The 242,518-nt window shown below is 36.3% G+C and overlaps 1 protein-coding gene across 1 annotated transcript; it reads left to right on the forward strand.

Annotated features, from left to right (window-relative positions):
- Window positions 1–76,291: 76,291 nt before the first annotated feature.
- On the forward strand, window positions 76,292–206,984 carry rorb.L (RAR related orphan receptor B L homeolog). The gene is made up of 10 exons (XM_018258813.2): window positions 76,292–76,704; window positions 175,477–175,562; window positions 184,123–184,264; window positions 185,992–186,390; window positions 194,504–194,625; window positions 196,158–196,290; window positions 197,934–198,041; window positions 200,677–200,787; window positions 203,184–203,296; window positions 204,367–206,984. The coding sequence occupies exons 1-10, from the start codon at window positions 76,698–76,700 to the stop codon at window positions 204,520–204,522; spliced, it is 1,377 nt and encodes a 458-aa protein (XP_018114302.1). The 5' UTR covers window positions 76,292–76,697; the 3' UTR covers window positions 204,523–206,984.
- Window positions 206,985–242,518: the final 35,534 nt, after the last annotated feature.

Genomic DNA, 242,518 nt, shown 5'->3' on the forward strand with positions numbered 1-242,518 from the left:
TTGCAAATTGTCTCATAATATCACTCACGGCATCATACTAAAAGTTAATTTAAAGTTGAACAACCTCTTACTGGCATACTCCAGAAACAAAAGTATTTAATGGGCCAACTTATTTCTTATAAATGTGAGCTTGGCTGAGTTCTAGCATGTTGTATAGTTCAGACAGAAAACATGCCAGGAGTATTGTCTTAACCTTTTGTAGGTCTCACATAGACATTACCCTGCTGTGTAACTGTGTCTCATTCTATGACACAGCATTGGCAAGCTCAACTCAGAGCTCTTTAAGAATGAACAGAGCCTCATGAATAATGGTTGAATCGGAAAAGTGATAATTAAATAAGACAACTGAATGCCAGCAGTCTTCCCAGTAGAAAATATATTTTGCCAGAGAACATTTTCATCTTTCATTTCTTAATCATTAGCACAGATTTGCAGTTCATTACTAAAGATATCTTTTAAGGAAGCAATCTTCACAGAAACACTGTGAGCTGCAAACACTCTCAATAGTATTTTAAAGGAATACAGTTTAGAGTTTTTAGAGTTATCCTAAGTGAAAGATAATAGGCATTATTTACTAATGTACTGGTTTCTGCACACAAAGCAGATTTTTTTCTTAGAATTTCAGCATAATTACGGTTGCCAAGTGTAAATGTTTTTTCAGATAGTGTGGGCATAACATTTTCTGGTGGTTTGTGAATGACAACATAAGAAATGGCCTTTGGCTTGGATATGTACATAGGCTGGTATGACCTTGAGTTGCAGATAATATTTTGCTCATATTAAGCATTTATGATAAATATGCAATAAGAGCCCTGTAACTATTGTTTGTCAATGGTAGGTGGGAGGTACTAAGCCCATAAATACTAAACAAGGCCTACCATTTTTAATTTTCACTTGGACATTGCTGAACAACAATAAATAGTTAATATATATATATATATATATATATATATATATATATATATATATATATATATATATATATATATATATATATACACCTTAGGCTATTAATGTAGCATTTACATGGACCTATAAGATAGATGCTACTTCTATGCATGAGAAGCAAGGATGCCACTCAGTTCTCCCCAGATTTGAACATAAGCCTTGCATGGGAGGATAGCCTTATAGTTAGCAATAAAACTTGTATAACACATACTATAGTTTCCTTAACTTAGTTAAGATAACTATAGTATGTACAGTATATGGGCATATTAAAACTCACAAAAAAAGTCCACCAGAGGCATATTTCACAGCTCTCCATTCACTATTAAAGGATTTTTAGATTATATAATTATGAAAAGGTGCATATCTATTGATAAATATAGCCCTTAAATCATATACAAGTGAACAGAGAGCTGGGGAGTCCCCATCTTTGATAAATATGTTCACATTTGTCTTAAAGTTATGTATGTTCTTCCATGATTTTCCTTTAGATCCTTATGGATGTTTTAATTTGGAAGGAAAGGGGGTATATGTTCTTTGGAAGATTCTTGGTTTTAGTTGTCTTTTTGCTGTAGGTAAATAAATCAGGAATTGTTACCCCTATGCAATTGTTGCGTTTTGGTGAAATCTTCCATTTTTGTAAAATAAAAACGTATAATCATTATAATATTCATACTAAAATGTATAATCCACGGTTGGGGCATCCCAGACATATATGGCCCACCAGTCTTATTGTCAGTAAAAAAAACAGCTTGAGACATTTTTGGTTGTATATGTTGTTCAACAATTTAGTGTTCAAAATTAAATCTGTGGGATGTACATCATAATGCTAACTGACTTCAACGTTCCCTCCAAGTTTAATAACTCAGATGGCAATTTCAAATCAGGCAATTATGTCTATTAAATAATTAAATACATTTGTAATTGCAAGTGATTTTGTTTGAAATTAAATGTTTTTCAAAGAATATGTAAGTTTTTCTATCTTTTTCCCTTTTCAGTGAGTTTCCAGAAAAAGGCATTGGGATAGTAGGAAATCAGACAAACATTAAACCTTAGCTGACATTAATCAGCGTTCCTCTGGGTCTACCATGGAAATGATGTGCAAGTTGCTTGTTAGAGCCTGAGGGAGTCTCCATCTCATTCTACTTCCCTTCAGGCTTTCCTCTTTTCGTATTGCATAAAACAATCTACTGTTGTCACTCAAGACTAGAGACAGAGTTGACAGGCAGAAATGGTGGTCTTGTAGTAACAGTCCATAGTATATAATATAAATTCCAAGTTTGAAAAGCTCCCTAACCTTATTGAGTAAATATATGTTTTATTTGAATAGAAATAGAGTGATATAAAATATAAATGTATCATCACTAAATATAAATAAATACAGGTATATCCAATCAATTATGCATTATAAACCATTTTGATACTCAACATTTTGTAGCAAAATATTTTCAACCCAAGTTATAGGCAAGGGTATCTGTTTGGCACAAATGCATTGACCATAATGTCATACCAGTTAGGGTGAAATGATGGTCTTTATAGTCTACGGTTGCTTAGTGAGTGTGATATTCTTTCACCTAACATTAGGTTATGTAATCACTCCAATTTTCTTTCTAATAAGTAAATTGCTAACACAGGAAAAGAGACACATTTGGAGGCCTCTTTATTGAAGTTTGAATTTTAGGGGTATTAGAGCTCTATGAAACCATGACTAAACTCACTTTCAGCTCCCAACTTTTACCTGGTGTAGTTTTGTAGTAGAGGTTTTTTGCGGTTTTTACACTTAGCAAATCTCAAATTTTTAGATGTTTTTTAAAAAAAAAAAAATGAGAAAACCGCAAATTTTTTGAAATTCATGGAAAAATATTTGATTGTTAGTAAATCAACCCTAAGGGTTAGAGGCCTATATATCAAAGATCAAAATTTAAGTAGTTTCAGAGGTTTTTGAAACCAACTATACTTCCTTTCTCTAAAACCATGAATGTCAGGACATTTATCAAAAGATCCAAATATAGTATGAAAGAAAATAACGCTGGGGCGTGGCCTAAGAGCGCATGTGAGCGCACGTACATCTCCCTGGCTCCTGACCCGGTGCCGATATTGTGCAGATTCTAGCAGTCCCAGGGTTCTAAATTAAGCGGAGAAAGGGAGCGGAAGCCTCTGCCGACATGCCTAAGAAAAAAGACAAGCAGCAGCCACTGCGACTCACCGCATTCTATGGTTCTCAGCCGAAGACGCCAAACCAAGACGACTCCCAAGATGGCGCCCAGCCCTCCTCCTGCAGATCCTCTCCACAACGCGACGCTGAACTGGAGCGGCAGACAGCTAAGTACAGAGATAGTACACAGCATATTACTGAGTCGCATTTGAAGGCGCTACTAGCGCAATTGAGAGAGGACATATGCTCAGATACAAAACAGGCAGTGCAGGACATAAAGTCTGAGCTACATGAGATTGCTGCTCGCACTGACCACATTGAAGCTAAAATGGAGGAGTTAGTGGAGGCACATAATACCATGGCTGATACAGTGGAAGCGCAAGAGTCAATGATCTCTATGCTTCAAAATAAATTGGCTGATGTAGAGGACCGTTCCAGAAGGAACAATATTAGGTTGCGGGGAATTTCTGAGGATATTACGCAACAGCAGCTCTGTCAATATGCACAGGATTTAATACTTGCTTTGCTCCCAGAAACACCTGCTGACCATCTCCTCATTGATAGGATCCACAGGATCCCCAAGCCTAGAAATGCGCCAAGTGAGGCCCCCAGAGATACCATACTACGGATTCACTTCTTCCATATAAAGGAAAACTTGCTGCGCTATTCCAGGCAACACAAATCGTTCCCAGAGCCCTATGGGAAAGTACAAGCTTTTGCTGATTTCTCTGCGGCTAGCATGGCTAAAAGGCGTGAATTAGCTGGCATAACGCAAATTCTTCGCCAACACGATATACCGTATAAATGGGGTTTCCCTACAAAGCTATTGGTTCATTGGCAGAATTCCACAAAAACAATTTTAACTGTGGAAGAAGGGAAGCAGGCACTAGCGAAGTGGAACGTGCCACTTACAGCGCCACTCAAGTCGAGTCAACAACTTGGGAAGATGCATGTTGGTACTGATAAAGAAAAGGGAGACGGCCATGCAAACACTTGATTACCCATGCTTCATGGAACCACAACCCCAACCCTGGGTCGACCACTTTAGTATATGTTCCAGGCACCGGAACGGGAACAGTTGAGTTTTTACACCCTCGTTACTACCCCCCTACCACTTTCTCTCCCATTGCAGGACTGTCTGCCCGCTTCTGGGCATGTATGCAACAAGAGACCAGCCGCATGCGCTGGATGGACTGTACATAAGTTCTAAATTGTATGTTTTCTTTTTTTGGTTTTCCTTTCTTCTTCTTTCTTTCTATCCTTTTCTACCTCTTCCTGGGAGACTGGCAATTATGTTGTTAAGGCATGTTGATATACTGCTAAGGGGTCAGCTAGAATGGACACAGAATAGCAATTCTATTAGTCAATATGGTACTTAAATGTATATCTCTTAATGCTAGGGGCCTGAACACCCCTCGCAAACGTCTGTTGGCCCTTGCAGACTGCAAGAAGCATCAGGCGGATATTGTTTGGATTCAGGAAACGCATTTCTGTTTGAAAGATCAAATGTCTATTGGCAATAAATATTACAAAATGATAGCAGCGGCACCTTCGCAAACTAAAAAACGGGGTGTAGCTATTTTAGCTAGGACGACCCTTAATATTGCAAGTGTGAAACATTTAGCTGACCCCAATGGCAGGTGTTTAATTGTTGTGTGCACGGTGAACCAACAGCAGTACACGCTAATGAATCTTTACTCCCCCAACACAAACCAAAATTTGTTCCTGAAACAAGCTCTTGAGCAACTTCAGAATTATAAGCAGGGTACTGTTATCATTGGCGGAGACTTTAATAATGTTCTAGACCCCAACATGGATAGATCACCACCGGCAACTGCATTACCTCCACATTACTGTACAGAGGTGACCAAAAAATCCCTGACATTTACGAAATTGCTAGCTCAATATAACCTGTATGATGTCTGGAGAGTGCAAAATCCAACTTTGAAGGATTTTTCGTATTATTCGCCCCACCATAAGTCCTACACTAGAATAGACCTATTTTTGACCCAGCCTCAAACTTTAAATGTAATCTCCCAATGTACAATTCGAAATACGACATGGACTGATCATTCCATGGTCGCATTCACACTGCAGGAAAAATATCGGTTTACTACGCGACCCCCGTGGAGACTTAATAACGCTCTGTTAATGGATAAAGCTGTCAGTAACCAACTAACAAATAATCTAACTGAATTTTTCCTTCACAATGATAGCAAAGACATAGCTGACTTAACGCTTTGGTGTACACATAAGGCGGTGCTTAGAGGACAACTAATCAGTATAGCCTCCCATAAAGCAAAAGTAGCGAAAGCTCACCAGGAACAGTTACTTAAAAGTATACAGGATCTAGAGCAGAAAAAAAGGACTTCCCCCACGCCTGACATTGTAACCCTCCTAAATAGACTTAAAGAAGAGGTTAACCTACTTATTCTCAGCAAGTGTCATAACCAACTTATCAAACTTAAAAGCATGCAATACGCCATGGGAAATAGAGCGACTGCCATTCTTAAAAGGCAACTTATAAAACAGCGAATGTATCATCGCATTGACAAGATTCAGACACCTGCCCAAGAGACTAAAATAAACCCCACAGACATAGCGGATGTGTTTGCCCAATTTTATAGCGACTTATACAATTTAAAAGATAGTTCCTCCACGGCGCAACCTTTAGCGGTTGATATTAAATTATTCTTACAACAACTAAATTTGCCACTCCTGCCCTCTTCTATGATCCCAGCTTTAATAGCCCCTCTCAGCAGGGAGGAGGTCCTACAGGAAATAAAAAATCTGCCACAAAACAAAGCCCCGGGCCCAGATGGCTTTACAAATAGATACTACAAGGCTTTCGCCAATGTCCTTGCCCCCTACCTGACTAGAGCTTTGAATGCTGCAGCGACTACTGGGCAGTTCCCCCAAGAAATGTTGCAGTCATATATATCAACTATATTGAAACCGGGGAAAGACAGTACCAGGTGTGCTAACTATCGTCCTATATCGTTGTTAAATAGTGACCTTAAAATCTACGCATCCATATTAGCGAAACGCCTGCAGTGCGCCTTGCCACACATGATCAACACTGATCAGACGGGCTTTGTTAAGGGTCGCCAGTTGCATGATAATACGAGGAGGCTCATTACCATGATCCATCAAGTACATAAACACAGAATCCCCTCAATCCTGTTAGCTTTAGACGCTGAGAAAGCGTTCGACCGAGTGAACTGGACTTATTTAAAATTAGTTTTAGAGGAGTTTGGCATCCCTAATTCCATTATCACGGCTATTTTAGCCCTTTATTCTACTCCAACGGCCCAGGTCAATATTCATGGATTCTTATCTAGAGCCTTCCCCCTGTCGAACGGTACTAGACAAGGATGCCCGCTGTCGCCTCTTATTTACATTTTAAGTATAGAGCCACTAGCCCAAGCCATTAGGAACTCCCAGAGAATTCAAGGTGTGACAATAGGACCTCTGAACCATAAAGTCCTACTATTTGCAGATGATATTGCGATATTGCTCACTAACCCTGACATTGCCTTACAGGAACTGTTTGATTTGATTGGACACTTTGGCAGGTTGACATATTATAAACTTAATATCACTAAGACCCAAGCACTACCCATTTCTTTGCCTGAGCCGGCTACAATTGATTTTAAGCTTAAATATGAGATGGACTGGCAGACTACAGCAATCCATTATCTTGGTGTGGAAATTACAGCAGACCCGACACAACTTTACAAATATAATTTTGCATCCATGCTAAGGGACACGCAGACGACCTTGAATATGTGGCAGACGACATACATCTCTTGGTTGGGGCGGATAAACGCAATCAAAATGCTGATAATCCCCAAAATCTTATACAAATTTAGAGCGTTGCCCATCCCACTGTATAACTCCTTTTTCCAACAAATCCAGAGACTGCTTCTCTCTTTTATATGGAACTATCGGAAACCAAGGATCTCTCGAGCAGTGCTGTACGCACAAAAAAGAAAAGCAGGGCTGGCCTGTCCAAACTTACAGTCCTATTACAAGGCCACAATTTTGGAGCAAATGGCTGATTGGCATTTACCCCACGGGAGTAAGAAGTGGGTGGACATGGAGAATTGGCTCCACAAATCCCTTTCTGGCCACACCAGCCTCTCACATGTCTGGTCTCTGGGAAAGCATTCTCACACATATTTGGGACAGTTGTCTCCGCCGATTGCTGCTACATTGACAACTTGGTATACAGTAAACGCTAATAGACAGCTCAGCAACCCATTATCGGTGTTGGCACCCATCTCTATTCTTGGAGACGTCATTCCGGACCTGAACCTAAAAACCTGGCAACAACAAGATATAACAAAAATTGGAGATCTTTATGATCAGAATGGGATGAAACTCTTTTCCAGCTTACAATCAGCGTATGGCCTGCCTGACACCCAACTCTATTCCTATCTCCGAATTCAACACTACTTCCAGGCAAATAGCTGGCAGAGTGCAAACCCACCGACTAGATATGAAATGAAATGTTGGCATACCCAAAGATCCAAGAAAGGAATCACTCTAGTCTATAATACTCTTATGCAAAACACATCCAGTCAATTGCTGTCGGCAAAGGCAGCGTGGGAAAACGACTTGCACCTGTCGATAGATCTAGAGACGTGGGAGTATCTCTTTGGCCAAACGTCCAAATTCTCTAGGGCTCTTAACCATCATGAGCTAACGGCAAAAATAATGTACCGATGGTATATGACTCCGGAGAAACTACATAAAGCCTTCCCTGAGGTACCAAATGTTTGCTGGAGGTGCCAGCTGGATGTTGGGACTCTGCTGCATATCTGGTGGGTATGTCCCATTGCACAAAGATACTGGTCTATGGTCAACCGAATGATAACGGACTCCACAGGAATATCCCATACACTGTCCCCAGGAATGGCCCTACTTGGTCTGTTTGAAATACAAATGGATAAACCAACCAAAAGACAGACTATTCAAATATTGTTAGCCAGTAGAAGCCTGTTGGCTCGGAACTGGAAAAGTCCCTCGCTACCATCTGCTGCGGAAGTCCAGTCGGAAGTGGACCGCATACAACTATATGAGAGAACAGCCCAATGGACTATTTAATCCTTACCAGAATTCGTTTTTTATCTTTGGTCTCTCTATCTTTTTCTTTATTATTTATCTGCAATGTTCGCATATGCCAGTGACCAACCCCAGGTTGTTCTCTTCTCCCTCTCCTCTTCTTCCCGCTCTTCTTTCTCTTCTTGACTCAATCCTTTCTCCTGTAAAAGGAATATTGTTAAAACTTTTGACAAATTGTTAATAAAAAAAAAAAAAAAAAAAAAAGAAAATAACGCTGAATATCCGAAAAATTACAAATACCTGAGAAAAAACATGCATGAGAATATTTTGTTGCTTTGTTCTAAAAGTAGAAATAAACCCTAACTACCTCAACCCCCTCCACTGCTGGTCCATTGCCCCCTCGCTCTAGCATCTATTCCTTTTAAAAGTCTCCCTGTATTTTAACCTGCTTTAAATCTGCAGAGTTGTGCATCTTCTGTTTGTCTTCTGATCCTGTTCTGTCAGTTGCCAATATGGATCTTGTGGGAGCATGTGCAGTACACGTGTATTCAGGACATAGATTGAACTGCGCATGCTGCTCCAAGATCTGTTTTGCTGCTCTAACAGAAGAGAGACAGACAGAAGTTGGCTCCTTTCAACTCCACTGTGCAACTCCGCAGATCTATAACAGGTCAGGAGACAGGCAGACTTTTAAAAGGCATAGACGCTGCGGGCAAGGAGCTCCTTTAAATAAGCTAGCATTCAAGAAACAACTTTGAGTTTTGTCAGGTTTTTTTCAGCTCTGGTGTTTTCTATTTTCTTGAACTCGAAAATTAGTAAATAGGACTCTAAATCCCAAAGAAAATGTGCAAAGGTGCTATATTGGAAAGATTTGCCATTATAACAGATCATGCTTTGGTACAGTGGGTGAGCACAAAAGAAGGATGATGCTAAATTTACCATGTCATTTTCATAATGTGTGCAGATATCTTTAATAGAAATGTGGATATTCTACTGGAACAAGCAGTCCGCTATCATGATATGCCCATGATATGACTGTATCATTTTTTATGCAAGTTCTGTCTTGCATAAAAAAGGGCATTAACTCAAGGGATGAAAACATAATTATGCCTCTTTATAGGTCCTTGGTGAGGCCTCATCTGGAGTATGCAGTTCAGTTTTGGACTCCAGTCCTTAAGAGGGATATAAATGAGCTGGAGAGAGTGCAGAGACGTGCAACTAAATTGGTTAGAGGGACGGAAGACTTAAATTATGAGGGTAGACTGTCAAGGTTGGGGTTGTTTTCTCTGGAAAAAAAGGCGCTTGCGAGGGGACATGATTACACTTTACAAGTACATTAGAGGACATTATAGACAAATGGCAGGGGACCTTTTTACCCATAAAGTGGATCACCGTACCAGAGGCCACCCCTTTAGACTAGAAGAAAAGAACTTTCATTTGAAGCAACGTAGAGGGTTCTTCACAGTCAGGACAGTGAGGTTGTGGAATGCACTGCCGGGTGATGTTGTGATGGCTGATTCAGTTAATGCCTTTAAGAATGGCTTGGATGATTTTTTGGACAGACATAATATCCAAGGCTATTGTGATACTAAACTCTATAGTTAGTATAGGTATGGGTATATAGAATTTTAATTAAAAGTAGGGAGGGGTGTGTGTATGGATGATGGGTTTTCATTTGGAGGGGTTGAACCTGATGGACTTTGTCTTTTTTCAACCCAATTTAACTATGTAACTATGTAACTATGTTGGGATCACACTGTATTAGATATAGGCACAATTATGCACCAGATATTTACTTTAACTGGATATGTCATATATTAGTTGTGACACATCATAATCACAAATAAAGGTGTGTGGGTGCAATTGAATGGCAGAAATCAAATGGCTTGAGCATCTCATCAAACATGCAAAAGTTGTGGGACAACACCAAGTATAATATAAGTATAATTGAAGTGCGCCTGATGGGAAAATAAATACTACAGTAAAAAGGCATAATCAAAAGTGTGAACAGTATTGATGGGCGAATTTATTCGGTAGGCGCGAATTCGCGGCGAATTTGCGCGTTTCGCGCCAGCGAATAAATTCGCAAAACGCCCGCAAAAATTCGCGGCAAAAATTCCAAAAAAATGGGCGCCAGCGTCAAAAACGGGCGCCGGCGGCGAAAAAACGGGCGCCGGCGTCAAAAACGAGACGCCGGCGCCGTTTCGCGAATTTTTCGCCGTTTCGCGAATTTCGCGCGAAATTTGTTAATTTTTCGGCGAAGCGAAACAGCGCAAATTCGCCCATCACTAGTGAACAGTTGACATTTTTGTGAGAAATGGGGTTTAGTCAAAAAATGTATCATCCTGTCATAAAATTGCCAACCTACCCACATGAAAGAAACACCATATGTTGCTATTACTTTTTACCTTGTCATCGCTACAGTACATGGGCTAACACCTTAATGCCTTGTCGCACCATTTTATGTAAAATGTCTCCTGCCCTATTCATTGATCCTACAGGTTAATGCTTTTCTACATTTACTTTTTATAGTGCGTAACCTCCAAGACCAAAGTATATTTTAAAGTCATGAGCATACCATTAAAGAGATACATTTTGTGGTGCTAAAGCTATTGAAGCTTAGATTACCATCTAGCAAAAATTCTGCTAAAACAATGGGATTGTGCGAAAACAACAGATCCACTTAATGCATCAGCGAAGCATAATTGAAGTGCTACAGATCTGATCATAGCAATTAATTATTACATATTCACTGCCCCATGTTGTGTTCAAACATATGCAAGCAAATACCTAGAGTAGATTTTCAAAAACAGGGATATTTAGTTGCGTAAATGGGCATGTACAGGTATGAGATCTCTACAGAAAACCAGTTATGCAGAAGAAGTTCCAAATTATAGGAAAACCAGTTCTCATTTTAAGCAAATAATTGCATTTTTTCCCCTTCTTCTCTGTAATAATAAAAAAGCTCATTGTACTTGAAAATAACTCTTCCACAATCCTATTGGGTTTAGTTATTGCATGTTTGATGAAAAAAATTTGTAATGTATTCAGTTGGTTATTCAAACAAAGATAGTAGGTAGGAACAAACCAACACATATGATCTGCTAAAACCTGCCCCATAAAAGTTTCCAGAAATCTATACCTGTTTATCACTTAAAGCTATTAAATATGTTATTTTTTTAATAGACTCACATTTTATATTTATTAGAGGCCCATTTATTTATTTAAAGGTAGAATTTTAGTGGTATTAGAGCATTTTGAAACCAAGATTAAAAACTATTTCTCTAAATCCACAAACACCATTAAAGTTATTAAAAGATCTCAATATAAAGAGTGCGAATGGAAAATTGTGCTGAACGATCCAATAAAAAAATACCAGTATTTCTAAAACCTCAAAGTATTCCAGTTTTTTTGGACAATTACTAGTGGAACCAAATCGAAAAGCTTTCAATAACTCTGAATGGCTAAAAAAAAAAGGTCCAATAGGATCAGTGCAGTTTCCATTGACTTGTATAGGACCTCGCTAACAGAAGTTTTGTATAAGAGTTTTTTGTAGATTTTACTTTTTTAAAATGAGTTTTAAAGAATTTAAAAAAACCACACATTTTTAGAGAAAAATGATAGGTAAAAAAAATAGAAATCTGAATTTTTGTAAATTGGCCCCTTAGTGAATGAAATGCATGAATGTTCACGAACAATGCTTGTGATGTTTTTGACTATTTAGCAATATAATTTGTGTGCTGCTTAAATGCTACTCTTTTATAAAGATTCTTATGAGGATAGAACCAATACACACATACCCTGTTAAATATACAGTATACATAATACCTTGTTTGGGATACTAAGCCCACCAGACCTTTTAGGGATTGGCAGGGTGGGGGGTTGTTGTTATGGGGGTTTGGTTTTAAGTTATGTTTTGTGCTGTTTCTTTCCCTCTTCCTTCCTTTCTATTTCTCTCTGGCTGGAGAAGTTGGCTCAATCGTCTCACCTCAAGGAACCACAGTGTGTCTGGGCACCCGGGAATCTCACCTAAGAAAGTGAGTATGCATACCTTATTCCCATCATATTATGTCTACAGTAAATTTAGTGTCCTGGAATATGAGGGTCCTGAATGGCAAAGTTAAATCGGCATTGATTTTGAACTACCTTAAGTCGTACAGCCCCCACATCCTGCTACTTCAGGAAACACATCTGACAGGTAAAAGGGTCCAGGTCCGGACTGAGAATTAAAAAAGGTCCTGGCATTTCAGGTACACAGAGGCCCACTCAGCCCACACAGAGGCCCAAACAGCCCCTACCAGCCTACTAAATACTGACTTTCTATGGCACCTTATAGCAGCCCCTCTGGCATTTGCCAGAACCACAGATTGCCAGTCCGGGCCTGAAAGGGTCCTTGCATTTTGAAGATCATGGGTCACTCACATGTATCATTCAATGTACTCTTCCTATGCCAGGGGCACACCACTTCTAATTAGGAAAAGCCGGGCCGCTACCAAATAGTTGAGTGTGCCATAGCTGGTCATTCCCTCCTACTAATAAACATTTACATACCTCCCCCCTTCACTGACACCGTACTGCAAGAAATCTATCATGGCATTATACAAATGCCCCCTGCTCCAATATGCATCATGGGAGACTTTAACACCTGCTTCAACCCCTCCCTAGATTGACCGCCAAGTACAGGTTCTTCATCAAAACTTGCTGAATGGGCTGCAGCATACAACCCAATAGATGTATGGCACTGGAAATTTCCCAGTAGACAAGAATTCTCCTGCTATTCGGCAACACACCACTCCCTATCAAAAATATACCTAGCACTACTCTCCCTGGACCTTCTACCGAAAGTACAGAAGATTACGTTTCTATCCTAAGCAATATCGGATCATGCAACTGTCGGGACCCATAGGGTTAATGTGCCCCTATGGCTTTATTTCCCTATACCTTCCCTAGTTACTGGGCAATAGTTCATGTATCTAGTTGCATATCCAAGTTACTGGCCAGGAGGCACTGTGGCCACATCCTGTCACACTCTGGTATACTGAGAGAGAAGTTGTGGATCTTTCTCTTTGGCAGCTGGTGTCCTTATCGACTGGTTGTTCCCATTGAGCCTGGGTACAACAAGGCCCAGTAAAGTGTTAGCCCTAGAGGGACCTGGTCCTCTAGTGTCTGAGTCAGGGAGCAGGGAACCCCGTGAATTAGGTTAGCTAAACAGGGTTAGTTCTGTCATAGACTCTCTAGGAGAGTAAGATAGAGAGGACAGATAGTAAGAGCAGCTGGAGCTCCATCGAGGATTGTAGTAGGTAGTAGCTACCCAAGGCTGTTGAATTGCCTAGAGTGAAGGGGCCACAGTGGATAGGATGTCAGGCTTAGAATGTGTTCTCCCTGACCACTCCACTTTGTGGGAGCCGGACTACTTTGAGGTATACTGCTGAAGGAATGGATGTACTACTTGGCTACCTTGCCTGATGGGACTCACTTTTCTCTGCTGTGTCATGTAACCTTTTTCAGCCTGCTGTGTGGCATTGTGTATGCCTTGACCTCTGTAACTAAACCAGGGCTCATTTGTCTACAAATAACCTGTTATTCTTTTGGTTCATCACAAGAATCTCCTGGCGCCCATTATTTCTATTTGGTGTAGCATAGTAGCGTGAGAGTTGTAGTTATACTACTCCACCTGTGAAACTTCCATGTAGCGAACGCCCTAGCCTGAAGTGTTTTGAGTCGCATGTAAGATAACCAGCACTCAACCCCCCCCCCCCGATAGTATGGGATGCCTTCAAGGCTGTGATGAGAGGCATGTCATTCAGCTGCGCTAAGACGCCTCACTCTTTACAGAATAGAACTAACCAAAAACCGATGCTTCATGCAACAAGCACTGTTTGCCTTTCGAGACAAAAATTGGAAACCACTGGCCTTCCTTGCCAAGTCTCCTGTGAGCACCACAGCAATCCCAAAAATTACATCTTCCACTGGGGAGATATTAACCTCCCCCAAATTTATATCTTTGGAGTTTAACAAATTCTACTTTACACATCCACAGCCCATTATACAATGCAGAGCTACAAACATACCTAAATGCAATACCCGTGCCAAAACTTTGAAACCACCAAGCCAAATATATGGACTAACCCTTTATCCAACTTGAACTTGCAGAAACTATTCTGTCCTTTCCTTCAGTTAAATACCCAAGACCAGATAGCGTTGCCATAGAATGATACCGGATCCACATCAAGGAATCAAGTTGCATGAAACACTCTTGCATGCTTTTGAGGACTTTTCCCTACCTAAATCTTTTGCAGAGGCAACAATAGTACTCATTCCTTACCCATGGAAAGACACAACCCTGTGCTTCTCATATGGAGCAATTTCTTTAATTAACATGGAAATAAAAATCCTAGCCAAAGTCCTGGCAAAGTGATTAGCCATGGTGGCCTCTATGTTAGTTAAACCAGACCAATCTGGATTCATGCCAGCCAAATCAACAAGCTTTAACCTCAACCTATAACTATTACATGAGAATACAGGATCCAGATTGGTGGTATCACTCGATACGGCCAAAGCTTTTGACTCTATTGAATGGCCCTACCTATGGGAGGTCATAATTAGATTGGGCTTCCTCCCCTATTTTGTTGAATGGATCAAACTAATGTACAGAGAACCTAAGGCCACATTAATGTCAATGGAATTATGTCTTCCTCACTCTACCTAATGCGTGGCACCCGGCAAGGATGCCCCCTTTCCCCACTACTATTCGCCCTGGCAGTTGAGCCCATGGCAATAAAGATAAGACATTCCCGACAGGTCCGTGGCCTCATTTATAAGACAGTTGAAGAAAAAAATTTAATGTTCACAGATGATATGCTACTCTTCTCCTTGAATCTTGCAGATCACCATACCTCATTTCAGATGGTCCTAGATATAATCAGGCCATTTGGGGTGTTCTCAGGCCTCCAAATCAACTGGGATAAATCCATTGTTTTTCCCTTGGGTGGTAAGACCCCAGAGATGATGGACCCTGAGCGCACACTCAAAGTAGCCAACATCTTTAAATACCTGGGCATAAACATTCACAAAGACCCAGCGAGTTTCTCCAACATAGCCTTCATCCACTCCAAACCAAATTCAAGGACCCCCTGGGGCATTGGACAAAAATTCCCCTTACACTCATAGGCAGAAGAAATATATGCAAAATGATTTTTCTACCTAAATTCCTATTATATATCAAGAAATACACCATGCCACATCCCCAAGAAAACCCTACAAGAAATAGATTGCACCCAGTCCACATTCATTTGTGAAATAAGATCCCTGCACTCTCCAGACCCTAGATCCAGAGCATCTAGGGTTAGCTTCACCTAACTACGAACTGTATAATCTGGAGTATGCACATAGCCAACTGGAAAACATTTGATACCGGAAATCCAGTGTCAACCCTAGAAGCTCTTTACTTTAGCTCAATAGGAAGTCTAAACAGCGCTCTGTACAAAGTAGGAAAGAGATAAGCCCACTACCACCCGTGCTAGATGCCACTAAGAGGGCCTGGGATACCATGATGCAGCAAATCAACAAGGCAGGGGCTTTGTCCCCTGACACTCCATTGCGGGGAAATAGCAACCTCTGGCACTTCACAGCCTTCGCAGAGGCAGGAACATGGGCTAAATTGGGAGTGAAATGCATTAATCATTTATCTACAAATGACAAACTACACACATGTTCGCTCAACAGCAAGCAATTTCTCGACCTGTCCTGTCAGAATTCAGATATATGCAGATAACAGATAATAATTTCTGCTTAGCACAATTTTCACCTACACCAACACAAATACAACACCCAGACTTGAAATGTCTTATAGCCCAACCAGATAAAACAAAGCTTCTTTCAAATACCTACAAACTACTAATCTCTAGGAGGTATGACCCACAGCCTAGGGTGAAGTACAAAGGGGAAACAAATGGGATCCAACTGGATCATGAGGACTGGGAAGAAATTACAGACACTCCATATCTACCCACTCTATATGTACCCCTAGTTAGTACTAGAGACAAGCTCATACAATTTAAAATCATTAGTGATGGGTGAATTTATTTGGCAGGCTCGAATTTGCGGCAAATTTCTGGGTGAATGAATTTGAGCAAAAATTTGCCGGCGTCAAAATTTTTTTTATGCCGGCGTCTGACAATAAACGGACAACTATTGACTTTAATTGGTCATCAACTTCGACTCCAGTGCCCATTTTGACACCGGCAAATTGCCGCCGGCGTCAAAATCAGCATTTCACAAATTTTTCACCTGTTTCACGAATTTTGCATGGAATTCGCAAAACTTGTGGCAAAACTCGACAAATTCGCCCATCACTAAAAATCATTCATCAGACCTACCTCACACCACAAAAACTACATGTCATGGGTAAACTTGACTCCCCAAGTTGCCCGAGATGCAAGACACATGCAGATAACTTCATGCACTTAACGTGGGATTGCCTCGAGGTGCAGAGGTTTTGGCAACAGGTCACACACTGTATGTGTACAGAACTGACCCTACGGCAAGAACTTAACCTGCCCACATGTTTACTAAGCCTGCTTTATTCCATGGTGCCCAGAACAAACACCAGACACTTAATGAGACTGCTCCTGTTCTATACAAAACAACTATTGTATCACACTGTATGATCCCATCGCTACTAACACTACATAAATGGGTTATACTTCTCAGCTAGAACTATATAAGCTCAAATACTTGGCAAGAGGATGCCTGAAGAAGTTTGAAGGCATTTGATCTCCTTGGTTGGAATCACCTGCAACATCAATGTTAACAATCTAATTTCTTATTTTTAAAATTCAATAAAAAGCAATCTTTAAAAAAAAATATACAGTATACATAATTCTGTAAGCCTCCTAAAAAGTGTAGCCTATGATTTTGACAACAGCACTAGTGATGGGCGAATTTGCGCCGTTTTGCTTCGCCGAAAAATTTGCAAATTTCGCGCGAAATTTTCGAAACGGCGAAACATTCACGAAATGGCGCCGTCTTTGGCGCCGGCGTCCGTTTTTTCGTAAAAAAAAAAATTTTGCCGCGAATTTTCGCAGGCGTTTCGCGAATTTGTTCGCTGGCGGCGAAACGCGCAAATTCGCCGCGAATTCGCGCCTGCCGAATAAATTCGCCCATCACTAAACAGCACATATAAAATACTATACATGGAATTATACTTTATGTACACAGGACTAAGGGGCCCATTTACTAACAATTGAATTTCAATTGTTTTCCACAAATATCTAAAAAAAAATCCCATTTTTTTTAAAAAAGCTCTAACATTTTTGGATTTATAAAAAAAAACACGAAAACCACTAATACAAAACTTTCCAAGTAAAAGTTGTTGAGGTGCTATAGAAGTGAATGGGAGCTGCGCTGATCCTTTTGCACCATTTGAAATCAATTCAGGCTTTTTAGAATTTTTTTTCACTAGGAATTGCCTGAAAAACTAAAAATGTTACAGGCTTTAAAGGTATTAGTATGTTTAGCACATTTTTTCCATTCATACTTTTTTATTCAAATCTTTTATAAAGTCCAAGATATTCAAGCCCCTAGAACCGCTAAAATCTGACCTCTGATAAATAGGCCTCTTGTTACATACTGCATATGCAGCAGATCAAAAGGGAATACAACATTTATAATACCTATTTAGATATGCTTAGTTTTTCAAAGATTCCGGCTCAAATGCCTGTTGACATTGCAAAAATAAAGAGCATAAAAAAGAAATTGGACTTATTGTTTTGCCTTCTATAGTTGGACACAAGAGCTGTTGAGAGTTTGGGGTTCTTTTGTAACTGAATAATTCACCATGCCTGCAGTTTCTGTGGTAACAACCTCAAAGCAACCTCAACTTTTTTATATTTCTATTTTTTATCTGTTATGAACACATACAAGAAATATATTGCAGAATAATGTTGTGACTACGTCTTCATTTTGCATGTATGGAGTAGCAAACAAATAAAAGAAAATTCCTGTTATTTCAGTATTCAATACCAGAACCTCCACCAAATCTCTGCAGACAGAAAACCATAACACATGCATTTTTATAAAATCTGAATAACCAGCATTTAATCTCATAAATTAGTGCCCTGGAGTGCATTGCTGCAAATAAGGGTGCCCTATCCATATGTGAGCACCAATCTGTATGGCTGCAGGGATTACTTTCTGAATCTGACAGCAGTTGTTTGGTATGGAACATGCATATGTTCTCCATGCTAAAACATTGCTACAAAAGTAACCAAAGGAGCAATTTAGCAAAAAGAAATAACTTTAGCATTTATTGTAATGTTTAAAAAACTTTGAAATATTATAGTTTGATAGATGATAGATAGATAGATAGACAGACAGACAGATAGTAGATAGATAGATAGATAGATAGATAGATAGATAGATAGATGATAGATAGATAGATAGATAGATAGATAGATAGATAGATAGATAGATGACATAAAAATTGAACTCAAGACACAGTAGATTTTATCTGTTGTGTGTGCAAAACTTTAAACTCGTACAACAAGGTACAAACCTTATGTCTGCTATTTTTCAACTAATATTTTACCAATATTTTAGATGGTTAATGAGGGGATTGATTAAAAATGCAATTAAGTCTTCTGTTTATTATCACTGTACAAGAAAGATCAAAACATATTTTTACCAAAGAGCTATGCCAGCAGGATGTATGTTCATACTGAATTCAGTTTATTAATATGGGAAACATCACATATAAATATCCCAAACGGCATGCACTCTGATTGAACAAGTCTTGTGGAAGGACAGTGTTAAATATGAATGGATATTTTAATTGGTTCTTGCCATTACTAACAGCAGGACATTAGTTCATTAGCTGCCTCTAATACATAATACTACACTTTTAATAACATTTGTTGTTATCCAAACTCAATCTGCAATCTCTAAATTACTACAACTTTATAGTTTCCTTTAACTGATAATTCAGTTGCATCTATTGCAGCACATGTGCTATATAGCATTACATGTAGTGTCCAAGGCATCCTTTAACATAGAATTACTATCTTGTTTGCTACTGATCATTCCAGTAATATATATTAAGCATAATCAAGCACAAAACTGACTGCTCATACATAAGTGCGTGCTTGCAGGTGTCCAGAGCGCTTGCATTCACAAAAACAGCTTTCAACAACAGTGAATAATTGCAAAGTAACTTACACACTTACACAACATTACAGCAACTTTTGGGCAAGTGCTTACTCTTTTGCAAACATTAAATTCTCAGTGTGATTTTTCAAGACAAGACTGGGTGTGAGTATTCAGTGAACTCTCGAGCACTTACCTTTTATTTAAATATAAAAAGCTGGATTGACTGCTATCACATATGTAAGGAATTAGTTGTATCAGTTCACTGTATTGGCGGGTGTCAAATGAGACAATGTCAAGTCGTGTTATGGAAGGACCATATCAAACAAGTCTATGTATGAAACACAATTCTTTTTATTTTTTTGATGGTGTGGAATGATAAATACTTGCAGATTACAATTTCTTGTCCCAGTGGAATCCATACTACACTTGCCGAATATAGTCCTAGATTTGGAGGTTACTTTTTGCCGTAGAAAACGAAAGACCTCATTTCAACTGATAGTTTCACCTTGAAACAGTCCAGGTTGTGTTTCTGTGCCAAGAATATGTCAATAAGGAACGGCTGGTCGTGGACTTTTTTGATCAAAATTTAATTGCCTTCAAACATCCAACAGACAAGTTAGAATAGGATATCATGCTACTACCCATCTGCCATTCCAAAAATATACCCTTAGGCTTGAAAAACATGGCATGCAAAATAAATTCTATTAAAGGAAAATGCATTGGAAGCTTATACAAAAAAGTTCTAACCAGCCAGAATTGTGTTTTATACAGGGTTTACAACAATAGTATGTTTCAGGCACTCAGAACAATGTTCTAGCTTTTATAGCATATGATCTCTATCTGCAAATAAGGTATAAGTTACACCACTAGCAAGATGGCATTGATTACTGATACTATTACTGATACTATCTGCCTCTGTAACAATAAGGTTAAATTGTTTACAGTCTCAAATAGCCTGTATATGCAGCACTGTAGACACATAGGTACTGATTTCCAGTTGCTTACTATGGTGAAGCACTAGAACAAGCAACTCATCTCAGCTGGGCCCTCACAGATAAATGAGGAGGAAGATATCTCTTAGCTTAACTATAAATCTGGAACACAAATTGTCATAAAGAATCTTGAACTCTAGTTGTTCTTAAACAAAAGATTTATTGAAGAACACAATAACTGAAAGAGGGGTATTACACCACAGATGTCACTCCCCAGCATATAAGGATGTCACATGGCTCGTAGGAATTTTACTCACTGTTTTTGTTTTTTCCCTGACTTGCTTGCATATGCATATTTACCTACTTGCATTGTCACATTCTAATGGTATGATCTTGTTACTATTAGTCGTGGCTTTAGATCTGAGTAACGGAACTTTCAGTTGAAGCAGCATTGGTGGTTCTTCACAGTGAGAGCAGTGAGGTTGTGGAATGCACTGCCGGATGATGATGTTAAGACTGATCATCCGATACTGATACTTTGCCTTTAAGAGGGGCTTGGATGATGTTTTGGACAAGAATAATATCCAAGGCTATTGTGATATTAAAATCTACACTTATTTTATATATGTGAGTGTTTAGCTAGGTCAGTATAAGTATGTGTGTATATATACTGTTGAACTGCCCGGGTGCCCACAATAATAATAGATACTTGTGCAAGAAATAGGGACTTTGTATAGTGCAAAATAGTGAAATCCTTTATTTGAACAACGTTTCGATCCAATACTTGGATCTTCGTCAGGAGATCCTGTCCTGTATTCTCCTGACGAAGATCCAAGTTTTGGATCGAAACGATCAAATAAAGGATTTTTAACAAATTTGCACTTTACAAAGTCCTGTGAGTGTCGCTATTCCTTGCAAAGGTATATATATATATATATATATATATATATATATATATATATATATATATATATATATATATATATATATATATATATATATATATATATATATATATATATATATAGTTGAAGTTGATGGACTTTGAGCTTTTGTCTACCCACATTAACAATGTAACTATGGTAATTTTGGTAACAGTATTTCTTTAAGCAACTTTGCAACTGGTATCCACCTCACTGTTTTTTGCTTTTAGGATTTAGTTGCCTATTTAAAGTCTCCCCCTCTATATAACCTTGAGGTTAGTCAAAATTTTATACAGGTATGGGACCTGTTTTCCTGAATACTTACGACTTGGGGTTTTCTAGATAAGGGGACTTTCCGTACATTTGGTTCTCCCTATCTGGTGTCTACTAAAAAATAATTTAAACATTACAGAAACTAAATAGGATCATTTGCCTCCAATAAGAATTAATTATATCTTACGTAGTTTTGATCAAGTACAAGGTACTGTTTTATGTTTGCAAAGAAAAAGAAAATGTTTAATTTTGAATTTGAATTAATATTTGATTAAAATGGAGTCTATGGTAGATGACCTTTCTGTAATTTGGATCTTACTGGATAACAGATTTCCAGATATCAGATTCCATACCTGTACTTCATTTTTCCATTTAGCCCCTGCCACAATGATTCTTCATTAAGATAATCAATCAAATGTCTAATGACTAGGCTCATTGACAATAGCAACAAGGTAAGGGGTTAAATTATATAAATTGTGTTAGAAAATGTGTCTATTTCATAAAAAATCACTTGTTAGGTAAGCTACCCATTTAAATACTTTCCTTCCAGCTATAAACTTATAGATACAGTAAATATGTATTTATGTGTGTCTATAACTGTATTAACAGTGCAATTAAAGGGAAAACACAGCCCACTTCTTAACAAGAGCTTTATATAGCTGGGTTAATGTTAAAAAAAAGTATATCGAGACTTAAGGGTAGATTTATCATAGTGTGAAATTCGAGCTTATTGTAAAAAATTTCAATCACTATTTATTCCTATGCAATTTTTATTTTATCAATGGGTGAAAGATATGGTTCACCATGTGATAAATATACTTCTTAAAATCCCATAGGAATCAAAAGAGATTGGGTTCATTTTAATGTTGTTAGCTCTAATTTCACACTTTGATAATTATTTTTTATTTTTTATTTACCAATAAGTAAAGGGAACACAGCAGTAATATTCTATTTTAAATTTTTTTCTTTATTTAGAAAGCTTTGGTTAGTACTTTTGTGTCCCCAAATGCAAGCTTTCAGTAGTTTTACTGAGCAGTGAGGGTTACCAAATGGAATATGACATAATAATGGTGAGCTGCATTTTTTTTCTACTTGAGTCACTCGTTTGTTAGATGTTTAAATAACCATCTCTTTCTCTGCTTTCTCTTGGACATCTGAAATGTACCAAACAAAATAAAATGTTTGATGTAGGAACTGAAGAGCTGGTTATTTAATAATTGATAAGGCTACATTGTTTGATATTTCTTTGGGCTATGAATCAAGCTGTTTTGCTTGTTGCTGTGTCAAATGCAAAAAAGGAATGTAAATTGAGCTTCTTACATTTCACAGCAATTGTTGCCACCTTTGACTCAAGAGATTTTGACACTGTGAAAAGAAAATATCAAGGTTCCACGCAAATCATTTAAAAAAAAATCATGTTAAAATACATGGTGTTTCTCCTCCCCCAAAAAAATGTTCCATAGAGATTTAACTTATTGCTCACTGACATGAACAACATGGTTTGATTGGTTAATAATAAAAAGATGGCATGGTGAAGTGCTGATTAATGTCAATCTAATCATGAAATTATGTTTTTACCCTTTGATACTCAACCCTGGCACAGCTCAATTAAGGCTTTAAATCAAGGATAATAATCCAGAAATTAAATATACTATATCAAATGGATCTGCAGTGGGGGGAAATTTTAGTCTGGAACATACAGAAATCTTGACTTTAGCTCTCAGAAGAAGGACATTATAACAACCCATAACTGGTTCTAATACTCCAAAGATTTGAACAGCTCTGACATTTTATCTGCTCCAGGCAGATGAGATTAAAAAATGATACAGACACAATTTCTTTCTTGACTATTTTATATTCAGTCATTTTTAATGAAGCAACTACATTAAGCATAACATAGTTCAGCTTTAATGTAGTTATGATGAATACATATTACTTGATTAAAAATGATAAAGCAATGCAGTTTCAAAATAATTGCCTTGCAAGATTAAATGCCGTAAATGACGTGGCTGGGAGAAACTTGGCCTTATGACCTCTGGTTCCTTTAGACAATGTATTCCAAATGTAGAAATAATTAGAATATACAGATTGGCTAAGATAATAAAATGTGGGGTTTTGCTGTATTATAGTTTTGGTAAGCAAGGCTTGTGAAGGAGGACAACCTCGTTTAGATACTTATATTTAGTTGATAGCAGAACACTCTTTAATGATGTTGTCTGCTGCCACTGAAGAGAGAGAAGTAATTATGCACAAATGCATTTGTCTATAAAAAATATATTTGAGTATTTGTTCCATAGCCTGAAAAAGCTATCATGTGTGAATGGATTAGTTTATTTCTACAGTGCCAAAGGGTAAAGAGTGTTATACATGGTTTACAAGAATAAAACTGCTGGGAAAGATAAATAATCAAAGCTCTTGAAGAATAAATACAATGCATTGGCAAGATTGAGGATGAGATCCCTGTTCTAAAAATGTTACATTTTCACCAAAGCATTGGAAAAACAGAAACAGTAGGGAAGTAATTCCCAAAACGGTGATAGTTTAGAATAGTAGCCTAAAGCAATCAATTAGAATCTATATTTTTTATGGGAAGACAAGGTTTTTAATCAAGTATCCCTTTCCCAGTCACTTTCATGTACAATGTATACTCCTCCTTATCTGTAAGCCTGAGGCACAGGCAGTAAGTAAGGGAAAGGCAAGGGCTCATTTATACAGAGTTTTTATTTTTCCAGGATGATGTGGTAAGGGTTTACACTTACATATAATTAATTTAGAAGGAAAAACATAAAGCAAATATGAATGGTTTCAATTAAGAGACTAGACAGAACAATAAGTGGCAATGAAAGTTACATAGTTACATAGTTAAATTGAGTTGAAAAAAGACAAAAAGTCCATCAAGTTCAACCCCTCCAAATGAAAACCCAGCATCCATACACACCCCCTCCCTACTTTTAATTACATTTTATATACCCATATCTATACTAACTATAGAGTTTAGTATCACAATAGCCTTTGATATTATGTCTGTCCAAAAAATCATCCAAGCCACTCTTAAAGGCATTAACTGAATCAGCCATCACAACATCACCCAGCAGTGCATTCCTCAACCTCACTGTCCTGACTGTAAAGAACCCCCTACGTTGCTTCAAATGAAAGTTCTCTTCTTCTAGTCTAAAGGGGTGGCCTCTGGTACGGTGATCCACTTTATGGGTAAAAAGGTCCCCTGCTATTTGTCTATAATGTCCTCTAATGTACTTGTAAAGTGTAATCATGTCCCCTCGCAAGCGCCTTTTTTCCAGAGAAAACAACCCCAACCTTGACAGTCTACCCTCATAATTTAAGTCTTCCGTCCCTCTAACCAGTTTAGTTGCACGTCTCTGCACTCTCTCCAGCTCATTTATATCCCTCTTAAGGACTGGAGTCCAAAACTCCTGGGTATACAACCACTACTCACCACTATATGATATGCTTTACAAACTAAATTGTATGCCTCTATAGAGATAGGGATCGACCATGCAATGCAATTCAGCCTCCCCACCTTTTTCAACAACCTTTATTAGAAATAGGGAAACATTTTTAGGATCTGAAAACATAGTTTAGTCTAGGACCCATCCATGAAGTATTTGTTGCCTGTTCTTTGCATCTTGCAGTAAATATGACTCAGGGTTCAGAAAGCATCACTGTGAGTGCAAAGCAGAACTGGACACTATGCGTTTCATAGGCAGGTCTCAAATACAGCACTGTCCTGTGTCCAATTCTAATTGGAAGAAAAAACAGCCAATTGGGTTTAATTAACGTTTAAATGATTTTGTACTAGACTTATGAAGGTATGAAGATCTAAATTACGGAAATATCTGTTATCCTGAAAAAACAGGTCCCGAGTATTCTGGATAAAAGGTCCCATACCTGTACACCGAGCTGCATAAGAAGAGGTTCTTATTTTGCATGATTATATTCTTATACAGGGGGGAGAAAATAGTGTATGTAGCAGTGTTATGGTGGATTAAGTGGGAGGCTGTGGTCTGTATCAGTCATATTATACACAGTGCAAGTGCAGTGCAATCATCCTCCACAGTACATATCTTAGTTTAAAGTGGGTGCAGATAGTAGGTTCCCTCTTGCATGGGTTTTAATACATTATGTAATTCTCCACAAATTGTACAGCACACCAAATTTAAAACATGTATATATTTATCTGCTTACGCCGTATACATAGATGGCAATAGAGCCTAAATATGAATATAAACACCCACAGTTGGTGAGTCACTTAAACATAATAACTTGTATACCAAAGCCTCAATAATGAATTATGACTGTGATCTTTATTGTCTGGATGAAAATAAGGAAAACATTAATCGATGACATTAAAACAAAGGACATAGGGTAAAAAAGGTGGATTGTGTTGTTACTGCCAATAAAAGTGAAATGTTTTATTAGAGAGGATTGGAGTATGAATATTAATGGTAAATTATTATGGTGAGCTCTTCCCTCTTTTAACCTCTCTCAACTATGTGGTGTTGTAGCAATGCATGTTGCTTAGCAATTCATATGTCCCTATATTTCAATACATAGAATCTGGAATAGTTATATGTACATGCTGGCAATTATTTTAAGCCTGAAGATTCACCTAAAATGGTTCATACTGACTTATTATCTAGTGACCTGTAGCAACCAATGACCTGTTAATTTTGCCCATTCCATTAGCATTATTATGGATGGCATCATGGTTACTATAGTGGGCCAAATTGTGTCCATATTACTACATAAACCACTATACCAGAATGCTGGCTAGTCTCAATTCAATATGAGAACTTGTCATGCAGTAGAGAGACAGACAGACAGATAGGACATTTGTTGTCAAGAAATAATGTATTTGTGGGTGATGGATAAACATATGCAAACTTTCTTTTCTAATATTTTCTCATTTTGACATTACTGGTCCTTTAACATGTTGTTATTAGACTTAACATTTATCCTATTGCATGTTTTATCTCTTTTACTATTATATGCCTCAGTGTTAATTCAGACTTGACTATTTAATTTCAATAGCCACTTTGTAACATCCCAACACTGTAAATAAATACAAAATCCCAAGAGCTGAAAACATAATGTAAATATGTGGAGTAGGATTTGGGGCAACAATATATATAACCTCATCCCTATGTGTGATTGGGTGCAAGGACCGTTTCTGACGTCTGCAAATCAGTTTAAATCATACACTCCACTCCACATTGGTATATAGTGTATATAGCTCTTTAGAATCCCATACTGTATTTCAGAAATTAAACGTTTTGAGAAAACCAATAATTCTTCTGAATCAGAGAGCTGCTTTTCCATTTACATATGATTGATAAGTGTATAAACACATTTGAAAAACACACTGCTTCTTGATGGCACAGTTTCTGTTTCACTGTTGCTCAGTTAGCCACTCCGATCGAAAGCTGTTAGGGATGCACCAAATTCACTATTTTTGATTCGGCCGAACCCGTTCTCGAAAGATCCTGGCCGAATATCGAACCGAATCTGAATCCTAATTTGCATATGTAAATTAGGGGTGGGAAAGGGAAAACATTTTTTACTTCCTTGTTTTGTGACAAAAAGTGACTCAATTTCCCTCCCCGTCCCTAATTTGCATATGCAAATTAGGATTCGGTTCGGCCGGGCAGAAGGATTTGGCTGAATTTGAATCCTGCTGAAAAAGCCCGAATCCTGGCCGAATCCCGAACCGAATCCTGGATTCGGTGCATCCCTAAAAGCTGTCCTTACAAAGACCCCCTTACTTAAGATGCAGAACTTGAGTGATAATGGGTGATAAATTATACTACATTTAAAAGTTATAAATTGAAAGTATATGAGTATATGCTGTTCTGGAAACCAAACCATTTTTCAGTTTCTTATCAATGAGCTTTAATCTTTAGAGACTGTGATAATAAACTACTATGATAATGTAAGTATGTATAACTTTATTTATAAAGTGTTACAGAATATGAGGTACTGTACAATCTTACAATGTAGAAAAGAACACAAAGGGAAGACAAACATTATAATACATAAAATAGAAACATTAAATATAAAATATATTTATATAACAAGCAAATGCTTGGAACACACTTGCAAAGATAAGAAGGAAGGTGGTCCCTCTCCTGTAGAGATTACAATCTATGTGAGTGGATAACATACAGGCACAGATTGAAGGGCAAAAGTGTATAAAGGTTTTGGCATTAGTCAGGTGTCAGGACTGAACTAGACTAGATAATGTTCTAGTGCTGAAAAAGGTAGAATCCAAGGTTATTTTTGGAGTTTGAGAGAATGCTCCTTAAGGAGCAATTCAGGGATGGAATTCAAGAGGAGTAGCAAAATATTTTTAGATAAGAGGTGGCAATGGATGTGGATGGTGTAAAAAGATGGTGAGGAGAGGAGAAGATGACCAAGAGCACACAGGAAGACAAGTGAAGAGAAAAGGGCTTTCAATTTTAGCAGAAGGGCTTTGTATGCTTGGGATTTTACCAGGCTGCCTCTTAGGGAGCAGGTGAAATCTAGCAGTAGAGTTTAAGATTGGATTGGAGGTGAAAGAGTTGGAAGTTTGGGAGCCCAGTTTGGAGAAGCTTGCAATAAGGATAAGGGAATGGATTCGGGCATAGGAAAAAATGGTCTTGCCATGAATAGTAATGGTAAAAGGAGGAGAAGGAATAGAGGAACTATGAGCTCTGTTTTATCTAGGTTTTATCTAGGAGTTTGAAGTGACGTTTGTTCATCCAGGATGAGATCGTTAGGATAGGAAGTGGTTAAAAATGTGGGTCTGAATGTCATTGGTAAGAGATGGGGTGTATAATAGGTATGGGATGTCATCTGCAAATAAGTGATATTTAAGACTAAATGAAGAGATATGGGGGGAGATTTACTAAAAAATAGGGATCAACACAGGTAAACTCCTGAACTTCTCACATTACCCATTAGATCACTATTTGAAAAACACACCTCTAAAAATTCCATATAAGTGAAAAGAGAGTGGATGAGTTTTTCTGTGGTGAACACTAATTTCACACTTTGATGAACGTGCCTTAAAGTATCTTAAAGAGAATGTGCAGGGAGAACAGCAGAGAGCTGAGTACAGAACCCTGAGCTACTTCTACACTAAATTGAACCAGGGATTTGTTAGCAGAAGCAACAGAGAAGGAATAGTTAGAAAGTATCATGCTTTCCATGTACTGTTAGTAAACTTCTATGGGGATCCCGTAAGTGCCTTTCAAGGATAGGGTGGGGAAATGCACACCACTCAGGTGTGCTTGAAGTTCTGCCTCTGAGTATGTCACCTAAGATGCATATACATTGGTGAAATACCTTTGGAATGTGTCGTTAATCTCTTGCATATTTGATACCATGGGGCAGATTTACTTTACGAAGTGACTAATGCTGGTCACGATTTGCCAACATTACAGTTTTTAGGCACTACGGTGATTTACTAATGGGCACAAGCTTAACTTCGCTAGCAAAAGAGACAGATGCTAGAACTAATTTGCACTCTATCGCCAGGCGAATTTTCGTTCTGGCGAATGGACGTTACTCTGCAAATTCACTTAGATGTGTATTTTACTGAACATTACCTCTTTCGCCAGACTTGCCTTCGCTCAGACCAGGCAAAGTGCATTGGAGTGCATAGATCTTCCTCAATCGTCTGTTACTTACATCATATTTTTAGTGGAAAAAGTTTCTAAGTCCCAAAAAACACTGGTTTCTTTTCCTTTTTTCAGAGTGATAGCCTGCACACATCTGTAGGGGACATGAGGAATCCTTCCCCTGTTTGTCTGCCTGTGACATCATCCAGCCCAGTTGCATGTTGGATAGCGATCCGATTGACTGGGAACCCCAGTGCATCCTTGGGAGAAAGGGTGTGCCTGACTATGGAGCCAAATGCCAGAGAGCTAAAAGAGCCAGCGTGAGTAGCTGTAAAACTGTAAGGTACAGAGAAGCTGTTGAATCTGGGGAGATTGAGCCCAGCCTGTCCCCTGCCAAGCTGCTAGAAACTCAGAAGGAGAAAGGTGCCACTAGCGAGATTGATTCTGCTGCAGAGCTGTGTGTGATCTCCAGTGTGAATTTCTCTGAGAGCACCCGGTGAGTGAGCCACCCAAGGGAGGATCTTGGCATGGATACAAGTGTGGGGCCCCACAGTAAATACTGGTCTTAAATATTTACCTGCTATGAGGGAGCTGCTGCCAACTTCAAAAGGGAGAGGTACTTTTGGGGAATAAGGTAGCGCTACCTGGGGAATAAGAGCTCTGGGGAAGGGACGATCATTTGAACTGTATGGTTATTAATCCCTTCTAGGGGATTGGGACTGTGATATTGACCAAGGACTGTGTAAAAGCAACAGTTAAGCACCTAATAGTGGTTTAGGTAGTGTCCCACGTGTCCCCAGTGTAGGAGTGAAGTGTGTATTAGTTGCCCAAGTGTTAAACTGTTTATATAAAGTTTATATTTGTTCAATTGCAAACTGTGTGTTTTATTATTCCTAGTGGAACCCCACTGAGGTGTGTTCCTCAGTGTTCACTAGGTGGAGGCACTACCCAGTACTTTTCATATGCAAAAGGGACTCAGGGCCAAAAAGTGAACAGTTTAGGTAAATAAAAGGAAAGTCAAATGCACTTGGTACCTTAAAACATACCGCTCCCTAGTATAAGTGCCCTGACTTATACCCAAAGTTAGTATAACATACCACTCCCTAGTATAAGTCCCCTAACTTATACCCAAAGTTACAGCACTTTGGGTATAAGGATAAAACATTTTAACTGGAAGTTTCAGCGCCGTGTTCAATGGAGGCATGTAAGTGATTGTATCTTGATGATCCGGGCAGCATTCTGAGCGATTTCTAGCCATTTGGTACGGCTATAGCGCCAATTTGTCTGTATTGGTTAGGCATTGAATCCAGCCATTCCGCTACTTGTTGTGGAGACACAAAGAAGTGTTGTTCCCTATGCACTATACACAGCTTGGCTAAAAAATCGTTGCATACTTGAGATTTATTTCTTGTAACCTTTTTCACATCCATAAACTTTGATCTTTGCTTTCTCACATCCATGGAGAAATCCGGGTACAGTGAGAGAGTAGTGTTCTGAAAGTGCAGCTCCTTAACTCGTTTCTCCCTCAGAGCAGTATCCCCGTAGTTCAGGAGAAGTGCTATCAGAGGTCTTTGCCCAGCCCCTGGTAGTAATGGTTTAGCTGGGACCCTATGAGCCCACTCCACCAAAAAACACAGAAAAGACTTTGTCGCCAAATTGTGAACATAAAAACTGTTCAACAAATGCCTCCGGTTTGTTACCCTTTGCGCCCTCCAGTACACCCACCAGTCATATATTGTTGCGTCTCAGGCGGTTTTCAAAATTGTCTGTCTTGGCCTCTAGCAGGTGTATTCGTTTTGTTGCATCCATTATGTTTGTTTGCAGCGGGAACAGGCATCCTCCAGCTCCCCAATCCTGCGTTCCACTTCACTTGTGCGGTCTAGCAGCTTGGAAAGATCTTGCTTCACAATGGCAAAGTCTGTTTTTAACTTGTCCATTTTATCGAAAAGGGCCTTATGATTCTGTTTCATAATGTGTGCAATCTCCAGTAGTGATGGCTCTGCATCTGGGCCTGTGTCAGAAACTTGTGACAAGGCCGAAAAAGAGTGAGGGTGCTCCATATTGGTGCCAGCGCCATCTTGGAGTCAAATTGCCTCTCTGTGTTCTGGTCGTTTGGAGGTGCTTGCTGGGGTTTTAGCCACCGTATGTTTCCTCATGGCTTTCGGAGTGGTATCGCCAGGGTTTGGCACAGCTGATTGGCTCAATTAGTCCAAAAAGGCACTTTAACACAGGAAATTTACCGGATAACAGAAGGAGCAGTGAAAGGCACATCTTATCACTAATGCATGTTGGCTGTGCCCCCCAATTTCTAGGATGTTTAAGTACATGTTTAATATTTGGCTTTTATATTGCAAGTTCAAGTCGTGGCATACCTCCCAACTGTCCCTTTTTCGGAGGGACAGTCCCTCATTTGTACTGGAAAGTCCCTATTTTCTCTGCACTGAACAGCCAGAAAAAGAAACAAAGTTTCTAACTTAATTGGCGTTAAGCAGAGAGCACAGAACAGCTAACAGGTGCAAATAAGATACTTTGTAACAATTTTGAGACACAAAAAAAACAGATTAGATAAGGAGAAATATATTCACATTTCATAACCTGCCAAATTTTGTAAAATGAACATGGTAATTAGGGGGTGTGGCCACAGAAAGGGGCTTGGTCAAAAAATGTAGCTGCGCTACGTGCGAAAAAAATTTTGCCCCTCTTTTTACTTCCAAAATGTTGGACGGTATGACATGTTGTTAAGCATTTCAGCACAATGCGACCCTGCTTAAACTTTTTATCAACAGTATGCTTTTTTGTACTGATATTTGCACTTTTTGCACTGTGGCTTCTACTGCACAACTGCTCTCTGAAGTTGCTGGTTGTCCTGTAGATTTGCCTTAGAGCTTGGCACTCTAAGCTTCAGTCTTGATTCATCAAATATGTTCAGATTTTTCTTTCTCATTTCCAGGTTTGACTGTCTCTGCAAACTATCAATAATTCATAGTACTCCAGTAATTTTTAGCCAAGGTATATGTCTGTTCCTGAATACTGCATTTCGCAGCCTGAAAACGCAGTATTTCTTCTCTCACATATTGCTTTAATTATAAAATTCCTTGAAAGCTACTGCTTTTGGATCCTAGTAACATTAGCTACAAAAGAGATATTTTTCAAACTACTTTTCTTCTAAAGTTTGATTGCATGGTATGGTTTCTGACTTGTGCTTTCAAAGTTGTGTAACTGTCATTGAAAATCTTACAGTTCTAATTGCCTGCTTAAGGCTCAAATACCAACATAAGCACAAATGCAAAGCTCTGAAATAGATGCAAAATTAAGAGTTGAACAAGTTGCACCTGCCCAGCTCTGATTAAATGGCTGCAGGGGAATCCTGTAATTACCCTGGACCTGGAAAGAATTCCAGGGATCCCTTATCAGCATCAATAGCCACAACTGAATGGCAAATAAATCAGAATCTGATGCTATTATTGATGCCTCATAGTGCCATTCACACACACATGTAGTGATTAACTTTTGCATTATTTGCCACAATGAATACTAAAATAGTTCTTTATTGGTATAGTGCAAAAAATGTTGCACCATTGCACTGGAATTCACAGTTAAAATACTGTATTGTGGGTAAACATCAAGGAATTGGCGCCTGCATTTTGCACATTGCACATTGCACTTTGTATGTATGTGTCCTTAAGTGTTTAGGGCCCCTCCACTTCCCTCTCCCCTGAACTCTTGGCAATGAGATTAACCTCAATTAGAAAGGGTTTTTAGCTTTTAAATAAAAAACTCTGAATTGCAAATAAGGTGATTGCATTATATACCATGTTTTTACATTAAATGCAGTTTTGGTGGAGGAGAATGTTTTATGCACCTTTGCTTTAACCTTAATGAGAAACTGTTCTGTTGTTTCAAATTCAGTTGACAAATGTACTTACTGTAACTGTGTATCACTCAACTCTCTGTACCTCCCAAAATACTGTACAAAGCTCCTTAACTGTGACAAACTCATGGTAGAACCCAGTTTGGCAGAATCAAGTCAGGCAACTCATACAGTGAAGTGTGTTGTTTGACATTCATTCATCTATGCTTCCCCTAGACCAGAGTTTACATCTCTAAATGACTAATGTAGGGATGCTAGGAAATTATTATTAAGGTTCTCTTGAGCCTTACTGAGCAACACACATCAGTTACTTCTATAGTTTTCCAGACCCTGTGGGATTTCCTATGCCATTTCTCCAACCTGTCTGTTCTGACTTTGTATGGTCTGACATTGACTGCTAACCACAGGCCAAGTTACCAGTTTAATAGATTAATCACCTACAGTATGTAGGGGACACAAATGACCACTGTCTTTTTCTAATGCCTAGAAACCCATTATGTGAAATAAAACTTGGCATTTAATATAGGTGCATTAACCAACTTAAACATTTACTGTAACATGCAAGCTGTAGACTTTTATTCAAGTGAGGGTAGTCAGACTTGTTAGTCTAGTACAACATTTTAAAGAGCCAAGGGAATTTGATCTGGCAAAAATGAATGCTTTTGTAAAATATATTAAGACTGAGGCTATTCTATATATTCATTTGTTAATGCTGGAATGTCATATACAATCTTTTATGATTCTTAAATTAGCATATTTTCCATGTATGACTTGATTTCATAATTATTTTTGGGGTTAGTAGTGGTACATTTTACAATATAAAACACAGTATATTGTTAATGGTTGTACTGCAATAAACAATATACTGTGTTTTATATTGTAAAATGTACCACTACTAACCCAAAAATTATTATGAAATGAAGTCATACTTAGAAAATATGCTAATTTAAGAACCATAAAAGGTTGTAAATGACATTCCAGCATTAACAAATAAATATATAAAATAGCCTCAGTCTTAAATTAATTTTACAAAAGCATTCATTTTTGCCAGATCAGATTCCCTAGGCTCTATTAAAATGTTGTACTAGACCAACAAGTCTACCCTCGCTTGAAAGAAAGTCTACAGCTTGCATGTTACATTTTCTTATTGCAGATCATAATTCATAGCAAAGATCCCTTTCTGTCTAATCTTTAACCTCTGTTCAAGAGGAAGACATTGAACGACCTGAAAGTAGAGGAGTGGATATCTTAAAACCATCATCTCCTTTTGCTCAGCTAAAACGGCAGGATGCAGAACAAAGAGCTGCCACTTGACTTCTTTGATTGAACTGTTTAAAGAAACTATGATTTAATCTTAAATGGGAATACATGTTAAAGACCACTGTATGAATTAAACATTCCATGTTTATTTTTAAAGTCAATCTAGGCCTGGCCTCCCTGACATCCAGGGCCCACCCTTACAACAATTAGATGTTCATAATGCTTACTGTTAAATAGATTTTAAATAGATGCTAATAGGTCAATTATGGAAATAAGAAACAGAAAGGTGTTGTCCATGGCTAGAATGCATTATGACCTGGACCTTTCAGGAGGTCCATTAATACTGTAACAGTTCCTTGCATACCATTTCTCATTGGAATATCTTGCACTTTATTGAATACTGAGCACAATCTACAGAACTAGATGAGTCAAGTCCAGACAAAAAATGCTTTCAACTGCCTGCTGAAAACATAACATGTTATTTGGCCCTGTGGGCATGATTACATTTACCAGCATTTTACATTTGAGAGAAAATGAGTCAAGCTGAAAGGGAAAGCAAATGTGAAGTAGAGAGAAAGATGGAGAGTAGGAGAGAAAGAATGGGATGGAAAAGAAAGGTTTGAGATAGAACAGAACAGCAGGTGAGAAATGAATGGAAGAGCGGAGAAGAGCAAAGGGAAGACGATAGAAAGGGGAGTGCTTTAAACATGGAATTGGGTTCAATAAAAATGGAAAAAGGAGTTTTAGTAATTTGTACACTATATAGATGCTCTTGTTAATATTTATTTTTGTAGCCCATATATGTTTTTCATCATGAATAGAGATGTCGCGAACTGTTCGCCGGCGAACTTGTTCGCGCGAACATCGGGTGTTCGCGCTCGCCGGAAGTTCGCGAACGTCGCGCGACGTTCGCCATTTTGGGTTCGCCATTGTTGGCGCTTTTTTTTGCCCTCTCACCCCAGACCAGCAGGTACATGGCAGCCAATCAGGAAGCTCTCCCCTGGACCACTCCCCTTCCCTATAAAAACCGAAGCCCTGCAGCGTTTTTTCACTCTGCCTGTGTGTGCTGAAGAGATAGTGTAGGGAGAGAGCTGCTGCCTGTTAGTGATTTCAGGGACAGTTGAAAGTTTGCTGGCTAGTAATCGTTTTGATACTGCTCTGTTATTGGAGGGACAGAAGTCTGCAGGGGTTTGAGGGACATTTTAGCTTAGGTAGCTTTGCTGGCTAGTAATCTACCTTCTACTGCAGTGCTCTGTATGTAGCTGCAGTGGGCAGCTGTCCTGCTTCTGATCTCATCTGCTGACTGCTGCAATAACAGTAGTCCTTGTAAGGACTGCTTTTATTTATTTTTTTGTTGTTTTACTACTACTACTACTACTACTACTATAAGAGCCCAGTGCTATTAGTCTAGCAGTGTTGGGGAGTGGGACTGGTGTGCTAATCTGCTGCTCCTAGTAGTTCAGCAGCACCAACTTTAATTTTTTTTTTTTAATATTCATTTTTTTTTTATTTTACTTTTTTTATTTTACTACCGCTGTAGTAGTGTATAAGTTGACCTTTTAGGCATTATTTGCCCTGTAGGCATTATTTGCACACTGTTTTCTTCAACCCGCCATCGAGCTGTGTGACCTTGTTCCCATTCTGTCTAAATATCCATAATATTACCGTCTCCAGAAAAAACACCGGAGTCACTTTTTTCAAGCAGCCATAATATATTTTACGTAATCCGTATCCACCGCTGTAGTAGTGTATACGTTGGCCTTGTAGGCATTATTTGCACACTGTTTTCTTCAACCCGCCATCGAGCTGTGTGACCTTGTTCCCATTCTGTCTAAATATCCATAATATTACCGTCTCCAGAAAAAACACCGGAGTCACTTTTTTCAAGCAGCCATAATATATTTTACGTAATCCGTATCCACCGCTGTAGTAGTGTATACGTTGGCCTTGTAGGCATTATTTGCACACTGTTTTCTTCAACCCGCCATCGAGCTGTGTGACCTTGTTCCCATTCTGTCTAAATATCCATAATATTACCGTCTCCAGAAAAAACACCGGAGTCACTTTTTTCAAGCAGCCATAATATATTTTACGTAATCCGTATCCACCGCTGTAGTAGTGTATACGTTGGCCTTGTAGGCATTATTTGCACACTGTTTTCTTCAACCCGCCATCGAGCTGTGTGACCTTGTTCACATTTTGTCTAAATATTGATAATATTATCGTCTCTAGAAAAACCACTTGAGTTACTTTTTTTCAAGCAGCATTCATATATTTTACGTAATCCGTATCCACCGCTGTAGTAGTGTATACGTTGACCTTGTAGGCATTATTTGCACACAGTTTTCTTCAACCCGCCATCGAGCTGTGTGAGCTTGTTCACATTTTGTCTAAATATTGATAATATTATCGTCTCTAGAAAAACCACTTGAGTTACTTTTTTTCAAGCAGCATTCATATATTTTACGTAATCCGTATCCACCGCTGTAGTAGTGTATACGTTGACCTTGTAGGCATTATTTGCACACTGTTTTCTTCAACCCGCCATCGAGCTGTGTGACCTTGTTCACATTTTGTCTAAATATTGATAATATTATCGTCTCTAGAAAAACCACTTGAGTTACTTTTTTTCAAGCAGCATTCATATATTTTACGTAATCCGTATCCACCGCTGTAGTAGTGTATACGTTGACCTTGTAGGCATTATTTGCACAGTGTTTTCTTCAACCCGCCATCGAGCTGTGTGACCTTGTTCACATTTTGTCTAAATATTGATAATATTATCGTCTCTAGAAAAACCACTTGAGTTACTTTTTTTCAAGCAGCATTCATATATTTTACGTAATCCGTATCCACCGCTGTAGTAGTGTATACGTTGACTTTGTAGGCATTATTTGCACAGTGTTTTCTTCAACCCGCCATCTAGCTGTGTGTATTATCGTTTCCAGAAAAACCAACTGAGTTTTTGTTGTTGTTGTTGTTTTTTTAAAAATAATGCCAGGCAAAGGCAGGCCGCCACGCAGAGGCCGTGCTAGGGGCCGTGCTGCTATGCAATCCTGTGGCCCTAGCAAATTGCCCAGTTTTAAAAAGCCAATGACCCTGAACTCCCAAAATGCTGAAGAGGTAGTTGACTGGCTTACACAGCACACCCCATCCTCTACCGTTTCTAACTTTACCACAACATCCTCCTCATCCTCCACTGCTATGGCCACCCCACGTAACACTTCCTCCACCACCGGTGCCCCTTCTTCACTGGGGTCAGAGGAGTTATTTTCCAATGAGTTTCTTGAACTGAGTAATGCGCAACCATTATTGCCAGAAGAAGATGAAGGAGATGAGGACCTTACACCAGATTTAATTCTGGCAGAGAACACGATAGAGATGGACATAATGAGTGATGAGGAGGAGGTCCCCGCTGCTGCTTCCTTCTGTGATGTGTCAGAAGAAATTGATGCATCTGAGGAGAATGATGATGAGGAGATTGATGTTTTGTGGGTGCCTAGTAGAAGAGAGCAAGAGGAGGGTAGTTCAGATGGAGAGACGGAGAGTCAGAGAGGCAGTAGGAGAATAAGACTTAGAAGAAGCAGGGAGGACAGCCCGCAGGGATCAGTAGGGCAACAACATGTATCGGCACCTGTGTTCAGCCGGCCAACGCACCCGCCATTGCCGCCAATACCGCAAACTCCGCCAACTTCTACTGTTACCGCCAGATCGCACACTTCCAAAAAGTCAGCAGTGTGGGATTTTTTTAATGTGTGTGCCTCTGACAAAAGCATTGTAATTTGCAATGAGTGCAGTCAGAAACTGAGCCTTGGTAAGCCCAACAGCCACATAGGTACAACTTCTATGCGAAGGCACATTAGCGGCAAGCACAAAGCACTTTGGGAGCAACACCTCAAAGGCAACAGGCAAACTAAAAGCCACACTCCTTCTGGTCCAGCATCTTACTGCTCTACCTCTGCTCTCCTTGACCCGTCTGAACCACCCTCCACTCCGCCTTCCACCTTGACCACCTGTTCCCATTCCCAGTCATCTGCCACCAGCCAAGTTTCTGTGAAGGCCATGTTTGAGCGTAAGAAGCCAATGTCTGACTGTCACCCCCTTGCCCGGCGTCTGACAGCTGGCTTGTCTGCACTCTTAGCCCGCCAGCTTTTACCATACCAGCTGGTGGACTCTGAGGCCTTCCGCAAATTTGTAGCAATTGGGACACCGCAGTGGAAGGTACCCAGCCGCAATTTTTTTGCTAAAAAGGGAATACCACACCTGTACCAACATGTGCAGAGCCAAGTTACCGCATCTCTGTCACTTAGTGTTGGGCCAAAGGTCCATATGACTACTGACGCATGGTCCTCCAAGCATGGTCAGGGCAGGTATGTCACCTACACTGCCCACTGGGTGAACTTGGTAATGGCTGGGAAGCAGGGAATGGGTAGCTCAACAACAACAGTGGAGTTGGTGTCACCGCCACGGATTGCACGCGGTTCTGCCACCACCTCTACTCCTCCATCGCTCTCTACCTCGTCTTCTTCTTCTTCTTACTCTGCTGCTGGGTCCTCCTTCTCCTCCTCCACACCTGTGCACCCCCAGCTCCCCCTAGGCTATTCGACGTGCCAGGTACGCCGTTGTCACGCTGTCTTGGGGATGACGTGCCTGGAAAGCAAAAACCATACCGGATCTGTACTCCTATCATCTCTGCAGTCACAGGCCGATCGGTGGCTGACCCCACACCAACTGCAGATCGGAAAAGTGGTGTGTGACAATGGAAGCAATCTGTTGGCAGCGTTGAGACTAGGCAATTTAACACATGTGCCCTGCATGGCACATGTGTTAAATTTAATAGTCCAACGTTTTGTCTCCAAGTACCCAGGATTCCAGGACGTTCTCACCCAGTCCAGAAAGGTGTCGGCCCATTTCAGACGTTCCTACACAGCCATGGCACGCCTTGCTGACATTCAGCAGCGCTACAACATGCCAGTCAGGCGTTTGATTTCTGACAGCCAGACTCGCTGGAATTCAACGCTCCTTATGTTGGAACGTCTGCTGCAACAACAAAGGGCCGTCAACGAGTACCTTTTTGAACTGGGTGGTAGGACTGGATCTGCACAGCTGGGGATTTTTTTCCCCCGTTACTGGGTGCTTATGCGCGATGCCTGCAGGCTCATGCGACCTTTTGAAGAGGTGACAAATATGGTCAGTCGCACCGAAGGCACCATCAGCGACCTAATACCCTTCGCTTTCTTCCTGGAGCGTGCCGTGCGACGAGTGACAGATGAGGCTGTAGACCAGCGTGACGAGGAGCTGGAAGCGCGCGATTTCTGGTCGGAATCACCAGAACGAACCCAGGCACCTGCTGCAACGCAGGGAGAGGTGCCAGAAGTGGAGTCAGAGGAGGAAGGTGGCTTTGTGGAGGAGGAGGAGGAGGACCAACAGGAGCAGGCTTCCCAGGGGGCTAGTGGTGACCTTTTGGGGACCCCTGGTCTTGTACGTGGCTGGGGGGAGGAGACCGTGGATGATGCAGTCCTTGATAATGAGGAAGCGGAGATGGATAGCTCTGCATCCAACCTTGTGAGAATGGGGTCTTTCATGCTGTCATGCCTGTTGAAGGACCCCCGTATCAAGAGGCTTAAGGAGAAGGACCTGTACTGGGTCGCAACGCTACTAGACCCTCGGTACAAGCATAAAGTGTCAGAAATGTTACCAACATACCACAAGTCCGAAAAGATGCGGCATTTACAAACCAGCCTGCAAAACATGTTGTACAATGCTTTTAAGGGTGATGTCACTTCAGGAACTCATCAACATTCCAGGGGCAGAGGTGCCAGTAATCCTGCCACGAGCACACCTGCAAGGACAAAGCCCTTTGGCCAGTCTGTAACGTCAGACATGCAAATGTTTTTCTGTCCAAGGCAGCGCCACAACCCTTCTGGATCCACCCTCAAAGAACGCCTCGACCGGCAGGTAGCGGACTACCTGGCATTAACTGCAGATATCGACACTCTGAGGAGCGATGAACCCCTGGACTACTGGGTGCGCAGGCTTGATCTGTGGCCAGAGCTGTCACAATTTGCCATGAACCTCTTGTCTTGCCCAGCCTCAAGTGTGCTCTCAGAAAGGACCTTCAGTGCAGCAGGAGGGATTGTAACTGAGAAGAGAACTCGCCTAGGTCACAAAAGTGTCGATTACCTGACCTTTATTAAAATGAATGAGGGGTGGATCTCGGAGGGTTACTGCACGCCGGAAGACTTGTTCTGACTTCTATGCAGCTGTCCTTCTCTTCAAGCCTCATGACTCCACACACAGCTGTCCTTTAGCGTCCTCCTCCTCCCTCCGCCACCGTTACAAACTAGGGTGCAAACCCTACTGGTTTAATTTTTTCTGGCCTCTGTGCTTCAGTGGCTGCGACCAAAAAAATGCCTATTTTCTGCATTTATATGACATAATTTTTCTGGCCTCTGTGCTTCAGTGGCTGCAACCAAAAAAATTTATATTTTCAGCATTTATATGGCATAATTTTTCTGTCAACTGTGCTTCAGTGGCTGCGACCAAACAAATGCATATTTTCTGCATTTATATGGCATAATTTTTCTGGCCTCTGTGCTTCAGTGGCTGCAACCAAAAAAATTACTATTTTCAGCATTTATATGGCATATTTTTTCTGGCAACTGTGCTTCAGTGGCTGCGACCAAAAAAATGCATATTTTCTGCATTTATATGGCATAATTTTTCTGGCCTCTGTGCTTCAGTGGCTGCAACCAAAAAAATTTATATTTTCAGCATTTATATGGCATAATTTTTCTGTCAACTGTGCTTCAGTGGCTGCGACCAAAAAAATGCATATTTTCTGCATTTATATGGCATAATTTTTCTGGCCTCTGTGCTTCAGTGGCTGCAACCAAAAAATTTATATTTTCAGCATTTATATGGCATAATTTTTCTGGCAACTGTGCTTCAGTGGCTGCGACCAAAAAAATGACTATTTTCAGCATTTATATGGCATATTTTTTCTGGCCTCTGTGCTTCAGTGGCTGTGGCCAAAAAAACTGGGCAAACAATGCCTACAAGGTCAACGACGTTGACCTTGTAGGCATTGTTTGCCCAGTTTTTTTGGCCACAGCCACTGAAGCACAGAGGCCAGAAAAAATATGCCATATAAATGCTGAAAATAGTCATTTTTTGCCATACGTTGACTCAACGTATATGGCAAAAAATCACTATTTTCAGCATTTATGTGGCATATTTTTTCTGGCAACTGTGCTTCAGTGGCTGCAACCAAAAAAACTGGGCAAACAATGTCTACAAGGTCAACGTATGGCGAAAAATTACTATTTTCAGCATTTATATGGCATATTTTTTCTGGCAACTGTGCTTCAGTGGCTGCGTCCAAAAAAACTGGGCAAACAATGTCTACAAGGTCAACGTATGGCGAAAAATGACTATTTTCAGCATTTATATGGCATATTTTTTCTGGCAACTGTGCTTCAGTGGCTGCGTCCAAAAAAACTGGGCAAACAATGCCTACAAGGTCAACGTATGGCAGTTGTTTAAAGAGAACAGTAGATTACTAGCCAGCAAAGCTACCTAAGCTAAAATGTCCCTCAAATCCCTGCAGACTTCTGTCCCTCCAATACAGAGCAGTATCAAGCAGATTACTAGCCAGCAAACTTACTATCATCTGTCCCTGAAATCACTAACAGCTCTCCCCCTACACTATCTCTTCCAAGCACACACAGGCAGATTTTTCAGATACATTTTTGCCCTTGATCCCCCTCTGGCATGCCACTGTCCAGGTCGTTGCACCCTTTAAACAACTTTAAAATCATTTTTCTGGCCAGAAATGTCTTTTCTAGATGTTAAAGTTCGCCTTCCCATTGAAGTCTATGGGGTTCGCGAACCGCTCGCATTTTTGTGCAAGTTCGCGAATATGTTCGCGAACTTTTTTTCCGACGTTCGCTACATCCCTAATCATGAACCAAGAAATGTGTTTCATTAATGCAATCAGAAATTTTGCTAGAAGTTATTATTTATGTGAATCATTTTAAAATTTCCAGATTATTTCATCCATTGGATAAAATAAATGTAAATTATGTATGTACTATTATTTATAATATTGACTTGTGTACATGAAACAATACAAATATAGAACAGTGATCAATAAAATAATAATAATAATACATACAAAGATACATTTACATTCAAGATTAAGTGCTGAGTATTTAGAGACAAGAGAAAGGAGGTCCATGGACTGTAGAGCTTATAGTTAAAAGCATACTAAGTGTTGTAAATAAGGTTAGCAGAGCTAATCATACACAGTTTTTGCATTGTGTGTTTTTGTTCCCAGAACCTTACCATATTCTACTTTAAAGTGTACCTGTCACCCAGACATAAAAAGCTGTATAATAAAAGTCCTTTTCAAATTAAACATGAAATCCAAATTCTTTTTTTTATTAAAGCATTCATAGCTGTTGTATGCCTTAGGCATAGAGGCGGGGCAAGCAATTACTTTCACTTTCCATTCAGCACTTTCTAGATGCCACTGCTCTCCCCTCATTCCCCCAGTTCTCTTAAACATATAATTCTGTAACCAGTGCATGGGGATGGACATCAGGTCCCCCATTGTGGTACACAAACAAGATTCTGAAATGATACAAGGCTTGCCTTAATAACAGTGTCCACAAAATGGCTCCTGCCTGCTTGTTATAATTATGAATTTCCAGACTGAAGGAAACAAGATTCAAATAATTTATACCGTGTAATTAAAGTTAAATTTGTTTGACTTACATAATAAAATAGGATTTGGAATAATTTTTTGGGTGATGGGTCTCCTTTAAATACATACTCATATGAAAAAAATAAAAGGGTATGCTTTAATAACTGAACACTTCTACATGGAGAAAAATGGATTATATTACACTCAACATTGAACTATATAAGCTATGAAAACAGGTATATAGTACATTATAGTTCTAGCATACCCATAGAAAGATGCACACATTTATGGAATTTCATACTATCCAGAGTTTCTTATACATTTACAGCATGAAAGGTAACAAAGGATAGTCCAATGGCTTTATTAGTTAGAAATAAGCCACATAATACCATCACAAACTGTCCTTCAACCATTTATATCCATTGTGATATAGATGGGGAATGTGGCCATATAGTCATAAAGGTTCTGGTTTCTTGCATAGAAGTGTTCAAAACCTGAACCTAGCAACAAATTACCCTACTGTAAAATTATTAAAAGAATTCAATTAAATTCAATTGTTAGTGTCAAGGGCAAAAATGAGTAGTCAGAAAAAAATGTGAGTGTTCCTCACGCATCATTCACTTTCCAAAGCTATCTACTTGTAGACAAATCACTAACAATACATTAATAAATCTTCTGGATATTTCATTGCTGTACCTAGATATGAAGTGATGTAATCATTTTATCACACCTTTTCTGAAACATCATTTGGAGCAAGTGAGCAAATGTTATGACGCCAAATTATCATGAAAACTGACATTAGATTATTAACAGCTTTTTGATGAACTTGAAAAAATAGCTAAAATAGGAAAACTTCAGCATTATACCTCTAATGTGTCAGTATCCATTTGATTTCCATGATACCCAACATCTCATATATATTTCTCTGCAAATTAAAGTAAAGGTCCTTAGCATATAATGAAAAACAAAAATAATTCTCCCAGAAATGTCCTTTAAGAGACTACAAAGGAGACAATCAAGACTAAACATTGTATTATATTTTCTAGTATTGTGAAAATATTTAAGACTTCATACTTATTTTTATATTTGTATTTGGGTGCTACAATATACCTGTACAATTCACAAAATATGTGCCCACAATGCACTTTGCCTGAATTGTTTGTGCCTTTGCATCTATGACATGGGATGCCAATGTTTGTGTCTGAATGGTTTGCTCAAAATTTCAACTAGCTCCTACAATCACAGATGTTTCACATGGGTAAAATGTGGGCAACCCTTTAGATGCCACTTAGTTGTATATCATTCAAGAGGCTCTGGTGCAATCAATAAAAATTAATAAAACTAATGCCATACAATGGGATCAAATGCCTGCTTTTTTCAGTTGCTGGTAAATAAGAAAGAATCATAGGCACTACTATCTCCCAAATGGACAGTGGCAATTTAATTTCTTGCAGGAATAAACTAGCATCAATAACTGACCAAATAAAATGTGACTAGCTGACAAAACACTATTAACTGGCTGGAAGGTCAGATAGGGCACCCACCTTTTTTCCCTTTTTCTTTTTAATCCTCACCCCTTGTAACCATTCATCCTCTTTCCTCTTAATTCCTCAACAAATGGACCACACCAAATTCTGTTGGATAAAACTGACCACAGCAGATTTTATTAACCAATAATGCACTCAAAACATTAAACCAACATTTTGTTTCAATATCAACATTTTGTAATTAATACAACATTTTAACCAGTATGCTACTTGTTATTAACATTATCTTAATGCCCCTGGGAAAGTGGTCCTGGGATTACCATCCTTTTCACTGGCCCACATCTTAGATTAACTATCATTAAATATCCTGAGCTGGCTCACTACATTCCATCCAACAAACTATCCAGAGCCCATAATACTTACATTCTACATTACACAGCCTCCCATATGCTGCAACAAAGTTAACAGCATTGAGAAATCACAGATAATCTACGGTAATACTCAAAAAAAAATCTCCCTTCTTAACCACAGTACCCTCTCTGCTGCACACTGCAACCCCACTATGTACCCATCAGAGTAGGGAGGAAGGGTGGGTGAGAAAAACTTTTACTTGCCACTTCTTGATGGTGAAGAAAGAGGATGTGGTGCCCGCACTGTAACTCCTTATACTACCCCTCCCATCTTGTAACGTCACTTCACTCACTCCTGCTGTGTGCCAGGTGCACTGACTTCCCTGACCAGATGCTGCCCTCCTGGACCTCCCCAGTGATGCCCCCCTTCCGCCCGGGTAGACTCCTGGGTTTTACTTTACCTTTAGTAGAGGAAAATTGTAAATGCAATAGATGCAGAGTATATCTGAATGTTTCGGATGCTTTTATTCCTTCTGAAGCACTCCTGCAATTCTTCCTAGATGCAGATTGGTATGATATGATTTTGTTCTTAGAGTAGTTAAAGATTAAACAGAATAGAAATTGTAGAGATTGTAAAGAGATCAAAACTCTTACTAGAACGTAAGTAAGAGACACATGACTCGTGATAAACATAGAACTGTATTAAGCAAACATGACCTTCCAAATGACACATAAGATGCTGTTTCTGGATTTAATGTCTGTGTTGTAATTGTTTGCAATTTAATGCTGAAACAATTAGCTGTTTCAATGTTTGTAGATTGATTTTGTTACTTGCCCTGTTTGAACCTGTACATGTGAATCCATGCCCTAATCTAGATAAGTATACCTTAATTGCAAGAACATTTTATTAGCACCATCATTACACAGTAAATCAACTAAACATGTCTTAAATTAATATTTAGAGACCAGTTTATGAATGCTTGCCACAAACTCACCTTTACATCTACACATTGTTACATTAGACCCAAGATATTAGATATGTCTCTGAAAGCAGGATAGTTCTTTTAAAAAAGGCCAGCTGAAGCCCACTATAAAAACCCTAAATCTATCTATACATATAGATATATACATATTTATCTATCCATATTAGACATGTGAGGTGGTCAGTCATAACCTTTAATATATAAAACCAATGCAATAGTTTCCATTATGCTCCAGCGCGGTGACTTTTTTGGCCACACCCCTTAATTACCATGTCCATTTTACAACATTTTGCAGATTATGAAAGTTTGAACACATTTTTGGGAGTTTTAGTGCAATGTTTTATGTGTTATAACAGTTTTGCTAATGAAAGTAAATTGCCTTTTAAGATGCTAGTCTCAGTTCTTCCAAGAGACCTGCTTATTTTAAATTGTTATGCCCAACTGGCCAATGAAGCATCCCATTGGTCAGCAGTCTTATGCTTTTGTGTCATTTAGTATAATTAATCCTTCATGTATATAGTAAGTTGCACCTTTGTATAGATTTTTGATCTGCACTGGAGGTTTGCTCACACTGCTCATGCAATCTGAGACAAGTTAGGTGGGATAAGGTATGTCTAATTAGCACAGCATTTACACACACATATTATGCTACTTCCTGGTCATAGTTGATGCATGAGAACAATCCTACAACCATTTTAAGATCATCTTATTTGAAATCTGGCTAGTAGAGCTTCTATGCCCAGCAGTATATTTCTGCCATTGACATGCACTATTGGCGAGAGGATACTAAATCTATGAATCAGGTAAGGAGTGACGATTCCTTTATTTCAGAGCTCAATGCAACCATCTCTCTGGAGTTACACTTACGTGCTTTTCTACATTGTTCAAAAGCATGTAAGGTGCTTTCAAGAATTTGCTCCCCACAAAAGCACACTTTCAATACTGTTCTAATTATCTCATCCAAGAGAATCAGGAATGTTTGATGAACACAGCCTATTTTGTCCTGAAGTGCCTTGAGCCATGAAAGGGTACAGAGAGATATGTATGTACTGAAGCAGCAAATCTGTGACAGCAGCAAACAAGTTTTCATTATCTAGCAGATTTTACAAATCTGTTTTGTCACTACTGCAAAATAACCAGGAAATTCCCCATCTTAATTCTATAGTTCAAAGTTGAATGACAAGCAAGGTGTTTATCCAATAACAATTCTCATATAGTACACACTGTCTCTTGTGTCCCTGACACACTATACCCCCATATCAACCCCCCATTAACGTGTATTTTAACCCAATACATGGAACTCATATGCTACTCTGCCTCCAATACTGTACTCAGAAGCTCACAATACTGGTGATAGAGACTTTAAGTGGAGAAGAGAAGCAAGTAGATGGTGAAGGTACAATTGCCACAGTGTGATATCACCAATCTTTCTAGCTCCTCTGTTGAACAGTCAGGCATGCTAAACTGTGGTTATTCTCTCTCTATGATGCAGCTGCTTACATTAAGCTCAGTAAGGTAACATTTAGAAGGTTATGCTGAGTGGCAGTTGGCTAATAGCTGGATTGTAGGATTTATGGAGATCATTGTCCAACAGGAAAATACTCTTCTTTAGTGAGGGAATCAGAGGCAACCTCACTAATCAGCCCCATTTTATTATTGAGAATGTACCTTTAACAAAGAACTGTCCAACCAAAGTTGTTAAAGCACTTGAGCCCTTAGCTCTTAATAAATGAATGCTCTTGTCTCAAAATGAATGTTTTAAAAATTATTTGTTTTTAACCCTGTATTCCCTGCTGGGGACAGATTTAATAATACTTGAGGTTCAGTATCACTTCGACATGTTTTCTATCTCTATCATATTTTTGGCATGAATTGTCAATTTTTTTTAAAATATATGATAGAACTTTTAGATGAAGGTGTGGAAGAAGAAAAAGAAACAGAAGAAGAGTATTGTTCCAGATTGTTCTGTGGTTCTTGCACTGAAGAACCCTGGGCCGGTGCAGTTTTCTGCATACAGGAGCACTAGCCTGGAGTATCAGGTAAGTGATTTCCATCACTGGGGGTATAATTGACTCTATCAGAGATGGTCTCCTGGTAGTTTGGAGCTTTTTATATTTTGAGTTTCTTGATGGCGAATTTATTAAATTAGCAAAATTGACAAAAAAATCAGTGAATTTTCATTGGCGTTAGGCAACAATTCCGACACCAGCAACAATTCTAGGCGACCATTGACTTGACTAATGGGTGTCGCATTTTGCAAATTTTTTGCCATTTTGTGAATTTCACAATTTTTTCGTCGAAGCAAAACTGGAGAAATTCACCCATCACTATTTCTTGAGATCCCAGCTTGTACAAGATCAGCTATCCTACACCTTTCCTGGCCATATACTTTTTATAGTGGACTATCCATGGAAGGAGAAGGACCCAAAGAATTGATGAAAAGAATGCAAGCAAAGAAATCTAAAAATCCTGCACAGACAACAGAATACCATCATTTAAAACATTTACCTAACAGAAGGTTTGGTTAATGCAACTTAATAAGCAATGGTTTCTGCAGTAGATGGAAAGGCACAATGCTAGAACAGAGGTGGAGTTTATAGATTGAAGACTGTAAAAACTACATTTAAACAACCAGAAAACTAGGGGTGTGGTGTAGACAGTGATGTTCTGAGACAATTTGCATTTGTTTGTTCTTTTTAATGATAAAAAAGACAATACAGTATAATAATATATTATAATAACCCAACAGTTCTCTTTAGTAACAGCAAAAAATAGTATGTTAGACAAATACAGGAAAACTGTTAGGGGTTATGTAATAAAAGGTGCAAAATTTGAAAAAGGTCTAGTCTCCACCAGGTAGGATTTACCTGTCAAAAACATCTTATTGGTTACTGTGGGTTGCTGCACCTGTGCACTCTATGTGCCTTTTATTCTGTTCCCCCATTAAATTTTGTTTATTGAATGCTATCTGCACTGAGTTTATCATATACTGGTTTAAATAAACCATTTGTAATTAGGAAATCACAGAGTCATTTTATGATGAACATACAGTATATTCGTGAGTTAAAGTTGATACGCTATTGTCATTTGACTGAAAAGTAAAAGAATGGCTGTGACAATAACAGCTAAAGTAATGTTATGTAAAGAAGGCTTTTTATGTATTGTTTTTTGCATGTGCACTTATATAAATTGGTTGTAATTTGCACTAAATTTGGAGTTAAGGTCTAATTTCATTATAATTCACTTTGTTTAGATTGTAACTATCATAATGCTTGTCTCATAGCTATTACCTAGGGTTTGTGTCACACTCTTCTCAACAACTCAACAGGCTCAAATTGTTGTGAGTGCATGTATGTAATTCAGTATTGGAAATGTTAAAATGGGCCTTTACAATAGAATTAAAAATGTATGCAATTAAATCCATCCCTGTTACAAATAATTGAAAAATGTCCTTGGCAATTTTGTAAAGTGAGCATACTTTATAAAGAGAGGTATAACTTTCAAAAAGCATTATGACATCATTATAAATTGATGAAAATGTTCCAAAATATCAGATTTCTTCAGCAATGCCCAATCCTCTTTTGTATTTATTTCTTCCAATATCTTGTAGGATGCCATCTTGTTGGTACAAATAGCACACGTAGCACGAAACAGCATTTAAAAAATGCATATAGTTGTGTTCAGCTATATCCCAAGAACCAGGTAAAGTTACTGTTACTGCTACTGTTCTAGCATAATAACAGTGAGGTGATTTGAAATGATAATCTATATATGGTACTACAGTTTCAGATCTTTAATGCAGGGGTGTCCAGTCTCTAGCCCTCCAGTTACCTACTAACCCTTCGGTTAATCACATGTACAGAACATGATATGCAAGCATAAAAAAAAGATCATGATACCAACTACTTTAGAAATATCAATATTCAGTCAAATAATGTGGTTATAATTTGGGATAGTTTAAATATTTTGATAATTGTATGCCAACCTATGCATTTCTGCATTGTTCTGTGAATTACCCACTCAAATTGTCAGACAGGAATTGACTTTGTTTTGTAATGTCTTATAATTTTCAGGGAAAATTTAAAAAAATAATTTCAGATGTAGATATTAATTTATTAATAAAATGGTGACCCAAATAGCTTGAAGGGCTTGATAATTGTTTGTGGCCTGTGACCTCTAGTTACTGAAAGTCAAAATCATTCCTAAAAAAAATAAACATTTTTCTTCTATTGCAATTTAATGTGCTGCTGTGCATTGATAGAAAACAGAAAATCTGCCCTTTAAATAAAATCTATTCTATTTGTGTGATTTTTGCAGCAAAACGTGTCAAATCTAAATTTGAGTCTAGTGTGTACTGTATGAAGCACAATGCCTGTAGAAGATTGCCATAGAAACCAGAGAATATAACAACAAAGGCATATAAAATACTTCTCACTGAAGCTTTTTTTTTTAAATAACGCAAGGTCCCCATATAACAAGGTTACAAACTAACAATTTGAGAACTGCTGCCTAGTCAACTGTGCCTAGGGAAAATACTGTTCTGAAAATATTATCAATGTGAAGATGTTTAGGTTTGCAACTTTTGCTTTCTGTTGTACCCCCTTCATAATTTATTTCCTTATTTAATGAGTGTTAATTCTTATAAACATATATTCTTATAGTGGACCTGTAGTGACTATAACAAGAAAAACTCACCTGTCCAGCTGTTAATTATCCCAGTGGAACATTTGGTGCTCTGCAAGTTGTTGATGTTCAGCAAAATCCAGGTTTTTAAGGGATTCTGTCATAATATTCATGGTGTTGTTTTATTTCTAAATTACACTGCAAATAATTCATTCTACTATATAAAATGTTATTCCTAATCCAACAAGTGTATGTATAATGTTTTTTTAGTTGTAATATTGGTTTGTAGGCAGCCATCTCAGATCATTTTGACTGGTCATGTGCTTTCAGAAAGAGCCAGTGCTGCACTATGGAACTCCTTTCTGACAGGCTGTTGTTTCTCCTACTCAATGTAACTGAATGAGTCGCATTGAGACATGGATTTTTACTATTGAGTGCTGTTCTTATACTTACCAGGGAGCTGTTATCTGGTTACCTTCCCATTGTTCTGCTGGTGGGCTGCTGTTAAGGGAAGGGGGGGAGATATCACTCCAACTTGCAGTGCAGCAGTAAAGTGACTGAAGTTTATCAGAGCACAAGTCACATGACTAAAGGGACCTGGGAAACTGATAATATGTCTAGCCCTATTTCAGATTTCAAAAAAAATATTAAAAAGATTAAAAAATCTGTTTGCTCTATTGAAAAACAGATTTCAGTGCAGAAGCAGCACGGATGCATTGGAGAAAAAAAATGTCCCATGACATTATCCCTTTAAAGACCACATGTCATGACTGCATCAAACAGCATCAAGATTCTTACTTCACATGCTAAAAATCCCTGGGCTTTTGGTGTGAGGTCTACTTTTAGGGATGTTGTCCCATTATGAACTACATCCATAAAAGCATTTTTAGCATTCTGTTCCATGGAAAATATTACTTAAATATTGATTAATGAGAAAATGTTCATTGCTATATTTAACAAACAAATTCTTATGTGACCTTAACATAATACAAATCTGAATAAAAAGCATGAAACAGGAGGGTGATTTAGACAAACTGTTTGATGACAGAGTCTTGAGATCTACTGATCACCAGCTAAAGGTCTACTGGTAGATCCCGATTTACCTTTTGGACACCCCTGCTGTAAGTATATTATTATATTGTTAGAGGCATGCCTACTTTCAGATTCACAACTTCCCTTGTGTTTTATCTATGTTTTAAATATAACTGTCAGAGCTGACCAATTGAAAATCAAAGATGCCCCTTCCACGAAATCACACACAAACACTCCATATACCCACACCTTCACAAAATACAACTTCTGGCAAATGCTGATATAGTCACTTCCAAAATAATCTCCTTTCTATGCACAAACTGCTGATCATTTTTTATCAGCTTACCACAAGGGCCAGAGCCACAAGGGAATAAAAGAAAAATTTCTAAACACACTGGGGCACTGTATACTGTGTAGGCTGGTGAAGGCCCTTGGACATCCTTATATACAGTTGCTACCACTAATGGAAGAACAAAGAGAATAAGTTATAGTTGGGCTGAAATAACTGTATAATGAACAACTGAAAAATTGTGCATCTTAGATAAAATGAAACAAATAAATTAACCATAATACATCTATATTCCAGGTGTTTTAAACCCCAGATTTAGCATGAAACAGTGTGTAATCCCATAAAGTGCAAATCCACTTTATCTAAACTATGACCTGGGTACTCAATGCTCTGAGTCCTTTACTATGAAAATTTTTCAAAAATGACCCATGGAAAAAAAGGAAGTTAACCACTCACCAGTTAATTCAAGTGGCATGTGTGCTTAAGGATGAATACATAAAAGTCTATCTTTATTGAATATCCTTAAAAAATGCCTAAAATGTTTTATACATGGTACATATTTGACAATATATTCAAACATTAAAATCCAGGGGGAACTGATGTCCAGACGTTACCTTCATAGGGCACATAAAAACCAATGGGCTCCTGTTGAAAGACTCATACTACTGATAATAACTTAACTTAATGAGAACTTGTCAGAATAAACTGACTTATTTTTACAGTCATTAGTAGCAAGGTTATTTAAAGACCAAAAAGCATGCATTACAGATTTTTTAATCTTTCCAGTGGAAGCCTTATCTCAGTTACAGTAAATGTGGTAAGATTGTGTTACTGTATACTGCATTCATTTGGACCTTTATGCAATTAAATATTTGCATAATAATAATAATAACAAACAAGGGAAAGTGGTGCTCACCACTATTTTTTAAAATCATTAGGCGGGGGTGCAATGAGGGTGTGACCACAAAATACATATAGTCAAATACAAGATTCCTCTGCACTCAACCCATTATCAATATATTTAAGACAGAGACATTTTGTGCATACTGCTACTGAAAAATGCCTTACCCTTTAAACAACACAGGGATTGTTTGTCCATATATTGCAATATATTTAAGATGGCCAACTACGTCAAAGTCATCCCATATCTGGCCAGTCCTACGCTTAATTTTCATCTGATTCATTAAGAATTCAATTGCTTAATTATACATTTTACAAAGGGACTAAGTTTTACCTGCAACTTACTAGTAGAGATGGCGCGAACTGTTCACCGGCGAACTTGTTCGCGCGAACATCGGGTGTTCGCGCTCGCCGGAAGTTCGCGAACGTCGCGCGACGTTCGCCATTTTGGGTTCGCCATTGTTGGCGCTTTTTTTTGCCCTCTCACCCCAGACCAGCAGGTACATGGCAGCCAATCAGGAAGCTCTCCCCTGGACCACTCCCCTTCCCTATAAAAACCGAAGCCCTGCAGCGTTTTTTCACTCTGCCTGTGTGTGCTAGGGATGTAGCGAACGTCGGATAAAAAGTTCGCGAACATATTCGCGAACTTGCGCAAAAACGCGAGCGGTTCGCGAACGGTTCGCGAACCCCATAGACTTCAATGGGAAGGCGAACTTTAACATCTAGAAAAGACATTTCTGGCCAGAAAAATGATTTTAAAGTTGTTTAAAGGGTGCAACGACCTGGACAGTGGAATGCCAGAGGGGGATCAAGGGCAAAAATGTATCTGAAAAATCTGCCTGTGTGTGCTTGGAAGAGATAGTGTAGGGGGAGAGCTGTTAGTGATTTCAGGGACAGATGATAGTAAGTTTGCTGGCTAGTAATCTGCTTGATACTGCTCTGTATTGGAGGGACAGAAGTCTGCAGGGATTTGAGGGACATTTTAGCTTAGGTAGCTTTGCTGGCTAGTAATCTACTGTTCTCTTTAAACAACTGCCATACGTTGACCTTGTAGGCATTGTTTGCCCAGTTTTTTTGGACGCAGCCACTGAAGCACAGAGGCCAGAAAAAATATGCCATATAAATGCTGAAAATAGTAATTTTTCGCCATACGTTGACCTTGTAGACATTGTTTGCCCAGTTTTTTTGGTTGCAGCCACTGAAGCACAGTTGCCAGAAAAAATATGCCATATAAATGCTGAAAATAGTCATTTTTTGCCATACGTTGACCTTGTAGGCATTGTTTGCCCAGTTTTTTTGGTCGCAGCCACTGAAGCACAGTTGCCAGAAAAAATATGCCATATAAATGCTGAAAATAGTCATTTTTTGCCATATACGTTGAGTCAACGTATGGCAAAAAATGACTATTTTCAGCATTTATATGGCATATTTTTTCTGGCCTCTGTGCTTCAGTGGCTGCGGCCAAAAAAACTGGGCAAACAATGCCTACAAGGTCAACGTCGTTGACCTGGTAGGCATTGTTTGCCCAGTTTTTTTGGCCGCAGCCACTGAAGCACAGAGGCCAGAAAAAATATGCCATATAAATGCTGAAAATAGTCATTTTTTGGTCGCAGCCACTGAAGCACAGTTGCCAGAAAAATTATGCCATATAAATGCTGAAAATATGCATTTTTTTGGTTGCAGCCACTGAAGCACAGAGGCCAGAAAAATTATGCCATATAAATGCTGAAATATAAATTTTTTTGGTTGCAGCCACTGAAGCACAGAGGCCAGAAAAATTATGCCATATAAATGCTGAAAATATGCATTTTTTTGGTTGCAGCCACTGAAGCACAGAGGCCAGAAAAATTATGCCATATAAATGCAGAAAATATGCATTTTTTTGGACGCAGCCACTGAAGCACAGTTGCCAGAAAAAATATGCCATATAAATGCTGAAAATAGTCATTTTTTGCCATACCTTGTAGACATTGTTTGCCCAGTTTTTTTGGTTGCAGCCACTGAAGCACAGAGGCCAGAAAAAATTAAACCAGTAGGGTTTGCACCCTAGTTTGTAACGGTGGCGGAGGGAGGAGGAGGACGCTAAAGGACAGCTGTGTGTGGAGTCATGAGGCTTGAAGAGAAGGACAGCTGCATAGAAGTCAGAACAAGTCTTCCGGCGTGCAGTAACCCTCCGAGATCCACCCCTCATTCATTTTAATAAAGGTCAGGTAATCGACACTTTTGTGACCTAGGCGAGTTCTCTTCTCAGTTACAATCCCTCCTGCTGCACTGAAGGTCCTTTCTGAGAGCACACTTGAGGCTGGGCAAGACAAGAGGTTCATGGCAAATTGTGACAGCTCTGGCCACAGATCAAGCCTGCGCACCCAGTAGTCCAGGGGTTCATCGCTCCTCAGAGTGTCGATATCTGCAGTTAATGCCAGGTAGTCCGCTACCTGCCGGTCGAGGCGTTCTTTGAGGGTGGATCCAGAAGGGTTGTGGCGCTGCCTTGGACAGAAAAACATTTGCATGTCTGACGTTACAGACTGGCCAAAGGGCTTTGTCCTTGCAGGTGTGCTCGTGGCAGGATTACTGGCACCTCTGCCCCTGGAATGTTGATGAGTTCCTGAAGTGACATCACCCTTAAAAGCATTGTACAACATGTTTTGCAGGCTGGTTTGTAAATGCCGCATCTTTTCGGACTTGTGGTATGTTGGTAACATTTCTGACACTTTATGCTTGTACCGAGGGTCTAGTAGCGTTGCGACCCAGTACAGGTCCTTCTCCTTAAGCCTCTTGATACGGGGGTCCTTCAACAGGCATGACAGCATGAAAGACCCCATTCTCACAAGGTTGGATGCAGAGCTATCCATCTCCGCTTCCTCATTATCAAGGACTGCATCAAAACGGTCTCCTCCCCCCAGCCACGTACAAGACCAGGGGTCCCCAAAAGGTCACCACTAGCCCCCTGGGAAGCCTGCTCCTGTTGGTCCTCCTCCTCCACAAAGCCACCTTCCTCCTCTGACTCCACTTCTGGCACCTCTCCCTGCGTTGCAGCAGGTGCCTGGGTTCGTTCTGGTGATTCCGACCAGAAATCGTGCGCTTCCAGCTCCTCGTCACGCTGGTCTACAGCCTCATCTGTCACTCGTCGCACGGCACGCTCCAGGAATAAAGCGAAGGGTATTAGGTCGCTGATGGTGCCTTCGGTGCGACTGACCATATTTGTCACCTCTTCAAAAGGTCGCATGAGCCTGCAGGCATCGCGCATAAGCACCCAGTAACGGGGGAAAAAAATCCCCAGCTGTGCAGATCCAGTCCTACCACCCAGTTCAAAAAGGTACTCGTTGACGGCCCTTTGTTGTTGCAGCAGACGTTCCAACATAAGGAGCGTTGAATTCCAGCGAGTCTGGCTGTCAGAAATCAAACGCCTGACTGGCATGTTGTAGCGCTGCTGAATGTCAGCAAGGCGTGCCATGGCTGTGTAGGAACGTCTGAAATGGGCCGACACCTTTCTGGACTGGGTGAGAACGTCCTGGAATCCTGGGTACTTGGAGACAAAACGTTGGACTATTAAATTTAACACATGTGCCATGCAGGGCACATGTGTTAAATTGCCTAGTCTCAACGCTGCCAACAGATTGCTTCCATTGTCACACACCACTTTTCCGATCTGCAGTTGGTGTGGGGTCAGCCACCGATCGGCCTGTGACTGCAGAGATGACAGGAGTACAGATCCGGTATGGTTTTTGCTTTCCAGGCACGTCATCCCCAAGACAGCGTGACAACGGCGTACCTGGCACGTCGAATAGCCTAGGGGGAGCTGGGGGTGCACAGGTGTGGAGGAGGAGAAGGAGGACCCAGCAGCAGAGTAAGAAGAAGAAGAAGACGAGGTAGAGAGCGATGGAGGAGTAGAGGTGGTGGCAGAACCGCGTGCAATCCGTGGCGGTGACACCAACTCCACTGTTGTTGTTGAGCTACCCATTCCCTGCTTCCCAGCCATTACCAAGTTCACCCAGTGGGCAGTGTAGGTGACATACCTGCCCTGACCATGCTTGGAGGACCATGCGTCAGTAGTCATATGGACCTTTGGCCAAACACTAAGTGACAGAGATGCGGTAACTTGGCTCTGCACATGTTGGTACAGGTGTGGTATTCCCTTTTTAGCAAAAAAATTGCGGCTGGGTACCTTCCACTGCGGTGTCCCAATTGCTACAAATTTGCGGAAGGCCTCAGAGTCCACCAGCTGGTATGGTAAAAGCTGGCGGGCTAAGAGTGCAGACAAGCCAGCTGTCAGACGCCGGGCAAGGGGGTGACAGTCAGACATTGGCTTCTTACGCTCAAACATGGCCTTCACAGAAACTTGGCTGGTGGCAGATGACTGGGAATGGGAACAGGTGGTCAAGGTGGAAGGCGGAGTGGAGGGTGGTTCAGACGGGTCAAGGAGAGCAGAGGTAGAGCAGTAAGATGCTGGACCAGAAGGAGTGTGGCTTTTAGTTTGCCTGTTGCCTTTGAGGTGTTGCTCCCAAAGTGCTTTGTGCTTGCCGCTCATGTGCCTTCGCATAGAAGTTGTACCTATGTGGCTGTTGGGCTTACCAAGGCTCAGTTTCTGACTGCACTCATTGCAAATTACAATGCTTTTGTCAGAGGCACACACATTAAAAAAATCCCACACTGCTGACTTTTTGGAAGTGTGCGATCTGGCGGTAACAGTAGAAGTTGGCGGCATTGGCGGCAATGGCGGGTGCGTTGGCCGGCTGAACACAGGTGCCGATACATGTTGTTGCCCTACTGATCCCTGCGGGCTGTCCTCCCTGCTTCTTCTAAGTCTTATTCTCCTACTGCCTCTCTGACTCTCCGTCTCTCCATCTGAACTACCCTCCTCTTGCTCTCTTCTACTAGGCACCCACAAAACATCAATCTCCTCATCATCATTCTCCTCAGATGCATCAATTTCTTCTGACACATCACAGAAGGAAGCAGCAGCGGGGACCTCCTCCTCATCACTCATTATGTCCATCTCTATCGTGTTCTCTGCCAGAATTAAATCTGGTGTAAGGTCCTCATCTCCTTCATCTTCTTCTGGCAATAATGGTTGCGCATTACTCAGTTCAAGAAACTCATGGGAAAATAACTCCTCTGACCCCAGTGAAGAAGGGGCACCGGTGGTGGAGGAAGTGTTACGTGGGGTGGCCATAGCAGTGGAGGATGAGGAGGATGTTGTGGTAAAGTTAGAAACGGTAGAGGATGGGGTGTGCTGTGTAAGCCAGTCAACTACCTCTTCAGCATTTTGGGAGTTCAGGGTCATTGGCTTTTTAAAACTGGGCAATTTGCTAGGGCCACAGGATTGCATAGCAGCACGGCCCCTAGCACGGCCTCTGCGTGGCGGCCTGCCTTTGCCTGGCATTATTTTTAAAAAAACAACAACAACAACAAAAACTCAGTTGGTTTTTCTGGAAACGATAATACACACAGCTAGATGGCGGGTTGAAGAAAACAGTGTGCAAATAATGCCTACAAGGTCAACGTATACACTACTACAGCGGTGGATACGGATTACGTAAAATATATGAATGCTGCTTGAAAAAAAGTAACTCAAGTGGTTTTTCTAGAGACGATAATATTATCAATATTTAGACAAAATGTGAACAAGCTCACACAGCTAGATGGCGGGTTGAAGAAAACAGTGTGCAAATAATGCCTACAAGGTCAACGTATACACTACTACAGCGGTGGATACGGATTACGTAAAATATATTATGGCTGCTTGAAAAAAGTCACTCCGGTGTTTTTTCTGGAGACGGTAATATTATGGATATTTAGACAGAATGTGAACAAGGTCACACAGCTAGATGGCGGGTTGAAGAAAACAGTGTGCAAATAATGCCTACAAGGTCAACGTATACACTACTACAGCGGTGGATACAGATTACGTAAAATATATTATGGCTGCTTGAAAAAAGTCACTCCGGTGTTTTTTCTGGAGACGTTAATATTATGGATATTTAGACAGAATGTGAACAAGGTCACACAGCTAGATGGCGGGTTGAAGAAAACAGTGTGCAAATAATGCCTACAGGGCAAATAATGCCTAAAAGGTCAACTTATACACTACTACAGCGGTAGTAAAATAAAAAAAAAATGAATATTAAAAAAAAAAAATTAAAGTTGGTGCTGCTGAACTACTAGGAGCAGCAGATTAGCACACCAGTCCCACTCCCCAACACTGCTAGACTAATAGCACTGGGCTCTTATAGTAGTAGTAGTAGTAGTAAAACAACAAAAAAATAAATAAAAGCAGTCCTTACAAGGACTACTGTTATTGCAGCAGTCAGCAGATGAGATCAGAAGCAGGACAGCTGCCCACTGCAGCTACATACAGAGCACTGCAGTAGAAGGTAGATTACTAGCCAGCAAAGCTACCTAAGCTAAAATGTCCCTCAAACCCCTGCAGACTTCTGTCCCTCCAATAACAGAGCAGTATCAAAACGATTACTAGCCAGCAAACTTTCAACTGTCCCTGAAATCACTAACAGGCAGCAGCTCTCTCCCTATCTCTTCAGCACACACAGGCAGAGTGAAAAAACGCTGCAGGGCTTCGGTTTTTATAGGGAAGGGGAGTGGTCCAGGGGAGAGCTTCCTGATTGGCTGCCATGTACCTGCTGGTCTGGGGTGAGAGGGCAAAAAAAAGCGCCAACAATGGCGAACCCAAAATGGCGAACGTCGCGCGACGTTCGCGAACTTCCGGCGAGCGCGAACACCCGATGTTCGCGCGAACAAGTTCGCCGGCGAACAGTTCGCGACATCTCTAGTGTGTGCTGAAGAGATAGTGTAGGGAGAGAGCTGCTGCCTGTTAGTGATTTCAGGGACAGTTGAAAGTTTGCTGGCTAGTAATCGTTTTGATACTGCTCTGTTATTGGAGGGACAGAAGTCTGCAGGGGTTTGAGGGACATTTAAGCTTAGGTAGCTTTGCTGGCTAGTAATCTACCTTCTACTGCAGTGCTCTGTATGTAGCTGCAGTGGGCAGCTGTCCTGCTTCTGATCTCATCTGCTGACTGCTGCAATAACAGTAGTCCTTGTAAGGACTGCTTTTATTTATTTTTTTGTTGTTTTACTACTACTACTACTACTACTATAAGAGCCCAGTGCTATTAGTCTAGCAGTGTTGGGGAGTGGGACTGGTGTGCTAATCTGCTGCTCCTAGTAGTTCAGCAGCACCAACTTTAATTTTTTTTTTTAATATTCATTTTTTTTTTATTTTACTTTTTTTTATTTTACTACCGCTGTAGTAGTGTATAAGTTGACCTTTTAGGCATTATTTGCCCTGTAGGCATTTTTTGCCCAGTGTGTTATTCAACCAACTGCCATCTAGCTGTGTGACCTTGTTCACATTCTGTCTAAATATCCATAATATTACCGTCTCCAGAAAAAACACCGGAGTGACTTTTTTCAAGCAGCCATAATATATTTTACGTAATCCGTATCCATCGCTGTATTAGTGTATAAATTGACCTTTTAGGCATTATTTGCCCTGTAGGCATTTTTTGCCCAGTGTGTTATTCAACCAACTGCCATCTAGCTGTGTGACCTTGTTCACATTCTGTCTAAATATCCATAATATTACCGTCTCCAGAAAAAACACCGGAGTGACTTTTTTCAAGCAGCATTCATATATTTTACGTAATCCGTATCCACCGCTGTAGTAGTGTATACGTTGATCTTGTGGGCAGTATTTGCACAGTGTTTTCTTCAAACCGCCATCTAGCTGTGTGAGCTTGTTCACATTTTGTCTAAATATTGATAATATTATCGTCTCTAGAAAAACCACTTGAGTTACTTTTTTTCAAGCAGCATTCATATATTTTACGTAATCCGTATCCACCGCTGTAGTAGTGTATACGTTGACCTTGTAGGCATTGTTTGCCCAGTTTTTTTGGCCGCAGCCACTGAAGCACAGAGGCCAGAAAAAATATGCCATATAAATGCTGAAAATAGTCATTTTTTGCCATACGTTGACTCAACGTATATGGCAAAAAATTACTATTTTCAGAATTTATATGGCATATTTTTTCTGGCAACTGTGCTTCAGTGGCTGCGACCAAAAAAACTGGGCAAACAATGCCTACAAGGTCAACGTATGGCAAAAAATGACTATTTTCAGCATTTATATGGCATATTTTTTCTGGCAACTGTGCTTCAGTGGCTGCAACCAAAAAAACTGGGCAAACAATGTCTACAAGGTCAACGTATGGCGAAAAATTACTATTTTCAGCATTTATATGGCATATTTTTTCTGGCAACTGTGCTTCAGTGGCTGCGTCCAAAAAAACTGGGCAAACAATGCCTACAAGGTCAACGTATGGCAGTTGTTTAAAGAGAACAGTAGATTACTAGCCAGCAAAGCTACCTAAGCTAAAATGTCCCTCAAATCCCTGCAGACTTCTGTCCCTCCAATACAGAGCAGTATCAAGCAGATTACTAGCCAGCAAACTTACTATCATCTGTCCCTGAAATCACTAACAGCTCTCCCCCTACACTATCTCTTCCAAGCACACACAGGCAGATTTTTCAGATACATTTTTGCCCTTGATCCCCCTCTGGCATGCCACTGTCCAGGTCGTTGCACCCTTTAAACAACTTTAAAATCATTTTTCTGGCCAGAAATGTCTTTTTTAGATGTTAAAGTTCGCCTTCCCATTGAAGTCTATGGGGTTCGCGAACCGTTCGCGAACCGCTCGCATTTTTGCGCAAGTTCGCGAATATGTTCGCGAACTTTTTTTCCGACGTTCGCTACATCCCTACTTACTAGCTGCTTTTAAAGTAAAACTCCCAAACTTGGCTGCCCTTTTATTAGACACCAGTGGGATCACCTGACTATAGCTGGGAAGGGTGGGAGCTACAACATGGAGCTGGTCACTGCTCCTGTATAACTATAACAAACAAGGGAAAGTTGTGCTCACCACTATTTTTTAAAATCATTAGGCGGGGGTGCAATGAGGGTGTGACCACAAAATACATATAGTCAAATACAAGAGGTCCTCTGCACTCAACCCATTATCAATATATTTAAGACAGAGACATTTTGTGCATACTGCTACTGAAAAATGCCTTACCCTTTAAACAACACAGGGATTGTTTGTCCATATATTGCAATATATTTAAGCTGGCCAACTACGTCAAAGTCATCCCATATCTGGCCAGTCCTACGCTTAATTTTCATCTGATTCATTAAGAATTCAATTGCTTAATTATACATTCCATACATCCATGTTGTAGCTCCCACCCTTCCCAGCTATAGTCAGGTGATCCCAGGGCCGCCATCAGGGGGGGACAGGGGGGACAAGCGTACCGGGCCCGGGCATGAAGGGGGGCCCGGCAGCGCTGCATTTTTTGAAGATCCGGGCCCCCCTTACGAGCGCCCGAGCCGTACGTCTTGCCTCTTGCGTGCCGAATGCGGAAGTGCCGAAAAGCCGAAGCCGATGCGCCGAAAAGACCCGAAGTCACGGAAAAAGCCGATGTCACGAAGCGCCGAAAAGAACCGAAGTCACGAAAACAGCCGAAGCCGAAGTCCTGAAGCAGCGCAAAGACCCGAAGTCACGAAAAGAGCCGAAATTGAAGTCCTGAAGCGGTGAAAAGACCCGAAGTCACGAAAGGAGGCGAAGTGGAAGTACTGAAGCCATGAGTTCAATCCTACTGAACACCAGTTTGTGTTTTTTTTTTTTTTTAATCCCCTGGCCACCAATGTATTATTTTAATATTCTATAGGCCCCTGCCTCCAATCTTTTTTTTAAAACTTTTTTTTGGGGGCCCCAATTTTTTTTTTAACTCGTAAGGGGCCCCTTGCCACCATTGTTTTTTTTTTTTTTTTTAAATTTTAAATTTTTTTAATTTTTTTAACTTGTAAGGGGGCCCCTGCCACCAGTTTTTTTTTTTTTTTCAAAAAAAAATTTTTTTTTCAAATTTTTTTTGGGGCCCCAATTTGTTTTTAACTTATAAGGGGGCCCCTGCCACCAATGTTTGTTTATTTTTTAGTTTTTTTAAATTTTAAAAAATTTTTTTTTTGGGGCCCCAATTTTTTATAAGGGGGCCCTGACCATCAATAGCTTTTTACAACTTGTGTGGGGGGGTTACTTTTTTAGCGCTGATGTCTGTGTGGTCTTTTAACTGCGATGTGGAGTGGGCGGGATATGGGGTGGAGCTTGGCCGTCAGTGTGGGCGGGGCCCAGGGGGCCCCAAAAATTTTGTTGTACGGGGCCCCGTGATTTCTAATGGCGGCCCTGGGTGATCCCACTGGTGTCTAATAAAAGGGCAGCCAAGTTTGGGAGTTTTACTTTAAAAGCAGCTAGTAAGTTGCAGGTAAAACTTAGTCCCTTTGTAAAATGTATAATTAAGCAATTGAATTCTTAATGAATCAGATGAATATTGAGCGTAGGACTGGCCAGATATGGGATGTCTTTGACGTAGTTGGCCAGCTTAAATATATTGCAATATATGGACAAACAATCCCTGTGTTGTTTAAAGGGTAAGGCATTTTTCAGTAGCAGTATGCACAAAATGTCTCTGTCTTAAATATATTGATAATGGGTTGAGTGCAGAGGACCTCTTGTATTTGATAATAATAATAATGCAATCTAATAATTATAATATGTATATATATATATATATATATATATATATATATATATATATATATATATATATATTTTGGAAGGTATTTTATACTTGTTGACAACCTATACATGGGTTGGTGGATAGGGATGTAGCGAACTGTTCGCCGGCGAACTTGTTCGCGCGAACTTCGACCGTTCGCGTCCGCCTAATGTTCGCATTTTGAGTTCGCGTTCGATTCGAATACAAATCATTCGACCATTCGACCATTCGACCGCTAAAATCGAACGATTTCCATTCGTTCGAACGATTTCCATTCGTTCGAACGATTTCCATTCGTTCGAACGATTTCCATTCGTTCGAACGATTTCCATTCGTTCGAACGATTTCCATTCGTTCGAACGATTAAAATCCTTCGAATGTTCGATTCGAATGAAAATCCTTCGATCGAACGATTAAAATCCTTCGAACGTTCGATTCGAATGAAAAATCCTTCGAACGTTCGAATCGAACGATTTTAGCGGGTGTTCGAAGTTCGCAAACTGTTCTCGAACGTTCGCATTTTTTGCCGGTGTTCGCGAACGGCGTTCGCGAACACCAAATCGGCAGTTCGCTACATCCCTATTGATGGAAGGAAACCCACATCTTGGAAGGTATGTACAATACAATCTTTACATTTTTATAGAAAGTATATGAATGACCATATCTCTGTATGGCATGGTTCAGCTTCAAACAATATACGGCTTAGTAATAATTTTGGCAAGAACAAAACTGTTTTTCTGAATTTAAAATTACAAGATGAGGTAAATCTAGATAATATATAATAAGCCACTATATAAAGATAATATATATAATATACAATAAGCCACTATACACTACACATCTCCTATTCTAACCCCACTGCCAAAATCAAATGTATGGGCCACACCAAGAATACCCTCTTTCCCCTTTGATATTTGCAGTTACAGTTGAACCTTTTGCCCAACTAATTAGACAGGACTCCATTATTTCCGGGGTACCTTTATGCAGATGATATCTGATAGTGAAAGTTTCAGGTGATGCCACTAAACACTCCTAATCATGTCATCAAACTTCTAAAGCTCAACTTAAAAGAATATCTTGGTGTCAACATTAAACCTTCTCACATAACACTTTTATAAGGCTGATTACCCCAAACTTAGGAAATTAGTTAAGGATCTAGAAGAATGGTCTTGTTGTGCTATTTTGTGGTTTGGGAAAATCGTGCAGTCAAAATTCAGTTTACTGTACAAGAGAATGATGTTGTGAGGGTACCTAGCAGATGGGGAAGCCCGCGTCCTTCTGTGCCTTCTGCGTGATGTGTCCTTCTGCCGCTTCCGTGTTTGTGCGTCACTCAGCTATCTCCAGTCTGACAACATTGCGCGAACTTCAAATATTTAAAAGGGCCATGGGCAATAACACACTGTTCAACGTAGGTCTATTTTGGTAGTTCCTGGGTGCAAATTCTAGTATGTATTATACGGTCTTGACCTTGCCTTTCGCTCATCTTGTCTTGTTCACTGCCTGTCCTGACTGTTGCCTGTTTTTTGATGACTCTTTTGGATCACGATTCTGTTCTTCACCACTAGTGTATCCACCTGGCCTGTGACCCCAACTACTCTCTTGCCTCCTGTTTTGGTACTGCTCTGCCTGACTGGTGCTGACCTGGTCTGTTCCATGACCACGCTCCTAGTTACCCATTCTTCCTGTAAACATTTGGTTCCTAAGTCCAAGTAGCGAAGGGCTCCTCCAGAAGCAAAAGGCGGTTGTTATTGTTATAGGCGGAAGTGTGAGTGGAGGCTGGGACCTTGTGGTTTGTTCTGGGTTTGGGATACAATTCGTAACAGATGTCATTAAGTACTGATGACCCATGAAAAACATGACAGATTGGGAAGCAGATATAGGACAATCAATCTCTCAATATGAATGGAATTTAACTTGGGAAACAATCTCTAAAATATACCCAAATACAGCTATTACGTAATCTGCATATAAAGCAATGATGCGTTGGGACAAGACCCCTGAAAAGAAATAAAGATTTGCTCCCTCTGTTCCCCCAATCTGCTTTCAGTGGTGTATAAATATTTGAGACTTTAAACAGATTTGGTGGACATGCCCTGTGGCTATTACATATTGGAAGGATATCTTCCAGATTATAAGAGATGTTTTTTAAAAAAGCAATTACCCTTGATGTCCAATATTAGCCCTTGCCCACTAAAGAGTTAATCCAGACACAGATTAAACTTTTGGGCCAAATCTTAACTGTGGCAAGAAATAATGTGGCCAAGCAATAGTTGCAAACTTCCATTCACACTCATGGAGTAGCTGAAAGAATTAACATGACACAAAAGCTTTTGTACCAAACAGCTTTATTGGCAGACAACATTGAAATCTGGACACCCTTGCAAATCTAACTGACCAATACTTAAATATTTGAATAGATATATAAGCGTTCTGGAAGGAAATCTGTTGTCTATTCTGATTTCCCATTCTAACATTCCCTCCCCCTTAATTGCTTGGTATTGTATGATAAAGAAGCCCCATATAGCGAGCCTGCAAATGGAGTGGAAGGGGCCATGACTGAGGGGTGAGTAGAGAAAAGCTAGTGGAGGATGGCGAGTGGCAATATGGGAATTGTAGTATGGGAAAGCAAGGAAAGGAAAAAGTGCAGGAACTCTTGTTACCTGGTGACTGTCCCTCCCTCCCGCTCTGTGGAGGTGGGGGGAGATGGTTTGTCGCAGAGTTAGCCCTACTGGGTAGCCAAAAAATGGAGGTGGTAATGTTAAAGTGAGGTTGGTGTTGGATAGGCCTGGGGCAAGGCTTAGGGGCAAGGAGGCACAGTAGGTGAGTAAGTAGATGGCGGAGGCTTAGCCTTAGGATGGTGAATGGGTTTTGCTTAAAGGGGATCTATCGCGAAAATAAAATTCTCTGAATGGATAATTGAGGTGAAAATATTAAAATCTTCAAATATATTTCTTTAGCAGAAATGCTTACTTGCAAGAGGCTTTCTGCAGGCTGCGCTGTCCAGTTAGGGGAAGGCACATTCCAATCTGCCCAAGCCTGTCCCAGGATGAACACAAGTAAGAGGCTTTCTGCAGGCTGCACTGTCCAGAGCGCACACAGCGGAGTGAAGGGAAGGCAGATCCCTAACACATGCAGACTTCTGCACAGCAGCTCTGAGGCGCGCAGGGCACCGGCAGCACTGCATTTCGCTTCTTAAGTTAGCGCTCGGTAGCGCAGCATTCCTCTCCTTACCCGGAGTCATTGAGGATGCGTAGTCAAACATTACATCCCCATACTAGTACATACATACTACTGCTGACTTGGCGCTGCAAACAAGTTTGATGCTCCGGGTCCAGGTGTGCAACAGGCAGCACAGGGAGGTGCGGTAGTGTGACCTGATCTCCGTGATGTATATATGCCCTCCGTATGTGTTCATATACCCCACTGATCACAACTCCCCACTCGTGGCTTCTAGGTGCCCCGATGATTGCATCTGGCCCAAGACCGACATACAGGGTAACCCATATTCTATTATAATGCCTGAAAGTCACTACACATACTAAATGAAACGTGTATCTTTTACCGGCATTCTTGAACCAATGTACAAGTCTCTATTAGTAGGCTATTTTCTATAAATAATTACATAAAAGAATGCCCTAGTTGTAGCTTTTACCTTGCACAAATTTTCTCAAGTGAAAGCTCTACTAAAGATATACCTGCAAGGAGAATGTGCTGCTCAGTACAAATGTTCAGAAAAAAAACATTACAGATGAAACACCTGTGGATAGCCTAGCAACCAATAAAAAGCAAGCTTTCACCTGTCACTCAAAACACGACCCGACCTAGACACAGTAGTCTAACGAGTCAGAGAGAGAACACAGATAGTCAGTCATAAGAAAAACAAAGTATAACTAATAAAGAAAACAAATCTCACAATCAAACATATTTGGAAAATTGACTATTTTCATGAGCTCTACCTGATATTAAAATTTTATTTTCACGATAGATCCCCTTTAATAAGGGTATTGGTAAGTTATTGTAACTATTGTTAATTGTTATATGCAGCCTTCAGCGGCTAGTGGTTTTTATACAGATTTCAACATGTTATTCGGTCTTATTATAATGTTGGTATGTTTTGGTGGTTAACTTATAATAGTTAATAGTTATTAATAAATCAAACTGTGGCCTTTCCACCCAAGATGTGAGTTGCGAGTATTTCAGGGGTGTGGGGGCTGGAATGACATTGAGTCATACTCTAGTCATGATACTACTGAAAACTCAATGTTTGTGTCCTTGTAGCTTGAAAAACAAATAAAAGAGGAAGAAAAAATTCACTTTACACTGTAAAGAATGTCCAGGAAATTGACTGAAGATGACTCTTGCCATCATAACCATTATTTTTGAGGCATCACTATAGATCAATTTAGCTTTCTAGGGTGCAATTGCAGTTCAGACATTAACTCTTTAAAAAGTCCTATGAAATATGTTGCTTGGCTAGAGGTTACTACTATAAAGGTGTTGAAAATGCTCTTAAAAGATGAAAGATCTGAAATATCTTCCTGTTTTATTCAATGTTAATACGTTTTGTTATGTCCTAAAGAAAGGTTGGTAGTTTGTTGCCAAGAGAGACCCATCACTGGTTCATTTGCTATTTCCAAGTAAAGTTAAAAATCAAGGGGATCAAAGATTTAGACTTTGTTAAGAATGTTTGGCAGTAGTGTAACTACCAGGGGTGCGATCACACCCTGGCCCGTACCTGAGCCACTGCAGGACATTGTCGCACAATTTGTGGTGAAGGGTTGCTGGGTGCACATCCTGCACCTGTGCCTGCCAGTGAGTAGTTACACCACTGATGGTTGGTACATATCTCTGTGGATCCAAGTGTTGTGTGACGTGCTAAAATATTTATGTCCAAAAGTTTTGCTGGTACAAGTACTGGGATGTCTTTAATAACAACTGTATTTATTTGTGATGTATTTATTAACTTGTTCCAAGCATGGAATTCAGTACAAAAGTTGAATTTTGTGGATGTTTCTCTGAGCACTTCTCTGAGCACTACTCTCAGATACTTAGACTTTAGTTTTAGACTGATGAGTCTAAAGCAACCCCAGGATTAACTCAATACAGAAAGTGCTTGAAAAGTGCATAGATAGTTGGGTCACTGATCATCTAAGCATTCAAAAAGCTGTTCATCTAAAACTGCTAGTGTCTCAGAATTCACTAAAAAAGTGAATGTCAATTGAAAAGTGTTCAGAGAACCATTCTGATTAAGTTTACACAAATTCCTTTTGTGGGGGTTAAGAACTCCTTTATTCATACTAAGCCCTGTGTCTAAACACTTTGGAATGCTATGGAAGCAATATTGTTTATTTGAACATGAGTGCCAATAGAATTTTCCATCCAGCTTAACCCCCACAGAAATAATATAAGAATATTAATATAAAATATAAGAATATTTTATCTTGAACTTTGCTTTTCATTTAGAAATGGTTCCTAGCAATGTCTCATATGGATACAATGAGAAATGTGCCATTTATCAGGCTGCTGTATATCAAAACACCACACGTTTATTATAAAAGTCAATTCCCAGGTTTATTTAAATATTCACAACTTTAGGGATGGGCGAATTTTATACACCTTGTTTCGTCACGGAAATGACGCCCATAGACTTGAATGGCGTTGTGCGTCAAAAAAAAATGACGTCCAAAAAATGTAATCTAACGTCATCGAATTTTTGAGGCCCATAGACTTTTATGGACGCCAACAATTCGCTGGCGGCAAATTTTTGTCGAAGCGGAACCGGTCATATTCACCCAAGCCTATTCACAAGATATTTTCAAGGTGAGCAGTTAACAGTACTAATCAGACATTACTATGAAAGCCACTATACAAATTGATTATGTGACAGCATTTCGTTTAAAATTATCAGGAAAGGGTGAAAACAATTGCACAATCCCAGCTTTTACAATGTTGATTTTTCCTCCCCTGCCGGTGGTCTGCAAGTTGAAATTTAAAACAAGGAAGCTCCTCTGATCCCTGCTGTGCGTTGTATGATATCATGCCATCATAAATGATCTGTGATGTCGCCTATAGCAATCAAATTTCAACAGTCACCTACAACAAAAGCAAAGATCTGATTGGTTGCCATGGGCAACATCATTGGTGATTACACAGCATTATAAGTTGGCCCCAAGAAGCAAGTAACCAAAAGAGGGATACGCAAAGGGAACAATAAAAATTCTAGATATTGAAACAAAAGGTCAGTAGGGTTCTCTGCTTAGGAATCTTCCATGCAGTTTAAATAAAACTACCACTAGAGGGATATCCAAAGGTCATATTCAAGGAGATTTGGGGTATTTTGCTCTTTGTACCCAACTATTTAGGGACAAAATGTCTTGAATGATCATTCTGTTTAGCCCTCTGACAATCATATGAAATCACAAGAATCAGTTCTTATGTGATGATTCTCACTTTAACATGTGCACTGCTTCTTTTTCAGGCAAGATTTATTTGAGAAGTGCAATGGGTTTTGGTTACTACTCATACGCACATAACCTTCTCAGATCCTTAAGCAAAATATTTCTGTGTCACCTTCTCCCCTGGGGGCATAAAGTCCCAAATCTCTATTGAAATAAGCCAGGATGAATAGCTAGAAACTGTTTACAGGACAAAGAGAGAGAATAAAAGAAAGACATAGAGACACGCAAAACAAAATTATAAGGAAGGGAAAGAGCAAACTTAAAGGTAAAAAAGAAATGTATCTGGTGAGAAAGAGAACAAAATAGAAGAGTCAACAGTGGGTAATGTACAAAATTTGAGCCACTTTTCATTTTTTTTTTATCGAAATTCACAGAATTCACTTTTTCCAGAATGAGCATTTTCAAGTTGTATAAGTAAATCTTTGTTTACATACTAAAAGGTAATTTTAGGTATAAAACAAATTCTCCTGACCTAAACTGATTAATTTAGCAAATATTTTAAATGGGCAACAGTGGAATGCTTTAAATGAATGAAGGTAATGAATTGAATTTAGACTTTATGCTATCTAAAGGAAGGTGTGTGCAGGGTTATATGTGTTGCTTGTATGCTGTGTGCATAGGCACCCTGAACTGACTGTAAAACTCCCCACTGAAGTCTTTGTTATCAGTCTTCATTAGCAACTGCTGCTCTTCTCAACACATTTATACAGTAAAGGGGATCTATCATTAGTTGTCAAGTTTTATAAAAGCAGACCTGTCATGCTGACTGTTTTAAGGAAATTCTTAATTTGGCATTAGATTGTAGTTAAAGTATACTTATTTATTATGGGTGCCTCCATGCCTTGTATTTTACATTATAAACGTGCTTCCTACACAGGGATGCATAGTGTTATGTAAGCGTCTTCAATAACTGCACAGTTCCAGACTCAGGCAGACTGCAACAATCAGCTGTGACTAACTTTTTCTTCTTCAAATATTTTTATTGGTTTCACTTTAAACAAGCACCAATATAAAATGCAGACAAAGATTACTTAAAAGAAAATGTAAAAAGCGGATGAGAAAAAAATCAGAAAGAATGTTTTCGACTATTAATACAAAGCAAAAATATGTAAGCTGTGACTAACTGCAGGTTGCCGTCAGCAGTACAACTTAAACTGTAAGTGCCAGAAATCCAGCAGCCTAGATAGTTAATGGGGTAACGTATAAGGAAAGATATTATTATCTCTATTAAAATACATTTCACTAGATTTAAGCATTAATGCAGTAATATCTACACACAATCATCATATTAAAGATCTATTTTAAGTGATCACCAGTGCTTGCACAATATTCATTTACCACCTGTGAGCAAGGTGCAAAGTACAAAAAAACGAAGAAAATTTGGTGGAAGTCTTTAAACACCAAAACGGAGTGTCAGGCCAGGCGCTCCCCCCAATAAATACAGTACTGCCTATTGCCAGCATTGCCAGCATTGCCTGCGGTCAGCACTGCATTCTGCCCATAACACTAGATTTTTAGTCTAGTAAATTGCACCACCCCTTTCAATCATGCCCTGAATGAAAGGGGTGGGTGTGGGTACCTATAGTACATTCTCTTCCTAAGGTCTCAATTAAAAGGCACAAGGAGAGCTGTAGGTGCTTCGGAGCCAAGAAATCATTGCCTGCTCAAGGCAGGTGTTAACTATAGAGGTCTCTTGCTCTGTTTATTGAGCCTTGTTCCAGATGAGGGGTGAGAAATAAGCAACAGACATAAAATGCAGACCATGCTTAGCGCTGAATAGCAATTGGCTGCAAATCTTAAATGAAAAGCAGCCTAGAGCGTGCAATTTTTTCCTCTTTTTTTACTTAAAGCATGTTGGTCTGCAGCCTGAGTGGACTAGATAAGCTCTTCAGTTTTGGGTGAATTCCCAGTACTCATGCTTCACATATGTTCAGTGCAATTTTGTACCACTAAGTGAGACAGCACTGGTTAGCCAGTGTCTCGGTCTATTTAGAAAATGTACAGTATTCTGCCCATTCAGAATGTTCATGTTGAATTTACAAAAAGGGGCAAATCCGGCTCTGAAATTTATCTTAAATCTTAAAAATAAAATAATCTTGCGGGTATTGATTCCAGCTCATTAGCTTATTACTGACTAAACCCTGCTCACCGTAGATATCGGTTGGTCCAGGTGCACATTGCCCCGGACCCCACTTTTAAATATAAACACCAGGTTCTCCAAGTCCGCTGTACAAATATTCAAACGGTAAAGGCAGAGCTAAGAATCTTACCCTGCAGGAATAGTGACCCGGGTGCAGCCAGCCCCGAGTCCGTCACTAGGAAGGAACGCCAGAGGTCAAGTTGAGAATTTGCAGGCCGCGCACTCCTGGACATCAACACGAATCGCTCGTCTCCAAATAATTTAAAAGGTAAATACTTTATTAAGGCATAAGATCAATCAAAAAGCCATAGCGTCTGAGGTCTGACGCGTTTCGTGATACAACACTTCCTCAGAGACATTTTTCTGTAATAATAAAACAGTACCTTGTGCCTGGTCCAAACTAAGATATAATAAATCCTTATTGGAAGTAAAACCAGCCTATTAGGTTTATTTAATGTTTATATGATTTTCTAGTAGACTTAAGGTATGAAGATCCAAATTATGGAAAGATACGTTATCCGAAATACCCCAGGTCTGCTGGTCAAAAAACCAAATAATTCAAAAATCCACAAATAAAAAATGAAGACCACTTGCAAAATGTTTTAGGATATCACTCTCTACATCACACTAACCCAAGTTAATTTAAAAAGGAGCAACCCCTTTAATGTTACATCTGTGCCCTCTTAATAAAAGTAGGGAAAGGGCATGCTAGATTTTTGCCATTTAACATGAAGGGATAATGTTTTCTGATTTATATACCTACATTACAGCATGTGATCTAAAATGGTTTCCATGTGATTAAAGAGAACATGTAGCTTTACCATGATTGGTTGATTTGACAGTCAACTTGCATTTGATAGAATCAAAATGGTACAGGACATATTCATTAAGCAAGGGCATGTGTGTAGAGCAATTGTGGACACATTTTTTAATAACTATAATGTAGGAGTTTTTGTACAGAATACCAGTATCATTGTCAGTAGCATCTGCTGCAATTTGCATGTGATATGCCAATATTGCTGGAAATCAGCACCTATGTTTTCTGAAACACAAGCATACATTTTAGTTTCAGAGGTAGGATGGTGTCAGTATCAATAACGGCTGGTAGTACTTCCAAGGTTCCCTAGCTTACATGCACACAATTTGTAAGAATAGGCTGAATGGGTGCTATCCGTTATCCAAAAACCCATTATCCAGAAAATTCTGAAATACGGCATGGACGTTTCCCATAGACTACATTTTATACAAATAATGCACATTTTAAAAAATAATTTCCTTTTACATAGTTACATAGTTAAATTGGGTTGAAAAAAGACAAAGTCCATCAAGTTCAACCCCTCCAAATGAAAACCCAGCATCCCTACACACACCCCTCCCTACTTTTAATTAAAATTCTATATACCCATACCTATATTAACTATAGAGTTTAGTATCACAATAGCCTTTAATATTATGTCTGTCCAAAAAATCATCCAAGCCATTCTTAAAGGCATTAACTGAATCAGCCATCACAACATCACCCGGCAGTGCATTCCACAACCTCACTGTCCTGACTGTGAAGAACCCTCTACGTTGCTTCAAATGAAAGTTCTTTTCTTCTAGTCTAAAGGGGTGGCCTCTGGTACGGTGATCCACTTTATGGGTAAAAAGGTCCCCTGCCATTTGTCTATAATGTCCTCTAATGTACTTGTAAAGTGTAATCATGTCCCCTCGCAAGCGCCTTTTTTCCAGAGAAAACAACCCCAACCTTGACAGTCTACCCTCATAATTTAAGTCTTCCATCCCTCTAACCAATTTAGTTGCACGTCTCTGCACTCTCTCCAGCTCATTTATATCCCTCTTAAGGACTGGAGTCCAAAACTGAACTGCATACTCCAGATGAGGCCTTACCAGGGACCTATAAAGAGGCATAATTATGTTTTCATCCCTTGAGTTAATGCCCTTTTTTATGCAAGACAGAACTTTATTTGCTTTAGTAGCCACAGAATGACACTGCCCAGAATTAGACAACGTGTTATCTACAAAGACCCCTAGATCCTTTTCATTTAAGGAAACTCCCAACACATTGCCATTTAGTGTATAACTTGCATTTATATTATTTTTGCCAAAGTGCATAACCTTGCATTTATCAACATTGAACCTCATTTTCCAGTTTGCTGGTTATAATAAAACAGTACCTTGTACTTGATCCAAACTAAGACATAATTAATCCTTATTGGAATCAAAAGCCGCCTATTGAGTTTGTTTAATGTTTACGTGATTTTCTAGTAGACTTAAGGTATAAAGATGCAAATTACAGAAAGATCTGTTATCCGGAAAACCCCAGGTTCTGAACATGCTGGATAACGGGTCCCTTACAGGCCCGGACTGGCAATCTGTGGGTTCTGGCAAATGCCAGAGGGGCTGCTATAAGGTCCCATAGAAAGTCAGTATTTAGTGGGCTAGTGAGAGCTGTTTGGGGCTCTATGTGGGCTGATTTGGCCTCTGTGTATCTGAAATGCCAGGGCCTATTTTAATTCTCAGTCCGGACCTGGTCCCATACCTGTATTACTGTATGTATGGCTGCAAGTTATCTCTGTAAATATTCTAGGGCTTTGCACTTGTTTTCTCAGAAATGAACTCTCATATATGTATGCAGTGCCAACACATTCCAGTTTCCAGTATAATATCTAATCATAAGTCAAACTGTATTATACAGTATGGCAAATTGTGTAATCCGAATCAGATGGTAAATAAAGAAGCAAATGGGAGAGCAGAAAAGCTGTTACTGAAAAACACAGAAGGCTCTGTCAGTATCAAATTAACCAGCTCAGGCTGTAGTGATCTAAAATAACAGTTTAAAAGTAAGCAAAGAGCAGGGAAATGTTGCTGATTGGGGCAGCAACTACATGCAAGTGTATCTGGCTAAAACAGTGAATGAAGTTCAGTACCCTGAGCAGCGCCTCACTGTTTCTGTCATGAATTAAGACCCTGAAGCTCTGGCTGCTGGTGCTCAGGATAGGCCACTCCCACAGAAGGTGGACCAGATACACAATCTGTCAGGATCCAGTGTTGCTGTGCTGCTTTATCTGGGAAGCCAAGCTAATGCTCCCAGTGCAGAAGCTGAGCACGGCTCAAAGGAAACCTGCCAGAAAATGTTAGAAATGTGATTCAGAAGCTACTAGATGAACACAAGTCTATTAGAGAGGGCAGCCTTAATTGTAATTCTAAAGGTTTAGAGACATGCTTTTGGTTAGATCTAATATGGGGATCACAGTGGGAATGTAACTGCAAACTACAGTAGCCTTTTGAACCTTAGCACCTTTCGAGTGTCCTTTATTGACCTTGTGGGAAATACAATGAATAATGAGCACTTGTCCTCATACAACATGGTTTTTTTTCCCCCCTTTTAAGAAGTTATTTCCCAGCTTTAGGCTGAGAGGTTTCTAACAGCTGAACAGAGGATCAAAGAGGTGGGGCTACAAGGGGAGGAGGAAATAGTTAACCACTGAATGCCAGCACTACATCACAGTAGGACTCGGCAACAAAAACTGTGTGACAATACACAAGCAAAGTGCTTTCCAGACTCATAGCACATTCAGCAATTAGCTAGGCTGAACAGTGTTCCATGGAATGGATCTGTCTGAAGTGATCATTGTGCTAAGGCCAAATGTTTTTTAACTCACATTAAAATGGTTTGATTAAGTCTGTGTACCACAAAGATATGTTAGATACAAGGGATCTGCATAAGGTGCAATGGGGAATGAGTTGATAACATTTGCATTGCCATAATGGAATTGAAAAAAATGCATCACATGAAAAGCGAATATTAAAGAACCCACGGGTATGTGGTGCAGTGCATGCAATTCATTTAGTATGACTTATTGAAATACACACACACACATATATATAAATCACACTCTATATGTGAAATCATTTCTGTTATCATTCTGGTAAAGAAATGAAAATGGGGGCACTAATAATATGGCAGCACTGAATTCTGGTATCTGCTGTTTCCAAATTAGGTATATGTACCAGCCTATCTTAGGTATGAGGAAAGTAAAGCTGTTTCTTGGAAGTTGGATATATCTATATATGATATAGCTATATAAATAAAGTTGTTCGTGTCCTGCAACTTTTTTTTTACTTCACATGTTTTTCAGCTTAGGGGTCATTTATTTTTTTTAAATCATATCCATAAAAAATTTACATGGAAACTTTTTTTTGTATGAAACTTTTTTTTGTCCAACAACTAACTTTATATCATTGAATACTGCTTGCAGGCCATGCTGTACTTTTAACATAATAACATATTTCTCTTTCAGAGTCAAGTGAAAACAATGGAGCTCATCCTAAATTACCCAGTGCCTGTAATCAATATACAGTTATAATATTTCCTGTCAGGAGAAAGCAGGAATTGAGACACAAAAGCCTGCAGATGTACCAGAGGTGGAGCTTGCTCACATAACAAATGCCATTTGCATAATGTGCTAGCGATGCTCTCATCCCCACAACTTTTTAGTGGTGATTGCACCTACGGTTAACATACACAGATGTCATGTGAAAACCCACATGCTCTGCCCTTCACACAGCCTTCCTTTCTTCCCTTCGTTTTCTCTTTTTTTTTCCCCCTCTGGTTAGCTTGTTGTGGCAGCTCGCTTGCTTCCCATTGCATAATCCAGCCCCCTCCTCATCTGTGCAAGTGATCAGAAAGAAATCTGAAGCAGTGTCACAGAAGAGCAAGAAGAAGAAAGCTGTGTAGAGCAAATAAGCTCAGGCATACAGTGAAACGAGAGAGAGGCTGCAAACACGGGAAGGGATGGTTTTCTCGCTTGATGTGCTGCTCTCCATCTCTATGAGGGGATTTGTCTGTTAACTCATCAGGCTGGGATCTTCTTTATTGCGCTTAGAAAGAAGTGTTCTCCTCTCTACCATCATGCGAGGTAAGGGGCAGAGGGGGAGGTGTTGGTGCCGGCTAGGATGTCAAGTCTCTAGTATACAGAGTTTCACTCATTAAAGGACAGTTGCTCATTAACAGTACCACTAGTTCTACTGTGAGTTTTACAATGTCCTCTATCTGTCTGTTAAGGCTTTGCCGGTGTGTTTAAGAAAAGAGGATTCTACTGTAACCTATTTAGGCTCTAGACACATTGGGCGATTGGTTTTTAAGAGATCATAAATATATATGTGCAAAAAAAAATGAGATTTAAAAGGTTGCATATGGTAAGAGGTGACAGAGTAAATGCAGTTAAGACCTTTATTCTGTCAACCTATTGTGCTATGCCTGTGAGAAAATATCAGCTGTCAATGAGAATTTGGCAAGAACTTGTTTGGGAAAAGTGTCCAAAAACTCACTAAAAAAGCTACTGGGAGCGAAGATGCTTGTGCAAACCCGTATACATCCTTGTCATGCTGTTGTGTTGTTGTAGTTTTCTCTTGTCTGTAGTTTACTCATTTAGTGCAGTATATGTGCTTCAGCACTCCGTGTCTTTGCCTGTGCATCCCAATTGAAGCAGGCACTTCTTCCAGGTCACTGCCAGCATGATCTCTCCAAGCTGAGACATGTCCACTGGAGCGGTGTGTGTGTGTCTGCAAAGATGGGGGGCAGTAGATTGCCCATGTTGCAGATGCAAGGGGGCTAAAGCTCATTCCAATTAAAATAAAAATCGAGGAAGATAGAGTGCTCATCCAGGATTGCTTATTTTGCTTTTGGCAATTACTGCACTTTATAACTCGCCTATAGTCTGAACATCCATTAACGGCTAGATTATGCTTTGGTTATTGGTTTGATCGATGGGGATGCAAGTCGGATACATGTTAATAGATAGAGGAAAGCTGTATGATTGCATTATTAAACTTTGCCAGCAATTAATGTGCGCATAGAATATTTTTGGTAGTATAATTCAAAACAAGTATAACTTTTTTTGAACTTGCCACTTTTTAGGCTTTGTATTCTGCAGTAGATGTTTGCATAAAATATTTTGGTATACAGGGTGATCCGCGAGTATGTACTTGGTCTCTGATGTGAAAGCACCATAAATGAATGCGAGCAGCATAAATACTGTAAAAAGTCCCAGGGGCTCATCCATTATGGCAAGTTTATTTTTGTACTATTACTCCTAGCAAGGCATTGATGAATTTATCCTTTTTGGAGATGACATACAGAGATAAACATAAGCATGATGATAGGTCACTTTTCTCCCTTCACCTCACAATTAAAAAGTACCTGGAAGACTTAACAGCTTTCTTTATGTCTCTTCCAGCATGATGGCAATAGCAGCAGAAGATGCTGATGCTGCAATTATGTCTGGAATAATGCATACAAATTAGTCTAAGGGCGCATAGTTAGAAGGGACTTTGAAGCAATTATGGGGAAAAAAAACCCAAACAGTGTTTAGATTGTGTGATAACTGTATGTTTGTTGCTTGGTTCACTAAAAGTGCAGTATACTGAAACAAACAGCAAATAGCTTGAGGCAAGTACAGCAAAAAAAGGTCAAGTTTAACCATGTTTTTAAGCTGTTAGAAGTTGAAATGCAGTATCCATATATGTGTGTGTGAGCATGTGTTTGTATGGTATTACCTAGTATATTGGGTGGCTAGAATGCTTTGAACTGCTACAGTGTATGTGAGGTAACTTGAAGTGAGATTAGTGACGGACAACCCATAAAACCCTTTTATTCTACAAGCATACGCCACAAATATGTAAACTTAAGTCAGTTTCCCAATTAAAAGATTGCTGATCATTTGTAGTTATTTATTTATTGCTATTAGATGATTCCAAATGTGAAAGCCAAATTCTCCTTAAATTAGACTCTCCTGTTTGTTTGTTTTTTTTGTTCCTTCCCATTCCCATAAAAAACGCTGTCATTCCCTCTGCTTTGCACAATCAAGTATATTGAATCAAACACTTTGAACTTTTATTCATCTACATTTTGATATAGAGCCAGCATCAAGGTTTTTTTTTTTTATAGCCAGTAGACTTACAAATACTGAATAAGGTAAAACATGATACTGCTTGTTATTGTTCCTTGAACTCTATTTTGCCCAACATCAATCATGACAGTTCTTTTGGCATCAAAGCCAAGGGATCATGTCAAAACTCCCTTGAATAGCAATGATAAGAAAGAGAGATGTATGGTGCACTAATAAGTAGACATGCAGAGAGAATGTAACTCTCCCAAAATGCACATTATCGGGTGCTTAGATTGCCACCTTATTGGCAAATATACCTGTTTTATTCCCTCTACATCAATAACATTGCCATCAACTCAACAATTTTTAGAAGCTCCACAACCCTCTCTGGTGCCTTTCACTTTGTGCTGACTTAGAGGCAAGTCGATATGAAAGCTAATAAAGTGAAAATCAATCTATACTCATTTCACCATTTGTCACATTTGATAAGCATCTACTTCTAACAGATTGTTGTGTTAATAAATGGCTATAATTGTCCTGTTCACTAGCCTAAATATCCTCGTTTCTCTCATTGGGCGATTACTTATAAGTATAACTTATTATTATGAAGTTACAAAACTAATTGCATAGTTATAAAGAAATCACAGACCTATATACTGTACATTATTAATTAGCATTAACCATTGACATGAGAAATTGGTGCAGAGCACCATGCCGCAGTGGTATCCCCATCACTTTAGAATATCAAAGTAGGATAACTTGTTGCCTTGCATAGACTGTATTAACAGTTTTTCCACTTCCATTGTCCCTTTTTTGCTTCAAACAGTGTGAACTTGTCATATGTTTACATCCAATAAAACTAGGCATATGCATACTAATCATGTCTTGCATTTCCAATAATATGTAGCTAATAGTATAAAAGTGCTTCATGAGGAACGCCTGTGCATAAATACTGTATGTATGGTCTGTCCTGTCTGTATGCCTTACTGTGCATAGAATGAAAGATACAGAAAGACCAAAGTGTAGCACTCTTAAGTATAAGTGTATATAGAACTCTTACTTTTGCATATGCATAACCATGGCTGTGAGGCCTGCGTTAGGCATACTCATCTACTGTATGTACATATATATATTGTCACACAAATGTGGAACATGTAAAGAGTAATGGTTACCTAGCTATTTTGCTAGGTAACCTGAAATGTTACATTAATACATAATTTTCCTATTGTATATCACATTTGGATGGTAGAAACAATTTTGACTTCTAATTCCGTGAAATGAGAAGAGTCTCTGTAAACTGCACTCTGTTAGCAACACTGTAGTGAATACTGAACAGCAACAAAATAAAAAAAATGATATCTATTTTCTTCTTGGCTACCTTGTAAATACTGTACTGACATTTTACTTTCTAAAGTTGAGAGATATAAACTTGTTAATGGCAATGGCCATAAAAAAATAGTTTTAGCACATCACTGTAGTGGTACATGTATACATCACTTCTAACTAATATATTTTGTTCATTGTCACATTGCTATTAAAAAAACACTATTCATACTAAAATGTAATTAATAGTACTATTAAATACCAATATGGGAGACAAAAAAAAATTCTGGCTCTACACAACACAGCATTATCAGTTTAAAAATGTGTGAGATTACAAGTGATGGAGAAAAAACATTCACAGATAATACTGCCCTGAAATTGTGTTTCTTTGCTTTTCTGTATACTGTATGCATGTATGTGTATATACAAACACACACATATATATCTACTCTATTTATACTGCATTACCCTCTGATTTCAAACAATCTGATGTAACAAGCAGTTTTGACTTAACATATATATATATATATATATATATATATATATATATATATATATATATATATATATATATATATATATATATGTATAGCTGTGTAATAATGTAAAAAAATTAAAAAAATAGTTCTTTGGTTACAAATTCTCTCTTGCGTCAACCCTTTCACTGTTCAACACATGCATCTCATATTTTGGAAAAGCATCTTCCAGCCCCAGAATCATTTTCTACGTGTAATAACACATTTATAGGCCTAGCACGGAAAAGGGCTGTACAATTTTTTCATTATTGACAGATGTTTGTAAACATATCCCGGATAGGTATTTTAAATTCTATTTTTTTTTTATACAAAAGAAAAATGCATATCTGTGATCGTTTATGCATGTGTAACTTTTTCTCTATATACATGTCAGCAAATACAAACAGAGCTGAGTTTGACTGTTCACCAATATTAAGCGATTTCATAATAACAAGACACTGATTTTATGCTATAATTATTTAATTATCACTTAAAGAATTATTATCATTTAGTCCACTGTTATGTGGTAATTCCACTTGACTGATGTGTTGTTTCTATACCCATTCATTTTGAAAATCAAGCTAACAGAGCTAACAGAAAGTCACCCGGTCACTGTTATAGCAGCTATTAGCACTGACTGATTGTGACCCTTTCACAAATCAAAAGTGCTAAGAGCAATAATAGATAGTTTCACATAGTGGATAGTTTCAGCTGCATTTCAGACAGACGTACATACATATAGAATTATGTATTTGTGTTTGTATAAATATATATACATATTTAAATTTATATTCATATAGTGTGTTACTTAATCATTTGTTTAGTAATTTAACTAAGTATAAATTTTTAATGCTTCATTTTGAAATAATGGGAATCATGATTTTATTTTTTTACAGTTTATGAAACTTATATGGTACATGCTATTTATAAAGTAACATAGTTGGCAGTACCAAAATGTCTATAATTTAGATGTCAAAGTATGTTTTGAAAAGAGAATTAATATTTTGTTTTTTTCTATGTTTAGAAAAAGGTGGTCATTTCCAACTTGCACATCAGTGCATATAATGTATATTTGTGCCGTATTATTGCCCCTTGCTGTATTTTTTACTTGATTTTGTTCTGCAAACTGAAGGGGAAATAATCCGAAAACATTTGAGAGGCCTGATGTCCTTAGATGTAGAGACATTGGTACCTTTTGTTGATGAACACTTCAACTTCAACTGATGAGCATGAAATGAAAGTGTATTCCTCTGCCAAATAAATCAATTTGTTCCTTTCAAATAAAGCAGGGAATTTGCCCTAGACAAGCCTTGTGCTCTAAAACTGAAGGATGTCTGCTTTGTAGCTAAAGACAAAGGAAGCACACAGGAATAAATATTGATTGAACTAATCATCTGATGAATAAGAATGAGCTTTACCAGTACACATTATTATAGGCTGTGTTAACTCTCCCCTTTTGTGGCCCATATGCTGCCCTTTCCACCCATGACCCCATCCATTCATTCAGTACTAAGAGAAACCACAGGTGTTATAACGGCATTTTGGACAAATGAAGCAAAATAAAACAGTTGTGTAAATAAGAAACAAAAGAAGAGTTACACTGAATTCAGTGGAGGACAACATGATGGGAAGACAATGGCTTAAACGAAGGCCATGGTGATCGGACCATGACTGTGTGACAGCTTCCTTCTGATAAATACGAGTACGACTAATATTTCCACATCAGCAGAGGAGTAGTCTGTCTAGACATGTATACAATCATTTTTCTCTCCTAATGGGAGTCGTTTGTTTACTAATTGGGGGGTGCTTAACAAAAGCAAATAAATGAGTATACCCTGCTTTATGAGTTTAATTGAATTTAAATATTTTTAAAAGAATGCACCAGGGTTACGCTGAAAATAAAATTATGAAACTAATTGTGGCATTATGAGAAAGGAATTAACAGATGCATTATTCACTCTTGTATGAGGCATAACTAAATGACAATTACCCAAGGAATTGCATTGTAAACATTATTCGAAGCAAATTTAATAAACTTGTAACGATTATCTTAAAAAAACAGTGGCACATCATGTTAGCAAACATACTTGACCCCTTTTGTGTTGATTATCTGCTTGATCATGATCATTTCATGTATATACTTGTACGCACTGTTAGCAAAGGTTAGCTTATTCAAATACTTGATTTAATAATGAAAATATATACAGCTTGCTACTTTTAATCATGTCTCTAGGTGGTAAAATATTAGGTGAAGTCAGTTGGTGTATTTGTCTATATGTATTTTGTGGTCACAGCCTCATTGCACCCCTGCCTAATGGTTTTAAAAATTAGCGGTGAGCTTGCTTGTTTTATCTATATAAATAAATTAACAACATATTGTGAAATGATATTCCTGTCACAGTATTTGAAAAATATCATATCTGAAGAACTCTCTGGTCTAAAATGCTTTGATATTATAAAAGATGCGACTGGTTTCCTAAAATCAGTGCTACATTGCTCCAGTTGACTTACAGTTTATAAAAAGAAAGTAAAGATCTGATTGGTTGCTCCAAGTATCTGCCTTGGTGCAGTTTATCAGCTATATAAGTAAATCTGCCTCTTGGCTTATCTGAAAAGCCCTGTGTCAAATGGGGTATGTATACACAATGTTGAACTTAAATAGAAAACAACTATGACTAAACCAAATGTGGTCAAAGTGCTGTTGTGGAAAAATAGCAAACATGATATGCTTACTGAACACTAATCACAGTTTATTATTTTTTGCTTCTAGAATATATATGTATGAATAGGGGATTCATGTCATTTTACTGTCACTCGAAAGTCATAGTTTGTCATAAATTCTCCTTACAACACCCAGATTATTTTACCATTGTTATTGTCCTCTTTTTAGCTCAGTGAGACGTGAATGAAATTTCAGCTGCTGCCTTGTTGCTGTGTTTGGCAAAGTAGATTGTTGCAATCCTTCCTCCAGCTAAAAATGTTTTAGAAAATTACTGAATGAGATTTCCAACTTTAAAGGGCCAGTAACGCCAAGAAACTCAAGGCCTCATGTAGATTTAAATGCAAAGTACTGTTTCCCGGTCCCCATAAAAAATAAATATTTGCTTCAGAAACTCTAAAACTGTATATAAATCAGCTTCTGTGTAGCATTGTAGGCAGTCTTGTGAGCTGTAGGACTATTTAAAACACGGCTCATAAATAGGCAAAATAGTAAATCTTTTATTTGCAGATGTTGGAGGGACAGATATAATCTTATAGTGGTCCATCCAGAATAAATATTTTTATACAATGCAGCAAGTTTAGCTTCAGATACCATAGAAGCAGATTCCCACCTTTAAAGTCTACATTTAATGAAGACATTACAATAGTGACATAATTATTAAGCTTTGTATGCCACTCCGCTTATCTAGGAAAGGGTTAATAAAAACCTAGAAAACAATGGAACTGAAAATAATGATTGATGTTGCTAGAGGTCATTGCTTAGGCTTTCAAGACAATGTGCTTTCACTGTTTCCAATCATCACAGCCAATGGCTATGTGTAAATAGCAAAAACGTGTTGAGTAATTTTGCAGACACTAAAGTTTCAGTGGACATTAGGAATGCACTATACATATAGCTAAGTGTATTGTACTGACTTGTGATTTTATATTTAGTAAAGTAACCGGTGACTTTTCAAACATGACTTTATTTAACATTATTTAGCATGAATGAAAAATTACATCAGAAAAGACAATTTATATAGTGGCAATGATAAATCAGCTTTTAGATCAAACATAGAGCATTATTATATATATATATATATATAATATATATATATATATATATATATATATATATATATATATATATATATATATATATATATATATATATTCATTTTTTTCTTCCTTTACATTTATATTTTTAAATATAACCATTTGCATTTGTATGTCTGCTGTTAAAAAGCATTAACTGCTGAACATGGTAAAAAACAGAGTTTAATATTAGGCGCTAAAGTTACCCGTCCCATATACCTGGAGAAATTCTATAAATGATGTGAGGGTCTAACCTCAGTGAAACAAGTAGGGGCCCATTTACTTAGCTCGAGTGAAGGATAGAATAAAAAAAACTTAGAATTTTGAATGTTTTTTTTGGCTACTTCAACCATCGAATGGGCTACTTCGACCTTCGACTACGACTTCGACTTCGAATCGAATGATTCAAACTAAAAATCGTTCGACTATTCGACCATTTGATAGTCGAAGTACTGTCTCTTTAAAAACAAAACTTTGACCCCCTAGTTCGCCACCTAAAACCTACCAAAGTCAATGTTAGCCTATGGGGAAGGTCCCCATAGGCTTTGCTATCTTTTTTTGGTTGAAGAAAAATCGTTTGATCGATGGATTAAAATCCTTCGAATCAAACTATTCCAAGGATTTAATCGTTTGATCGAACGAATCGCGGTAAATCCTTTGACTTCGATATTCAAAGGATTTCAATTCAGCAGTCGAATATCGAGGGTTAATTAACCCTCGATATTCGGCCATAAGTAAATTTGCCCCGTAATGTACCAGACAGTTCAGTATTCACCATTATTCTTTACAATAGGCATTTGGTACATTTAAACATAAGGAAACCTAGGATATGTTTTATCCAAAAACAACTTAGTGATGACTATCCAATTTTTTTTTACTAGCCTAGCTATGATCCCCCCCATTCTCATGCCTGCACATGTTCAATGACCCACAAAAACAAACTTAAATCAGATACTGTCCAACCCATTGACCACTCAGCTGGGCTCTTTATCCTAAAATTGTTCTTTACACAGTTCTTGGAGGTGAATATGTGCAGTCATTGAACAGCAATCATTCAAATCCCTTTTGTGTCTTTAGTGACTATTTTATTACCCCACATGTTAGCAATTTCATTGGCTTATCAAAACATTTTAATTGTTTTGGAATCTTAGAATTTTTAATGCCAGGTGCCTTATGATAAGGGTTACTACCTACCACCATATACCAAAATAGAAATAACTCTGGTACATGCTGACCACAATGTTTCACAACTAGGAGTCTTCCTGTACCGGATACACTGTGATTTAATAGTCCATATATAAATCTGCAGGACCCAAAACAGACAAGCGTTTTGTATTAAATCACAAAATTTCGCATTAATTCTGACCTGCACACACAGTTTTTAAAAATGCACAAGTTTAAAATGTGTGCACAAAAGATTTTAAAAGAAATTAGAGGGAACATTGGTCCACATGTTTTATTTCCTATGTACATATCTGTATACATGTCTGTATTCCTAAACGCATTCATATGTATGTCTGTGCTTGGGGAAGTGTGTTTGCTTTGTCTGTATACAGGATATATGCCTGAGGATATCTTGTTGCATATTTCTGTGTCTGTGATTATATATGCCTGGGACAGTGTGACATACTATTTGTGGTCATATGACTAGTAATAACTGGCATATATCAAACTGGAAAGAAACTGCGTAAAAGCTTACATAATAAACATGCTTGAAATAATATCCAAAAGTTTAAAGATAACATCTGTATTACGCATGTAAATGACTAAAATATACAGAGTCCCCATTGTAAACCTCTGTTTCGGCACTACCACCAGGAAAACTTTGTGCTCTTTATTGGAACAAAACACACTCAATCTCAGAATGAAATAAAAATTCTAGAGGAATAAAAGAAACATGTATTATTATTCAAAACAAAATATTATACCATAATAGCAAATAAAAAAACATTTAAGAAACACTCATTTAACAATAACGTTGGTACATCACAGATGTAACACCTTTACATCAATGCATGATCAATATCCCTTCATAGGGTTATGAACACGCAATGTTAGCAATCGCAAATATATTGGGACCCTGGGGATGAAAGTAATTTTGCTCCTGTGTAAGCTTTGAGTGGAGAGAATCACTTCTACTGACTGGGTATGTCTACAGTATACCAGTTTGATACATGTTTGCTAACATGTTAGCACTTGTATTTATATTTACAATATTCAAATAATATTCCATTCACCCTCATATACAAGCTAAAAATAAATAGGATTTGCGTTATGTTCTCTCATTATAAAAATATAATACAATAAACATAAAAAACAAGTAAATGAAACTATATAGAATAGTTGTATTGTATATCTTGCCATAATTACTTTGCACTGAATTTTGCAGTCTATTGTATTCCACACTTGCATATGTAAACTGCATCCTTTAAAAATAGTTTAAAAAAAAACCCCATAGCCGAGTGATATCACAGCTTTCAGAGAAGAGGTTAATAAATGTGCAGCTGCGTAGATATGTGCTAAAGTGCAGCAGCTAATTGTGGCAAAGTGGTGACTACATGAGATCTCCGATCCTCCCGTTAATCCTCTTAAATTTATATCCCTCATGCAGCATAAGTATTATTTGAAGTCGTATAATGGCTGCCATTAAAACATCAGCCTACTGAGATGAACAGTGAACACTGCACTCATAACTGAGATTTGTTAATGTGCAATTAACAAGTTTGCTGCCTGCCATGCCCTTTATATTCCTAAGTACAAAGCAGTGCAAAATGTTTGTACTCAGTGCATACTGGTTCACAATTGTATTATTTTATTATATACTCAGTATTTGGTTTACATTATTACAACACTTCCCTGTATACTTGCTGACAACTTTTTTGTTCGATCTTCATCCTATCCTTATGTAGAATTAAAGAACTGAAAGTGTAAGCGCTGTGACATCACTGCTGCTATGACAGAATGGTATAGTTCCATAGACTGCACATCTAGCACTTAATATTGGCAAATCAGCATTTTCCTTGACCTAGGCATGAGTTGCGGTATGTGTGGTATTCTAATAAGTTTCTAAGTGGACTCTCAGTCCAGCCATCACTTTTTTATGATTTAAAATACTATACAAAACTATCCAGCAATGACACAGTCATATTTTTTTAATTAAATATTGCATAGCCAATATTTGGCAGAAATACTTTTTCATCTTATATGCATCCTCTGATCCATGAAATCTGGATAGACCTCAAATATAGTGCATGGAGGGGAGAGAATAAAGGAATTCCATTGGTCTGCACTATGGAAATTATGTCATATTACTGATAGAATTCTTATCATTCAAATGTTTACTACTTCGTGATAAGTGGTACTATCCAAATAGTAATGAAAGTGGCTAGAAGCTATTACGAAAAAAAAGTTAGTGGTTCTCTGCTGCTACATTACCATACAAGCTATGTTACAATACGTGTTTGATATGGATTGTTTCTACAATTGTAGTAACATTCATTTTTTTTGGCATGGTAATAAATGACTTGAAGTCTATTTGTGTATTTATTATCTTCATTTATTGTGGCCAGCTTCCCCAAGATTCTTTTGGTTGTTATAATTTTTTGCCTTTAGGATTGAGTTTAAAGGAGAAGGAAAGGCTTGGTGCACTTGGGGGTGCCAAATGTTAGACACCCCCAAGTGATTGTAGTGACTTACCTGAAACCCCTGGCCAGTGCTCCTATCAGCAGAAAACTGCACCGGCCTGGGGTTATATCAGTGAACACCACGGGGTGATCCACTTCCGTCCTCTTCTATCTTCAAATTTCCCAGGGCAAACGCAGTTGTATAAAAAAGCCAACTTTTTAGTTAAAGTTTTTTGTTCTACTGCGCATGGGCAGTTGCACGAAGACAGAGAAAGACGGAAGAGGATCGATTCGTGGTGCTCACTGATATAACCCCAGGCCGGTGCAGTTTTCTGCTGATAGAAGCACCGGCCAGGAGTTTCAGGTAAGTCACTACAATCACTTGGGGGTACCTAACATTTGGCAACCCCAAGTGCACCAAGCCTTTCCTTCTCCTTTAACCTCTGCTGCTTGAAATTACATTCACAAACTGCAAATTGCAATTATGTACTATATTGCATAATTCAGGACTTCTTTAAAAACTTTTTTTATAGACATGTTTGAGTTAACACTGTTGCTTATTTCAAGTCCTACCATCAGAACAATAACAGAACAATAAAAGAATGTCATATTAATAGAAATTAGCTTATTTCTTTCAACAATACTGAAGAAAAACAGTGGTCGTGCTGGCAAAAACGATATTGTAGTACCAAATACTAGAGCGGGAAGTGGTTAAATGGAACTCTAAGTGCAACATTTAGTGACTTCAAATATTATTTTGCACCTTTGCATATTCAGTGCAGCTGTTTATTCATTACCTCATGTTTATGCAATGCTATTGCTAACATGTGTTCTCTATATGATAAATCATTTTGTATTATTCACACATATTTCTGCTAAAGTTTACTTATCTACAGGTATTAGATTATTAAAGTCGCATGTGGTGAGCCTCTGCTTATTTTCAAAAGCATGCTGAAGGAGGAGGGAGAGCATATCAGTAAATTATATTGTATACTGTATCTCAAAATTCATAGCAGCGCTTTTTATAGCATTTCTATTTAACAGCATATAACTTATCATATACACCAGCATTTTTTTAGAATTTCATTTTCACACCTTGCACTGCTGTAGTGTAGCCTAATATAATGTATCAGTAATTTTTCTTACTAATAATTTGCAGTCATTTTTCAAGAAATGAATGTGGACTTGGGGGCACATTTGCTAAGGGTCGAATTTCGAAGTGAAAAAACTTCGAAATTCGACCATCGAATTGCAGTAATACGTTTTTCGAAGTCAAAGTTTTTTTTGATCGAATATGGCCATATCCGATCGAAGTAAAATCATTCGATCATTTGATTAAATCCTTTGATTCAAACGATTTAATCGATCGATCGAACGATTTTCCAAAAAAAAAACTTTGACTTCTAAAAGCCAAATGTTGCCTATAGGTTCTAGGAGGTCCCCATAGGCTAACATAGCAATTCGGCAGGTTTAAGGTGGCGAAGTGTTGAAGTCGAAGTTTATTAAAGAGACAATACTTCGATTTTCGATTGGTCGAATATTCGACGTTTTTCCAATTTGAATCGAAGTCGAATTTGGCATATTCAAGTTTTTGAATTCGAAAATTCACTTAGAATTCACTTCGACCCTTAGTAAATGGGCCCCTTAGTGTATTTTCCATTTAGTCAATATCCAAGCCACAGCTTCAAAAGCAAGAATTTGGGATTGTGATAATTCCATACATAGGTAGCCATCATCACACCCTCAATAGATGACGCCTACAAATTCTTAATATCTATCATGTGGCTCAGAGAAACTTTGTCCTAGTAGTTGCAGAACTACATCTCAAGCATACGCTGAACATGGAGAAACAAAAAGAGCTAGTGGTAATCTTACTTACTGTATTTTATTCTAGAGATAAAATGCTTGTAGGTGTTTTTTATAAGCATTAGCTGCTCCCAGTACAAACTGTTCTGTACCTCATTCATTTCAGTAAACAAAGGGCTGAGGCCATGTCTCCCCTTCTGTTTTTATCAAAAAGAACGTTATACTTTAGTAAACCAATTTGGAGGGAATGTAATAAAAAATAATTAAATTCAGAACAAAAATTTCACAATGTAAATTCATCAATATAAAGTTATTACATTGTAACTGCTCAAAGGTAGCATTTTTTGGTGCAAAGATAGAAGCTTTCACAGTAAGAGGCTTTATTACGTAAATAAAACATGCAGTTCAAATTCTGCTGGTAGATGAGTCTATAGGGTTTGCAGAACTTAAACAGGTGCAAGGGCAACATCTTTTGCAGAAAGGAAAAACTGGTTTGCTTTGCACAAGTTTTTTTCTTTTAACAACTTTTATTGCATTCCCCCAACAGAATCTAATAAACCCAGGTTCTTGAAATCTAAGAAAAAATAATTAATACATTCTATGTTACATTATACGATCCCGGGGAGACCTGTCCCAGAAAGAACATCTTCCAGTTCACTGGATTTATTCCCTGTCTGTACCAGTTAAATGGGATGGAAGCTATAAATATGGTGGGGGAATGGGATATTATAATAATTCATTTGCTAAAAATACTAATCCATTCCCAGTGTAGTTGAAAGGAGACAAATTGTCCACAAATAAAAGTAGATGTTAGGTGTACCAAACTTTCCAAAACTTACCCCAGCTTTTTTTCTTAGTGCCAAAACTGACCAAATGAGGGGACTATATTAAAATTAAAAACTCCAGGTTCGGAGCTTTCTGGATAACAGGTCCCATACCTGTATTCTTATACACAGTGTATGCTGATCAACATTTTCTTAATATAAAGTTTTCAGATCAGATATAAATCTTGCATGTGTCCAGTAAATTAAAAACAAAAAGAACATAATAATATGTCTCTTAATTTAATTGTCCTGTACTAGTAAAAATCTAAATGATCAGATGTGTCTTTCATTTATGAATGTGATAATAATTATAAGTAACGATTATGCATGATAACATACGTTAGAGCTGAGTTACTTAATCTGCATCAGCCATGATTTGTTGCTTGTGTAAACAAGAGCATAGCCTGATATTTGCAGATTATTTAAGAAATGGTAATTTCGAACTAAACAAAAATCTCTCATTATAGATCACATTTAAGTTCAGTTCCCATGGTGCATTTTCAAGAATGTTGATTTAATTTAAAATGGGCTATATGATTAACACATCAGGTCTCCAGTTGTAACAGATTTCATTGAAGATTCTGGCACACACACACACATAGCTATGCTGTTATTCAAAGTCAGTGGTGCTCGGACGCATTATTCACAGATTAGCTCAGTGTAGATAAGGTGTGATATTATTACATTAAAATCATGTGTATTATAGGATGGACTGTTCAAGGATAGTTTTTACTTTTACTATTTCGGCTTTGAGTAATGACAATTTCTATAATTCCCATCATCCGTAATGCATTGTATCTCAGAATACTGAATTCAATATGCTCAGCATTTTTTCAATGCAATTCCTGAACAACAATTGGTAGTGACTTCATTATTGCCCAACTTGGTAGAACCATGTCTTATGTTGGTGTTGAAACCCATTTTTCTTTAATGTTGTACCAGTAGCCTAAAGAGACTGTTTGTATTTTATTTGAAACTAACCAACATCAGGGACTGTCCATTTTACCCATAACCTCTCATAACAAGTAGCCCTTAATCATTACAACTATGTATATGAATTTTTGTTTCTTCCCCCCAATCCATAGTATATTCATATTGTAAGAATGTAGAGCACTTCACAAGCACATTCTAAAAAGGAGCATTTGGCCTACAAAATAAAATTGAAAAAATAAATAAACTGAAAATATTTTAAAGTTACAGTTTGTGGCCCATTTACTTAGCTCAAGTGAAGGAATATAGGAAAAAAAACTTTGAATTCAGAATGTTTTTTTGGCTACTTCGACCGTCGAATGGGCTACTTTGACCTTCGACTACGACTTTGACTTCGAATCGAATGATTCGAACTAAAAATCGTTTGACTATTCGACCATTCCATAGTCGAAGTACTGTCTCTTTAAAAAAAAAACTTTGACCCCCTAGTTCGCCGCCTAAAACCTACCGAAGTCAATGTTAGCCTATGGGGAAGGTCCCCATAGGCTTTTCTATCTTTTTTTGATCAAAGAAAAATCGTTCGATCGATGAATTAAAATCCTTCGACTCGAACGATTCGAAGGATTTAATTGTTCGATCGAACGATTTTTCTTTAGATCGTTCGATCGAACTAATTGCGGTAAATCCTTCGACTTCGATATTCGTAGGATTTCAATTTGGCAGTCGAATATCGAGGGTTAATTAACCCTCGATATTCGACCTTAAGTAAATTTGCCCCTTTATGTCTAAATACTGCATTTGTATGTACTGTGCAAACATGGAGGTGGTGCAAATCTTTTGCTCTTAAACAGTTGGCTTTTACATGTACAGTAAACCATTTGTATTGTTGCAAGAAAAACAATCCAAACATACTGCATTTTGGGGTTGTACTTTATTGAAATAATGATCTCCTTTGGGATACATCCTAAAATGTTGTTACTGTTTAATCTCTGACTTGAATAGGAGACACAACAAAACTTCCTTGTTAAACTGCAGTGGAATTTGATTAATTACCCTGTAAACTACTGTTTAAATATTTTAACTTGCACAGACGTTGAAGCAAAATATTTTACTGTTTAATAAATACTATATGTTACTGATGAGAATGATGAAAAATGGCTATAAACACATGGAAGGGGTAAATATTGTTCCCTCTAAAACTGTGATATTGTACTAGTACACATTATGACTAATTAACATGAGGCAGATTATGGACTAAAACATGCAAGAGTAGTTGGTAGCGGAATGCCATATTCACGTGAAATTAGCCTTAATATTACTACCGTCTTATGCATGCAATAACACAGAATGTTTATTAAACCAAGTAATATACAAACAATTGCAGAATGAGTATAAGCATTATAACACCAACAGGATGGTTATGGATCATTTGGACAGCAAAGAAATGCTTTTTTATATAACCCAAAATATATTTGTAAAGTTCAACTTCAAGTTTGACATGCATGCTGCTGTTTAGATTTTTTGTCCCCAGTGGTTTTCTGTCTTTCTGCACATTCTAATGACTTTCCATGGATTATTAACAGCGAAAACTTTACTCACAGAATATTATATCACTTAGGTAGTATCTATAACATCTGATGCAATCACTTGAGAAGTGTGTTGATATTATCATCTGGAAAGTAGTTATCAGTAATGAAAGAAAAGTATTTGTCAAGGCCAGTAGTTCTGCTTGCAGAGTTGTTATCAGTGGCAATGCTATCACCTGAAATGTAGATATCAATACTAATACAGAAATAGTTGTCACTGCTGATTTCACCAGGGACTCAGTAAATTGAATTGTGTTTCCAGAGATAAGAATATCATAACATCCCCATTGTGCTACTTTATCACCATTGAGCACAAATAAAACTGTATATAGATGATTAAAGAGACACTATAATAAAGTTTATTATACTGTAGTCTGAATTGATTTTTCATTAAAAAGCCATAAATAAAGTGATGGCTTTTTCTTTTACACAATGCTTGAAAGTTGTGCTTGATCTGCTTATGCTTTTCGTTCTCTAGGCTGATGGTACAATGGGCATTTTCTGCACTGGTGTATTTTAGCTGGCACCTGAAACTGCCTGTCCCGCCATCCCTTAACTTAAATTAAGACACACCTGACAAATGTCGAGCTCTGATGGAGACAATTCTATTCTATGGGGGCATTGTCAAATCAGTAAAAAAAATATTAATATAACTAAGAATAATAACACAGAAATGATTTGCAAATGTAATTAGTGCTGATACAATAACCCCCCAAAAGTAATTTTTTTTTTCACCAGAAATAAAATAAAAGAATTTCACAATTATAAAAAAAAGAAAAAATTTTATTTTTGGAGGCAGCATCCCTTTACCATTTGTATATCATAAATAAGCTTAAACTTGTTTTTATTGTCACTTTTTTATGGCATTATTTTTTTGCCAATGTGTTATTGGTTTACTTGAACAAACTCTTTCTGAATTAATTTTATTTGGGATAGTTCTACTAAAAAAATATACATATATATGGCACAATTTAATTTAACACTGACATTGATTAAAACAGCTTTACCGTATGGCACGTAATCTATATTATAGCAAGACTATGCATAGTTAAATCAGCAGAAGATAAATTGTTTTTTATAAAGTTATCATTCATTATTTTTTCAGTATCAATGGATTATTCATGAATGTTTTTTTTCCTTTCCAAAACAACAAAATAAGAGGCTTTAGACAGAGTTGCAGGATAACAATTGCCCAGACCTAACTTCCATTAGCTGAGTGCCTAATTACCTGTCATAAATGGCAAATTTCCTTTCATAGCCTGAGAACCATAATACAGTGTTTATCTTGACCCAACAATACTCATTTGCTATCTTAATAATTTTAATCTGTATGCAATGATGTGTTTCCATACTGTATGATATATTCATTCTCTGGTGTGGCATGCATTTTTATATGATATGGCCTTTTACAAGAATTGCATAATGACGCACTTATAACTCAGATTGCAAGGATTGTGAGAGGTGGATAAATGGATCTCATAAATAGGAAGTCTGCAGAAACCCTTTTGTAGTCAGACTTGGCTGCTCCTGTTGCCACTACAAGTCTTAAAAATTTTAGTCTGTGACACACTTGGCAAAACAGTGGAAACAATATATGGTTATACCACAAAGTATATAACAATTCATTAATATTTGAATCTTAAGGGTAAAATTTATGATATACACTATCGTATCTAACATAAAAGTTTTGCATCATTCAAATTTGAGACCAACATATTTTATGGTGCATATGCTGTATTTCTGTATCACAATATGCTGATTGCCTGGAGCACAAGTCATATGGGCTCTTTGAGTGCCCCCTAGACTATCAGTTAGTGATGTGTTGACCACGTGTTTGGGTTGAAATTTTGCCATCCATTGTTTAAGGATGGGTGTGGGTCAGACTGGGGAGGTACTCTCCTCCACTGCTCCCAAAGATTCCCTTTCATGGAAGCAGAGGCACATACAGAAGTAGTGTACAGAGGGAGAAATGTGGGTATGAGTTGGGTGTGGGTCCTACAATAGCAACATTTTGCAGGTTAAGGTCACATGCAAGTTAAGATTTTTGGGGTTAGGGTTGGATCATTTAGAATGATTCCCTAATGTCTGATCAATGTCTGTAGTCACGGTCACTCAAGGTAAGACACTCCCAACTATAGAAGTGAGTACATGACTGTGGGGCCCCTGGCACCCTTCCTCCTTGCCCCTACAGCTTGATGTGAGGATGTGGATTGCAGAATAAAGAGTCCCTTTGTTCCTTTCCGTATGTTGAGATGCTTAGCAACATACTGTGTATATAGAATGCAGAGCAATCCTGCAGAGCAATGACCTTACTTTGAGTGCACTTATACCAGGTGCACATTTTTTAGTGATTTACAGCATTTAAAGGGGACCTGTCACCCAAAAAAAATATTCAAAATCCTATTTTATCACATTAGTCAAGAAAAATGAACTTTAATTACACTATATAAATTATTTGAATCTTGTTTCCTTCAGTCTGGGAATTCATAATTATAACAAGCAGGCAGGAGCCATTTTGTGGACACTGTTATTAAGACAAGCCTTGCATCATTTCAGAATCTTGTTTGTGCACCAGAATGGGGGACCCGATGTCCATCCCTATGCCCTGGTTACACAATTAAATGGTGAAGAGAACAGGGGAATGTGGGGAGAGCAGTGACATCTAAGAAGTGCTAAATGGAAAGTGAAAGTAATTGTCTGCCCCGCCTCTATGCCCAGGGCATAGAGGAGTGGCAGACAATATTTGATTGACAGCTGAGATTTTTAAATGAGCTTACTACAGCTATGAATGCTTTAATAAAAAATAGAAATTGGATTTTATGTTTAATTTGAAAAGGACTTTTATTATACAGATTTTTGTGTCTGGGTGACAGGTCCACTTTAAAACTGTGCATATTATTGCAAATTTGTCCCTTAAAATTCATTACTTCTTAACATATCTCTGTAGCCAAAATATACAGCACAACATTACACACACAAGCTCACTATAATTTGTGAAGGTCGTAGTGTATGGTTTACAAGCAATGCCTTTTTACAAGACAGCTCCGTGAGAAAAATACATTTGTATTATTACCCTTTTTAGAATATCATTTAATATTTTCTCTGAAAAATAAGATAGACAGATATCAATTTTCTATAATGCGTTGTTTTACTTCTCTCTGAATCAATATTACTTTTTAGCTTCTACCTTTACTTATATTTCAGCATACAAATAACCTGCACTTCAGAAACAACATGTATTTCTATGTATATTAGCAGGAAAGATAGTATAATTTCAGGACAAGTATTTTGCTATTTTTATCAATAAATGGTTGAGGATGAAAACTCTTTAGCCTCTCTACAGTCGTTCATGCAATGTACCTCTCCATCCTTATCGCTTTTTATTTTGATCTGAACAAAGAAGTAGAGTTCCTTGTTTTGCGCTTCTTTCCCTCTGGGGACCTAATTTAGCCATAACACTATTGTAGGTTTAGAAAGAGGCAGACATGGAAAAGGCAGAGGTTTGCTCAGTATTGATGCTTTGGGGGCTGATTCTTCATAACAGTTTCTAAAATTCTCTCTGAAAAATGCTGATTCAGGGAGTCAAATAGAGAAGGCTTAATACCAATTGCAGAAAATTATACTTCATGGGCATAATAAAATTGTGAAAAATGTTTCCACTATATAAGCTAAGTGGGGGTCTATTTTTTCAGTATCCCTTGGCATGAAAAGAAAAGGGAAAAAAATCACCATAGAGGAATAAATAAGAAAGAGATTCTGAAGCGGCAGGGCTGTAAAAACAAAAATTACATTGGGAACAGTCTGATTCATGAGAAGACCAAAGGGTTTATATAAATACAGTATAATGTTAATTTTGTCACAGTTGCTCAGTCATGAGATAAATAGGCCCAAAGGGACTTCTGCTGAATGGATATTGTAATTAAAGCCACAGTGAAAACAACATTAAATGATGATCATGATCACTTGATATTAAACAAAATAACTTGTCAGCATATCCCTTTAATTATCTGCTTTTACTGTACCTATTTATAGAATATGCATCATAATTTGATGACATAATATGATAATATAAATCAAACTACAGAATAACACTACTATCCATATTATAAAATTAGCCAGAACATGCAGATGAATAAAAATGCGAAGGCATGGAATTCAGACTGCACTAAATGAAAGTCACATTTTGGGTTTGACTTTTAATTAGCACAATTTGGACTGTTTCGTCTACCACAATAAAAGCAGCAGCAGAAAAGGATGTTTGATAAGTCATAATTTTACTAAATATTCTACCATTTTTTAGCAAAGTTTGAAAATTTATAGTGCAGTGTTTATATGATGACCAAATTGCAGATTTTGCAAAATAGTTATATAGTTACATACTGTATATGTATTTATGTCACCTATAAATGAATGCCAACTTTTAATTTGGAATGTTACAGTATATAAAGCTTGTTGTTGTACAGGTATAGGATCTGTTATTGGGAAACCCATTATGCAGAAAGCTCTGAATTATAGGAAGGTCATCTCCCATAGACTTCTTTTTAATCAAATTATTCTAATTTTTCAAAACCAGTTCCTATTTCCCTGTAATAAGAAGACTGTATCTTGTACTTGATCCCAATTAAGTGTGTAGAGTGTTTATATAAAGACACTGTTGTTTTTGCTCCCGTTCCATATTGCCTGATGAAGCAGGAAATGCCTGCGATACGCGTTGCAATACTGTTTTGTGAATAAACTATTATTGAAAATTACCACTTTCGTTGGTGTCTGCTTGGAGGAGGTAAGTTCATTACTACCTCCTCTGAATTACCCATTGGGTTTTTAAGTGCTTTTAGCTATTTTTATCCTTTTGGCGCCTCTGTTTTGTCTTACTACCATATCGAGTCCACCCCGAGTGGAGGGGTATCATCCCCGTTTTCTTCTTCTACAGAGAGCGACGTCCTATTCCTGAGTGGGGTCAGGATAATCTCCCCACCTGCCTATACAGTGGTAACCCTGGTTTGTGAGTATTAACTTGTTTACTCTACCATTACTCCTTGTAAAAACATATTACACTATTGGGGCTCTTGGTGTTCATTTTTGTCTCCATTTGATCCCAATTAAGATATAATTAATCCTTATTGGAGGCAAAACAATTCGGGTGGCTTCAATTGGTGTTTAAATTATGTTTAATGTAGATCCAAATTACTGGAAAATCCCTGAGCATTCTGGATAACAGGTTCCATATCTGTATAACAGTCTGACTCTCTAACATCTTAGCACACAGAATATCTTAGAAACCATATGGATATTACCCTGCATATTCTCTGTAACAGGTATTCAGTCACCACCATCATATGAATTCACTCCATATCAGTTCCATCATTAAGATGCTGCTGCAGGCGGGAGGAGGGTTGTACCCAAGTGCCTTGCTCCATCCACCCCTCATGAATTAATTGCTATGGAATACAGGCAGCACTGTATTCATAGGGTGAACATGAGTCTCTGCACTCCATATACAAGCACAGAGATTTGTGGCAATCATTTTTCCTACTGGGCAGGATGTAAAGTAAAAAATAAATTACAGAATATGTCTGTTTTTTGCACTTTACACCCTGCCCTGCAGGTATTATATACACCTTATGGTGTTGCTTTGAGTTACAGAAGGTTACAATATCAAAATGTTGTAAAACATACAAATGCAGCTTTCTATTCTTATGACTCAAAAATATGATGCTCTGTAGCACAACACAGTGCTACAGTATATACAATTAACATTTGTAAATGGTGATTCTCTAAGTACTTTTTCTGTTAGGGTTGCATTCAACAGCTATCTGTAATAACGGGTATCTTCGCTAACCCATGATTTGTCATGGATTTACTGTAGTTAGCAAAAAGTTTTCTGTTACTTATGCCACAAACTTAAAACAGGGAATGAGGCACATGCTTTTGTGAAATAATAGCATTAGTCATCCAGTAGTTTTATGAGCAAGGAAAGCCCTACCTGGAGCTATGAGTGCATAGGCTTCATGACAACAGATCTGAATGACCATCAGCCAGATTACACTGATTTATATTTAGAGATTGTTCAGATGCAGCTGTGATTGGGTGACAAAGAATGAGTTAAGGCAGGGGAAAGTTGGGCTGGCAGTGGAGAAATAGAGGGATGTGATGTCAAGGGAAGAAGCAGTTCACTTCCTTGTTTCTGAGCAGGTAGAAACATCACACCCACACACCCTCCTTTTTTGCATATTTTCTGAAAAGTCAGGATTTTCTCTTCTTTATGTTTTCATATTATCTATTAATAACCGAATGTTGATGTTTTCCTGCATTCACTGTTATAGTGTGGTCTTTGTACAGTAAAAACGGGAGAGTCAGCATTGTATTCTTTTATGTTAATTCCAAATGCTTGATCCAGGGAATGTTTCCGATCGACATTGGGGTCAGAAAGTAATTTTTTCCCTCTTGAGGCATAATTGGCACTGGCATAGGCTGGGTTTTTTGTCTTCCTTAGTGCATATTTAGGGTTGACACCTGTCCGGTTTTTACCCAGACAGCATAGTTTTCCAAATTAGGGTAGGATTCCCTATAATTGATGTGATGATCAGTCGCCACGTCATTGCCCAGCCCCTGATGACATGACCCTCCCCCCTACCACATCCCACCCCCATTACATCACAGCCCCACCCTCACTACTACTGCTTGTGCTAGGTCTACTTGGATTTCCTATCATCGAGACACTGCAGATTCAGGACGGGCAGCAGGGCTGCTGAACTTCTCTCTGTGCAAGATGTAGCTCCTGCTCCTAGCATCGTTTTGGGCCATCCTCTCTGTAGGTAGAGGCAGATACTATGCAGTGATAGATATTATGACACATTGCTGATCTCAAGTCTTCAGTGAGGAACGTTAGAGCATAGTAGCGATCTCTTATGGAATTCTGTCTTTGAATATTGCCATGGGGTTAAATAAGAATATAAAATATAAGAATATAAGAATAAGTCATCAAGTAGTTTCATGAGCATATTAAGTCTAAAGACTGCAGGCGAGTGGTTTTATATAGTTTATGGTACTCCGAGGTGACTTCAAATATTAAGATATTAGACAAGTGATATAACTAAGCAATGGCTATAGGTAATAACTAACTTAGCATCATTTCCAAGGATATATTTCATAGGTTATTTATGGATGTTGTGTATCATAAATCTAGACTGTATTTTTTTATTTCAAGGATAACTGACAGCAAGATAAATATTTTAAGCTGTATGCTTTGCCTTAATAGGTATGCTTACAATACACATTATGTTTTCTTTAACATACCATTAGGCTGTTTTTCCAAACATAAAACCTTGAATTGTTGCTTACACTTTCTCTGTTAGAGTAATTGTGTAAGGCACTAGAATGTTAAGATACAGCTCATGTAACAAATACTTGGGAGGTACTTTGTACATAATTTGCCCCAGTTCAATAACTAATACAAACTATTCACCAGTGAGCTATTACATTTTATTGCAGCTATATAATGAAAACCAGCCTCAGATTGGTTACTATTTGTTACTGATGGAAGGCATACCTTTTTCACATTTGGCTTCATGTTAAGCTTTCCACAAAAGGTTTGTTAAAATACTGTAAGAAATCCAAACCCTAATCAGCATATTGTTGTCTAACTAAATTCCAAAAAAATCATATCATTAGAAAATAACTGTCTTCAGTTGTGTAGTAGTTTTAAGTTAACTTGGATTTGTTTTGGCTAAAAATTACAAATTTGGCTAAAACCTTCAAAAATCCTTATGATGCAGGGAATCAGAAAACAAATATTAGAATCAGTGCATCCCTACTGCAAACGCACTAACATGTTTGTAGAACACATTTCAAAATCTAAAATTACCCAAAATATTCTTAATTAGAAAAGGTAAAATATTGTAAAATTGTTCTTCTGAGCTTTTATAATATTTTTTAAATTCTGTAAATGAATCACTGCAAGTGCATGTATTTTCAAAAAAACAGGGTTTTTTAGTTAGAAAGTTATCATAATTTTTTTTGTAGCTAATTTGGCCAGATCAGTTGCACTTCCATTGTATTTGTAAATACATTTACTTAGCTATGGGGTACTTCCACAACCACCCTTTTTAATTCATGCATAGAATTCATAATTTTTGGATATTTCTGTAAAATCCCAAGTCCTCCATACATATATCGAACCTTCATTTGCATGCTGAAATTTGAGTTAATCCCTCCCCAAAAAAAATTCATCATCTGAAAAGTCATCTTCCAGAGCTAAACAACTTTGGGGCTAGTTATGGGTAGAACAGAAGCCATTGGTCTGGGACGGCTCCATGGCCAGAAACCATTTATAAATTATAGTGATTACACTGTAGATGAATATTAAAATTTATTTATATGTATGGCAGTGTTATTTAATAAGTGGCCCTCCACCTGACCCTCCTATCGCTGAGTTACAGCTCACAGTTTACAATACCATACCATCCACAGAATATCTACATATTTTGTCAAAGAAGCCCCAGTAAAAAAAGGGGGGGTTCTGGTGGAGGTGAAAATATTGTCCTTTTTTCTGATGGTCCCAGCCTTCCTGTATTCTGTATTGCCCGAGGGGGTGTCACTTTTCAAACTCCGGTAATTCTGGTAAGTTGAAAGGCTGATAAAAGAGAAAATAAAAGTCTTACAAATAATAATTCGGTCTGAAAACCCTTGCTGAGAAATATACTATAGAAAAAGATCAGAGCTGGAGTGTCAGTGATACTCAGAGGACCCCCTGTAAGATCAATCTCTGCTGGAGCACTAAGAGACCATATATTTTAAAAAGCTGGAAAAAAAAATAAATGTGAAGCAAGGATGCTTTAATCCATGCCTGAGCAATCACTGTACATAGTGCTACAATCCATTATGTAACAGCCAAGGGGCACACATGATTATTAATAAACAGTCTAGTTATAACATCAAAAAATGGCTTCTAATGCGGTCTTGGCATATCTTTTGCCTTTTTAAAACATCAGACAAACTTACGCAACTCTTTTTTTTTCCTACCCTAACAGTTGATTCTAGAGTACAGATGGAAAGGGATAGTAATTAGATCCTTCCATTGCACTTGCTGTGTTCTGTACTGAGTAGAAAGAATTTATTTCAGCAAAGCCATGTCATGCTACAAATGATAAGGGATAATTTACACACTGCTATCACCGGATCTTTGTGACTTTGGCCCCGAAGCCTAGTCTTTTGACCGGGAACTTACTCTTATTGAAATAAGGATTTGTTTTACTTTCCACTGGGAAAATCACTTACTGACTATAAATATGTTGGGTCACGGTAAATGGCATCTACAAGGAGGCTGGAAATACTAGTAAGCATTTTGTGTAGAACAGTGGTTTCTTAAAACAATGTAGCAGGATACCCTATATTATTGTACATCTGTACACATATTAACTTTAGATTAAATCATGTAATATCTAATGCAGGGATAAACAATCCTTCAGGGCACCAGCTGCTACAACAATACAAATTCTAGCATCCCCCATCAATGGTTAGAGTACACGGCTTTAAACAATGTTAACGATTCAATTCTGAAGTAATTTACCAAAATTACAGACCTGATCCCCATACTGTCCTAGACATCTTAATTAATACTATAATCTTCATTCCAGAAAGCTTTTTTTTTTCAAGGCAGAATATTTTGTATGTATACAGGATTAATGTTTTTACATGCAATGGATTATTTAAAAACCCACATACAGTAAGTCAGTCCTTTATTGCACTTGCAACAAACTGGAAGCTGTCCTGCTGCACCTAACTACAATTCCCAGCAACCTTTGCCAGTTTTAATTTATTTCACTTCAGTTGGCGCTGTTGTTCAACATCGCTACTTACAAATGTAAAACATTTCTTCTATATTTTCCTCATGTATCCCCTATGATGCATGACAATTACCAAGTAAATAGAAAACTTGGTGTTTACCAAGTTTATAGAAATTTTATTTCTGTTACTGAGTGAGAGATCATCGATTTACTACCACCATTTCTAGTAACATTGTAGACTTCCACCTGCAAAGCTCTCAACAGCATCCAATCAGCAATTAGTAATCAATGCAAAGATCATTGGCTACAATGAGTGACTACACAGTTTGTCACCTGTGGAAGTAAAATAACCCTATTGTGTTTAGACCATGTTTAGTGCTTCAAGCATGTTGAAGGGTCTAGAATGGATATGTTACATTGGCAAATAAAAATAAATGAATCAAAACAAATTATATATTTTAATACTATCATCTATGTTCATATACACAACTCTGAACCTTTAGACTACTGGTTCCCAAATGATAACACTGGAATTAAATCGGCGGCAGGTGTGCGTAAGGGCTCCAAGACTAACCTGTGCTAGATTATCATTCAACAATATGAAAACATATAAGTGTAATTTATGACTGCAAAAGCATCAACATGGGCTCTCTTACGATATGTTCCCAATCCCCCAGTTTTAGAAAATATAACAGTACTACTTCTACTGTAGAAAATACATAATTGATATAACTCTATGCCACTGTATGGCAATTGAAGTATTGTCTGATTTCGTACTGCACTGGGGGGAGGCTAAATACTGAGACCTATTTTTTTAAATTCAGCGTGGGCATTTACCCCACATAGGATCTAGAGGCAAAGGGCATTAAAATGGTATAATGGTACAATTTGCCATGTTTTTTTATACCAGAAACCAAAGACTCAAAGATTGCATTGTTAGTAGCTTGTAGGGAAGCATGCAGTCAGTACACGGGTGCCAATCACATACAGCAATTCCTTGTTCCTGAGTGTACTGCACCTTGCCACTCATTTACAAAATACAATTGGCAAATTGGTTCAGAGTCCCCCTATTGGTAAGTACAACTTGTAATATATGCACAATTATTTATCCATTTTTTGAACCTAGCCCTTTACCTGCTTTTTTGTAAATGATCTATGTATTGTCATGCAGTAGATAGCATAATAGTTAACCAAACAATAAGCGAACATTGAAATGCCTATAGATAAAGAACATAGGGCTTGTATTCTTTATTCAGGAGTGAGCAAGCTTTTCTCTTGGTATCAGGTGATGATTTATTGATGGGCTTAGAGAGTACTATACAGCACCGGAGAGATAAGTGTATCGGCCATGATTTGGTTTTTTTGGTTGATTTGTCCTGATTTTCTATTTCAGTTGCTTATGCATCCTTTTCAAATAGATTAGAACATTCCTAAGCTCCTTAGTTGTTAACTGATTTTGATTCATACAGTATGAATTTGCTCATCCCTACCTCAGAGGCCCGGGATGACATGTTGTTTAGTTGTGCATTTTTCACTCAAAGTCATGTGGTTTTTTTGTGTGCATGCAAGTCTATGCCTGTGTGTTACTGTAAGTAAAAACTGAAATATGAATATGGCCTTTGTATAGCAGTTTTTATGTAAATCTGGGCAAAAGACAATGAAATTAGTTCATACTTTGTTAACATGGGTTTGGTTTTATTTTTAAATTAGCATTGTGGCATTAATATACAGTATATAGGGTAATAGGGAAATAAGACATTCTTATAGATCTATGATTAATTACTGTCCACACTTGCACATAATACAGCAACAAAGTCAATGTAATCCCACCTCTTAAGCAAAAAAAAATATATATATATATATATATATATATATATATATATATATATATATATAATCTGTAGAGAGAAAGCTGTTACACGCAAGGGACTCTTGTCTGAAGGTAAAAATTTAAGTTTTATTTAGATCGACGTTTCGACCCTCAATGGGGCCTTTATTGAGGGTCGAAACGTCGATCTAAATAAAACTTAAATTTTTACCTTCAGACAAGAGTCCCTTGCGTGCAACAGCTTTCTCTCTACAGATTTTATATATACATATTCTGTTGGCACCAGGGCATTATTCTCCTTTGAAGTGTGTGCAACAGTCTTACAATCTGTATATATATATATATATATATATATATATATATATATATATATATATATATATATATATATATATATTGCCTTATGTTTAGGAATGCTTTTTTCCTCTATTGCAGCATTTTGTTATCTGATGTATTTAATTTGATTGCACAATCTGTATGAATTTAGGGAGTAGATTGTAGTATTTTCTGTGTAATAGGTTTGTAGGATTCAAAAAAAATATATGCGAGCTGTTATTACAATTTTCCACTAAATGCTTATAGCATTGTTTATTATGTATGTATGTATGTATGTATAACTTTATTTGTAAAGCGCTGTTAAGGAGCTGCGATGTACGGTGCATAAAAATACAATATATACATATATAAAAGTATATACAGGGAAGACCAAAACACATAATAATTATATACAGAATCATATCAGGACAAAGTGCTATAAGAGACGTGGGAAGGAGGTCCCTGCCCTGTAGAGCTTACATGGATGGGAGGCTAACATACAGGCACAAATTGGAGATGAAAAAGTGCACAAGGTAAGGCATATTGAGTAGGGACAGGACTAGGCTAATGTTCTGGTGCTTCAAAAGGTAGGCTCTTTGTTTTTTCTTGAAGAGATTGAGAGAGGATTCCTAACGGAGGAATTTAGGGATGGAATTCCTGAGGTAAGGAGCAGCAAGATAGAAGGGTTTGAGACGAGAGGTGGCAGTTGATGTGGAAGGTGTGAAGAGAAGTTGGCTCTGAGAAGAGTGGAGAAGACGACCAGGAACATATAGCGAGACAAGAGAAGAAATGTAGTGAGGAGCAGAGGAGTGAAGGGCTTTGAATGTTAGTATAACGGTTTTACATGCTATCCTTTGCTTAACAGGCAGCCACGCTAAGGATTTTAGTTGGGGTTGAGCAGGTTGCCTTTTAGGAGTGAGCAAAAGGATCCTGAGTTTAAAATTTATTGGAGGGGAGTGAGAAGGGAGTCAGCGAGACCTGTTGGTAGGTGTGTTGCTGTAATACATTAAATAAAATGAAAAAAAAAATTCTATATCATGTTCTATACTATATATGTTTTATATAATCTCCCTTGCAGAGATTTCACTTTACAGTGAACACTGTACACTAAACACTGTACTTAAGGGCATCCATTTATTTGCCATAAAAAAAACCTTGTGAAATGGTAGAAACTCTTCTCTTAATTTCAATATTTAAGTTTTTGAGTTTAAAATATCTCTGTAAGATAAAGAAAGAACATGCTGTCAGGTATTTACAAAAAAAAGGTTTAGCAAGTGAAAAGTCATGGATGAAATTCAATTTGAGATGCAGTTCAATTCAGAATAACATCTCATGGTTTATCACTTAAAACACTATTGAAGTCTATGGAAAAAAATGGAATTGAATTTGGAGAAAAGTTTTTTCTTCTTGAATTGAATATCATTCATAAGTTTTCATGTGATAAACCATGAGATAACTTTTTTCACTGAATCGAATCTGGCTTAATGGGTGAGAAGAGTGACCTTTATAGATATCCCATGGGGATATTTCTTTAAGATGATAAAATAAAATACATACAGAACCTTTATTTCCTAAGTTTAAAAATCAGACAGCCTCTATTGATCAGTCCAAGATATTTGAATAGCTACCCTTCGGTATAAGCTACACTTCAGTATCACTGTGTTGCACTGATGATATCTAAAAAAAAACAATCTGTTTTAAGAAGGCTTTCACTGCTTAAGTAGAGTCAAGCAAGGGTCAAATGTCATTCATGGCACTCTACACCATTATAGGAAGAAAAGGTTCTTCCTATAAAACAGCACTGATGTTGTCAATAAATCAAATGTTAACATGTGTTGGACAAACAAACATAAATAAGAAAATTTTATAGTGTGAATTTACCTTTCTTTCAAAAAATTAGAACTTTTGTGCATATTGTAACATAGTAGCATGAACCTGCAGAAGATCCCATACCTGTATATCCCCTTTTCCTATTAACCATATCTTTGTCTTTAGAGCTGAAACACAAGGTTGTTAATATTTAAATCCTAGAAGTTTTCTTGTTTACAGGATTTGAATCCTGATGGTTTGAAAAGGTGTTGCACAGCTGCAGTGTGCATTTGTCTCTTCCACAATAAGCGTGTGCATGATAAATCAAACATTCTGCCTGTTTGTAAAAATCTGCATTCTCCTTTCCAGCACACATCATGTAGGCTGCCTTAAGGCATATGATGTGAAGTCTACTATTAAATCAGGGTTTTGTGGCAGGAATTCTGTCACTGCAGTGCCATATGCTGCAAATATATTTTGTTCTAGTCTTTCAATTGATGAATTAGTCAGCCATACTCATCTGTACTGAACCTCAGCTGTATATAGTTGGAGGGGGGGAGAGGTGCAATTCTTTTGGCTGTGTCAGTCTTGTTTCAAGACTTGTAACTACCAGAGACCAGTATCATCGCCTTGCTTATTAGCATTTTTTCAGCAGATGTAACAACTTTAGCAGCAACTAACATTTCCAAAACTGTTATTTCTACAGCTTTAATTACAAATGCAAACATTTAGCTAGAGAAAATAAACAAAAGAGGTGAAAGTAAAATGGATGCATTATTGATATCATGCAGGAAGTTAGAAAACAATCCATCCCCTGCCTCCACTTGATATTGAAATATTTAAAAGCATGGTTCATTTTTTAACTATTTTTAGTTATATTTTTCAATTTAATATAATTTACAATAAGCAAAAAAGAAAGGATAAAGTAATATAAAGACATAAAAACATAATCAAATCATAGCATATTATATGAGTGGCAGATGCTGCATTTCTTAACTGTATATTTGAAATTAATTGCATTGTTATAAATATACAAGGCGTGGGGAAGGTTCCTGCTTAGCATCCTTATAGTAATAGCTGTAAGTATTTGATCTGTATATTGAAAAGCTTTGTATCAGTAGAACTCTCCTAGTGGTAAAGCTGAACCAAAGGAGGTAGATGCAGTTAGCTTTGGCATTATAATCACCAAAACTGAAAGATAAATACTATGTGTGCTGTTATATAATTCCATTGGGATATACCATGGCAGTGTACATGCTGGAACATTATTTATTAATTGCACTATTGTTCAAGCTCCAATGGTTATTAGAACTGGAATGGGCCATACTATAAAGTCACAGCTAAATACATGATGCCATTGCATGCCCTAGGTTTGTAAGATCCAAACTTAATAAAAATGTAAAAAAAATATGGCAAGTGGTATTTACAGTAAAAATTTGATTAATTAAAAATGCATGTACTTTTTATTTATTTTATTAATATGGTAAATATAAATACTTTAAAATACAAGGAATCAATAAATACCTTTCTGAGACCTTGATCTTCAGTGTTTTTAATTGATTTGTGAATACCCTTGAGCTATTAGTAAAGGAAGGGGACGATGATCTTCAGAATGGCAATAATGTTGCCTCACAGGGAAATTGTAAAATTGTAAAAAATAAGCAAACAAAATTTTTTATATAATATACTAAAAATGAATTGTGCATTGTTTAATTGGATTCAGTCCTGAAAGATGGTTGTGTACAGTCAATAGAATAGTTGTGAGTGCTTGAATAAAGGAATTTCTTTTGTGGTGCTCACGCAAGTTTATCTACTACAGCAGTGCAACTAGTGTGACCAATATAAGAAAGCTAAATTAAATCCATAGTTAAAATAGAAAGTTGAGAGTGAAATAGAACTACAATATTTTATTATATATAAAAATGTTGACTTTTAATAGAAGGGGGTGAAAATAATAATAAAGTTTTACTTTCAGCAAATATAAGAGGAAGAAGAAACCCCTGGAATCTACTACCTAATGCTTTATTTTTGAGAACTTTAATAAATAAAAATGGAATTTAATTATTCAAAAGATTTGTGGGATTATTTTTTGATGTTAAGCATTGAATACTTTTCCCCCTCTGTGCTCTCATAGGAACCCAGTGCTATCTTGTGCTCCCATCTTGATAGAAAGCAATGGAGCCACATAGACTTGGGTTATATACACAGTAAAAATATATATACAATAGAACTAGAAAGCTCTTGTTTTCATAGTGAGATACTGTACATGTACACTTTGGATTCAGCGACTATTGTGTGGCTATCAATGATCATTAAACAGCAAAAGGTTTAGTAGAGAGCAGGTTAAGTTGTATTAGTATCTGATCATCTGAGTGAAAGATCCACTCACAAACAATTCATTTTTGGGGGAACAATTTAAAAATAATTGAATGAACTAATTCAGCAATTACTCCTTGCTTGTGATGTCATTGTGCTAGATTTACATTATTCAAATAATTCCACAGTACCACAGAGATATTGCAAGAGTATCCCCAGGAATATCATTCTTTTTAAGAGTATTGGTTTATTATTTTTAATTCCTGCTTGGTTGGGATTTTACCATTAGAATAGAAGAGATGTTACTGCAATTATATTAAAACGGAAGTATTTGTCCTTAGAAGAACTTGGTTATTTCAGGCCCCAGAGGCTGCTAAAATATTTGTAAATGTTGCAGTAATGTCATGAGAACTGTCATAGAGTTAGAGAGGGGGGAAAAGCTCTTTATTCACAACTTCATTGATTTTTGCAATGAAAGTGTTATTTTAACATGTAAAACATTTCAGCAAGCTTTTCAGAAACTGCAGGTCAGTTTAGAATGAAAACGGAGGCAACTGTAATACACAACAGATACTTTCTTCATCTCAACATACCTGAACGCTATGCCTAAGTAAAGAGTGTTGTTTGATGTTTGTTAAAGAAATGTCCTATCCCCAGGCCATTCAATCTGCTGATGGTGAAGTTCACGGGTCACACTGGCCTCTGTGAAAGCTTTCTAGCTCCTTCTGTGCTTAAAGGAATTGCTGTATGACATAATGTCAATCCAGTTTATAATCAAACCATGGTGCAATGCAATCAGGCTTGCAGTTTATCTTCTTTTTTTGTCTTTGATTCTAAAGCAAAAAATTGTGTGTGTATATGTGTGTGTGAAAAATACAACAGGAGAGGGAGGGGGAAGAGAGAAAGAGGTGAACTTGAGTAAAGTAATTAAAATACAAGGCATCACAAGGGTCAAAAAAATTTCTATGCATTAAAAAAAACTTTTTATGTACATTTATATAAAACGTTCACCTCAAATTTTTTTTATTGTCGTTAATAATTTTAAATGTGTTATGGTACATCGATGTTGTGCCTGTAAATAGATCAATTATAAATAAATATTTGCATGTGACCAGTAGATCAACACTGATATGTTTTATGGCATCAAGACAGAAAGTGCAATATAAATAAGAGCTGATAGGGGATTCTTATTCCATATGGACATTTAGGCAAGAACATAATGCAGATGGCATCTATAAACCCTAAGATGATTAAAGTCAACCCTCCAGATTCTTATCTCATGATTACCCTTTATGTCATGCTTCCTTGTTTGCAAAGATAAATTGGTAGACATAAGCAGTGGATCAAGCATTTCCCTTCTTGCTATTGTTTTATTTTTTAATTCTGTTGTTGGGACAAAAGACCAGTTGTGTTAGATAAACTAAAGATTGTGTCTGTGATTCATAAAGAGATTACAAAGTAAGTCATTATACTAACCAACGTAAGCATTACAGTTTCTCCCAATGCTGATTTCATTGCCATGCATCCTTTAATTATTTTCTGGGTTACTGAAATAATTGTATTGCATATTTGTACACTACTAAATAGGCAATAACCTGATAACTATTAGCTTGTTATCTGAGAATGTTTTCACGTATTACAATTATGTATTCATTTCACAAATATACCTAAATTGGTTTTCTGGATGACCTTTTATATTATTCATTTTAACAAAAATGTTGATGTATTGAATTTGAAATTCAAGTTATCCCTTTTCCAAATGCTATTATATTGATCATTAACTGCATAGACAATTTTAATTAAATTGGCATGATTAATCAATAAAATATATCTAAATTGTGTAAATTTGCTCCTTCAATTTAAATAAAAATGTTATTTTTTTATGTTTTGACTTTTTGTGCTCATGATTTTAATTATGATTTGTTTATTGGTCCATGATCTCGTGTCACTCTCTGCCAAATAAATATATATATATATATATATATATATATATATATATATATATATATATATATATATATATAGAGGTATGGGATCCGTTATCCGGAAACCCGTTATCCAGAATGCTCCGAAATTACGGAAAGGCTGTCTCCAATAGAATAGACTCCATTTTATCCAAATAATCAAAAATGTAATAAAACAGTACCTTGTACTTGATCCCAACTAAGATATAATTAATCCTTATTGGAAGCAAAACCAGCCTATTGGGTTTATTTAATGTTTTCATGATAAACTTAAAGTAGAATGTTCCAAATAACAGAAAGATCCATTATCCGGAAAACCCCAGGTCCTGTGCATTCTGAATAATAGGTCCTATACCTGTATATATATACGTGGGTGTGTGTTTTAAGGACATACAATCTGCACATTCCCACTGAAGTTACTGAAAAAGTACCAATATAAACCTATATTCTAAATGACTAACCTGCACTTACACCAGTCCAGCTGCAACTTCAACAAATAAGGGGTAAAATAAGAAACTATAATTTATGTGCATATTTGAAGACATCTTATATACCTGTAAAATGTATAAATATTTGATATGGTCATAGAACATCTTAGTGACTTTTAAAATGCTTATAATTCAAAGAAGTGGTTATATTATTATTTATTCTCCATGATTGCTTCATAGTTTGTTATAAGCCTTGACCTGGATAAATGAGAATTTTCATAGACACACTTCGGACATTTTTATAGCATTACAGCCAGCATTTTTAGATAAACCTTCCTAAATCAACACCCATGTGTCTCTTTAAATCACCCTATATTCCCTCTTTTCTGTCACGCTTCCACAAAGTGATGTCACAAACCATATCTCCTGGTTCATAACTGTGATCACATTAAAACCCAAAACAAGTGGACTTATTGTCTTGGAAGCAAAGCAAAGTCCCTTTTAGAGGTTATACTTCTGCACTTGTCCACTTTAATACTGCTCAATAGTTGTATATGGCATATTGCCTATACACACCTACGTATGAGACCTGTTATCCAAAATGCTCGGGAACTGGGGTTTGCCGGATAACAGATCTTTTTGTCATTAGGATATTTGTACCTTAAATCCACTAGAAAATCACGAAAACATTAAAAACCCCAATAGGCTGGGGTTGCTTCCAAAAAGGATTAAGTATAGGATATATAGGATTATATAGGGTTATATCTTAGTTGGCATCAAGTACAAGGTACTGGTTTATTACAGAGAAAAATTAAATCATTTTTAAAAATGTGAATTTTTTGGATAAAATGGAGTCTCTAGGAGATGGCCTTTCTGTCATACAGAGCTTTTTGGTTAACGGGTTTCTGGATAATAGATTCCATACCTGTACTGTACTGTGGTTTGCTTACAATATTAAAGTGTGTGTTTTTGAGTATAGATATAAAATACAAATTTCTAGGTCTACTCATAGGAGCAAAGCAGCAATTTGTTTGTTCTGAGGATAAAACCCCTTGAAGCATTGCTTTTTTTTGTCTTCCTTAGATATGAACAAAAGAATCTTTGAATTCTCTGACAACTGTATTGTTACCACCACCTCATGGGTAGCAGTGAGATACCCTTGATATTTTCTTTAGAATACAACAGAGTTTTTAAAAGTGCTTCATTGATCTAGGTTAGGAACATACAATTTCAATTGACAGGTGGTAAACCACAAATAAATAAATAAACCAGCATTAAACTTTAGAGATAGCAATAGGAAGGATTACATGAATCAAGACGTTTATAACAGCAAGCTTTTTTGTCAATATATGAAGTTGTAGTGTGCATATCCTTAATTGCCCATAAATCCGACAGGGAAACAAACTAAAATGTAGCAGTGATGAAAAACGCAGGACAATGCAGTAGCCTTTTCAAGAAATGTGTCTCAGACACAACTGTTTTCTTTTTTTAGAACTGAAAATTGATACTGAACTAAAAAAAAAATACACCTCTGATTGGAGATCTGGTGTAATGCTATCAATCAGCCAACGAAAATAGAGAGTTTGTGAGACAAGGATCAAATAAAACGTGTCAAGTACAAGAATGACAGAAGATATACCATTCCCCATGGCTGTGAGAAAGAAGACTTAAGACAGACTAAAATTGTACAAATTGTCACATTCATTTTAGTGATAATCTTCACAAACAAATGTACCCGCCACAAATCTAGATGAAACATCCACATTAAAACTGTTTTTTTCTATTGAACAGCCCCCTATCTCATTGTACCATTCTAAATAAGAGAAATCATACATAATGGTATATGAAAGCTTGCACTTTCTTTAAACATTAGTGAAATTAAATGCTATAACTAGTGCTTTTGTGTCTGATGCAGAGCAACTAGCATGTTAAACAGGCAAATCATTGTGCACAAGCATGTAATGAATTGGGGGTCATATCTGCCTACAAAAGAGAGATTATTTTTTTTAAAGGGCAGAAATTCACATAAAAAAAATCTCTATTTTATTTTAGTTTTATAATTCACTGATTTATTATTTATATGGATCTATGGTAAAAGATGCTAGTTGTACCATTGTTTGTCATTAAGGCAATGCTTTGCTGCCTTTTTTGTTTTGTTTACTCATGAAGCAATCTGTACATCCATGCATCCATACATATGTTACTTGTGCATCTCTCAATGGGCAGGCTCTGAGTTTACCAGCTGTGCTTTGATAGAAAAGGGAATTTGAGACTGAATTATAATAACAATTAATATGCCTGCAAATATATGCCTATATCTTGCAAATATTAATTTATATGGTGCAATTGTGCAAGAAACGAGACATGATTATTGAAATAATCCATACATTTACTTCACATCAGGCCTGGACTGGCAAAGTGTGGATTCTGGCAAATGCCAGAGTGGTTGCTATAAGATGCCATTGAAAGTAGTCGAATCCTTCTGCCCTGCCGAACTGAATCACAATTCTAATTTGCATATGCAAATTAGGGTCGGGGAGGGAAATCGCGTGACTTTTTGTCACAAAACAAGGAAGTAACAAAATGTTTTCCCCTTTCCACCCATAATTTGTATATGAAACTTAAGATTGGGTTCAGTATTCGGCTGAATCTTTCGCAAAGGATTTGGGGCTGTGGCTAAATCCAAAATAGTGTATTTGGTGCATTCCTAATTGAAAGTAACTAGTTATTGGGCTAGTAGGGTCTGTCTGGGCCTCTGTGTACTTGAAATGCCAGGGCCATCTTAAACATAGCCTGCAGTTTTACATCAAAGATATCTTCTTTCTAAATCAAAAGTCATATGCCTATCAAGGAGCAGAATATACTGTATTTGTGTTGTCTGTACATTCTATTACAAAACATCATATTTGTTGATTTTATCAGCAAACTTCTTCTCCCTTTTCCCTGTCTGTCTTAATGACCTTTACAGTTAGGCATGGTTGCTCTCATACAATGCTGGGAACATTTGCAAAGTGTTAGGCTGGGTGCTGTGGATTTGTATTTTAAAATATGTCCCATATTTTTCACCTTGGGAACAGGTCTATGTATTCCAGAATGGACCTGTGCTACTACAATGAAGACAGTGCAAGGCATCGCTGCTTACAATCTGCCATTTTTATGGACTGTGTATTACTTTTAGGTAATCCTGTAGACCGGGTCAAGTCCAAATCAAAAGTTGGTGGTCACTACATCAACGTTTAAAGGAGAAGGAAAGTCGTTCAGCACTTGGGGGTGCCAAATGTTAGACACCCCCAAGTGATTGTATTGACTTACATGAAACCCATGCCCGGTGCTCCTATCAGCAGAAAACTGCACCGGCCTGGGGTTATTCCAGCGAGCCCCACGGAGAGACCCTCTTCTGGCTTCTTCTTTCTTCAAATTTCTCAGGGCAGACGCATGTGCAGTAGAATGAAAAAAGCTACTTTTTATTTAAAGTTCGGCTCTTCACTCTAATGCGCATGTGCAGCCGCGCGAAGAAAGAAGAAGCCAGAAGAGGAGCGATCCGTGGTGCTCACTGGTATAACCCCGGGCTGGTGCAGTTTTCTGCTGATAGGAACAACGGCCCAGGGTTTCAGGTAAATACATTCACTTGGGGGTGTCTAACAACTTTCCTTCTCCTTTAATCAGTACGCCATATATTTTCACAAATTAATACACCAGGTTCCCAGTGTAAATCATCGTAAAGAACCCACAGAACCCTGTGTGTAAAGTCATATAGGTCATTTGTTTATTCTGTATTTAATTCAGTGAAAAATGTATCTTTTAATTCAGTTGCTAGTGTCCCTACAGACTGATATGGAGTTTTTACATTATAAAACACAAGTTATTTTTTTTCATTGTATTAAATCAATGTTGGAGTAATCTGCAAATGCCTGTAATATTTGTTACATATACTTTTTTAAGTCATCCACAGATCTGAAATAAAAGACCAGAGCTGGCTAATTCAACTCAAGAAACTAAAACAAATGAGTAAACAAATAAGACATATATGAATAAACACAATGGATCACAGAGATACAAAAATGTGAATTTAATCAGTTTCCAGAGAACTACAGAAGACAGCTAAGCAGGCATTTCAAAAACATCACCAACTTTTTTTTTATTGCTATGGATTGGTTTTGTCAGCTGCTGAGTCAAATAGAAACCAAATATATCCCTTGATATAACAGATCTATCACTGGATGAGAGTGATCTTTCTGCTTATACATGATGACAAATTCCTGCTCCTTTGTACTGATCAGCAGGATATGTAACCAGTCAGTCATGCATGTATTTGTGGAAGCATATCGCACATTTGTCAGACTTTAATACAATAATGTTAGGTATTTATGAATTGTACTATAACATGTATTTACGATATGTAGAGGCTAAAGATCTATTATTTGGAATGCTTGGGACCTGGGGTTTTCCAGGTAAGTGGTCTTTCTGTAATTTGGATCACCCTATCTTAAGTCTGCAAAATATAATTTGAACATTAAATAAACCCAATAAGGTTGTTTTGGCACCAATATGGAGTAATGAAGCTTAGTTACCGTCAAGTACAAGGTACTGTTTTATTATTACAGAGAAAACCGAAATCATTATAAAAAATCATTATTATTATTATTATTGGACTCTATAGGAAATGGCCTTCTTGTAATTCAGAGATTTCTAGATAACAAGTTTCCAGATAATGGATCCCATAGCTGTAGGACCTAATTCTATATAATTCTATTCATTATATAGGGACTTACAGTATGTCATGGTATCTACTTTACATATTGCTCATTTTTGTAAACTGTTAACTAAAAGGCAATGGGAAAAAGGGAGTCATCTTGAATATAATCAACATATAATCCACATTTATGGAAATTAAACTGTGATATTTTATATTATTATGGAGCACAGTTTGAAACCCTTGAGCCTCAGTTTGTGATAAACAAATGCAGGAAATGCAGGTCTCCTTAAGAGACCTTCCCATATTGATCCTGATAGCTTGCAACTAAAATCAGTTCAGCTAGACTGTGCATGTTCAAGACAGTGTCAGCGCCAATGGATCTTTATATATAATTGGTAGGTTGCATGCACAAACCCTGGATGAAGGTATTTAAGTTTATATTGGCTACAGGCAGTTAACCAGTTAGTGGTCCTCTTAATGAGAGTGAAACACCACGTATTTTTGTACATCCAAGTACAATGGAATGAAATTGTTATGATTGTTGGTATAAATTCAATGCAACTTTTTTTTGCTTCAAACAAGGGCAATAATTGTACAATATTTGGCTGTTTGTATACAGAATGGGTGATTTATCTGAAGAAGGTCGATTGATTAGTGGGTTGTGCGATTTTTTAAAATATTTTTCAAACAAGCTGTCCATTTGTGATTTTAATATTTTGTTTGTGTTGAGTTAGTTCTGTTTGGTTTTTCGGTCATAAGAGCAGACTTCTCATTTTAGGAGAAAGGCCTGGTGAAGTAAAGATTCATTTTGCATCTACTTTAAGGTTGTAGTCTCACATATTTAAAGAATAAACCAGGGTTCATATTCAATTTTTTGTGTTCAGAAAATATAAATACAATAAAGACCTGTCAGAACACTGGATATGGTGGCCTAGAAGTTAGTTTACAGAATTTTACATTAAAACGATAAAAGTTTGATAAAAAATGTGCCAGGAATACTTTAATGTGCCAAATATTGCATTCTGATTAGTAGGCACCTATTGTCCTAAAAGTGTTGGAAGTGGAATGCCAAGGTTTAGTTGACAAAATTTACTAGTTTACACTAAAACCTCTGGGAACATGATCAACAGCCATTTCATAGTGGAAACCATAACACCTCTTCTGTATGTCATAAGAAAGGAGATGCTTATTGTGTGCAATTTAAGCCATAATGGCTGTTGCATCTCTAACCAATTTCATTTGCAGTTTTCTATTTTTTTAAAAGTTACACAAGCAAAATCCTAAGCGAGGACCGGAGATCCAGCACCTGCTTTATATTTATGTTATCTCTGTGGTTTGGGAATCTGTGGTTTAGCTTCAGCAATATCAGAATGACATATTCTTTTGTGTAGCTTCAGAGTTTTAGAACATAAAAAAACATCAGCATCTCAATCAGTCACAAATGTTACTGAGCCCTTGGATACGATACAATTGCAAGCTTGTTAAATCCAGAAGCCATACTGTTAGATGTGCACTAGAAACTCAGGCAAGTTAGTGTAACAAAGTGCTTATTTTTAGGAGTAGCAGCTTTAAAACAGATGCAGCACAGCAGTACCTTCAGCTGGGTATGTGACACATAGGATCTGAGAAATAGAGCTGTGACCAAGTATTATGTGAGATTTTTACAAAAATGAAGGGGAAAAAAACACAGGTATTTCTATCTTCATTATGTTCTGTATTCCCTTGGTCCTAGCTGTAACAAAGATACGTGTTTAATGGATATGTGTCTGGCAACATATTTAATTTCTATATGATGCTATTTTTTTCAATGGTGTTATAACATTTTGCTGCCCATTAAGATTTTACACCAAGGTGCTTTGTGTGTATACTGTATATATATATATATATTTATATATATACTGCATATATATAAAACAATTGCAAAGCTTCCTTTTTCAGTTACATGTAAACCAGATCGTGCTATCTTAGACGTAAACCTTCCCAAATGTATTTTTAAAACCGTAAAATTGAAATTCAATCAAACTCATTTGATTATTAAAATACTTTCCATCTACGTTTATCACTGAGATTAATCTCCAGTCTCACTGCTATGTCCCAAAAACAGAGATAAATTGGCTCTGACTCTCTCCTACACTGTGGGGCAGATCTATCAAAGGTCGAGGTGAATTTTCAAATGAAAAAAAAATTCAAATTTAGAGCTATTTTTTGTGTACTTCGACTAGGGAATAGTCCAAGTTCGATAAAAATTCAAATTCAATCGTTTGCCATCTAAAACCTGCTGAATTGCTTTTTTAGCCTATGGGGGACCTCCTAGAACCTATTTGGAGTCAATTGGTGGACTTTGAAGTTTTTTTGGGGGAAAAATGTAGAATCTAATTTGATCGAATTCGAATTTTGAAGTTTTTTCAATTCTAAATTCGACCGTTGATAAATATGCCCCTATATATTTCCCAATCTTCTATTTGATGTTTGTTCTCCACCATTAGAAAATAAAACACTTATCCCATATGTTTAAATATCCTCAATACTTAGCCTAAATCAGATCAGTGATGCTTGGTAATGAAGCCCCTGTTACAAAGGCATAATAATGTATTTCGATTGGTGTGGCATTTCTTTGGCAAATCAAGAATTAAAAGTGTGACTTCTGATTTTGACAAGAGGGTTGGCCAATGATCTTGTGATTTCCATTGGCAGACAAGGATTAAAGGGCCACCAAAAGGCCGTTGTGCAATCATTAACATTAGGCAGCAGTATGGATTGTACGAACCTTCTAAACACACTTGCATTGATGGACTGGAGGCTTTCATATTGCTTGGTACAACTTTTTACAGTGTCTAAGTTGAATTTCCAGATCTAATTCAGCTGTGTCAAGTAATGTGGCAACTCAAAAGCAGACAAACTAAAAAACAACATTGATTTTTGGAATCTACATGAAAATATCTATGTTGAGACTCATAGGGGCCCATTTACTTAGCTCGAGTGAAGGAATAGAATAAAAAAAACTTCGAATTTCGAATGGTTTTTTTTGGCTACTTCGACCTTCGACTACGACCTTCGAAGTACTGTCTCTTTAAAAAAAAACTTCGACCCCCTAGTTCGCCACCTAAAACCTACCGAAGTCAATGTTAACCTATGGGGAAGGTCCCCATAGGCTTTTGAATAATTTTTAGGTCGAAGAAAAATCGTTCGATCGATGGATTAAAATCCTTCAAATCGAACGATTCGAAGGATTTAATCGTTCAATCGATTTTTCGTTCGATCATTCGATCGAACGAACTGCAGTAAATCCGTCGAAGGATTTCAATTCAGCAGTCGAATATCGAGGGTTAATTAACCCTCAATATTCGACCATAAGTAAATCTGCCCCATATTGTTGCAAATCTGGGGAATATGTAAAAAAATAAACAGGTAATACTCAAAATGCACATTTCTCTTTTAATATCAATACTAAAATAATGAAATTAAATTACAAAGCAGTAACGTAAATTTTTAGACATATTACAAAATATGTCTTTTAACATTATTTGCATGTTAATTAGTGAAGACTGAAGAACCACTGACCACTTTAACCCAATGGCAACTCAGGGTCACTGGGAAATACTTCCTGCAGTCATCTTCCATGAATGTCTCACCTTACATCTGCTTGGGTGGCTTCAGTCATAAGGGCTTTTATCAAGTTCTTGACAGCTTTTTCTGACAAAGGGCCATATTTTTTTTCACATTGGAAGGCCAGATGAAGGTCATTATGAACATAAATACCAGCAGATGAAACACAGGAGGCTTATGGGTTTCAACAACAATCTTCCTAGTGGTGCCATAACCTGTGTGCCATCTAAGATCATAGCATTGCTTATTCATGTTCTGGATGATCTCCTCTCTGGATTTATTCATCACGAGAAAACATTATATTAGCCTAAAATCTTAGCTGTTTCAAATATGTTTTAATGAAAAAAAGACTTAATAATCAATTTTGCTATAATTTATGTTTCTTTGTTTAGGTTTATCTCATTTGTGCCCTTCCCATTACTTTCCACCTGTATTTATAGAACAGAGAATAGCAATTATGTAGTTAGCTTGCTTTCTAATGTGAATTTGATTAGGCTGTGAATGAAAATGGTTCTTATGTGGGCAAGGGAAATAAAGGTTGTAGTATTTTAAAGAACATTTGCTGAGGCAAGGTCAGCTTCAAAGGCAGGTGTGCGGAGCCTTTTCCACACACACATGAAACCTTTATAAATATATTCTACAATTATCTTCTGCAGTTATCCTTTCTCACTTCCTAAAGTAATATGTCTCTGTTATAAATAATATTTAAATGAATACCACACATTAATTCCTAAATAATTTAGTATTTTCAGATATGTGTGTATTGCATTCAATTTAATGCCTAGACATATATGTATATTTTACAGTATATCTGTCTGTCTACCTATATACTTATTTATCTAACTATCTATCTTTCTGTCTGTCTATTTTTTGAGAAAAAGACAAAGAGAAATTGTATCTGATGAAATTAGCAATCAAAGCAAATCCTGTTTCTCTGCACTCCTCATATTGCTAATACTTTGAAGAAGGCTTTTTTTATTGAACTGATTAATTACACTGAGTTCATTTGAATCTGAATCATTAGAACTGCCAATGATAAAGAACAATGGGCCAGATTCAAATCAATGAGAAATCACATTTTATCATGTGAATACTATGTGAGATTCAATTGGAGGAGAAAAATCTTTTTTCAGTTTCATTTTCCCCCATAGACATCAATAGAGTTTTCATGAGATAAACAGTGAGATAAATCTTTCTCATTGAATTGCCTCTGAATCTATGGGACAATCTGTAATTGAATAAGTTGATAAGTCCCTTCATCAAATTGAATCTGGCCCAATATCTGTATGAAGCACACCAAAAACTACCCCATGTACATGGACAAATATGCTACTGGGATGCCTTATTTAGCAATGATTATGTATTTCTGCAAGTTGCCACCTGGACGGAGCATCAGATTGGTCATGGTACATATGATGATTCGTACATTTTTTGTGCTTGTTGAAGAATATGACATTTATAGTAGAGAGTGATGTAGCTCTTACATCACAGTTCTAAGATGAAAACTGTCCATGACAAATGATAATTATCAAACTACTCAGCACACCACCTGTGAACCGTAGAGAATTTAAATGAAAGAAGAAATAAATAGTGCAATGTGCCTTTTACACATGATGCCGAATCTTAGCTGAAGCTTGCCTGCTATTTGAGTCTCAGACTCAAATTAATTTAAAATAATAAAAATAATGTAATGGGAGAGAATTGCCTGTCTATAAATTATTAACATTATCGTAATACTTTATACATACATACATGTGTATGTGTATACTGTATATATGTACAGTATGCTGTATATTTTCCCCTTTAATATAATATACACAAACTCACACATATATCCCTTTTCTTTTTCCTATTCTTTTAGCGTCAGAAAGTTAGTAGATGTCTTTGGCAATACACTTTTTCTTCTGTGTTTCTTTTTCCTTATACCAAGATTAGCAGAACAAACTGAACTACAAAGAGTTATTGGATTGAAAAGAAAACCGGTTTACAAGACCTGCTTAGCATTCAGTACAGTTGCTTAGTTTCAGGACCACATGTTGCATTTACAAGTAGTGTTGGGGATAGGTGTCTGTGACTCGAATTCTAAGATCAAAAGGACAGATTCCATCTTCTTTTTTTGGTTTGTCCTTCAACTTTGTCAGATCACTATGTTTCAGTACATCACTGAAGAGTATATTGTAATGGGTAAACCTCAAGCCGATCCATTCCATGCTGTCCTCACCTGTAAGAGGAAGAAAGTTAACCGTAGGTTTTAGTTTCCTATCTGTTAGAAATCTCCCTTTTCATGCATTCTTTATGCAAACAGTAGTATCATGTACAAAAGTATATCATTAATATATATGTTGCCTGGAAAGCCTTGAAAGGGGAACTATTTCTTTCTCTAGCACCTAACTGTTGCACTTGTCTGCAAGGTATAGTTATTTGAATGTGATGAATTGAATGGTTGAAAATCATTATTGGTAGATTTGCCAGTTCGCACAGCATATCCTGGGGCTTAATTAGCTTTTTTTTTCCTTTTTAAATTGCTTACGAGATGAATCCAGGTCCTGGGAAAACATCAGTTGCTGTAGGAAGCTAATGATTTTTTGTGCTGTTTAGGGAGATTTTGGTTATAAATATATATCTATTTTTTTATCCCTTTAACAAAAAGATTAGCTATCTAAGCCATTGTTTTTACTTTGAAAATGTTAAATTTGAAGGGAACTACGGGTATGAACTTTAGCTGTGAACTGCATTGTAATTCAATTTGAGGGTCAATTTTATTACCTACAGTATATATTTGGAAAATATTTACAAAGATGACATGACTTGGCTTGAAGCAGTGATCTACTAATAATATAAGTAGACAATATGATTTTTTTGAGCTTTAAGCTGTAGTCCAATAATGGCCCTAAAGAACTGTACAGGACATTACGCTATTTCCCAATGTAACTGTGCTTATAATGCAGTAATTATGGGGATTTTTCGTTTTTTATGTTGAACTTGCTATATCTAAACTTTTCCCTTAGCCGATACAAAGGCTCAAGAAAATATTTTGCCTGGTACAGTTTTGTGGTGAAATTCATGGGTTTGCCAAATGTGAATATTTTTGCAAATGCATGCTAGACATTTAATATGAATTTTGTTACCCACATGCACACCCTCAGAAAAAAATGGTCTCCTGCACTGCTGACATCATAATATGTACCCCTTGCTTTCCACATAAACCTATAAATCTAAGGGCTCCACAGGCCTCTTGTTGTTTATCTAAGTAGCTGTCTGGGTGCCATGTTTGGAAGAAACTGGCAACATGGTGGGGTTTACATACAAAAAATGTGTCCCTTGACTTGAGAGTGAGCTGCTGAGCTAAACTGAGCTTATTTTCTACTGACAATTGCAAGCACATAATCTATTAATGAAAATTAGGGGCGTTCATCTTATTCCTAACTTTCAAATAGAGAGCAGGAAAGTCCTGAGAACACTGTTCTCTTCCGATATTTCTGTTTATTTAGGGCTGATTGATGGACAATAAGGCATAAGGCAAATTTCAATAGAACAAAAATACACATAAAAATGAGCAATTCACCTAACCTCATTGTTGTTTTGCATTAAGAACTCTTACTAATTTGTTCACACATTTGCTGTATATTAATTATTCATAATGCTGCTTATAGTTTTAAAAATAGCATATGTACAGAATGCATTGCCATATGTCTTACTTAAAGTCTCAGATAAGTATTGTTAAACATGCTGTGTTTTTAGATGGGTCTCAGGAGAAGATATGAAGATCTATAAATGGTATTTGTGTGATCTTGGTAAATGCCTACACTGCAGTACTTGTGAGCAGATACTGTTACTATGAGTGTTGTAAAAAAACATAGTAACATAGTAGGGACAAAACTATTCTAAATCTAAATTCATTGGTATATATTTACGCCTTTTTTAAGGGGTGGGGTGAAGGTTATTAAGAATGTTTCTTATACATTTAATAATAATTCCTTTCCATCATGTGTTTAGGCAAATCTAACAATCCTATGCTAAGATTAACATTTGCTCAAAAAAGCCAGGGATACTTTCAAATCTTGTCTGTAATGTGTAATGAGAATCTGCCATATGTGCTCCTATAAACATGCCGCATGTGTGCTTCCAAATACTGTTTTTTTTAATGATTTCCTTTTACTGCATATTCTAGTATTAGATGGTAACTAATCTAGGATAAACCCATTGTGGTATCTAAACAGTTTTTTGGGTATTTTTACTATTCAAATGTTTATTAGTAGATTTATCGTATGGTAATTCTTATTGTAGAAATACTTCATACCTGTATTTTACGATATGGTTTCTGAACATATATCCACATCGTTACATAAGTGCCTGGTGTTATTGAACAGTTTCAAAGCTTGGTAGGTCAGCTAGAGCTGACTAATTAAGATTTGGAATTCTTTATAGAGTGTCATTGTATTATATATATATATATATATATATACCGTATATATATATATATATATATATATATATATATATATATATATATATATATACACTCCATATATACACTCCAAGCCTAAGTCAAATACATAAGTACAATAGAAGTGCACCTGATCTGGCCTAGCTAGCTACAAACATACAAAACAGAGGGTTTAATCAATGCACATTCCCTGTTCCCCTGTTCCAATAGTAATTTAGTATCTATGCAAGTGTGTATATGTCACGATCGGCTCCCTAAATCCAGAACTAGTGCTAAGCTTCCAGTCACGGCTCAGTCTCTCACCTATACAACCACCTTTGGCTTCGGGAGGAGCTTTCAGCTAATCAGATGCCATCGGGTCTTAAAATGAGAGAAGCTAAGCAGAAGTTCTGGACAAGCAAGGGGGTCAGATCACACACACTGTAATTTTAACAGAAGGTATAACAGCTACTGGAGGTATGAAGAATACAAGCAGGGTCAAACAAGCAAGGGATCAAGTTCAAGGAAGGGAAAGAGTTCAAGCTGTAGTCAGGCAGGCAAGGTGTTGGTTTAGGTAGAGTTCAAGCGGTAGTCAGGCAAGCAATGGGTCAGTCTAGGCAGAGTTCATACACGGTCAAAATCAGGCAGGGGCTAGTTCAGGCAGAGTTCAAGCAAAAGTCAGACAGGCAGGGATCAAAACCAGGAGATATCAGCAGAATAAATGCACCCAGGAACTAACAAATTAGACCTAACAATGGGCAATGCGTTTTTTGGCCCAAGGCCCTTTAAATATTCAAAATGCAGAAAACCCTAAAGTGCACGCTGTGCTCGCCATAGGTGATGTGCACCGGAGGAGTCAAGGAATCAGGGCTGCGGGCATCCCTGCTGGCCCCTAGTCCCTACTAGACCACCAGGTAACCTCACAGTATACTGTTGAAAACAAAGTTATGATCATTAAATTGACAAGCCACCATACCACATCAAGGTAAACCCATATGATGGTCCTAGCTATTTACATCTGGTCATTTTCGTAGGCTGGCACCTCTCTGCATAGTAGCATTTACTGGAATATGTGTCTCCTGACCAAGGGATTGGTCTCAGAGGGCTTAATATTCCCGTGCCATTACCAGGTCTATATGGAAATACAAGGCATTAATAAAGACAGCTACATTCAAATAGATGCTAAACTGAAAATGTATATTTATAATACATTTAAATACATTTTTATTGCCATAATATTTACACATAGTACATAATTGATCCCTTAAAAGGAGAACTCAATATGGGCATGGAATTGGTGGTCTTCTGTTAACAATATTATTTTATTGAAATCAACATATATAAAAATATTGGGTTGCTTAGGTTTTCATTCTAATTGATACATGCAATAAATACCTATTCTGATAATAAAAACATAAATTATGCAGAAATGTTTAAAACAAAAATTTGATACACATTTTTTTACTCGTTTGTGCCTTTACAACTCAAATTTCTCTTTTTATTTGTTTAATTTGAAAATATCAGATGTGCAGATCCTAAATATCTTATTTTGCACTCTATAGAAAACACATTACATAAGGGTTGATTTATTAACTTTCAAGATTGAGTTTTGCTGCAATCAGTGGCAGAATTATTTTTTACCACATTCATTTTTCTATTAAATTCTGTTATTTGATTCAATTTTTAAAACCTCAATCTTGGCAAGTTTTAAATTGCACTATTTTAACTTTTTATAATTTTCTTTAGGTAAAAACATAACATCATGAATTTCACCTCAAATTACCCATTTTTCATGGCAAAAAAAAAGAATTGACATTCATTAAATAGACCTACTCTATGTTTACTAGTTTTGAGTAATGAAGCTTCTTAACAAGTCATAACAGAGAGTGAGAAAGGAAAGTTCTTTTGCAATACTCTGTGGGATAGAATGAGGATTACATCAAACCAGTACACAATTACTCTGACTTCCAGGATCATGAATGAAACCTCAGGGTTGACCTAGAAGTAATTTCAGCGGAAGGACACACCAAAACAATTGCTCAGTTGGGTGCAATGTCAGTCAATAGGATGTCACCATTATCACTAGAGTAGGATGTTCAGGTTGCAAAAGTTTTGCATTAGACTATAATTCACTATTGTCATTGCATGTCTTTAGGCTGATTGGCCTTTTTGCACAATGGGAAAGCACAAAGAGACAAGCAGTTTAGCTAATTTGTCACGTGGTGAAATGAGGCATTAATCAAACAATAGGAGCAATGCAAACAAGTGAGCCTGTTTAAATAACCATTTTGCAAAATATTACAAATCTTAAGCATTCCCTGTAAAGCACCTCTACAGGGAATCCAAGATTAAAAGGGCAAGTGATTATTGCATAAATGAAATTGTAAACAAATGATGGCTTTACAATATTGTTGGGGCTTATATTATAAGTTATTATAATAACTAAATACCTGAACTGAATGGATACAAATTTGATAGCTATCAGTAACAATGTGTTATTTGGCTTTAGCAATATCATATGATAATCGTGTAGTATACACTTAGCTGGCTAATGAATTCTTTCTAAGAACAATAAACTCACCAACCAAATACATGAAGCATGTACTTTTAGAGGCAGATGTATTAAAGATTGAGTTGTATTTAACCTGGAATATTCAAGTTTTCGAGGATATTTTTCAGTCAAAACTAAAATTTTCAGTTTTAAAAAAAAACTAAAATGTTTCTAGATTTATTACAACTTGAAGCTGTAAATAGCTCAAATCTGAAAATACTAAAATTCAGTACATACAAGTTCAATCTGTGAATCCTGGATGGAATTAACTGATTCAAATATTTATTGATTTTCATCATTGTCCAGGCCTTCCAGATTCCAAACCAGCCAAAATAATTTTTTTTACTGTTAAATTGATGAATTTTATTTACCAGAAGTTTTCTGTATAAATTAAACGCTCTTCAGTTTAGTTATTCCAAAATGATTTTTTGGGATAATGTGATGGATTCATAGTGACATTTCCTATTTCAGTCCAATTAAAATTGAGGCAACTGATCACTAAAAATACTGTAGGACACAATATGTCGTTATTCAGTTTAAGTTAAATGCCATAGTAATTAGTGATTTTTGGAACTATGAAGAAATGTGCATTTGAAACTGACTTGATTATATCTATTAATTATTAAGTCATCATGAATTTAAGAAAAGTGTAACAATATAGGCGGTACACTGTGTCCAGTTCCACCAAGACACATCCCCAATTCAACCAACCCCTTTTGGAGTCTGTGATTCAGGGCTGTCCCTCAGAAATAATAATCTCTGAAAGGTATTTGCCAAGTGCATTTCGTATTATTTATCCCTTGAACATACGGTGAGCAACGAGCAACAAGCTTTAATTGCTATATGTTGCTGCACCTAGGCACACTTTGTGCCATCTATTTAATATAGACAGTTAAATTGCTAACCATTGCAAGGCAGGGCTTGAATGACCTTTTGTCTGGGTTCGTCCATAGATAAATTAATATGGTCATAGAATAGGTGGTAAGTACATTGTAGATGTTAAAGTGATACTAAAACACTAACATTTTTCTTTTCAAAATATTAATGTACATTAGGGGGCACATTTACTATGGGTCGAATATCGATGGTTAATTAACCCTCGATAATCGACCATTGAAGTTAAATCCTTCGACTTCGAATATCGAAGTCGAAGGATTTACCGCAATTCGTTTGATCGAACGATCGAAGGAAAAATCGTTCGATCGAAGGATTTTAATCCATCAATCGATGATTTTCCTTCGATCAGAAATTGCAAGAAAAACCTATGGGGACCTTCCCCATAGGCTAACATTGATGCTCGGTAGGTTTTAGGTGGCGAAGTAGGTGGTCGAAGTTTTTTTTAAAGAGACAGTACTTCGACTATCGAATGGTCGAATAGTCAAACGATTTTTAGTTTGAATCGTTCGATTTGAGTCATAGTCGAAGGTCGAAGTAGCCAATTCGATGGTCGGAGTAGCCAAAAAAATACTTCGAAATTCAAAGTATTTTTCATTCTAATCCTTCACTCGAGCTAAGTAAATGTGCCCCTAAAAGTTACATATAGGTCATGTTTTTTTAACATTATTTAACATTGCCATGCCATTCAGAGGGTGTTTGCAATATTTTTCTGAAGCTAACAAAGCTGTTAACCAACTTTCAGTGTCAAGAACTATATGGATCCAGGCTTCCCAGTCTGTCATACATTTGAGCTCAGCCAGCTCCTGGAGATTTGTGAACATACTGTAAATCAATTATGTCCTCTTGGGGCTTGTGGGTCTTTTGAGATATGCTGTTTTTTTCTAGTTCAAGGGCATTTCAGCATGTATATAGGGTATGAAAGGATATATATTTAACCAGTTGTATGCGACAGATCATAAAATCGATGTTACCAGACTGTCCATGGATTTTTTTCAGGTTCCAGGCCAGCAATTGCCTGGCTATTTACAGTCATATTTACAGCAGATTGTGCAAAGGGTGTAAGTGCATTCGTATCACACATTTGATATAAAAGATTTTGAAAGTGGTGAATTTATGAACCCATATCATATTTCTATAGTATAGCTGCCACAGTAGCAAGTGTGATTTTCTATGTTTATCTAATTAGTTTTAGAGAGTAATCTTTATCAGTTCTATCATTTTCCATCTTGCTCCTGTGTTTATGTGACCTTTTGTTGTTTTATAACATTTTAGTTATTCTAGGGACTATTCTAGTCCAGACGCCTCTTTTACTTTTGCAATATGATGCAAAAACGACAATGCCTTGTGTGTTTTTCCCACAATCGACTTTACCTCCCCTAAATTGCTCCTGCCACTCTTTGGAGTAACAGTCTGCACACCTAGAATAAAAAGACTTGTGCTTTTCTCAGTATTCAACACTGCCTGCACCTGGCAGGACAATACTTGGGGGGCAGCACACTGACAGGCATGGGCATCCTATGACATGTGCTCTGTGGCTTGTATTTAATTATTCCAGCAGTAGTAAATATGGACAGGAGTGAAATGCTAAGCATATGTACTCTAAGGGGTTGCTATGGCTTACAGTGGGGGTAACCAACATCTTTACCCATGAGCAACATTCAGAAGAAAAACGAGTTGGAGAGCAACACAAGCATGAACAATGTTCGTGGCTGGTGCAAAATAAGTGCTGTGATTGGCCATTGGGTAGCCCCTATGTGGACTGGTAGCCTGCAGGACAGTGGCAGCCTGTTTGACAGTGAACCTGGTTTATATGCAACAAAAATGTATGTCCAAGACAGTGGTTTTGTGGCCACTGGGAGCAACATTCAAGGGGTTGGTGAGCAACATGTTACTCATTAGCCACTGGTTGGGCATCACTCCCTTACAGGATTGAGATAAATTTTGCCCCTATTAATAAATTGTTTTGTCCAGTATGTTATATGCCAGAGCTGTCCAGATAGTGGGCCAGTTATTTGGCATACCATATTTGGGGGCCATGTATAACGTGGCATACAAAAAAGTATTTGGTGCTTTTGAGCAGTTCATGGGAGCACCATATTTGACCCCAGGAATTACTGTTTGACAGTCCTGTGCCAGGCCATTATTCAATTTTTTTCCTATTGCGTAAGGTCACTGTTTGGAAAATGCCTGTTCTGGGCATAGAATAAAGCATCGAAAAGGAAATATTATCTCGTATATATAAATTTCTGGCCAAAGCAGAAAAACATTGAAATGCAATACTAAAATATTTGCTACAGTTGATCAGCACCTGACATAACTCAGGTTCTCTTTTTCATTTCGTTTATAACATTGCTCGTCTCTTATGTAAGTTTGTAATCAGATCTGGTATGCTGTGGCAGTGAATTTCATTCAGCGAGGCTGTTTCGCATAGCATATGACTGTAAATCTTCTCATTCATACATTACAGTGGAGACCTTTGTGTGCGCAATCATTTAGCAGCTTAGGAGGCAAAAGGGGGCCAGAAACCAAAATACTGTGCATACAAGTTTACAGCAAAATAAGAGCAGTGAAAATGCATAAAAGCCAAAGTTATGTTAAAAATAAAAGGAACTAATACTTTTCCCATAACAACTAAATAGCTATTTTATACTTGCAAATACATCCCATGCTTCATTCATTTTCTTACATATAATAGTCATTCTATATTTAAATGGTTTTACTGTATATTTGCAACTTTTCTAATCACTCAGACTCATGCAGTTTCTTCTTACAGATTTTTTTTGCAGCAGTGTTTAACCACTATATGCTAAATTTTGAGCAAACCACCTGTACAGGTAACAGTGTATGGGTGTATAACAGTGTTTGCTTTGCAAATAACAAGGGTTGGGTAATTATATTTGCTTATTATTAAAGGGCGTGTAAACCCAACAATAAAATGTTCCCTAATAAAAGAAAAGGTAATTGTATGTGTATTCTGCAATATTGCTGTGGCCCCTCCTAAACCTTGTATATATGTCGGCAGCGCACACTACTATTTAAAATTTTAGAAGCTTACAAAGCCATGTATGGCGGTGCATAAGATAGATATAATTAGTTGCAACAACAAAAAGTTTTTAAAGATATTATTTTCCGCACACTGTAGATTAATTCATGTAATATATTAATCAAAATTAATAAATCCTCAGAGAGCCCAAAAAATTTTTTTTAACCTAAACCTTGCCAGAGCACAAAAAAGGTAAGCACAGAAAGGCTGCCTGTGAGTATAGAATTTCCAGTGGGCATGAAGTTATCCAAAAATGGCTAAAAGCAGTGGTGTAACTATGGGGCCCAGGCCCCCTTCAAAAATTCATCCTAGGACCCTTACCACCAATTGAGAGTCGACCAGTAGCACACGTGACACAGAAAAAATCACTGTTAATGTGATTTTATGTGTCAAATTTGTCACCCATGGGTCCTCCAACAGAGGAAGCAGAAACGCCCCCACCCCCATAGCCCCAGTGTCTGATTCTTCTGCAGTTATGCCACTGGATTATAGCATCATGTGCAAGTACATACAAAGGTAACAAAAGTCTTCAAATAAGAAAGCAAAAAAAATGTCCCACATACACACACATAGGGACAATGGGACTTGGAAAAATAGCAAATTCCCATCACATCATCTTTAGAAGATAGTGAATGGCTTACATATCAACTGCAACCGCGATCCCTGCACTGCTGTTTCCTGGTTTACTTATTAAATAAGGTAATTCCCTGTACTAGAATGTTTGCTGTTTTTATACATTGACTGCCAATCTATAAAGGTGTTAGGGGAGGTTTAATAAAACTGAGGGGGAAAAAATAATTACTTTATAAATATATCTAACTAATATCTTTTGATGAAAAGTTATTGCACTAAAGCAATTTTGTTCCTGTGCATTTTAACAGTTTTAAAGAAACAAATGGGACTCATTTCTTTTCTAGTTGTAATTCACAGGCATATGGTTCCACCAGTACAGGTGCTCCATTCATTTTCTTGTGAATACAGCAAGGCAAACACCTTATGGAGCAGTGCCATCAAGTCAAGAGTGCTTGGTGCAATACTTCATTGAAAACTATATGCATTCAGTATGCTTCAAGTCAGGCACAGCCTTGCTTCAGGTGAAATTACAATCAGGTGAAAAGAAACAGCGAGCCACTATGTAACAAAGAAATAAAAATTATCGTAGTGTAACTTTTTAATATTTGCGGATGTGAACTACTCCTTTAATGAACAATGCCGTTTTTATATGAAACTATGTGAGCTCTAACATTGCATTAAAAATAAAAAATAATGACATTATGACATCCCCTCAAGTATTTGGAACAGTGATTGCTTTGGCTGCTCAGCAGGTATGTCTCCTTAGATGCCCTTTTGTTTTGCATTTTTTGTCTTTTGTTTAAATTTCTTCCAGCCTTCAGGTTTACCTGTTGGTGTCCATTAGTGTATTGAGTTGCTCCTGCATCATGTTACTGAAGTTGAAAAAAGGTGTTCCAGGTTACTGCTGCCAGATTTCTGACGAAGTGTAGTCTGCTTGTGCAAACAATAAGCAACTTTCAATTGAAAGATTTGTTCACATCATGAAGGAGTGTAAAAAAAAAGACTAGTTGCGGATTTTAGATGTGTAAATTATTGATGCTTATTTTTAATCCAACACATCCAACCTACCCATTACAACAACTGCGTTTTCCTACATAGGTCTTTTAGCAGGTTGTGGATGACACATCTATGGAAGTACAACAGAATAATGTACAGCAAAGAAAAAGAAAAGCATTGTTACTCTGCAGTATGTAATGTTCATAGATATCCTATATAAAAGATGCAGTGTTGCTTTTCTTGATCTTGTAACCCTTTTTACCAGCCTGCTATAAAACCAGCATTGTATCAGCTAGTATCAATGAATTCATATAAGCACACCAAACATATAGACACGAAGAGCCGATATAGGGACCAAAATACTGTACGTTTTTTTTCCTGAGCAAATTCAAATAAAAATGAAATCACTTTAAACTCCCATATATATGTTTGTGATTTACCACAAGTTGACATTTTTTATAGTAAATGTGTGTTTTTTTTCTAAACACTACCCCTGAATTTTTAAAACGACTTTCATGTGATTGGCATACATTCTCATTCAAAGGAAATTAGTAAAATTATATTAGATAATTTTACAAAATTATTATATTAAATTAAGTTCTTACTCTATGTTATCAGTGCTTTTATGTGTAATGCGTTGCTTAAGAGGAACTGTGTTGCATTAAAAAAGAGTGTGTTTTCTATATCACGCAATAGGTCTGAATATCCTTTTCAATATACAGTATATACAGTATCTTCCAAAATCAGAGAACATTGGTTTTTTTTAGCTATGAGCATGTTTTAGAACATAGAACTGTAACCATAAACAAAATGGAGTGAAGAGGAATGTATGTATGCAGCCATGCTGTGTCTGTGTTTTGAGATATTATGTGTACAAGTTTTTCATACAGTGATACAGCCCTTTCTAGCTGAGAGTTCAAGACTTGTGCAAACCTGGATCTAAATGAACCAAACCATCTTTGATAGCAGTTTACAGGAAGGTGTAGAGCTGAACTTTACCGTTGGAAGGTGAAACACCCACTGCTTGCATGTTATTTTAATTTTCATATTTCTTTTATTTTTTTATTTCTGTACTGTGCCTTTTTCTCTCCTGTTGTGTGCTTCAAGTGACATCTGTCCACACTATAGTATTGGAAAGGATAATGACATTCTTCTAACCTGCTTGTAAAAATGTATAAATAGACTTTCTTTTTTAAAAAATTATGTATGGACATAGATGCCCTAGATACCTATTCTGATTCAGAAATGTTGGCAAATTTCAAAAATCTTGACAAGCGCCAGTACCTAGGTGTTTTTTGCGCCGAAACCCCTAAATCATCGGATATCAGTACAGACATCAGTGCAGATACTGGAACCTTCCCCATTGACTTATACAGGACCTCTGGAGCTTTTGGATGCTGGGGTTTCAAATTCAGAGTTTTTAGACCATCAGATTTTAATAAATCTCAAAAAAATACGGAGTTTTTTTTGCTCCGAAAACTACAAATTATTCAAGGTTCGGATATTCAGAGCTTGATAAATAACCCCCCAAATGTTTAAGGACCTCTGCTTTAGCATCTGAAATCTGGCAAATACTGGACCTTTGATCTGAATTTTAGTGAGAATCAATAGGCAGGCCATTTGGTTAAAACTGCAGAAAGGCTCTTTATACTTGAACCTGTTGCAGCAACATGATTTAAAGTTGGCCTTCTTGGTACCAAGAGATGAATGGGATTATATTGTCATTATAGTAATAAGATACTAAGCAGCATACATTGGTTAATGTAACATATACATCCTACAACCACAATACATTTAAGTTCATCAAAACTAAAAGTAACTATGTTGGCATTCAGCAGGCCGGTGTAACAGTAACTTGCGTCAACTAAAATTTGCTGAGCATATGAGACAGCTTCTTAGAGGCTAATGAAAGCAAAGCTTTTCAGAATATTAACAAATATATTTCCAGAGGGAAATAAGTTCTGGTGCTATCATCTCATCAGCTGTGCGTGGTTAAATATTCCTTACCATTGAAGAGAAAAGGGGAATGAAAAATACATAGAGACTTTAGCTACTCCAGTGCGGCGGCGAGAAAAATTGGAGGAAGATTTTGTGTGCACAGTAGTAGTATCATTGGGATGCTGAGAAAAATGTGTCTTCAATTGTACTGTACTAGTTCATGACGGCAAGCTGTGACTTTCTATGTTCCAATGCCTGACAGGGTTGGTAGCAGATGCTAAAGGTGTATCGCAGCCTCATTCTGTGTATTAGGTTGAGTCTGGAAGCAGATTGTTGAATGACATGTTTTACTCAGGTGAATGCTGCTTTGTAAACAAAACTGGTTTGCCGGATGCTGAATTCAAAATGTATTCTGAATATGTGGTAAACAACCCGTACCTTGCGCTTAGCAGGAATACTTTGAAGGAGTCAGTATATAGAAGATAAAATAAACACACATACATAAATACATTTCTAATGCAGAAAATGTATATTGAATTTTGGGGCATGGTAAAAAAGAGGTTTTGGTAAAAGACACCAAATCGGCTAGATTATTGTTATGAACACAAGCCATTATATACAAGTCTGTGAATTAATGCATTATGAAGGCTGTTGGCATGAGGTTATAAGTCCTAAGTTTAACACTGTCCCAAAGCTGTGGCAGCTTCTTCCTTTACAGTCAGTTTATGGAGTTATACAATGCCATGGTCAGTTTCATAAACCTTTAACACATGCATACTTGATATTACATGCTAACTGTTGTCTATAGTATATCACAAGCATAAAAATATGAGCCAACAAATATCCACCAAGTAGATGATTCGCAAATCTCAGGAACATTTTAAAGATAATTAACAATTTATTATTGTATGTCTTGAACACAAAACATGTTTTTCTTTGTGTGAGTCACCCTTTAAGTCTTTGAGAGAGACAACATGAGTCATTTGGTTGCGGCAGTAATGCATTGATTTAATAAATGTATGAAACCTTCTCCATTTTGAATCATGGATTGGAACAATTAGCTGTGTAACCTGAATATAGCACAAACACAAATGACAAAAATCATGTCACAGTTGCATTTACAGCAGTAAAACACAAAACTATACTCCTCAACAATAAAGGCTTCTACAAATATATATTGTATGAAACAGCTCATTTGTAAAACCGTGCTTCATCTAAATAAACCATTTTTCTAAGAAAAAAAAAAATACTTTTTTAGTAGCATGTGCCATTGGGTTATCCAAAATTGTCATTTTAGTACTAAGGGCCACCTCCTGGGATCATATAATTCACGGTGCACACAAACAAACCAAGGGTAAACATATATATTAGTTCACGTCAGCCAATTAATGGACAAAGGTCTGTCTTTTAATCCCACACTTCTTCCTGATACAGTTAGAGCTGCATTATTTCTGGGAGCACACAGACCATCACAAAACGGTTGCTTAAGGGAAAAGATGTGAAAGGGTAATATTTACTGATATATGTTCCAGTTTGGTAAGATTCTTTAATAGGCTATTTAATAGTATATAAATGAATCTGTTGCTTAAGTATTCATGCTGGGGTATAGTTTTCCTTTGAAGAGGAGAGTAAAGCCTTGTGTAAATCACTTGTGCAGAAGTGATGGAGCAGGTAGTATGCTCCTTATTGTTATTAGGTTATTAAACTATATAAACTGCTATAAAAGGTAGCAGAAATAGGTCTATTTATCTTAATCTCAAGGTGGCCTCAGCATACTTGGATCCCTTGGATCCTTTGAATCCCATGAGACACAATACATCTATTTTTGCAGTGACAGACAAAAATCTGATCAGGAAATCAATCAAACAGAAAAAGTATGAAGAAGAAAAATCCAACAGAAACTTTAATTGCTACTCTTTTACTTTAATGCTTTCTTAAAGTTTTTTTTATAACTATTGAAACATTTTGACCCTATTATATGTGCTGGCAGAAATTGTATTTAAAAAAAATCTACTTATTTTACAATAACATAGCCTCTTGGGTATTATTAAAATGAAAGAGAAAAATACCGAAGTCGAGTGAGACGGGAAAAGACAAATGCCCTTAGGTTGTTGTTAGAACAGCAATTGCTGAAATCCCTCATCACACAATTTTAAATGATATATGAGATTATTTTCACAGTGAAAAGGACCTAGACTCTGTAAATGACTTTGGTTATCCTATTTAAATGCTATTTAGGCCTTTTTTGCAGTAAAACCGTAAAGTCAGAGAAAGCTGGAAACGAGTTAGTCAATTTGTCAACCATATAATTCCAAGGAAAATACTGTACCTTAAAAAATTAAATTACATTTCAGACTAAAAGGTACAGTATGTTTCTATTGCTCAGTTTACATTTAAATGTTTGTAGTAATCAAATCCAAACTATTGAAATCATCTAAATGTAGATCTGTGGAAAGTATTTGTGTAGAATCATTTGGATTTGCAGGAGCTCATGTTTATATAGAAGTTTGCTATACGAGCATGTACACAGGCGTATACAAAGCATATAAATTACTATAGATGCGCACATTTATTTCTCATTGATTCAAAATGTACATATATAACGTGAACCTGAAAAATGCATTCTAAACAAATTGTGTTCATTTGTTGATTCTCATTGAGTCTTATAATGCTTGAATGAACTGTTGAATTTCTACAAGTCAACCAATTCTTGCTAAATTTTTTATAATTTAAATTTGCTTATGTGTCAGCTTAGTGTTATATTGAAATAATAGTATAAATCATTAAATTGTGGGATAATCTACATTGTAGAAGCCACTGCCATGTGGGCCACAAAATGTTTTTAGCTTTTTTTTTTGTTGTTGTTATTTATGTCCCAGAATTCCTCAAACTCCCGATAGCCACTAACATACTGTGGCCTTGCATTTCAGCTGCTAAGTAGTCATAAAAAAATGGTCTTCTCCAGGATGGTTCATTTGATAAATCTGGGAAAACTGGACAATTGCAGCCAGTGCATTTGGTACAATAGTAACCATGCTTATCTGGCTTCATATGGTATATAGGTATGACACAGAGGGTATGTGATTCCAATTTGAAAATAGTTAACTCTTCTATGTACAGGAACAGGTACAGCTTTCTACATTTGTATAACAGTCCTGAAACTTTGCTGGCAAGTTCTGCAAGAACCCCAATATTTGTTTCAATGAAAGTAAAGGTAACTGTTCATACCTTGTGATGACCTTGTATGCTTTTGGTAGTATGGAATATTTCCTAAAGGTATCCCGGTGCTTATAAAGTCAAGCACAAGACTGTACTTTTTACAGGGCAGGATATTCAGGTCCTACATGTACTATTCCTGTCTTGCCTAGAGCATGCATTTACATTAATTCTGTAGAATAGGAACCAACAGCATTTTTTTCTTTTTCATTTTACCCGGTGATATAAGAGTAAGTGGAACAGGACTTAAGCTATAAATAGAACTATTATTATTTCCCGTAGGAAAATAAGGAGTCATGGAACTACATTTTCTTTAACATTCATGTAAGGAACAGCAAAAGAAGAGTAAATGAAGCTTTTAAGATATTTGTTTATTACAACTCATTCAGCTGAAATGCATTGCTGTTATTGCTGTGAAAATACAGATTGGATATATAGACTATTGTGGTTAATGCTAATGTTTGAGTTCACTGAAAATAAAAGTAACACAAATGTTATATTCAATTTCAGACAAAAAACTACGTTGCTTCCCAAATTAGTGTTGTATTTATAGATGTGTGCTTTTGAGATATCACAGTTGTGTTGATGACACTTATGTTCATGCTGAAAAACTATCTGTCCAGCATTATATTATAAATACCTGAATGTTTCACACATTGATAAGGAAAGTACTCTAGAATTGCTCAAAAAGTACCGCCTCTTAAGTGTGCAAAACTGGCCAATCGCTGTGGAAGATCTCGTATTTTGAATGTAGAGCTCTACCACCATATGACCATCAAATAACAAGAAGAAATTAATTAATAACCCTAAAATAAAACTAAAAAATTAATGGCTTTTTTAAAATGGCTTTTCGTCACAGTAGTTCTTCTAGCATTCTTTTAGTATTTCAGAGGAATCTTTAATATCAGCAATATTACCCTCAACCAATCATAGGGTCTAGCTTGCTGTTTGGTTTGTTTACTGGTGCAACAGGAGATTTAATTTTAATAAATCAGAAATATAAATTGTACTTTTCTTCGAAATACAAAAATAGTATTATCCTACTACTGTTAAAAAATTATGGCTCTGAATATCTTATTATGCCCGCTGATTTATCAATACAGACTTTTTTCATTAAAATATATCCAACTGACCTATATTTATTGATGAATACCATATTTTAATCTGTTAGTTTAAAAATATTCTGAGATACATGGTGCTTCTATATGAAAGCATGTTTTATTGCTATTTGTTTAGAAGTTGACGTTCATTTGCAGTGTAATAGATAAATTGTATATCTGTAACATTCTGATCTCTCAGATTAACAGTAGTTGGAACATTACAGCAGCTTCTAAGAAAATATTATTTAACAAGAATATTTCTTCTCTTATAAGTACACATATACATTTGTAATGTTACCAACTGCTCTACATATTCATATAAGAGATGCTTGTTTCTGGCTAGTTAGTTTGCCTTTAAGCTTCATATAGATGTTTTTTTTGTCATTGGCTTGTCCCTGGTGGCAGATGACAGTGTGGGATGACCTTCAATTGATGACTTACTAATGACTTTATCTCTGTAAGTTTTCAGTCAAACTATTGATTGTGCCCTTGATCCAGTGGCAAGGTGTAACACAATAAGCGGTTTGAAAAGTAATATATTACTTTTCAGAATGTGGGTAACATACATAGTATTTTCACAAAAGAGGCATTAATTACTATTCATTGAAAATTGTGTTTTTTGTCCACTTTATGTCTTCCCTTCCATTGCTCAGTAAGAAAACTCTACAACATATATCTCCATATTGCCTATTTTGCCACTAGTATAGTCATATGGAGCAGCATTAGAAACAATTCATACACCTCCCATCGATTTGGTTGGCCTGTTGGATTGATTCTTGGGCACAATGATTCAAATCAGTAAACTGTAGGATATCCCTGTTTGTCCTCAATATAATGGCATCATTTTGGTTCACTAGGGTAGGGCTGAGTAGTACGGAAAGAGCAGCAATTAGAGGCAACTAATAGAAAAGAGTTTCTGTGCCTTTAGATCGGGTGGGGCATTGGTGATTTCAGAAAGACATCTGAATGAGTCCCTTTTAAATGTGGTGGGTATATTACCCAAAGCTGTGCCAGAGAGCAAAAGCAACCCAAACATAATACACAGGGAGCCTTATAATTAATGGCTGCTTCAGTCATCTGGCAACAACAGGATTATGGCTGCTTCATGAGCTGGCCTTGTATCTTCATCTTAATGCACAATGCCAGAGGAGCATGAGTCCGCCAATGCCTTTCCTCTACTATAATCGCAGGGCTACATTTGATGCACTTCTTTTGTGTAGTGCAGACAGCAGAAGCCCCCAGGCTGATCTGATAATTCACTTGGCATAATGGGAAATTTGGCAGCCTGTAGGATGAATAATCTATAGAGTACTTTGTACTCATTCATACAATAAAGGTACAAATAAATGCATTGGTCCAAATGCCCCATATATATTACTGTCTACCACACTTCTCTTATAAATAAGTAATCCTTTTCCATTTCTAAATTTTCCACCTTGATAACAGATGCAAATATAGAAAGATAAAGACACATATATGTAATGGTGGGTGGGAGTAGGGATGTAGCGAACCGCCGATAATGTGTTCGCGAACGCCGTTCGCGAACACCGGCAAAAAATGCGAACAGTTCGCGAACAGTTCGCGAACTTCGAACATCCAAAAATCATTCGATTCGAACGATCGAAGGTTTTTAATCGTTCGATCGAACGATTTTCGTTCGAATCGAACGAAAATCGTTAGATTTTAGTGACCGAATGGTCGAATGGTCGAACGATTTTGACGCGAACGCCTATTGGCGAACGTCGCGCGACGTTCGCGAACTTGCGGCGGACGCGAACAGCCGATGTTCGCGCGAACAAGTTCGCCGCAGAACAGTCCGCGACATCCCTAGGTGGGAGGGTCATCTTGTGTAAAGTAACAAGGCATTGGTCTGTTCCCTATACATATATAGACACAATAAAAACATAATTCATCTGGAATGGAGATTAGGTTCTAGAGATCAGAGACTGTTGCCAGGACAACAAGAGAGAAGCGTATAATACCCTTTGTATCAAGATTATATAGGTTTTGATATTTATTGATGTGGTAAATGGGACATGTGGGTTTCACTGTATATTATTTATAACTGCATTTTTAATACTAAAAGGGGATCTCAACCCCCAAAAATTAATAGATGTTTATTTAGAAGCTTTTGTATACTTAATCAGAGTGGTCATCTGAGTACTTTTGGAATTTACGCAAATATTAACAGTTTTAGACTACTCATACTGTATCAGGCTTTCAACTTTCAACAGCTCTTTTTGAAAGCCCAGAGTGTCAGTGAACATAACTGTTTGCCATGCAGTCAAAATCCTGTTATTAGCAGTCTAAAACTGCAAATCTCATAAACTGCTTAAAAAAGAAAACGTTGATGTTAATTATAAAAAAGTTTACGAAATTAGTTTGAGCAAGTTTACATAAAATATTTTGTGGGTTTAGATCCCATTATCATGCATCTCAGAGCCAAAAATGATCATATAGATCTGCAATGGCCAACACATTCTCCACAAACCCATTTTCATCACAAATTTAGCTCACCCAGAGTTTTGCTTTTATGACTGCTGTGTCAATGGTAAGTGTTGCAGGCAGCCATATGCTTAGATTACGTTATTCTCAATACAGGTATGGGATTGGTTATTCAGAAATCAATTATCAAGAAAGCTTTAAAATATAGAATTGCCATTTCCCACAACGTTCTCTTAAAAAATCTGAATGTTTACTGAATTGCCTTTTCCTCAAGTGTTCTAAATACATTAATCCCATGTGTTTTGAATAACCATTGTTAATTTCGAAGTGGATTTACAACCAGGGACTGACATTCTAAAACAGAAAGCAAAAGAAAAGTGTAATATTCAGAGGATTGGTCAGATAGCAGAGGTCAAAATGTTGTCATATCAGGGATAAAGGCTGTAGCAACTAAACCTCCCATTTTTATCCCTTGGTATTATTATTTCTTTTTGTTGTCATCCATTCCTCATTCAGTAGATTTCACACACACAGTATAGATTTCAGTGACATCATGTGGTTAACAAGCAGATTTGCAGCCTAATATCATGGAACAGCTTTGGTGCCTCTATTATACATTCAACAATAAAAAAAAATCTCATGTTAAGCTAACTTGTAAATATCTGAGAAATGTGAATTGTTTGGGAAATACATATTCTTTTTTCTTTTTTCCTCTCCTGTTTAACCTCTTCTATTAGAGACCTATTTATCAAAAGTTGGATTTTAGTGGTTTTCGAGGTTTTTTTAAACCACGACTAAACTCACAAACTCTAAAACACGATTCTCGTTGAATTTATCAAAAGTTTAGATTAAAAAAGTACAAATGAAAAAAAGGCAAATACATCTAAAACCTCTAAAAAAAAATTCAGCAAACTCAGCAAAGAAATATAAAAAAACTCGAAAATTTCAATTGTTTTAAAAATGGTCCAATAGGATCAGCGCACCACCCATTGACTTCTACAGCACCTCGGCAACTTTTACTTGGAAAAGTTTGGCATTAAAGGTTTTTGTTATTTTTTCACTTAATAAATCTCGAATTTTTAGAGCTTTATAGAAATATAGGAACATTTTTTTTTGATTCATGGAAAAAAAATTTTGATTCATGGAAAAAGTATTAGGGGCAAATTCACTAAAGCGTGAATCGGCTAACACTATCGCAAGTTTGCCAAGGTGACGTCATTTCGTTACTTCGCTGATTTACTAATGGGTACTGTCATAAATTCGCTAGCGAAATGGACCTACTCTAGCGCTACTTTGCACCCATTACGCATGGGGAAGTTGCGCTATGGCTAAGGGACGTAACTACACTAATTCACTAACTTGCACATTTTACTGAACGTTACCTCTTGCGCCAGACTTGCCTTCGCCACCTCAGACCAGGCAAAGTGCAATAGAATAGATAGGGCTTGCTTCAAAAAATGCTGGCGTCTTTTTTTGGGGGTACCCTCCTTCCCCCCTACATTTCCTAACATATGGCACCTAAACTATACAGTGGGCACATGTATAGGGCAAAAGAACAACTCTATTTTATTTTATGAAGCTTTCCCAGGCTTGTGTAGTGTAATGTATTTGCTGCTATATATACGTCCATTGTACTTTAACTTGGCGCCGTATGCAAACTAGGCATAGCTAGCGTAACCACTTATCTTGAAGAATTAACGGTAGCACAACTTCGCTACCTTTGGCCTCCCTGAGCGCAGCTTTGGATTTTAGTGAATTAGCGGCGCCCTGGCAAAGTTCGGCGAAGTCAACGCTGTCACAACTTCAGAGGTAAGTAAATTTGCCCCTTAGTATCTGGTCTAAACTTGACCTTTACTTGTTCTTATTTCAAATGTATGTAAACAAAGATGGCATATTAAATAGGTGCTGAATACTTTTGACCCAAGAATAGGCAAATCATTGTCAAAGTTCGTGGGGTATAGGTAAAGTAGAGCACATGTTTTAACAAATTAAATATATGTAATTTGCCCTACCCATGAAGAAATCCGATTTCTAATTGAAATCGGATCTAACAATGTTGGTACAAACACTCAATACTAGAAGACTTTTAATTCATATTTCAGTACCCACAAATGTAAAAGTTAATCTAGAATATTAAAATTAATACATTACAAAAGAATATCTAAAATTTAGTTTCTGCATGAAGATGTCAATAAATAAAGTATGAACACCAAGGGGGTTCTTTATTAACGGTCAAGTTGTGTTTTCTGGAAAAATTTTAGTTTTTCGAGTTTAGTTTCACTAAAAAATTTGATTTTTTCTGGAGAAAAATACTCCAGCTAAAACCTGTCAAATTCATGTAAAAGTCAATGGCATAGGTCCCTTTAACCATTTGAAGATGTTTTTTGCCTTTTTCTGATTTTCGGGTTTTTTACATTGGGTTTTGCATGAAAAGTCTATACATTTGAGGTATTCAAGGTTTATAAGCGTAAAACTCCATAAATTCAAGGTATTCAAGTTTTTTTCGATTACAGTCAACCAAGTTTTTATATTCTGATTTTTTCTTAAAAAAGCAAATATTCGAATTTGTTTAAATTGTTTATTCGAGTTGGAATTCGTTTCTAATTTTCGGGTCGGGACTATTCGATCGAATACTAGACATTTGAGTTTTTTCATAAATAAACTCCAATTGGAGTTGTACATTTAAATTTATTAGAGTTAAAAAAAAATTCAGATAAATTCAAAATTAGACATTTGATAAATAACCCCCTTGGTGCAGTATATAATGTATTAAGTATTCTGTTGTAGTTTCTTTACTGTAATGGATTTGGTTTTTAAAGTGTCTGCTGGTACAGCTATTAGAGAACATGTACAGTGTAAGGGAGCCTTAAAACCACCTTTTCTGTAATAAGTGATTTCAGGGATCTACACCTAAGTGGATCCATTTGTGGTTATGTAATACAAGGCATATGTTTGGTCAGAAGTAGTAACTAATAGCATCCAATCAGCATAAACCATTTACTGGTCACCTGTTTAAAAGCAAACATGTTATGGTTGCTATGGTTACTGCTCCTTTGCAAACTTAGTTCCTTTTATTACATATTGGGCAATTATTTGTTTTTTTCTATATGAAATGGCTTAATATCAGTACCAGGTCACTCAGTAATTTAACTCATAAATACATTTTCTAGATTGTTTCAGTGTATGTAGTTTATTCATTTAGGGGAGCATTTTCTTCAGCATTATTTTAATAAGCAACTAAAGGAAAGGCTAGGCCAAGAAAGTAATTGGACTTGAGTAACAGTATTTTAAACCCCTGGAATGCCAGTATGATGGGACTGGAAACTAAGATTGTTTGCAGGACAATAACAATGTGGCAATGAACCCTAGAAGTGTAAGGGGCCTATAGTAATGTGCAATGTTCTATGAGTTTGTTCAGTAACTATAATTTACCCCACTGTAGCCATATAATATTCCATTATGTTGATCCGCTGCTTAATATGTATTTTACCTATTTAAATATTTCCATTCTACTTTATATGTAATAATAGGCTTACAGTATTTAATGCAAGTAGCATTGGTTAAATAGCTACAAACCTGTTTAGAAAATAGAAACAGACTTTTTTAAAGTAAAGCTCATCATCTGCCCTTGCTAAACAAGCTTCTAAATTATCAAGCCTTTTCCAATGTTTTCTTTCACCCTTCCTAAATGTGTTATGGAACCTATTTCTCATGCACGTTTTACAGCTTTTCTATTTTTTCACAATGCCTTAATGCCTCACAAGACTGAACGCATCCTCTTCATCCTTAGCTATAGCTGAGTGCACATAGTTTAATCTACGCAGAGGATAAACTGTGATCTGCACTCCCACCCTCAGCTCGCTACTGAGTATGAAAACATTTCCTCCAGCTAATAAACTGGCTTCCATGTTAGTTGTGCCATATATGTCATTTCTATGTTAAAGTCCATGCTGTATAATTAAACATTAGGGGGTCCATTTATTAAACCCTGATTTTTTTCTGGTCGTGGTTTTTATGGGGAAAACTCAAATTTTAAGTGGAAAAAAACCCTCTTTTAGGGATTTATCATAACCCAAAAGCTGCTAAAAATCCGATTAAAAAAATACGCCATCTCAAACCTGTCAAAGTCATGTTGTAGAAGTCAATGGCAGATGTCCCTGAAGTTGTTTCTTGACATTGTGATCTGCGCTGGATAATCCGAAAAAGATTTTCGTCCGTTATTCTTAAAAAGTTGAGTTTTCACAGCAAAAATTCAATAAAATTTTATTTTTGGAGTGTCAATCGTATAAGTGAGTTCAATTCATGGAAGGGAGTTTGGTCGATTTTGTTTTCAGAAAAAAATTAGATAAATAAAATCAGCCCCGAAGAGTTCTGTTGATTTGATATAGTTCTCCAGCTTATTTATTTATATAGCAAAGATGTGTAGTGTGCATACCCAGCAGCTACTCTAGTTATAATGAGAGAACTGCAGATTGACCAAGTATAGAACACTGTAACATGAGTTTAGGCCCCCTGTAAAATTCAAGATGATGAATTAATAAGACTCACCAAAGAACAAAAAATGTACTTCTTTTTTATGCCACTGAATTTGTAAACATTAGAACAGTGCTAGAAAGCCTTCGAGACATTCAGTCATGAGGAAGCTGGGTATAAATAAAGAATAAGAGTGGCTTATGACACATTTAAGCTTCCCTTACGATGAGTGGGATGGCAGTAAATGGGGACACTGGGTTTTGTTGGAAGACTATGAGGCACATTTACTAAAATTCAAATAAACTTTTTTATGAAAACAAATCTGACCAAACTCCCTTCCACGATTTGAACTCATCAATCATATATCTTAAAAAATTAAAGCGACAAAACATCATAACAAAATCGAGCGTCAACTTTTTTGGATTATTGGAACAGATTATCCAGCGCAGATCACAATGTCAAGAAACAAAAATATATCTTAGCATAATTATGCATACGGCTAGGGATTTTTGTGCTAGCAATGTTTGTGCTAGGGATTTTTTGACTGTTGTGGATTTGTGGCGAAAATCATGTCAAATTTTCCCTTATTTTTTTCCCCTTTTAAAAGAAATGCCAGGAAAAAAACACAGAAATTATTATTATTAAAGCCGCTGGCTTACAAAGTTTTCAATGCTAAGGTCCAGGGTTCAATTCTTACTAATACTGCTTTTGCGTGTATGTTGATAATAACGGTTTAAGTTTTACATAAGTACAGGGATGGGATCCATTATCCAGAAGCCAGAAAGATCAGAATTATGGGAAGGACTTCCCCCATAGACTCAAGTATAATCAAATTATTTAAAAAATTTAAACATATTTTCTTTTTCTCTGTAATATTATTGTATTTGATCCCAGTTAATATATAATTTATCCTTATTTGAGGCAAAACAGCCCTATTGGATTTATCTTGTGTTTAAATAATTTTTTAGCAGACTTAAAAATGGAAATTCAGATTATGTAAAGACCCCTTATCCGGAAAAACACCACAATAATAGGTCCCATGCCTGTACTTGATTTTGGGACATTAGTTTAAGTCTAGATCAGCTTTATTTGTTACATTAGGTTAATTTGGGCCATTATCTCAAGGTTATAGTTTTGCTCATCCCTAGTCATTAATTAGCTTTAGCTTGAAAATTTTTCGAAAAAAAATTAATTAAACATTCCTAGCACATTATTGATGTAATTATTTGCTTAGTTTGGTAGTCCAGCCTACAATCTAACTAAAAGTGACTACTGTTATTCTGATATGCAAAGAATTTGAAAACTATGCACAAACTGTATTGCCACACACCATAATATCATTGTGTAATGATTTCACACAATGTAATGCATTATACATATTTCATCTTCACACTGTGACATGGCAGCAGCAATCACTTAGGGGCCCATTTATGAAACCTCAATTTTTTTCTGGTCGAGGTTTTTAGGGGACAAACTCCAAACGATTTTTTTAGAGAGAATTATCATACCCTAAAGCTGCTAAAAATCATAATCTGAAAATACAACCAAACCTGTCAAGGTCATGTAGAAGTCAATGGCACATGTCCCTGATATTGTTTCTTGTGATCGTGCTGGATAATCCAAAAAAGTCAAGTTTTTGTAGTGAAAATTTGATAAAATCGAGTCTTATTTGTACGGTACGAATTGATGCTTGATTTTGTTACAACATTTTGACACTTTTATAAATCTACCCCTACATGTGTTTTCCTTTTCAGATTGTTCAGTAGTTACCTGAATCCACTAGTAATTTAACCCTTTGCATGCCAGATTCATGTTGGATTTGATCTTGCTATGCCATTTGTTGTAAAGTCTATGGCACCACACAATTGTACTTTGGTGTTGGCAGTATTAATTCTACAGAAGGTGGCATGTAAAGAGTTGAAGTGGTTTCCTTAGGCTAAAAATCTACTTGCTTATATTTTGCAGATAATTACACATTATATTTAATGTGTAAAAAGTAATTGAATGTGAACAAATGTCAATTGTTTATGCTTACACTGAATAATGAGGTTGTCAATAGGCAGTGTGTTGTTTAATGTTGGGCATGTTATGCAAACCACATGCTTATGGACCAGTTTAGATGTAAATGATGAGGTCATGTAATGTTGCTTATCAAGGACATTCAGTCTATCCTGAGATCCTTCAGTTGAACTGCCCTGTCACAAGGATATGTTAGGAATTACCAGGTCTGCTCCTGAGAACAGCGTCAAATTTTTCAAAACAAAATTTGTATTAATGCAAATTTTCCCATACAGAATACTTTGAAATCTATGGCTGTTTCTTTAAAGCAATTATTTTAATGCAAAATACATTGGGGTTTATTTGTGTCAGTTTCACAAAAATATTTGCAGATGATGATATGATGAATGTTGCTGTGAATCCATACCATTAGCCACAAATCCATACCTTTTGCTCATGACTAATCATTTTTTTTACCGGGGCAAAAAACTAAAAAATAGTATTTTTAATTGGTTACTACAATAAAAACCTTTGCGAATGAAAGCTAAACCTATTTGCCAGATGCCCCAGTGCTTGATTGATCCTCAAAACAATCTTTTATTTTTTTTCATTGAGCTTATATGAATTTATATTTATTCATGAAAGCAAATATGCCATAGGGACAATGCTCATTTGATTTTTGAGATAAATACTTATTGAGGATTGGAAACTTCTACAACAGGGTCATGTAATTATATGTTTATATATGTATAAATCTTGAATTTTTAAAGAATTTTGGAGAAAAAAATATTTGTGAAGAAAAAAGGAAATCCGAATGGAAATCGACACCTTTCTAAAATTGGAAGGGCCTGGCATGCACACCAGCCCTGTTCCTACCCTCATACCTTTGTGTTGTGACATGCATGCTCATCTTTACAAATAGAAGTATTCACAGAGGGGGTATTTTTGTGCAGCAGACCCTGAAGTCCAGGCCCCCCTGTCCTCATTCTGTGGATGAACAGAGGGCACACCATTCAATTAGTTATTTTGCAAATATATGCGTTAGAGGTGCAAAAAACCAAAGTCACCCCTACACAAAGCGACCATACAATCAATATACCATACAATAGGTTATGCACTCTCAAAAGAATTTTACAAATATAGACTCAGGTGGTAACAAGCAACAAGGAGCAGATATACTTGCCACAATATTTGTGGCAAATATATCTGCTCCTTGATGCTTCTTTTTTCTGCTTTGTACAAACCTTTGGGGTGTATGTATACTATTACTTTGTACATCATTGCTGGATAAATGTAACTTTTGATAACACAATTGTATTTTGCCAAATTGTTTTAAACAGTAAAAGATTTTTTTTTGATACCACCTCAGTCTATATTTGTAAAATTCTTTTGAGAGTGCATAACCTAGTGTATGGTATATTGATGCTAATACATGGGCATACCTATAAAAAAAGAATGACAGGAGGACTAAGGACAGGTAATTGAATTCTCCATCTAGAATAAGATGTACAGTATACGTGTGGGCCTTATTCCAATGGTTCTCTTCAAACACAGAATTATCAACAAATGAAAATAGAAATGAAATGTGCACTTGTAAATGCAGACTATTCAGACTATGGCCTTGGAAATGTAGTATGCAAGAAAACTTAACATTGGCGTTAAATTAACCGAACTGTTCTGGCCGCCATGGGAATTTTTAAATATTCAGCATCAAAACATATTAAGTATGCTTTTCTTAACCTTACAATGTGGAACATTTTTGGTATTACCACTTTAGGGCTCATTTTAGTCCCAACTTCAGTTGCATAAGAATGGACACAGTTGTTGCATGTATTGACACAATGCATGAATGGTACTTGTGTCTTAACATACTCCTCTGGCTTGCGCATCTTTGCATCAAGCACAATTGTGCCTGCCATGACTGATGAGCAACATGCGACACAGGGAAGCCCTGGAGCTAATGCCACCTTAAAAGTAGTGGTTATTCCAGGGTTCCAGCTTTGGCACAAATCAATATGCACAGTGTGAATGTAATTTTAAGGCTCAAATGACACCATCCCAACCACGAGAATTTTGATCACAAATGTATCTGATTTGCATCAAAATGCAAAGTACAAATGCATTCATGTCAATGGATTGGACACAATTGTGCCCAGCTTATTATTATGGGAAAAAACAATGCTAACTGGGTCTAAAATTGCATTTTGCATACTGCACTTACATTACATAAATGAGCCCTTTTACGTAGCAGCTGTGGCAATGACAGAAGTCACAAAAGTAGAATCCATGCTGTATGCACCCTCATAATGTCACAGATCCTGTGGTCTGAGATACTTAAAGGGTTAAAGCCAAAATTCTAGCAGCTCCTCTTTATAAAGCATTTGAGGGCATCATTATCAAAGAAACACTAAATATTGCATAGTTCAATTGGGATGAATTGGGATTGTTTTGAAGTGGGCCGCCGTCATGCAGGAGTTACTGATAAAATTAAAGCCAAGAATTGTTGAATTACAACCAAGCAACAAAGAACCCTTCTTTAAGACAACATTGCATCCACATAGACTGAAAAACATATTCAAGAGCTGTTTTATGAATCCATGGATAAAGGCAAGGACCTTGTAGAGCTCCATAATTCTGTACTATCCTTTATCCCTTTAAAAAATATTGACCTTCTTTCTTGAAGGATATGCTATTAGGTGGACTTTGAAAACATGTGTAACAGTAATCAGCAATAGACAGATGGCAGTCCAACTCTTTAATTGCAAACAAACCATTAACAATGGGGCATTGATGAAATCTTTCTAATGTGCGCCAAACCCTGATATTATTTTTCTATTAGGGCACTGAAAGGGAGCCTATTCTTTCAAAAAGAAGTGGACACACAAAAGAAGTTTAAATAGCCCGTGAAGTGATTTGGGGCCATGAGATGTCTTAAAGGGCCACATTTAGCCCATAGATGTCATTTAGCCCTCAGATAGGTCATTAGTAGCTATTAATTCACATTTCAAAGAGAATATTTAAATATAATGCACATCATTATTACCTTTTTAAAAAAAGACCTCTTTATGATTTTAACAAGGAATAAAACCTTTACACATATTCCAAGGGGATTGCCAAACATAATAAATGACTTAAATACTTACTGATTTAAATGTTTATTTCTGTCAGATCCAGTGAATTCCTGAATCTACTGTTGTTACCTCAAATAAAACCTATTTATATTTTATCAGTTTTAAGAAGTGTACATTGCGCAACATATGCACAAGTTATTGATCATTATTGTAATGTCATCATGACACAGAGCATTAGATTCAGAACTGTACATTGTTGGTGAGAACCTATTGTCTCTGTTGTTCACTTACACCTTGCAAGAAATATGTCAGATGCATTCAAACAAATATTAATTTAGTGGGTGGAGATTGCGTGGTGAATGTATAAACAAGGCCATGCATAGCGCCATCATAGAGAGATGGCTTAGAGTAATCCCAATTTACAAGTGTCTATATTCAAACAATGCCTATGATTAAGGGAGTGATTCCCGAAACGCGTAGGGCGTTGGATCCTTGTTTCAAACTGGAATAAAAGCATATTCCATGCACCGGAGTGCCGTCCTTTTCTTTTTGAGGTCTATGTATATTCAAACAAGCCCAGGCTGACAACTGGACCATTCTACTATTGAAGTCCTGTTGAGGATTATGGGTAAAAAGAAAAGTCTGTATTAAATATTATTAAATACATTATGGAAAGAAACCTTCTTTTGTAATAAAAGAGAGAGAGAGATCACAGCAGAAAAACGTGACCGACTCAGCTTCCGTTTCTGCCTTTCTGAGATGTCCTAACAATTTCTAGGGAACCTAAAGCAATAATAGCTTCCCTCTCCCAGTTGTGCCTCCGGGTAAAAATCCAATGTTCAGGCAAGTATGATCTGACAACCTACAGCACAGAGGCCGAGCTCCTGTTGTTAGATAACTGGGTTTAATGATCACAGCAAGCCAGACTGAAATTTTATTGGTTAGCTGCTATGTGACCGTGACAGTGTTGACACTAAATCAAATTCAATTAGCAAGATTGTGCTAATGACTTATATGCTGCTTTGCAAAGGAGGGTAGAGTTTTTGTAAAACACACAGACTTTTGTTTATGTCTGATTTAACTCCTTAGTACATCAGTTAGAGCACCTAAAACTGCCTGGTATATCTCCAACAAGCAAGAGGTTAAAGGATGAGTGTGTGATGAAAAGGCCGATTGTTTTCTTTCTTTAATGAGAAGAGAATTAATGCTTTACAAGCAAATCCCTTTACCAATGTAACAGTCGGGAGGGGCATGAGATAAAACAAGAAATCAAGCTAGAAGCTTTGGGTTTGTCCTTGAGTGCTCTTGAAGCATGGAAATAAAGAAATAAATAAGCAGTTGCAAATAATTTAACTCATCCAGTGCCAAAGAAGCAACTTTAATAAGCAAGGAATTCAAGGCAGCCGAAAATGTGCCAATAAATAAGACTAACAATGGCACAATGATTTACTTTTAACTTAGTGGTGTGTCAGTAGGCAGTATAGATTACGCCTATTAAGTCATTTAGATGTCCCTGCTACAAATTGATGCATTTTTCAATTAAATGTGTTAGGTGAACATTGAAAGTGTGTTACATGATGTGCCTCTACTCATGTGTGGTTGTCATCGGGCTAAATTATATGCAAAAAATAAATCCATGGCATTCATGTTTCTACATGACATTAAAAGCAGACTAAATACATGAAAGACTGAACAAGTCAGTGTTCTACATTCATATTTTTAATGTCAATTTTAGTTATTTGCATCTATTGAAAGGTTGGACCATATCCCAGCTGTGATTAAACATAAGTATTGGGTGCAGAATTTTTATTGTGCTATTAACAAAGACTCAAGGATAAAGAGGTGGAATCAAAGTTCAGGTATACAGTTCCTCACGCATTATTTTGCCATTTTAGAATGTTTTGTTCATTTAGTGCTGACGTGTACTGGAGGAAGGAAGTATTCGACTGGCTACATTGTATGTGGCTTCCTAGTCCTCATCTTAAATAACTCACCACTGAATGAATAAGCGTCCCAGGAGACACACACAGTGATGGGTGTTTTTAAAAAGAAATCTATATCTGATATTTTATCCCCTGTGATTTGTTTCACCTGTGCCAGTCCCTGTGTCCTGCATCAAAAAGATATATAATTGTCTGTTGTAAAATGGTGAATATTTTTAAACCTGATCAGGCTACATGGTTGCCTACATTAAAATAAGCTCAATTCTTTAGTTGGGCAGTTTGACTAACCAAACAGCTGGCCATATATGGCAACTCTGGGTGGTCAGTGTCAACAAATCATCCTCCAATCCCATTGGATAACAAAGAGCTCATCCAAATGGAACATTTAACCTGCTAATACCCTTTTTAGGCAGGTGGATGAGGTATTGGAGAATAAGGAAGTAACATATGTAGCAGTTCTATCTGTGCCTGTTTGGTCCACAGGCAGAACGATCCCTTCAAAACATTATAGTTGACACATCCACTGACTTCACTGGGGAATCTGTCCAAATACAGAGTGATACTATAAAATTATTATTAACAAATATTTTCCTCTGTAATAAGCACAATGGAACAATAGAAGTATATGTTCCCATCACAAAAGCAAGTTACATCTGTTACACTGAAGTCGCTGTGAAGGTTCCATTGTAGGAGCCCATGATTTTGTATAGTATCTTGTTTTAAATGTATATTGGACAGATTTGCATAAAAAGAGAGGTCAGGTATCATTTGGTTTACTATTACATGAAGGTGATCTTGTATCTGCATAAGGGGGACCTGAGATTTAATAAAACCCATGGATTTATCCTACCATGAATTACAAGGAGAGAAAATGCTAATCCATAAAATATGAAAGGTTTCTCCAAAAGGACACAATAGGAATTACTATTTTTGTAACTATTAGCTTCATATAGCACCAACGTGTTCTGCAGTGCTTTGTACAAATTGTTTATTATTCACATCATTTCCTGCCCCAAGTGGGGATTACTTTGTATGGTCCATGCACAAATACATCTGGTCAGTTTTTATGAAGTGCTAACCTGCCTGTATGTTAACTCTCCACTTTTTTTCATGTAATTTTTCTTTGTAAAGCTCATACACTAATCCCTCTGTAGGCTTATATCACGTAAATGACTTTTCACCAAATAGAAGCAATGAAAGATGTGGAGAGCGGTCTACAGGGAGATACAAACCACCACATGTTTGCTAGTGCTTGTGAACCTTTAAAAGCCGAATGTCTCACAACAAGATCTAGTACACAAACTGTCTGCATCTGCCTTGATGTCTAGAGACTTGGAAGGCAGGAGAACTGGACAGAAATTTTGAACGATTGAATTCCATGTACAGTTTATATGTCATTTTTCAGCTTTTATATACTGGGGCTCAGTATATATATATATGTGTGTATATAACTTTTGGAATGTAAAATTCCAACAGTTCAGTATTTTATTTTGATACTGCACCCAGGCATAATTGTAACTTTTTGATGTGAGTGCTGGCTGAACGAAGTTTATTTATGTATATATATTTCTTTCATTTGGAAATGTGAATGCTTTAGATAATCCACACTTAGGGGGTTATTTATTTATCAAAGTCTGAATTTATCGCAAACTTCTGCTTCCGCTCGGGTTATTTACGCTTATATATTATTACATTTTCCCAAAAATTTTTTGGGATTTTTCCATATGATTTTCATGATTTTTTTCGGAATTTTTATCCGAAAACTCTGAAAACATTAGGGTATTGCGCAAAACCCAGCGCACATCAAAAAATGATTGGGACTTTTCCCATTGACTTATATACAACAGGTCTGAGATGCAGACCTCCATCCTCTGGGTTTAATAAATTCCGAAAAATTCGTGGTTTTTTGAAAGTCTGAATTTATATTAAAAAAAAATCACATTTGTTTGTGATTTTTGCATTCAGAGTTAAGTAAATAATCTCCATAGATAATCTGCACATTTATATTTACTCAGCAACTAATGATAAATGAGAATATGGTACAAAACTATTCATACTGTGTACAAATAAAGAGAGATTATACATACAGACAATAGGAAATAGTATTATAATATAACAATAGTGTATGGAGCTGAGTGCAAATGATTAATAACTCTGCTTTTAATCATTATACTATATTTAGTTTTTAAGATCTTATGCATGGCAATATGAACCTTGAAGGTTATTTCTGCAGCAGTATGTAAACTGGGAAGAGATGTCAGAGATGTCAATTGAGTCATTAAAGCAACTAGTATGTCACTGAGAAAAGTTTATAATATATATTAATAGCCCTATCTACTCTTCACTTTATCTTCAATTGTTCTGAGAACCAATAAAGTTGGCAGTTGGTATGGGTACCTATTGTAAACGTAAACACTTCTGAATTAACCATTGATGTTGAGTTGCTCACATCCATCTAATGCTGAGAAGAGTCAAATGTGAATTGTTGTGTTAAAAGTGTCTTTCAGTGTAATGCTGGGAGATGAAATTCAGCATATTAAGGCCCTGGTGTTAGAAATTGCTGATACACCTATTGTACTGGAGACATTTTTCAGAGCTAATGTCGAATTATCCACCAATGCATTGTTACTAACAGCATCTCTTCAAATGCGTGAACATTTAAAATTATTTTCCAATGCTACATTTAAGTCTTTTATCTAGTTATATTTAATCTATCTATCATCTATCTACAGTGTCTATCTATTTGTCTATCTATCTTTTTGTTTCATACCCAGTTCATAGCATTCTTTTATAAATGTTGTTCACGGAAGGTCACTAAAACACTTAACTGTTAAAGAATCATGTAAAAAATGCATAAAAGGAGAGGTATATAACTAAAGTATAAGTTTTCTTGAATGTATTATTGCCAAAATTAAGTAAGACTTAACAATAAAAATGTAGATGCTTGCATTGCTGTGTTTATGAATAAATCAGAAAAAGTTTTGAACATAGACACATATGGGCAGATTTATCAAAGGTCGAATTTCCAATTTATGTGAATTTTTTTTTTACTTTAATAAATTCCAATACACTCCTAACTCGAATGGGAGGTTATTTAAGGAGGCAATAAACATATTCACATGGTTCATGTGGCCTCTGCCATTGACTTGTAAATGAACTCGGCAGGTTTTAGGTGGCGAATATTGGAATTAGAATTTTTTCCATTTGAATTTGAATTTACATTCCAATTGGGGGATTAAAATGCGAATGTATGAATTTTGACAAAAAACATTTCAAAAATTCAAATTACAATTTACTATTCGACCCTGCACCTAAGGAAAACTTGATTTGAATTTGATTCAAGCCCCTGATATAAGAACAATACACAGGGACTTCACCTAATGACTGTGTAATCAATGTACTACAAACACAGAAGGTTGTGCGTAGCTGCATAAGTTCAACCAAATTAATGTTATTTTGCCAATATTATATATTTCTGTAATTTCCTCTTCAACAAATGGAGGCAGATCTATAAAGATAATCTATATCATTTTGCATCATGAGGGTTTTATTTTATTTTAAGGAAATACAGAACTCTTTACACATCTATATAATGTGTAACAAATACTAAGGGACAGATTGCAGTTGATTGGGTTTAATATAAAACAACCTTTTTTCACAAAAATAAAAATCCTGCCTGGATGCTAAAATAGGTAGAATAGTGATTAAAACATGTTATTTGTATTTACTTCACTAAATAAGGTACAGTGTAACTTTCTTGAGCGGAGCCATGTATTTATATTAAGAAAAGGCTATTTTTATGGCTGATTCTGATCTTCTTTAAACTGCATCACAGAACGATCCAATCAATTTGTTTTTCCATTTATTATTGATGAGGCTTTGTGTGGATAAACATAAAAGTAAGTACTTTCAGACATTCTGTCAAGTTACATAACTATTGCAGCGTAATAGTGGATATTTTAACTTTACCTCCATTAGCGATATTGCCTAGGGGAAGCTGCTTGCAATATAATTACTAGATTCTGGACCTACACAAACCCTAATGGGCGTCATGTGTATATACTGTATAGGGAAAAAAAGATCATACAACTATGCAGGCAGCAGGCCTGTGATAGTAGATCTTTGTTATCTACATCTTTGCTTGTTGATATATTCTTGTTGTTTGGATGGTAATAGCCAACTTTTCATAAATCACACCTTTTCACAGGTTTTTACAATTGCTGGGTGAAATTTCTAGCACTGTTAGCTCGGGCATCACGTTGCATGCTATACTCCCATGATCGATAATATAAATAACTGCTCATCTTTAATTATGTGTAGAACATATTTTCAAAAGCCTAATTTCTGCGAAAATTTAAAAATGCCTTTGTTATAACCTTTAGTGATTTTTTTTTTACTTAGTTAATGCATGCATTTTCAATAGTAAGCTAGGCCAGTATTTTTCTGCATTTTGCCAGCCTTAATGAAACCTTTGTGCTTTACTCTTTGTTCATCTATTGCATGACTCCTTTTATACACAGATATTTTACATTATGAGTCATTTCAATAGTATTTTCACTAAAGAGCTCTCTTAGCATTCATAAATCGGAGAACGCATAGATAGTGTCTTCAGATATGTTTGCTTCAATAATACAGAAGATAACTCAACTACTTCTAAATTGCTAATATGATAAAGGAATAACCATTATATATTTTGATTGTCCTGTATGCAAACGTCAGGGTGCTGTCCTATTTTAAGAAACACAGCACAGTTACCACCATGGAGATATTGCAGGGTGCTAGACAGCCAACATCTCAAGGTTTCTTTCCATTTTCAATCCAATGTCATTCTGTGTTGCCAGGGGCCACTTTACTGCACTTTACTTTCCTTTCTTCCATTATACCATTCTATCATTTTTAAATATCCTTATTTTGTACTCTTTTCTTTTCCTCTGTTTTCTCACTCTGTCTTTTTATGTGTTTTAATTTTTCAAGACTTATCGAGAGTTTATATACAAAGGTCTTGGTACAAATGCTAGAAGTAAGGCACAAAACACAGCATTCACTCAGCAAAGGATCCCGGTACTTAATGACTACCTTGAGCAGACAGTAAGGTGAGGTGAAACTCTGTGGGTTTTTTTCATGAACTGCATACAGTTGTATCTGACAGCCCTGATGCTACAAAGGGTTGGTCAGGTGTATTGTGGGTAAAAGTAGGGTAAATTGTTCCTCTTTTTTTATACACTTTTACCATTTTTTCATATAGCATTATATATTCTTGCTAACAAAATGCTGCCATCATATATATATATATATATATATATATATATATATATATATATATATATATATATATATATATATATATATATATATTACTTTGTCACTGAAGAAGCTTTACATTTTTTAAAGGCTTAAAGTTGTCTTCCACCAATTGACAAGTGAAGGTAAGCTTTAGGACTTATTTTATAAAATCTATTAGCTGTCACACATGTAACTTTTTATAACAGACATACTGTAAATGCATTTTCTATAATAGCAGGCGTTGACCTTCAAGATGGAAAAACCATAGTGAGATAAAGCATACAATATGTTTCTTTCCATAAGACATTCATAAAAGCAGTGTTGCTAAAGAACGTATGCTCTGCAGAGCTGCCAGGTACATTGTAAATAGACTGGGTAAAGAGAAAAATACAAATGCTTTAATTCTTGCAACATGTACTCTTTTTGATTCAAAAATGAACAAGGGGATAGATATTGTGAATATTTGTGCATTTGTATATGTAATTTTATGAAATGTGAATATAGTTAGTAACAGAAATAGCACAATATTGAAAAATTAAAAAATACGAAAGTTTGAGATAAATCTTTTTAAAGGAAAAAGGTTGGCATCAACAAATAATATTCAAAGTGAACTTTTTATTCATGTTTTGACCATGGGAATTGCAATGTTTAATAAGTTAATTCACCCATAATTATATAACCTAGGGTTATAAGGCCTAAAGTCTAAATTAAGCATGTCTTTTTAAAATATGCCTTTTATCACAGCAGCATTTGGGAGAAATAAAGCATACTTCAGAAGACAAGGTCAATGACAAGTAATTCTATAGTGTATAATATTCATTATTTAATGTATAGATTAATTATTTAAAAAATAAATGCTAACTATTTTAATTAGTTAATTATTATTAGTAACACGTGTTTATAAACATATTCTGCATGCTGTACAATAAAAAGGTGTGTACATCAATCATAATTATTACAAACAAATATTAATTGATACAGGAGGCTCATTAGACCTTACTGACTAAAATGACAAAGGGTATGAGACATAAAATGTGGGGATGGGCAAAATCAGGTGTAGAAAAGTGAGGGATGACTATGGCATGTCTTTTTGTGTATCATGAACAAGTCTAGGCTAGATAGGGGGAAACGTCTGTAAAGAAATACAATTAAAAAAGTATTTTGGAGGCTGAAAGGGTTGCAGTAGTCAAAGAGAATTGCAGCGTAGGTAAACAGATCTAGCGAACATGTGAAGAGGTGCCGTGTATGTGAAGAGGTAATAAGTGAAATGTTGAGGTGTATATTGATAGTAAAATATGATAAGCAGCTTCATGAACTTATAGAATTCAGGATCCAGTGAGTGACATTGCTTGAATAAAGTGATCAAGGCACAGAGCCTTATATTATTGCTTAAGGAATCAAAACAGTGCATAATACATTTTGCTACACTAAAAAAAAACAGTGCCCTCAAAATATTGTGCACTATTTTGCTTCCTTACATCCAAGCATTATGCTTCTGTAGTGCAGTTGAAAAGGAAGAAATAAAGGCCTTCAGAGAATTCTAACAACACAGACCTCTGCTGGGCTGGGATACAATTTACATTTTATTCAACTATAATCACCATAATAATGAATACATCATTATGCACATTAATTAATTATTATATATAATTATTATTATATTTATTATTAAAACTTTATATAGGAAGACCATTGTCATTTGTCATTTAGGGGGATGTATTATTTCTAATGACGTTGCAAAGGTACAAAGCTTTGTTTTATCTGTAATTTGGAATGTACAGTGCCCCTGTAGTTAATACTGTATTGTAGAAATTTCTTGCCACTTTAGAGGTGAAATATTTCTATGCAGATTTACAGCAGAGCACATTGTTTTTATTTTCATTTTATATGGGGGCTCAGAGTGTATTGGCATATACACATACTGTATGCACAGTTCCCAGCTAGGTGCAGAAGTTGTCAGCTCTAACCCTATCTGTCCTTGCAACATATCTGTAAATTTGCGAAATGGCAAAAAATTTGCGAAATGCAAATGTTGACGCCGGCATCAATTCTGAAACTCACGTCAATTTTGACACTGGTGTTAAAGTCAATGGGCATCAGAATAGTGTTACGGTTTTGATGCAATCAACTTTTCCGATGCGCATCCAATTTTTTTTTACACCGGTGAATTTTTGCGCCTGCTTCCAGAATTTATTCGCCAACAGCGAAATACGAGAATTTGCGCCTGGAGAATGTATTTGCCCGTCACTACCCTCCAGTGTTCAAAAATCTATAATACTGCTCTGTTCGCAAACAGTCAAAAGAGAATGCTCAAGTAGAGAGAGGATCTCCTATGGACACATTAACTTGACCCCTATAGCAAACTGGACATTTTTTTACATATTAAACTTGCAATATTATTATTATATTTACTTATTTGTAAAGCATAAACTGGTTTTACACTGTTTATTCATTATACCCATAGCACTTTGTTTATTTATTACCTACAAATATGTTCTTCTATAAACATGGGTTTACATTTTACAATTAACTATTCATTGTTCTATGCTAATGCAATTTGCTCTCCACTTGATGATAGTTATTCTTTCCCTGTTAGTCTTTACAATTTCTAAATGATAGTTTTAGTGCTGTGAGTTGCAGGAGCCGTAAATTTAGAAAACACTATGCATATGACACCATCAAATGTGTTTCACTATTAATGACATAATAAAAGTAGCTAATGCTCCGCTGTACTCCAGAAAGAATAATTTTATGTTCATTTATATTAAATCACTAACACAGTCTATATTAGGGGAGAATTCTCTGGGACTTAACAACCTGGGCATTTTATTGTTTTTTGAATTGAAAGTTTTCTTTTACAACCGTAAAACAATATATGAAGCCATAATACATTTGCAGTGTCTTAATGCATACGAATTATAGTTTAAACCAAGGAGGTCAAAATGATATACAAGGCCCAACACACCATAGCAATCATCTGTACTAACCCCATCTCCCACTCCCTCTCAAGTTTATATATTGAAAGCAGTGTATAGCATTGTTCAGAGATAAAAAAGGGAAATGTGAACAGAAATGGAGCTAATATTTGGGAATGCTTTGGAAATTATACTATAGCCATTAAAGCTTAATAGGAACAAAATATATGCACCGTTTTTCTCCTTTTGTATTTTCATTGCCCTGTTCTTTTGACTTGTGGTTCCATTTTCTTATAGGCATTGCAAAAGGAAAGTGGACCTATTAAATACTGTATATGCATGCATCAGGAATAGCCCACCAACATGACCAGGCATATAAACTACATAAATAGAATATTTGTGTATTTAAAGAGGCAATTCACCTTTAATATAATGTAGAAACTGCTACATTTGCAAATGCCATTGTTGTGTTATAGTACAGTATGTATCTCCCTCTCTAGGTTCCCAACATATTAAATGTTGAGACAGGGAGAAAAGGTATAGCCTGGCAACATATATTATCATTTTGAGATTGTTGTTTAACTGTTCAATATATCACAATGGGAACTGAGTGTGAGGGTAGACAGCTGCTTACATAGGGTGGTTGAGTGTGAGGGTATTTATATACAGAACAATGATCATTTTGTCTGGTTGAGTGGGAGGGTAGACATAGGTCGGTTGAGATTTAGTAAAGTAAATATATATATATATATATATATATATATATATATATATATATATATATATATATATATAAAAATGTCCACAAAGTACCCGCACTCTTACTTCAAAGTTCATATATGTGTGCTCGGTGAATGGTAATTGTATATTGCATATAGAAGGACCCGCACACAAAGTTTTATTGATCCATCACTTTGTGCATCCAATGTTTCGGCCCTCTTTGGCCCTCCCAGTTCTCCTGCAGTCTGGTGACCCACCATAGTGAAAACCTATACATTCTGTAAAGCAACAGCCGACATGTTACCTAGTATGTAATCATATCACCCACTATATTCACATAAGTAAAGGCCACATTCAACTTCCCAATGCCTTATGCTATTAGAATATAGATTTCACATCTGTGGAAGAGATTTATTGTAACAATTTTTCTCTGCCATAGAAGAAAATTGTGTTAAAACTAGCACATTTGCCATGTTAAATTTTCACTGCATGATTTGATGGAAATTACTGAACAATTTCCAGCATAAATCAGGCATTTTCCTTTTACTTCTAAGTTGTGATTATAGGTTGTTATTACAGTTACATAACAAAGGAATACCAATGTGTTATAAATTAAGGTATTAATGTAATAAGTCTATTTTTTTGTACTTTGTATTTTGTGGGATTAGTACTTACAAAGAAACCTTTATTTATTTTTACCAAACGTTATAAGTAATGTTATTTGATATACAAATATCATAATCATTTTTAAATAAAAAAGGTTCCAGTTATATGGAAGAGTAAATCACAAAGGGGGGTATTGGAGCAACCACAAGCTTAAAGGTTTCTTGAAGCTGTAAAAAATATAGTATGTAAAGTTGGAGAAAACAGCAGCTTAAATCATATTTCTGTTGTTGCCTGTTTGCTGTGCAGCAGGGGCAAGCTGGCATTGCAACGTGTTCCACATGAATAACTAAAGTAAAATGGTTCTGTTGTGATGTTTAAAGCAAGCTACACCATCAGAGACAAAGAAGGAAATCTGCCACCTCCAAGACATAAAATCTTCAAGTTTCCTAAAAAAATTCTTAATGTGCAAAGCCATGTTTAGTCATGCTTGCTGTTGTTTCACATGGAAACAGCTGTAAAAAGATTGCATCTTAGAGCATTATTCTTCGATACACAAACCATCTCAACAAAGTGGGAATGGGTGCTTTTCAGCATTTTGAAATGCAAAACACTGTTTTCAGTGGCTACATTCTCGTGTTAAAAATGCTAGTCAACTGTACAAATTAGATTAAAAGCACAAATTAGTGTTATGATTGGAAAGTAGATACTGCAGATCCTTGGACATGTTTCAAGCAACACCCTACATTCAACAACAATGAACTCTAAACACAGTGAAGATACAGACCAGTGGTCTTGCCGTGTATGGGCACCTCTAGGTACTATGCAGTACTTCCTATACAGGCATGGAACCTGTTGTCCAGAATGCTCAGGACAACAGGTTTTCAGTATTCAGGATAATGGATTTTTTCATAATTTGGATCTTCATACCTTAGGTCTACTAGAAAATCATGTAAACATTAAATAAACTAGTTTTGCTTCCAATAAGGGTGAATTCTATCTACAAATAGTAATTATGTAAGAAATGTTTTGATTTACAATCAATGCATTGTGATGTTGCTGTATTTATCACCCACTTTAATATAAGACATCACTTGAATTTCCATCACTTTGCTTGTAGCTTCATGCCTTTATGCAGTTATAGAATTCCATAGCAGGTGGCCTTACGCCTTTATATAGTTATGATATTTCTCAGTCATTTCTCAATAAAAATAATAATATTTTACAATGCACATAATTTGACCTTTTACAGTTTAGCAATTTTACTAAATCCATTTTAGTCTTACAATAAACTGAGTAAGTGTTAGTGTTAGTTTACAAACTTGCGTCCCTCTGCATTGCTTATTCCAAAAGTCTGGTACGTCTGGTATCAAGCACATCTACATTAGGCAATATCTTCTGCACATGGACAATAATGTGCATAGCTGCAGTGTCTCCTGTGCTCTTTTCAAGTTCTTCATATGGAATTCTGTTCTTCCATTCTTTTTTCCACTTCCCCAATGTTGAAAGGATTTCAGTTAGAAAACCACACAAATGAAAGATTTGAAGCCTTGGAAAACATCAAAGCAATAAATACACTTTGACCACCTCAAATAATATTTGAGCTTCCTCTCCTGTTATCTACTGTTATTTTAGGTAACATGAACATCAGGCCAAAGAACCTGGTCTTTTTTTGTTCTTTGACACGAAGTTCCTTTTTTCCGTGTGCACTGTACGCTTATAAAAAACGGCTGTCATTTTGAAGGGCTGGAAGTCTAAGCAATGGTATTATCTACAAAGGCTAGAAGAAAAGTGGAGTAAAAGGGCTAAGCAGTGAACAGCTTTCTTTAAAGAAAGCAGGTCTTCAAAAGCAAAGGCAATGCTTAAATCTGTAGTTGTGTGTGCGCACACAGACACAACCACACACACATTTATATTCACCGATCAATGATTAAATTCGATTACTGGGTGGTGATCATGTTCTTTTCCCTTAATTTTTTTACAATGCAAAAAAATTCCTTACAAAACAAAATCAGAGTATGCAATGCATAATGTCAGGAGGGGATGGATAACATTTTGAGTTTCCTTGTTCTATTATAAGAATTCAGCAAGATCTGGGACATACAGGTCTCGTGTGCCACTGTCAGAACAGCAGGCCATTTTGTAAGATTCCAATTGTGTCATTTCTCTGTTAACAAGGAAATAGCTGACTTGAAATGGCAGAGGTGGGGAATGTTTAAAATGTAAAGCAGATTAATAGAGCTAATCAAAGGGCATTATCTAAACTATACAAACAATACATAATGTAGGTGTGATTTTTTTTTTTTTTCATTCTAAAGTAGTTTAGTCACAAGAGGTTTATTATGTGCCAACAATAAACCAAAATGTGATCACACTAACCCTCAAACATTGGCTGTATAATTGGTGTGCATAGAGTGACTAGAGATTTTTTTTTATAATGCACATGTTATCAGATCTGTATAAAGCAAAGTTTAATTACTGTTGCTTAGCTTTCATTCAAAGGAGAAATGTCGTACAGTAATTCTACATTGCTGTCAAGAACCTGGGGTCTTTAAGACATCGATCTGCCTTCTGGTGCCATTCCTTCACTTGAAGCTTTGAGGTTTTGGCAGGAAAGGGTGGAGACTGAGCTGCACTCTATGTATGTGACATTGCTTTACTCATGTATAACTTTTTTGATTTGCATTTGTCAAATGGAAAGGGAAAGGGGTATTTAACGTATTTTTATTTTCTTTGCCTTCATTCTAAGAAGCCAGTATTAAGTATCACTCATAGGGTGGTTGACCACAAACTTCCCTGTCATCTCCTATAGACCACCTACTGTGTAATTGCTATTTTTAAAAATCCGCATGTGGCTTAATCTAGGATTCCAGAGATCGTGATATGAAAAGTGCTATGAAAATGGTAAAGGAGAAGCAATTCTGTAGGTTTTTACCCCAAGCTGTACTGAGATAAAATATTAAATTTTTATTACATATGGGGGGATAGTGTCTAGAAAATACAATTTCTATTATAGCTAAAGTATATTATAGTTCCCTAAAACATGTGTAAATGTAAATAAATTGAGCAATATTCTTCTAAACATAGTTTGCTCCTGTATTCTTTGGTACTGTTAGAAAGTGAACATCTTAGTGGTTTTAAAAGATTACTTGGCATGATGCAAACTTGGCACCTTTATTCCATTAGCCTCATAATGAGCACTATGCTAATACTTTAGGATGTCTGTTGCCTTTCTTATATATAAACTGTAGTTTATTTTTACCATGTTGGCATGTTGGACCATTGACATGTACAACAAGAATAAGAGCATTACATTCCACATTTAATCATTTACACAATTATAGCTTCCAAATCAGTTTTTATGGCAGATAAATCAGGCTGCTGCATTATTTAGTCGACAATTTGGATTCAGGAAGGAATATATTTTTAATGTGTTAAACTGGCACCAGGGCTGACGTAGATTTTGTTTGGTTGTAAGACTTAACTTGCATTCTAAGTAGTTATGAAACTACATAACTACAGATATGAAATTTGGGATTTTTCACACATTTTGTAGGGAGTGCTTTGGCGTTCCTGTCTGCTCAGCACATCTGTTACATCTTAATACTTTCATGGGGGAATGTAATATGCTTCATTAGCCAATAAAATGTTCGCAAATACCATTGCAAATGTTAGCGACCATGTTTGCTTCCTTTTTGACTGATTACAGACCTCAACAACTTCATCGCAAAGTTTGCGACCAAATGGCTTTTGTGAACATGCACAGTGTATGTAATAAAATTTTGCAATCGTATTTTATGATTAAATATTTAACGAAACTTCAGAGCAGGAGTTAAGGCTAAGCTTTGCCTAGTAATGTAATATTCACCAGCTCTTAGATTGTGAGCAGAGCGTATCATTTGCAAAAACTCAATTTTAAATATTGGTTGTGGTTTTAAATTACTTTCCCCCTTTAATGTCTTATTGTTTATAAGCATTAATAATGACAGTTTTAATTATAAATAGGGATGCACCGAATCCATTTTTTTGGATTAGGCCGAACCCCCGAATCCTTCGTGAAAGATTCGGCCGAATACCGAACCGAATCCGAACCCTAATTTGCATATGCAAATTAGGGGCGGTAAGGGGAAAACATTTTTTACTTCCTTGTTCTCTGACAAAAAGTCACGCAATTTCCCTCCCTGCTCCTAATTTGCATATGCAAATTAGGATTCGGATTCGGTTCGCCGGGTAGAAGGATTCGGCCGAATCCGAATCCTGCTGAAAAAGGCCGAATCCCGAACCGAATCCTGGATTCGGTGCATCCCTAATTATAAACCACTCATTTTCCTCTTATGGAAAAAGATTGTGGCTGAATAAGGTCTCTTAGTAACTAGGTGAGAATCTTATGAGCTAGGCCATACACCTACAATGCCCTCTGAAACAAACAGCACACTGAAACAAATCCAGTAGTACCTTTTAGCAATTGGGCAAAATAAATTAGCTTTATAAATCACATTACAGTTCTACTAGCAATAAAATAGCAATAAAAGACAATGCTGTGAATTTACAGGGTCCATCCTCAGGCATACCTAAATGTAATGTAATGTTTTATGAATTGCTGTTGAGTTCCATTATGTACTCATGTAGGGGGTTATTTACTAGACTCTGAATGCCAAAAACCCAAAACATTCATGTTTTTTTAGTATGAAATACAAATTTTAAGTAAAAAAAATCACAAATTTTTCATCATTTATTGTACCCCAAGGATGGAAAAAGTCAGAATCCGAAAATCCGCCATCTCAGACCTGCCGAGGTTGTATATAAGTCAATGGGAGAAGTCAAAAAGATTTTTTGATCTGCGCTGTGTTTCGTGCAATAATCCGTAGTTTTCGAAAGGAAATTCTGAAAAAAGTTCGGGAAAGTGCATTAATAAATTTGCCCAAATAACCCATGCAGATTTGGTCAGAGTTTTTTTCAGAAAATATTGAGATCAATTTCAGACGTTGATAAATAAACCCCTGAGTGTCAGTGGAATGTTGGAGGTATACGTCATCTAGAAAGAGCCCTGAAGGGTGGTTGCACCATTTATACACAGTAAATGTTAAGCACATAGTGACACATTAGCCCCTATAGGTCATAACTGAAGCTAATGTCATGCATGTAGGCAAGAGAACTGATAAATTATGACATGTAATAAAGTGACAGCTCAATAAAACATATAATCTGAAAATAAAAAATCCCATCTACCTATATATATATATATATATATATATATATATATATATATATATATATATATATATATATATATATATATATATATATATATATATATATATATATATATATATATATATATATATATATAGTACTGTAATGCAGGGTCTGTGTTTGTTACCATTCTAAATGTCAAAATTGAATAAATGCTGATACATCTTATGTTCTGGGGATGAATGAGTTACGCATCATGTTTTCAAGCTGTATCTATGATGGCAGTTCATTTTTGTTAACAACTTCATATATTGAAGTATGCACCCCACCAAATCCATCTTCTTCGTTTTTCCTTGGTGAGAGTGCTCTATGCTTAAAATATATATGAAGCCTGTGCAGTTCTCTACACTTCAGTTTCACTATCTAGTTCCTGTTAACAGCAGGCTCCATTAATTATTAAGGCACTACTCAGATGCTTCATTTGATTTTTTTTTCTTAATTTACTCTACGGTATGTACAAGCAATAAAAAATAAGCAGTGAAGTAATCCAAACTGATGGAATGTATGCAGGGTTTTTGTTACGAAGGTTTTTATGTTTTTAACTATTTATGTAGGAGATTCATGAAATCTTTAGTAACCAAAAAAAACATATATTTGTAACACAAATATTAGTGACTATATATACTTTCTGACACATTGTGGTGTATCAAAGCAGCACACCTTTATCACCTATAACCAGTGCACCAAGAATAAAGCTCACCAAATTTGTTATGGGGTCATGGTGCCCTAGACATGCCCATGCATACATCTAATAGCATTTCTTCTACATGGTGGTTCATTTTGAGTGCCAGCCTAAATATTTTTTGAAAGCTTTTAATTTTGGTTAATGTAATGGTAAAAACAGGGAGAATTACATTGGGCATTTTAGATGCTAATTAGTGATGAGCAAATCTTTCTGCCATGTATGGATTCACTGCGAAATTCCACATTTTGCCATCAGTGGATTTTTCAAGAAACTGCAACAAAAATTTGCTGTGAAAAAAAAATAGCATAGAAGAAAGCACCCATTCACTTTAATGCATTTGGAGTGAGAAACAAAAAAAGCACCTATCCCATTGACTGCAATGCATTTAGAGTGAGAAAAACACCCATTGACTTTAATGCAATTGGAGTGAGAAAAAAGTCACCCATAGATTCTATTTTATTTTTGCCCATAGACTTTAATATATTTTGCTTCAAAAAATCACTTCAACAAAACGTCACCCATAGGGGAAAATTTACTAAAGGGCGAAGTGGCTAACGACAGCGAAAATTCGCCAGCGTGACGTCATTTTGTTACTTCGACGATTTACTAATGGGTGCAGGTGAAAATTCACTAGCGAAGTGGACCTACTCTAGCGCTACTTCGCACCCTTACACCAGGCGAAGTTGCACTATGGCGAAGGAACGTAACTATGCTAATTCACTAACTTGCGGATTTTACTGAACGTTATATCTTACGCCAGACTTGCCTTTGCCACCTCAAACTATATAGTGGGCACATGTATAGGGCAAAATAACAACTCTATTTGATTTTATGAAGCTTTCCCAGGTTTGTGTAGTGTAATGTATTTGCTGCAACTTATATGTCCATTGTACTTTAACTTGGCGCCGTATGCAAATTAGGCATCGCTAGCGCAACTTCGCTTTGCTTGACTAATTAATGCTAGTGCAACTTCGCTACCTTTCACCTCCCCGAGCGCAACTTCGGATTTTAGTGAATTAGTGGCGTCCTGTGGAAACTTCGGCTGTCGAAGGCGTCACTAGAGCATTTTCGTCTCTTAGTGAATTTGCCCCATAGTTTCCTCCAGAAGCAGTGTGTGGGAAACAAGGTTCCCTGTTATTTCTCTACGACTATGTGTGCAAAAATGATCTTTTGTGTGCATTTTTTAAATTTTGGGCTCTCTAAGGCATGGGTAGATGTGCATAAGAATTATATAATGAATTACCACACATAAATTTGTTTGATGCATTTGGACTTTCTGCCACTTTGAAATTGCAAGTAACTTGTCCCATAGCACACAATGTAAGTACAATCAACAGTATCAATTGTATGCAGTCAGCAATTGCTACGGATCCTCATGCAGTCCTAGAGGATAAAATATTTAAAGACAAACAAAAACTGTGTTAGGACTCACAGTACAAATACAAAGAAATAATGCATTTTACATTTATTTTGTACTAAAAATAGCAAATGGAAGGCACTCTTATTGTGCATTTACTGTCTACCCTTTTGCCCATGGGTAGATAGTTAAAAATGTTTTAATTTTCCCACCACCAGGGTCACTCAGCAAAAAGTGTAAAAAAAATATGATTATCACGAGGTTATGTTTTTCTCATTATTTCTCGCACAGTAACACAATTAAATGCATTAATATCTTTAACATTGCAATCTTACTTTAATTTCTTCACAACTTTTATGTCTCTTTTTCTAATAACTATTACCTTACAAAGCTTTTTCTTTCTGAGCCAAGAAAACTGTGCTCTTACAGTCTGTTTTATGAAGATTTATCAAAGGGAATTGTATGCTGGAAATAGAAATTATTTGAACTAATAACCCTATTCTTGCCGCTTACAAAACCACAGTGTCTTTGTACATATCCCTGGAAAGTAATACATTTCTGGAGAATTCATTCCCTGGAGCACTTATTTTCAGCCTTCATTTGGCTGAATGCACTTGACTGTTTATGTTATCTCTCTCTTAAATGAAAAAAAAGGTACTTAGCTTTTTTCATCAATTTAAGAAAAAAAAAATAAAGAAGCAGAAGGTGTGCCCTCATAATCTTTTCCCTAAGAAATAAGCCCTCTGATTTCCTTTTACTGTGACTGTCACTCACTCATGTGTAATTGAAAGGAGCAGTCTATGCATTGAACATCTCCCTCACTTAATCTCATTAATGCTCTCATATAGACTCTCTGGGAAGAAGCATTCTGCTCAGTAGCTGGAATGATTACGGGAATATATTTCCCCTTGTTTACTTTTGCAAGTGCAAAATGTGTGAGACTCGTTTTAGAATGAAATCTGATGTGATTGGTGAGTGTAAGCACTTTTATAAAATTTCTAAAACAAGGTAGCATGCATGGTATAAAACAAGTACTGTATACAGTAGCTTAATGCATAGATGGACTGGTTAGTTGGGTGTCAGGCTAGTACAACTTATGTTGGTGAAATATAATTTAATTTTAACTTTTTGTATATTTGTTAAAAAAAGAAAGAAGTTCTGTACTGAAAATACAGATTTTTTTAAAATTGAATATTAAAGAATAACTGAAATTTAGTATCAGTTTATAGTTTTTACCTGCTTCTTAGCAAAAGAAATGTATTACAATTGATTTATTTAGAGCTCTTGTAATTTTATTGTTACGTCACCACCAATATAATTTGCAAAGTCAATGTAGAATCTTATTTTTGCAACAGTTTTCAGGATTTTCCTACAACGTATGGTGACAGTTTATGTAAAGTAAAGTAATGTAAAGTAAACTATTCACTTCTTAATTAATATTGACTTAAAATTCTACACATTAAGCCAACCTGATTTTCCTCCAGGACTATATCTTTTTCATAAAGTGTGTTGAATAGAATGTTTTCCCCATTACCCATGAAATATAAATACAGGTATGGGATCCATTATCTGGAAATCTGTTATCCAGAAATCTCAGAATCATGGAAAGGCCATCTCTAATACACTCCATTTTAACAAGATAATCCACATTTTTACAAATTGTTTCCTTTTTCTCTGTAATAATAAAACAGTAGCTTGTACTTGATTCGAACTAAACACAATGAATCCTTATTGGAAGCAAAACCAGCCTATTGGGTTTGTTCAATGTTTAGATGATTTCCAAGTAGACTTAAGGTATGAAGATCCAAATTACAGAAAGATCCATTATCCAGAAACCCCAGGTTCCATACCTGAACTGCAAAATGCAAATCTGTTCTTGTTTAGTAATTTTTTTTCCTGTTTATGACTTTTCTCAGTTATAAGTTTATTGCAGACAATATGCACTGGTACAATATTAAAATGTATTATTTGTAGTGTGCATATTAACAACTCTTATTATAGTCCACTATAGAAGTGCAGAACGCTGGATTAGCTGGACTATTAAGTGGAAAGACCTTGAAAGTTTTCCCACCAGTGAATAGATGGGACCAGACTGCAGCCTATTTACATAGAAAAAGTTCCCAGAGTATTTGAGAGCAGTGTGTATATGAAGTTTATTATGGTATCTCTAAAGATATGCAAGTATGGTCCAGATGGAGATAGCCAGTCTATTAGAGTATGGGACGTTCTAGATATACATTTGTCAATATGTAAAGCAATGTAACTGTGAACTTTTTCATTCACAGAAGCCCTAACCCTATAAATAAAAAAATGTAACTTTTACCATAAGTAAAGATATTTAAAGTCTTATCCCTGACATCTATATAGGCATGCACTTGTACCTGTCAACTGCCCCCCGCTGTGTTATATGATATTCTACATGTTCCCTTGTGTGAAGATACAATAGAGCTCATATGTATGACTGTGCAGGGTATCTGTGAGAAGAGTCAGAGGCAAAATATAAGGGTAATTATATACTTTATGGGTATGTAAACCAACAATAAGGCTTGTTTAAGCATGAATATTAAGTGGTAGCAAAAGTTAAATGTTTGGTAATGAACACCCTTGAAGTTACATTGCTGGTCTTCAAAGCTTTTTTTTTCTGATTATTCTGGTCAATTGAAAAAAGCTTCCTCATCAATGCTCAGCTAGCAGCTTATATAAACACTGGGTAATGCTGCTGGAGATTATAGGCACAATGCTGGATCTGATGAGCTCAAATATAAGATAGCCTGTGCAGTATAATATTTGGAATTAGAATACTAATCTCTTTAGGGAAAGTGTGCAGTATCAGCAGAACAGCCCTATAGTAAAATTCTCCTGCTACCCATTTCCTTTTAGTCAACATTTAGTATGCATTGCAATTGTGTTTTTTTTGCTTAATGTATCACATTTCAAAGTCTGTGTGAAAATGCTAGCTGCTTCATAAATGAAAATCACAGTATTTAAAAAAAAAAAAAAACCTGATGCATAGGGGTTCAGCTGCAAGTGGTTTAAAATGAAAAAAACATTTTATAAGTATCAGCCTCCATTGGAATCCACATACATTTCATTTGTTTTTTATATTTATTAAAAATGTTTTCCATTCCCCACAGTAAACCTTGTTAGGATTATGCTAAGTCAGCCATGACTTTTCTTCCCCTGTTTTCCCCATGTCCCTGGAGTGGATAGTACTTTTATACTGTTCTTGGCATGAAATCCATAGTGGAAGCCCAGTTGTGTGGCCATTCTCTTTCTTTTTTCCTTAAAAAGAAAAAATTGACTTGGAGGTATATTGTATGTACAGTACCTCAATGGATAAAGCAGCACACACAAACACTTGCACACACATGAATATGAATCAGAAATCATGCATTAGTGAACTAAAAATGGATTAGCCAGAAATATAAATATATATATATATATATATATATATATATATATATCCAGAAGAATATATTTAGTTTATTTTGCTGTCTCTCCAGGCACATTTACCGCAGTTATCGAGAGTGCCGGTATCAGAGTGATATATATATATATATATATATATATATATATATATATATATATATATATGTGCCTACAGTTTTTGTGATTGGGTGTGATTGCACAATATATAACCATTGGTCTACTGGCCAAGCAGATGACATGCAACCAGCTTTAGTAATAAAGAAAGTATACTTTTACAAACTGAACTTGTTACCATTAGCAAATTGTTTGGCAAGCTAGTAGTTCACCTATGGTCTCTTTTATTAAAGAAGTATTACTGTTTCGTTAAGACCTGCCTATTCATTCACAGCAATATGGATTGCTTGACAGGCAGAAAGAAACAATTCACAAAACTCTGGGTGCTAAAAAACACTTAAAAAAGCATAATGGATTAGAGGATTACCCAGCATTCAGTCTATTGGACACAATATGCAAATAGAAGAGCAAGCCATTGTTGGAAGATGAGAAGTGGCAGGGGGGCAAGCTTCCTTAATGATCTTAGTCCCCAGCGCAGTTTTCTAGACAGCTACAGTATCTTTTGTATTGCTAGTGGAGGTGCAAAAGTCTGAAGCTTTGTAAATTGCTCACAACAATGTTAAGAAAAAAAAAAATAGCTTGCAACTATACACGATGAAACATACACTGCAAAGGAAATGTTACAGACTGTGACACTCATTAACACTGCAAAGGAAACTTGGTACTCCGCGTGTTAGTTACAGTAATTTAAGCTGTTTCTAGGAATGCTATGGCTCTTTTTTTTACCTTGTGCGTACAATTAGTAATGGAGTTTTCAGTTTCACATTCCCTTCCAACTGTCCTGCTTTGACACAAAAGGATAGATGCCTCTCAGGCAAATGTACAGTCAGGATGCACAAGTACCTCCATGCTTAGAATTTGCCAGCAAGACAACAGAGGCTGGAGTTTGTCTGATTCTTTCTTACACAGTTAGTTACATAGTTAAATTGGGTTGAAAAAAGACAAAGTCCATCAAGTTCAACCCCTCCAAATGAAAACCCAGCATCCATACACACACCCCTCCCTACGTTGAATTAAATTCTATATACCCATACCTATACTAACTATAGAGCTTAGTATCACAATAGCCTTTGATATTAAGGGGCAAATTTACTTTCGAAGTTGCGCCAGCATTGGCTTCGCCGCACTTCGCCAGACGAAGTTTCGCCAGGGCGGCGCTAATTGACTAAAATCAGAAGTTGCGCTCAGGGAGGCGAAAGGTAGCGAAGTTGCGGTAGCGTTACTTCGTCAAGCAAAGTGAACATACGCTAGCGATGCCTAATTTGCAGAGTTGTTATTTTGCCCTATACATGTGCCCACTGTATAGTTTAGGTGCCATATGTTAGGAAATGTTGGGGGGAAAGATGTACGATCTTTTTCAGCCTATCACCCTTAAAAAAGTAAAAGACGCCAGCGTTTTTTGGGACTTAGAAAAAATTTCAACTTTTTTTGAAGCAGGCCCTATCTACTCTATTGCACTTTGCCTGGTCTAAGGTGGCGAAGGCAAGTCTGGCGCAAGAGGTAACGCTAAGTAAAATGCACAAGTTAGTGAATTAGTGTAGTTAAGTCCTTTCGCCATAGCGCAATTTCACCTGGCGTAAGGGTGCGAAGTAACGCTAGAATAGGTCCACTTCTAGCTAGCGAATTTACGCAAGCACCCGTTAGTAAATCGGCGAAGTAACAAAATGATGGCGAATTTGCGCTAGCGTTAGCCATTTCGCACTTCAGTGAATTTGCCCCTATGTCTGTCCAAGAAATCATCCAAGCCATTCTTAAAGGCATTAACTGAATCAGCCATCACAACATCAACCGGCAGTGCATTCCACAACCTCACTGTCCTGACTGTGAAGAACCCCCTACGTTGCTTCAAATGAAAGTTCTTTTCTTCTAGTCTAAAGGGGTGGCCTCTGGTACGGTGATCCACTTTATGGGTAAAAAGGTCCCCTGCTAACATGTTTATAAAAGCATTATTTATTGTGTCAGCTTGAAATAAAACAAGGGCGTTGAGCTAAATGGGGACTACAAGTTTGCAGAAGTGCTGGGGCCTTATACATAATTTATCAAAGCTCTGCATTTTTCCCACAAGTGCTGCTGGAGAGACTGCCTATATTGAAAATCAGATATGATTGCACGTACCCACACCCATAATTTGAATACATCAACTGTCAGATCCAATTTCCTTTTTCAGGCAGATGGTTCAGCTGCACTGGAATGTAAAAGACAGACTTGAACGAGACTTAAAACACAATTAGTGGTAACCTGTTAAGCTCTGTTAGAAAAAAGGGTATATCCAAGCTGGAGCCATCAGTTTTTGAAAAAACAGTTGTAAATCTCCTGTGAACCAAGCCACCAGGAGTTTCTGGGAGTTGTAGTCCAACAACAGAACTGAAAAATGCATTGCTTTATATTGTTTACTGTTGTATCACCTCAGAAATATTAAAAGTTGTTTAAAATGTCGGCCAGCTATTTATTGGCTCTTTTGAAAAGAAAGCCTGACTAATGCATTTTGACTTCAGAATCTATAACACACTGCTGCTTTTTATTAGTCTGTATCAAAAGCCATAGCTGCATTTGGCAATGGCCAAGAATCAGGGAGGCTAAGAGAAAGTGCACTGTCAGCTGAGCTGTCTCGTCTCTTTTTCAGCACAAATTGAAGTGATACCATGCAAAATTTGTGGAGATAAATCATCAGGAATTCACTATGGTGTCATCACGTGTGAAGGATGCAAGGTAAGAAAAAGCACAGTAAAATCTGGGAATAAATGCAGTCATTTTCTTATCTAACTGGCAATATCAGAAGCTCTTGTGTGTCGTGTCTGTTTTTTGAAGGTAGATAAACTATGCAAGTTTTAAAGGGTAATGTCCATGTAAAAAAAAGATCTTCCCTTTGTTGTGGATGTTTAAACTATATATATATATATCTATATTTCCTAAACTTAAGAAAATCTACAAAATTGTATTGTGGGTGATAATATTGCAAATGTAGTAGATAACTAGGTGTATGTAAACAATGTATGTTAATCTCTATACAGGTATGGGATCTGTTATCCAGAATGGTCAAGACCTGGGGTTTTCCAGGGTTCTTTCCACAATTTTGATCTCCATACTTCTTAAAAAATCATATAAACATTTACGGACAGATTTATTAAGGATCGAAGTGAAAATTAGAATTTGAATTTTTTTTTGGGTCAAAATTCTCAAATTCGAATTGTGAATTATCCAAACTCGATTCAAGTTTTAATTTGAATTTGAATTCTGAGATTTATCATACTCTGGCACTTTAAGAACTCCAATTCGACTATTTGCCACCTTAAACCTGCCAAATTGCTGTATAAGTCAATGGAAGCGGTCCAGGGATCAATCTGATGATGTTTGCAGCCTTCCTGACATTCAAGTGTTTTTTCAGACAAAAAAACTCAAATCGAGATTTTTTTAATTTAATTCAAGTTTTTCTAATTCAAAACAAATTCTATTCGAGTTTTCGGATTGATTCAATTCGTCAGAGCAGAGAAAATGTGATTATATTATTAAATTTCAATTGGTTGAATTTTGAGTATATGGGAGTTTTAAAAAAATCACATGAATATGAAATTAGACATTTGATAAATGTGCCTGCCCATAACCCCAATAAGATTGTTTTGCCATTAATAAGGATTATGTCTTAGGAAATATTTTTTTAAAAATGTGTCTATGGGGCTGGCCTGTAATTCAGAGCTTTCTGGATAATGGGTTTCTCTATATATTGTATCCCTATATTGTTTCCCATACCTGTATTTTTATGGATGTTATTATTTTTGATCATATATGCATACTTGTATTGAGCTTTACAATACAAATATATTTAATATATTACATATAGGAAGTGTGTTGCACAGTGAATTACAGGGGGTAATCTGTCTTCATAGGGTCATACTTAAAGGGTTGTAGCCCTGCAACAACAAGTAGAATAAACACCTTAAGAAACATAGAAGCTGCCAGTTGGACATTTGTGCAATGTCTGACAACTTTTCTCTGTTTGATACAGAACCCTGTGCTGGTCAAATGCAAGAACAACTGGGCCAACATATTAGAATGTCCAAATTTATAAGTTCTTATAATAAGTATGTACATTTAATTTTCAAGTGCCCTGGGGCAGAAGCTTTTGAAGACCAATGTAGCCAATGTTTTTCCCACTTGGCCCTCTGCTTCCTTTACTGGCTTAAGTATGCCTTTTGCACATTTTACTCTTACAAAAAAATTTATTGATTTTCTTTTATTATGGGGTTAAATTTATAAATTCTTGAATTAAAGTGTTTTTAAATGCAATCACTACACAAAATCATGATTAAACCTGGTCAAATTTTCAGTTTTGATCTCACTTGATCACTAGCATAAATATAAAAAAAAAAACTCAAATTGGTACAATCACAAAGGTTTTCTGGAAAAAAAACTTGATCATTGAAAAACAATTGAAATACAATATTGAATAAAATAGCTGGATAATGATAACACGCCTTCCATTATATAAAACCTGGCCAGGCCACATTTTTCCATTGCAGTAATTGAATTGAATTGAAGTTGAAAGTTTTTTTTAGTACGGAATTGCCAATAAAGCTTTAGAAAGTGTCTGGCAAAGTAGGAGCAATAGGAATGTTGTTATGGAACTACCAGAAATGTTGTGGAATGTAGCCTTCTCCCCCTCAAGGGCTCAGTATCTAAGCAAAAAGTGTTATGTTTATTGTTGTTGCATCATTACTATTTGGCCAGTAACATGGAGATAATAGAGAAGATTAAGGGCTCTTACAGGCGAGCGTTTGAAGCTGTGCTCCCTACATGCGCCTGTGTGAGTACAGCCCCATTGAAATTGAAAACTGAATGCGTCAACACCTGCGCTACCCTGCGGCTGAACACATAAAAATGGAACGCAGGGGAGCGCAGCTTCAAACGCTTGTCTGTAAGAGCCCTAAGAGTGTTCCAGGAGTGCATGCTTTCTAGATGTTTTTCAGCACAGGTTATTGGATGGGGAATACTGTCCAATCATTATGGATTTTTGCATATTTAAAGAAAATGTATTTTTAGTATTATTATATTTTATAATATTTACATTTAAGTGTGTAAAAATCATAAGTACACTGTTGAAAGAGAAATGTGGTGAATGTGGTGAAATTCACCCTTGTGAGGGAAAGTATATAATGGGGAAATTTCTCTAAAGAATTTATGCCAAAAGAAATGATGATGTGCGGGTTAATAGCATGGATGAGGTGATAATGAGATGCTTAAGTGACAGTTCTATCTTTATAATGGCAGTTTGCCAACCTAAACCTACAGTAAATTCTCTTAACAAAGATTCCTTCTTGTGCTAGTAAACTGAAGAATATCCACTGAAGAAGCCAAAGCAAAGAGAATATTCACCAATGCAGAGTTAATTCTCCAAAACTCTCATTTAAATAAATTGGCTGTATTGTGGAGAACATTCATTTTTGGTTACAATAAATATGCCCATTGATTCAGGAGCTAAAGCCAAGAGTGCACAGAAGATACACAGCTAGGTGTACCTTGGTTTTCATAGCAATTTTATACAGTTGCAGATTAATGAGATGTGGGGCCCCTAGGCTACATCCACAGGCTCCCTTTCTATTCTACTTCTGGGTTCAAATGTGTGCAGATCCAGCCTTGCATGCACCTGAGCTCTCTGCCGGGTTGGATTTGGCTCATGCCAGTGATGTCACTTGATCTGCATGCATCTGGGTGCATGCATGTGCATTGTCTGCCTTTTACTCCTAGCAGTGCAAATAAAGATAAATATTAAACAAAAATAATAAACGAAAAAGCTAGCTGGGCCCCTGGTCACACTAGGCCCCCAAGCTATAGCCTAGGGAAGGCTGTACATTAAGCTGTCCATGATTACATATACAAATAGCTTTTGTTAATTAGTAATTAATTGGTAATTAATGCATAAAAGTTGCTTAGCTTTACATTTCCCTTCACTATAAATGTTTTTTTTTTTTTTATTAAAGAGAAAAAAACATGAAATCCCAGCAAGTAAATGCTGGTGAGGTTCTATAAAAGTCAAGGGGGATAGTCTTAAACAATTATATTTATTTTCTCAGTTCATTAAAACATTCAAGTTTTCAGCTTCATTGAAAGTTTCCAGTAGGTACAGTATTGTCAATTAATTTTATAATGTATATTTTATCTCTTGAGATAAGAATATGCAATTTAATTATTATCAAAACCCTACATTAAAACTACAAGCCTTTCAGATCAGGAAAGGAAAAAAAAAATAGTATTCTACTAGTCTTCAGATACCTTTAGTGCTAAACCCTATTAAACAAATGTTTTTATTGATCTTTATCCTTTTTCTCCCCCGCAAGCCTTGAATTCAGTCAATATGTAAAGTGCAGATATGTCTTGTTTATGGTCACTGAAATAGTCATAATGGGTCAGTAACATGAATAGAAGCTTACAAATCTTTAGACATAATTGACTGTCCTCCACTAATTAAAAACAAGTCAATGCAGAAAAGTTTGTATTATTTTTCATTGTAATGTTTTTCCTTCAGCAGGTTTATATATGTAAGGGATGACAGGTGGGGGCAGATTTATTTAGGTTTGAATTGAAAATGAAAATTGTAGAATTTTTTTATGGTCAAAACTCTCAAATTCGATTTGTGAATAATCCAAACTCGATTCGAATTTATCAAACCCATGCCCTTTAAAAATTCAAATTCGACTATTGCCAGCTAAAACCTGCCGAGTTCATGTGTGTATAAGTCCATCGGAGAGGTCCAGGGACTCATTTGAACATGTTACTAACCTTCCTGACATTCAAGTCTTTTTTTGGAGAAAAAAAACTTGATTCAAGTTTAGTTTAATTTGATTTGAGTTTCCGGGTTGGTAATATTCGTTCGAGTTTTAGATATTCTATTTTTTTATTAAATAACTCCCCCAATCAAATTTCAAGTATATTTGAATTTATTAGAGTTAAAAAAAAATCACATGAATTCGAAATTCGACCCTTGATAAATGTGCCCCTTGACCTTGTTTAATTAGAGGAGAAGTAGGCCACATGGCAGCTTTTATAGGTTTAAATTCATCCCATGGCCCTTCAAACATAACACACTACATTTTACTATGTTAATCATATAGTGCACATACAATATTTAGGGCCTTATTCATCAAATTACAATTTTTTTCCCGAATTTTTCAGATTTTTGCCCAAAAAGTCCAAATAGTCAGATTTTGGGGCTAACCACAGCAAACTTTTTCCATCCTTGGGGTATAATAAATCTCGAAAACGTCAAGGTTTTTGGTGGTGTCATTTGTGGCTCACTCAATATTTGTGTATTATAAAACATAATATACCCCACACCGCTGTAAAATATGAGAATGTTAGAAGTTATCTCTGAGTTGCATGACCTTTATATTGTCATAGAACTCCTCTATGACTTATCGTATAACATGCTTCCAATAGGGGAAATATTATTCCCTAGCTAACTGATGTCATCAGTTAAAATCAGTGCTGAGCTGCTATCATTTGTGTCAGCCTGTCTTGTCCCATGACTATAGAATTTCTAATATCCATATAATACACAAAAGCCATGAATATCTTGTAAATTATATCCTTATAAACGGTGACTAGTGAGGTCATCAGTTATAAACGGTGAGTAGTGATGTAATTTCTGTCACATGACTCACTGAAATTTGTGTATTATAATAAATAAAGTACCCCCAGTTGTAAAATATGAGGATATTAGAAGTTACCTCGGAGTTCCATGACCTGTATAAAAACACTCGGCCTTCGGCCTCGTGTTTTTATATGGTCATGAAACTCCTCGGTAACTTTTAATATCCTTATATTTTACAAGAGGGGGTACTTTATTCACTATATAATACACAAAAGCCATGAATATCTTGTAAATTATATCCTTATAAACGGTGAGTAGTGATGTCATCAGTTATAAACGGTGAGTAGTGATGTAATTTCTGTCACGTGACTCACTAAAATTTGTGTATTATAATTAATAAAGTACCCCCAGTTGTAAAATATGAGGATATTATAAGTTACCTCGGAGTTCCATGACCTGTATAAAAACACTCGGCCTTCGGCCTCGTGTTTTTATATGGTCATGAAACTCCTCGGTAACTTATAATATCCTTATATTTTACAAGAGGGGGTACTTTATTCACTATATATTTTACAGTAAAGATTACATTGTGCTATCTATCTATCTATCTATCTATCTATCTATCTATCTATTGCTATCTATCTATCTACTGTACCTATCTATCTATCTATTATCTATCTATCTATCTATCTATCTATCTATCTATCTGTCATCTATCTATCTGTCATCTATCTATCTATCTATCTGTCTATCATCTATCTACCTTTATCTATTTCTATCTATATACATATATATTTATATATAGAGTTTTTGTAGTACTAGATTAATCTAGGACATGATGATGTTTTAATTACTTCGTTTTGTCTCTCTTAATTCCTGTAGCAACTTCTCTTTGCTTGCTTTGCTTTGCTACCTAATTGCCCAAATCATGCAATAACTGTACAGTAGGAAGCACATCCTTATTTATCCTCTACACAACTATGTGCTATAGTTCTCTCTGGCAGCGCCATGGTATTATCACAATAAAAGTCAATGACACACTTTTCAAATGTAAACTCTTTTTAATGACTACAGTATAAAGAAATAAAGCTAACAAGCACAACCATGTAATTGGGATAGAGGGAAAACAAGTAGTACCACTTAAACCGATGGTGTATTAAAGAGCAATCTGTAAAATGGGCTTATAAACCAACACAAAAAAAAAAACTCTAAAGAAAGCGTAAAGAAGTTCTAAGCAGTTGGAAAAGAGTTTGAACATTTGGATAAAACAGATCAGCAGTTAAGAGATGCAACTTTTAATGAACTGCATTGCCTTTGTTGGAAACCTCACAGAGGTCAACGCTACTACTCCAGCTAAGTGACATGCTTTTTGATCCGTAGTGGAATATATAATTAGCTAAGGTGCAAAGATAGAGCAGTCGTTATTTAATCTAGTATTTCTGAAGAATTTTAGGTTGAATGACAAGGCATGTATACAATATAGTCAGGCCATTCACATAATTGCTGATTTGTATTTACAAATGAATTCTTACTGGATTTTCAGAATCTATTTGTCGATCAATGAAATAATAGTTGAGAAACAGGTCAAAATGTTTACCATTACTTGTTCATGTAGAATTTTGAATGTTATATACATAGAACTGCACATATATTTACATGCTGTCAAAATAGTCAACTCCAATAAATCCAATAAAAAGAATTTGAAAAAAAAGATTTTTTTTTTTTTAAACAATAGCATTTGGGTGAAGGCAGGTTGAATAAAGGTGTGACTTGATGTGATCAATAGAATACAAGAGATAAGCACTACAGGCTCACAAGAAATAGTAAAAAAAAAAAAAATGTATTTATCCACACACAAATGCTTCAAAATGAGTGGGTTGAGTCCATGCAAGTGTATATTTTCTATTCTGCAATCTAACTTTAAGAGATACCATACCCATATTGAACCCAAACATAGGACAGTGTATAATGAATCCACTATATCCCTTAATATTAACAGAATTGCCTAATCACAGACACCTCGAGACCAATTTATTAAAGGTCAAATTTTAGTAGTATAAAACCACGATTAAACTCCGTTTCTCTAAAACCATGAATGCCATGAAAGTTGTTAAATCATCCGAATTGAAAAAGTCTAAACAGGAAAATAAGCTGAACAATGCACTAAATATATGAAAACCTTAAGTTTTTTGGACAATCACTTGCAAAAAACTGAAGACCTCGAAAAGACTGAATGACTAAAAAAAAGGTCCAATAGGATCAGCACAGCTCCCATTGACTTCTATGGGACCCCGACTGCTTTTACTTGGAGAAGTTTTTTTTAGAGTTTTTGTGGTTTTTACATTGGGGGGCAAATTTATCAAGGGTCAAATTTTGAAGTAACGGGTGAATAGGTCGTTTTCATTCCAATTTGAATCATAGGCTAAAACAGCAATTTCGCAGGTTTTAGATGCTAATGGTCGAAGTTGAATTTTTAAAGAGACAGTACATGATAAATTTCGATATTCGAATTTTCAAATACACAAAAATTAGCTCGAAATTTAATTTTTTCAATTCAAATTTTCACTTCGACCCTTGATAAATCTGCCCCTTAATAAATCTTTTTAAAAACCATGAATGTTTAGAGATTCGTGGAAAAAATCAAAAATTGTTAGTAAATCGACCCCTTATAGTTTTAGAGAAATTTTAAAAAATATAATTTTTAGAGAAAAATGTGATTTGTGAAACCCAAATGTTAGTAAATTGCCCCACATCATTTTTATCAATAAGACCCTGGTGCAATAACCACAGATTTGGACTTAATTGTGGTAATACAATGAGAACCTCAAGTTTGCCTCAGGTCTAGTGACCAAATCTGTAAGCAAAGTTTTAGGTGCTTTGATGTCATGCTTTTTTGGGCTACTTAAAAACAAGGTTTTCAAATTGCTTGAACAACTCTGTGTTCAAGCGATTTGACTAATAGTTAATCTCATTAAGGGCTCAAACTCCTGTATTGATTTAAACAATGACTTTCAGATAGGATTTTGGAGCACATTGACCTTAGCGTAATGTTGCTAGAATGTAAGTCATATAGCATAAGAGAATTGCTGTTTCATTAGAGAAAACAAATAGATGATATAATTAACAGCATTCTCCCTCAGGGTAAGGCCACACTAAGCGATAGCGCGGCGATTTGACTCGCCGCGACTATTCGCCGCGACTTTTAATCCTCAATCGCTGGCGAAACTTTGGCGCTGGCGTCTATGGGAAATCGCGCAAAATCGCCAGCGTAAAAACACACGCGGCGATCTTTTTTCTATTGTCGCTCGAAATCGCCTAGCGAGGCGATTTCGAGCGACAATAGAAAAAAGATCGCCGCGTGTGTTTTTACGCAGCGATTCCCCATAGACGCCAGCGCCAAAGTTTCGCCAGCGATTGAGGATTAAAAGTCGCGGCGAATAGTCGCGGCGAGTCAAATCGCCGCGCTATCGCTTAGTGTGGCCTTACCCTCAAACTACTTTACCAAATATTATACAGAATTTTAAGGTACCAATACATGATGTTGAATTTCTTGATCACAGTATTGCTTAAACATTTTTATATTTTGATTGGGTCCTGTTGACTATATGTGAGACCAAACTATTAAATGCTAGATTAATTTATGTTTATAAATCTTCTCTTTATTTATTATGTGTCTATATTCAGGGATTCTTTAGACGAAGTCAACAGAATAATGCCGCTTACTCCTGCCCGCGGCAGAGAAACTGTTTAATTGACAGAACTAACAGAAACCGCTGCCAACACTGTAGACTGCAAAAGTGTCTTGCCCTAGGAATGTCTAGAGATGGTAAGTCTACTTTCTTTTTTCAAATGTTTGAACCTTCCCAAAGCCCTGGAGAGCGGAACAGTAGAAACACATAAAGCAGCAACGTTTGTATTAAGTAAAATATGTACAATACTTCTGATTAAATTGATATAACAAAGTAAACTGTCTGTCTGCAAAGGTGAAGGAGAAGAAAGATATCTGCCTTAATTATTGTTAAGCAAAAAGTTCTTTCACAGTTTTCTACTGTGTGTTTAGTTGATATGTTAGGGACCTTAGACTGTAAGCTCCACTAGGACAGGGACTATGATTATGAACAGTCTGTGAATGCATAAAATGTTGGTGCTATATAATTAAAGCATAATGACATCCTTACACCAGCATTCACAAAATATATATATTTTTATCATACAATATTTATCTTGAATACCATTTAATGAACACATGTTCCTATTTCATATACTTCGCATGGAAAAAAAAGCAGCATAAACGTATGCAAATGTTCTTTTTATCAGACTTAACAAAAACCAACTGTTCCAGATAGGCTGTAAGGAAGGCATTCGCAGAAGGGTTGTAACTATTGTAATGTCTGGTCTATTAATTGCATCAGATAACGGTTAGATGTTGGCAGCTAAACAATAAACGAGTTTAACAGACTCTTTAGAGTATGGCACTCCCTTCCAGTCTTTGTTGTACTGAAACATCTCTGTCCTGGCCAAAGAATTAGCAGAACAATTAGTCTCTTCACTGCAGACAAAACTGTCTCTGAGTGTTTCATGGCTAAAGCTATCATGGCAATTCGTACAAACAGTAGCACAGTGAGGTACACAGTATATGCTAAATGACAACCTTATAAAGTTTATAAGAGCCCACCATTCCATAGCATTCATAAAAGGAGTGATTTATATCAGGAACATAAGTAGCACTCTGGAGGATCTTTTTGCACTATGCAGTAGTCAATGCATTCAAGAACAAATTTTAACACAAAATAACATGTACAGTGCAGATTACATTGAATAATCAATCACTGCATGAATCACATCCCTTCTTCTCAAAAACTTAGGGCTACACAATTTGCAGTAAATTTAACCTATGGAATTGGGAATTATCAAATAAGTGTTTTATCTTATAGAAAATAACGTTAATATATGTTGTAGATTAAAATATTTAGGCAATGTAATTTTTTTCCTAAATCATATCAAAAAAATTCAGGACCTTTTTAAAAACAACACCACCACCATCCATGTTGCTCTCTTTTTTCCCACTTCACTGGCCATTTAATAATGCTTCATACAGGATAGTTAGGAGGTGGGCAGCATTTAGGTATCCTCTGGAATGCCCCTAGCTTTTGCATTATTCAGAACATACTGTACAAGCTGGAGAATACTAGGGGTGGGAAGACACTAGGGATTCCTGTACTTAATGCCTAAAGTACAGGGCTTCCTTCTGCTTGAATTACAATTTGCATCTTGCACTGGATTTTCCATCAGGTGTAAGTTGTAGAGATGCCCATGGTATATTTGCAAACTCTCCCTATATGCATCTTTTAGTGGTCCAGCACTTATAATAAATTATAATTTTTATCTTTCATGTCTCTACATCTGTTCTGTTTAACCCATGTAAACCTTTTTTAGATTTTTTTACTTGAAGTACACTATTCATTGGGTATAAAACTCTGATATGGTCCATTTATGAAAATGTTTTCAGATTATTTCATTAGTATTGACATTGCGTCCTTTTTTTCCGAACAGCTGTAAAATTTGGAAGAATGTCAAAAAAACAGAGGGACAGTCTATATGCTGAGGTCCAGAAACACCAGCAACGATTGCAAGAACAGAGACAGCAGCAAAGTGGAGAGGCAGAGGCCTTAGCCAGGGTTTATAGCAGTAACATCAGTAATGGTTTAAGTAATCTCAACAATGAGACAGGAGCTACTTATGCCAATGGACATGTGATTGAACTTCCCAAATCGGAGTACTATAGTGTGGATTCTACTCAACCCTCCCCGGATCAGTCTGGTATTGACATGACTGGAATGAAACAGATCAAACAAGAACCAATTTATGACCTTACGTCCGTACCAAACTTATTTATGTATAGTTCTTTTAACAACGGACAGATCTCACCAGGAATAAGCATGAGTGAAATAGGTAAGTGGACCCAGTGTGATGTACATACCATTTTATTTATGTTATTGTTTGGAAAAGCTGTGCAAGAATTGCACAATTTCCATAATTGGGCCTCTGAAGGGCAAATTTCATTTGAGTCTGTAGGTCATGTTACCTAATTTGAGTAATACTGGTTGGTCTGGGGAAGTAGCACCAAGAGTGGAACAAAACTGGAAGACTGAGGATAATGAGGGCTGGGAAGGGATGTACTGATGGTGGGCATGCCTTGCTAAAACTTTTGGGTCAGTTATCATACTACATTTTAGCAAGATGAATATGTGGTTCTGCTGCATCTTTGACTCCACAGAGCCTTCAAAGTCTCTCTTATCGAGGTGACCTTCCAGACAACATTAGCTCTTTTGCTACTTTCATATTCCTAGGAGGTAGCATGAGTTACAGGAGCTTGATCTACAAGAATCTGCAGCAGGTACAGCTGGTTTCCTTCTGGTTATACCTTCTACTGAAGGCAAGTTAAAAAGAGGAGAAATGTCAGATTCATCTGTAGAAGTCCAAATTCAGAATGTGACAATACAGAAAGTCAAGTAATTACCATATTTCAGTTTGATTGTTTCCAGCTATTTTTTACCTCCTAATAAAAAATAAATATAGACAAATGGGGTTATGTAATAAGACACTTAGGGGCCTATTTATTAAACCTTGAGATCATCTGGTAGAGGTTTTTAAGGGGAAAACTTGAATTTTTAGTGGGCAAAAAAACTCAAATTTGCAAAGATATATTATACCCCAAAGCTGCTAAAAATCAGATACTATATATCTCATACCTATCAAGGTCATGTCGAAGTCAATGGCAGATGTCCCTGAAGATGTTTCTTGACATTGTTATCTGCTCTGGATAATCTGATAAAGTCAGGGTTTCCATTTGATAATCCAAAAAAGTTGAGTATTCGCAGCAAAACTTTGATAAAGTCAGGTTTTCGGAACATCAGTTGTACGATACAAATTGATGCTCATATTTGTTGTGACATTTTGTCACTCTGATATTTTTGAGAAAAATTATTAATAAATAAGTTCAATTCAAGGAAGGGTCAACTTTGTTTTCATAAAAAAACTGAGATTAATAACCCCCTAAATTTGCAGGAAGCATTTACTGGTCACCTGTTTAAAACCAAACATCCTATTGGTTGAAATGGGCACTATTTAGAATAAAATAGGCAAATGTTGATAATAAACTCAAATCTATGGCAATGTAGCAGCTCACGCTCACTCATATTAACAGTTAACTGATTCCGAAGTTAGAATATGGATTTTCCCTTTGCTAAACAAAACTGACTAGGAGGTATATCAGTGTGCACAGTTTATTTAGAGCAAGCATAGAATTGTGAATGAAGTCTAGTGATGTAGACAGAGTGTCTGCCAGCAAACCAGCATCAGTTTCTGTTTTCATACCTGTCTGAAGGCCACGCCATGAAATCCAACAGGTGTAAATGAAACTCCACTTAGTAAGTGTTCAGCTGCAAATCAGTGTAAATCCTCCTCTTTTCTCATTCATACTAATCAATAAACATGAGATAGCTGATAACTTGTAGATTGCTTGTGTATTGTGAAGATTTGAATGGATGGGCTCTTTAACAGAATGACGTCTGTAATGAGAAGTAGACTGATGCTTGTGCTGAAAGTGAGACAATTTACAGTATATATTTTGTTTTTATTTTTCTATACTTATTATTTGGAGAGAAGTTCCCTATTTAAACCTGAAAAAATTATAATGATGGCTTGAGTTAGGCACTATTCAGCAGCATTTGTACATTTAGGACCAAAAACTACCTTTCACAAGGATATTGGGCATATCTCCTCTAGCTGAAATACTCTGGCAGAAAATGTGTGCCATTAGCCTTAAGCTTATGTTTAGAAATTCAAAAAAAATTAATTATTTGTAGGCAGGTGAGCCCTGGCCAAGATCCGCTCCCCCCAGTCTAAAACTCTGTACTCCCTGATCTCTTCCTGCCTCAACCGATAGTAAAAAAGCAAGTACGCACTGGACATGGGCAGAGGAGATGGCTGATGAAAGTGGGTTGCGGTTGGCTAAAAGGGCCTTGAAGTCAGCAGCAGGGATAGAAGGCCCGGGGCGGGTGTATGCGGGCCCCTGATGTGGCAGCCCCATTGGGCCCGGTCGCCCCAGTCTGACACTGTCTGTAGTAGAAAGCATTCAGTAGTTTCATGATGGTACAATTAGCAGCCATCATTATGTTTAGGATATGTAAAAAAAAGGAATTGCCTTTTGTAGTCTTCTAAAAATAATTTTGGATTAAAAAATACCATCCAATATACACTCATTCTTAAACACATTATTAAAATGCAGAAAAGTCTATACAACTGTTGTGGCTAAATCTTCTGCAGAAAATGATTGGATCTGAAAGTATTGTGGATTGGGGAGATAAACTCTTCTGTGGACAATAGTTATAATGATTGTTATAGAATTGATGTGATTCCCCTCCACTAAGTGCAATGCCACAAACACATTTAGAAGCTTAGTGGGTCATTATGTTATTTATATGCTGTTTGGCCTCACTTATAACGTTCTTGGAATCAAGGCTCCCTCTGCACCTTTAAAGAATGAATATACATTGCTAATCCCCTTTCCTTCTGCAATTTGAAGGCTCCTAACTCAAGATGCTACTTTGTAATTTATCAAATATATGACATTCTGCTTGTGTTGAGATTTATTTTTTCATCTGGGGCCAACATAAATGTAACTGAATATCACAGATGTTTGTAGAGATCAGTTATATAAAATTGTAAATTGGACAATTGAGTAAAAAGGGGTATGACTCCTGGTCTAATTCTAATCAAATGAATTCTGTAAACAAAATTATGTGCCATGAGGTACCAGTTTCACCAAAACTTCACCAACTTCGCCAAAGAACCCCATTCTCTCTGATTATTAAGGTCATACAAACACAGACATAGCAAACCTGAACTATAATTACTTTAGGACTTTGCTCCACCAAACACCTCCCTCTTAGCCACCTCTTTCAACAAAAGGGAATATCCATATGCATTTGGACTCATATCCATCTTCACGTAATGAACCCAACTTAACAAAATGTCACTTAAATGTTCTTAACCTTTCACCTCAGGCTAAAACCATAATAACCCATTCTATCACATCAGCCTTCAGTTTACCAATGTTAGTTTTGTGAACAATTGATGGCTTTTATAAAAGCTATATTTGTGTTTTGAGCATCGCTAACTGACACGGGTGAACCCACAATTCCAGATGAAGCATTTTGTAACTTGCTTGGTAAGATATCAATTTAATTCTATTAAAAAATCCAAAATTCTAAAAACACAAAATTTTCTTGCACATTGTGACTTTAGAATCCATAGGAAATCAGACACAGTTGAAGTAAATGTAGAGTTGAGAATGTAATCGATAGAGCAATTTTAGAAATTAAGACACTGGTATGCCTGTCCAATCAGGATTCCATCAAATTACATACTTTTTAAAAAAAAATTGACACTATTGATTTATGAATAAACATGGACTCCAATATACGTGCTTATTACGTTGCAGTTTATGGAATAGCCTTTTTTCTATCATATTTTCCTTTCATATTTTATCATTGTTATTTATGAAATGAATATATCCACTATAATGACTGTAGTCTGTCGCTGTTAATGATTCAATCAATCCAAAGCAATAAATGACTGAGAAACAGCTAATGATTCCATCAGATGTAATTCTGCATGCCTTTACAGATGCGTGTTTTTGCCAACTAATGCAATGCTATAATGAGCTCTGTTACGGATGCCTATATGGCATTTTTCATTTTAGATGTGACTGTGTAGTGAGAATGCATTATGCCAGGCCCCATTTTAAAGTTGTTACATGATATTTCTTAAATTGAAACTGTATAGGGAATATATCCTCTAGTAAGATCCATTTAACGCTGGACTATTAAATCATTACTTCTGTAAGAATTAATGGGTTTTCACAGTGTGAGAAATTATATGTTTATTGAATTATGATTACAAAACATTTGCAACACTTCTCTTAGCTATTAGTCTACTTATCTTGATAAACACAGCTGGGGAGGCAGCGACATTATGTATGTATAACTTTATTTGTAAAAACTGTTAAGGAGCCGCTGCTCCGTACAATGCATAAATTATGATTTACTGTTGTTATTTACTGGTAAAGGCAAAACAACACTGAAATGAATTCACAGACGTTATATAACAAGAAGTTTGTCAGCCCTCTAGAACTTTAAATACTTTATAGCTGAAAGTAAATAATGCTTATTTGTATAACATCCAGCTGCATAGGCAGCTTATGAATTTAATAAGCACAACTTGCATTGGTTTAAAATTCAAAGGATTCGCAATAAGTTTCCTAATTTGAAGGGGGGAAAAATCACCAAATTTCCTATCAAAATGATTGATTAATTATTCTAACATTTATGCCAGACCAATAGGGATGAGCAAATGTTTTTGGCTGATGCAGATCTGCAGCAAAATTTGCATCTCTGCAAGTCGCAAATTTTTTTCCAAATTTGCTCTAGAATTTTGCCTTGAACTTTTTTTTGTACTGGTGTTTTCATCAGGAAAAATGCTAATGCATTGCATATAAAGAAAAAACACCCATTGTCTTCAATGCATTTAGCATGAAAACACTCAAGAAAAAAAACACATAATGACTAATGAAAATGAGAACAAAAGCAAGAGTTCAATACAATTGGTGAAATTGCACAATTTTGCAAATATTTTTGCAAATTTTTCAGAAAAAAGTGTAGCAACACAACAACATTTGTGCACTAGGTGTGATTTTTAACATGATCAGCATCCATTAGTCAATCAAATTGGGGAAGAATGATACATTTATTGTTGATTAATTCATTGCAACTAATTCATATAAAATTAGATATTTGTGATATATATTCTTAGATGATTAATTGGCTTCAAGTAAATATGTAATACATCAACAGATGCGTTGATAAATTACTTAATACAATTTACTGATAATATTTTCAGTAACTACCTGTGTTTTTGTTGTAAAAAAACCAAAAAATCTCCAGAGAATGGAGATGACCTTAATTGCCACCAATTAGAAGAACCAAACTTCAAAAAAAAATTGTAAATTAATTTTTGTACCCTGGGATTATTGTTCAGACTTCAGTGTCTCCAGACTCTCCACAGCATGATATTTGCTGACAGTCGTTATATACAATTATTTATTTAAATTATCCTTGCATTCTATTCTATTTATGTTAATATCCAAACCCTCATAAGTCAGTTCTATTAAGTTACCTACAGTACCTTTCTCTGTTCCTTTTACCCACATTTTACTGCATCTGAAGCTTAACAGTTTACAACTAAAACATCCGTGCAACCAGTTGGCTCAAGAGAATTTTGTTCAAAGCATAGGCTCTCCACAAGGCTAAATAAGTCCCCTAGTGGCTCCAACTTGAATGTCTGGTGTGCAAGATAATTTATTATCCAAGGATCCCTTGGTGGAGAATGCAAATCAGGGAAATGAATCATAATTTCACAGTAGACCAGCAATGTCCAACTTGCAGGTCTCCAGTTTTTCTGTAACAGTCCTCTTCTGCTATAATATAATTCAACAATTGCCAGAGGATAGCAAGTTCATTCTAGATTTATTCTAACTGCTATAAAATAAATAAAAAAAATTAACCAAGTTTAAAGTCCCTGTCCCTGTCCTGTAAGTCTGTTTTTTGTCCTGTTATAGACCCTACGGTTTGACCTTGACCTGTTATTGTGTATTCCTGTTTGTCTGCTGCTTGCCCTGACTCTCTGCCTGTTTCTTGGACTTGCTGTCTGCCCTGTGTCTGAACCTGGATTTTGCTTCTGTTTGCCCAATTTACACTCTTCTGCAGAGGACTGTGTTTTTTCTTAATTAAATCTTTGTTAAATACACAGTTGTGTCGTGCCTCAATATGTTTGCTAGTGGTACTAGTTTAACCAGATTGATCCAAAAGGAGTGTGATTTTCTTAATGAAATCTTTGTTAAACATGGATAAATAATTCTCATAACATAATGTTGCCCATGACAGTTCCATGAATTTATGAATAATTCTAATACCCCAAATGTGACAGCAGTCAGAGGGAGCATATATGATCCCTCATGCACAGTGTTGGCTACCGGGCGGGGTGATTATGTTGCCTGTGCCTCCTGAGGAGTTCTTTCTGATATCGCCCTCACTCACACTCCTGTACTTACTTTCTTGTGCTTCTACAGGTTTAAAGAGGGGCATAGTGTAATTGTGTGACACATGTAACAGAGAAAAAAACAGTTTAAGTGAAGTAACAATGTTATTTGTATTATTCTATTTGCAGTATGCAAATTAAATAATGTGGTAAAATGTTGTTGGGGTAAATATATGGTGTAATGCCTGCAGCATATTTTCTTTTTATAATTGTAATGGGGAAAAAACGTCACAGGGAAATTAAAACCATGGAAAAATTGATGTCACAAATATATAACTAATTTATACACATTGTAGTAGTCCTTCTGCTAGTATCAAATTTATCATTTTTTTTACATTAGTTACATTCCTATTAGTTTACATTAAGCACCAGTGTTGGGTATTCTATATGCACTTTATAGAGAGACACCAGGAGAGTGGGCTTTTTGTGGCAAAAAATCCAAACAGGTTGCTATTTTTTTTTCTGCAACATTTTTGTTCAAATTTATTAGTGAATTAATGGGATTCAGGATTGGGAGTTTGGTTGAATTTTTTTATATAGCTTATATAGTGAGAAAAAGTTGATTTTTAGTAAATTAAACCTCAAATTTTTCTGGTCAAGTTTGTAAAGGGTAAAACTCGAATTTTTAGAGGAGAAAAAAAATTGTTGCAACATTTTTTCGCTCCAACCATTTAGAGAAGAATTTTCTAGAAATCAATGGGTTAAATTTGTGGATGGGAATTAGGTTGACTTTGATAAACTCAAAGTTTAGTAAATAAAAGGACACAAGGTGCCCTATACAACCTATTAAATTATGTTTATATGGTCTTAACACTTGATTTAATTGGAATATTCATTACTGGTTTGATTATCTGCGAAGTTGAGGATGATTTCTGTTGAGGAAATATTCAGTCTATTATCTCTATTATATATTTCACACAGTATGTGGAGTTGTTAAGTAATTCATAACACAGGTATTTTTTTATTTTAGGGCATATCTATTAGCAGACCATTCTCTTTTTTATTGTACTTTATTATACTGTTCCATGTGTATGTTTACTGATAATATATTTCTCTTCATAATTAGTATCTTGAGATACTTGAAATACATTTTTTTATAACCATCCTATATTGATTTGGGTTTTAATAGGCAATTAACATGTTTCTTTTTATTTGCTTTAAAAATAAAGCTTTAATTCCTTTATAACAAGTCTCATCTCATGGTAAAGTCATAATTCACCTTGGTTTGTTATCTACAATCCAAAATTAGGCGCTGAAAGTATCACAAGATTCCAAAGGTGTCAATTGCACAATTGGAATTTTTGTACAGGGTTCTTATGTGGCAGCCCATGTAGTAAAGGAGGCAAAATTGGCAGATAGGTTAAAACCTCTAATATAGAGTTACAAAGCACAATTATACGTTGCATTTTACTGGGCATCCAGCCTGGCACCTACTTAAGTTTGTTTTTGTTTTGTTTTTAAATAAATATACAGTTTGTAGTTCCTTTCATTCATGTTTTATGAAGGTCTTCATACCAGAATTTATGAATTTTATTTTTTTATATATATATTTTTTTTAAATTGAACCACAACAAAAATTTGAACATTGATAAATCATACCCTTCATTTTTATTTACTGCTATTTCATATTTATGTTAGGGTTATTAACCTGGTGTTGAACTCTCTGTTTTCCCTTAGTCTGGTCTAAGTCCCACTGGAAATACAGTATTTCTTTAAATGAATTGTGTTTTCAAAATTATTTCAATTATTACTACAACATTACGTGAACGTTATTTAAGTTCAGACACAATATGTTGTTATGCGAAATTTCCCTTTATGTTAAGTTAAAGAGTAAAAAAAATCATCATTTGTATATTAAAATTTGCTTTTATGCAATCATTGTTTGATCTTTATCCCTCTGGCACAGATCGAGTTGCACAGAACATCATAAAGTCCCATTTGGAGACATGTCAGTACACAGTAGAAGAACTACATCAGCTAGCGTGGCAAACGCATACCTATGAAGAAATTAAAATATACCAGAACAAGGTAATGTATCTGCAAAATACTTGGTAGTTTTGTCTTTAAGTTTTAACTATGTAATTATAGTCAGGATAGATTTTTATACTAAAATAGTATACTTTTGTGTGTTTTGCTTTGCTAGGGAAGAATACATCTAGGCAGATTTTTAATCAAGCTACTGCTATAAGTGCATTATTTATCAACCTTTTAATCAAATTTTAATCAACCCTAAAGGTAGACATTTAGCCATGTACTATTATTAATACATATATACAGTATATTTTCTAGTGCTAAAATGAAAGCAAGCTAACTCCTGCTGTGAAAAACATTGTAGCAGCTAAATATGTTCTTTTTATTCTTTTTTTAGAGATCATAAAGTTAATGTCTTCATTACATTTTTTACATTTAAAGTTTGTATCTATTCAGCCACCACTTGCAACAAAACAATTTCTTGCCAACGATTGTCCTGTTTTATATAACAGAGCTTTGCGTTCTGCAGTTCTTTTTATTCTTTTTTTAGAGATCATAAAGTTAATGTCTTCTTTACATTTTTTACATTAAAAGTTTGTATCTATTCAGCCACCACTTGCAACTAAACAATTTCGAATGTCCTGTTTTATATAACAGAGCTTTGCGTTCTGCAGTTCTGTGGGGAGACATGAATGAGAGTTGTTTATTCTCTCTGTGTAACAACAAAAACCATTGTATTGTACCGATCTTATCTATAATATGCTATGTATATGTGTGCACTATAGCTCAACTGAAACATACTGCCCCCATGGCTACAGTGCAGCTAATTTATACACATTGTAGTAGTACTTCTACTAGTAGTATCAATACATAATGTGTGCCAGTACAGGGTAAAAGGGGAAAGTTAAAGGGGAACCTAAAAACGTATTTTTGTCCTATGAAATCCTACGCTGAATCTTGAGCAACTTTATAAAAACAATAAATTAACATTTTCAACGGTTATGTAATTGCTATTGAAAATAGTATCTGTTAGGAATGCCTTATAAGGCAATAGGATTGTAATGTTCTTGTCATGCTTAGTACCTTCCATTAACCTCACACTTATCCCTTTGTCAGAGATAGCAATGTATTAAATTTAATCTAGAATATCATGTAATCATATATAACACTACCTGGACCCGCACCCGCTTGCACCCAGCTTTCCCCCTCATCCGCCCTGATGATGTCACAAAAGGGGCAGGCACGCACCTATAAAACCAGAAGCCAGAAAGCCGTCAGTCTAAGGTCACGGGTGGGAAGAGCAGGCAGAAGAACTCAACCCAAACATGTCCATGACCTGCAAAAGGTGCAGTGAGATCAGCCAGAACTGCGAGCCGGCCAACACATAACTATACTGCAACACTAGATATAATAGGGAAATTTATAATTTATAATTACATTACTAAATGGCAAAGAAAACAATGCAAATTAAAGAAAAATATAACTGTTTAATTCCTTTCTCGTTTAAAGTTGTACAATTTAGTACAGTTCTTCCAATAATATCTACAAAGCCCGCAGTGTTAATGTAACGCATGTCTCACCTTTTGCAGACAAGGGAAGCTTTGTGGCAGCAATGTGCCATTCAGATAACCCATGCAATCCAATATGTGGTGGAGTTTGCTAAACGAATAACAGGTTTTATGGAACTCTGCCAGAATGATCAAATATTGCTACTTAAGTCAGGTAAGTGAACTGGAATGATAGAGACACAGTGGGAGAACAGGAAATATTGGGAACCATGGCAAAGGCAGGGCCCCCATATTGCATGATTTTCATTTTTGCATACAATTAATTAAATGGTTCATCCTTCAGGACTACTAGAATCCCTGGCATTTGTTGGGTTTGCTGCCTCTGCTGTCATACCCTTGTAATGATATTCAGATCCCTTCTGATATTTTCACAAGTATAATTGTATTTTTCTGCTTTTGTGTTTCCTCCTACCTATATGAAAAATCTGCCACTTTCTTCTGAACAATAGCTATATAGTGTTCCAGCAACTTAAGATTTAACATTTATTTAACATTATTTATTTATTTCCTGTATTTATGAAGGATTATCTTTAGCCTTAGGTAAAATGTATAATTCGAATAGGTTAATATGTCGAAGGCTGACTATTGTGCATATATACACTCAGATATAAAGGAAAGAATAAATGTTGCCTCAGACTCAGCTCCCCCCCCCACCCCAGCCATCTAACTCATGTTTTATCTGAAAAGGTCATAGCAGCACAGTATAAATCCTTTGTACAAGAGATGGCACTTGGCACCATTCACACATCAAACAGAGAAGTCACGGCTACTGGAAGGTTCCTATTAGAAAGGGGCATCGTCTATTCATCTCCCGAGGATTTCAAACAGCTTGTTGCAATAATAAAACGTGCTCCTCTGCATATGGCATTAATGTTGCGGCTAGCACAGCACTTGGCAGTAATTCATATTTCTAATTATTGCAGCTGTTTCTGGCCTCGGCATGACAAATCTATTAAAAAAACATAGAAATAAAAGGAAAAAGAAAGGCAAATAGCATGCAAAGACAATAAAATTGGACAAATATCTCTGACTATTGCAAAACCTGTAGCAATTAACAGACTGAATAGGGAAATGATTAGTTACAGAACAGTTTTCTAGTTGCAGTCCTCAACCCTCAACAACAGAACATGTTTTTTGGGTACCCTCAGCACAGCTGGATCAGTTTGCCATTTAATCACAACCCCTCTGCATATTTTTATATCTGTTTAAAGATATTAAACCATATTTCTAATTCTCACTGCTATAGTATTCCAAATATACAGAGCAAGACCTGCACCCAAAATTTGGAAACCTACTGCATGACATAAGAAATGCACAGCAGGTGATGCCCATGCGTAGTATTAAAAGCAATTTCAAATATGTTAGTCGTAGCTTGTGTAGGAACTAGTTCCACATTTTGAGTTCTTCACTGAGTTCTTTTTCATTTTCCCTAGTTAGACATTTTCTATCATCTCATTCTATTTAGGCTAAGTTCATTGTGTATCCCCCACTCAATCATCCTGAACTCCTGACATACAAATATTTTGATCCATAAGCTGTCTTGACCAATAATTTCAAAGTAGCTTCACTTGCTTTGCCTGACTTCGCTGCACTGATGCTAATTCTGACATAAGCATTTTATACTTTTCTTACCACTCAAACACATGCAGGAAGATAAATTAAATTAATTACATATTGTTATGTATTTTTACAAATATTTAGTTACTATTTGTTATCTCTGTGTATATATCTGGAGTACAGAGAATGCCTACAGTAGTATTTCCATTTTTGGGATTTATTTTGTGGATTTGTTTACAGGCTGCTTGGAAGTTGTTTTCGTACGAATGTGCCGTGCCTTCAATCCGCTAAACAACACTGTTCTATTTGAAGGAAAATATGGAGGGATGCAAATGTTCAAAACATTAGGTATTTTTTTATTTCACTTATTGTACAATAACAGACAAATCTGTTTTGTGTTTGAACCACCCTTAAAGGAATTGGTCAGTGTAAAAGTAAAAACTGGATACAGATAGGCTGTGCAAAATAAACAAATGTTTCTAATATAGTTAATTAGACAAAAATGTAATGTATAAAGGCTGGAGTGACTGGATGTCTAACATAATAGCCAGAACACTACTTCCTGCTTTGCAGCTCTCTTGGTTTCCACACATTGGTTACCAGTCAGTCTTGATGGGGGGGGGGGCACATGGGTTATAACTGTTGCTTTTGAATCTGAGCTGAATGCTAAGGGTCATATGCAAACTCACTGAACAGTTATGTCCCATGTGGCCCCCCTTCGAGTCGAGACTAACTCAGAGTTCGAGAGCTGAAACGTAGGAAGTTGTATTCTATACTGTTATGTTAGACATCCAGTCACTCCAGCCTTTATACATTACATTTGTGGCTAACTAACTATATAAGAAACATTCATTTATTTTGCACATACTAACTATTTACCCAGTTTTTAATTTTACACTGAACTGTTCCTTTAAAGGGATACAAACTCAAAAATAAGATTAGATAATACTGTTCTTTCGAACTCTGTCATTTTATTTTTTTATATTTTAAACCATTTAAAATATTAACAGCTTTATATTTCTAAAGAGGCCTGTCAACTCTAGCCCTAGAACGCAAACTAGTGGTTTCAGGTTTACTAGGATATACAGGTGATAGCACTCTGCATATAGCTCACTCCCTCCATGGGAATTATAGAGCTGTACAGGCAATGGACGGATTATTTGTGCATTGGTAATCTATCTCGCAAGAACACAACATGGAGTAACTTCAATTTCACTGCTTAGTTCAAGAGATGTCAAAAGTCCTACATTTTTCATGATTAAAATAATAGCCACAGGTCCTATTCATTGAACTTGTATTAAACAAAAGGTACACTGCCCCATAAAAATTCAAAAGTGCTCAGAAGAACAATTTTACATTAGCTTAAAATGTATATCCCCTTTAAGTATAGTTGATTTCAGCCTTTTTGGCTCCTCCTCTGGGGTTTTCTGAAGTGAAGTTTTATGACAATACTTTTTGTGTGATTTTGCTGTCTTAGTTCTGGGATAAGGCACACCAAACTTTTTTTAGTTGATGGTTACCCTTTACTATATTGAAAATATTGTGTATTGGTTAAATACCATGAAAGCCTTCTTATAACAAAAGATATTAACATGCCTTAGAAACAAATTTTTACCCTTCTTTTTTCCATTTACTGCTTTAATTTGTTCACCTATAGAGTGAAAAGGGTTAAAGAAGAGGCTGAGACTGATTTTAATTTAAAGGACATGATAAGAACTGAGCATGCTCATAATCCAACAGCCAAAGCAAATTCATGAGGGAGGGGGCCGAGTGGGTTAGAGGAGGAGAAGGATTTCAAAGTGATTAAGGGGATTCTGCAGTCCTACTGTTAACATTTTAACAACCAGAGTGGCAACTATCTAAAGATTTCAAAGAGGCTGTTTACTGATTAAATTTTTGTGGAGGGGGTTTACATGTCCTTTAAAGGGATAGAATCAACTTTTACAGATAAATCCAAGATCAGTATAGAAAGCTGTCACTGAAGATGGGTGCATGTCATCAGTCGCAGGCACATCTGGCACACACCTTGAACTGTATTGTGAACTTTAAATCATTATTAGCCATGTGCTTGTGTGCAGCCAATGTGTCATTAATGTCTGCTCCATCTGCATGCATTTCTTACCTGCGGAGGTCTATTTGTCAAAGGTTGGATTTTAGTGGTTTTAGAGGTTTTTGAAACCACAACTAAACTCAAAATCCACACTCTAAAACTATGAATGTCATGACATTTATTAAAAGATCAGAATAAAAAAGTACAATCTGAAAATAATAAAAATAATGAAAATAATGAAAATAATGAAAATAATGAATAATTATGAATACCTCTAAAACCTCAAATAAATGTAGTATTTTGGGCAATTCCTAGAAACTTCTAAAAGTCAGAATTGATTTAAAACAGTCCAATATGATCAGCGCAGCTCCCATGGAAACCTTTAGGACCTTGGCAACTTTAACCTGGCATACAGCGCTGATCCTGGGGCTTGGTGCTGCCTGAGGCAGCAGCCCAGAAGCCGCCCCACGTCGGAGTGGGTCAAAAGGGGGCAGCATCACTAGTGCATTGAGTGCAATTGTGCTCTTTGCACTAGCGGAGCCAAATTTCCGGTTTAAATTCTTGAAATTCGGCTCTTAAAGGTACAAGAGGCAGCACTTTGCTGCCCCTTGTAACTGGCCGCTTTCTGCTGCCTGAGGCAAGGTTCTCACCTTGCCTCATGGCAGGAGTGGCCCTACTGGTTAACTTTTGTATTAGTGTTTTTTACACTAATTTTAAAAAAAATAGAAAACCATACATTTTTAGAGATTTGTGGAAAAAATCAAAGTTTGATTTTAGTAAATGGACCACATAGTGACTAGTGTTAAAAAATGGAAAGACTTATCCAGTGTATATTCTCATTTGTTTCATGAAAAAAATATGTGTGTTTATAACTATTGTTTTACTGGGATTTCAGCAAAATGAAAAACACCTGTTTGTTTCTTTGATCTGTAGGTTCTGATGATTTTGTAAGTGAGGCATTCGACTTTGCAAAAAGTTTATGTTCCCTTCAGTTAACTGAGGAGGAGATTGCCTTGTTTTCTGCAGCAGTGCTGATATCACCAGGTACTACAACTCTATGGGCATGAAGCTTTATCACTACACAATGGGACAGACTTACTTAACATTGTAGTAAATACAAAAAAGCGATCAGATTAAAATTAACAAGTTCATCAAGGAGACCGGTTAGGGTAAGGGCACAAACTAACATTCGGGGAATTTTAATCGCTCAGCGACAAATTGACTCTTCTTCGGGCGACTAATCTTCCGAAAAACCTTCCCACTGGCTAGAATCTAATTCGCCGGCGGGATGGCACTTCGTTTTCCAAAGTCGCCAAAGTTGCCTCACGAGAAAACTTTTGGCAACTTCGGAAAACGAAGTACTCTGAGTGTCATCCCGCAGGCTAGAATCTAAATTGCTTTTCAGAGAGATTAGTCGGCAAAAGAAGAGGCGATTTTAATGTAAAATGTGTTTTAGTGAATATGAATCTGAATAGGTTTTGCACCATACATTAACAACCTATACTGTTATTAAGCAGATGAATCCGGAGGTAGTTCTGCCTCATGTGTGTCCTGTTGTTATTAATGTGAGCAGCCAGTCTTTCTATATATCAATTTTTCTTTTAATACATTTGTTACAGCTCTGCAGTTCTATTCCACTGATTGTTCTGTCTTGTTAGTAACTAGAAAACAACAGAGACAGTGTACAAATGGGACACCTTCTGTGATATTCACATGATTAAACGGCATAACCACAGACTGTCATGAAACATTTGCATTTGGCTTGATGGAAAAATGTGTTTTTTGATAGCTCGCCATTTGTAATCTCGCTGAAGATACCATTTAATTTACACTGGTTTTGTGCAGTTTTGACTTACTTGTCATATTTAATTTACCCAGTCCTAGTACATCTTTATTACGTACATTCGCAGTTGTCCTTACAGCTGCTGTCCAAAATGATATATTGTTTATATCTTAACTTTCTTAACATCTAGCATCTAGTTTTTTTTTTTAAATATACATTTCATAATAGAAGAAATCTCATTTTGTACATCCACTCTAACAGCACCAGGACACAACTGACCCTTAAGTTAACAGTCCCTACTTTAATAAATGCACAGCCTGAAATAACAGGAACATACATCTAAGAAAAAATAACCTCTGGTCACACATATCATTTTGGCTTTATATTGTCTGATCCTCTGTAAATAGTGTGTCACCATCAGACATGTAGGACTATTGGGTGGGTGTTTTAATCACACCCTTATGCAATAGAGTTAATCAGCTACAGTAAATATATATAGAGAGAGAGAGAGAGAGAGAGAGAGAGAGAGAGAGAGAGAGAGAGAGAGAGAATGGAGTGCACAACCATGAGAATAAACAAAAAACCTGGGTGCTAGTCCGAATTATATAGACACATTCTGCAAGTATTGACAGCACTCCAAGGATATTCACAACTCAGCGATAATTATACATCAGTGAAGGTTTATTGGAAATCCAACGTTTCGGCTCCTTCCTGGAGCCTTACCCCTGACGAAGGCTCCAGGAAGGAGCCGAAAGGTTGGATTTCCAATAAACCTTCACTGATGTATAATTATCGCTGAGTTGTGAATATCCTTGGAGTGCTGTCAATACTTGCAGAATATATATATATATATATATATATAATATATATATATATATATATATATACACAATCCAGGATAGGATCAGGCTACACTTTCTTCCAAATGTCTAATTATTGTCAATGATGCCTATTAGGTGATCAGTCAACCCTCACATTATTCAGATATCTCACAAAATGGTGAGGCTTTAATAAGGTCACATTTATAAGATCAAATGAAGCAATTTTTTCAGCCCGTGTGGGTCTGTATTAATCAATACATAGTACTATATCAAATGTTAGGGAAAAAACTTACTAAACCCCATATATGTGGGTCAGTATTAATCAATACATAGTACTATATCAAATGTTAGGGAAAAAACTTACTAAACCCCATATATGTGGGTCAGTATTAATCAATACATAGTACTATATCAAATGTTAGGGAAAAAACTTACTAAACCCCATATATGTGGGTCAGTATTAATCAATACATAGTACTATATCAAAATGCGAAAAAACGTACTAAATCCCATATTTTTCTTTTTCAAGCTGTTTCCAAGCTAAACAGTTAAGCCATCCAGGTTTATGGTCACTTTATTTTACAATGAGTGCAAACTATGGGGAGGTGGGGTGCATGTGGGGAGCAAACGATAGCTCAAAAGATCATTTAAAAAATTAGCAAAAACTGTTCTGCTGCATTTAAGGTATACAAGATACATATAATTAATTTGCATAGCATTTAATATACCTCATTTTCCATATAAAATGTGTTGAAATACAATGATAAATAATGATATGATTTAAAAAAAATGCTAAAATCATAACATTTTCAAAATGTCCTGTTCTTATGGCATAGAGAGACCTTGGCTGATAGAACCGAGAAAAGTCCAGAAGCTCCAAGAGAGAATTTATTTTGCACTTCAGCATGTGATTCAGAAGAACCACTTAGATGATGAGACACTGGCAAAGGTAAACTAAGAATGAAATATTAGTATTCCATAATATATTTTACTTGTAGGTATTGAAGGCCAACAATATCTTCTGGATTCTCTGTAAAAATGACAACAGTTTGGGGTATTTCATGATATCTTCTAAGAATGTTATTTCTGATTTTATATTGTATTCTCTGAATAGCAGCTTAACTAAGGCAGGAATGAAATAAACTTTCACTTTCACCCTTTGATAAATACGCCTTTAAAAATCCCATAGAAATGAATGGAGTGAGGCGGTATTTCACTCTAACTTCACTCTTTGATAAATATACCCCATAGTCTGTTAATTGGCTCATGTGACCTAACATGTATGGGGTTTTTTTTTGGCTTGTTTTTGTGCACCCTGAATCGTAGGATCCCAGAGGGAGGCCATGTCTTAAAATGGCAATTCTCTGTTTAGAATTATCCAATGGCACATACTACTAAAAAGTATACTATTATGAAAATGGTTCATTTAGATGAAGCAGTATTTTACATATAAGCTATTTTATGCAATATATATTACAAGTGCTAGGCCACATTTTTCTGCAGCTTTATCTCATTCCAGGAAACATTTTTGGCATGCTGGGAAAAAAAAGCCATTACATATGCCCATGAATCTATCTTTATTCTAGAGAATACATTCTTTGGCAATTTTCATAGTTACAATCACAATAATCAAGGCTAATATGCAATATGGGCTAGGCAACATCAAGAGGATGGTTGTCCTGTACTGTGCATGACACAAACGAATGAAACTACCACTGAGATATATGTTTATTCATTACCAATTTAATTACAAACTATGTTTCTTTTAAAACTAGTTTAAAGAAAATATCTGCAAATTGGACTGTTATATAAACCAAATAATATCTATAACAAATAGTCTCAGATTTTATCTGCTATGGTTTTCCACAGCCTTGTACTAAATGGATTGCCTTGCTGACAAGCAGATAGATAAGAACAGTCTTTACTAACTGAAGTGCAGCCATAGGTTTAAAGTCTGACCCAGCAAGAATGCTGACATAATGTCAATTAAACACCACTTTCCCCTACTTCTCTTTACAGCTAATAGCCAAGATACCAAACATAACTGCACTTTGCAACTTGCACGGAGAGAAGCTGCAGGTATTTAAGCAAACTCATCCCGAGATAGTGAATACCCTGTTCCCTCCATTGTATAAAGAGCTTTTCAATCCAGAGTCAAGCACTAGCTGCAAGTGAAGATGGTGGGATTTTTCACATAGCTATGGAATGCATCACTACTAAGACAAACGAAATGTGCTCAAGAAGACTTACTTTAAAACATCACTACAGCAGCACTAGGAATGTCCTGCACTTACTACCATTATTTTTCACCGCTACAGTTTGAAGAATGTAAATATGCACCTCTGATTGGGGCTCTCTTTCTCTCTCTCCCTCTCCTTTATTGATCTTGCTTTTTTTTTTTTGGAACTGACTATTAAACTTTATCCGGCGCCAGAGAGGTCTTCAATGCATTGTACATTAATTTGTTTTAGCTCATAGGGTTTTTTGCAGATTTGTTGTCAGAGAAGACTACACAGGAGCAAAGGCATTGAGCAAAACTTCTCTGACAGCCTACGGATTAATACTAAAATCTAGAACACTGGGTGTATTTACTTTTTTATATATATAATTTGAGAGACATTGGTTAATAGAATTTTATTGTAGATATCAATAAGAGTATATACTTCTATGGTATGGCTCTTCTGGATTACTGTTCAGAACTTAATTTATGTGAATTTCTATGTTCTAGTTGCATGTGTATAAGGAAGCTGTGTATATATACGTATATCTATATATTCTGATATGTAGATATATTTATATACACTCTATGCACCTTTGCTGTGGTGCAATCCTTTATTTACACAGAACATTTCTTCTAGGTTTTTTTTTTTTCTTTCTTTTTCATTGATGTGTTTTCTCCCCTTAAATTTGTGTTTTATTTATGTTTTGGGCAATCAAATTTCAATGCTCAAAGCCACTGCTTGAACAATATTTGCCAATGTAATGTATACCAAGCAAATGGTAAAATGTCTTGCTCACATCACATTCTTCATAGTAAGAAACATACAAGGTATGTAATGTAAAGGTTTAAAATAACACAAGCATCTATTGGCATCACTCATGTAGGAATAAAATATTCTAGTGCAAAGAACATTGCTGTAAAATAAAAAATAAAAAAATGCTACACCTTATCTTGTAAATTAACTTTGAAAATATCAAATATAGTTTTGAGGTAATAAGGAGAAATATATTTTTATTGCAAAAATAAATAGTATGTCCCTTTGTACTTCAGATATACAGCTGTTTCATTACAAATCTTAAAAGACAATACAAAAAAAATAAGCAAAGTTTAATTGCACATATTGTCGAAACCTTGAAATCAGGAAAATATTTATATTAATAGGTTCCGTGGCTCAGATATAACCTGTAATGTTTAGATGTTATCAGGCGGAATAATAAATGAAGTCATAGTAAGCCAAAAAAAATAAAAGCTTGAAATTATAATTTTCTGTGCAACCTTGGAGACCATGTTTCTATCTTTCGCAATATTGACACCACGTTAGAGAACTCTAGATATGCAAATTAACATTTATGGTTTTTCCCATCGCATTTTAGCAATTGTAAATAATCAAAGGGAAACTTTACACACAATCCTGCTAGTATGTTTAATAGCCTTATCAATAAAAGTTTTAACTTTACCTGCCTGTAATTTTTGTATTACCAGTATACCTATCTGTCTAAGCAATAAAAATACAGAATACAGGTTAGTTGTCATTTGGAAACATGTCTCACAGTCCCAATTTTGTGGCCCACATTTATTGGATTTCTTTAATTGGACTCTCGCCTATTGATTCATCATCCCTCCCATGCACTCTTATGTAATTAACAGGTTTTTTTTACTTATGGACTTCCCACTGAGTGATTATATCAGGTGTAAGCACCCTGGGGGAGATGCACCTGTAATAGAAGCATAATTACATTGTGTTTATGCTGTAGCCAAAGTCCTTTATTAGGACCATGTCAGCAACATCATAAACTTCTGGTTTGAAATATATGATACAAAGTTTTCATAGTGAAACAGGGCTCTTTAGAGTGAAATGTATGTTTGGGCAGGACAGAAGAAAAAATCTTGGTTATAGAATATGTGATAAATGTATTATCATGTATTTGGTTTATACTGGGTTATGAGGTGGTAACGACATAAAGCAGTCCACATATTGAAAATATTTCTTCATTGGCAGCAGTAGACAAATGAAATGCTTTGAGGTTTTTGTCCTTCTGCTACATGAACCATAACATATTTATTGGCAACCATTAGCAGTAACAAAGAAAAAATGTTTTCAGAATATGATTGCATTTGATATTATTATATTTTGTTGTTTGGAATTTCACATATGGATATCAGCTGAAACATTTCCCTAATATAGCACAAAAGTATATGGAAAAAATAGCATTGTGGCTTATACTATGCTGTGGGGTAGTATAGACCCCTATTCACCCCTAATTACTCATGTCTGTTTTTATTGTTTTAAATTTACACCAGAGCAGTTACCAACAGCAGGAAAGCAAAACATTTGATACATCTACTACAGGTATAGGATCCCTTATCCGGAAACCCGATATCCAGAAAGCTCCGAATTACGAAATGTCTCCCATAGACTCCATTTTTTCCAAATAATCCAAATTTTTAAAAATCTAATTTGTTTCCTCTGTAATAATAAGTAGCTTGTACTTGGGCCAAACTAAGATATAATTAACCATTATTGGAACCAAAACCAGCCTAATGGGTTTATTTTGGGGCCAGATTCACTATGGGTCAAATATCGAGGGTTAATTAACCATCAATATTCGACTAGGAATTAAAATCCTTCGACTTCGAATATCGAAGTCGAAGGATTTAGCGCAGATAGTTCGATCGAACGATCAAAGGATTATTTCTTTAATCGAACGATTCGAAGAATTTTAATCCAACGATCGAAGGAATATCCTTCGATCAAAAAAAGTTAGCCAAGCCTATGGGGACCTTTCCCATAGGCTAACATTGACTTCGGTAGCTTTTAGATGGCGAACTAGGGGGTCGAAGTTTTTTTTTAAAGAGACAGTACTTCGACTATCGAATTTTTACTTCGAATCGTAGTCGTAGTCGAAGGTCGAAGTAGCCCATTCGATGGTCGAAGTAGCCCAAAAAACCCTTCAAAATTCTAAGTTTTTTACCTTCGAATCCTTCACTCGAAGTTAGTGAATCGGCCCCTTAATGTTTAAATGATTTCTAGTAGACTTAAGCCATGAAGACCCAAATTATGGAAAGTTCCCGAGCATTCTGGATAACAGGTCCCATGCCTGTACTACTAATGAGAAAAAAAAGCTAAGGTCTTATTGGTTGCTTAAGCAACCAATACCCAAGAAGCAATCATATTGGTGGGTTAATATGCAGTGTAAACTTTAGAACCCCATAGTTCCAAAGATCTTGAAATAGACTGATAAATTATCTGATTCATGTAATTTGAAGCAAAATGTTCACTGAAACCATAAAATAGCCATATTTGCTATTATTCAGTTGTTTTTGTGTTTTAGAAAAAATATATCTAAGATGTCAATCACAAATTATTTAGTGTTGTAATAACGCTACCCCTCTCCATCATTATATGAATCTAGTGTTATTTCAACACATGCTGTTGATTGGCTAGTCTGCCCATGAGAATGAGGTTAGCTCATGTGCCCTCAGATGAAATGTTGAATGGATAAAAGAGAGAGAAGCATCAGTGAAATAAATCCTTATTCTAGTGCCATTGCTTTGTAGAGTCCTATGCCAATGATTTATTTAATCATTGATAGTTATTTTCTACCATTCTACTTTGTTTTAAAACAATGCTGTTTAGTATAACCCTACATACACACCCACTGCTCATTTGAGACTGTAGCAGACTGGATTCAAACTCTCAAAATAAAATAATGTATATTTAGTCATTTCCTGGTACATACAGTGTATTTTACAGGTTCCTAGTTAACTGGCTTCTGAAAAGTACCTAATGAGAAAATCAATCCATTCCATTAATACATGAGTATTTTGTTGTGGTTCCATAATAATACATTTCAAATTCTTTCATGCAAATAAAAAAACAAACAAAAAAAAAACTGCACAATGTGTATTCATTTTAACAATTCAATCCAGCTAAATTGCAGAGTGGGTCTGAACAGACAGATGTGCAATACTTGTTCATCTCCAACAGGGACTTAATACTTTCAGTGGAAATGTCACTTCTGTGAGCTCTTTCTATAAAGAATTAATTCCAAGAGTCATATTTTGTTTTAATGGAAAGTCAGCATTGCTAATTGCTAGGAAAACAGGGTAATAGAAAAGTGGACAATTAAAGCAAGTAGTTCCCAAATATACATCATATATTTTACATTTTGGCACACACACAAGAAAAAGAGCATTTTAGACAATTCACACTGTCTGTAAAATTCTTTTTCTGTGTAATCAGTTTGCTTCTACTGAATATCAGTAGTACCGGGCACACATTTGTATTCATCCTACTTTCTTGCTTTGTACAATGTGTACCCATGAGTGTTAGCAATATTGCCATACATAAAATGTGTACTCACATAAAAAGCAGAATACCCACCATTTAATATACTTTGCAGATATTTATAAAACTTTTTCAAAATACCAGTAAAGGTCATAAAGGTCCATAAAACATAACTCCTTTGTTTCATATTACATAAGTACAATCGGCCATTTTTATTTACCTTAGCTGAGGCATTCGCCATACAATATATATATATATATATATATATATATATATATATATATATATATATATAGATATATATATAGATATATAGATATATATATATATAGATATATAATAATTTCACCCCATTGTAGTACAAGAAGGGGTTCTAGGATCAGTGATTTTATACAGGTCAAGGTCTTACAACAGGGGTACATTGTATTTTATAATACACAGGTGTTGTCACGTGACACAAATTATATCACTGAGCACCAATTATAACAATGACATCACTAAGCAATAAAGTTTGATCAGCGCATATTTAATTGCATATAGTTGTTTTGTGCATGGTTTCCCCAAAATGCCTAAATGTTGCATTGCTGTGCCCATCTTTCCTTTTTTTGTGAATTGCTTTAAAATTCGCATTGCTCACAAATTTTCACAAATATGATGGGTGTTTGTAGGAGCGCGGCCACTCATATTTACAGTATATTCACATATTTGTCAAATTAATTTAGCAACTATTTTAACTGCCACCAATTTGCAGCGTGGTTTTATAAATATAAACATGTGCAGGGCAAATATGTTCACTATGAGAATCATTCTGAGCTACACAGATTGGACAATTGAATACTATATTAAAAAAGAGATAAAGTAGCTTATATACAGAGGAATATAATTAGTAAGTAGGACATATACAGTATTAATATATTACAGCTGTCTAATAATAAAACTATAATCTGCCATTCATCTACCATTTATAGTTTAATACCTCTATATCAGTGGTTGTAATGGTGGGAGACTATCTCAAATAATCCAGAATCACTGCTCTATACCATCATGTCTAGGGCTGGTGACCAGTTATACTAAGGGGCCCTTTTACTAACACTGGATTTCTATTTTTCCACGAATCTCTAAAAATCTGTGTTTTTTCTATATTTCTTTAAAACTCATAAATATTAGAGATTTATTGTAGTGTAAAACAAAAATGTGCAAGCTTTTGAGGTCCTATCGAAGTCAATGGGAGCTGCTCTGATCTTATTGGATCATTTTTAATTAATTTAAACTTTTAGGGGTCTTTCAAATATTTTTTCCACTAGTAATTGTCCAAAAACCTCCCATTTCAATGGTTTTAGTTTTTTTAGCACATCGTCCACTGTTTTTTTCCTCAAATGTTAGAGTTTTTTTATACCTTGAATGAACTCATAACTCAAATGGTTTCTTATTTAAGAAAAAACTCTCATAGAAAAAACGTAATTCAGCGAGTTCGAGTTGCGAAACCTGCAAACTCAAATCCATCAAGTTTTCGCCGAAAAAAAACCCTCCAAAAAAACTCAAACATCATGAAGGCTATTAACATCTTCAAATGGTTCAAGAGACCACTGCCATTGACTCCTACATGACCTTGACAGGTTATAGAGGGTGTTTTTTTTAATTCAAGCTATTTCCAGGGTCGAGGTATAATTGATCTTGAAAAACTTGATTTTTTTTTTTTAAAAAAAAACAAACAACAAATTACATTTTTTAAACTCAAAAATGTGTTTTTTGACCCAAAAAAATAACCTTTAAAACTCTAATTCTCCTGGAAAACACAACTTGAACCTTAATAAATAACCCCCTTTATATTTGAATCTTTTAATAACTTTCATGACATTGGTGATTTTCTTTTAAACTCGAAGTCTCCTGGAAAACACAACTTGAACCTTAATAAATAACCCCCTTTGTATTTGGATCTTTTAATAACTTTCATGACATTGGTGATTTTAGATTACGTGTGTTTAATTGTGGTCTAAAAAAACACTAAAATTCGACCTTTGATATATGGGTCTCTACATGCACACAGCATGGCTAGAATAACACAAATCCTTAAACATTAAACAAAAAGTAACCCTTCAACTCAACCAGCCAGGAGCAACTGAACCAGAGACAATAGTCCCTTGTTTCTCAAACTAGTACCTACAAACACAAAGCATATGCATTCCCACAACACATAGGGGCAGATTTATCAAAGGTCGAAGTTAGAAAAACTTCGAACTTTGAATTCAAAAAGACCAACCGAATAGAGGTCGAAGGTTTTTGGGGGTTGAAGTGGTACGTATTTGAATCGTACGATCGAAGGAATATCGCCTTTGATCTACTTTGATTCTAAGTTTTTTAACTTCGATCTTCGATCTTCCAAACTCCCCCAGTTGCCTCCATACAGGTTCTAGAAGGTCTCCCATAGGCTAAAACAGCACTTCGGCAGCTTTTAGGTGGCGAATGGTCAAAGTTGAAGTTTTAAAGAGACAATACATGATAAATTTCGATATTCGAATTTCAACGTTTTTTTCAACTTCGAATCGAAGTTGGACTATTCGATGGTCAAAGTACCCAAAAATTACTTTGAAGTTTTTAACTTCAAACCTTCACTTCGACCTTTGATAAATCTGCCCCTTAGAAAGATAAAAAATAAGGGAGCTTTAGTGGCAGATTCGGAAGTCAGGTTGTTCACTGTCCTGGGCTTTAGTTAATTACTGTATTACAGTATGTCTTACAATTACAATACATTGTTGAATTGAATTCAACTGAAAGATACTCTGCTTCTATCCACAATATATATTCCCTTTGAATCTCTTGGTTGTTTTCAGTACTTAGGAATAAAATAGGCTTGGCAGTGCACGGTATAGTTTCATAGTCTACTTTGTCCCTTCATCTTAAAGGTGTAACTATAGGTATAAATAGAGGAATTTGTTGGGAAAAAATGTCCTTCTTTGATTTACACTACTTTTGGAATGACAATCACTGCTTAAGGCAGAAGTTCAGAAGTTGCACTGTTTGCCACTCAGGGATATTTGTTAGCACAAAGGTAAATAAATTAAGGAAAGTCCTTGCTTTATTGCAATACTGTAGAAACTTTTTAGTGACATCTGTTTGGTAGCTAGAATGGATAAAAGAAGCCTAAAGTCACTCAGACAATGCACTGTACCAGCTAAGGTAAATTAAATAGGTGGGTAGAGCAACTTTTAATTGTGCATTTAGCTTACTGTAGTGTAACATGATTCATTTTTCCACTGTAGTGACTAGCCTCCCTTTTCAACATGTTGCAGTGTGTTGAGATTAGCATTAAAGCATTCATTTATACAGTAAATTATATACATTCCAACCATGTTGGCGCAGAATAAGAGTTGTCAGGCACTAACATGGGCACACTGTAAATTGTCAGGCACTAACATGGGCACACTGTAAATTATAATAAATTATAACCTCTACTAAAAAAAATTAGAAGTCACCTCGGAGTTCCATGACTTCTTTTGTTTTTATATGGTCATGGGCATTTAATAGCCTTAAAATTACACTGGGAGTTCATTTTTTTCTATCTGTCTTTCTATCAAGCTACCTATCTCGCATGTGTGTATGTATATACTGAATACTTATGTAGGCAAAACAAATTGCAGTGTAAGGGAATTGCAGAGTACTAATGCAGTAGTTCTGGAGAGTTTTACAAGCAGTACTAAACTGAAGAAGTAGCACTTCCATTATATTACTGTGAGAACAGTGTACCCTTAGCAGCAATCTTTAAAAAAAATGAAGGATGGAAAATATTATAAGAGTACCAATAATGGCACAATGATCTTTATTTATAAACCTGAATATAATTTGGTTGCAGAAGCCAAAAAACGCATCCATCATGCATTCCCTAATTAGTGGTATGAAATCCTCTTCATGCCCAGATCAGTTATTTGTGCATAATAAGCTGTGATTTGTAAAACAAATCTGAAGTACATTGACATACTACATAACTCACATAAGAAATAATAGGATTAACCTTTTCAATTAGTAGCATGCAGGATAAGGCTGAGTTTCTATCTTATTTCCAGGGATTTCTTTTTATGAGAAAAAAAATAAATTGTGATTCAGGATGACATAACATAAAGCCTACCAGTCAAGTACATATTATCCTCCATCTATTTCCCATTAAGAGTGAAGCCAATATAAACACATACTGTAGGTTATTGCATGTAGAAAACATTACTTTGTTGCAATTTCACATATACCTGGAAGCTACTTTGCCTTGAACCTTGCCCCACTGAGCAACAAAGGTAGAGAAAGTGTCAAAGGACACTTTCTGCATCAGTAAATAAAATAAAAAGTTAATTGAAAAAGTGCTCAGAAGAGCATTACGAGAAATTTTACATGGGTGGATATATGTCCCCTTTTAACTAGAATGCCCGATTCTATCCTCCACTAACTGTTGGAAGATCAAGAGAAGTGTATTAGCTGTAGTTACATGGATTACACCTCCACAAGTGTAATCATATATAAAAGAGACATTATCTAATAAGAAGAATGCATTGCGTCCAATGCATGCACTTGGAGAATGTATCAGGCAGCACAACTTACTAATTAAAGGTGGAGTTTTTATACTTAGTTTGCACTGTAAGAATTGAAAGGCTAGTAATTGTGCTTTAATATGGTTAAAAACCATGGACCACAGCAGCAATAATTGTAAATGCACAGTACCAGTTTGTTAAAAATGTGAATCTGTATGCTGTCTTTTTGTAAAATTGTGTAAAGTATACCTGCCATTTTTATTTTTTAATTAAATGAAAGATGAAACAAAAAAATTAAACTCTGTTCTTTTAGAAAACAATGTCAGATCCAGATCTATAAATGTATATTAGGCTTTATAGGTCTTTTGCAACTTATGTGATTGTGATGACAAAAGGATTTGTGAAATCCACCCTTTGTATTGCTGTACAGGGATAGGCAACTTATTGCTGAAATACAAGTCCCAGAAAGCCATCAACATTTCATATGATACAGGGATAGATGGTTGTCACTTTCAACAATTAGATTGCACCTATGCATGTACTATAGATACCTGGGTCCATTCTTTCATATACATGACATATGTCATTTACAATAAGACTAGGACATATGCAAATCATATTCTGGGATTGTAAAATCTTTGAAAACACAGTGTGAGCAAAAGATGAAGGAAGCCATGCAATATTCATACATCTCCATCTGGTCCAGGCCCGGACTGGCAATCTGTGAGTTCTGGTAAATGCCAGAGGGGCTGCTATAAGGTCCCATAGAAAGTCAGTATTTAGTGAGCTGGTGGGGCTGTTTGGGCCTCTATGTGGGCTGATTGGGCCTCTGTGTACCTAAAATACCAGGGCCAATTTAATTGTTAGTCCGGACCTGATCTGATCCAAGTATTCTGCTTGTACCACTGCCAACAGTGACTTGTTAATGTATTTAATACTGCCTGTGGCATTCCTTGAGTGTCAATGGCATGTGACCTAAAGAGGTTATCTTACAGTTGCCCTATAACAGCCAGAACCCTTTAGAGAAGAGCTGGGCTTTCTAATAGGTTGATATGTTGACACCCTGGTTATAATTAAACTATCCATATTAAATTCCTTTTCTGTAATGTTCTTGATTTTGGTCAGTTGAACTCAAAAACAGTAATGTTACTGACTTACCTATTACATTTCTTAAAATATTTTAGCTGGGTATTTAATGTATCATAACAGGAGTCCCACTGTATTGTTCTAATGGCAATATCCTACCTTTTGTATTAAAGTCAAAGCACAACAACAGAATAATTCTCAAATTCGTATTGGTTACACCAGCAAACAGTCATTGTGTTTTCTTTTTTTATCTGCTGTATGGGTTTCTAGAATATTACGGATAATAATACATTTGCAGGTTTGTAATGGCTGTCTAGTGCACAGAAAAACACTTCTGTTCAGTGCTCTCTATATATATTATTTATGATGTAGGCAAATAAACAATGTAATTAACAGCAAATAATTTGAAATGTTTAATTTTTGCAATTTTTAAATAAATTGCACACATTATTGCTTCTTTTTTTTTAATGTTCATAATTTGGAATTAAAGAAGAACTGCCATTTTATAGAAGACTATGGTTGGTCATTCTGCTTTAAGCAGAATAGTTATAAAATATTGTGAAATCCTCCCGCATAGAGAACTTTGTGTAACTATTACATTTTTTCTAAATTTTGTGTATATTTCCACAAATTTCAAAGATTAAAATTGTACCTTACTGGTCTGTGGGTTACATAAGCCATTGAAGAGCCACATAGCTACTAAGAGCAATAAAATATAGAACTTTTAAGCAATTTCTTTCTAAACATAAGGATCCAATTCAATATAGTTGAGTTGTTTTGTCCAATGATCTAGGGAAGTGATTATCCCAAGCAGGAAAAAAAACACAATCCCACCAAATGATCATTTGTATTGAAATTTGATGTGTATAATTCTGATATTGTCAGTCTGAAAAATGATGGAAATTCAGAACCTCAGCCCAACAGGTCTTGAAAAATACCTACTATAAGTTTGCTATAGGATGTAAATTCTTGCTATTGGGAACCTTCGTTTCAAAAACACACTATGAACTACAAGGCCATCAATTTTCTGATTGGCTGATTTTTAATGACATATCAGTTGTGAAATGACCAGGCTAGTTACTTGCTAAGCAGTGGGGACTCTGTATTCCTGAATTTAACCTAGTTGAACCTTTTATAAATACAGGACAATTTAGACTACTAGTTTGATGTTAAAGATAACTGAAATTTATTATGAAGATTTGTACATACAATGAGCAAATGTGAATGGTTTTTATGTATACTGCAATGACTGAAAAAACACATAATTTAATCTTGAGGCTCGTGGCACAAATTCTGATCTATTTTAAATCTAAACTCTTTTTATCAATACAACTTCTTTTATTTATTTAAAAAATCTTCTGTGCATAGAACCATATAGTATATATGCACTGGATTAAAAAAGCCAGATCTTCTGCTTGCTGTTTGCTAAAGCCATATTAGACCTTTACCAAAAAGAAACGTAATATGCATTATATAAGAGGCAACATTATGTATGAAGAAAAACACACATTAACTATATCTGATCAATACTGACAAATCATCTTAGCAGTGTTTTTTTTGTAAATTTACTATTATAGAAAGAAATAATTATATATATATTGATACTGTTCCTACTGTCTACTTTTGGTGTTTTACCACAAAAACAGAAAGTAACATTTTTGCACAGACTCCATAAATGTGACATTTTTTTACAGTACATATATATCTATGCTGATTTATTGGGGATATCACAAGTGATGCAAAACATTTGTTAAAGGAACAGTATACTCTCTTATCCAACATGGGACTTGTACAGAACATATTTTTTGCCTATTGAACAAAAATCTATGGTTTTTGATATTTCTTGAGCTATACAGGGCAAACAGCTTTTTTCCTAATAAAAACAATAGGCAAAAGGGTATGTTCAGCACAAGCCCTATTCATTGAACTCTTGATGAACAGGGGTGATATACAGCCCATTTAAAGGGAATTTGAATGATTTAAGTTTTTCCCCTATATCTACTATTCTGTTTTAGAAATCTGATCAGCATATGTGCACATACTGTACTTATGTACCTATGTACTGTTTATTGCATGCACTGACTCCATATTTATATTCATTTTGGTGAATAGTCATTGACCATCAAAAAGCCCACACAGAAATGTAAGAATACATCATTTGTAATTAATATTAAATCTCTAAAGTTCGTCCTCCCACTGTATTTCTTTATGTAGTATTCTATTATTTATTCTTTATGTTTGCTGGACCTATTTGCAATCACATTTATTCCCTCTAGGGTTTATATCTCAAATGTATAAGAGTAAATTATCACACAAAATGATGTTCGAACAACTCATCTTGGTGGTCAATGACACTAATATAACTCATAGGATTTCAGGACAATTTGTTGTCCCACATATATCTCCATTTTATTGTTCAAGCCTCTATACATTGAGCCTACAATTGAAGATTGGTTTGGCCAACAATGTTGTAAAACATGTGGCTATCTTTATTGATAGTTCTTCATTATAGGGAGAATTATGTAAATGGCAGCCTACTCTTGCTTTCTATTTGTTGGAAAGACACTATTGTAGCCAAACAGGCATGTGTCATTAAAACTATATATTCTTACAGTCAGCATCCCCTGAACATTTCAGACTGATTTCCCTTTAATTATTTTCATGTTCTTCAATTACTCATGCATACATCCTTATTGATGTGTATTTGAGAAAAGAGCCATTTTCATATTATGGATTTATTTTAAGTTGCTAAGGGGATTCTTAATTTTTTTTTCAGATTTGACAATAGCAAGGTATTATCAAAATCTTCAGAAATATCCCATTCTAATCACAAAAAACATTTTTAGCGTTCATATGGCTAAAGAAGATCTCCTATTTTATTTTGTTGTGTTCTGGGGAAAAGTGATGATGTAAATGATTGTAAATGCAAATATAACTTTACCTATTGTGGATTTTTTAAAATTAATTTAAAATTCACCAGCTACCCAAGAAATAAAATTGTATGCAACAACATGTGATGGCATCCTTCTATTGCTGATGATTCTTCTAAATATCTTTGAGATACCATGGTCAATATCCATTAGTTAAGTATGAGATTTACATTTTGCTTTTAAAAAAAAATGTGCTGGAGTACTCCCCAAAATCACACACTGAAAAGCAGCCAGAATGTTTTCTTGCATACTTTTAGAAAACGTTTTTCTGTTTATAAAGTAAAATCTTTCCTAAATCATGGTTAACATTCAAACTTTAATTCTGAATCTGTATAAAAAAAGGAAATATTCAAGTCACTTTATAAAGAAAGTTGTTTGCAAGCAACTTGTTGATTTACAATTTGCTTAAAAATTAAAAAAACTAAATATGCATTTTTGCTGTTTTTGCCAAAGGCATGAAGTATATATATATATATAAAATACATAATGTATATATACGAATATATATATACATACTGTATTTATATAAATATATATATATATATATGTACGCACTTACAGTCAGGTCAGTAAATATTTGGACAGTGACATTTTCATACTATTGGCTCTGCGTGCCACCAAAATATATTTGAAGTTAAGCAATGAAAATGTGATTGCAGTGTTGACTTTTAGTGTAAATTTAAGGGGGTTTAACAAAATTATAAGATGAATCATTTAGGAACTACAGCCATTTTTATATACAATCCCCCAATTGTTAGGGGCTCAAAAGTAATTGGACATATTGAAACAGCCAAAAATATAATAATCATTTTCAATACTTTATTGGAAATCCTTTGCAGTCAATGACTGCTTAATTCCATATCCCATAGACATCAATAAATGCTTTTTTTTTTTTTTGGTCTATCTTCCTTCTGTTCTGTCTTCAGCAAGTAGAATGTTCAATTGGGTTGCGGTCAGGTGACTGACTCAGCGATTGAAGAATATTCCACTTCTTTCATTTCAAAAGCTTTTGCAGTATTTTGGGTTATTACCTGTATGTACTGTGAAACTCCATCCATTTCGTTTTGCAGCATTTGACCGAATGTGAACAGATAGTATGTATACATTTTAGAATTCATCCTGCAGCTTTTCTTTTCTCTGCAGTCATATCATCAATGAACGCTATTAATGACATGTATGCTCTAATACTGTCTACACCATTTTTCGTAGTATGCTTTGGATCATGAGTTGGCCCTTCCCTTCTCCATACTGTTCTATTCCCTTCATTCTGGTACATGTTGACCTTAGTTTCAACTGTGCAGCAAAGATTATTGTTCCAGAAGTGAACAGTTTTTTTTAACATGTTTTCTGGAAAAGTCTAATATGGCCTTGCTATTCTTGAGGTACACCAATGGTTTACATCTTGTTGTAAACCCTGTGTATTTACTTTTATTCATCTTCTCTTGATTGTTGACTTTAACAATAATACTTCTACCTCCTGGACAGTGTTTTGACTTAACCTTTTTTTAAGAATGTAACAAATTGTTGATTTAGGCAATCCTAATGTTTTTCCTATCTGATGGGATTGTTTTCTTGGCATAATGGTGGCTTGATTTACTTGCATGGACAACTCTTTAAACCTAAAGAACTTACAAATGCAAATTATGCACTTGGAATCAATACGTGACCTTTTAAGTGCTTAATTATTATTTAAATATTGAGGTAACTGCTCACACCTGACCATGGAACTACTTGTCACTCAATTCTCCAATTACTTTTGTTCTTTTGAAAAGGACAGGACTACTCAATAAAAGTGTTGTCATTCCTAAACCATTCACAGAATGGTTGACAGCCACACTTTCAGTCCATATTCATTACATAACATAAATGACAATATTTTTAAGCAAAAAGTGAAAATAAGAATAACTTAATTAGTATCCAAATATTTATGGACCTGAAGGTATGTCTCTAACCACTTCCATATTATTATTTAAGAATGTGTCCCAAAATATAAAGAACTGCTTACATCCACTGTGTTTTCTGCTATTTTCATTTTGAACAATTTCCATCTTTTAATTTTACCATCTTACCATAAATATCACTTATGCCTTGCCTTGCTTATGTAGATGTATGTTTTCTACTAATTTTTCAAATTTTTGAGAGTACACAGTACATTATAGCATATATATGTGTTCTCATCAATAAGGGTGCTAAAGGGGACTAAAACTGACCGATCTTAAATCGAACACCATGTAAGACATTGATGACTTTGAATAAATCTCTTATTTACTATAAATATTGCATCTCAGGAGTGTGGGTGTTAAACCATAGAAAACTCCATAGCCTAAACTCTCTTGTATAGAAATGTTATTGTCTGCCTCTTTGTAATAAATAAATAATAAATAAATAATGAATTCTGTATGTATGACATGTACAGTCACAAAGACCCTTTTCCGGAAGCTATATGTAATATAGTGTATTTCTACTGCCCTGTGTTTGCCTAAGAAGGGTGATAACACAATAATGTGATATATTAATCTTTCATTTCACCTCTGTTTCTTATTTCTTAAGTCTGATTAGAGTGAGACCACAAATGCTACTTTTTGTTTTATTTTCATGGAGCAATGTCTCTGTACAAATGCAAGCATTCCATGTTAATTTAGAATGTATTAGATTTTGTCTTATGTCCTGTAAATGATTAGTTTCCTGTATCGTTAGCATTTTTAATAAAATGCACACATGATTTTTGAATGTTTTCTGTAAATGACAATCAATGTTCTTTTCTTTAATGCTGACAAAAATAAAAAAAAACTATCTAAATATAATGATTAATGTTGCTTTTATTACAAAGGACTTGAAATTAGGGCAGATTTATCACTGTTCGAATTCAAATTTTTACCGTGATGCCAAAACTTACAATTCAAATTCTCAATCCAGAAACGTAAATTTTAGAGATTTATTAAGTGTAAAAAAAACTTTATTAACTCCAGTCCAGTGTATTTGGCATTCAAAAGCTGCAGAGTTTACATTTACATAATAGATGGTTTATGCGTGCTTATAAAATCTTGTGTGTACCATTTACAGTCCCCACCACCTTCATAACTCTTTAAATGTGGGTATGCTCAAACAGACATACAGTATTAGCATTCCTTCGCCTGTGATTTGACAACCGATTCGGTCACAACTCAATAACATAAGCAATATAGATCCAAATGTGCAGTATCAAGATGAAAAGAAGCTTAACCTGCTAATGATCTTACTTATGATATCCTACAATATGAGGAATTTTAATGATAACCAATTCAATTTGCTTACTTACAATATTCCACAATAGCACTCACACATTAGACCGAGCTCATCACGCTCAACACCTGTCACCTCCTGCTCCTCTCGTTCAGAGCACTACATCCAACTTCCAGTATTACATGCTCTAACAGGTCAATTGGCACATCACCAGCACTCCGTGTTCCGAATGTCTGTATTTTTTTCTTTTCCCAAATTGAACTGTTTAGTGCTAAAAATCATGTTTTTATCTCAGAATTTTTTACGTGTAAAAACCACGAAAAACTGTAATACAAAACGTCTCCATCTAAAACTGGAGAGTTCATAAAGAAGTCAATGGGAGCTGTCCTTTGCAAATTTTAAAATTGGGGGTTTCTTTAAATTGTAAAATTCTTATGAAAACAAGGAGGTTTTTGTATTGTTATTCGGATTTGTTGCATGTTTTTATTAATTCATGCTTTTTATATTTGTTTATTTTAATAAATTCTTAGGCATTTTTTTTTTTTTTTTAAAAAAAGTTGTGGTTGAAAAAACCTATATTCCTGATATGTTCTCTAATTCTGACCTTTAATTGTCTCATAATTCTACCACTTACTGTTCTCCACACTAAACAAAATTAGTGGTACTACAAATAATACATTCCCTGATTAGATATTCCTTATTAACTTATTTTTATTAAAGGTACGTATCTTTTTAATCCATTTGTCTGTCGCCTTTTTTTATGCCACGTAATTTCTGCATATGACAAATTCCTTAGTATTCTATAACTATCTGAGTTTGTAATGTGCTCTTTTTAAATAATGTGGTCTAGGCATGAAATCTGTTATCTGGAAACCTTTTATCCAGAAAGCTCTGAATTATGGAAAGGCTGTCTCCCATAGACTATATTTTATCCAAATAATCCAAATTTTAAAAAAAATTATTTATTTTTTCTCTACAATAATAAAACAGTACATTATACTTGATCCCAACTAAGACATAATTATTCCTTAATGGAAGCAAAACCAGCCTATTGGGTTTATTTAATGTTTACATGATTTTCTAGTATATCTAGGGGACAGATTTATCAAGAGTCGAATTTTGAAGTGAAAAAAACTTCGAAATTTGACCATCGAATAGGCTAGTCTGACATTCGAAGTCGAAGGATTTTTAAGATCGTTCAATAGTACTTCGTATCGATCGTTTCGAACAATTTTATCATGCGATTTTACAAAAAATCCTTCAACTTCTCAAAACTTGGCCAAATACTGGCTATAGGTTAAGTTGAAGTTTTTTAAAGAGACAGTACTTCGATTATCGAATGGTCGAATAGTCGAAGCATTTTCACTTCGAATCCAAGTCGAAGTCGAATTTGGCCTATTCGATGGTCGAAGTACCCAAAAATTACTTCAAAATTCAAAGTTTTTGAATTCGAAAATTCACTTCGAATTCACTTTGACCCTTAGTAAATGTGCCCCCTAATGTATGAAGATCCAAATTGCAGAAAGATCCATTATCCAGAAAACCCAAGGTCCCGAGCATTCTGGATAACAGGTCCCATACTGGTATTAGCTTCTGCCATAGCCATGGAGGGTATTTCTCCTATAATTTCCTTCAAACTTCTGTCTAACCTCATGATTTGCCAATGTTTCTTTATAATATAGGCTATCTTGTAACCTCAATTACTAAAGTTGGTAACAAAAGACATAATGGTTTGCTGGTCCTTCCTGTCCATTTTTATCAATAATTCTGATCTCTCAATCCCATCCACCCTCTTGCTCTCTTTACCACCTCCATATCCTTATCAGCAAAATGGTTCTCTAAGATATCATCATTTTGTTGATAATCCTTCGGAGTCCTAGCAAATTTCCCCAATCAGTTTCCTTCTTTTGGAGATGAGTCTTAAGGTTATCACCCTCCACATAGATATTCAAATCCAGATAATTTACTAATTGTACATTATATTGGTATGTGAATTTTAAATTGAATTGGTTGTCATTAAGATCCTTCATATTGTAGAATATCATAATTAAGATCGTTAGCAGCTAAAGCTTCTTGTCATCTTGATACTGTGCAGCTGGATTTTTATTGCTTGTGTTTTTGAGATTTTCAGTGTGACAGGACTGGCTATTAAAACGCAGGCAAAGGAATGTTAACATTACTGTTTGAGCATAACTGCATTTAAATAGCTACAGAAGGAGTGGGGTCTAAGAATGGTAAAAAAGATTTTAAGGAAATAAAAAACCCAAACCATTTTTTTGATCTGGTATTTATACTGAGAGTTGATTTGCATTAGGAGTACTGTAATTGTGATTATGGAGTTTATGTAGAAGTGAATGGATGTTATCAAAGGCAAAATGTAGGAGATTTTATATTTTTTTTGCTACTTTTGAATTTTTTCCAATTTTATTGAATTTTTTAGGGTTAGTAGACCCATTGAAAATGATGAGTAGGATACAAATTTGCTACATTCAAGTTTTTTTCACGTTTTTATCCAACTTTTTTTATCAAGTTTTTTTTTTATTAAGTTTTTAATATTCACATGTTTTTCATAAATAAGCACACATTCCAGTTTAGTAAGTTTTCAAATCAAATTGTATTTGAATTTAAAATTAACTATTAAAATCCAAACTTTGATAAGCCTCTAAGGGGCCGATTCACTAACTTCGAGTGAAGGATTCGAAGTAAAAAAACTTTGAATTTTTGTGCTCCTCGACTATCGAATTGGCGTAAATTCGCCTGAGTAGAATGATTTGAATAGATCGAGCGCAAAAACGCTGCGACTATTCGCCATTTGATATTCGAAGTACTGGATTGAGCGCAAAAACGCTGCGACTATTCGCCAATTCGATAGTTGAAGTAATGTCTCTTTTAAAAATACTTTGACTGCCTACTTCGCCACCTAAAACCTACCGAATTGCTTTAAAAGCCTATGGGAAAGTCCCATAGGCTTGTTTTCCAAGTTTTTGATCGACTAAAAAGGCATTTGATCGAATGAAAATCCTTCGAGCGAATATTCGATCGAGCGCCTATTCGCCTGGCGAATAGTCGCCAATTCGACTATTCGCCAGCGCGTAAATTCACCCGAATTTCCTATTCGATTCTATTCGATTCTATTCCCCAGTCGAATTTTGAGGGATTTAATCCCTCGAAATTCGACCCTTGATGAATTTGCCCCTAAATGTATGAAAAATGTGGTTACACATTTTATTTTTCAGACTTTGAAAGTTTAGTCCCAAGGCTATTTGTAACTGATTATATAAAGACTACACATGAAAATGATTTTATATTCTTATTTGATGAACTTGAGTTTATATTAGTTTACATAGGAATTAGTTCATGCTCACATTGGGTTATTTAGGCATTTTTTCTATACAATGCAATGTAATGCTATTTTATACTATTAGGCTTGTGTAACACAGGCTAGTGAGATACATAAAAGACTTACATTGGAACTAACTACACTCCAGCATTGCTCATAGGCGCTCAAACACAGGAGCTTCCCAACTAGGGAATTCCAAAGAGGTGCATGTAACATAGTAACATAGTGTGCTTCACTTGAAAGCCACTTAAAGGAATCCTGTCATCGGAAAACATGTTTTTTTCAAAATGCATCAGTTAATAGTGCTACTCCAGCAGAATTCTGCACTGAAATCCATTTCTCAAAAGAGCAAACAGATTTTTTTATACTCAATTTTGAAATCTGACATGGGGCTAGACATTTTGTCAATTTCCCAGCTGCCCCTGGTCATGTGACTTGTGCCTGCACTTTAGGAGAGAAATGCTTTCTGGCAGGCTGCTGTTTTTCCTTCTCAATGTAACTGAATATGTATCAGTGGGACATGGGTTTTTACTATTGAGTGCTGTTCTTAGATCTACCAGGCAGCTGTTATCTTGTGTTAGGGAGCTGTTATCTGGTTACCTTCCCATTGTTCTTTTGTTTAGCTGCTGGGGGGGAAAGGGAGGGGGGGATGATATCACTCCAACTTGCAGTACAGCAGTAAAGTGTGATTGAAGTTTATCAGAGCACAAGTCACATGACTTGGGGCAGCTGGGAAATTGACAATATGTCTAGCCCAATGTCAGATTTCAAAATTGAATATAAAAAAATGTGTTTGCTCTTTTGAGAAATGGATTTCAGTGCAGAATTCTGCTGGAGCAGCACTATTAACTGATTCATTTTGAAATCATTTTTTTTCCATGACAGTATCCCTTTAAAGTTGTGATTTGTAGTGAATGCTGAATTCCCATCCTGAAACAGAATTATTGGTTAAAAATTTTTTTTATACATCTGTAATCTGTTGATGCGGTGAGCAGGGATGGGCGAATTTTTTCACCTTGTTTCGCCATGGAAATGACGCCCATTGTATGGCGCAGTGCGTCAAAAAAATTTTGCCCGCTGCGAATTTTTGGCGAAACGAAACGGCTCAAATTCACCCATCCCTAGTGGTGAGCATCTATTTTATTGTTTAAAACTGAAAGTAAAATAGCTCAGGAACAGACAACATTGACCTTAACAGGCTAGCTAAAATGGATCAACGGTTCTGTCATACTTCATCATCATACTACTGTTTTTTGCTTTCCTCTAAACATTTTAAGTTTCAGTTGAATGCTTCAATGTTGGGCCAACCTCTGAGCAAAAAATAGACAATTTATTATTTTTGCAGATTTTCTGGTGAATTTTCTAATTACCTTTAAGCAATGCAACCCAAGTGGATAAGCATTCAAACAAACTGATATTGAGTGTTTGACAGTGACAGCACACACTATAAGTTGAAGTAGAGAATTGCATACCAAGTTGGAAGTTGTATAAACATAGAAAAAATAACATTTACCATTATTGTTAATAATTATTTGTTGTTTGTTAGTTATTTGTGTGCTGCACCAATATGTAGCCTGCAAATGGGCACTCATGATGCTGCACATTCCTGAACACCCACATCAACAATAGCCCAACTTGAGCCTCGTTTCAGATAGGGTGCAATTTTTACAGGATGCTTGACACAAGTTACTAATTTTAAGGCACCTGCAAGAACATATGCACTTTGGATAAGGTTAGTAAATGTTTTTTTTATTGTCAGCTAATATGCCAATGAATTATGCCAATGCTGTTAAATAAACATTTGGAGGCTTAAAAACATACCACAAGAGCTTATTCAAAAAAAAAAAAAGCAAAGCCCTTTGTTTGGAAGAAAGACAACTTCTGAACGTAAAATTCAGGAATTAATTCATGGCGGAAAGAATATCCTTTCTGTTTGATCTGATCCCTGGAGTGTTCTTATATAAAGTTTCTTCTGAATATGCAAATGTTTCCTGTATCTTCTTTTTTTCTTCTTCTTGTGTTTCTTCTTGTTGATGTTCTTTTGACTGATCTACTTATAAAAGTTCCTGAAAAAATAAAAAGAACAATTAAAAAAAATAAATAAAGAGGTGATGGAAGGCTTTTCTACTGAATTTTATTCCAAACACTAACAGATTTTTTTTCTCCTCTGAAATGATTGTTTATAATGGTGTGAAGTCAAACAGGTAATGACTTTCTGCTTAATTTAACTACTCCCTAGTGATTTACAATCTCTTATTATTATTCAATTTAGATTACATATTTCATGCCACATAGACAACAAACCTTCGTTATTTCAGGGCAGTGATAACTTGGTATACATTGAAGTCAATTAACCAAATTGTAGCTCCAGTCATATCTACCAAAGACGTTGTTTTATTTCTGCCAAGAGTGTATACATTATTTATGTTCAATATTTAAGAGTCATAATTTTAAGAGTGTTACTGTAACTTTTTTCATTAAATTGTATACATACAGTGATAAGAGAAACAACTTCCTGAAAAATTCTTAAATTTTTTTTTTTGCAAAGTGGTAACATTTCGCTTAAATTTCTCCATAAACATTGTAATAGGTGTTTTTTTCCACATTTTTTTTTTGCACCAAATGCATTGAATTCAATTTGTTGTTTTTTTTACCTTGAGCCAAATGCATTGGAGTCAATAGGTGTTTGTTTCTTTGCACAGGGGAAAAATTGTGCGAAATAACATGATTTTTTTCCCTGCCTAAACAAAATGAATTGCAAATTTCTAGTGCAAATTCACAAAAATCTTCAAACGTAAAAAGTCACTCATCCCTATATGCACATTAACAAAGAAGATGGATCTTCCACGTTATATATATAAACTTATATTTTCCTGTTTTAAAGTATTTCTCTCCAGGCTATAGTCAGATTTAAAGAGTAGCAAGACTCAATTTCACACAATACACTCTTCTTGTGATTCAAATGTTTGTAAATCACAGAATATGGGGAAATTGTGGAACATAATGGAGCATGGCTTAAGGAAATCTCGCTCTTGCTGCATTGCTTCAGTGGTGCATGTAGTCACACTCAGAAGTTCATAAAATAGTAAGGAACATACAGGTACTGCAATACAAACACAAATTACATTTACGAATTACTTTAATTGAATATGATTAAGTGTTAATGAAAAGTTGCTTTGAAATACATGCAAAAGGTAATGCATTTGACTAGGGTTCTCCTATTTCTATAAAAAAATACAAAGGCAAAATTAAAAAAGGATTAATGGCCCTATAAAATATATGTTAAAGAAATTAATTACATTGATGTGCAGCTTTTCATACTGGTTTAAGCACCCTCATCCTATGCATCATCTATAGCCTATAAAACAGCAGGTACACTAAAAATGGTTGAAAATATCTAACACCCCACTGAGATGTAATATTTGGAAAGGTTTTGATTTATTTATATGAGATGTATAAATGATCATGCTATGTATACATTCTATTAATGTATATGTAGAATCCTTAATTAAAAGCCATTTTTAGATGTAAAATCAGTGCTCCAAGTCAAAGCTGAACAAGCTAATAAATCATAAAGCTGTTAAGTTTTTTTCTATTTCCAGAAGATCAAATTCGGAGTGGTTTCAGTTGATTTCTAAGCTTTCTGGTTATGTTGCTCTCATTCAAAATAAGACCTTTCTTTGCTAAAAGAAAAAAAATATCTGCTCAACTTTTTATTTGGGTGTTCCTCGACCTAACTTTTTGTTAGGCTTCAAGCAACACACTGGTCTCACCTGCTTTTATTGTCTGATTCCAGCATAATTCCACAATTATCAACACACGAAGGATAAACAGAAAAGCTGTTTGATAGCAGCTGGAAGAAAATCCAAAATATGGATTGATGTAAAGTAACTTAAGATTGCTTCTCCGAGCCCTTTTGCAATTAACATTCATGGTGGTGAGAGCACCGAAGGCTAGCATCACCAGTGCTCCTTGCCTCAACGCAGCACCCCAACCGTGCTCAGCACTGCTGCTAGGAACAACCCCCCCTCCCCTCGGAAACGTATGCACAAGATTTACCCCAATCACTGAGGAGGGATTTGTTTGAGTGTGAGTAACCAGACTTGCAAAGGGCCAAAAATAGGGGATGGCAAGCAGAAGAGGTATGTGCTCAGCGCCTCCCTTTATTGCACCATAGGCACATGTTTCTTCTAGTATTCAGCCAGACTCTAAATAAGTAATTATCATTATTACTGGGAAAAAGCAGTTTCAGTGGTAGTGCAGTTTAGGCGTATTTATGCCCGATGGAGCTTTTTGAAAAATGCAGCGTAAAAATGCCGTCTGGCCTTGCCCGGCCTAAGTGGAGGTTGGCATTGCGTTCCTATGCTTGATAGTAGATTCCATACCTGTAAAGTATAATTTCCCTTAAATAACCTTCAGCTCAGTGTAGAAAATAGCAGCTGAATGTCTGCTGACTAAAAATTGATGCAATTTATAGACTTGGAAAATAACGCTTCTACTTCATATTGAAGCATCAGACTTGGCATTATTATTATTAATAATATTATTATTTTGCAGTTCTGTACAATAAAAGGTGTATTCATTAAAGATAAAAAAACTGATAACAATACAAGAGTGAAAGAGGGCCCTGCCAGAAAGAGCTTACACTCTAAAAGGCATATAAAGATCAGACACAGAATAGAAGCAATCAGATGGAAGCCTGTATGGTGGGGTGTAACCGTAAATAGCAGAACCGAGTCTTAAAGCCATGAAAAAGTAATACCAGATTTAATAAAAATAACAAAACAGGTGCTTGATGAAAATATAAAGAAATATACTAGCCAGTGACAGTATGAATCAGCATAAACAGAGTCCCATGATCAAGGCAAGGGTCAGGTCAGGCAGCAGGCAGAGTCCAAGAAAAGGCTAGAGGTCCCAACCGGGGAATCCAATAAGAAAGGCTAGAAGGGGACAGGAGCACAGGAACAAGCCTGGGAATGAAGGATCAAGGAAGGGTCTCAGGAACAGGAATCATGGAGCAAGAATCAGAACAGCCAGATCAGGGCTAGGAAGCAAAATGACCAAGCAAGGAGCAAAGGTCAGGGGCAGGTTTATAAAGGGTCTAGATTACAGAATGATGAACACAGGGGGTTAATGAAGTTGGTGGACACAAGGGAGCAGACAGATAATACAAATACAAGAGTAGGAGGACTGGTCAGGAGCACCCATGACAGCCTCAAGTGGCTGACCTGGAGAGTGCACAGTTCCAGGAATACACAGCCCAGAGTTCAAATCCCAGCTGATCCTGATATATTTGTGTGTCAAAAAAAATATAAAACACCCAGAGCCACACTAGGGTGCCAACAGTATATATCCCAGGCCTCCGCTAAGTGGGATATTTGCAGGGTTGTGATAAGTTAAATTTCACCACCCAGGGCTAAAACCATATACTGGTGGGCATAAACAAGCGTTAACAACACAACATAGCATATAACATAATACACAAAGAATATTAAACAATATAACATTGGGTCATCCCTTGTATGAAAACTTCATGTGCCCCCTAGTGTACTTCGATATTCGAAGTCGAAGGATTTTACTTCAACGGTCGAATATCGAGGGTTAATTAACCCTTGATATTCGACCAATAGTAAATGTGCCCCCTAGTGTACATGTATGGGACCTGTTATCCAGAATGTTTGGGACCAAGGGTTTTTCGGATAACGGATCTTTCTGTTATTTGGATTTCTATACCTTAAGTTTACTAAAGAATTATTTAAACATTAATCAAACCCAATAGGCTGGTTTTGCTTCCAATAAGTATATATTATATCTTATTTGGGATCAGGTACAAGGTACTGTTTTATTACAACAAGGAAAAAGGAAATCATTTAAAAACATTTGAAATATTTGATTATAATGGGGTCTATGGGAGACCATCTTTCAGCTTTCTGGATAATGGATCCTATACTTCTACTAGTTAACTTTGTACTGCTGCACTCTAAAGCTTTTTTTTATCGTGCGCCCATCATTTTTTGTAGTATACAGTAGAACCTCAATTTTACACCCCCTGATTTTACGTTTTTCCCTCATTTTACATTGTTGTTTTGTGGTCCCACCTATACAGTATAAAAAATAAATTTCCCTGATTTTACATTTTCCTAGATTTTACACTATTTTTTTCTGGTTCCCTGAAAAACGGGGGTTCTACTATTTTAGTATTTATTTGATTGTAATTTTTGGATTAGAGAAATCAGTTCTAATCAAACTCTGTTATGTTTACGTACGAAAACGTAGGTTACGTATAAAATTGAACAATGACAATAAAATACTGTAGATAATTGATTTAAACAACACCGATGGTTGCTTACTCTTTTATAGGTATTAAAGTTAAAATGAACCATCACATTGTACCTTGTCCCCTGGAAGAACTGGAACACAATTGCTTTGTGAATAGATTTCTATTTGGATTTCCAGTATGTCTTTGTTAACATAAGCCCGTTACAGCACTACTACACATTAGAGATGGACAGATCTGCTGCAATTTCAACATCATGCACATTGAAATGGTGAATATTTTATCAGCTGCCTCTGAGCTGCAGGAATACATTTGTCAAATATACAAAGATAAAACTAATAGCTATAAAATAGACAAGTCCTAACAAATGCAAAAAACAATGCCTTATGGCTTTGATTTTAAGACAGTAAACAATGAATTACCTTGCTAATAATGACTTTAACTATATTGTATACACATCCTCTACAGAGGCAACATGCAAGAGCGTCACAGAGTTCCAAATTATATATTTGCCCTTTACTGCAGTGAAAAGCAGATGAATTGGATATAGGAAAGGAATATTTTGTATCCAATCCACCACTTAACCACAGGAGGACTCTGATAAGCATTCAATTATTTGACGAAATAATGCATCCATATCCTGAGTTATATTATTCTCAGCAGGTATTCCAATGCTAATGGGAATGCACAATGTGAATTTTAGTAGTCTATTCCCTGATAAAGTTTTTTTTTTCTGTGTTTCAGTCTGGGTGCACAATTTGTTTTCACCTACATTAAAAAAAAAATCCCTTGTCGTTAACTATATGTTATGCAAGCGGCTGGTTACTGCTGTCATAAGCAATGGAGAATCATTATACCAATATTCAGTAATAATTAGGCAACGTATACACAACATGGGGGGGAATGGCTGGAGGAAGGACTACTGTGAGATAATCACGCAGGCCATGGGGGGGCTAGAATTTTCAACGATTGTCTGAATGAATCAGATTTCATCTATTTAACTCTCTCCTAAAAAATAATAAACCTTTTTTTATAGATTAAGACTTTTTACTACATCAGAGGACTTATTTACTAACATAAGTGACAACTTGTACCTAAGTTCATAAATCAGACCCCGGAAGTGCAATAGGACAAATGATAGGACAGATCCATAATAACCTCTAGCTTTAAAAAAAATATATATATTTGTTATCTACTATTGCTTTAGTTTCATAATACAGGGTGTGATCCTTCCACTGTCGGGATGAGTAATCATGGTAGCTAAAAGAGTAACATGGTAAAATGGTTAATTTATGCATTTCAGAGGCTTTTTTTCAAGAATTTTTTCGCTCATTGCAACTTTAGTAAAATTGGCTTGACTGAGTGCATTGGGATGTAGCCAGACACTGAAATGCAAGTCTGTCCATTGAAAAGAACATAGTTTTGTGCACTGCTTTTTCCATTTGCACTCAAAAGGTGTGCGAACCAAGCTCAGCCTGTGATAACCCAATATGCCCTTTATACCTGTTATTAAATGCTGGTCTAAAGAGTCATAAACACACCTCAAAATACATGATCAAATTTCCTCTACTTAGTCAAAATAATTCAGCTCTTCCCACCATTCATATATCATACCTACCAACAATTGAAAAATACATTTTGAGCACCTTGCCTCAGGCGGCAGTGAAAAAAGCCGCCTCCTATAACTTTAAGAACCAAATTTCCGGTTTTTAAACCGGAAATTTGGCTCTGCTAGTGCAGAAAGCGCAGTACGCGTTCATTGCACTAGCGATACTGCCCCTTTTGACCCGCTCCGACGCTAAACTTTTAAGCACAGAGCGGGAGAGGGGGGCGGGATCATGTTTGCAGCCTCAGGTGGTACCAGCCCATGGATCGCCCCTGATTTTGACCATGCCCATTTTATGACCACACCCCCTAAATACCACATCCATTTTACAAAATTTGACAGAATATACCGAGTACCCCCAATTATACCTTTGCCCTCCTCTAGATCAATCAGCAGTTAGGCAGGCTAAAATAGAGTTAAATAGTTGAACCTGATGGACATGTGTCTTTTTTAAAACTAACTTACTATGTCACATACTATGTTACTATGTTAGTATGATACCAATCCTGCTGACAAGCCCAGGGAGGCAGGGCCCAATGGGATTTCTCCCAGCATTCTAATGGACAGTCTGACCCTGGTAGTAGGGATTGGGAATAAATAAATACCCAGTAATTGGAGAAAGTTATATAGGGGAACTTGAAAAAGTCTCAATGGGGTAAGAAAAAAACCCTGAGGGGTAGTAGGAAATCAGATAGTTAACCTGGAGTCCATTGTACTGCAGATCTATGCATTTGCTGCACCAGGGAAAACCAGTCTAGGACAGTGTAGTGATCATTGCCCTGGTTTTGGTACACTATAGAAACAAATCTCTGTATATAATTCAAGTTGACCCCACCTGATTTCCTGCTGCCAGATACTTTTATTCAAGCAGCACAATAAAAGTTGCTTATAGAAATCAAAGTGAAGCATAAGAGTTAACCAGTCAAAAGTATGAGGGATTCTGATATTCAGAAAGGTAGACTAGTTCTGCTTTATTTAAAGTAAAAAAATAAATAATTTCCGTTACATAGGGAAGTCAAATTAATTGGTAAAAAGGTGTGACCATGTAGCCCTGTGCGGCATATAATGTATAGCGTATCGAACATTTACATTTCTAACATATTAGTTGAAAAAATTTCTACCTTCTGTATTACCCATTTTTAACCATAGAAGTTGACAAAAGAAAATTAACATATATATATATATATATATATATATATATATATATATATATAATGAATTTAGTAAAATAAACTTTAACTTTCAGAAAATGAAATAATGGCGTTAAGGTAAAGAGTCAGCCAGAATATAATTAGATCACTTAAGGAACTTTTTTTTAAGGTGTTGAATGTTCAGCCCCAGTGATGTTGAAAAGGTTAATCAACCTAAATTTTAATTGTCTTTACACTCTGCTTCCTATTTCTATGTAAACCAACAGCGCTAAATTAACAAGAATGGGTGCCCTAGTTGAGATAGTAATGAACATTCCCACTGGTAGCAGAAGCACATAGCATGACAAGAAGGCCTCTAACTCCCTCCCAAAAAATACATTACTTCCCAGGTTAAGTGTAATGAAACACCGGGAGTGGCAAAGTTAAATCAGTTCAATTGTCTGATTGTTCGTAGTCATGAAGTGCTATGGCTGGCAGGGGTCCAAACAACTCGGGGGTTTTACAGAGCAGCTACTTTGTGATAATTCATTGCCCTCTGCCGTTACTTTGTTCAAGAGAATTGGAATGGTCAAAACAAATGCTACTCCAGACACTTCTTAAGAATGATATAGAGGATAGCCAGCTGCTGGGCCAGATGTCAAGGTGCATTAAGCGCCCTCCATTTTGAGCCAGTCTTGTTCCTAAAATGTACAATGAATTTGGCTGTAAGCACTGCAATAAAAAAAAGATTGTGATTAATGAAGCAGTGCAACTTAATAAAGCAACTTGACTCCCGCTTCTTCCTCTTAGGCATTTTAAATGTCCACTAAACAGTACTTTTACCTACCAGCTGGGACATGTAAAATGTTAATCATCAGTCTGTGGGCCATTATAGAAAGTTGCTTTCACTTTCTCAAGTTGATAACCAAGGGTGGAAAGATAATAGGTTTGGTTAACAGAGCTGTTCAGATAATGGAGATATACAGAGTCAGGCTTTGATAGAGTCAGCATGGAGCTTAGCTCTTTAATCCATTCTTGTTCTTAGCTACTGTACCATGAGTTTAAATCTTTGCTGGAAGTGGAAAGGCAACATTTTAAAAGAATTATCCTTTTCTTTAGCTGTTTGCCTTAACATTTAAGGGAAACCAAAACACTGAATTATGTTACTAACGATAAAATACTATGGCATGGCACAGCTGTCATAGGTATATTAAAAACAGTTCACATTCTGCTGCTGCTAGTATTCAGGAGAAAATATATAGTCTGAAAATTTTTATATATTTTTTATTATTTAAATGCCATCTTGGGGGGCAAAGAGTTGCATTGATATATGACGCATCGGCAGTACCAGCCAGCATTACTTGCAAGAGGGGCATCATACAAGTGGGAAATGGGGTCCCCGGTTTACACCCATTTCTTGTACAGGTATGGGATCCATTATCTGGAAACCCATTATCCAGAAAGCTCCTAATTATGGAAAGGCCTTCTCCCGAAGACTCCATTTTATCCAAAGAATACACATTTTTAAAAATAATTTCCTTTTTCTGTCTAATAATAAAACAGTAGCTTGCACTTGATCCAAACGAAGATTTAATTCATTCTTATTGGGAGCCTATTGGGTTTACTTCATGTTTACATGATTTTCTAATAGACTTCAAATTACAGAAAGACCCGTTATCTCGAAAACCCCAGGTCCCGAGCATTCTGGATAACAGGTCCCATACCTGTACAATGTAAATGGCATGCAAGGAAGGAACTTGTACAATGAAGCACTGTACTCACCTTTTCCTTCTGCCTATAGTATACGAGTATATTCCATTATGCACCTATCATCTACGCACCTACATCCACCTACATATAACTGGTTTCTCTATTTAGACTGCCTTAGATTATTATAATATTTCAGCCCTGTCAGTCTGAAAAAACCGTACAGCAAAACTATTCATCAACAAGAATAATTCCTGCTGAAATAGGTGGAAAGTTGTGTGTTTTGTCTGCAATATGCGGGGGTGTTGCCACAGGCGTGTGTGGGTTAATATTATTAGACTGTAGATCTGTAAAGGAAAATCTCAGCAGTGTTCGAAATGCAAATTTAACAAGGCCAAAAGATCATCTATGCTGCCATTATGGTCAGTCAATGTGTGAACTAAATTAACATTCCCCCATGTGATGCTCATTTGTACTTTACAGTTAGTGCCAGACTTGTTATGTAAATAGTCACACTCACATCACCGTCTCATGCCAGACTAGCTGACTTTGTTACCAAACAAAACATGTGATTTAAAAGCAGTTTTTTTTAGCTCTGCTGCTTTGTAATTCACTCTCTATCTTCATGGACAATAATATGATATAATATGGGTAATATTTATGCCTAATTCTTTAGACATAACTATATTTTATAGATGGATCAAATGGATGATTGCCTATTTAGACACACACTCAAAATCTTAATGAGATATACATAATCTTATGTCGGCATGGACATCCCCATGTAACATAGGGCTAATTTACGATTGCAAGAACAAGGGCAAAGTACAGAGGAAAGATGAAAAACTCATTGTATAAACTTTAGGAAAAGAAGATCTTTATCAACAGCCTGAGAACCACCAGAATAATTTTGCACCACTCAAGGGCACACTATGCTTAATTATATGTAAGGGCTTCTTATAATGAGTGTGAAGAGTCTAGCCCATAATGTTCCATGGAGAGGGGCATTTAATGCTCAAAATAGCATTACATTATAAATATCATTAACTAGTGTGAATGCACATGACCAAATGGCTACATGAATTATGCTCCCAGATATTTCAATTGAATTTATGTGGAGCAGGCACTCAAATAAGGCAATCTTCCACCAGGTGAATAAAAGCAAGTAAAGATTTTATTATGTCATGATTACACAGTCTTACATGTTTCATGTTACAAACACGTGTTTGGACCCTCCATTCTGTCTCTGAGTATATTTCAGTCCAAAACAACAAAGTGGAAAACAAATAGGTTTTTTGTTTTCTGTCCCTTGAACCATTTCTGGTTGATAAGACATTGTGACAACCTTGAGCCTTCATATAGTCATCTTACCTTCTTATACCGGCTATACCGTATAGCCGGGGATGAATAATATATAATTAGTGAAGAGCAAGCATGGATTCCATTATGAACAGTATGGGGGAATGAACAAAATAACTTATATTCCAGGGCACTGAAGAGAGAAATAAATATACTGAGTGTATATATATATATATATATATATATATATATATATATATATATATATATATATATATATATATATATATATTTATTTATATTTATATATTTATATTTTTTATGTTGGGCCTGTTGAGTGCTCTTCCTTGTTAATATATTAATTATAAGCAAAAAAAAATAAAAAAAAGCACTTACAGGACTTCCTATTGTGCAAAACAATTTAGTAAAAATTTAGTAATTTATTTCAACGTTTCAGCTATTCACTTAAGCCGTCCTCAGGAAGTGAAAAAAACACAAACAACAATCCCTCTTAAAGGCCCTAGTGGCACCAAACCTGCCCATGTCGTCATGCACATGTGTGTGTAGTGACTGATATCACGTATCCAGTGTCAGGCAACAAACATTACATGCAAAAACATATATATAATAAATGAGAGTCTTTGATCATTCAAACATTGACAGTGCATCTCATAAAAATTGATGTATAAAAAAAGTGCCCTCTTTTGTGAAAAGGGCATATGCGCTAGTGTGATTGGTGCATAATAAAAACAAAAGAAGCCTCCTGTTTTGGGTGCCTCATTCCATATATACTCATCAAGTTCTTATTGGAGACTCGATTGCCCACATGTAGATACTGTGAAGGTAAGCTTACGTGTCATATCGCCCTTTCTTGTGAGATCCGTAACCACATGATAAGTCGGCATCACACTGATCCGCGTTGCTAGACGCATGTCAAAACGTAGCTGCCATCGGCTTCCATATATATACATATATATATAGAGTATATACTTCATCCAAACTACAGATGCACACTGGGAATTTGAAAAATATTAAAATTTTTCACCTTTATTAGTTCAATTCAGTGTTTCATTCAATGTTTTGGTCCCGTTCTAGGACCTTTATTCATAAATATATATATATATATATATATATATATATATATATATATATATATATATATAAAACAAAAAAACTTCCGCACACATAGGTCTTGATAAGTGAAAAAAAAGCTGGTAGATTTATTTCAACGTTTCGGCTTACAAACTCAAGCCGTTATCACGAAGGGTTGAGTTTGTAAGCCGAAAACGTTGAAATAAATCTACCAGCTTTTTTTCACTTATCAAGACCTATGTGAGCGGAAGTTTTTTTGTTTTATAGATATGAATTTTTGTCCAGCACCTAGGCATTAACATGGCTATCTGAGTGCACCTATCTAGTTATATGTATATATATATATATATATATATATATATATATATATATATATATATATATATATATATATATATATATATATATATATATATATATTATATAGTCCAAGCGAGTCTGGAACGCACACCATTAGTGGAATCCAAATGGCTGGAAAGCGGATTAACTCGGATTTACCCCGTCCTTCAGGCTAGCAGCGGTGAGTCGGCAACCCGGACTATGTAATCTGCACGGGTTGCCTAGTAACGGTAACAGCGCTTGGTGTCACTGACCCTGTGAGCAACTTCCGGGTTGCCGACTCACCGCTGCTAGCCTGAAGGATGGGGTAGATCCGAGTTAATCCACTTTTCCAGGTTTTATTGCTAAGACTCATTGTAACGATTTGGCACACGTCTCCACAAGGTAAGGGGGCGCTGTCAGGCTTTGTGTGTCTTCCTCTTTTCTCACTTCACAAGGGCTTTGGTGCCATTTTGTATATTTAAAACTAGCTGTTTGTGTTCTGGCACTATTCCCACCCTGACGAAGATTCCAGTATTGAATCGAAACGTTGGTCCACCAATAAACCTTGAATGATTAGATGACCTGTGTATCCTGACTATTTGTGGTGGAGTGCCGTCACCGATGGGATATATATATATATACTGTGTGTATATATATATATATATATATATATATATATATATATATATATATATATATATATATATATATATATATATATATATATATATATATATATATATATATATATAGTCCCAAAGTGTACCACCTGCACTCACCATATTACAGATCACATCTCGGGTGCTTCTCATTGTTGTAAATAGTTTCAATAGTATTCAAGTTTTCACATCATCGATGAGGGGGATTTTGTTATAACTTGACTAAAGTCACTTGAAAATATACCCGTGAATACTCCTAAATACTTTCTTCTTATTTGAACTGTATTAATATATATATTAATACAGTTAAAATAAGTCAACTCTAATGTCCCCACACATTGTACTTACAAGCATCTCGATATATTACAAAGTGAACAAGGGAAAGTTGTGCTCACCACTAATTTTAAAAGTGCAATGAGGCTGTGACCACAAAATTCATATAGTCATGATTATGATGTCGTTTTTATTTCAAAATTATACTGTTTACACTGCAAATAATTCACTCTACAATATAAAATTTAATTCCTGAACCAACAAGTGTATTTTTTTTATAATATTGGTGTGTAGGCAGCCATCTCAGGTCATTTTGCCTGGTTGTGTGCTTTCAGAAAGAGCCAGTACTTTAGGATGGAACTGCTTTCTGACAGGCTGTTATTTCTTCTACTCAATGTAACTGAATGTGTCGCAGTGGGACCTGGATTTTACTTTTAAGCGATGTTCTTAGATCTACCAGGCAGCTGTTATTTTATGTTAGGGAGCTGTTATCTGTTTTTCTTCCCATTGTTCTGTTGTTAGGCTGCTGGGGGGAAAGGGAGGGGGGTGATATAACTCCAACTTGCAGTACAGCTGTAAAGAGTGACTGAAGTTTATCAGAGCACAAGTCACATGACTGGGGGCAGCTGGGAAACTGACAATATGTCTAGCCCCATGTCAGATTTCAAAATTAAATATAAAAAAAAATCTGTTTGCTCTTTTGAGAAACTGATTTCAGTGCAGAATTCTGCTGGAACAGCACTAATAGCTGATGTGTTTTGGAAAAAACATGTTTTCCCATGACAGTATCCCTTTAAGATACTAAAATTAAACAAAACGGGGATTGTTTGCCCATGGGTTGCAATATATTTAAGCTGGCCAACTATGTCAAAGTGAATTACAAAGTGACCATTTTCACATTAAATAGTTTTCCCATGCTGAATTTCCATTAAGTGCATGTTAGATGTATGATCTTCCTCGCATCTGCCTTATTTCAGAATGTTCATATGTTTTGCTAACGTTTCTGTATTGCGCAGACCAGATGTTCCCTTATTGGTCTTACTTAAAACAACGCTGCTGTCCCCAGGACTATTCTATGATGAAAATGGAATATCACACAAGGGCATCTTGACAACAAATGTGTATTACTGGGTTATTGTTAACCCATAATCCTTGATCTTTTCTTTGTACATTTTATATCTTTATCTGCTTTTTTCCTTTGAGTCCAATTTTTTTCACCTGATGAATCTTTTTCTGAGGGGTTTCTGTTCTGAATCCAATTTGATGTCATATTGCTTCGTCATGCTAACTTGTACATTGTGTTGCCTCTTGGCTCTTTTTTGTTTGGCTAGAAGTACTTCATGCTTCAAACTACAATATGTGGTCTTGACAACTATGCAGCAAAGAGGGCTCTCCAACCTATTGAAAAGTGTTCATTATGGCTATGAAACAGAACATCAACAACTTCAAGCTATGTAGCTGGCCCATGACTACACGTAAATTTAATTAGTCTAAATTATAACATTGGAATTTACTAGGTGTAAATGATGTATGAAAGATTAATGCTTTTCACAACCTCTTCACAACTGGAGCTACTAACAAGAACAATACTAAGAAACTCTTTTTCATTCTCCTTAGTTTGAAAGGACAGTTGGTAATTTTAATTTGAATTGGTGCTTAGTAAATATTCCTTTAAAAAAACCTGTTATATAGTAAATTTCCTTTACAAAAACAGTTATTTTGTTTTAAATCATTTATATGGAATAAGGAATAATCCTATGGGCCCTATTTACTAACATTCGGATTTCCCTTTTTTCACGAATTGTACTTTTCTCTAAAAATTTGGTTTTTTTTATCTCTCTAAAAATTCTAGATTTATTCAATTTAAAAACTCTAATACAAAACTTCTCCAGTCAAAAGCAGTCGAGGTCCCATAGAAGTTAATGGTACATGCTCTGATCCCATTTGACCTTTTTTTCAAGTTTTTTTGTAATTGTGCGAACAACTCAAATTTTTATTTGAATTTTTTTGGATCATTTAGTACTTTTTTCCGTTCATACTTTTTATATTTGGATCTTTGCTAATAACTTTCATGGCATTTGTAATTTCAGAGAAATAGAATTTAATCACGGTTTCAAAAAGCGATAAGAATTTAATCATGGTTTCAAAAAGCGATAATACCACTAAAGTTTGACCTTTAATAAATAGGCCTCAATATCAGGTTTGCCGCCCCTGGCCTCTACTTCACAGGCTGACATATACAGTAAATCCTGGTATATGGGGAATAACAGCTGATTTTGGAAACCTGAACAAAAACAATTCTCTGTTCTCTCCATTAGCATCCAAAGATTGAGCTGGAGTCGAAAGACCAACTTGCAGGTCTGGTGATGCCCAAGTGGTCTCCTGGCTCCTTATACAGGTCAGGAACATCTGCTTTGAAAAACTCATGCATTGGTAAAGGTGCAGAATATGCATTGGGATCAAACATATAACTAAAAAGAAAAACACTAGCACGTTGAGTACCACTGTTATGATACCCTTCTACTACTCACTCAAATGATCAAATTCTCTGCCATCTGCTGCATGTATTGGTATGTTATAATGTTATCAACATTTCTTGAAAAATAATTTACTACCTAGATTTCCATTATCCATAAATTCACTCCTGGTCCTACTCTAAACAAATATTTGTGATTCTAATACATTCTAAATGTGAATGGATCATTAGTTAAATTTGAACTCCCCTCAATTGTCTACACCTCCCCCTCCTTTTTGCACTGTACTGTATACTTGTAAGCATGTATTTATATAATGGTTGGGCACTTTGTCAGTGCTGAACTAGTGCACTTAATATAAATGTAGTTGCTTAAGGCCCCCCATACATGGGCAGTTATAAGCCAACAGATTCAGACAAACACTTATTGAGCAGTGTATGGGGCCCTCCAACAGGCTTCCCCGAACGATATCCAGCCGAAAGTTGGCCCGTCGGATTGAGGAAGGCAACAGTTCTTTGATGCATATATGTATGTATGTATGGCCATCTTAACTCATATCTGCCTATTATCCTTTAGTTTGTCAGCTCTAGTCAGTGAATTTAACTGCATTGTAACCAATGTTTCTCCTACAGAATGCCTGAGGGTGATAATAAAGCTTCTGCTTTAGAGGTCTTTGCATGGAAATAGCACAGTAAAGTTCTGGAGGGAATACTATACAAGGTTTACTCATCCCCTCGAATATGAGGTTGTTCTTAATCCCAACAAAGATATAATTAATCCTTATTGTAGGCAAAACAATAATTACACGATTTCTAGCAGACTTAAGGTATAGAGATCAAAATTACGAAAATACCCCTTATCTGAAAAACCTCAGGTACCAAGCATTCTGGATAACAGGCCCCATACCTGTATATGAAAAGTAGCAGCTGCTCAGATATACAAGGAATATATCCAAGCAGAAAACTGTCTAATTTCTTTTAATTAAATACATCATTCACATACCAACTACAGTCATATGAAAAAGTTTGGGAACCACTTTTAATTCTTTGGAGTTTTGTTTAGCATTGGCTGAGCTTTCAAAGTAGCAACTTCCTTTTAATATATAACATGCCTTATGGAAACAGTAGTATTTCAGCATTGACATAAAGTTAACAGAAAATATGCATCATAACAAAATTAGACAGGTGCATAAATTGGGCACCCCAACAGAGATATTACATCAATACTTAGTTGAGCCTCCTTTTGCAAATGTAACAGCCTCTAGACGCCTCCTATAGCCTTTGATGAGTGTCTGGATTCTGGATGGTGGTATTTTTGACCATTCGTCCATACAAAATCTCTCCAGTTCAGTTAAATGTGATGGCTGCCGAGCATGGACAGCCTACTTCAAATCATCCCATAGATTTGCCATAATATTCAAGTCGGGGGGCTGTAACAGCCATTCCAGAATATTGTTCTTCTCCCTCTGCATAAATGTCTTTGTAGATTACGTAGTGTGTTTAGGGTCATTGTCTTGTTGGAATATCCAACCCCTGCGTAACTTCAACTATGTGACTGATGCTTGAACATTATCCAATTTTTTGATATTGGGTTGAATTCATCCGACCCTCGACTTTAACAAAGGCCCATCCTGTACTAGCCACACAGCCCCACAGCATGATGGAACCTCCACCAAATTTGACAGTAGGTAGCAGGTGTTTTTCTTGGAATGCGGTGTTCTTTCGCCATGCAA

This window comes from Xenopus laevis, chromosome 1L (assembly GCF_017654675.1).
Source record: "Xenopus laevis strain J_2021 chromosome 1L, Xenopus_laevis_v10.1, whole genome shotgun sequence".
NCBI classification, from domain to species: Eukaryota; Metazoa; Chordata; class Amphibia; order Anura; family Pipidae; genus Xenopus; species Xenopus laevis.

What these genes read in the sequence shown, in the direction of transcription:
- rorb.L (XM_018258813.2), top strand. An exon ending in CCTAGGAATGTCTAGAGATG is followed by an intron (nt 184,265 to 185,991) that starts GTAAGTCTACTT and finishes TTTTCCGAACAG; the next exon opens with CTGTAAAATTTGGAAGAATG. An exon ending in GCAAATGTTCAAAACATTAG is followed by an intron (nt 198,042 to 200,676) that starts GTATTTTTTTAT and finishes TTTGATCTGTAG; the next exon opens with GTTCTGATGATTTTGTAAGT.